At 43.1% G+C, this 257,500-nt stretch overlaps 9 protein-coding genes across 18 annotated transcripts in view; 7 read left to right on the top strand and 2 right to left on the bottom strand.

Annotated features, from left to right (window-relative positions):
* Positions 1-33,667: 33,667 nt before the first annotated feature.
* On the bottom strand, positions 33,668-57,161 carry ranbp10 (RAN binding protein 10). 4 transcript variants are annotated; one of them, XM_035157501.2, is made up of 16 exons: positions 56,963-57,161; positions 48,761-48,872; positions 45,991-46,043; positions 41,854-42,021; positions 41,682-41,704; positions 41,063-41,247; positions 40,222-40,334; positions 39,812-39,920; positions 39,544-39,692; positions 39,383-39,424; positions 39,214-39,283; positions 38,952-39,091; positions 38,567-38,718; positions 37,673-37,784; positions 37,093-37,234; positions 33,668-36,893 (listed from the first exon to the last, which is right to left on the bottom strand). In XM_035157501.2, exons 1-15 carry the CDS (start codon positions 57,159-57,161, stop codon positions 37,104-37,106), a joined length of 1,758 nt encoding a protein of 585 aa, XP_035013392.1. In that variant the 3' UTR covers positions 33,668-36,893; positions 37,093-37,103. The 4 variants fall into 4 exon arrangements, with proteins under 4 accessions (XP_035013392.1, XP_047195950.1, XP_035013390.1 ...); XM_047339994.1 differs by having other exon boundaries at positions 39,214-39,424; XM_035157499.2 differs by having other exon boundaries at positions 33,668-36,790; positions 39,214-39,424.
* Positions 57,162-57,931: 770 nt separating this feature from the next.
* tsnaxip1 (translin-associated factor X interacting protein 1) lies at positions 57,932-63,621 on the top strand. Its single transcript, XM_047339995.1, has 11 exons — positions 57,932-58,136; positions 58,896-58,977; positions 59,281-59,421; positions 59,535-59,628; positions 59,907-60,103; positions 60,326-60,467; positions 60,910-61,076; positions 61,193-61,306; positions 61,389-61,471; positions 62,059-62,182; positions 62,542-63,621. The coding sequence occupies exons 1-11, from the start codon at positions 58,081-58,083 to the stop codon at positions 62,629-62,631; spliced, it is 1,290 nt and encodes a 429-aa protein (XP_047195951.1). The 5' UTR covers positions 57,932-58,080; the 3' UTR covers positions 62,632-63,621.
* Positions 63,622-64,093: 472 nt separating this feature from the next.
* Positions 64,094-68,433, top strand: nutf2 (nuclear transport factor 2). Of its 3 annotated transcripts, none has more exons than XM_035157503.2 (5): positions 64,094-64,194; positions 66,138-66,257; positions 66,729-66,800; positions 67,125-67,223; positions 67,484-68,433. In XM_035157503.2, the coding sequence occupies exons 2-5, from the start codon at positions 66,159-66,161 to the stop codon at positions 67,595-67,597; spliced, it is 384 nt and encodes a 127-aa protein (XP_035013394.1). In that variant the 5' UTR covers positions 64,094-64,194; positions 66,138-66,158; the 3' UTR covers positions 67,598-68,433. The 3 variants fall into 3 exon arrangements, with proteins under 3 accessions (XP_035013394.1, XP_035013396.1, XP_035013395.1); XM_035157505.2 differs by having other exon boundaries at positions 64,187-64,316; XM_035157504.2 differs by lacking the exon at positions 64,094-64,194 and adding an exon at positions 64,201-64,509.
* A 1,959-nt stretch (positions 68,434-70,392) lies between these two features.
* edc4 (enhancer of mRNA decapping 4) lies at positions 70,393-93,002 on the top strand. Of its 3 annotated transcripts, none has more exons than XM_035157095.2 (30): positions 70,393-70,611; positions 72,014-72,176; positions 72,267-72,378; positions 72,522-72,621; positions 72,737-72,923; positions 73,143-73,290; positions 73,572-73,676; positions 73,934-74,046; positions 74,135-74,218; positions 74,336-74,431; positions 74,520-74,619; positions 75,065-75,245; positions 75,567-75,633; positions 75,746-75,837; positions 76,155-76,339; positions 76,919-76,998; positions 77,721-77,850; positions 77,946-78,238; positions 78,318-78,548; positions 78,909-79,007; positions 79,174-79,317; positions 79,717-79,753; positions 80,038-80,185; positions 80,473-80,628; positions 83,267-83,382; positions 84,305-84,470; positions 85,703-85,889; positions 86,608-86,827; positions 87,726-87,889; positions 90,566-93,002. In XM_035157095.2, exons 1-30 carry the CDS (start codon positions 70,524-70,526, stop codon positions 90,747-90,749), a joined length of 4,176 nt encoding a protein of 1,391 aa, XP_035012986.1. In that variant the 5' UTR covers positions 70,393-70,523; the 3' UTR covers positions 90,750-93,002. The 3 variants fall into 3 exon arrangements, with proteins under 3 accessions (XP_035012986.1, XP_035012988.1, XP_035012985.1); XM_035157097.2 differs by having other exon boundaries at positions 74,120-74,218; positions 77,799-77,850; XM_035157094.2 differs by having other exon boundaries at positions 74,120-74,218.
* A 1,010-nt stretch (positions 93,003-94,012) lies between these two features.
* On the top strand, positions 94,013-147,836 carry nrn1la (neuritin 1-like a). Its single transcript, XM_035155777.2, has 3 exons — positions 94,013-94,221; positions 129,789-129,939; positions 142,391-147,836. The coding sequence occupies exons 1-3, from the start codon at positions 94,164-94,166 to the stop codon at positions 142,686-142,688; spliced, it is 507 nt and encodes a 168-aa protein (XP_035011668.1). The 5' UTR covers positions 94,013-94,163; the 3' UTR covers positions 142,689-147,836.
* Positions 147,837-166,759: 18,923 nt separating this feature from the next.
* On the top strand, positions 166,760-175,084 carry pskh1 (protein serine kinase H1). Its single transcript, XM_035157343.2, has 4 exons — positions 166,760-167,115; positions 167,729-168,493; positions 168,820-169,737; positions 171,605-175,084. The coding sequence occupies exons 2-4, from the start codon at positions 168,425-168,427 to the stop codon at positions 171,920-171,922; spliced, it is 1,305 nt and encodes a 434-aa protein (XP_035013234.1). The 5' UTR covers positions 166,760-167,115; positions 167,729-168,424; the 3' UTR covers positions 171,923-175,084.
* A 741-nt stretch (positions 175,085-175,825) lies between these two features.
* mbtps1 (membrane-bound transcription factor peptidase, site 1) lies at positions 175,826-194,422 on the top strand. Its single transcript, XM_035157380.2, has 23 exons — positions 175,826-175,994; positions 179,809-180,362; positions 181,168-181,431; positions 182,685-182,891; positions 183,082-183,192; positions 183,402-183,511; positions 184,093-184,209; positions 184,726-184,793; positions 185,540-185,642; positions 186,385-186,536; positions 187,641-187,802; positions 188,424-188,568; positions 188,706-188,894; positions 188,985-189,157; positions 189,265-189,380; positions 189,492-189,648; positions 190,984-191,108; positions 191,348-191,425; positions 191,614-191,754; positions 191,853-191,984; positions 192,478-192,604; positions 193,125-193,255; positions 193,521-194,422. Exons 2-23 carry the CDS (start codon positions 180,161-180,163, stop codon positions 193,724-193,726), a joined length of 3,216 nt encoding a protein of 1,071 aa, XP_035013271.1. The 5' UTR covers positions 175,826-175,994; positions 179,809-180,160; the 3' UTR covers positions 193,727-194,422.
* A 2,746-nt stretch (positions 194,423-197,168) lies between these two features.
* Positions 197,169-208,425, top strand: slc38a8a (solute carrier family 38 member 8a). The gene is made up of 10 exons (XM_047340071.1): positions 197,169-197,998; positions 201,216-201,414; positions 202,235-202,391; positions 202,720-202,824; positions 203,431-203,488; positions 205,749-205,863; positions 207,320-207,467; positions 207,771-207,973; positions 208,049-208,100; positions 208,220-208,425. Exons 1-10 carry the CDS (start codon positions 197,795-197,797, stop codon positions 208,320-208,322), a joined length of 1,344 nt encoding a protein of 447 aa, XP_047196027.1. The 5' UTR covers positions 197,169-197,794; the 3' UTR covers positions 208,323-208,425.
* A 562-nt stretch (positions 208,426-208,987) lies between these two features.
* The window catches only part of necab2 (N-terminal EF-hand calcium binding protein 2), a 108,815-nt gene continuing 60,302 nt past the window's right edge, over positions 208,988-257,500 (bottom strand). The window contains exons 6-13 of one of the 3 annotated variants that reach the window (XM_035157786.2): positions 253,672-253,808; positions 253,220-253,347; positions 243,326-243,405; positions 236,914-236,970; positions 221,544-221,656; positions 215,831-215,908; positions 214,998-215,089; positions 208,988-213,707 (exon numbers count right to left, since the gene is read on the bottom strand). In XM_035157786.2, the coding sequence (XP_035013677.1) occupies positions 213,679-213,707; positions 214,998-215,089; positions 215,831-215,908; positions 221,544-221,656; positions 236,914-236,970; positions 243,326-243,405; positions 253,220-253,347; positions 253,672-253,808 (714 nt within the window). In that variant the 3' untranslated portion in view covers positions 208,988-213,678. The remainder of the gene's footprint in view (positions 213,708-214,997; positions 215,090-215,830; positions 215,909-221,543; positions 221,657-236,913; positions 236,971-243,325; positions 243,406-253,219; positions 253,348-253,671; positions 253,809-257,500) is intronic. The other 2 variants (XM_035157787.2, XM_035157789.2) reach the window with 2 other exon arrangements.

Here is a 257,500-nt window from a genome sequence, read left to right as displayed (position 1 = left end):
ATTTTCTGCACAGGGTCAAACTTGCCCCTCACTCAGGTTCAGCAGCACAAGATAAAAAGGACAGGGACACAATTATTTCGCCTTCCCCCACCACCCAAAGCAAAAAGAGAACATGCTCAAAGGAAGAGCTTAAAAAGAGGTCACCTGAACTTGCCTCACTACCCTCTCACGTTCCCAATTCTGTCAGAGGCGGATGGCCTTGGTGGGGGATTGAGCGGCGCCGCACATCACAGCCGAGTCTCAACAGCCGCAGCCGGAGCAGGCCCCTAATTTCTGCCATTTGAGAGTGTGAGCTGAAAAGCAGAGTGATGGGCACTTTTCTGTTATTATTCCCTCGGCAGAGTGCCGGCTGAAGGAAACAACCACGTTTTAAGAACATGTCCATCAGACGCCGGGAGTATTTTTGAAATGGTATTTTGTAAAAGTAACTCTGACATGTTGTATCGTTAACTTTGAAAAAAGCAATTGCGTGTCACAGTGAATTATATCCCCCCCCGGCTGTTTGTAGCAGCTGCTTTTAAATGTTTCAATTCTCAGGTCCGTGATTTACAAACAGCAAATTGTCAAAACTTTCCTAGCTGCTGAGAAGTGCAACATTGCGACAGTAAGTTTCACACTCATATGAACATATTGTTTTACTGCTCATCAGGGGCGGCACCCTGCGGAGGATGCTCCCCCCCCCCCTCCCCACACACACACACAAAGGAGGTGGTGTTCGTGAGCTGGGTCGACTGTGAAGGCCGAACTGAAATGAGACGTTCAGGTCTACAGAGGATTTCCGTGATCGCTGTCACCAGCTCGTCCTGCCCTTATTGCTGTTGCCTAGCAACAGAGCTGAAGTTGGAAGTTAAAGTTTATATTGCCCCTTGTTTTTTTAACATATCTACTCTTAGATGATCAGTTGAGTTGAAGCCTGATATTTAAGTATTGGACGTCTTGACGCTTTCTGGGGCCATTAACCCTAAAGCTTCCTAACGCGCAATGAATTATGGGATAGGTTGATTATCAGGGATGGAAGGAATTGAATTGATTCTATATATAACATTTTTGTCAAAAATGGTTTCTTATCGCAAGTGTTCATGTTTCTGAAGTATGGTTTTATTTATTTATTTGGTTTAAAAACAGCAGTATCATCATTAATCAGAAATCAAGAGAGTAAAGAAATTCCCTTCTGTATTATATATTATTTAGTTGTTTATATTAATCATAATTTTAGTCCCTAATGCAATAGTCTCGGGTTTCAAACCAGTTATAAAAACCAGTTGGTGAAATCTCCTCACCAGTGCTCTCGTTTCCAGATGACACGTTGGGAGTCAGTCATGCTCATGAATAAAGAAACTCAATAAAAGTCAGTGTTTGTCTGCAGAGAAGTTGCTTTTGCATTTCATCATTATAACGTCGCTCGCCGCTGAGACGTAAAGTTGTTCTCACACGGAGGAGACACGATGTGAAGGGGAGGTGTGATTGTACTACACTTTATTCAGTAAAGACCGTAAGTGACAGAAAACAACAAATCAACCAATTTCATCGGTGTAAAAATAACCTGTTTGACCGTTCGGGTGTTTTGGTGGCGTTGGAGTTTTTGGACGTCCTGTCGAGCTGCAGCTGCACGGCTGCTCTCTCGCTCTTTTTCCTCCACATCATCATCTCTTCTGTTTTCAGACCCGCTTTCACGTTAGCAGGCAAATGAGTTCTTAGTGAGCATTAACTAAGATCAGTGGTGGTTATCTGATCAGAGCAGGTCACATGGAACAAAGACCTCTCCCTCTCCACCTGCACTGCCCACTGCAAATGAGCTCGCACGCCCTTTGTGCACATGTGTGTGTCTGTGTGTGTGTGTGGTCCAGGTATTACTCATGCAGTGTAAACCTAAATCTATTTGAAAATTACAGGGATTCTCTTCGGTACTGGGACAAAAAGCAAGTCTCGATAACATAAATATATTGTAAGGGGAAGACTTGTTTTAGAGTTGGGTTTATGTTTTTAAGCTTTAGGCTTAAGTTAAGTTTAAGTTTGGGGGAGGATGTGTTCAGGTGTTGTGTGTCAGCAGAATCCTGCCCCCCGCACCCACCTGCAGTTACCTCCAAGTCAAACTCAGGCCCGGCCCGACCCGCTAACCTGTGACCTGACCCGTCACACGTGATTAGGAAAACATGCTGCACACAGCCACTCACATCCGACGGGTCACGGCCTCCGTGTCGTGGCCTGGTTGAGTTCCTGCTCCTGCAGCTGTCGCCGTGTTTCCTCACTGACGACGTGCACAGCTTCTAAAAGTGAATACGTGTCCGTAGAGCCACTCACAATGTACACATCACTGTATGTGTCTTCATTTGGATGTGCTACGTAGTTCAGTTTGAGTTCGAGTTTGCTTTATTATCCCAGATTGTAAACTTAACTTACAGTCAGGTGCTCAGGACACACACACACACACACACACACACACACACACACACACACACACACACACACACACACACACACACACACATAAAAAGTACTTAAATGATTTCTGAAGTGTCATGTGATTCGTCTAAAAGGCAGAAATAAAATGATAAATATAAAAAAAGAACTAAAACTAACTAAAATTACTTATGCAAGTTCAAAAGAGTTTTATATTTCACCCACCTGCTGCCCGCTTCTCTTATCTGTGAATTTATATGATTATATTTTTAATATAATTACACAATTTAAGGTGCAGGCACATGTTTATATTTGACTCTCTATTACTAAGAGATGCCTGTTGTAAGGGTTTGTGGATATAGAATTTAAAAAATAGGAAAATAAAACATGTTAGTTGGGGTCATTTATAAGTATTTTAGTAAATATTAGTATTAAGTATTTCCCAGCCTGGATGACAGGATACACTCGTGCAGGATTGAAACAAGGTCCATGAGAACAGATGTTCTTAATGAAATCAGCTTCGGATTCAAACACAAACATCCATGTAAAAGTTATGTAAATATGATCTTCAAACCAGAGAGTTAGGGTTAGCACTAGTTATGGTTAGAGTAAGTGTGAGTCAATGTGATGTCCTCTGAAGTCATGGCGACACGACTGTGTGTGTGTTTGTGTACCTGCATTTGTACATGTGACTGAATGTTCATGTAAGTATGTTTATCCATGCATCTGTGCGTAACTCTGTGTGTGTGTGTGTGTGTGTGTGTGTGTGTGTCGTCTCCAGGGCCGAGGGGTCGACAGATGCTCCTTCTCAGTGAACACAATGAATTACTTAAAGGCCGTTAAGCCAAACACGGCCGCCCTGGTCGCTGGTTTACCCAACACTGATAGGGCCATCTGCCGAGGTGAGTCTGCCTTCCCCGCCGCGCTTTGCAGACACGTAACCAGACGCTTATCTGCCGGGGAGGGGCCCCGCTGCTGATTAAAAACATCAGGACTTCTACAATTGTCTGTGTGGATTTGTTCAGGTGTGCTCATGTGTGTCTGTGTGTGCAGGTGTGCACCCCCACACCTGTGAAAGAAGAACTAGGGTCGGGTTTAGAGTTTGGAGATTGAAGGAAGGTTAAACCAGGGAACTCGGTTTGTGTCACTATTGTGTTTTTTTCCACACACACAGGATCAGTGGAGAGGGAAATAAAGACAAGGTTTATTCAGGAGACAGGAACAGGTGAGAATATCACACAGGAGTTTAGCCTACACATCCAATTAAGGTTGTATTAATACATCAGGGTTCACCGTGACCTCAAAGGTCAACATAGGATTAAGATCTGTAGCCATAAACTGGCTTAATCATAAACTGTTTTCAGAAACATAAACTGGACTCCAAAAAACAGAAAGAGAACAAATATGTCCCGGTGAAAACGCGGCGTCGTACACGTAGAAGACACGGACGAAGATGTCCAGAGAGTTTGTGGTGAACTGACGACGGCGTCTGTGTGTTCACGTGATCTCTGCAGCGGAGCTAATACGTCACTTCCTGCCTCTGACTGCTGCACCTGGAGATTTGTTGCAGAGAATCTCGCTTTTTTTTCTCTTGTGACTAAACTATTCCAAAAAATAAGATTTTTACAGCGATTGTTTTGGACTAATTTGGCCCTTTTTCCTCATGTGGACAGACACAGTGCCGGAGAGACAGGACACGGAGTGAGAGCGTCGTACAGAGACAGGCAGGGAATCAAACCTGTTGCTGAAGGCGTACGTGCCCATATGGTACGACCCCCTAACCACTCAGATATCAGGTTGCCCTGGAGATGACATTTTTAGCCGATTGAGTTTTGACACCATAGGTTTTGTACACATTATATTTCAGAATGAAAACATGGAATTATATCTGTAGAGGGTTCATTAAGATCTATTTTATATTATAATGGATTTGGGGCTTTCAGTTTTTCACAAAGTTGAGTTTTGTGTGTGTGTGTGTGTGTGGGGGGAAGTATGTCTGTGAGCGTAGGTGTACAATATGTACCTGATGGTCTGGTCTTTGTGTGTCTGTGTGTGTGTGTGTGTGTGAGTGTGTGAGTGATATCTGGAGTGGTTGCCATGCTTACAGGACCCTCTCTATAACCTGTGGAGACAGAATTATGGATCTGTAAGGTCTCTGCTTCAGTCAAACAGGACTGTGAGCTGCTATCTGTGTCACATTAAACCCTACGAATACAAAGCAATCTGTCAAAATGCTTAAACTGTGACTTGTCCTGTTCGTGTTTTGGTCATAAACATTCAGCTCGACCAGTTTCTGAAACTCACGTTTGGCTTTTTCCTTTACGTTGTAACATTTTGTGCCATTTGTGGTTTTCACTGAAGCTGAACTGGGGGGGGGGTTCAGCTCCACAAAAGCATTTACTAATAATTATTTGCACAAATTAAAATAAAAAACCCACTTACGCAGCGTGAAATGTTTCTGTTTTTCAGCTGGAAGCTTCGTTCTGCGTCGTCATGGTAAAACCACATAATTACGCGCGGCTCCAATCGTCCCAACGGGCTCGTGAAACCTTCCAGAGCACATTAAACAATCCTCGTTTTCATCAAGCCAATTATAAGACTGATGTGGGGATTATCTGGCAAAAGCATTTCTAAAGGTAAAGAAAAAACAAAATGTAATGTTGGACGAACACTTTAAATATATCCACCTTACACCTGTGTGCTAATTACCCACATTCTCGTACAACAGGAGGAAGTGGAGACGCATCATCCATCTTTATGTGCAGTCTATGGTTTTGACGAGCCAGGCTAGCAGTTTCCACCTGTTCCCAGTCTTTATGCTAAGCTAAGTTAACCAGCTTCATACGACGTGTCCACTTTCAAGCCTCAACTCAAAACCCACCTCCTCAGAGCAGGTCGTACTTTTAATTTCTGTGTTATATGTTTTTGAATTCCCTGAAAAGTGCTGTATAAATAAAATGTATTATTATCATCACTATAATGTTATATATCAACTATATGTCTGACTAAAGTTTAGATTGTGTGTGGAAGTTGTCAGGATCTGTACATCGGACTTGCTTGTGTTTCTTGAAGACGTCTCACCTCTCATCCAAAATGTCCGTTCTCCAGAGCTGAAGAAGAAAGTCCAACATGTCTTTTCATCTGCTGTCATATATATCGTATAACGTTGAGCTGTCACCTCATCACCCACGTCCCTCCCTCCCACCGCTGTCGCTGTCAAACTATCTTATGTGAAAGAGGTTCGGACTTGATCCAGATGTGAACGGGACAAACACAGGTGATGTTAAAAATCCTCCTCATAAAGGATTGGGGGAAAAAAGAATAATAAGCAAGCAAACAACAACCCTGCACAAGTGTGTGTGTGTGTGTGTGTGTCTGTGTGTGTGTGTGTGTGTCTGTGTGTGTGTGTGTGTCTCCAGACCCATTTCAAAAGCTGCACACACAAAAAAACCCACAGAAAACCCAAAAAACACAGAAAAAACAACAAGCACTAGACAACACAATAGCATTTGCCACAATGGTTTCTGAGTCTGGGAAATTAGAAAGTACAATGATGCACACACACACTCACAATGGCCTCCGAATCGCTCATTTGTCTGAAAATGCTCCTCTTTCCCAGCGTTCCTGCCGTCACTCCCCCGTCGAGATCCGCGCTGACGGGTTATGTGGAGCTGTCATCTGCCGAGCGAGCAGAGTTCACGTGAACTGTAGCATCATTGTTCGATTTCTTTATCGGCTTCAGATACTGTTGTAGTGCTGCTGCTGCTCACGGCTGCAGAGCAGGGACCAAGTGCAGTGTACACAACCCTTGTATTTACCCACGTGTGATTCTTATTCAATACATCACAGTGTGTGTGTGTGGAAACCTCAACAGGTGGATTCATGCAGCTTGAGCCCAGTGTGTGTGTGTTTGTCAGGATGAGCCTGATACCAACTAAAAAACAAATACATATGTAGTTTGTATGTTCGGTGGCTGGTTCCCTGTGTTGTTTACAGTGATGGGTTTAAAAGGCAACAACTACAGTTCACTGAGTGGCCACTTGAGGTTGGTGCCATGAGTGAGTCAATCCTCATAGACTCCCATGTTAAAATGTCCAACCTTAAAACATGTTTACAGCCTAATTCTAGAGTTCTTCATGAAAACTGTATGGGGGAACAGGACACAGGCTTTAGCATGAAAATGTACTAAAAGTATTATGAATTAGCACCATTATCTATCATATACAACATTGATTTGATTAATATTACTCGTGCATTAATAGAAAATAATGGAGGAGGATATCAGATGAAACACTTGTGTCTGCCCTTGTTTGTATGCACCAGGTCTGTGTATGTATTTTTATGCCAAAATTCCCTTGGGATGAATAAATCAATTTATAATATTTAATCTTGAATCTTGAATCTAACGCCATATTTCAATATTCTCTACATTGTGATAAATGTGAAGATTTCTCATATTATTATCAAGCGATTCATCGTATTCTATAAAACGACCACTAATCTGATCAGTAACTACAGCTGTTAAATGTGATGGAGTAAAAATACTCAAGTACTCAAGTACCTCTACATTGCATATAAGTACAGGAGGCTACTTGAATGCATGTCACAGTCCAACATTACTAAAGTATTTACAACAAAACATATAGTTTAGGTGTAAAAAGATATATCCTGACTTGTGTTTTGAATCTTGAAGCTGGATTTTTATTATTTTCTATATTGAGATTTGTATATTATTATCTAACAAGTCATCATATTTCACAAGATGACCACTAATAGAAACAGTCCCTAGATGTTAAATTAATGTAGTACAGTACCTACACATTGTACTTATTGAATACATGTATTTGCAGTACAACACAACAAAAGTAGGCTTATTCAGAATCAAACATACAATTTAAGTGTAAAAAGACATATTCAGATGTTGAGCTGCAGCCTGTTGCACAAAGACAGAACTGACCTGTTTCCCTTTGACTCCATCTCCTCTTTTCTGACTCATTTATATCCATATATATATATATATCTACATATATATAGATATATGGCTATATATCATGAGCCTACATCAGGAAATAAAAGGTGAACAAATTCACTGAGGAGAATCTCAGCACTAAAATCCCTGTTTGCCACCGACCCTTAAGTCTTTTTTTCTCATATGGAGGAAATAACGCTGATATTATTTCTGCTATAGTTCAGATCGAGGGAGGGAGGGAGGTGAGGGAGGGGAGGGAGGGAGGGTGATTGGGTGAGGGTGGGATGTGGGTGACGTCAGGCCTCATCAGGCTGACAGACCTCCTATTGGACCAGTGGAGGCTTTTTAAAAGAGCAGGCAGCAGCAGCACCGAGGCTCGTTCTCCTCTCCAGACGCGCAGCTCTCCTCCTCCAGCCGTCCGTCCCTCCACCTCTCCACCTCTCCACCTCTCCGTCCGGCGTGGCAGCAGCAGCAGAAGAGTCGGACACACAACAGCCAGGTGAGACCTCGCGTTATGGGGGAAATACATCCATAGATCCACAGATAGAGAGAATGGAGTGGAGAGGGGTGGTGGGAGAGGAGCGCGCGGTTCCAGAGAGAAATGAAAGATGGGAACAAGGGAGATATTCAGCTCAGACATAGACAGACATTTAAAGATATAAAACAATAGAGATAAAGAGAAGGAAGTGATCTCTTCCTGCCTGACCCTCTGTTTTCTTTTCTCCAGGTTTCGACGTGACGGAGGAGGAGGACGCACGGTGCGCGCTGACCCTGATATCAACAGGTATGTGAACCTACAGCTCTTTACACCGCACATGTCTGTAAGTGTTACAAACTGCATCTACAAGCATCGTCGTTCAAATCTAAATAAGTGATTCCGCCTCGTGTGCAGCCCAGTGTTAAGTGTCGCTATCGATCTCGAGACCACGGAGCCCTAATTAACAATAATGGCAAAGTAATTAGATTGGGGGGGGGGAGGAAAGTTCTTCATCCCGGCTCCCCGCAGACAGAGCAGCGAGCTCCCCGGGTCCCGGTGCTTCTCTCCCGGCGGATTATCGGCAGCTCACCCCCGCCTCACATGTCTGTTTGTGCGTCCTGGGGTCAAATGACAACAGCTCAATGTTGTCGCCCTCAGACTGAATCAATGTCTGGTTTGTCTCCTGTAGCTGGAGCAGTGGAAAGAGAGAAAAGAGACTGGGAGTGATGGGAAGAAAGAGAAGTTAATGAACTGCAGTTTAAAAAAAAGCTCCGGATCCCACACAGGCAAAGAATTTCACTTTTACTTTTTAATTTCGAGTTACAGCAGCCTTGTCCTAGAATATATATATATATATATATGTTGTTTTATTCTAGAAGCAATTACAGCTTTTTACGAGCGTGAAGAAAAGTGTGTTACAGCAGGAGCAGTGATTTCAGCACCAGAGCAGCGGACAGCTCCACACATCTGTCCAGCTGCCGCCCCCAGGCTGAGACACACACACACACACACACACACACACACACACAGAGAGAGAGAGAGAGAGAGAGAGAGAGAGAGAGAGAGAGAGAGAGAGAGAGAGAGAGAGGCTTGTCTCCACCTCACAAAGTTCATTTATTTAGCTTCACATTTTCTTTGCAGACATCTTCTTTCTCTCATTTACTTTAATCTCCTGAAGCAAACTCTATTCAACATGTGATATTTCAGCGTGTAGCCGCTGATCCAACGAGTTGGACAAAGGCTCCGAGAGTCTAGGAAAGGGAGACAGCATGAGGGAAGTCGGGGCCAAGACGTATCAATGCATGTGATTCATTTTTGTCAAAGTCCCAAATTATTCTGGGTGAATTGCCTCGGGACGTGTCGATGACAGGCAGCCTCCTTCTGGCAGGGTCTGAGGTGTCAAAAGGAAAAACTGGGGGCTCATCCAGGATTTCCTATTTACATAACCCCCACTACCCTCCTTACAGGAGCCTGAGGGGGGGCAGGAACAATCTGAGGCTCACACATGGATACATACATACACCCACACACACACACACACACAGGCACAAATGGTGTTACACAGCACATGCAATCTGTAGCCATGAGAGAAATTCAGCGCTAACAGGTGTTCAAACAGGCCGCTCGGTACATTCTTCCAATTATTGCAATTAGATGCTGCCTGGTTACCACTCCATAATGTACAACTGCTGTGGAGGCGTGTGTGTGTGTGTGTGTGTGTGTGTGTGTGTGTGGTGTGTAAGAGGAAGGGGGGGCAGAGACAGACAGGAATAGAGAGAAAACAGCAGGAAAGCACCAGCGAGGGGGGGAGAGACACGGAGCCCCTCAGTGCATTTGTGATGGTGTCGAGATTGTTGCTATCTCTGGAGGATGAAAAAAAAATAATAAAACACACACACACACACACACAAGAAATTGTGAATCATATACAATTGAGTGAACGCGCGCTGAATGCATAACTAATCCCTTTTTGCCCTGAGTCATTATCAGCTTTAGCAGATTGTCTAGAAACTGCAGGCTTTTCGCTTCTCTCGCAGACGACACCGTTTGATTTCAAATAAACATGCAGCCTCCCTTGGTACAGGGGAGTGATGGGTGTGTTTGAGATAAACTGGTGGGTATCACTGGTTCTTTAGTTGTGCGTGTACACACGCTGCATGCCAATTGGAATGGGCTTGGACTGAACAGTGAAGTTGAGAGCGAATAAAATGTGGATTTTGCTGCCAGTGTTTATGCTTCATCGACGCATCTGCTGTTTGTTTTCTTGAATAATCGATTAAACTCTAAAACCACAGAGTTATTCAGTTTCTTTACAGATACAAACCAGACAAAAGCAGCAGCTTATCATATTTTTTGAAGCTGAAACTCAAATGTTTGGTCTTTTCACTGTGAAAGGAGGCTGCGAGCATGTCATTCTTCAGGTATGAGGGGTGACGAGAAGAGAAGGTGTCTGAGAGGCGTCTCACTCCATCATGACCAGGGGCACATCTTGATTTGATGAGTGACTGAGCTGTCACACTTTGCAGGGAGAGCACAGGGCAATCACAGTCTTATCACAGAGCAAGAACAAGAAGGGCAGATAACAGGGTGCCATAAAACGGGACAGTAAAGAGTGACATCTGAGCCATATCAGTGTGTGTGTCTGTGTGCGTGTGTGCGTCTGTGTGTGTGTGTCTACAGGTGAGCGTTCATGTGTGTCATATTTAGCAGGAGATGTTTGTGGCAGCTGTCGGCCTTGTTTGAACAGCAATCACAATCAGCGGCGACAGCAGCTGAGTGTGTGGTTGTGACAGCGCTGATGGGAGACCTCTCTGCTATCGCTCCCCCGCTCTCCTCCCTGCACCTTCTGCTCCTCCGCTCCTCCTCCTCCCTCACCCTCTGCTCCTCTCTAACCTCCCTCCTTCACTTGCTGTCTCCCTCGCCTCCCCTCCTGTTGATTCGCCATCAGCAGCCGTCACTGGCATTGCATCAGTTCCGCGGCGGCCGATCCCGGCAAAAGTTGTTACAGCTTCACACTCTTTCAGTGCGTCTTTAAAAAGCCTCTTTGTGAAGCTGTGAAAACAAGGCGTCCCCGTTCCTCCGGTGCTGCGGCCGTGTGGAGATCTTCCTCAACCACAGCCTGGATACAAACATCTGCACTGCCACTGCTCCTCTGAACCCGGTGACGAGAGTGTGATTACACCTCACTGGTTCCTCGACAGGAAATTGGCTGTTTAGAACAAAAAGAAACAGGGATGCAGAGAAGATAAATTAATCTTTAATAGGAATGAAACATATGCGGTAGAAAACATTTAATTTATCTTTTTAACTTATCAGGAATCACTCATATCGCCTGTGCTCAAGCCTTTATATGTGCTTTTTTATTTTGTATTCCCCTTAAAAATCTCATGTAATGAATGAAGACGTTTCTCCTTTGTTGAATGGTTTGTCTTTATTCAGTATAAGAGATAAAAGTGAGGATTCAGGGTGAATCACAAGATCAAACAAACAGAAGAATTAATGTGATAAAAAGAAAAATAGTTCAAAAATAAAATATAAATGAATTTGGTCATGAAGACGGGATATTTGATATGTTAAAAAAATATATGTTCAAAGTTAAAATTACAGTTAAAGATGATGAAAAGAAACAACTGAATTTTATACACTCGATATTGTTCTTTCTTTTTATTTATTTTTAATTGATCACTCTCATTGTCTGTTGGTTTTAAAGTCGCTAATAACTTAAAAATATAAATGTTCTTCTTCCCTTTTCTTTCTTTCCTCTATTTGTTCTTTTTCCTTAAATATCTCACATAATTAATTTTTGTTGCCGACTTCCTGAACTCTAATGTTTCTCCTAAGAATCGCTCGTCTTCATTTCATATAAATAAAAATAGACCTAATGGAAAAAATTCAGGTTGTACAACAAAACTAACTATGAAATAAATAATTTATTTTTGAAAATTAAATATTTTAAAATAACATATATTTAATGTTAAGGGTTAAAACTAATTAAACAGAATATGATTCTAAATGATTATTGTCTAAGTAATAAATTTACTTTTCATATAAATAAACACATATAACACACTCGCTATTTTCTACACACTCGATTTTCTACACACTCCTGCCACCCTGTCTCCTTACACCTGGTCCTCACCTCCTCCCTCCTCCACATTGCACCTCCACTCACACCCCCACCCCAACCTTACACCCCCCACCCCCACCCCCGCCTCGTTCGTCCGTCTCCCCCCTTCCCCTCGACTCAGGTGCGGGCTAAATCCATTGTCTGATGTGGCCTTTTCATTCAGCGGAGGAGAGGGGGAAGGTGGGGATGGAGAGGTGAGGGAGTGGGAGGTGGTGGAGGGGGTCACTTGAGGATGAGAGAGAGAAAAGAGAAAGATTATAAGGGGGGTGATGAAGTGAGAGCAACAGGCTTGTCGGGGGTTTGTGGAGCCACAGCGATTTACTGACACTGTCAAATTGAGGTCATGTCTCTTTTTCTCTTTTTCTTTTCAGGGATCAGTTTGAACACGAAAAATAAAAAAAAAATCAAATCACAAAAAAACAGACAAAATGTTCCGCAGAGATTTACTTACTCGCGTCGAGAGAAATTTAAAAATCCAACTAACTTCAACTGTGCTTTTGTTTGTGGGAAAAATCAACAGTCGGCCCCTTAAAGAGCAATTCATATTTGATCTTTTTTTGTTTATTACGTTTGCATTGACGGGTTCAAATGTCAGTTTCTTTGTTTGCATTGACGTCACGATCGCTGCTGTTTTATGTGTCACTGAGGGAGTTTCTGATCATTTGTGTAGAGGATGAAGTTCAGTCAGAATTCAGACACACCAACAACACAGTGGAGGTTACATGTGGTGTTTTTCAGCAGAACCTTTTCAAAGTCCTGTTACGACATCGTGTTTACGAGGTTTTTCCTTCCTACGAAAACTAATTCTGAAGAAGAATTTCACCAATTTGTCTACACAAGGCATTTGAGAGAAGCAGTCAATTACGCTAACGTTAGCGATTTGATATATTCCAAAATGTCCGACCGTAATCTTGAAATTTCAAATTCATTTCGAGATATTTTACTTTATTCTCGATAAGCAAAGTTAAATAATACTTCTACGATCTAGCACAACTTTATTCTGAGGATTGTAGCAATATTTCTCGATGTCGTTCAACTTAGTTGTCGTAAGAACCTGGTTTATACTTAAACCCCAGCCTGTATCGTAGAGACACACTAACAACTAACTAGCTAACGTAGCAGCCTGCTACACAAGAGCCACAAAATGACGTTAGCTTGGTGATGAATTACCAAACAAACATCCTCCAGAGCTGCTAATGTTGGTGTTTGGCCATAGCCTGTCAGATACATCGTATTCAACAGCTACAAACTTTACCTGTAAAGATAATTTAAACCTTTAGAGTTCAACTTTGTTGTTTAAATAGCAAGTTCATTCTTGAAATGCAATATTAAAAACAGACGTCATTCGACTTAGTTCCCAAAACGCTTGGTCCTGACAGGTTCTGATTTCGGAAACGGCTAAAGACCCACAGCTCGGTAGCATCGTAGCCACAGACTGACGTTAGCTTGGTAAGAATTGACCAAACAAACATCCTCCAGAGCTGCAGAGGAAACTTTACCTGTAAAGATCATTTCAGTGAAGTTTTCATGGTCCTTACTCTTTAATATCACTGCTAACGAAACACTGGCCATGTTGAAGACTTCTTTTCGACCTTTTCCCTCCATTTCACTACTGAAACTCAAATGTCAGTCAAAGGTAAAACGCTTTCCTTGAGTTAATATGCTCATATTAACCTTTTTTATATTAATTTCAATGGTGAAAATATTAACAATAAATATAAAAATCACAATCACCAGAGATTGCTGATCGTCATTTTATTCAGCTTTATTTCTGAAAGGGTCAAACGATAAAGCAGAAACATGAATCTGTTTATTGTCGGTAAATAATGAGAAGTGCTGCACGTCTCCCAGACAAGTTTGTTCCCCAAAAAAACCCAACGAATGTAGAAGCTTTAATGAAGTGTTGACAGCGTGAAGCATTATCTTGTCACAGTATTGTTTCAGCGACTCGGAGAGAAAACAGAGGTTAGTGTCAACGATTATCCTTAAAAACACTATAATTTTGGCCTTGATATGAATTTTTACTTTGCAAATAAGCTGAAATGATGCGTACACGTGATTTCTGAGATGTTACAGTAAAAAAAAATTGCTGCTGGTTTGTTTCAGGTGATTTGTTCTCTAGAATCTTTGTCTTGGCAACGAGGAAATATTCACTGAACTGAACTAAAGGGTGAATCAAAATAAAGCGATTGGACTGACAGATGGTGGATTATTCTAATTATGACAGGATGGGGGAAAAAACCACAGGGAACACAAGACGCAAGTTTCAAAAAGGACTAAATTGAAAACCAATCGTCTGTTTCCAGTGAGTTTAGGATGAGATGAAAGTCAGATGAAAGTCAATTCAATCGATAAGTCACTCAGGCTCGTAGCTGCAGGGGATGAATCTCCTGACGTTTGATCCCCAGCTGTGGCACCTCCGCTGTTACTCTCCATCTCCACCACACACACAGGGCCGGGTGAATATTGGTGTTGACTGATGGTCGAAGTCACACTCATTGTTTTTCTTTTCTTCCCATGCTGAGAAAATGTGTCTTATGAAAAGGCAAGTTGTTAAAAATGGAGCAAGGGAGGAGGAGGAGGGGGGGGGGTAAAAAAGCTCTGGCGTTTAGCTGGTTCGGTCCTCGTGACGTCGTGAGTCACGGTTTGCTCGTGGAATAAAAGACGTGGCCGTCTCTGACAGACAGACGCCAACATGGGAGCTGTCAGGCACAATCACACAAAATGGTTTATTTCCCTCACAAAGGATTGTCGGCATAAAGGAAAACACAGATGAATGCGAGTAAGAGCTCGCGCTTGAGAACTGGAAGGTCAGAGACAAGATCGGCATCATGCACACGACTGCCTCTGTAAACATCTGGCTCCTCTTCACGTGTGTGTGTGTGTGTGTGTGTGTCACGTGCACGTGAGAGTGAAGCCATCGAACGTCTCCTATTTGAAGCAACAATTCCTCATCGATGTTATTTATCTGGACAAATAAATTGCGAGTGGATCATCGATATCAAAAACAATTGAAATTGCATTTTCATTTCAAACTGTCGTCCAGTGTGATAACAAGTGTTTTCAGGATGAGGGGGAAACATAATTAAAGATTTGTTGATAACTTCCTCAGTCGGCGACGGACTCAAACATTTATGTGCTAATTGTTATTCGCTGTGAACACGACTGCAGGTGTATAAAAATAATTCATATGCTTCTTTACCGCAGAACAACCCAGGTGAACGTGTGCAGATGTTTTACATTACGACCTCATACAACACAGATTGTTGCTTCATTTACATTTCAATGCTGCAGACCTCCCTAAGTGTGTGTGTGTGTGTGTGTGTGTGTGTGTGTGTGTGTGTGTGTGTGTGTGTGTGATTATGTGCAGAGCCGCACTTACACGTCCACACGTCGAGATGGGCAACGATTGATGGAATAAACTGTTTCTCGTGTTTGCCCTGCGTTCAAATAATGACGTTTTCCATCAGTTATGGAAAACAGTGCTGACAGTTGTGTGTTTTCTGCAGAGTTGTGCGTCCGTGTCTGCGTGAATGACTACCGCAGTTAATGATTCACATTTTTCACTCCAAGGTCGATGCAGAGTTCTTTAGCAAGAGGCAAATCACTTCTCCGTCCACCTGCACACTGTGAGTAACTGTCGGCCATCTGCCGCATCGTTTCTCTCTCTAGGCGCCGCATTGTGTCGTTTCTGTGATGTTTGGAGTCGGCCCACGTGAATGTATTGGTGTGTGTGTGTGTGTGTTTTTTCTCTTTTCCTGAATGTGAGACCTTTTTTCTGGCACGTTTCTCCGTGTGTGTGAACAAGTGTGTTACGAGTCTGCATGCAGGTGTGAGACCCGGCACGCTCCGAGGTGATCCTCTGCCTCGTTACATGTCGGTTTGTGGGATTGTGTGTTCTTTGTGTGCTGTTTCTCATTGAGCAGATGTGCAGTGTGTGTGTGGGTGTGTGTGTGTGTGTGTGTGTGTGTGTGTGTGTAAGTACTTCTTCAAGCATGATGTTTGTTCTCCAAGTTTGTGTGCGTATCCATGTGTGTCCCCATTTGTGTGTGTTTACAATCCAAGGCCATTCAATAGCACCACATGGATCCATCCCATATCCTGATCGCCATGGTTACCGGGGCCACTTATCACAGAGGGTCCCGGCAGATCAAACAGGTGTGCATCCTGAAGATGTCTCTCCTCGGCAACTGTTGCCAGGAACCTTTGTTGCACACAACGCACAGGTGCTTGTCCCCGCCGGTGAAAATCAGCAGGAGCACGACAACATTGTCGTCATGTCCCAGCCTGAACTGCTGAGTGTGTGTGTAGAGTTGTGTGTGTGTGTGTCTGTGTGTGTGTGTGTGTTGCACTTGTTGTCCTTGTGACAAACAGGAAGAGGTTTTCCATTAAAAAGAGGTCATTTTGTGGATCCTCACTTCGGGACCTGGTGCTCAGTGTAGGTTCAGGTCAGAGTTGACCTTTAATGTAATCAAATTAATTTATATTTGAATATTTTCTATATTTTAAGTTCATTTTCTATCTGCGTTTTTACAGAGACGACATCCAGACATGTCAAAGGAGGAAAAGCCGAAGACGCAAACCTTTCGCCAAGGCCCAACAGTTAATCCAGAAACATATTTTAATTGTACAGGCTCATAAATCTCAGTCCCTTTAACATTATTTTCATCAAGATCCTTTTAGAAATCAGGGGAAATGTTGATTAACGTCACATCTCGCAATGTTAAAGAAAGTAAAAAGAACTTCCTGACCCATAATGCATCCTTCCACGAAGTTTTGAGGAAATCCGTTTTGTCGTTTTGGTGTATTTCTAAAAACCAAAGAAGAAGCTTTGTTAATATTATCAAGAACACGTAGGTTATAGTGTCGGCTCTCAAAACTAAACTTCCAGTTCATACAAATGCGTTTTATTCCCATAATGCAACTGTGTAAAGTCAATCATGAGAACGTCCCTGCCTGTTAAACGCCTCCATCTTTAAAGAGCTTTTTAATCAATCGATCAATCAATCAAATTTAATTAGTACAGCCCATATTCATAAATCTCAGTTTGTCTCACAGATCTTAACAAGATGTGACAGAAGAGACACGTCAACAAAATAACAGTATTTACAACATTCAGGAGAAAAGTCAGTGTCGAGCATAAACGTTTAAAGTTTTTACACCGATGAAAAAGTCTTGATTTCTGTAAAATATTCAAACGACCGTATTAAAAACACACGAGCTCTCGATGGAGCCGGTGGCCCAGCGGAGTGGCCACCAAGGAAATGTGTGATTTGTGCGATGTGGACGTTCGGGGTTGGGGAACAGATGTCGTCAGCAGGAAGAGGAGGAAAGTGAAGGGGAACAAAAGGAGACGAAGAGGCAGAGGAGAATGAAAGGAGGTTGAGGCGGGTGGAGACAGAGACGTGCTGGAGGAGGCGAGGGGTTCTTTGACTGGAGGCCCCGCCGGGCGCACCTCCCCTCTCCCTCCCTCCCTCTGCGACGGTGTTGACGGTGCCACCGCACTCACCCTTTCACCTCGCACCCCCTGCTGCTCCTTCCCTTCTCCACCTCTATCCCCTCCCCCCTCCGCCCAGCACCCTGCTGTCCTGTGCGTCCACCTGTACCACGTGTGGACGGAGCACGTATACCCACAATGCCTCAGTGTGGCCTCTGGTTACACCTCCCCCCCACTCCTCCTCCAACCATATCTGATCTAATAAACCTGAAAGGACAAACATAAGCTCCCTCCAAAAATTGCCCTTACCTCTTAAACCTCGTCTCCACCTGGCATTAACGTGGGTCTCACAGGATTTTAATCTGACATTAAAACTCTCTCCTCTCCTCTCTCCTCTCTCCTCTCTCCTCTCTCCTCCTCTCCTCCTCTCCTCCTCTCCTCTCTCCCTCTCGCTTTGCTTTGCACATCACTTCCTCGGGTAAGATTTGCAGGATAATTAATATTGACAGGAAGCGCGAGGTCTTGTTCAGTCATGTGTTCAGCCCCATAAATCCATACCGAGGAGCGGGCTGCGGGTCGGAGCTGCCTCCACCTGTTTGTGAGTTTATTTCTGTGAACACAGTGACTCCACGCTGACGGGCTCCGGCTGCGTTTGCACCTGATGTGATTCTGCTCCATCAGATCATCAGTTTATCAGGTTGTGGGTTTGGCTCCGGGGACAAAAAGGAGCCTGAAGAGGCCGAATTCAATCTTTTCATGAAACGTCTCTTTGTCCGTTTCTCTTTCTCCTCCTCGTACGACACCTCGTCTCCTTCGCACCTTTTCTATATGTCGCTTGTTTCAGCTCTGATCCCCACGTCCTGCTCTCACTCCCCCTTTTCTCTCCTATAGCTGCCACCTCGCTAACACCACTTCCCTCACCTCTTCCTCCCTCAACAAGCACCCCTCCTCCTCCTCCTCCTCCTCTTCCTCTTCTTCTTTGTCTTCTCCCCTCCTCCTCCTCTTCTTGGTCTTCTCCCCTCCTCCTCCGCTTTTCCTTTGTCTCCTCCTCCTCCTCTTCCTGGATCTCCTCTGTTCTTTACCCCCTCCTCTTCCTCCTCTCCCTCCTCCTCCTCCTCCTCCTCCTCTTCTTCTTCTTCTTCTTCTTCTTCTTCTTCTTCTTCTTCTTCTTCTTCTTCTTCTCCTTCTCCTCCTCCTCCTCCTTTCCCTGGATCTCCTTTGTTCTCTCCTCCTCCTCCTCCTCCTCTTCTTCTTCTTCATCTTCTTCATCTTCTCCCGTCCTCCTCCTCCTCCTCTCCCTGTAACTCCTCTGTTCTCCCCTCTTCCTCCTCCTCCTCTCCCTGGATCTCCTCAGCTCAGGAGAGCGCTCACCTCTCCACCTTCCCTGCTGCTCTTCATCTTCTCCCCTCCTCCTCCTCCCCTCCTCTTCCTCCTCCTCTCCTGATCTCCTCTGTTCTCTCCTCCTCCTCCTCCTCCTCCTCCTCCTCCTCCTCCTCCTCCTCCCTCCTGGATCTCCTCTGTTCCTCCTCCTCCTCCTCCTCCTCCTCCTCCTCCCTCTCCTGGATCTCCTCAGCTCTGGAGAGCGCCCCCTCACTTCTCCACCTTCCCCGCTGCTCTTCTAGCAGCACCCCCCTCCCCCCCCCCTCTCTCGGCCGCCCCCACATCCCCGGTGCTGCTCCCCCTGTGACGAGGCCTCCTCTCAGGCTGCCGTGCACAGGATGCTCCCTCGGTGAGAGGTCAGTGCTCCTCCTGTTTCCTCTGTTCTCCCCCTCAGCGATTCTCCAGCCATGACTGCAGATCACAGAGGATTTGATTCGCTCTTGAACTCGCTGCCAACGGGTTAAACATATATTTATATTTTCGTCTCAGACAGCGACGCTCACACGTTGGTTTGTGTGTTTGACTTCCTCGGCGATCAGGGAGTTTATAACCGTCCTGACACTGATTGGTTGTATTTTTAAACACACACAACAATAACTGTGAAGCTTTATAATTATCACAAACCTTCATGATAACACACCAGCGCCACAGTTACACTCGCTCTCTCAGATTGAAGAGTTGATCCTGCATCTTTTCTTCCTGCCTTTATATTTAAGTACGGATAGAAATGTCTTTTATTTCCTATTTGTTTTCTTAATATATTAATATATCTGCTTTTAATACGATGGTGCAATAGAATAATAGAATCAAGGTTTGATTGTTTTGATTGGTTCAAGTGTGTGAAGCACGTTTTCTGGTATTTTACATGATGAATGTCATGAAAGTCAAAATGTGTTAACTTCATACTTGGATCTGACTTTTTATTATTATGATTATTAACATTTTGAATTGATTTTCTTGAATTCAAACTTATTATGATGCTGTAATAACACAACAGACAAGCGTGATCACAACGAGTGAAAAAGCAAAAGCAGTTTAAGAATTCAGGCTTTTTCAGAGTAGATGAAACGAACCTCTCCTCTGACTAATGATTTGTTTTGAATAAGCTATAAAACACATATTTTATATGTTTTAATTAAAGGATGATTCAATATGACAGTGTGATAGAATCATGGTGTCAAAGAGAGCAGCAACTTTTGTGGTAAAAAGCCAAAACACAGTCATTTAATATTTAAATAAGATTAACTTCAGACTAGATCTGACAATTTTTACATATTTGATAAATACGTGTGTTTATGGTTTTTAAAAATCATAGAAAAGGACAAAAACTCCAAGTAGGCTGATATTTAAACAAACTAAATGCAGCTGTGGTTCTTTGAGAGCTTCAAAACAAACACTTTCCTGTTTTAAACTGAAATAAAATAAGATAGTGGATCCCAGTCTTCAGCGATGGAGACGTTAGAGCCATCAAGATGTTCATGCTTTTAAAAAAACGCATCAAATTAAGGTTTTACTTTTCATAGTTTTTAAATACTTCACATTCTTTTTCTTTCTGTAGTTTGTGGAAGAGAAATTCTCATAAAACCAAGTAAATGATAATTTCATCAACACTGTGGAAATACTTCGATGTCTGATTTGAAAGCAGCTAATTACGAATCCCTCACAATAAGAATTATAGATTCATGGTATTTTCTATATACTGCAGTTTATTAAAGGTGTTTCAGTTTGAGCTCTTTCTATACGGCTAATTAATTTCTAAACCAATTTCAACGTTATTTTCAATTGTAGAGAGATGCTATCGTTTATTGTTTCCATCCCAGTGGAGAATGACCCGTAGCGAAAAAGAAGGAAAAAAAAAAGACTTAATTGCTCAGCCTATTAATTTAACATCTATTTGTCTAAATGTACTTTTACAAAAAAAAAAAAAAGAAAAAGATTAATCACAATATAAATTATCGGCGGCGTTGCAAATCAAAATGTCTGCCGGTGGCCAGAGGACAGAGAGATCTGTTCTGTCACCGAGCGAATAATGAAAATGTGTCATGTTGGACGAGGGAGGCAGAGGCCCGCCGCTCTTCAGAGAATTTCATTTTCTAATTCTCTGACAGACGCAGGCGGGGGGGGGCTGAACACATGTACCTCCCCCTCACATACACCAATTACCGCAATGAGCAAATGAAAGGCTATGTCCCATCAGGGCCACCGTAGGGGGTAGAAAGAGAGAGAGAGAGAGAGAGAGAGAGAGTGATAGAGAGAGTGATAGAGGGATAGAGAGAGAAGAGGGGGAGTTATATACATAATTGCCCCCTACACACACACACACAACCAACAATCATCATCTGCTGTCACCATTGTTGATAATCCCAGAGTTCTCTGTTGTGCAGATCTTCTCTCTTTCTCTCTCTCTCTCCCCCCCCACTCTCCTTCTCTTATTTTTATTTTTCATATTTTTCCGTCTCTCTCTCCGTCAATGTCTCGTCTCCGTTTCGCCACCGTGCCACTTTGCCCGCTCCACAGATTTTCCCTCCTCCTCCTCCTCCTCCTCCTCTTCATCAACTGTCACTTTGCTCAGTGACATTTTCCCTCCGTCTGTTTTTTACAATAATAGCAGGAAGGAGAGAATATATAGAAAGAGTCTGTGGGGTCAGCGGCAGCTTCACAGCATCCAAATGAAAAAATATGACTTATTGGCTGTTCCTTGACAATAAAATCATCTTAATATTACTGCTTATATCAATGCAGCTCTTATATATGAGTTATATGAAGGTATCATGACGAGAATCCTTTCAGAGTAAAATCCCACTTAAGACCTGCTCATTTATTATTTTCATCCCGGCTTTCAGCCCATTATTTTAACATCCATTTGTTTAAATGTACTTTTACAGAAATAACCACAATATAGTTAATTGCAGCTGTTATATTTGAGTTAATAAAAGGGTTTGTATCTTTCCATGAGGCTCAAATCCTTTTAAAAAACTGCATTTTAGCTGATTTTCAGGAACAAAATCCCACTAATTTCAACGCAGCTCTTATATTTGAGTTAAATTAGGATGTTTTAATGATTCTGTGAAGAATTATGAGGAAAATCGATTAAAAAAAAAAGAATTTTATTCATTTTCAGGAATAAAATCCCACTCAAGAGCCTCTTGTTTGTTATTTTCATAGTCTGTTTCTAAATCAGAGCTAATATCACTGAAGGTGTTTGTATCTTGTGTAACTACATGAATAAAATCTAATTCTTAAGAATAAGGTTCCACTTAAGAGCCTCTCATTTATTTATTTCATCTGTTTTAATGTGCTTTTACGAAGAATTATCAAAATATAACTATAAATTAGTGTCATGAAGGTGTTTGTGAAGCTTCACAGACGAAATCTGTTTTTAAAAACTACATTTTAGCTGATTTTCAAGAACAAAAACCCGTTAAAGATCGTCTCCCGACTGAAAGCAACAATATAAAAGTCAAACTCTTTCCGTCTAATTTGACGTGTCGCAGCGAGCGTCTCTGCAGAACTGAAATAATGTGTAATTCCGCGGCGCTGTGAAGCCCACCTGACTGCATGTTCTCACCGCGCTCGTGTCTCCGCAGGCTAATTGAAGTCAACCACAGAGCAGCGCTAATGATCAGCCTACAGCGACCCTTGATGGTCTGTCGTCTCTCTGTCTGCAGCCCTGCGTGGTATTTAGAGAGATCCTGAAGGTCAAGAGAAAATGAGAGAAAGGCAAAAAAGCGAGGTACTAAAAAGGAAAGAGGGAAGCTGGGGAGGCGAGGGAGGAGGAGGAGGAGGAGTGGGGGAGGAGGCCGCGGCGTTGAGGTGGTGGTGGAGGTACGTGCAGAGGGAGGGGGGTAGTTAGACAAATGACCCAGAAATGACCACCATGCTGTGCAGGAAGTAGCCACGTACGGCTCTGTGCACTTCCGCTCAGTGGCCATTATCCCTCCCCCGCGCTCCCCCGCCGCTCCAAATTCACTAACACAGAATCAATAGGAGCAGGTGGAGCGAGAGGTGGGAGGACAGGAAGTGGGGATGAGGTGAGAGGGTGAGGAGGGGAGGGAGGGAGGGAGGGAGGGAGGAGATAGACAGGAGGACAGAGGGGAGGAAAGAGGAGGAGAGGAAAGGTGGGAGGAAGGAAAGGGGAGAGAGGAGAGAAAGGATAGGAGGAGGTAAGAGAGGAAAGGAGAGAAGAGGAGAGGAAAGAAAAGAAATAGGAAAGGTGGAGAGATAATAGGGAGCGAATGGTAAGGGAAGACAAAAGGGGGGAAAAGGAAAGGAAAGATGGGAAAGTGATAGAAAAGAAAAAGAGAGAGGAAAGAGGAGATGAGGAAAGTTAGAAAGACGAGAGGAAAGAGAGGACAGGAGAGAAGAGGAGAGGAAAGATAAGAAAAGGGAAAGAGAGACAATAAGGAGCGAACGATTATTCCTGAATGAAAGAAATTGAAAACTGTATATTTTCTGATCTTCTCTCAGCTCGGCGTCGATCCTGTTGTTTTTCCTGCCGCAGCTTTCGTCCTCTCGTGTTCGACTGAAGCTCATTTGCCCATTTTGGCCTTTTGGCATTTAGGTTTTTACGATCCCCGGCCGCCAGCGTGTCAACCTCACCGGTCGGATACGACACAGAGAACAAGCATCAAGTCGGCAGCAGACAGAGGAACTGGTCTGTGTTAGTGCAGCCGTGCAGCCTGAATAGAGGCTTCGCAGGAAAACAGCAAATTACTGGGTGCTCCTGTCTTTTGTCCATTTAATTGTTGAATTACGACAATTAAGCGCAAAACGCAGAAACACGGTCGACTCTTTGTGTCAAAGCGTCCTTATTGACGCCATTTCATTTTTATTTGAACTGAAATGTTCCAGATAGAACACGATTGGAACAGAGGGAGTTGTGATTGACGTCCTGTTGAGACGGGGCGAGCGAGGAAGCTGCAGATAAACCAGCTCTGATGCACAGGATGTCCGCACCATAGAAGCAGCACCTCTGGAATCTAATGGGATCTGACAGTAAATCCTGCCGCCGCCGAGCTCCCGACTGTTCGGGGATTTCATTTGCAGTGACACTGAGTTCAGGTTTTATATATATATATATAAGATGTACCTGTTGATTTGTCCACTTCCTGTCGGGTCACCTGCAGGCGAGCTTCTTCATCGGAGCCTTCTCTGTTGAGGCGTGAATCATCAAAACCATTTAGTTAATTCTGTTGCGTAAGCATAAATTAAGAATTCCCAGGAAATCCTTCCTTTGACAAGTTCAGGCCGGTTTACGTACCTGTTGATTTCTCCACTTCCTGTTGCGTCAGCTTGGTTAATTTTGTTATTTAAGCACAAATTGTAAATTACTTCAATGCAGTAGTTCCCACCGACCTCTGCAGAGGTCAACACGCTGTGTTTCTGAGGATTTCATTTGCAGCGACACTGAGTTCAGGCTGCGTTGTTATACTTCCGAGGATGTACCTGTCGATTGGTCCACTTCCGGTCGTGTCGCCTGCTCGTGGCGTCACGTTATTGCGCGCTCCTCTTCATCGCCGCCACATTACGGGGCCTCGTCCGTTATGAAGTGGCAGCGTGAGTTGAAATAAACTCCTCCGCTGCCGAGAGACTCCCTCGCCCTCTGCACGTCATTAACATGGAATCTTAACTTATTTGAATTCATCATCGTGGACGAGCGGTTAATGATTTGATTAGCTCACTGTGTACGTGCAGGGAGATTATTCACACTGGATATGATGGAGCAGGAGAAAAGAGCACCCCTCCTCGCTCTCGGCTGGATGAGAATTACCTTTCACAAACCGGCCTTGACAACCTAATTGAACAATAGTCTAATATAGAACATTACGGGGAGAGGAATGAAAGCCGGGTCTCCTTGAACACCCTGTCAGCCTCATTGTGAGCGCCGCTCGCTCAGAGCCGCCGTCTTCCCTCTGAGTGAAAGGACCTTCATCCCGAAGAGAAGAGCATAACTTAGCCGGCTCTAATGACACACAACCATACAGCAGGCTGCCCCGTAATTGTTGAACCGGGGCTGAGAGAATAATAGTCCCAAACTCTCACCCTGTAGCTTTTCTCCCGAGTCGGAGCGCACGCGGTGACCTGGGTCCTCCAGGAGGACGGAGATAACCAGAGCCACCGAGTTATGTGAACTGTGGGGAGCCCATTATTTCTTAATGTGCTTTTTTTAATGTGAAAATTAGAAGCAGCCTGGATGTGGAGCTAATTCCCGATGTGTCATTCCGTGTGTGTGTGTGGGTTCAGAGGTTTAACCAGGCAGGCCCTTGCACGGCCATCTTCAATGTTCCTCGGCTAATACCTGTAACTCAGTGGCTGATACAGGACGTTAATGACTATACTGATAGAAAGAGAGGGAGAGAGCGAGAGTGAGAGACAGAGGGAGAGAGAGAAGGGAGTTCATGCGGTGCAGGTCTAATGAGCTCATAGCCGCCTGTACGCTGTCACTCTCCTGCTCGCCGCTGTGACCCGGACAATGCAGCCACATTATTGGCCCCGGTATTGTGCGTGCTAACCCGGGCAGCCCGCGCCCCACGGAGTCCACGGCTCCGGTAACTTAAGCGCGGCGGCGGTGGCGAGGGCCAGAGAAGGCGGACGTCAGTCGGAGCATTGTTGGCTCTGACAGCAGCTTCTGACGAGGCCATTGTAAAGCTGCAGGAACATTATGGAGCCGCGTGTGGAGGCTGAGTTCAGCAGCATAAAGATTCAGGTCGGAAGCTGCAGCAACTTACAGCTCAGAGGGAAATGATCCGAAACAGGAGAGTTTTCTTTTAGCTGAAGTCTCCTGTTGATTTATTCTTCAGTCTGGATTATACATCTGATTTGAGCCTTTTCTCAATAGTGTAAATTACATGAACAGGATCATGTGACACTGTAAAACTCACTGGAAACCGATGACATCCCAATATTGAAGTAAACTACGTAGATTTTTGTACTTATAATATTAATGTTCATATATTATTTTTAGTTTCTCTATTCTTAATTATTCTGATGTATTAGTACTACTAAAGAATATACTTGTACTTAACTTATACACTGTAAAACACGTAGTATTTGTGGAAATTCTTTACATCAAAACTGACGGTAAACTATGTTAATTCTGTCAAGTAAGAAGTAGTTAAACATTTCAATTAAAGCATATTCAAAGGTTTATTTATAATTCTGAAAAATATACATATTACTTCATTTTATTAAATAGTTTTACCAACTTATCAAATAAATGATACTGTAATACCTGATAAGTTGAAAGAATTCAAAACATTTGTGTGTTACATCAAAATATTACTTGTACTTGAAATTTACTAAAGTGAGAAAAAAGATTAAAAAGATAGTCTTAACATACATATATTTTTTAGTTTCTCTCCACCTAAAAAACTTTACTTGTGCTTCTGTAAAAACTCAATAAATTCAAAATAGGACGACTCAGAACGTTTGTGGAAATTGATCAAATAATTAATTGTGTGTAATGAACTCACTTTATACATAAAGATATGTATCTTTAAACGTTCAAATGAAAGGTAAAGAACAGTCCCACAGGATTGTCTGTGTAGTTCATGATGTTTCATATAGTTTCTTTACAATATGAAACAATAACATGTTTACACCAGAACCACAGATTGAAACAACCAATGAAAAGAGGAATTAAATCTCAATCACCTGAGACGGTTGATTTCATTTCCAACAAACCTCATGAAAAGAGAAAACGTTCCTCGTGTCTGTTTCCAAAATTTCCAAAACATGATATGTTGACAGATGTTTATTAAAGTGAAATAAGCAACGATTCCTAAGATGTTATGAAAATGTAATTAAATTGACGCTCGGTATTTAACTATAAACAACTTTAATTAAGGAAATATTTTTTCTGTTGATTCAGTCGAATAAAAGTTTTCATCAAGTCAAACATAAACACGGATACCGTTTTATCTGTGAAGGCTCATATCAGCAGATTGAATCAACTCATCAATCTGTCGGATTCTATTAAAAACTGGTCACAACTACTTTCACTTCTAAAAGTTTCAGTCATTTCCTAAAACAAACGTTCACCACAGATGTTTGAGTCTGAATCCTCGACAGTGAAGAAACATGTCACGGCTCATTCTTATGTTTTCATTATTTCTGGACAACGGTGGATCTGCAGCGATACGAGTGATCTCAGGCTTTAGCTGCAGACGTCTTCACGGGATTGAACAGAAAGAAAAATATAGAATATCACCAAACAGCCTGGACGTGGAAATCAATTAAAGATGGACCTGGAGTCTTGTGTTGAGAAAACAGTATTGTTCTCGTGGAAAGCTGTAATTTGACAGTAATCACATGCTTGTAAGAGTCTTTCTTAAACCTTCCACGATCCTCGACGCTGTGTTTTAATATTCAAACCACAGAAATCCATTTATCCTGTTGAGTGATTTTAGACATCAATCATCCACGTCATGGGTAAAACAGGAGTTTATCATTTAATTCCTGGACGAGAGGCCGAGTGACGCTTCTGAGATATGAAGTTTTCCTCCAGCTGAAGTAATATACAGGTTTTTAAATTATACATTTAGCCGCTCAGCAGCCTCGAGTCCTGCTCCTTAATGGGCTTTAGACCGAGGTTTGATTGGGTCCTGCAGCGCCTCAACCCCGACGAGGACCTGAAAGCCTCCGCAGAGCAGAGCACCCAGAGAGCAGGGGCATGAATAGAAAGGTATTGAAGCAGGTATTGAGGTCCTAAAGAGGTGTGTGTGTGTGTGTGTGTGTGTGTGTGTGTGTGTGTGTGTGTGTGTGTGTGTGTGTGTGTGTGTGTTCTTTTCAGGGTCTTAAGAGCTCTTATCCTCGAGCAGTAAAACACGGAGCGCAGCACTCCCCGACCCCGCCGGTCATTTCATCTACTTCCAAATGTCACAGTGTCACAGACCTTTGTTGAGATCAGCGAGCAGGGCACCAGTGTGTGTGTGTGTGTGTGTGTGTGTGTGTGTGTGTGTGTGTGTGTGTGTGTGTGTGTGTGTGTGTGTGTGTGTGTGTGTGTGTGTGTGTGTGTGTGTGTGTGTGTAGACTACACATGATTGACCTGACAGAAGGTAAGAATAAGGGAGCAAAAAAAGAAAACAAGCATTACACTCTAAATTGTCTCTGCTGCTTCCTTTCCTTTTATTTCCTTTCCTTTCCTTTCCTTTATGTCTGTGCTGTTTCTCCGTCACATTAAAAAGCACCAGCGCGAGGAAGATGGCGTCCGTTAGAGAGGAAGTTTCACATCTTTACCATCTTATCCGTAATTAAAGAGCCGGAATCCACCGAGGCCTGAAAACCGCTCGGAGACAAATGAGGCAGAAACATTTGAAACTCTGCATCCTCAAAACATTTCAGGGAAACAAGTGGACAAACATGTATTTTGTTTGCGTCTCCTCCGGGACAGTAATGAGGTGGGGAAGCCGTGGCGGTCGGGCCACGGGGACGTTTACGCTGCATTAAATATTAATAGAAATAGAAGAACGGCAGAGAGGTCAGCGAGGCCGGAGCCGGCGATATTAACAGGAAATAGGACGGAGCAGAGACGCTGTAGGCGGGCGACAGCTAAACAAGCCATTATCATTCATTTACAGGATATTTGTCATTCACAACACAACCTGCAAACACACACACACGCCACACACACACACACACACACACACGCACACACACACACACACACACACACACACACACTGTTGATGTTCGGCCTGAATAACAGACGACTGCTCAACATGAAAACATCTCAACACTTCATTCTCACTCATTTACACTTTGCCCGTCTCCTTGTCTCTTGTTCCCTTTCCTCTACTCTTATCCTCTTTCCTGCCCCCTTCTCATTTCCTTTCCTCTCCTCCTCTCTTGTTTACTTTCCTTCCTCATTTTCCTCTCCTAATCTCTCCTTTACTCGTGTTTCCCTTTCAATCTCTTTTCCCTCTCAATATCCTCTCTTTGTCTTTCATTTCCTTCCCTACCCCCTTTTCCTTTCCTCCTCTCCTCTCCTCTCCTCTCCTCTCCTCTCTCTCCCTCCCTCTCCTCCTCTCCTCTCCTCTCCTCTCCTCTCCTCTCCTCTCCTCTCCTTTCCTTCTCTCCTCTCCTCTCCTCTTCCTTATCCTGCACAGATCCATCTTTATTGGCAGAGCTTTACAGAACCAATTCCAGGAGATTAAACTTGTGTCCTTTTATTCTTCTGTTATTAGAACAGCTGCTCGGCTGTATGTGTGTGTGTGTGTGTGTGTGTGTGTGTGTGTGTGTGTGTGTGTGTGTGTGTGTGTGTGTGTGTGTGTGTGTTGTGTGTGTGTGTGTGTGTGTGTGTGTGCGTTCACATCATATGTGATAAACGACTGAATAAAGTGATTGTCATTCACGTGGTGCACGGGAATAAAGTGCAAACATATTCAAATATATGAACATCTGCGTGTAATGAGGGTGTGTTTCAACATCTGGACTCGTTGATTTCACATCGTTGTGACTAATCCACTGTTTCCACAGGTTCTTTCCTCTTCTGACTCATGAAGACTGAAGAGAAGCTCGTCTGATTCACAGATCTGCTCCGGTGGCGTCTTCACTTCGTTCTGTATGAAGCAGGAAAGGTCCGGTGAGCCGCTCCACTCCGGTGTGACACGCTGTGGAAGACTAGTGATTTTGTTGTTGTAAACTCACGCTCTTGACAACAAGTCACAGTCTACCTCACTGAGTCACGCCTGCGCCTCCTTCCTCTCCTCTCTTTCTGCTGGCTCCCTTTTGTATTCGCCTCGTTTTTCTTTTTGCCCAGCATCCCATTATAATCAGCTCCCCTGCAACAGCTCGTGCACGTTCACAAAGGAAACTCAAACTTATTGAAATCTCAATAAAAATGTAAAATCAATCCTAAAGCAAACCGGTGTCAAAAAGATGATGGTTAGGAGCCGAGCGACTGGTTTCTGTTCAGACTGTAAATTCATCCACATGTGTTGTTCTGGTCTGGACAAGAAACTGGAGGAAAATATGGAAGTTTTGATCCTTGATCTTGGAAAACGAGGAATCACCGCGGCTGTGATCGGACCGACGACGTTTCCTCCTCAGGACGTGAACCACTCAGGAAAAGGGATCAGTGTCTTTTAATTTGGTCTTCATCATCTCTTCTCCTCTTCCTCCTCTTCTTATCTTTCCTCTTTCTAACTTTTAATTCAATTGGACTCATCTTTCTTTCCTCTCTCTTTTCTTTTCTTTCCCTTTCCTTGTTGTCATCGCTTCACTCTTTTTCTAACCTCTCGTAAATCTTTGTCTGCTCCATCTCTCAATTCTCCATTTTTCTCTTCTTGGTTTCCTTTCCCTTCTCTCGTTTCCCTTTCTCTTTCCTCCCCTCTGCCTTTTTTGTTTCCTTTACCTTTTACCAGTGTAAACACGTTTAACGGCAATTAAACGAGCGTAAAATCCAACATGATATATGATTAGAAATCGGGTTTGATATCAAAAAACTGTATTATCATTTTATGTATCTAAAAAAAAAAGCCCACATCTGTATTATATCAGTGTTTGTGTGAAGGTAAGTGACCGGATTCTGCTTTAATGTCTTTGTGTGTGTATATTATTGTATAAAGAGAATGTATATATTCACTATGCATGAACACTTCCTCGTGCACATGTGAACCTCTGCGATGTTAATAACCCTGATGTCTCGTGCACACGTGACTTGTACTGTACATGTTTTCCGCTGTGTACCTGAAATAAAGACGAGGGCCCGGAGCTCGTTGGTGTGAGCTGATTAATGTTCTGCTCTGTATGTTCCGCCCCATTGTACATCTCAGCCAGACTCCAACTGTGGCAATCAATTCAATCAGCGGCGCTTATGAACCCATTACAATCTGGCTGAGAGCAGGCGGAGGCTGCATCCTTCAACTGGCCTCAGAGTAATTACTATTTATTCAGGCCCAAAAAGGAGGACGGAGGGATGGATGGATAGATGGATGGATAGATAAACGATAGATTGCCGGGTAGACTAATAAAACATGTCCCTAATGACTCGCATGTGGCTATGAATATGCATCATGGCGACGGGGCAGAAGGAGTGGGTGTTGCGTTATTTACACCCCACCCCGCGCCCCACCTCCCTCCCTCCCTCTCTCTCTCTGTTAGAACGCGCTAACAGGTTGCCATGGCGACTCACATGTGCCATAGCAACCACGCCGAACGCTCCATCCCAGATCTGAAGGCCAGAGGTCTGGCGGCAGTGCGAGGACGTCTGCGGGGCCTCGAGGGCGTAAAGCACCACGCTGGACGCTCACTGGCTGCAGACGCTCTCACCTCATGTTTAATTACAGGCTCAGCTCCCGGGGAACGTTCCCAGCATTTGTTTGAACCAGTGACCTCTGGACGACGAGCCGGTATCACAGAGTCACTCCGACTGGGAGCTGCAGTGCTCAGGCTGCTCGGTCGTAAAAGGTCTGAGGCCTCCCAGTCACTCTGAGGGTTTATCTCTCCTCAGCCTCCAGCTCTCTATTCAGGAGTCTAACATTCAAACGTCCTCGCGTCATGATGCTGCTCTGCTTTATTCAAACGTAGAGCCGGAGCCCCTCAGGGGGTCGGAGAGCTCCAGTGCACCGCAGTGAACTGTGCACTTGTTTACACGTTTCGATTCAATTTCACTAAACGTTGTTTTCACACAAGGACGCTGGTGTCTTTGCACCGTGGAGTACGTGCACTCGCTCCTCTTCACCTCTGGAGCCTCGACCACAAACAGCCTGAGGTCCGGAGACAAACACAGTAAATCACTCGGTTGTATTCTCGCCAATTAGCAGCATCTGAATCCGTGTTTTCATATTCAACGTATTCATCTCAGCCACAAGCCAGAGATTTAATGAATGAGTTCCCTCATAATAAATTGCTTTATAACTAACATCACCTTATCGCCTCAGTGAGAATATTTCATATATGAGCTGCACGCGTTATTTCAGTGGCGTTGATTATTAATATGTATTATCTACCTCGTGTGTGTAATGTTTCTGTAAAGCACATGGAGCACATCTCTGCATGAAATGTGCTGTCAAACTGAAATTGGTTTTGGCACATGTGGGAAATACAGACTTAAAATAAAACATCATCTTGTTTATAACAAAATTAAAGATTATAAAAACATATTTTTCTACTGTATATCACTAACCTAGCACTGAACTTAATAGATAACACAATAAAACTGAATTTACTGAAATAAACTCATATAAGAAACAAATATAAGAATTAAAACTACACTTTTTGGCAGAGTCTATTTGTATTCAACCAAAGATTGATAAAATAAAAATTGTTTTCACTGACAGACGTACAGAAATAAAACTAATTCTAATTCTTCCCTCTTTATAAGCTGTCTTTCTCTTTCTGGCTCACACACACTTATACACACACTTTCATCAACAAATATATTATCTCACTTTTAACAGTTTTTCTCCCACGTGTTGATGTGTTTTTGCCGTCTTGGCAATTTTGTAGTTTGGGTCATTTGTTTCAAACATTTTCACACATTTCACTTCCATTTTACATGTGTTGCTTTAAGTGAAACAGGGAAACCACTCTGTTTGACATAAAAACACAGTATTCATGTTTGAGGAGATGGTGGGAACATGTGTAAACTCAGATATGACAATATAATGATCTAATAGATGTGTAGAGTTAATATGAAAATTAATATAACATAGGAGAGTGTTCTCCAACCTTCTTACGCCCTCTGCTGTACAAACACTGAAAAACAGAGGAGTACAACAAGTTGATATAAGATGAATAACGAGTTCAGCATGTTGAACAAACTTTTTGTTTTTTTAAATCATGAAAAATACATCACTCATTGTTTGATTAATATAATATAATTTGAGTCTGGTTATACTGTGTTGCCCCTTTGTTCCATACATTTGAATCTCAAACACAAATCTGAGGTGTGGGCGACGATTCAGATTCGGAACCAGAAGACAACACAATATTGGATTTATTAAAAATGCACAGAAATTAATAAGATGAGCTCCTACATGCAGAGTTCAGTGAATTACTGTTGCTCACTCAAAAACACTATTGTTTTGATTTTGCTCTATAGCGAAGGTAATGCCTTAAATTTTCGTTTAATATGATGAAAAGTATGGTTTATATAGGCCAATAATATATATATATATATGGAACATAGTGGTGGATAAAGTATCTAAAATATTTTGTATTAATCTTTTTATACCTGCTGACATGTGGAAAAGGCTCCACTGCAAATAAACAGCTTTTCTCAACCATCGTTAACTATCACTTGCAGATGTTGAAGAGAATATTAATGTATTTCTGTATGTTTCATGTTATTTGTGTCCTTGACCCCACAAACGACCTTGTGAAGTTCCCACAGCTCAGGTCTGAGAGTTGAGGTTATAACAAGAGGAAAAACACGGCTGTAGTTTCAGAAAACTTTCGATGTTCCCACATTTTTTGTGACATATTCTGAAGACGACTTCTCACAATTATCACCTCGGTGCTGTTTGATATATATTAGAGACTCCGACGCTGCTTTGTAAGAGTTAACAACACCATCATCGTCTTTGAGGGGATTTTTATAATTTCATTCAGTGTTTCCCTTCACTACCTTTAAGACTCAGGAGCATCAGACAATGACACATCTACATTTATAAATCTCCTGAGAATCTAGTACAAACCTTTCTCGTGTGATTGTTAATATTCTTAATGGAGGAAAAACAAGTTATTTAATTAGATGCAGTGAATATTTGCTAAATTATTTGTGGCCTGCAACTTTTCTTGGATTTGTTTGCTGCTTTATTTATAACAAAAGTCCAGTTTGCAATAACGATGCTGCATCTGTCCATCAAAGGTTTGTCGTCTCTAATCCACAAGAAATAAAAGCAAACACACCAAAGAAAAACAGGAGATCAGTTGTATGCTTATGGGTGTATTTTTAATAAAAATAAGTCTGTCAAAATTAAACAGAATACAATATTTCTTCTTTAACATGTTTCCAGTACATAGGTATTTTTTTTTTTTTTCAATTATCATTTTTACTTCTTTTTTTCTCCTGTCGTTTTAAAGGTTTTCAAAGTCATGCTAAGTAGAGGGTAACTCATCTCACAAGTGTTTTTTGTATTTTTTTGTCCTTTATTTTTTCTAAAACTCAAAAGTCAAAATAAGAAAATTAAAATCATGATAGAAGTCAACTGTGCACAGCTTGTCTGCGATGCCCGGAGCCATTTGTTTCTGCGGCCTCCTCGGGGGAAGAAGTCCACGTTGGCTCCGGGGGCCTCGAGGGGCCCGATTCCAAAACTGTTCACATCCCTCCTGTTCCGTAAAAACAATCACTGATCCCATCAGTGGCTGTGCAGGGAGGAGAGGAAGGGCGCGTGGTAACAGTGTTGAGACGCAGCCCAGGCTCAAACACAAAGGACAGCTGGGAGACTCGCTCCCTACAGGTATGAGGTTGTTCTCTCGTGTGTGTGTGTGTGTCTGTGTGTGTGTGTAACAGAAGTCCTTTACAGCTGTAGAAGCAGATGTCAAGTATAAACTGTGTGTATACTTGTTAGAATAGTTCCTATTATCGCAGACGGTGTGACAAAAAAACAAAAACAAACAAAAAAACACAGTTTGACCTGTGGTTAACCTCACGCTGCAAACATACTGTACTTCAGTGTTTCTCCACATTTCTCTACCACAGAATTCAAAAGGTCTCACAAATGGAAATATACACCTCAGGGTGGAGCCGCCACGAGTCAGACAACATTCAGTCTTTGCTATTTGGTAGAAAATAAAGTCCTGCGTAAAACAAAAGATGGAAAATAAACATTTTACGACAGATACAGCTAAGGAGTGGGGGAGGTTTAAACAAAGGTTTTATAAAAATCACATTTTTATATCAAAACCCGATTAAGGATGTAAATTGAAGCGGTGGAGTCAGAGTTGTAATTTTACTATGAACCACAATCTATTCAGAAACACCAACCCAAGGAAGTTAATATACAATAATTGTTAAAAGGATCATTTAAAAGAATAAATTCATCTAATTATAAATTCTGAACTCACGGCCAGCCGGCTCCTGCTGGTCTGACCCTGTTCCTCATAGACTGTAGATAAAGATGGACGACATGAGAAGCCCCTGAAAGTGAAGCCAAAGTATCTCGACTGCAGTATAGGGAATAAACTTCGCCTCCTCCATGTTAGCAGATGGCAGCACCTATATCTCGGATATTTTGGCTTCACGTTTGTACACTGGGAGGAAGTGGAGACGTGTAAAACATCTTTATTCACAGTCTATACTTTTCACTTTGATGCCGGGTAACAAATCCCGGCTGACGAGATGTTGTGTAGTCGAGAGGAGCTGGAGGTTAAAAGGGCTTTAAGAGAAATTAATATAATGAATCCATGTATTGGTTCAAAGTATTTGACGTCTTGTTAATTTCTCTATTTAATATTGAATACTCTGACAGTGAGGAGTGGTTCACACAAGAGGCTTCAGCTGTGTTTGATGTACTTTAGGTTTTTGGTAGTTTTGTTACAGTGGCTCTACAATTCAAACCTGTGTGACGACTTCTTTGTAAATCTCATAGCGGCCAGCAGCGAACCGGAACAACACAATCATCCTCTTTCCCTTCGTCTCGTTATCGAACAGGGGGGAAAAACATTCTGGGGCAATCTTGTGGTTTTATGCTACATATTGTAAATAACATTAGACTTGACTAGGTCCTAATAAATCACCTGTACGCAAATGTTTCAGTGGAAAATCATAGCGTGACTTCGCGTCGAGTTCGTGAATACCTGCGATATTTGCTTCATATTTGTATTTGTGTGACGACCGTGATTGTCTCCTGGTGCCGGGATATTTTGGCCATATTTCTGGATACGAGTCGGAGGACGTGCAGACGCGTCATCCATCTTAGTATAGATGGTTGAGATTGAAACTAAACAGACACTGTGCTTTAATTCTCTCAAAGTCAGTGTGAAATTAAAAGGCTTCCTGTTTTTTTTACTTCTTGTTAGGCTCTAATTGCGGCAGCACATGCACAGAGCGAGTCAGACTGGGGATGATATTAAAGAACAGACCCCTGGGGCGACTTGAATTCTACCCGTACACACACTGGGCTTGTTAGTCTTTGATTCTGATTTTCTTTACGCTGGCATCAAGGTGACCATGATAATAGTGTTAGGCTCATTTCTGAGAGCAGGTGTTGTGGGTGCAGCCGAGGCCGAGCTCTGCCAACTGTGGTAGTTCCGGCAAAATCTACGGCCTCGACACCTCGAATAATCCAATTTAATCCCTCGTCGTCGCCCTTTCCCCCTGGTGACTGGCAGGGTTTGCCACAAAGCAATTATGTTTCCTACACAGGTGATGTTTTCAGGTTTGGTCGACTAACGAAACACAGCACCAAATTCCGTATTTCCAACTTTTCCAAATGACTCGCTGCTCACTTCTGTGTGACATCAGTCCCTTTTCTGTCGTGTTAGTGTTTACTACTCAGCTGCATCGGCCTTGACCACCTCCACACAATCAGAGGTGTTTTTCATGCTGAGGACTTGTTCGCTCAGCCTGGTTTTAAAGACATGAATGCACCTCTCGGTGGATATTTCAGGGGAATAAAAGGCTGCGCTGCAGAGTCGGTCTGTCTTCTACATTTTTATTAAAGATGATGTAATATACTTCAGGTTTTGTTATGGTGACCTACAGTCGTGAGGGTCACCGTGGTAACCAGCTGTGAGTATTGTGGACTGTGATATGGTGAACAACAACAACAACGTGAGTAAAATACTGATTGTAGGGAATCAAAATCCACCCTTTAAAACAGAAGAATAAAATAAGGGGGTTTTACAATTTAGTCTTTGTCCAGGATGAGCACAACAAACTGACAAAAAAAGAACAAAAAAAAAAAAAAGAAAGGCTAGATAAACAGAATAATAATTAATTATCTTTAAATAGTGTCACACATTTCTTTGTTTGATAATACTAAATTAAAAGGAAGCTTTCTTCTCTCTCTGTCACGTTCTCCTCTGCTCCTCTGTCGGTGCCGCTGATTCGGTCTGAAGGACAGCCAAACACACCAATCACACGCATGCTCTTTCCTCCGTCGCCATGACAACTACCTGCTGGACATGCCTTCTCTCAGTGCTACTTAACATTAACCTGCGGAGAGATGGGTAAGGTCTGTGATGAATGAATGTAGCAGGGTTAACAACAGCTGGCATTTACATTTGCAGATGTAATGTTTTGGTATTTTTACTTCCTCCTTTGAGAATATTGAACTGTAAACATTTTTGCTGCCAACTGATCAGAAAAACAAGATTTGTCCACATCCATACGTTTAAGTCCATAATTTTCTCACCTGGACCGGGGCTAGTGCAAAAAGTTGTCTACTCTGGCGAAAGAGCAGGAACCAGACCGGACTCGGGCCATGAGCTGAACACACTCTGTGGCCTGGCCCAGCGCTAACATCAGCGGAGGCTGCTTAGGCAGGTTCTGAGACTCTGGAGCAGAAAGAGACAATCAGACCGGAGCCGAGTCAACATGTCAGAAATGGTCTTAATGTGGAGATTTGTTGAAGAGAGTGATTTTTGGTCGCCTTTTTTCTTTTGTTGTGTGTTAGCTGTTCCTTTGTGGATTATTTAAAAAACACATCAGAGAAATGAGAACAATGCAAAATCATTGTAGTGCTCTAATGTGTAGTTAGAGGAAAACACAGGTTGACTATATGTTGTTTAAAATCCCCAATATTCAGACCGTACATGTCAGGGGACACACATGAGAAAACGTCTTTCTCTCTCTCTCCCACACACACAACTTACATTACAGTGGTGTTACAGTATAAAAAAAAACAGCAGGTGTAGTTTGGAGAAACATGCATCAGTGCATTACAGCACGTGTGCGTGTGTGTGTGTGTGTGCGTGTATGTGTGTGCGCTTTACCCAGTATGGCGCTGTTGAGTGCAGAGCAGAGTGTTTCTCTCTGCGTGGGTTCTAACTGCTGACCCACGGGGCAGTTCCACGGGTCGGAGTACGCTAACAGACTGAACGCATCCTACACAGACAGAGACCAGTGTAAGTACAACACCACAGTACATACAGTTTTACCTGGGATGCATCATCTGGCCCTGAAAACTACTTTGTCAAAAAACACATTAATGTGGCACAAAAGCCCAGAAAGTAAATTTGCCCGTTGGAGCAATTTACCCCTATAGGTCAAAAGGTGTTGTATTTCTCTGCCAAAATATATTATAATAGAAATACCACCGGATGTTACCAGGTGTCACTAGAGAGTGCATTTTGAAGCATCACATGACAAAGAACTGATGTTTAAGAGTGAACAAGAATCTGGTTTGGAGTCTTTCTGCCCCCTGGTGGTGAAAAATGACAACTTTCTGAAAATGTGCCCATTTACTACATGCTGCACTTTGTCTGTCACACAACCGTCAGGGGCAATTTAGGGTTCAGTATCTTGCCCAAGGACACTTCGGAATGAGGACTGGAGGAGCCGAGGATCAAACCACAGACATTCTGGTTCCTGGATGAAGCTGCTGCACGTCCCGAACCTTTTCTCAACAACTAGAGAAAAGCCCCTCGGTGCAAACTTTATCATCACAGTACAGTTTCTATTAGTTCACTTCTATTGAGCAGCTGCTTATGAATCAGAGGACACGATCTGTCTTTGTCAGACAGTCAGGACTCTATCTGCTTTATTACGTCACTGCCTGGATCAAACACTGCTCCACTTCTTGCAGTGTGCAGAGAATTTAGTCGTTGCACAGCTGTTTGTCGGTCAATCCTGTGTGCACGTGCAGATGGAAGTGTGTGTGTGTGTACCTGTAACATCTTCTTGTGCGTGGCGTTTTTGCCGTACTCGCGGCACAGCTGTTCGTTGAGTGTCTGCAGTTCCCGTCCAAACTGGATCATCCTCTCTGTGGCCGCCTGGTTCCCTCCACAAAGCTGTTTGCCATTACTACAACCCTCATCTGCTGGCAACACACACACATACACACACAAACACGGAGAAACACACACAGTTTAAATACACACATGCTGCAAAAAGCTGGACATAAGAAGTGTGAAGTAAAAAAGAGTAAAGGAGTAAGTGAGGAATAAAATAGAGAAGAATAAATAATAAACAAGACAAAAGGAAAAAAGATAAAGGGTTATGTTAAGTTGTCAGTGTGTGTGTGTCAGTGTGTGTGTGTGTGTGTTTGTGTACCTGTGACCCCATTGCCGATGCTGTTGTCGTCTGGCTGAAGGATCTCTTCGTGTTTGTATGTGCCATTCATGATCCGCGCAGAGGAGCCTTCAACAACCCCGTTGGTATAGTGCTCTGCTTCTATTTCCATCTCACTGTCACTACACACACAGAGAGAAACACACATGTTGGTCTTTGTATAGTCATACATGAGCAAATGCAAAATATACTACATAAAAATTTAATTCAGCTTTGTCTGCTCGGGACTGAAAGGAGGTCTCACCTGGTTTCCTGGTTGCTGTTGGCGCTGTGTGGCTTGGTGGAATCGGAGGAGTTGGACTCAGAGTAGTTGACTGAGGAAGGGGAGGAGGAGGTGGATGAGGATGCAGAAGAGGACGCGCTGGGATATTTGACACTGCTGCTACCTGCGCCACCGTGGCTCTTTGACTTACTGGGAGGAGTCACCCCGTTACTGCAGGTAGGGCTTTCCCCTCCTGGGCCGGGGGTGGAGGAGGATGGTGGCAGGTGGAGAGAAAACAAAAAACACGTATCTTGTTTAGCTGTTTTTTTCGGTATTTGGTCAATATATTTGTGCTTTGTGCTGCACGTGTACCTGCGGTTTGCAGGTGTGTGTTGCTGGCTCCGTGACGGGGGCTGAGGCTGGGGGAGCCGGGGTAACTGTCCTGGGACTTCGGGGAGCGAATGGTCAAGCAGCGAACCTCACTGTCTGTCCCGTTCACCATCTCCACAAACTGACGACACCTGAAGAGCAGAACACACTCGAGTGACACGTTTCTCGATAAGCAAACGTCTACAGGTGTAGGTAGAGAATCAGTGGATGGATTTACAGGTGATGTGATACATGCAGCTTGTTGACTTACTTCAACATGAATAGTAAGTTGGGGTTGTGCTCTAACAGGCCGGGGTAAAGTTGCTGAGTAGCTTCTATGGCTTCGCCCACGCGTCCTGCGAGCACCAGCTTTTGTATTCCTATAAGACGAAAGACACAAGACGCTATTCATAGAATATTGATCAAAAGGAAGCGTGCTTTTGAAAGGGTCCCATCTGATAGAGGCCAGTGCATCATTCACAGAGGCCACGGGTCGCCAGGGCCAAACGACTCCCACAGCTTCTACTGTAAGTCTGCAGGGAGACTGTCCCCTGTCTTCATCGGAGCTAGTTAACAGACAGCATTCACCAACAACACAGAACTTTCCTTTATGCTGTTCAATGACTTCACAGAGAGTTTGTGATGCGAGCGAGTTAGCGGCCATTTGATTAGTTCACTCACTCTGTCTGTTCTTTATAGACGTCTGGTCCTCTTGTATCAGGGTCTCTGTGGCTCTGGCGAAGGCTGTTGCGGTGGCACAGTACCCATGGTGCACCAGGTAGCTGGACACCATACTATGGACAATACATGACAAACGTTTCTGTGGCTATCCCATCTGGCCATTTGACTTAATGCAACCAGTTTTACAAAGTATTTAGTTTGATATTTTTGTTTGGGACCCAGTGTTTTGGATCTTGACCTCAAACAACAGGGAGGAGTATAAGTCAGGATATCGACTATTCTTGATCCGTCTCTTGCGAGAAAACAAACCATTTGGAAGTACTAGATTGTTCGACTTCCTTTATAAAAAGGTAAGAAAACGTAATGATAGATTTGTGGTGCACTACGCTGCCCTCCAGCTGGACCCACGTTTAGTAGTAACACACTTATAAGTGAGCTTTACTTTTGTCGACTTCCCTGATTCTATTTCAGTTATTCCTCATGATTTCCGGTAACTTCCCTTCAGTCATGAGTCATATCAACATATTATTATGCAAATCAGCTGATCTACTATTACATGTAAAATATCATCTAATTCCTCACATGACCCTGAAGTCTCTAGATTTTAATCCTGAACAGTGTAATTTTATTGTAATCTTGTCAAATAAACTCTTCCTGACAAACTGTTTCAAACACGTTTGACCCACAAAACATTTTCACATCTTCGAGATATAACTATCCTGTTACAATATCACTCAAAGCAGTGTATGTAAGAGTGTGTGTGTGTGTGTGTGTGTGTGTGTGTGTGTGTGTGTGTGTGTGTGTGTGTTGGGGAGTTGTGGGAACTGGCTATGGGTCTTACTTCTGCAGGACGGCCTGCCACTCTCCCAGCCTCTCTCCTATGGGAAAGCGAGCGATCATGCCGTGGATCTTGGCTCGCCATTCGCTCATGTAGTCCTCGATGTCAAACACAAACGGCTGCTGGCCAAAGTTAGCGTCTACGATCTCGCCCGGTGTCTGGAGGCCCACAGTGGGGTACAGGTTGGGCTGGCAGATATTAAAGACAAGACAATAATTCAGGTTAGAGCAGAGAGGGTCTGTATTGTTTTTAGAATTGCATTGTTTCATCAATTATTGTAAAATGCTGCACCAGAGATTAGTTCTTGTATTCATAGTCCTGTATCAGACAGATTATGACAGAATGACATTGCATTAAGTGCAATTGTATAAAAAGGCTGATGTGGATTTGCTATAATATCGACTCAATGTGTAGGAAACTGTCTGGCATGTGTGATGTTTTAAGATATATGTATATTTTGTCAAAGCATTTTCTCTAAACCAAACAAGGAGTTATTCAAATTGTTCAATTACAAGATGTTCTCCAAACGAAACCAAATGCAGACACAACGATAAATGAGCATTTTCATGGACTGTGGCTGAATCAGAAGTGAAATCAGTAATTAATACTTATGGATACTTACAGGGAGGTCTGTGAAGGCTACACCTAAAAAAATAAAAGGGCAAACAGTTAAAGTTTAAATGTACAGTGTATCTGAAAGCTTTAAGCTCAGTCAACAGAGTAAAAACATAATGTGTACTAACATCACAAATTAAAATGTATTATTTATACAAACACACATCAGGTGTACCAACCTAAACTGATGCCATTTTTGGTGTAAAAGCAAGTGTTATTGATGAGGTTAACGCAGCAGCCAATCACGTCGCCCGTGGTGAATGTGGGGCCGTATGGTTGGCCAGTCCCGGAGGAGCAGAAGGAGTGGCCGTCATCTCCGTGGTAACCGTATGAGTGCTTGTCCCATCCTAAAACAGCACAGGGATTAGGATTAATGTTTTATTTTATACTTGACCTCTTGTGGAAAATGTGTCGTCAGAGGCGGAGGGGGATAAGTATGCATGTTGTTTCCCAGCAGTCGGATACTGCACACGTCGAGTATATAAACAGTTTCTGATTTCACCAGAGCGTCTGAGGTGAAGTGGCTCGCTCGAGGTCACTCTCAACCCCGGCCTCTGCGAGGCGGAGACGGTTACTCATTGACTTCTGCTGCTCACATTTTCCCCATCTGACTACCGCTGCCTCCGAGGCCTCTCATGAAAATTCACACACACACGGTCTGACTGTTTGGCGTGTGATGCAGTGCCATGAATAACCAACAGGGGGACCGTGTGTGTCTGTGTAAAGAAACTGGTGAGTCACTGCAGGAGCAGCAGCACAGGAGGCTGAACCAGGACACAGGATGTCAGGGTTTGCTCATTAAACTACTTTGGATTTAGTTCCTGCTGCTACTGACGCACATGTTTGTGACACTTATTCAGACAAACGGTTAATTACTCACTGCACTGTACTTAAAAACAACTGAGGAGCTTCGTACTGTACTCAGTTACTTTCTACTTGTAATCCACAGGCATGTATTTGATAGGTTTAGTTACAAGTTACTTTGCAAATTTAGATAAAAAAATAACGCAGGGGGAAATTTACAAGCTACCCATATATATATATGTATATATATGCATTTCTACATTCATCTGGCACTTCTCAAAGTGCAATGACTGTAGAAACTATCAAGACCCTGCATTAAAAGATCTGCATGACCCTCAGTCTGAAAATAAGGTTGTTGTTTCCAAGCCTTTTAAAGACGATGATCCGAAGGGAGAATTCCAGTGATGTGCTGCACACTTTACATTATTTTCAACTGATCAAATCTAAAATAAGCACAGGCAAAGATGAAGATATGAACATGCAGCACCAGGAGCCCTTAGTCTGACCTCAGACAACCTTTATATATTTATCTAGCTCCCTTAAAAGAGGCTGTAAAGAAATCCCTGCAGGGTCACATGTGCCTGGTATTCTGCCCATCCAACAGGAATATGTTGACACCAATCCTGAGCTGACTCCGGACAGATTCCCTCCCCAAAGCTAAAACACACCATCCGGAATGGCATTTCAGTAAAGACCAGAAATGTTATACCACCAAATGTCTTTCTAACAGAAAGAAACTCGACTTGGCTGCTTCACGTCTAGTGACTCAGATAAATTGACATAAAGACACCGTATCATTGCGATTTCTGCATGAAAAAACAAGAGACAAGACAACAAGCCAACAGCTTCTGAGATCTGCAGCGGGATTATTTTACACCAAGAGCAGGAAACGCCCACATCTGCCAACACCAGAGCTTCACATTCAGTTATCTGGACAGACAGTCTGCTGAGCCTCAAGTTCTACACTTATCCAGTCCTGCAGGAATTCCTTCTCCGGAACTGACCGAGGTGAAAAGGACCTGAACCCGCCAGCACTCGGCCTCGGCTCGCTGCCGCTCTCTCAGTGTCTCTCCTCAATCATAGCTCGACTGTCCTTGCCAAAAAGCAAAGCGGGGTTAGTGAAAGTAGGTCGTGGGTGAGCCGAGATATTAGATGTGTAGTTGTATATGTGTATAAGTGTTGCATGGAAAAAAAAGTATTAACTTAAGCCAAATGTGTGGATTTGTAATAGTGTTTGTATTATTTCAAGGAGTGTTTCTTTTAACTGGAGTGCATCTATGTCTCTCCGTGCATTCATTTGTGTACATGTGCATATACACTTCTGTGTTTGTGTGTGTGGGTGTGTGGGTGTGTGTGTGTGTGTGTCGAGGTATTAGATTAATCTGCTGACAGGGATATTGCCTCTAAAGCCAGGCTCACTGCTCCAACATGCTAATGAAATGGGCAGGCCTCCACAGCAGGATCAGACACAGAGGTCAGCAGTGGAGAACATTGTACTATTAAAGACACACACACATTAGATATTATAATATTATATATTAGAGCCTGACCACTATGGATTTTTGGGTTCCAATGCTGATGCTTGTAAGAAATGTCAGTTATTGAAATATCAGCCAATATATATATTTTTTTCTAAATTTAACAATTATTCCTAAAATGCTATTAAAGCCTCATGACTAGGTAATATAATTCAATGTATTTATATTATAAATAACTATAAATCAAAAGGAAACAAATACAAGGGATCACCAGCACATAAGCTTTGAGCAAATGACCATTAAAGTGTGCACAAACACACTGATGCACGGATGAGTGGTGACAAACACAAACCAGAGATGCAATCATTGAGTCCAGAAGACACACACAGATAAATCCACAGAGTTGACAACAAACACGCACACTGCCACACAAACACACTAAGTCAGTCAGAGTTAAGGCAATCAACAGTAATCTGTCTACCAGGGCCACAGACCATCTGCAGTGGAATCCTAGCAACAGAAAATATTTTCATAAGTAAACGTGTGAGCAGGTTTGAAAAACACGTCCGTCCACGCAGCGCTGTTCCACGCTGTTCCACCCTTTGTGTGACATTTGACACATGTGAATCAAGAAGAGAGCGGAAAGAATGATCTTTGTGCGTGTGTGTGTATCTAGAGTCTGCTGAACTGGCTGGCCCAGTGTCCACAGCATTCCACAAACCTCGGGCAGCGGACAGATCTTGACTCGTCAATAAGCAGGTCAAATGGCCCCAGACAGGCCTGGAAAGCCCACAATGTGATTGGTCAGAGCAGAGCTGTGGTCTGATTGGTTGGGAGAGCCACGGGGATTTAGTGAGGCCCTCGGCTGCTATATGGCAGCTACGCTTCCTCTGATGTCATCAAAGATTCCAGAACCATTCACAGATGTGTGTGTTTCTGTGAGAGTGTGTGTGTGTGTACGCGCCTTAATTTTTGTGCAATGCTTTATTCTTATGTCTAATTGTTCATATATAGTTGAATTATATTTGATTCTTTTTGTTTTCAGTGGAATGTGAGAAGAAAAGCTTGTCCTAAACCAGATCTGAGGTCAACATCATCCGTCACAGATCCATATGACTGCTCAGTGACATGCCCTGACATGTTCTCTCTGCAGCCGTCACACAGCTCAGACCAAAACACACAAACCAAACCCAGCAGTGACACGTGTCATCGTCATCTTGTTCCACTTTCACCCCCAAATCCCATACATGTTGGCACATTGCCAGCTACTTTAACTTATCCACACTATCCATTTCTTTGCACTATTCTTCAATCGTGGAATCTACCTTCATATCTTGCCTCTACATAATCAATACATACAGATAAACTATCATCCATCCACATCATCGCTCCAGCTTCAAAATACATCCACAACCCGAATGAAGACTATGAATCAGAGATATTTTTCCACCACTTTCCAGTGCTTATACTGTCGACAGGAACCCTCCATAGGCTGTGATGTTAACCCTAACCCTAACTCTTTCACAGCATTGTCAATGGCTGATTGTAATCTGAGCCAATGGGGTCAGAGGGCGAAACATGTGGGCCAATAAGTAATTAGAAATGTTTAGGGTCATGGTTTTTGGCCATCCCCTCCAGAGCTGCCTGATTGTAGTGTGCAGACTTTCCTGTGTGAAACCAAAATTGAACAAAAGAAGAGAGCGCTGCAGGACGTTTTTCGCCTCCGCCTGCCAAAGCACTGTCCTGTTGGGCTAAGTGGCTGAAAGTCTGGCTCCACACCAGCAAGCTGATGTTATTGCTGGATGTTGGCGCGATGAAGAAGTCCCCATACACTCTGTGTTTATGTTGTCTGACCTTGGGGGATCCTTGTTTTTCAACCCCATCTCCCCGATTGCTCCAAACAAGGACTCTTGTTCTATCATCTTTGCATCGATTCTAACATCCTTAGATTAAATATCAGTTTTGATCTATCAAACTAATGGTTATCTATCCTTTTTTTGTACGTTATGGAGATATCGATCACATGTTACTCACCAGGCAGTCGGTTCATGTTGACTCCCTGGGCGGACAGGCCAATGCCCATGTACCTAAAAACACAGGAAGAACAAACACTTAAGTTTACACATTACAGACAAACACAATTTAAAATATCTGCAAACAAAGGATACCAGCACTTCTGGTTCTTACAGTAATGTTGATGTTATGGTGTTTTTTCATGGTAACAACTAGTTACAGCAGAGTGGAAAGTATAGGGGAGTCTAAACATTACAAGTGACAGTTGAAGCTTGGTCTATCACACCAGGATCGCTCGTCCACCTGCATCCTTTTCATTTACAACACAACTTTGAGAAGGCAACAGGAAAAAGAAAGAAGACATTTGCTCAATTGAGAATGTCATCAATATTGCCAGTTGAACCAGTTGAATGCAGCAGTAAATCTGTGGTCTGGGTTGAATTATTTGCAAGTTCCCTGCTTTTCCGTCAATTGGTAAATAGAACGTAAGAGGAAGGAAGGACACTGGCGTCACAGCAGCCGAGGCTGTAGACTGGAAGATGCTTTGAGTTCTACATTACTACCAGCCCTAGCGCCACCACCATGGCTACAGGTGTCGTTCTCATAGAGGTCACCCAAGTGACGAAAGAGATAGAACTAATGCTCAAACAATAGAAAAAGACAGAGATTCCTGTTCTGGTTCATTGGTTGATTCATTGATTGATTGATTAGTTGGCTCCTGACTGGTTTGCTGATTGAAGGGCAGTTAAGTAGATGTCTGACAAACCTTTGACCAGTTCTTGAAATGAAACCTATGCTGAAAAAGGTTACCTTAAATTCTCCTGTTTTCTTTACCCCAGATTACAAGGTACGCTGGGATGCTCATCGGACAGGTCTGACTCATAAACCTGGCTTTTGCTTAAAGGCACATACAAATGTGATGATAATAATAGCAAGGGCAATTTTTTCCTCACCTGCAAGTTTTTTCATTCCACTAATTTACATACTGATCCATCCCTGTGGTATGGGCCATGCTAGTCAAACTAAAAGACATCTCAAAGCAATAATATTTGAATATAAAATGGCTATTCACATGGGTAATATGGAATCCATAACTCTGTATTGTACAACAAATTGAAAATCAACATGATTCACTATGTTTTGTTGTTCTGGAACACGCATCAGCTCTAAGAGGTGGAAACAAACCTTCACTTTCCACCCAGAAAGAGTGGAAATTTGTGGAGTTGAAACACATAAATATGAATTAGAGAAAATAGCTTAACTATTTGACCATAACACAGTCAAAATAGTAATTGCTGTTATCTATTTAAAGCATCCCCTTCTTTATGTAACCATACCAGACTTTTTATTTATTTTGGTTGGGTGCCATCAGAACATTTTGTCCACAGAAAGACACGGCTACTGCCTATTAGACCACTCCTTTATGTTGTGTATAACCAGCACAGTGAGTGTGCAGAGGCGTGACAATGGTACTTATATACTGTGTTTAAATAACCATAAGAGAACGTAATGCATACTGAGAATAGGTGCTAATCTTACCAAGCAAGGCTAACTAGCTTTCACTTTCCAAGTTGTGGCTTGTTAGCGTAGTCACACAACTAACTAATGATAAAAAGCTCTAATGGTTGATAGAAGTTGAAAAACAGTCAACCTCTGCCATGGCAAAAATTCACTTGAAACTTAGACATGGTTTCCTCAAATATATCCAAAAAACGGTTTAGTCTTTTTCTGAAAGATTTGAACAATGCAATGCACATAACCCAGAAGGGATTTGATAAAAATCTGTATCACATTTGACCCTAATTTGAGTTTAAGTTTTCCAGTTTCAGCAGCACAACACAGAAATACACATACAGTTCATGTTATAGTGGAATGTCATGGTGGCATTTCCTAACATACCACTTCTATCTGCACCATAGGAAAGAAAGGAATGGCAATTGTGCAGCATTTGTAAAGTATGTAGGTATTATACATAAAAACTTAAATATAAATTCAACTGCTGGTCCGTTGAGCCACACAGCTTCACCTCTGTCTGGTGTTTAAACTGAAGCAGCTCAGTTGATTTAGAGGACTTTTCTATTTACAGTTAAGCAGTTACACAGACACTCCCTCATTGTAGATGTCTTTTACACTCCAATTTTTTTCCGAGCCGCTGAACTGGAACTAGGGAGTGTTAATGGTGTATTATGTTACCTGACACTTTTATTGGGAAGGATGGAGGAGAGTTTTGGTTCCAATACAAAAGAACAGGTCAAAAAGCAAGGTTGGAAACTGAGACTGTAAACACCTGGCAAAGTAACGTCAGTGCCACTGGTACTGATGAAGTACCCAGTCAATCCCAGAAGGTGGTTGAGCTAAGGGGTAGAAATGTGGCTTACTTATACTGTGTGGCTTTATTAGAAAAGGGACAAACTAACTATATTAATTTTCAACACTGTTAATATTTGTCTTTTCTAGACCGCATGTTGGTGACATTGGGAGACAGTAGTCCGGACAACTGTCCACAAACTCCTTAGAAAATGGATCTAGGTCCCGCCAATATGTATTCTTGACCATCCGTGAGTCTGACTCAGCTGTGAATCATGACAGTTCACCCCTGCTTTCAATCTGGACAATTTACTTTGTAGTCAAAGTTGTATTACACCAACTCTTAGAAGTTAACTGCTACCGTGTACATTTATTTTATAACCCCCCCCGTTGAAATCAGTGTCAAAATACTGTCTGTTCAATCCAAGGCTAGAATCACATACAGCACATGCACTGAAGCTTGTCCGGAGTTCTGTCTGCTTACCCATCTCGACCTTTGCTGACAATCTTGACTTCAAAGTAGTAGATCCCACAGGCAGCAGGGATTGGGTGTGTAGCTCGCACTGATGCTGCGTCTTTGTGGTTCTTTCCGTGACCTATAACAGAGGACATACAAGGTGATGAAATATTTATCCTATACACTATTTTATGCCAAGATTAAGGCTCCTGTATAGCTGCATAGCATCAACAAAGCACCTTTATATAGCTACAAAGTGCAGTGTGAAGGTCTGTGGTGCCAGTTCCATTTGAAAAAGCTTAGTCAACGTGTAAATGATATTCTCAAATGTGAGAATACAACAGGATAATGTTCAGAGAATTCACTGCAAGTGAGTGGGCATGTTAATGATGTTTCCAACGCACGACAGAGGTGAAACAACAACAGCAACAAAAGAATACTAATATCTCTCAGGATGAAAAAGAGGTGCCGTGCATGTAGAGAATGTCGAAGATGAAGTTAACTTTAAAAGACAACGAGAATCGAGCTTTTGGAGATAAGAACCAGACCAAAAACATGTGATTCCTGCAGTGGGAGTTATACATCATATCCTGCCTCCTGCATGTTCTAACGTGCACTCCTCACATTAATGTTCTGGTCATTTTCCTGTTGTTATGAACACGTCTGACCCAGAGAACCTCCCACTGGATTGTTCATATGTGAAAGGCAAACTCCAGAGAACGTCCAAACCTAATATACCCAAAGTGTTTGGTGGCTAAGCTTAGTTACCGACTGAAAAACGCTGTTTTCTCATTATAATTTGTTCCTACATTTGTATTTGTCTATGATGGAAACAACCGGGTGTTTAACATCTTTGTTGTGTGATTAGATTTAACAGCAATTCAACAAGTCTAACTTGAAAAGGCTCATCCTCAAAAGGGTAGAAGTGGAACATTAAAAATAAATGAAAGCTCCACAAGTATCAACTTCTTTCACAAAAACTGAAGTTCAAATTGTTCTGTTTTTGTAAAACCTCAAGAGTCATAAGTCTATACCAACGTAGGGCTATAAAACACAGCCTTCCAGCTGACCACAGCCTAACTGCCTCCTGCACAACCCATAGCATTGCACTAAACGAGGGGTCACTTGTCAGTCGTGTGACATTGCTATGTTGGGGCCGTGACTTTACTCATCTACTGCACTTTCATCCGCTTTTATTTCTTTAACCCTACATTTCCCCAAGGCTGAGTTCGATGAACAAGTTCCTCTTTGTCATCCTTGATTTTCTAGGGCTTCTTATCAATCCACATATCTCGGATAAGAATATCAGACCCTTTGACTTTATATGCTGAGACCTACAATGACATTTCACGATCAGTCAGGCACAGATGAAGCTCATGATGAAGCAGAACTGATTTTCTTCCAACAATCAATACGTTTGTTCATGTGAATTATCTATAATAAGATTAAAAATGGCCGAGATGTTTGTGCGTGAACAGTTAGTGGTAAAGATGTAAACAACAGGGTCAATGGGCATCTTTGTGTCTGGTATTGTGTCTGGACCAACTCCATTCAAGCCCAACACTCATTTCGGTCTGTCATTCTATATTCAGATGGCTGCTTATGCAATCCCTCGGGCCCTGAGAGAGATGACAGTGTTCAGTAATGTGTTGTATAACTGCAATCCAGCCTCGACAGTAAGCATGTGCATCCCTATCTGTTTGCAATCACGCCATCGAGTTCACCTGTCGTGATACATAACAAGTCATTGTGTGCAGTGTTTGTGTCTGTTGAAATGTAGATGTGCTGAAACCTTAAGCGAAGCAGCTGGCTGTCAGCAGACACCTTAAGGCTCTTGCTGTGTGTGTGTGTGTGTGTGTGTGTGTGTGTGTGTGTCACTAAAATACAGCCAGCTGAGATCAAGACATAAAGTAATGATATGCTGCAGCTTTTTTATGTAACATTTATGCTCACTGGGTTTCCCAAATCATAAACTCATGATTAAACCATTTATGGAATATGTTTGCCATGTATTTATAATTTACAACACTAATATTTTAAAGCATATAAGTATATAAGAATATTACAAGGCATTATTAACACACAATATACTGATGAACTTGTACATCAATGTCGTGAAGGAAAATAGACCGTACCCACTTTATCGTGGTACCAAGGTGGTTTATTTCATGTAAATTCATGTGACCGATGTGTTTGTGCATGCGTGTGATTTTTGTGTGATTATCTGGTCCAACGGTTGCAGCAACGTTCATGCCATCTATTTTTAGTCACTCCTTGTAAAAAAACAAGTCGTCAGTAGGCCAACAGGTCTCTTTACAACTGCACAGTCGGGTAAGAGAAATGGCTACTAATATTAACAGCAACCCCCCCACCACCCTCATAAATGACACTCAAAAATGACGTACTCATTCATTGTTTATGCGTAAGGTCACTAAATGAGAGAGACAAGACTGTTCTCTGAGAAACAGCTTGGGTTTTACAGCGTCGCACATTTCAGCTGTTGTGTGACAAATCCACCAGAGGTCAAGGACCAAAGGTCACTCTCCTGTTCTCCTGTTCTCCCATGGCACAGTCAGACACTAATTGCTTGCAAGGAAAATAGCACCCCCTCCCCCACACACACACACCAGGTTCTATCATCAGCTGTGAGCAGGGGGAAGTGCAAAATCTATTAGCTTAATAACAGCAAAAGCCACAACAGCCCATGTTGTTCTCTGGATAATATCACTAATTACAAATAAAAGGAGGAGAAGGAGATCCCAGAAGAATTAGAGGATAGAAGTGTGGTGGCTACAAGTTAAGTACGGTGAAGAAAATCCTTCAGATGCTTCGGGGAGGAGATGTTTGATATGAAAACTAGAAATCAGTTGTGGTGAGAACTATGACATCATTGTTTCACCATCATTCAAAAGGCTTTTTTAACACTAGTGTGGTGCCCATTCAAAGACTTGAGCACCTGTTTATTCAAAGCTTGGTGAAGCTCGACTTAATACGCAGGACCCTGAAGTGGTCCTGGTGTAGTGTATCATGGCTCACTGTCACATGGTTATGTCATTATTGCCACAGGCCTTTTCCACAGAAGACATTTCAACATGTCATATTAGGAAAAGCACAGGTGTCACTGATAACATGTGAAGATGGCTCTATTCAGTTCACGTGTCCCAGTCGGACATGTGAAAAAGAGCCAGCATGCAAAACACCAGGACCCTGAAAATGAAGCAGCTAAATGGAATTCAGTGCTTTTCCCACAATGACAAGTCAAAATGTTGAAAATGGCCTGTTTGGTTTATAAATACAAGTGGGGCCGTTCAGGCAAAAAGCCAAGTACTGAAAACAATTAAGACATAATTAACCCCCAACTCAGTGATACTGTTTTCAGACAAGAACTCCGTTATTTCCTGGTCTTCACCTTTCACATATGAAGAAGGCAGCAGGAGGTTGTTCGGGTCAGATGCTTTCACAACAACAGGACAGTTTCCATGACATTCAGGCGAGGGATGGCGCCTGCGTTGAGTTGGCAGGAGAAAGGCCATGAAATATGAATTTGACGACCAAGGCTCTTGCCTTCTCTTGCAACTTGTTTGACAATTTCAACATCATCCGTCCATATCTCCAACAGATGAACCTTGTATTTCCAAGTTGACATCTTTGTCTGTGTCCTCTACGTGTATGGCACCTCTTCTTCAAGCTGCGATATTTGTATTTTTTCAGTCCTAACATTCTTTGCATGTTAGGAAATTCATCAACACGCCCACTGGGAATTTTCCAGAAATTGACTGTATTCTCACATGGCCTCACTCTGACATTTCACTCAGGTGCTGGCTGGAAAAGTTCTGTCCGGAGCAACTGACGCAAACATTTGGGTTCTGCCCCTTAAGGAAAATTCTGGAAAAGGTCTGGACTTTAGTGCTGAAAGCAGCTTGTCTTAAATACAAAACACTCTTGCTCCTGAGCCACAACTGCCTTCTCTTTTAGTGTTACATAGAATTTAGTTGCCTAGCATGGGACAGCCCCGTTTCAACCACAGCAGAGGTTTGACCAACTATTTCAACAGAAGATACTCATGTGGATCTGTATCAGAACTCACTATGACCTATATCAGAGGTCTTAACTTTTACCTTAAATAAACTTTCTACAGACTCTGTGTAATCTTGCTAACATACAGAAACAGCAATGATTACATAACCTCCTTGGTGGAGGTATTGATGGTATGAGCTGTGAAAATAATGTGTAACTTCTGTTGGGTATGATTGAAAACTATTTACTGTTGCTAAAACTAGTGGTCAATCTTTAAGAAACAATTGTGTAAAAACGAGCAGCATCATAGAACCAGTTTATACAAATCAATCAATCTACAGAAGCTTCACTGGCTTCGTGTAATGCAGCCACAAATCATGTCGAAGCAGTTCTTGGGGAAGTATAGCTTCAATGAGCATGTAACTTAGATTCATAACCTAAAGCAGCACTTGAATGTTACTTCCTGTATCAGCAGAATCTTTCCATTTTCCTGTTCATATTCATAGCAGAGTGTTTAATGGATTTCGCTCTGGGACTATGGACCATTGGGGCAGTTACTATGAGCAATTAGGTCCTTGTATAACTGGACCAGAAGCTTTGTCTTCATCCTTGGAACTTTGTCAAATGTTCTCAATAGATGGACGGAGGTTGTGCTTTGTCATCTATTCAGTTTGTGAATTTCAAGGACAGAAGTTTAAGACAGAGCCATGGATTGGAGGATGTCCAGTCCTCTCTGGTGACCGGATGATTGCATGTCATTTTTTTTGCTGATGACGTAGTTCTGTTCGCTTTGTCTGTCTGTGGCTTACATCACTTTTTGGACGCCTTAGAACTATGGCTGCACGATAGGAAAACACATGCCATATGCGATATTGTTGTTGAATGTTGCAATGACGATATGATTTGCAATAAATGAACAAATGCTTAAGTACACGCACTCTAACCGAATCGAGCACGCCCCACCATGTCCTCCAGCTCTCCATATATTGTCTAAGTTTACAAATTCTGCTGTTTTTATCCAGTCTGAGTTTACACATATGTCCGATGACACTGTTTCTGTGTGTGTCGGTGTGTCTGCCTGGCAGCGAGAGAGGAAGAGAGCGACAGGTTGATGAATGTGCGCTAAAGAAAGATTTAATTCATTTCAGAAAAGTATGTGATGATCAGTGTTGTCATTTCAAACAAATCAACATTCAAACTATAGCAAGTGAGCTGAGTCTGTGTGTGAGAGAGAGAGAGAGCAGCGCAGTCAGTGTGTGTGTGTGTGTGTACCCCGTTACCTTTCCCTCAGGTTCTGGGACTATAATAAATAAGCAACGGAATTCCTTTATAGTAATCAACTGCTTATAGATATCAGCTTGGCCCGGGACAAACGGGATCACTAGCAGTTTCCACTGTACTAGAATTTTGTTGGAAAGCGGAGGTGGCACGTAATTTGACGGAGGCGGCTCGCAATTCTCTATGCAGGAAAACCCTGGAGAGGCCCTCAATGATCTGAATATCTTTTATTTATTATGTAGGGCAGCAGGGCTCCATCTGATTGGCCAAATATATATATATATATATATATATATATATATATATATATATATATATATATATTGACATGCAGAGCGTGAATGCATGGCACATGGAACACCCTTTACCGCAGTTCAAGCAGTCTTTTGCAATATGTATATCGTGCATGATGACGGTAAATTTTAGACATATTGTGCAGCCCTGCTTAGAAATGAATGGTTCACGGCAGAGGAAGTTAAATCATCATCCACGTACATCAGCACTGGCAGCTGATATAGATAACTATGGTTAATTTAGGGGGACTGCTAAGGGGATTTTGGCAAGTGGTTTGTAAAACATAATGGATGGAAGGATGCTTTATAAATACATCTATTGCGACTTCATCTAACTCTATATATAGATAGATAGATGAGGACATATATAAATAGCAGGATCCAAGGTGAATGCAGAAAGTTATTAATCATCTTAGTCATCCTTGAGTACGATCAAAAGATGCAGTGGATACTAGCTCTATTTTTATCAGCTGAATACTAATTCATACTTTACAACAGCTCAAACAACACTATAGGATCTGCTACAGGACATTAGGTATATACAGAGTGTTTTATTCCCCATCCATCAAGCAGCTGTATCTGTTTTTCTATTTAAGGACCATTAAGGTCTATTAAAAGAACAACAATACCATCCCTTCATCAGAATGAAGTAAAGAAATCATTCACCGACTAGAATTCATGAGTTTTAGTAAAGAAAACATAACTGATGCATTCATTGACTGAGTCAAATTGTTAGTTTATGTGTGTTGCCTCATGCATCTACTCCTGTAGATTAATCTGTGTCTGTTAAGGACTTGGTAGATACCGTGCGGCCTTGAACGGAGAAAATTGGCACACTGGTCAAAATAGCATCTAAACCACAAGGGTGAAGGAACAGAGCGGAGCTGGAACAACCAGAAGGAGAAAAATTATCCCTCACAATAGACCTACTTATATTGTCATCCCAGAACAATTGTGCAGTGTCACGTAATCAGTGCTCTTTTCACAGACATAAAAGACACAGACACGTCATGTCACCGACACCTGAAATGACTTGTCCTGACCCAAGAAGCGCATGGGCCCATTCATCGTTTGTGCCCATGTCTAAAGTGTGACCCACGTATATGGGCATCTCCAGACCGACGGCAGGGATCCCAATAGAAATGACTGAAGTGTTGTCATTGCATTAAGAGAAATCAGAAGGGCACCCACAAAATGTGCATCCTATAAAACGTTTAAAATAGAACGTAGGCTTATCAAATTTGATGACTATTTATATGAGCAGCAGAAACCTGATCAGTTTTGCCTTCAATCATCTGAAGGGTTTTATCAGGTCATCTGCCTGGCAGTCAAATAATAGGCCCTTCCTTGCTATTCACAACCAGCAGGACCACGACTACATCCGTGCCGAGCAACTCCCTCAAAATGGGCAACACAGCCTCGTCCCCTGCATGTTCTCATAAAGTAAACAGCCAATGTCTCTGGCCTTTTCAATGTCTCTGAGTAGATTGCATCTCCACGGCCTGAGATGTAGGACTAGCTTGCCTGCTACTGTGAGAGGAGGGGGGGTGGGGGAGCTGCCCTGACGTGTCGCCTGACGAAAAATAACAGAGCAGGCACAGGGCTGAGAAGTGTTCACACAGATGTCCCCTTGTTTTGATTTAGGAAGCGAGAACGTACAATAATCCCTCTGACAGCCGCCCCCCCCCCCCCAGCGGCTGAGTGACTGCGGCGTCACACGAGCGAAGTTGCTGTTATTGTGAAAACGCCTCCGACGCTGGAGGTTTATCACAGGATCGGTACATTTGGCCTAATATAATGCGCAGAGGCCTCCTCCTCCTCCTCGCTGCTGAAGCCTTGGACATGACACTGTTGTTGTGCTCAGGCAACATGGAGCTGTAACCGGTTCTCACCAGACCGACGTGTACAAAAATATAAGATTTCAGCTGCAGGGGTTCCAGAACACTGCAACTGAAAATCACGCGAGAAAAACACACAGCCGTTTGTATTTCCTATTCCGATGCTAGCTGTGTGTCACACAACCGCTGCAAACAACTACACGGTCGACGGCTCGCAAGTTGTGTCCATTTTGTGTCCAGCTTATCACGCCGCTGTCAACACAACACCAGTCACAAGGAGGCAGCTAGGTTTAGCTAACGTTAGCCTGTTAGCCACAAGGCTAGCTGCTGTGCCACAGAGATAGCGCCCTGTTAGCTTGTTTATTGCATTCCACTGGTTAGCTTATTAGCAACAAACACAACAACATGTCAATTCGTGGTGGTTGTTGCTGAGTTCCAACCGGGGGAGGAGGACGTCATATGCTCGGTCAGTTTACTGCAAACAAAATAACGTCATTAACGGTAAATAAACAAGCCGCGGGGGGGTGAAGGTGAATCTCATTTGTGGTGTAAATGAAGACAATGAGAGAGTGCGGAGGGTTGGGGGTTCACCGTCCCCCGTGTGGGGCATTCCTCCGCTCCACGGTGAGACAAAGCGGGGTTACAGGACCGGAGAAGCAGCTCAGACTAGATTTACCAGGACTGCACACACACACATACACGCACTCAACATAATCGCATACTGTGTGTGTGTGTGTGTGTGTATGAGACCCCCTGTAACAGCACAGTGGCCGATTTGAGACCCCCTGACCCGGCTCGCTAACCTTTATAATGGACCCGCAGGTTGTTCTGTGACAGCCCGATGTAGCTGTACTTATCCTTGGGGCTCCAGGAGCGGGGCAGAGGGGTCTCTTCCTCGTTCACAGCCGGGTAGAGCCGCTTCAGCCGCTCGGTCAGCTCGTGTTCCTGGTAGTTAAAGGCCGGGTCTCCCAACGGCAGGCTTCCCGCTGCCAGCTCTGCCATCGTCGGCCTCCTGTTTCCCCGAAGTCGTTAGCGTCGGTTGGCGTCCGTCCGTGGCCCGGTGTCGGTGCTCTGGAGCTGCGGGCTGAGAGCGAGAGGGACCGAGGGGAGAAAATAGCAGCGGTGTGACATCCCCGGATAAGCAGCAGAATGCACTGTAGGCTGACGCGGTGCACTGTGGGTACTGTAGTCCAGCCCCTCGCTCGCCCCTACGCTAACGTCCCTGGAAATGACTACAAAGCTCCACTGCGGTGACCCCCCCAGCTGCGGGTCTTTCACCGGGGAGCTGGGAAATGTAGTTTTTTTGTTGTTGTAAAGGTTGAATTTATAGACACCTTTTTTAGAAGATTATATCATTTAACGCTCATTTTTTTATTTGGTGCACGCATGAGAGGAAGTGGAGCTTGATAATGAATGTGTAGAGTTACTATTTTCATTATTTGCACAAGGAAAACAAAGTGTTTCAAAATGTGCCTTTCCTAAACACAGCTCGACTCAAATCATTTTAGCATGTTGCATGTTTTTCTTACCTCCCCTCCCATCACGTCCACATTACGTTATTATGCTGAAGTTGTAGTTTTGTGTGATGTTTATTTTTAAACCATATTAAGTATTGTATTACTTATTTATCATATCGTTCATTGCTGGCACGAATCAAACTTAATGGCTTACCTTTCGGTTAAAGAGCAGCTCTTTCCCGTGGTTGAGAAAACGTCTATTTCCTGTAATCAAACAGAAAGTTTTAGTCTTATACAATTGGAAATCTAGTTAGGCAGCGCCGCGGTCAACTCTGTGGGTCCAGCTGCGGGCACCGTCCTTGTTACCATGGGAACCAATCCACAGCGCTAGTGCCTGTGATGCTAAACTCGAGTTTAACAAACAGCTAACGCGTCGTTATTTAACCGTCGTATCATCGCAAGATATGTCACCGCACAGAGATATTAAACTTCCGCCTTTACCGCCGTCACAAAAACAAAGGCAAGTGATGAGGAACCCGCTGTAGAACATGTTTTACCGGTCGGTTGGCTGCTGCCTGGTTAAATCAGTGAGGGCAAACTCCAACCGTGGCAGCGGTAGCTCGTAGAGGCACTTCCGGTGTCAAAGAAACTGCCACTGATATGTAAAGGCAGCTGCCTCTGGTGCCACACTGTGTAGAGGCAGCTGCCTCTGTTGCAACACTTTGAAGGCAGCTGCCACTGTTGCCACACTGTTTGGAGGCAGCTGCCTCTGTTGCAACACTTTGAAGGCAGCTGCCACTGTTGCCACACTGTTTGGAGGCAGCTGCTTTTGTTGCCACACTGTTTGGAGGCAACTGCATCTGTTGCCACACTGTTTGGAGGCAACTGCTTTTGTTGCCACACTGCTTGGAGGCAGCTGCTTTTGTTGCCACACTGTTTGGAGGCAACTGCTTTTGTTGCCACACTGTTTGGAGGCAGCTGCATCTGTTGCCACACTGTTTGGAGGCAGCTGCTTTTGTTGCCACACTGATTGGAGGCAACTGCATCTGTTGCCACACTGTTTGGAGGCAACTGCTTTTGTTGCCACACTGTTTGGAGGCAACTGCATCTGTTGCCACACTGTTTGGAGGCAGCTGCTTTTGTTGCCACACTGTTTGGAGGCAGCTGTTTTGGTTGCCACACTGTTTAAATGCAGCTGGAACTGCCTCTTCGAGCTGCCACTGTCTCTCCGTTAAATTAACAATGTTCATCTTGACTTAGCCCTGTTCTTTTGTTTCAGACTTACAAATGACCACAGTGTTCAAAATAACACTGTCCAGACGCGAGAGGAAGGACAAGAAGGAGCAAGTGCAGTGAGAAAGGTGAGTAAACTATCAACAGGTTCATCTAAGCTCTGAGGATTTCAGTCAGAGTAAGATTACCTTATGTTAGTAGGTATGAAGAATGTGAAAGAAAGTGTAATTTGATTGCTGCAAAGATATTAAGTCAATATCAACAGACGCTGGGATGAATGAGAGCTCATGGCGGACTGTGACACTGTCGAACCATGCTGCCTATATACTAAACCACTGTCTTTAGTCAATACAGCCAACCATTGTTTTTCACTGTCATTGTAAAGTCAAACACCTGTCTTGTCTTTTGTGTGTTTGTGTGTGCCATGTTAGTTGTGTGTTGCAGGCAGCAGTCACATTTATGCAGGCGCAGGGAGAAAGCCCCAACTGCTGATGCACATGGAAAGCTATGTGACAAGGGAGCTTCATACTATCAGTCCCAGTGAGCCCCAACACCAGGAAGTGAAGCTACAGGTGCTGTGGCTTTTTTCACAAATCAACCAGAGAAAAATAACCTATACGTCCATGTTCAGTGCACATTTATTATTGTTTGTCTGTTTCCATATCTCCATCTACCTTGGCCACAGGTCTACCGTCATATCTTTGGTGGTTTCATCAAAGAGTTCAAAACCTACCAACCCATTCTGTCTGCTATCAAAAAGGAATATGAAAACACGTTAGGTCAGTAGCTCTGCAAAAACCTGTCTAATCATTTTAATCATTTTTATTTTCTAAATGATTGCCCTAGAAGAACCCACAAGTTCTCAGATCCCGAAGTGATTTTTCTCAACCACAAAATCTGAAAGGATTCAATTTGCAACTTTACAAGATGAAAAAAATATATTTATGTTGGAGAAGTTTATTCAAGGGTTTTTTCATAAATCAACTGTCAAAATTGTCGTCAATAATCTTCAGCCCATAAATTATAATAATAGATTCTTTATCATGCATCTGTTCAGCATACCAGCAGGATCAAATCCGAGAACTGGAACCGCTGCGATCCCAACTGTGGCTGGTGAGGGAGGAATGTGAGCGGAAGATTCAAGCTCGCTTGGGAGAGGAGCAGGCTGAGATTGGAGCCTTGAAAAGGGAGAAGCAGCAGCTGCAGAGGGACATTGAGGACACGAGGGAGAAAGAAACGGGCATTCAGCAAGTGGTACATACCTTTATATATTTATTAAGTCACGTAACCTTTAAGGGCTTACAACTTGGTGTGATCAATTTACAGATAAATTCCTGTATTTCAAATATTTATTAAAAAAAAAAAATTTGGTGTCAGTACAAACATTTTTATGAAAGTAAAGTTCAGATTATAAGGTTCATTTTAGATTAGCAACCTTTTGCGTCAGTCACCCCACTATCTTCCATTCCCCTCCAGGTAGAACGTCTGCAGTGTGAACTGTCCAACCAGTATCTGCGATACCGGGAGGAGCGTGACGCCCGCAGGTTGCTGATTGGACAGCTCAGTTACCTAACAAGAGCTTCTGGGAAGGAGGAGCACACTGCAGATGAAAATACAGGTGAGCCATACAGCAGGAAATGACATCACTGTTTATGTACTTTTTCTATTCTACTTCTTTAGAAACTAACCCAATGACTAAAATGTCTGGTTAAGACTCACCAGATGTAGACTGTGGTTATATGACAGCCACCGAGCGTCAGGTGTGATTTTCCTCTTCATCTACTTTGTTACAATAAACAAAAAGATCAACCTTCGACATGTCTTCTACAGTTTTATATGTTGATGCATCTATGTGAGACTAAACTCTGTTAAAATGTTTTAATACAATTAAAAATATATAGTACTTAAATATAGGGCATTTAAATACCAAGCAGAAAGTTTGATTTCCTGAATTATTTATTTTATGTTAGTAATTTATGAATAAGAGACTTAACCAAATATGCAACTATAAATATCCCAAAACAAGTATATTATGTTGAGATCTGTTTCCCTTATGAAAGAAGAGGCCAAGGACACAGTGGAGCTGCAGCTCGCTCTGAGGGTATGTCGGGGAGACCTGACTACAGCCCAGGAGGAGCTCACCAGGATGAAGGCAGAGTACTGGGATGTTGTACCACGACGCAACTGGGACACCCTGGAACAAACACACAAGCAGACACTCCTGCAGGTAGCTCACAGTACACTTGCATACAATTCAGAATCCGGTAGAATTCAGTATTTAAATTTAAAACATTTATAAAATCGTCACCATGATTTTTCTTTTTTCTTTCTTCTTCTGTCCAGTTGAAGACGCTGCAGGGTGACTTCAATCAGCTGAGGAGTGAGTATGACACCTTGCTGGAGCTCCATAAAGGAGGTGACGTGCAGGTTGAGACTCTCGACTCCACCACTGTGCAGGTACAGTACTTTACTTAAAATGTGGACACAATATGCTGTGGTGATTTTGTATGGAGCTGAGTTTCTCCAATTTATTTTTCAGGTGGATTTGAGTGTGTCTAAAGGGCAAAGCCAAATTCAGTCCAGCCAGCGTGAGAGCGACACCCTCACTGTCCAGGAGTTCAGGTGACATGAATAAGATGCAAAGAAAGCACACACACAATTATAGTCAAGAATATTCATACCATCCTAAATTACAAACTGCTTCAGAGGGCTTACTACATACAACTCCCTCAATTCAGATTTTAAAAAAACTTGACACATATACAATAAAAGAATATAGACAAGTTGTTCTCTGTGACACAAGCAGGTTTTTGTGAATCAGATGCAGAGAACACTGAGGTAATAGATTAAAGTCTTTACCCATAGTCCAAAATTCCATGAACAAGAAGTCAGTCCAGAACAGGTAATTAAAAACAGGCAAGGAGCCAAAAAATGAAAACAGCCAGTAAAGGTCATACAGAGAGAGAGAGGCTCGACAAGGAAAAACATGAACACATGATGTGTACATGAGGGTGACTATGATATCCTGGCAGGGAATAATGAGCAGAGCAGACTAAAGGGGATTGATGGTGGGAAGAGAAATACACACTGCAATAACAGGAAATGTTATTGATGTAAAAATAAAACAGGAAATGCAAAGTTATAGGTTTATAGGCATGTTGCAGTTCTCTTTTGCTCGATCCCAATTTGTTTTGGTGTGTGTGTTATAGAGAAGCCGTGAGCACAGCGTTCCCTCTGAAGACGGATGAGGAAATCAATGAACTTGTGACCTTGGCTCAAAGTGAAGCAGACAGAAACAATGACATCATCTCCTCCCAGAGGCTCCACAGCTTGGTAAGTACCTGCAGAGGTTAATCAGAATCAGAATCAGGGTTCATTGCCAAGTAGGTTTACACATGCAAGGAATTTGCTGTGGTATGTTTACTAGCGTATACAGTACAGTATAGTGTAGTACAGTGTAGTACACCATAGCCTGACATGCACATCCTTAAAGAGATATCTACAAATCACAAACACACAATACAACACTGTGTTTAACTGTTGTTCAGCATTTAGTAGCTCTAACTCTGAAATCCACTCAGTTTCAGAGATATCTCGTTGCTTTTGCCCTTAATTTGTCACCAGTCTGTAGTTTGAAAAACCGTCCGATCCTTTTCTAAAATGTTACTTTCTCGACTTTAATTCTCCAACAGCTTGAAGAATCTGGTGTGGCAGCCCAACCTCCAGTTCTCGACCAATCCGAGGAAAACGTTGCATCAAATCGTTCTCCAGCCAGCAACTGATATAAAGTTGTAATATTTGTATTCCTGCCCTTCACCTCTGTTGTTATGGGACCAGAACTCCAAATCTCACCAATTAATATAATAACTATCAAATGTGCCTTGTAGAATTGGTAAAGGTCATCTTGCAATATAATTATATTTGTGTCTTTGTTCTCTATTCATTACATTGTCAATAGACTTTAAATGTGCAGTTTTCTTGTAAAATGGACGAACTGGACCTGCACATAACAGAGAGAGCTATTCATTCATTCCCAGATCGCATGAAAAACCACATAATATAGACCACACTTGACAGTCACTGCATCAGAGAGGTACGTTTTCCGTGGTGCACAGTTATCCGAACCCTGCACCATCGGGCTCAGTCTGTGCCCACAAGGTCAGACGGCAACGAAAAGGAACTAACACATATCAAAAATAACTTAAAACATGTGGTTATCCAAACTGGGCCTTTGTCCAAACAACAAAAAGGAGAAACGGGGCAGAAAGGGAGGAAAAGAAAGATCAACAGAACAATGTTGTGAACCCTTATGTTGCTGGAGAATCTGAAAAACTCAGGAGGATTTTCAACAAACACCACATCCCAGTACACATCAAGCCTATCAACACACTGAGGCAGACACTGGTCCTCCCCAAAGACAAAACACCCAGACAGTATCAGAGCAACGTAGTCGAACGTAGTGAGGAATGCTCAGACCTGTACATTGGGGAAACTAACCAACCCAGCACAGCACAGAAGAGCCAGCTCCTCAGATCAGGACCCAGCAGTCCACCTACATCTAAAAGGACAAGGGACATTCACTAGAAGACAACAATATCCACATTTTGGCCAGGAAAGACAAGTGGTTTGAAAGAGGAATGAAGGAAGCCATCTCCTTCAAACTAGAAAAACCATCTCTGAACAGAGGAGGAGGTTTGAGACACCCCCTGTGAAACCAGCCTCTCAGGTAACCTCACGTGTTTTTCAGCACTTGGATACAAAGGTACTGAACAAAAATGTTTTTAAAATGCAGAAGAGGGAGCCTCATAATAAAAAAAATTAAAATGATCACTATTGTTGATGAGTTAAAAGATTTGTTTTAACGTTTAAATTCTCTTATTGACTATGTCTTTGATAGAGGCCCTGTGAAAAACGTTCAGATAATCTAGAGGTAGTGGGAAAGTGATTCTGGAAACTAGTATAAATTAGTATAATTTTCTAATTATAATTTAAAGTAAATGATGCAATGAGATCCACAAACTTTATCTTCTTCAAAAAAGTCCGTACATAACAACAGGACTATGCTGGAGCCACTACTACTACTAATATTATGATATTACTATAATAATGTAATATTACTATAATAATGTAATAAAAAATAATAACAACACCAATAATCATCATCATCATCATCATGTCAGATATTTGTACCTGCAGAAAGAACTAGAAACAAACTACAAACGAATGTAAACAACCGAGTGACGCGTAAGGACTCCAGCCCCCACAATGCCCCGCGCCTGACGCCGGGCACGTCCCGGCAGCGGACTCGCTCTATCTGCAGCCGGCGGCCTCGGCGGAGCTGAGAGGTGAGAGCTCGTATCTCTTGTTTCCAGGGAGCGCTCGTGTGGAGCAGTGAATGGAAACATGTGTGGAAACCGAGCCCGCTGCTTCGGCCCCACGCCTGGACCCGGACAGCGGGGTCCCCGGGGTTAGTTGCGCTGCTCCGGCCCGGGTCGGGGCGAGCGTCGGGCACGCCTATGTAGGGGAGCTGTCTGCGGGCTCCGGAGAGCCGTGTCCGCGGGCCCGCAGGAGGCACTTGGAGGAGACGGGGTATTTTTAGCAACCAGCGCACGGGCCGGCGTCAGGCAAGCGGCCCGCGTGTCCGCCTCAAGAAATACCACGTAAATGGAGGCTAACACGGGAATAACTCGGGATTTAAACCAGGCTAAGTTAGCAAAACAAGACAGCTCACGAGCTAATATTAGCCAGTTAGCTGCTGAAATGAGCTTCTACATGTATCAACCTCACTAAATGTGATTGTATTTCACTCCCCCGGGCCTCGAACCTAATGTGGGCTGATACTTACACTGTGTTGTTTGGCTTTTTCCTCCAGTTTGGGAGCTCAGAAACAACTGTGGCGGCTTTAATGAGAGCACATGACCCGTGTTGTCACTGGGAGGCCTCGGTTAAACTGGGACATGGGCACCGGGGGCATCAGGGTCGCCTTGTTGTGGTTATTACTCCCTCGAGTATTAAAACCTGATGGTTATTGGTTATTACCCTGAGCTGGAGGAATCTGCCAGTAACTGTCAGACTGTCCCTGGTGCACATGTAATGTTTCTAATGCTTCAGGGCTTCTTTCATTTGTGTGTTTTTATAATGACACAGCAACATAAATATGTGTGGAAAGTGTGCAACACTTTAAAGTTACATGTATTTATATTTTAACCGGTTTTTACTGTTTGGTTTATACTTTTTAAATTAGCTTATTTTATGTTCTTTTACACTGTTTTATTAGTTTCATTTTACTTACTCTCTCTGGCTAATAATATAATAATAACACTGATAACAATAGTAGATTAATTCCATCTATTATCTATACCACTTGTACTTTTATGGTCATCAGGGACTACTACTACAACTATAGTAATATATTAATACTATAATAGCAATAATAGTAGATTAATTCCATCCATCTGGGACTGGAGCCACTAATACTACTAAAATAATAAAATAATAATACTATAACAACAATAGTAATAGTAGATTTAATATATCTAATATATTCCTTTTTATAGAAGGATTTTAGTGTTTTATCCTCTTTATGTATTTCTTTAAATTATTTCTAATTTATTTTCTATTTTGCTTTTTTGTGTGTCTTTAAAAAAAAATACTGCCTCTAGTGTTAACTCATTGCAAACTGATGAGTTAGCGTTTCCTCAGTCCCTGTTTTCACAGAGCGTCTTCATTTCTTAGGGCTCTGTTAAGCCCTAGCTTTGTGTGTGTGTGTGTCAGTGTGTGTCTGGGGGAGGTGTTTTTTTTGTGAGGCACTTTGTGTTACATTTTGATTGTATGAAAAAGTCCTGTATAAATAAAGTCTGGTTAACTTTGTAGTCTGTTGCAATAGAAGCGACATATACAGGGCATGAGGGCTGTTCACGGTGCCCACATTGTGGCTTTTCAGTAGACTCACTACTCACCAGAGGAACGTTATCATGTGGTTGCCGTGGTGCTTGGCAGGTTTGACTCATCAGCCAGACTGTGGTGTGACAGGGAAGGAGTAGAGCGAACTTGGTCAATAAAGCGCTGCGTGCATTGTATCTGTTTCTACTCAATTTATTGTTTAAAATTAAACTCTGGGGAAAAAGCCCCTTTACTTTAGGGTTATAGCCTCTGTATATTTTGACTAGAAGAGATTGTAACATATGATCGTTTTCACACTTTCATTTTCCACCCACGTTTTGTTTATTTCTCTCTGGCTCCCACCGTCTCTCTAACCCCGTCCCCTTCTATCTCCCCATCTTCCCAGTGTGTTGCAGGGTGATTCAGGATGGTGGACCAGCCTCCGTGGGAGCAGATAGGTTCCAGCTTCGTGCAGCACTATTACCAGGTGTTTGACTCTGACAGAACACAACTTGGATGCATATATGTGAGTAACAGAACCATGTTTTTGTTGAGTTACGAGACGTCTCATCATAGGGATGGGCTGCGTTTGCAGAGGTTTGGGGAATGACATGTAGCAGGTGCTCCTGCTGAGTGCAAGTCAGATTCAGATTCAGAGTTGTCTGTGTCAACAACAACGTAAACATAACAACATAACATTTACAAAATGTAAACTAGGCCGAAAAACTGCAGGCATTATGTTGTCTTTAATTAAATTGTTTTTTTCCCTGAACAACCTATTATAAATATTTGATACACGTTAAAAAAATTATAAGAAACGTAAGACTGTTGCAGCTGCCAAAGCAGAGATCGAGGAGCAAGGACGTCAACAGTGCTAAACACCTGATAACGTATGTCTAACTGCGATGTTGCTTTGACTGTTGGCAGGTTTTTATTACTTAATTTAACTCATTCCAGGTTAGTAACCTAATAACCACTTTGTTTCTGCTCCACACAGATAGATGCATCATGCCTTACGTGGGAAGGACAACAGTTCCAGGGGAAAAGAGCAATTGTCGAGAAACTCTCAGTGAGTTTGATTTAGTAACTCATTGCTTTATACAGAGGTAACAGGTGGTGGGTTGACCCCGAACCTTTTACTGTAACATCTGTGGCTACAAACAGCAGTCGGTAATGAACATGTATGTGGGCACTCCCATGTGTTTGTGAGTTCAGTGATGACAATGCTACTCTTTCTGTTTTAGCTTTACTGATGAAATAGTTACAGATAAATGAGGTGATTCTTGGGCAAATGTTTTGATGTCTGTTCTTTTTTTAATTTATTATCTTGTAACAATAATTAATTCCTGAATTAATCTTTCTCTTATCTGTGTGTGTGTGTGTTTTTTGACAGAGCCTCCCCTTCACAAAAATAGCGCATAGTATAACAGCGCAAGATCACCAGCCCACTCCAGACTGCTGCATCTTGAGTATGGTTGTAGGACAGCTAAAAGTAAGAAGCACAGTCATTCATGCTTTATTCAGATCAAGAACATAATAAGATTTATGTTTGACTGTTATTTTGTTTGTTGAGAGTATTGGAAACTGTTAAATGCAGTAACGTAACATTTTGCCTTTCAATGTCAATCCCTGCTTCTATTTATTTCACTGAGTTGGATTTAAAACATGCAGAGAGAAACTACTTTAGTGTCCATGTGATGCCGCCTCCATCTCAGTCTTTGTCCTGAACCTCTTCTGTGTGTTTGGCTGCAGGCTGACGAAGACCCCATCATGGGATTCCATCAGAGTTTCATCCTCAAGAACATTAACGATGCATGGGTGTGCACCAATGACATGTTCAGGCTGGCCATTCACAACTTTGGCTAGGCCCGCTCCCCGCTCTGGTGGGCAGGGGCGGCCAAAGGGAAGGGCACTGAGCGAAGTATGGATGGATGGACGGTGGGGAGGGAGGAGTCGAGGATGGAGAGAAGACGGAAAACTCGTCCCCCCTCTCCTGCTGTCTTATTTACGCCTGTCTGGAAAAACAAGCAAACACCGAAGTTTCGATGTCAATCACTGAACCTCATCCCGGTGGGTTTTCAGACCACCCCAGCCAGTAGAACTGCAAAGTGTTTGTTCCTGAGAGCCGGCCGACCAATCAGACGTCCCAGTCTGCCACTCTGCTGATCTGCATGACGCTGGGAGACCCTCATTACAATATCTACACTCCAGCCACCAGAAAGACAAAACAGCTGACCGACGCCATTAACGCATCCTCTGCTCGGCTCCCTTCCCTTCGTTACTCCATTCTAACCCGTTCTACTGTTGACTCCACTGCTGTCACCTCAGTTCTGGTAGCACTGTTGTTGACTGGTTTGTAGATCCATGTTCAGGTCCAGAGTCAGCTTCATCTTCACTTCTGACTTGTGTTATAATTTGTTTTTAGATGACACTTGTGCATTGACTTTAGCTTGCCTTAGTGCATTTGACTTATTTTAATATTCTTTTAATTCATTGTTAACTTTGCCATGATTCACTCCAGGTTTTTCCCTCGCAACCAAAGAATCATGGAGGACAAAGTTTGACCCTGCTGTGTGATATGCTCTGATCTTACATACTCTCTCTTTCTATCTCTCTCTGCCTCTGTCAACCTCAGACTTTCTCACACGTCTGGCATGGACTACAGCCACGATACACAATAAAACCTGGACTTTTTTTCTTAATGCTTGTGGATTTGTCTCTGTATCATTCTCTTTGACTAATTGTTTTCCCAGTCGGTCTCCACAGCGACTCCTCGTACAAGTGTTGACTTTAAAGCAGACACTGCTCATATTCAGGTTCATAAACAAGTATGGTTATTACTTGAAAAGATGTACATGCTCTAATGTTCAGAAAACACATCACTTTCTTCATACTGTCCATTGCTGCAGCTCCTCTTATGTCGGCCTCCACTGTTGCTAACCCTGGCTTTGTTAGGGGTCGTGCCAGACTAGCCGCTAGGTGTGCATTATGCAAATGTGACATCACAATGGTATGGGAAGTATGGCCAGTACTACTGACGAGGTGTTTCTGGAGCTTAAGTGTTTTCTGTGGGGGAAGGGAGATGCCTTTACTGCAGACTTTGGGCTTTTTACCATTTTATAGCTTTTATATTCATATAAAACATAGATAACACGTTAGAGGAAAGAATAAGTAAAAAGCATCATCTGCCTTCTTAAAGTACAAATCAGTATACTATTGCTTTTTGCAGATTGTTGGGGGACCAAACTACCAGAGATCAGCTGGTTTAAATGTTTTGTGATCTAATTGATAGAAAAAAAGTCAAATGAATATACACCCAGCCACTGGAAAAATAGAAAAGACAGTTTGCCTTGTATATTGTTGCCATGTTACACTATTTTGCTTTTGTGAATGTCACACAACTTCAAGTGGAACCAAAGCAGTCCCTCAAAGGTGCTACAACAGACTGTGTGACCAGTCAAAGATCTCATCGTACTGAGCATATGATGTCATACTGTTGGCATCCGTATGATTCATGTGTTGGAACAGCTGGTATTCATCTGTTCATTTGAACTCTATTTCCTTCTCGAGGTGCAGCAGTGATTTGCTCATTGGTTTGTTCACTGACTTCGCTGTGAAGATTGTATCATTTGTTGTGTGCGATCACAAACACTGAGGGGAGGACGCCAGACACCTGCACGTCTGGAACAAGCAGCAGCCAGTCACCTGATGTGCTCTTGACTTAGAAGCTAGGCAGGTGTTAATTCAACTACATGATCATTTAGAGGAGGCAGGTTGTGGTGCTGCGTGAGCTGCATTACATTATAAAGACCGATGCCCCTATTATTTTGGCCACCCTCATTCAAACCAATGAGAAGCCATGCAAATAAACCCACACCTCTTGGTGTGGTGCAATGCAGCTCCACAGCACCACAAAGTGAAACCTTTAAAATGGTCACACAATTATTGAACACATCTTTAACAGTTTCAACAAAAAAATAAAGATGAACTCATATTTGATTGGTAGTGTTACATCATAAATGACAAATTAAAAAGAATTACAGTTCAATAATCCTGCATTTTGTATTTCTGAACTTGTTTGTGTAATCGTTATTGTCATAATACCATTATGTTGTACTTCTTCTTACTCCTTTTTGATTATGTAGATTCAACAATTAAGCTTTTAAATGTTTCACTTGTTTGTATGATATCTAATATCATAAATTACATGTTTGAAATAAAAGATTCCGGTCATTTTGTTGTTTATTAATGCAATCTTGTGGGCTTTAAATAATGGGACCTCAATGGTTTGATCTGACATGGTTTAATAGATATTTAGAGACATAAAACAAATTAAAAAACCTACAGTTGTAAGTTATGAAGCTGCTGATGAATATAACAAGGGGTGAATAATAATAATATTAATAATAACAATAATTTATATTTCATTGGACCTTTTTGGACACCCAAGGACATATAATAAATAAACACATAAATAATTAATATATAACAATTGACGTGAAACCAAGTGGTTGAATCTGATGACATAATAAAATCACAATTTAAAGCATCAGATATGAAGTTTAAATATCTAATAATAAGTGATAGTATTCTTTTGTAATGTTCATTATGATCGGAACCTGGGGTAGGAACCAACGAGCTCGACTCAGCGACAAGTCGGAACCTGCGGCGCGGACATGTCGGAAGTTTAGACGGTTGCTCTGGGTGAACGAAGTGAACAGTGACAGTCTCGCATCAAACCAGAAACTATTGTCTCCCCCTAAATCAGCCCAGTCTCCCCTTTCCCTCACCCATGGCGTCCGGCTCGGATATAGACATCGAGGGGGCGACCCAGCACCTCCGGGACATCCTGAAGCTCGACCGTCCCAGCAACAGCGCCGGTGAGTCGGAACCGGGAATTCAAAGCGGCGGCTCTAGGCCGCAGGTGCTAACGTTAGCCCGTTAGCATGCTAGCTAGCTAAAGTGAGTTGGGTTTAGCGCGCGCCGCTTTGCAGAAGGCGAATTGGCTCGAGCGCAGTTGCATTGCGTGTACACGAAAGATTCACGTCAGCACCATCAAAATGTCACGACGTGTATTTTCACTTTAATTTGTTTGTACTTGGGGGAAAAAACCAGAAAGCTAACGACGTCGGGGGGAAAAGTGTCCAGTGGTTCATCTTTTCCAAATGCTAGCTAAGCTGCGGGGCTAGCTCCCGTCCCAGTCTATTCTCTGGTTCGTTAAAGCTCAAACCTTTAATGGAGCTGCAGAGGTTGAATAGATAATTAAACCCGTTTTCCACAGCAGCTGCTCACTTAGAGGCTCCGGGGCTTTAAATCCAACTACACGTTTATTCCGCATTTAGCCCCAAAAAACACTTTGCTGCTACCGACACTAGCTCGAGGCTCCGAAACTGCGCACGAAGGTCGTGTTCTTGGCTCGTGTGGGTTTTACTCGCTTCAGCTTCGGTTCTTCATCCCTCTAACAAAGTGCGCAGCCGTTTTCTAAAGTCACATGATGACCGGGGTGTTGCTAAGAAGACGGTGTGTGTCCGGGCCCGTGGACAGAAAGGGGACATGTGTCACTAACTGTGTGTGGGGACTGGAATATGTCCTGGAACTGCACCTACATTGTTTACCTCTGCATGTTCTCAACATCCAACATGCAGGTTTTAACATGGTTCTCCTGCTCTGACACAATCCTCTATTCATACGTTTATGAAAGATGATTGATTTAATGTCTGCAAAGAAGTAGTGAAGTGTGACATCTTTCATACACGCGTATCTTTGCTGTAACAGCAGCACATATCTTATACACAACCACTTTTGTAGTTTCAGTTTCGTTGTAAGGGCCAGGACACATATTTGTATGACCTGTATTCCCAGGAAAACATAACCTAACAGAATGGGACCCAACAAGAAACACAAAGTTGAAAAAGACAGAATGCAAACAGATTTTTAAGACACCAAATAGGTTTTTAAGTATATATATTTCTGTCACTCTTTCTTATGCAAGTTGCATGATATGTGGTGTCAATTTTATACAGTTATAAAAGCCTTCACATAAAACCTCCGGAGGGTTTGGTTCCACCCAGCCCTCTGCTGCGTGTCTTCCCCCATTCTCACCCCACAATCCCGTCTACTGTCCTGTCATTAAAGGAGACGATCCTAAAAATATCTTTAACAAAAAGAAATATACCTCCTCAGCATGTATTTGTAGGCTTAGCATTTTCTTGCTGGCTTTGCATATGTATGCTTTCTACACTGTATCCCAACATAACCCGTGCGTTCAATTTCTTTCCTCAGATGCACAATCAAGTGGTGCTCAGAGGAAGCCTTCTTTTAATGGAGAGCTGAATGGGTTGCTGGGGGCAGTCGGCCTTCTGGGAAGCACTGATAGGTCCACCATGTCAGACTCTACCGCACCCATCTCCACAGACCTCTGCAGCACCCAGGAGAGTCAGATAATGTGAGTGGGGTCCTAATTCTGTCACCTAACCATGATAGCAGGGTAATATTTCTAAGATCTAAAATTAAATCCATTTGGTGCATTTTCCAGCTGCCTCTCCGGTGATGATGGCTCCACCTGCATCTCCATCACATCCAGCAATGTGGAGATTGTGGCAAGTCAAGACTCCAGCATCAACAGCAAGGCTCGGGGCAGCAACAAGGTAAGAACTGCAATCATCAGCTACAACATGGATTTCCTTGAAGTCTATAAATCAGAATAAAGTCAAACCTCTTTACCTCAAAACCTGCATCTGTGATGACTCAATAAGTAAGAAGACATGTGACCGTTTTGTTTTCTGTTCAGGTGAAAATTCAACCGGTTGCCAAGTACGACTGGGAACACAAGTATTATTATGGCAGACTGATAGCTGTGTCCAACTCCTTCCTCGCTTATGCCATCAGAGGTGAGAATCCTTTTATTCCATTAGTCTTGCAGTTTTTTTGTCTGTATTGAGTGCTGTGATACCCCAGGTCCCATGGTTTATGTTCTGTCTTTAAAATATACACTTCTTCCTTCAGGAGCCAACAACCATGCAATGATTCGTGTCCTGAGTCTGTCTTTTGCTGAGCGTTCCCTGCTGAAGGGATTCACAGGGGCCGTCACAGATCTGGCTTTTGCCCACCTCGACTCCTCTCTGTTGGGTTGTGTAGATGAGGCGGGCAACCTAATGGTCTGGCAACTCACCTGCACTGGAAACAAGATTCTGTATCCTGACATGTGGAAAAGGATGTGTGGGAGAATCTGTGTGTGTGTGTGGATTTTACAGCCTCTATTTGTACTTTTTATATTTCTGTGTCTCCTAACCATTTAAATACCAGCCTACACAACTTAAGATTTCACCCACTACATTTGTCCCAGTAGAGATAGTAGATCCTCCAAGTACTGGTTTTCTTTCCCATTTTCCTTAGCTAATGTTCCCTACAGAGATCAGATAGTGATTCATATAAGACGGCCAGATGAAACTCCCCTGAACTCCCACAGACGCCTCATCTGGTGTCCGTTCATTCTGGATGACAACGAGGAGAATCAGGACGACGCCAGCCAGACCCTGGCCCTTCTACATGAAGACAGGGTATCAGAAGAATTAATTACTAAAACAGATTTTTAGAACAGAGTAAAATATAGGAAGTTATCTATGGATATGTCGTAATATTGACCTATTACCACATTTGCATTCCATTTACAGCTAATGTTAAGTAGAGGAGAATGAGCCCATGATTGTAGATAAGGAATGTTCAGTTCCACACAATATTTTTAACTCTACAAAGAAGAGAGAACACTGAAGTCTGTGTATCACCATGTATCAGAAACATTGCGTCCCTGATAATTAATTTTGCTGCCCCCTTCTTCTAGGCTGAGGTGTGGGACCTGGAAGTCTTGAGAGCCAACCACAGCAGTTGGCCTGTCGATGCCTCAGATGTCAAGGAAGGCCTCATCACAGTGAAGGGACATACTCAGGTAGGCATCGTTTTGAAATCCTCAATACAGTACAATTAAATGATCTTCGATTGAATATATACAACTTTAAAGTAAAGGTCACATTTGAGTGGACATGTTCATTGCTAGGGTTAGGATGTTAGATATTGGCATAAACTAAACTAAAGCCAAAGTAAGGACAATAAGTACAAAATGGTATATTTACCAATTGGGATTGTTACATAGATTCCTTACCGTACTTACACTGTATATTTATTTATTCATATTTGTCCCCGCAGCGAGTCAGTGAAGGAGCCTTGTCTCCAGACGGAACCGTGTTAGCCACAGCCAGCCATGATGGATACATCAAGTTCTGGCAGATATACATAGAAGGACGACAGGACAAGCCCAGGTAAATAAATGATTTTTTTGAATGTGTGTTGTTATTTTTCTCTCCCCATCTTCTCATTCACTGTTTCACTTAGCTCTCCGTTTTCCAGATGTCTGCACGAATTGCAACCTCACGGAGGACGTCCCCTCTCCTGCCTTCTTTTCTGTGACAACCACAAGAGACAGGACCCAGAGTAAGTACAACACGGATGCACACACAGCCCTCAGTGAAAACTGTGATATACAGAACATGTTTAGTTCTTTTATTTTCTCTTTCTCCTTCATCACCTCTGGTTCTTTATTCTTTTCAGGGTTCCTTTCTGGCGTTTCCTCATAACGGGAGCTGATCAGAACCAGGAGTTGAAGCTGTGGTGCACTGTTTCCTGGACCTGTTTACAGACCATCAGGTTATTCATTTGGTTTATCATTACAGATATAACCTGTTCTCGTATGGTAGAGCAGTACAAATTCTAATGCTTTTGTTTCCTCTCTTAGGTTCTCTCCAGATCCGTTCAACTCCTCAGCTCTGCCAAGTTTGAAGGCCAGTCTGGACCTCGCTGCTGAGTATCTCATCCTCACTGATGTACAGAGGAAGGTCAGCACAATGTTTTAATTATATCTTTAGAAATTTCACTAATAAGACTTTTAATAAATAATAAAAGTGCTTTTATATTAGTCTTTGATTGAAATTTTAAGCAATTTCATTTGAATTTTCTATCCATCAGTGTCACTCCATCGACATTGCAGCATTAATCTGAACTTGAGCTTCGCCCTTGAGGGTTTAAATCCTTCTTTGGGAAATAGTTTCAGTTAATTAAACACCAATAAATTAGTTCAAGCTTGCGGTATACCTAATCCCAGAGACTCAGTTTGGCTTTTATATTGATGAAAGGGCCATTCTTGCTAGAACAAGGTATAATCAGTCCATGAAACCAGCCCAAAATGTTAGGACGTTTTGGACTTGACCTTTTCATTTCTACCTACATTCCCTTCCCACCCCGAGCCTGACTTCATACTTTGTTGGCGTCGTTCTCTCCCAGGTTTTGTATGTGATGGAGCTGCGGCAGGACATGGAGAAAGGGAAGGCTAATTTCACAGCTGTGTCAGAGTTTCTGCTGACTCACCCTGTGCTCAGCTTCGGAGTCCGGGACGTCGCCCACAGCCGACTGCAACACACTGAGGTCCTCCCTGCAGAGGAGGACAGTGAGAGCATGACTACAGGTACACACATAAACACAGGCTGACAGCTTTGGGAGTGTGGGTGGTTGGTGGTGCTGTCAACAACATCAACTCTTTTTGGGGTGTTTCTGAGTGACATGCGACTGTATGGAGTTGAACAAAGTATATATTTATTTACTTTTGTACCTAAAATTAGCAACATCAGTCTTGGAGAGTCAGGAGGGAGGTTTTCCCTCTGAAAGGGGAGCACACTGCAGAATTTAAAACAGTTGTTTTCCTCTTTAAGATGCAATCATTATATATGTAGCAGCATTGATCTAATTAACACAACATTACCATTCATGTGCGTTTATTTTCTTTCAGAGGGCGTTCAAGGACCCACAGAGTCCAAGTCTGGAATCCAGATTAAACTCTACTGTGTTCACACTAAGTAAGTCCCCAACTCACGATGTGATGTGAGGCACATGACAGGTCCACCACCACAGGGTCTGGAACGAGAGGCTAAATCCCTAAATGTGTTTGTTTGTGTTGTGTGTTTTCAGGACTCTGCAGGATGTCCAGATCTGGTTTCAACCCAACGCACGTTCCAGTTCTGCACTGTTCCTGCCTCATTCTGATTCTCAGGATGGTTTTGGTGAGTCCAACACTCTTGAAGGACAAAACCCAATCCATGAAGATGATGCATCTTTGAGTTTTCATACCTTTCTTTTTCTCAGTGAACATTTTAGATCATCTGTGTCATCTAGCTCATCACATTCTGGGATAGTAATATGATAGATATTGATCCTTAATCAATAGGTTTTTAACAAATTAACTGACTAATCTAGTAAGTTAAGTTTGATAATCATTAACTAATTCCTACACAACCAAAGTATTGATCAATTGAGAAAAACAATTAATAACAAAACTTTACCACATAACTTAATGACTCTTTACATTTTGTGTTTCCAGCTGCTTTTTCGGACCATCTCACTGACCAGAGTTCTGACAAAGAGTCAGGAAGTGGATCCCAGAACGACCTGCGGAAGATCCCATCTCTACCCGCTCCTGCTGACTTCCTGTCCAACTCTGTCTCTGGCAGTGGGCCGATGCCCAAGCTGATGACTCCTGATGCCTTCATGACACCAAGCACTTCGGTACGAACACTGGGAGGCCATCTTTATTACCAGTCTATCTCTCAATTAATGGAAGGGAAGTTGGGTTCATGTCTGAGTTTCACTACAGCATTCAGTTTTCAAAAAAGGTCAAAAACATGTACTTTGCTTCAAACATTTCTTTAGTGGTTGCCTAGCAACATTTCTACCAAAAAAAGATCACCTTTTCCATTTATGCTTGAGTGCTCCTGCCAGCACTTAACAGACAGGAGCACCAAACCATGTTAACACCAGTCTATACAAACTGAAAACTGTTTTGATCCAGTGTCATCCAAGTGAAGAAGTTCGTGAAATAAGAGACAGTTCTGTCTGAATTTTCTTCTGAAAATTGTCAAAATTATATAACTGGCATGTGAATTTATTTTTGATTTTTGTTGTTGCCATTGTGCTTCAGTTTGGAAAGTCATGCGATTTCCTGCAAGATATTAAATGACTAACATTGCAAAGTAAAGCAAAAAAAAATTCTGTATGGTATAAATGTGCATTAAACCACCGAGAATGGATTTTCTTAACCATTCATCATCTTTCCTGCCTGTAATTCTCATTTTTGTCACGTTGCAGGTACCAGCATCACCCGGCAGCAGCGCCAGCAGTCTGACCATCGTAACGGCAACCAGCAGCAACTCTGACTCGACTAACAGGTTGGTTTCTCTATGAAGCTTAGTTGCAATACGGGTTAAAAAAATTAATTAATACACATCTGAAATGTTTTAATGTTAAATATTTTCATCTTTTCTATATTGAATGCTGCTACAGTCATTCTAGTAAAAATTGCGTTGCACAGGTTGTTATGAAGTAAATTTCCAACCATTCAACATTTCATCAGTACTGAATAACTCTGATATCCCAGTTGTATAATGAGAATGTATAGAGTATATATTGTTTTTTTTGGTGTTTGACTGTTAATTGTTGATTATAGCTACATATTTTACTTACAGACTCTTACTATTAAGCCGTTTTCCAACGTGGCCTCCAGGTAAAATCCGGAGAATTGGCTACAGAGTTTACCCATAGTCTGCGTTTCACACATGCACAACACAGCGGGAGGTTTTCTGCACAGACGTGTTCACAACAGCATCAAACCCTGCAACAGACAGATCACGTGATCATGTTTACAGCACCAGACACCGGATTCTCCTGGTCTACGGACTTTATACTATGAGGTCCGGTGCAGAGCATCTCATTCGGTCATTTGCTTTCACACATGCAAATTCCTCTGGAGAAAATACAGAGGATCTGAGTCCAGTCCATGTCTGAAAGCAGCTTTAGATTAACATACCCACATCATTTGTTTGTGGTTGATTGTGGTCGTACACATTAACATGTATGGTTGAGGACAGTCTGTCTGTGTTACCGTGTGCAGAGCTCTAGACGATCACAGTCACAGTCCTAACAGAGCTGAGAGCAGCAGCAGTAGTCTCACACTCTCTGCCTCCACCAGCAGCCCAAGAGCTGCTTCCGCTGTACTGCTGCCAGGACTGGAGAACCTACAGGTAGGCCCTGACACACTTACCTTCTTTTAAAACACTCCTAATACTCTTACAGCATGATGTTTTATTTTCTTTACATGGCTTCTCTCCATATCCAGGCTTTGGCGTCCCCTAGTGGTCTTCTTTCACTTGACAACTCCCAGATCATGGACTCGCCAATCCTGCAAAATCTGGCCTCTCCGACCAGGGCCCGCTCCCCTGATGTCATCTCCTCCGCCTCCACGGCCATGTCCCAGGACATGCCGGAGATCGCATCCCAGACGCTGCAGCTTCAGCGTGGACTCATGTCCAGCTTGGAGCCTTTACCACTTTCTGCGCTTCAGACAGACAGCATGGCATCTGCTGCCTCTGCTCTGCACCTGCTCACCTCTCCACGCACAGCCAACAACAGGTATGCCGATGACCAGCAATGATACTGTAACTATTACTGGTCCCCTAAATTAACCAAACTATGGCATTTTCTGTCTCAGTCTTTTAGCCCTGGAACTTGGAGGTGCAGATGGGCCAGTAAGTGGGGCTATAGAGTCAGAGCCTAGACTCAGCCACACTCCCTCTTTGCTGGAGAATGCCTTATCGCAGGAGAACCCTGGGGTAGGAGGAGGGTCCTCCGATGGAAACGTTAGCCACACACCTTGGCCAGCTGCACCCGACATCACCAGAGAAACCAGGAACAGTCTCAGGGACAACGGCCTGGGAGACTGGTGAGAAATTCCCCACTCACATGTAGAGGCGTTACACAAATGTAAACGTACACAACTACATCAAACATCTCTTAGAAATTCTAAAACCTATTTTGCTAAATTCTACAGATGCTTTGAGAAAGTAAAACTTGGATGGTGTCTGTTGTTGACTTGTTGTAGTTCTCAAATAATTAGGAATAATGGAAAGTGATCACAGGTTGCCCAAACCACTAGACAGTTGTATCAGGCTTTAAAATGTGAAGGATGAGACGACAGTAGGACCGGGTTGGTCTATAGGTCATATCTGTGTTGAAACTGTGAAGGAAGTGTGAAAACCACTTATCAAACTGGGCTTTGTGTTGTATCTCTGCTGTGTTGTAGTTCAAGGGAAGAGTCAAAGGTGCACATGAACTCACCTTACCATCGACGCTCGTATCACCTCTCACAGAACGACAGTCAGGACACCGGTGCAGAGCAGAGGTAACGCAAATAAACACACCTTCTCCTTGTTAATGCAAATAAGCAGACTCCTCTCGTATCATCCATACAGAAGAAGAAATTACACTGATCTGTGTCCTTTATTCACAGTGGCATTTTGTTTTTAATGACCTTTGGCTCTGTTGTTGTCTTGTGTGTCTGTTCCCAGCGACCCTGATGATGAGGTGGCCAGCCTGGCGTCGTCTTCAGGAAACTGTGGCTCTCGCTCCTCTCACAGGATCTCTGTGAAGGACTGGAAGACGTCACCACGAGGTTCACCAAAACTGAAGAGGAAGATCAAGAAGGATGACGGGTATTTTCATATTAACCGCAGGCTAAAGACACTTCTCTTCCGACTACACCTTGGTTAAGAAGATGATGTCTAATAACCATCGTCAACTCTGGTGTTTATAAAAAAAATAAAAAAGAAGTCTACTTATATATTGCACTTACATGTAGCACATGTAGTTTGGCTTTTTTTTAAAGACTAGTTGTACTGTTACGTGCTTCTTGCTGATCTGGGTTTGTACCCTCGTGGTTGAATTCACTTGTAAATCGCTGTGGATAAAAGCGTCACTATAAGAATTATGATTTCTTTGCGCATTAAGAGATTTTCAAAATATCAGTTATTTACAGAACTATATATATATATATTAGTCCAAAATGTTGACTGTCTTTCACATAATGGATTTTCTTCTTTCCTTTCTCTCAGTGAAATGGCTCAGTCCAGGCAAATGGACTCAGCTCAGGTAAGATGATCACAAAATATTGCTTTTATTGATTTTCCATACATTTTATTTGATGTTCACTTTCAAGTTCATTTGAAAATAAATTTTACCTAAGTTAATTAAACTAGAAATGTACTTTTGGCAACTATTTGAGCATATCAAGTGCTTTTTCTAATCTTTTAGTTCATAATTCTTAGTTCAGTGTTAAAACTAAAAAATATTGTTAAATTCAGGTGTAATTCCTACATTTTAGCAGCACTTTACATGGCCTCCTTTTTTAAGTCATTGTCTCCATCTGCTTATAGATGAATGTAGAAGTTCAGGAGGAGCTGTTGATGCTCCTGCGTAGCCAGCAGAGGGAGCTGACTGAGCTGCGTGGACAGATCGAAACCATGCAGAGCTCCATAATGGCCCAGGTCGATCATGTCCTGTCCAACCACCAGGAGCAAGAACGTATCCTCTACTACAAGTTTTTAAAAGTTTTTACCTCTGTCAAGGAGGCCATGTTTTCACCCCTCACCTTTTGCAGTTCCAAATTCAGTTTCACAACACTGTATATATTCAGCCCCACAAACCACGTCTCATGAAACTAACAACAGAGCGGCACCTAGCAAACACTTTACATCCTTGAACAGCAACAACTCAAATGCATAACAAACAAGGACATCTTATAAACAGCGACGGACAGTAAAAACATCTTGCAGCTTGTTATTTTGAGCCTTGACCGCTCCCGCCCTCAGAGCGCAGACTGGAACGAGTTCTGGCCGAGAGTCAGAATCACCAGCAGCAGCTTCAGGAGCAGCTCAGCCAGCATCTCAGCCACGCCCTCACCTCCGCCCTCACCAACAGAATGGACAAAGTGCTACGGGATGAAATGAAGAAAACCCTCCCACAAAGTAAGAAAAGCACAGAAACGTTTCACAAACTTTATGTGTTCTGACGGTTGATGGGACTCAAACACACAGAGAGGTCTTATGTATTCCTCGGCACTCGGGGGGGGTAATGAAAACAGAGCCTGTGTCGAATGCAAGTGTCACTAATCTACATTCAATTCCAGCTCACTGACATTAGCCTCCAGAGACCTGATCTGTTTATCAGAAATAGCATTATACATGCACACATCTAAACTGCCCCATCTCAAGGATTAACATCTTTCCACGGCTTCCATCCATATAAACAACATCAGGGGAGATGGAGGTGTTGTATGAAAACGTCCTGGTATTACACTGAAATGTTTGTACTAGATTACACCTGCTGGTAGCACCTCTCTGACAGCAGCAGCTCTTAAATCAACAACACAGTCATGTTCTCCTGTGTGTTTATTACAATACAGCCATTTACATTGTGTGCAAGCGTGGGTTTTGATCAGAGTCAGAATGTGGATACACGACGTGGATGGTGATTTCCAAAGAAGCATAAAATAAGATTGAGTTTAGTAAACAACACATTCGGACTTTTCACAGTAAAACAATGTCCTCACCTACTGTTGCATTTCTATTAGAGAGATTCTTGGGGCCGAAGCTGATACTGGTATTAGGGAGTAAAACATTTCTGATATTGATAAATCAGCCGATATATGTTCCTAAGAAAAAATTGGCAATGATTCCTAAGATTTTATCAACTCTTATGACAAAAAATGCATTTAAGGCTTGATATTTGAAAATGTTAACCATAAATTTGATTATACATAACTAACTACAACAGAAAACACATATATAGAATTTAGTTAAGTAAATAAACCTAATATTTTACGTATAAAGTAAAACTAAATGAACATCTTTTCTGCATCGTTTATTCTGTAAAATAAAGCATATCAGCTAATGAAAAAATAAGCGCTGATACTGATACATTTATGAAACGCTCATATAGGCCGATATAATCATCCAACCGATAAAAAGACCAGGCTCTTATTTCTATTCATGGATTGAGACACTTAATGGAAAAGTTTTTCCTGCTTCCTCGGTCCAGTCCTTCCTTCAACCTTCTAATCTGAAGAACAAATGCTTATAAAGACACCTTGTTATTTATGAGCTGCTCGATTTTATATCAATATCGACAGGAGCTGTTCTTTTATGACGGCCGTCCTCTCTTCATTGTGGGAGTCGGAGCTCGACTCTGCTGACACCACGGGGAGTTTGTAAGAAGTCAAACGTACCAGGTGATGGTGGTATTGCACCATTTCATTGTTTGCCAGTAACAAATGAAGATTTCATCAGTCTGCTCGTCTGCTGGCTCCTCTGTCATCTTTCAGTTCTGGTTTAGAAGACAGAACTATACTTGCACTTCTTTATCTCTTCTCACTGACCGCTGAATAATGTTCAACATTACAAATACAACTATTTAAAAATATAATACAGTTCCTAATGTTCCAAACTGCAGTGTTGTGTGGCACTAATTTTGAAAAATTAGCAATTTATTTATCTCTCTAACCTTTTCTGTAGTCACTCATTTTAAAGATCAGTATATCCGACCATTCAGCTCAGCTGTGGCCATTTACCTGTATGTACGTCGATGTCCTGACTGTTTTATAAAGGAGAGATGAGGCGCTGCTGATCCGCCAGGTTCTCTTTAGTGAGTCAGGTAGAAGAACAAAAGTTAGATCCCTGAAGACAGTCATGGAAAATAACTTCAGGTGAAATAATATTATTAATTCATAATTGTGTCTTGGATCATAGGCAGAGAATCACACCAACAACCAGAGTATCGACTCTGGGTCTTCACCAGGTCCTGACCATGAAATAATGATAACCTCTGCTGGGCTGTCTCTCCTTCTCTTCACCAGATGCTGTGATGCACCTTAGTTGTACCAGAACAGAAAAGAGAGAAGAGAAAGACGAGATTTAGATGTTTTCATGCTGTTCAGATGTTAAACTGTGGACAGAGGTGCAATGATGAAGTGGACGCAAATAGTTTTCAATAGTTGAACTTCTGTTGCTATAGACACCGTCTGTCTCTGTGCTTTGCTGTGGCTAAGTGAAGGTAACAGATGAAATGCTGAATCTTTTAAGGACATTAACAAAGAAACAGTATTTAATGTAGATCAGTCACGACACGGCTAATTAGTTTTTCACTTAATAAGGTCAGAATGTTGATACCAGTCTGCGAATCAGGTCACTGCATCCTTGATTTGAATCAGCAGTGAATATTGAAAGTTTAGCTTTTCATAGTAAAATAAATCTGGTGTATTTTGTTTCCTTTCTTTTATCGTCTCTGCAAAGTTGAGATTTGCAGCACAAGAAGTAGACAAATGCAGACCAGACAGAACATCAATAAATCAATAATGCTTGAGATCATCCCAGGCATAAGTTAAATTAAATATAACAAAGCCAGCTAAGGTTTGTTGGACTGACACTATAATTAGGCCGTCTTTGGAGAGATGTTCTCCTACTTTACCTCTCCTGCCCTGTATTTCGAGGATGAGATGTCCCTGTCTTTTTCTTCCTCCTCCTCCTCCTCCTCTTCGTCCTCTGATCACAGGCCTAATCACAGGAGAGTTCCTGCTAATCTGTCTTGTTAATTCTTTGCCCTCTCCAGCAATTTCAAAGAGCCTGGAGCCTGTGACAGGTCAGCTGAACAACACAATTGCTGCCAAGCTGACCGCTGTGGAGGTCACCCTGAAGGACAACGTCAGCAAGGTGGTCAAATCCAAGGTAGGTAACCGGCTTACTTCACCACCTGTCTCTTGATGCCTCTGCATCGGGCGACAGCCAGTAGCCAGAGGCATAATGTCTTCAGGTTGTCTTCATGTAATCATGATATCTCACGCCTTTCAAATGTGGTGCTAACATTCACTAGGATTCAAAGATGAACTGATGTTCAAAGTAGTCAAGATTCAAGGTCGCTGCGACCCCTTCAAAATCCAGTTTTTCCCCTTGTCATTCTCCGGAGGGGCTGTATGTAAGAACACGAATGTCTCAGTGAGGCTCCGGACTTTCTCCACTAGCCCAGAGTAAAAACTCCAGATAATGCCTGAGTGAGCCGATATGAGAAACCAGCAGGAGATCCACTGGAGGAGCGAGTGGGGGTGTTGATGATTGTTCTTACACATGACAGATGCAAAACTGAAAAAAAACGAGAAGAATATAAATATAAATATCTCAGGTGGAAAAAGCGGTGTAAGACAGCTTTTGGCGATGAGAGCCGACACTGGTGTTGATGTGCTGTTAACAGAAACACTCGACAAGTCATGTCCTGCCTGCTGTGCCCCCCCCCCCGTCACCCAAACACTGTGATTTCTGTGCAGGTGTGAATGCATCTCAGTGGAGAATCTTCCACTGTGTGTCGCTCATGTGTGAAATGCAAACTCCGGAGAAAGTCCCGACCTAATTGGACAGACAGTCTCTGGAGTTCGTTTGAAAATGGCTTTAGACTCACTGTTAAACTTTAACATGATATCTCAAGTCTGCCTTGAGGGGATTTCTTTAAATTATGAGCAGTTGTCACAGACTTGAAGATGAACTGATAATAGCAAGACACCAAGCAAGACACCAACAGGGCGTTAATTCTAGTTCATTGCAGAGTAAGCCATGTGGTCTTAAACAAAAATATCTGTTTCTGCTTCCTGTTTCCCAGAACACGACGGATGCAATTGGTCGAGCGGCAGCTGAAGCGATGCAGGGGCCAATCCAGGCCGCATACAAAGATGCCTTCCAGAGCATCGTGCTGCCCGTGTTTGAGAGAGGCTGCCAGTCCATGTTTCAGCAAATCAACGACAGCTTCAAACAAGGAACCCAAGACTGTAAGTCAACCTCATCAAGCATCAACATCTGTGGTTTCATCAGCAAAGAAACATTGGTAAAGATTTAAAAGATATGACCATGACCATGGAAACCATTTACCATGACCGACTCAAGGCCAAATAAGGTGATTCCTCTTCAATCCTGTTTGTTATATGTTCAAACTGCCCCTGGAAGCTTCTGCTGTGTCTCACGATGACATGTTTCCTTATGACGGAGAAATGGTTTGTTGATGTAGGTTGTTTCCCCGACGCAGCCCTGAAATCGGGGTCTGTTTATCGTGAAGTCTAATTAAATAACCATCTCTTTCAAAAAGCTCAGGGACGGCTTTTGTAATGTTTCCTTTTCAGAGTCATGGCTCTGATGTTTTGATAAGCAGTCAGTTCTTTTTTTCTTTTCTCAGACTGTGTTCGTGCCCACCTCTCGAAGACGCTGTTTTCTTTTTTTAAATCTTACAGAAGCTGTCATAATGTGTATAGAGCGGAGTCGGCGGTAAATAGAAAGTCTGCAGCACCTCTCTGAGTCTGTGAGCTTGTTCCAATTTATATTTAATCCATGATCAAATTTAGAGTTCAGTGTTTTGTGTGTAAATATTGATTTTAACTAACATCAGCTCCACCACATAACTACTGCACACACCTTCAGCTGCTCTTTATACCCCCATTGTGTCCCAGTTGTGGGAATTGTGGGGAAAAAAGGTTAAGTTAATGAACAAAGCAGTGCATTGGTGTAGTGGTGGTGACCATGCACTGATTACTAACTGCTGCTCGACAACATAGTCAAGAATTAATGATGTGATGCAACTTCAGATAAGTAATGTCTCAAAAACTTTCTGGCGGCCAAAGAGGAAACAGAGAAATAGTTCATCATTTTAAATCTCTTTTCCAGCTTCATATTTATCTAAACCTCTTTCCTATCGTCAGTATAAAGTAGATTATAACACCATAAGCCTTTTTTTTTAAAGTTTGCTTGTAATATTATCAAGATCTCCAGAAAGTTTGGTGAAAAATTGACCAAATACGTGAAGTTTTTTGCAGTAGAGACGCATAAATCATCTGATTTGTCTTCTGAGCTGCAGTGTTGGTTGTTAATGTTCAGTGCGTTTGGCATTTCTGCTGACCTTTCTCATTTGATTATCATAATACACAATGGACCTTTTGACTGCATTTATACTGCTTGTTTGGAGGGAACAAATTATTATTATTAATAATGTTGTTCATATTTTACCTTGTAGACATCCAGCAGCTGGAGACTCACATGAAGAACAGAAAGCAGAGAGAGCAGGAGGCCCGAGACCCCATCGTGGGCCAGCTCCAACAGATGATTGACAGCTTCCAAACCTCCAGTGACCAACTGGCCAATAACATCACAGCTAACGTCCGAGGCGAAGTCCAGCACCAGATCCAGATGATGGTGGGAAAGTATGTATCCAGATATATAGATCCTGACGGTCTCATTTGAAATCTAGAAGGTAGAGCACATACCTCCATCAAGATACAACAGTTCCCTTATGACTCCACGTTTAAATTCACTCTATCTGGATTTTTATTTTTAGATCTGCAGCACATTGTAGGCCTTAAAAACTTAATTTTAATAAAACTACCAACAAGGTCAAACACCCCGGTCAGGATTTATCTCGGTACAACCTGCTTGGCTGTGGGTAAGACTGTGGAGACCTGCCGCCTCGATGATGTTCCTTCATATCTGTCGAACTTCACATAGGTTTTACTGATTAACATTCTACTCTGATGTTTTTAATATCAGATCTGCACATCAGCAGATGCCTATGCCAGTCCTGGCCTTATTCACTGCCTATTGAGCAGGTGTGTAATGGATTGGAGAGTAGAAACAAGCAAAGCTTAATCCTGGAGCTCATGTAAGAACATAAACTCGATCCAGTCTCTTGTTCCCTCTGCAATTAATTCCGTGGCCTCTGGAGTTTATATACGTGTCGTGGGTGGAGCAGAGAGCGAGTAGTTGGCCAAATAAAACTTCATAATATTGAAAAAGAATTGAAAAGGCCCCGATTGAGCTGCGACAGATTTTTACTCCGAGATCCGACATTGTAACTGGAGTAAAATGGAGCATAACCTTCTTTCTGGGCTCTCGTCTTGTTCGTCCATTCTGTTCCTCCCCCAGTTTGCAGGAGACTATCCTCAGTCACGTTCAGCGGATTGTTAAAGGGGAGGTGGGCCTGGCCATGAAGGAGCAGCAGGCTGTGGTCACCTCCAGCATCATGCAGGCGATGAGGTCGGCTGCCGGCACGCCCGTCCCCACAGCACACCTCGACTACCAGACACAGCAGGCCAACATCCTGCAGCTCCTCCAGCAGGGCCAGCTCAACCAGGCTTTCCAGCAGGTAACACACACACATGCACTAATGCTCAACCAGGTCTAGCATTGCCCACGTAGCAGCCTCTGCAGCTGAATTGTTGAAAAGTGTTTTCCAGTTGATAATGAATGCAAACAACCTCCTATAACTTTAAATTATTCACTGGTACACATGCACTTACACACACACGGGGTCCACCAGGACTGCAGGGCCCACAAAGCCAATATATTGCTACTGCTTCACACAGTCCCCTATGCCGGCCCCACTCGTCCTGTAGCTCTATTGCGTTCGTGGTGTGAACAAAGGTTTATGTTGTGAGCCGATGGCAACGAAAATATTGTGTAAAAAAACTGAATTATATTACAGGGAAGCTGTAGATCTTTAAAAAGTCTTAAATTCAATTTTGCAGATAAAATGCTTTAATGTATTCTTGTATAAATCATTAAATTGTCAGTCAAGATAAATCTTTATTTTTTACTGTGAACATTTCTCTACTCGGCCAGATTGAAGAAGAAGAAGAATTTTTTCCATAATGGATTGTTAGTCTGTTTCTGGTTAAGTTTATTCATTAAACTAATGCTGCTAGTTTATGAACATGGGAGAAATGCAAGGTCTTGAGATTGATGAGTGCTCGTGGTGGATAAAACCAGTTCTTTGAAGCACTTATCAAGCAAAGGGGCGCTGTGTGTCTAGACTTTCAAACTTGGGACAAGTATAGTTTCACTTTTTGTGTGCAGGAATTGTGTGATTTTTAAAAAAGATTTAAAAGTTCCCAATTAAACTTGTTTATAGCTGTAGACTTCCTGTTACAGATGTTTCTCTTTCTACTTTTAGAACTGCCGGCAACGTGAAGGTTACTGTTCGTCAAAGCTTGTTTTTATAACTTCGTTTATTCGTTATAAAATAAAATATCCTCTGTCTCCAGGCTCTGTCAGCCACAGATCTGAACCTGGTGTTGTATGTGTGTGAGACCATCGACTCTCAGCAGGTGTTTGGTCAGCACCCCTGCCCCCTGAGCCAGCCCGTCCTGCTGTCCCTCATCCAGCAGCTCTCCTCCAACCTCTCCACCCGCTCTGAGCTCAAAATCAGGTGAGGACACCACGGTTATTTCATGCACCTTTTTTTTTTTGTAAAGTATGTATACAATGTGATGTTGTAGCGGTTGTCAGTTGTTCACACTGGCTGTGGTTCTGCTGCGGCGCTGCTTCTGCCAGCGCTGCTTCTGCCAGCGCTATGTTTATACATAGGGTTTGCCTTGAAAATGGCTATAAATGCCTGAGTGTGTGTGAAAGAAAGACGACGAGGGCACCAGGGCCAAACAAAGTTAAAGTTCTTTTTTCTTATTATGAGAAATGGACCACGATAGTGTAAGTATGTTAATTAATGGAAAGTTCCACACACATCTTCGACAGCAGCAGACGAGTGAGGCTGCCCACAGCAAACTCTAACTTTAACGAGAAACCTCCACCAAGTCCCAACAGTCTCCTTACATTTCAATCATGCTGCACCAAATTATACTCATAGATATTAGTCCCCTAAATATGTCAAGATCTCTCCATTATTTGTTGAGGAAAATTTGGAAAAACCCAGTTGATCTGTCCCTTAATCAAAACTGCTCCAAGAGTTAATATAATAAAAACATAACATCTGTGGCACATGAATCGTGACGTACAAAACAGTGTCTCAAATTCAAAATAACACAAATATTGATCTTTCTTACATCTGTACTTTTCAGTTTCCCGGCAGGAAATCACAGCCTCATTTTAAGTATTGTTTCACACTTTAGTTTGATGTAAGACCTGTTCTTGAAAGTGCAGCAGGCATAACTTGCAATTTTGGAAAATGTCACCGGTTTTAATCAAAAACCTGCGAAGTGAATAAGTTATCGTCTCCACAACACGTCTTGAGTTTGAACTCATTTTCTCTCAAAGCAGCGGAAGCAAACTCGTTATGAATGACATTACACACCTGTTCTCCCACACAAGCCCAGTCCTTTTTGCCCTTGGATCAATAATAAACTCTCTCTTTGCCTAAACTTTTGCTCCCCATCTCATCTCCATCGTACGTCCATTATTCCTCGTCTCCCGAGTGCTAAACGGTGCTAAACTGCTGACCCCATCACCCGGCTCCGTCTGCAGCTCCGCTCCACGGCTGCCTGGGGAGCCTAAATGATCCCCGTGAATAGCGTCGCAGTTTTTGATGCTCGCTATTGTTCTGCTCTTTCCGTGTCCTTGTGTCTTTTTATCCCGTCGTTCGTTCCCCGCACTGCTGCTTTTCTCTCTGCTCTTTTTAACGGCGTGCGTTGTGCGGTTTTCCTTTTTCTAATGAATGGACGTGACTCATGAGTGAGTCGGCAGCGCGGTTGATGGTGATACTAGGATACAAGTGGTGTTTCTGAGATGGAGATGAATGGGGGAACGTGTAAAGAAGCTGTTTTCTCACACGGGGTCACTCAGGAGGCTGGCAGGAGAAACTCTGAAGAGGGTCTGCAGCAACTGACTGTGACTTTTTTGGGAATTCAGATAATTTCAAGATATTATGCGGAGTTCAGTGTTTGTCTGAAAGCAGCTCGAGGGAGGGAGAGCAGAACAGATCTGGAGAGATTCAGAGCTTCTGCATCGTCTTAAAGTAAAAAATTCAATCTGAATTTTAGACCTTATAAAGTCTTAAACATTAAAATATTTCATACAAGGTCTTAAATACATTAAAGTAGGTCTTCATTATGTTAATGCACATGTCACTGTGTGTTGTAGTTCTTTCTCCATGATACAAATATTAGCCCGTTGTAATAAAACTACAAACATCTTGGTCAGAACGTGTGTGAGTAGTTCTGGGACTTGATGTTCCTTCATATCTGTCGTACTTGACCTAGATCTTAAGTTTCTTTCATTATGGTCTTAAACAGTCTTATATTTAACTCTAAACCCTGCGGAGCACAGTCTGGAGGCTGTCCACCGAATGTCTGACTGGATTAATAAAGAGTTAAACGTGTTGTAGCCTGAGCGAGAGGACAGGACACAGGTGAGGACGAGGAAAACTCAATTTCTGCAGTGATATTTGCGGTAAGACGCTCACGTTCACCCAGCGGGCCGGTCGCCAGGAGGGAGATCAAGGACGACACGTGATTCAATCTGTGAAAGGCGACCGGGACAGAGTCAGAACTATCTGTGTTCCCCGCAGCTGCTTCAGGGGTCAAAACAGAGTCTGCACACGTTCCCCTGTTCTGCTTTTATATCTGAGAGAGAGATGGCCGTGATTCAAAGTTTCATGTTGTTCACGTCAAACCTATTTCATTCCATTTTCTCCTCGTAGAACAAAAATGACTACAACCTGTTGTGCTAAGCTAATTTTGTCATCGTGCTTTTTCTCCTGCCTCGTGACTTAAAGCAACACTACGCAACTGTTTATACATTAAAATAGCAGCTTCATTAAAATGAGTGCGATGTTTGAATGAGTGTGAACGTGGAGAATATTTCCTCTTTCATTCCCTCTCTTCACCCTGAACCTCTGTTCTCTGTAACTCTGGTGAGTGGGTTCGATCTCCTGTGAGAAGAACTGACAGAGTCACAGCTTCAACTGTCACAATCAGCTCCAGCAAGTTGTAGAGTGAAGCTGAACTGTGGATCAGTTAGAAAGAATTAGAATTTACTAAAAACCAGAGTTTATTATTGAGCTTTTGTCAATGGGTTTCTGAAATCTGCGTGGTGGAAAATCAGGCTTTTACTCTTTAGTCTAACGTCTCTCTCCCTCTGTGTCCCTGTGCAGTTACCTGGAGGACGCGGTGATGAATCTGGACCACGGCGACCCGCTGACCAGAGACCACATGTCCTCCGTGTTGGCCCAGGTCAGACCCAAACTCTTTGCGTTCCTGCAGCAGGACCCCCACAGCCTGCTCAGCAAGAGGGCGCGGCGCCTGATGATGATGCTGCAGGGTCTCGTCAACCACTAGTTCTCCTCCTGGAGTCTGGTGCTGAGGAGATAGATGCAGATCATGAGTCCAGTTTTGTTAAAGTTGAGTCCAGGACGACTTCAGCCTCTTTGTTGGAGCGTGAGGATGAAACTTGTTGGTTGGAGATGAAGACGAGGGCTTGAAAACTTTTCACTTGGTTAAAGAAGGTTCCCTCCAGTTCCTCCACACATTCTTTGTTCCTCCTCCTCTCACTGCACCAGGGACGTGTCATGTTAGGAAATAGACTGTTTTTGTTATGCTTCCTTCCCCCTCGTCATACCATCAATGCAAAACAACAACATTCTGGACAGAGAGATTGTTGTTGTCTGTTAAAGAGACTCTAAGTTCACTCTAGGTTCTTCCACACCTCCATTACGGCTGCTCCTCCTCCTCCCGATCAAAGAGCAAACGACTGCCTCACAGACGGCAGCACAGCCCTGATAATTATGTTCATCTCCACCCCCCCCACCCCCGACGCATAGAACCGGACTTTTCATGTTGCATCATCCAAATGTGCAAAAGACTCAAAGAATGTGCAGCTGAGCGAAACGTTGCCGTTTCCTTTTTTGTTGTTCCGCTCTGCTCCTCCGACCCGTCAGGCAGACACATTGAGTTTCTGGACGGGATGCGGACGCTGCCTCTGAGCAACAGAAACAACGGGAAAGTGCACAAAAATGTCGCCGCGTTTCTCGGCCATTGGAGCGAACAGGAGGCTCGGACGCATTTTTTCTTTCCTTCTCGGGAGCAGCATCCTCCTCCTCCTCGCTCGGAGTTACAGTGGAATTCAGTTGCCGCAGAAACGCGCTGCTCAGTTCAGTTCTCTTTAACAACCCAGCGACTCCCAGCAACCAGAAGAATCAAACATCCAAAGCCAATTTATGTTGGTGGGATTTTTTTCCTTTCAGTTGTTTCTTATTAGGTTGGAGATAAAAAAAAAAAAAACCTCAACAGGCCAAATCTCTCTCAGCGAGGATCAGCGCGTGGAATTGTTTTACTGAAAGTTAATAAGATTTGTTTTGTGTTTGGAGAATTCAGGATGAAACGCATATCTCATTATACCCTTTTTTTCAATCTGACCTTGTTTTCACAAATCTTATTGATGAGAGTTTCTGAAGGAAACAAATACGGCTAAAGGAGAAATGACTACAAAATAAAAAAACATTTGTGAAATCTTATAAATATTTGAGAAAGCCCTTCAGGCTGAAACAAATCCCCCTTTAGATTCTGAATGGTTTGGCGCCTGTCGAGAAGTTGGCAGTTTATCCTCGTGTGCAGCTCCGACTGCTTTTCTTCTGTCAGTCCCCTTTTTTTATATATATATAACAGTTAGTATTTGTAAGACTTGTATACTTGCTTTAAAATTTGTCAAACTAGTTATTAAACATAATAAAAATGTTTCCTAAAGTTTAATGGTTACTGCTGATGATTGTTTTTTTGTTGTTATTTTTGTTTTTTTTTTAAATCAGGAAATTCAAAGTCATGTTTGTCAAACTTAATGTGCAGTTCCTCCTCACAGACTCTAGGAGGCAGCACTTATTTGGATTGCAGATGTTCCCCCCCCCCCACCCCCGCCCCGCCCCTGCTTGTCTTTTGGAAGTTTTGAGTTCAGAAAATCATTCCTGCTCTTTGTCTGTTGAGCCGAACATCGAACCGCTCGTGTTCCGGTTGTGAAAGCACTGATTCTTCATCTTTTTTTTAAAAGTGTGTGTGATCGTTTGTGTGCAGCTCAGTTACACACGTTGTTTAACTCACAACAGGGCGTTCACACTTCTGCTGATTGTAAAATAAAAGCTGTGTTTATTTGCCCCCTGTGTTCAGAATCAGTTAAGGTGGATTTGTCTAGCAAGTGCCTTATTGTTCTCGATCTGTTTTGGACGTTTGATCTCATTTAGACAACTTGTAATGTTTCAGGCGTGAAAAAAATATCTCATTTAAATCTGACACGTTTTATTTCATTAAAAACTTGGATCTGAAAGTGCAGCTGAAGCAGCAGCGAGAGGAGAACCTGTGCGTTTAGTTTGCAAACATCCAGCTCACGACTTTGGACCCGGACAGATGAGCGATCATGTCAGTGAGGAAAAGAGAGAAATGTTTATTCTGACTTTCAGCGTCAGTCCGTGCTGCAGAAGAGGAAACCGTCTGTTTTCTGTTTTCTCTCTTTCCGTTGTGTTCGTTTCCCTCGGCTTGTTAAGTTGTTGTCTTTTACAGTTTCTTTTACCCTCAACATTTTGGAATAAAATTAAAAAAGACTTGTTTAATTTATTGTGTCTTTATTTTCAGTCCAACACCTGAAGTCGGCTCCTTTTCTCCTTCAGCAGATTCAGTGTTGGGTTGTTCAAAATGTGTTAATATACATTTGCATTTGATTCTTCTTTCTGCAACACATGTAGCTCATGAATATAAAAGAAAATACAGTTACCAACAAGTAACAAACTACATCACATGTAAAACTGACTAAATATAGAAGACATTGTTTTTAGGGAAATTAAGGACATTTATAATAGAATACAGCTATAATCAGTTTTTCAGATTTACATATTTACATAATTTATGAAATAAAACACATTGTAGATGTTAAGGCTTGTTGCTTTCTGACCTTTTGGCCACTGACCCTTCTTACTGGACACCTGATTGGCTCCTCTGTGTGAAACGTGGACCTCTTACAACCACTGATATAGAACATTTCTGTCATTGGTCTAACTGGGAATCCATATGTCCAAAAATAATAATTTCTGCACCAGTTGATCTGAGTCAGTTGAACTGTGTTTAAACCTGATGCATCGGTATTAAATATCTATGAGAACGATTTATTTTAATCTGATTCTCTTGATTACTAATAACTGATGTGGTTTTAATCGATCTGGTCTTTATGTAGTTCTCATACTAACTCATCTGGATGTTTGAGCAGTTGTTTAAACCTCATGAACAGATTTTGTAGTGAGTTTATTCCAATATTCTTTAAAGCTTCATCTCTTTTCCTAAAGATCATTTTGTATCATTCAAGAAATGGGCTGCTGCTTGTAGTACTTTACGCATTGTTGTGCCGGAAACATCAGGACACTTCCTCCACCTCTGTTCCTTAACATCCTCCCTGCCTCACCCACCATGCGCCCTGAGCGGACCTGACTTCAGCTCAGCTCATGTGGGACTCCTCTGAGCTGCTGTGGAAAAAAAACCTTCCTCCTCCTCCTCCTCCTCCTCCTTGGCAGGGACGCGCCCTCCCCTCCACGCGCAGGGGAGCGCACCGTGGATGCTCTAACGCAGGAGAACAGAGCTGCAGCAGCAGGGAGACACTCGGACTGAGGAGGAGCGGGACGGTGGACTTTTCTCCTCTTTACAACAGAGAAACACAAACTTGGGGATTCCGCTGCAGGAGCTGAAAGTCAGAGAGGAAGGACGGACAGACGGGTCAACATGGCTTCTCTCGTGAACTCTGCGTGTCTCCTCTTCTTGCCTGTTGCTCTGCTGCTCAGTAAGTGATTTCAAATTACTTCAATATCTGAGGGAATCTGGTTCAAAGTTGAATGTCCCGAGAGAATCACTGTTTCTGGAGACTCGTGCGTAACCAGGTGGCACAGGCGCAAATACTGATGCGTAAAAAAAGACCCACTTGATTCTGATGTATTCGGGGAATCAGCCGCGCTGCGACTCTCGGTCCCTGCACGTGCGAGTCTGCTCACGCTTCTCGCGTGCACGTCAAGTTGCGGGGGTCCCGCGTCTCCCCCCGCATCCTCCCGCAGCCTCCAGCGGAGCATGTGGCACCGTGAAGCCGCGCTGCGGTCACACGGAGCCCGTCCGTCCCGCGGGGAGGCGGTGGATGCTGCAGCGTTTCTGTGCGTGAGAGGGTTTCTGTTCCCAGAGGTGGAAACTGTCCAGCTGCTGGGGAACATCTGGAGGGAGGGAGGGGGGCATGAGGGGCTTTCATCCCCCCCAACACGCGTTAAAGGATTAATGCAACACTAGTGGATTCATTCCTGTCTAACATGAATTTGGTGCAGGTTCCTCTGGTGGTTTCCTTCCACCCTCTCGCAGGTTCACTCCTTGTGAAGGGATGAACAAGTTTTATGTGTAGAAAGGAGGCGGAGACATTAAAGAGGCGTTGCAGTGATTTAGTTTAACATTCACATAAAGTTCTGTGGCTCATCAGAGACAGAAGAACATTAAAGCTGCAGAGGTGGAGAAATTCTGATAGGTTGAAACCCCCCACACACACACAATTTCCCATGGAGCAACTCAACAGCACATTTAATTCAACACCCGTCCCTCTATCCAGAACATATCCAGAATGTGAAGGACGCCATCTTGCACATCTGGAGCGAGACTCCAAGGTCCCGTCAGTACATGCTCAACCAATCAGGAGTCAGTCTCAGCTGTCAATCATCTTTATGGCATCAAATAAATAATTAAAATAATTAACTTATCAGAAAAATGAACAACTGAACAAACACCAGTGTGATAACAACTTCCTACAATTTATTTGACGTCTTCTTTTACTTCTTAGTTTGGCCCATCTCCCATGCACTGACATGGAGGAGGCAGGGTTCATGACCTATACTGCAGTCAGCCACCAGGGGGCTATCTTCACTTTTTTTTTGTGTAGTACGTGATGACCCTGATGACATCACTAATAGTATCTTATGATCTACATGATGAGTGAACTGAACACGATGTGTCACATGAGCTGTGAGACTCAATTCCACTGGAGACGGATCCAAACACTTTAAAGTACAAATCACCATCATCATCATCGCATGTTGCTGCTGCTGCTGTGAGGATGATGATGGTGGTGATGAAGAGGGGGTGGATGGGAGAGAGGGAGGGGGGGGTCCCATGAGAGTGTGACACCGAGGGGGGAGTAAAGGGGAGAAAGGAAAGTGAGTCCCTGCGATGGAGATAAATGATGAATGAATCGCATCTGTCCGGCTCATCTGCTCAGCAGCGTCTCTGGAGACACCGATCAGCCCCACGACTGAACCTGAGCGGGAAACACTCCTCTGCTGCTGTGTCCCTGTCTGTCTGTCCATCGATCTGTCTCTCTGTCTGTCTGTCCATCATCTCCCTGCGTCTCTGTACTCGGTCCCTGACTCGCAGGAGGGACAGAATGGGCACATGATGTGATGATATTCTCATGTGAAACTCTTTGTTCCTCACAAACTGTGGGAGCGTTCACGTTGAGGTGCGGACGCTGCGTTCGCCGGCATCACTTCCTGTCAACGCCGGCTCAGACGGTCATCAGTCAAACCTGTGGCAGATAGTCGACAGGTCAGGTTACACATCGGGAAACAACCTGAACATCGTGGAAAGTCTAAAGAAACAACTCGGGGGCGAAGCTTTAAATATGTAAAGTAATGAAAATGACTCAAAAATCCAGATGCACCAAATTTCCCACACTCATAAATATCAGTCTCCTTAATATGCTGGAGTTTTTAAATCAAGATCCATGAATTATTATCTAAAGTTAAAGTGAGTTTATGTCTCAATCTCTAGTTTCAAGTCTTCTTCAGTACAACTGATGATAATTTTATAAATCATCGTCCATTTCAAGGTTTTTATGGCATCGAATTACTAATTAAAAGCAAACTCACTGGAACGATGGAGACTTGAATATACATCAAATACCTAAAAGGGTCAGAAACTGATTTTTAAAAAAAACTTGGTCTTTGATTTACACTGCAGCCGGCCACCAGGGGGCGATCAAGACTTCACTTGTCGGGAGCTGTCATGTCGTCCATCTTCATCTACAGTCACTCATCAGCTGCAACCGGTTAAAAGTCGAGCTAAAGATGGACGACATGACGGCTCTGAAAAGTGAAGCCAAAGTGTCCCGAGCGCCCCCTGGTGGTCGGCCGCACCTCCTCCATGTTAAAAGATGGGACATGGACCAAACTTACAGATCTAAGTACAAAGATGGTTTCTGTAACTTTAGCTGGTTCTTATCACACTGATGTTTGTTCAAGTGTTTCTGATAAGTTTGGTTTTAATTGGTTATTTGATGAAACCTGCACAGACTCATCAGGACGTCACAAGATGGCAGCGTTAGTATCGGGACATCTTGGCTTCACTTCTGGATGCTGGGAGGAAGTGGAGATGTGTCGTCCATCTTCTTTCTATGATATGTCCCAAAATAACAATTAAATCCCTTTATTAAGCTTCACAATTAGCACACAAGTCATCAGTAATCGGGAGAATACAGTTTCTCTCTGTCCCCTGGTCTCCAGCTGTGCATCCGTTCTGTCCGTCCTCCTCATGTCTCTGCTCAGGAACCTGTGAGCATCAGGGCCGGAGTGGAGAGGTGTCCCCTGGGTGCAGGTCTCCACTCTGCGTCATCACTGCCCTTATAATCACATTAAAAGCGGTCCATAGGCGAGGGGGAGATTATATTTGGATCTTAATTGTTCTCCTCAGGAAACCTCCCTCACCTCCCTCTCCCTGGACCCACTGCAGTGTATCGAGGTGTTTCTGTGTTTTGTCTCCAAACTGCGGCAGCACAGACACATGAAGTGGAAGATTCCTCATTAAAATAGGTTTTAAAGTCTCGTGGAAAATTGCCTGAGCTTTCCCCTCCTCCTTCCTCCCATCTTTTCCTCTCAAAGATCACTACACACACACTCACACACTTTCTGTCCTTCTCCTCCTTCCTCCGTCCCCCTCTTCTTTCCTTCCTCACTTCCAGCGAAACTCAAACTCCCTCGTTTCTCTGCAGTCATTTCTTTCCCTCCCTCCCTCCCTCGCTCCACCACTCCTCTTTATCTAAAACTTGCTCTGTCTCTCATCTCTCTGCTCCTGCATCTTTCATCATCTCCCCCTCCCACTCGTTTTCTCCTCTCTCGGCGGCGTCCCTCCTTCTCATCAGGGATCCACAAATATCGATAAATCCGATGGCGAGGATCCTGCGTCGTGTAGATGTTTCAAATCAAAGCTTTGTTTCTAAGATTTCTTCTCAAAAGCAGGATCTTAGGAATTCTCACGGGCCTCGCCGTTTGATTGACACGTGATCTGACGAGATCACACCAGGGATTAGTTTCCATCAACGGTGGAGAAGAATCAGAGGAACTGTTGATCTGCTTGAAACCACTTTCCTCCTCCTCTCTTCCAAATGACAGAAAGTGACCTGGGACACTTGAAGGTCGTCGCATCGTGTGTTTGAAAATGGAAAAGTGGTAAATTCTACAGTGGGCGCATTTTGTCCAGCGCCATCTTGGTTTTTGGGAACCAGAAGTAACCATAGTGACATGTCCACGGACAGGTCTGTCGTCAATGTGTGTGTGTGTGTGTGTGTGTGTGTGTGTGTGTGTGTGTGTGTGTGTGTGTGTGTGTGTGTGTGTGTGTGTGAGAGAGAGGTAAAACCTGAGCGAATCAATGCACAGGTTTATAATGAAATAAGATTTTAGCGGAAACACAGAAAATCAATATCTGGTGGTCAATGTTGATATTGTGGCGAAGTGCCACAAATAAATCGATGGATGGGAAAATCCTGCAGCTTCAGCTCCGCCTGTCCAACCTGCTGCTTCTTCACTGAAGTCAATAAAATATATCACTTGATTCCATTTAGGGGTCAAACACAGACCTTTGCTTGACCTTTGCGTGCCCCCTCTGGGCCTGAGGCCAGGGTCATCTGTGCCCTCTGACCCCCGACAGCGGGATGTGATTATATATATGTTTACTGTTGTGCTCTGTCCACACACAGCCGCAGGTAAGATGGAGGCTTGTGAGGCTCCTGCAGGAGGAAGCTGTGCTTTACACCCTCATACAGACGTCATGTGTTGCTGTTGTGAACACATGAATGTGTCGGACCCACTTCTCAGGACTTCATCCACAGGTCTGAAAACAGCTGAGAAGTCTTTGTTTCTTCTCGTCCAGACTCAAACGTGACCTGTACGTTTTCAAACCAGTAACGTTCCCAAAAGTCTTTGTTTTTAAAGGACTCGAAAACCTAACATAGGAAATTTGAAGCATTTTAAAACTACAACATGTTGGAGAGGACGTTGTGTCGATGGAGGGAAGAGATCCACACTTCTTCTTTTCTTCAGCAGTTGTTTCATGTATTTTTTTCAGTAAAGATTTCTCAATACAAGTGATTTTATATTTAGTCGTCGGCCATTTTCCATGCAGGATTCCCCCTCCTCCTCTTCCTCCTCCTCCTCTTCCTCCTCCTCTTCCTCCTTTCTGATGCATTCAGGTACATTCTGCCTGTTCTACTCCCCCCGCCCTGTGATCTCAGCTCTACTTTCAAGTTGTTAACCAACATACAGACACTTGTGGTGAGGAACACACACACACACACACACACACACACACACACACACACACACACACACACACACACACACACACACACACACACACACACACACACACACACACACACACACACACATACAGAATAGACAGAAGGATAAGTGACCATGTGCACATTCACACAAATCTTTCAGGAGCACTTAAATGGTCCATGGCCACACTTGACACCAACAAACACACACACACACGCAACTGCAATTTCTCCTTGATCTGCTCCAGGTCGACGGTGTGTGTGTGTGTGTGTGTGTGTGTGTGTGTGTGTGTGTGTGTGTGTGTGTGTGTGTGTGTGTGTGTGTGTGTGTGTGTGTGTGTACACATCCTGCAAGAACTGGATTAAAACCTTTAAACAAGCTGTGTGTGTGTGTGTGTGTGTGTGTGTGTGTGTGTGTGTGTGTGTGAGTGTGTGTGTGTGTGTGTCAGTGTTCCTCTAACAAGTAATACAGAGTAATGAAGTACCAGCGGAGCATGACTTATCCCCAAACTACACTGTGCATGAATATTCATACACACACGCACACACATGCACACGCACACATACACACTGAATATATACTGTATGAAAGAGTCACTGTCCTCTACTGTAATCACTCTAATTTAATTCATCTCCTGTTCTCACTGTGTGTGTGTGTGTGTGTGTGTGTTGGCATGCAGCCACTTAAAAGTGAAGTTTTAATTCATGTAAATGTATTTGTTATTTTTATTCATACACATTTATTTCTGTGTGTGTTTGTTTATTCGTTCTCCCGAACCCTCTCTCTACACACACACACACACACACACACACACACACACACACACTGTTCAACCCCAGTGTGTACACAGAGCGTATGTGCAGTTATATGGGAAGGTTGTTGGCAAGGAGGAGAGCAATGTGTGTCCAAGGTCAGCAGAGATTCTTTAGTCTGTCCACGCACACACACACACACACACACACACACACACACACACACACACACACACACACACACACACACACACACACACACACACACACACACACACACACAATTGTATAGGGAGATAGTGCAGAAAGTGTTTTGCTTTCAGTCTAAACAAAGCAAAGAAGAGAGAGAGAGAGAGAGAGAGAGAGAGAGAGAGAGAGAGAGAGAGAGAGAGAGAGAGATAATATGGAGAGAACAAGGAGCAGAGAGGAATAGAGACGCAGTGACGGATCAGGATCTTTATTTATCAAGGCCTGTCAGGAAGAGGCCGACCATCATGGACCACTGACCACAGCCTCAGGACGATTCAGTGTAAGATGATCTGAGGCAAGAAAAGAGACGTTTGAAAAACACTCCAACTCCAGGAACTTTGAATAGAACAGAGAGAAACTGGGAAGAAGAGTCATTTCACACAGGAAACCTGCAGCATGAATGATGTAGTGAATCATCTTATTCCTCTTTCTCACCAAAATTAGCCGATTTACGCAGGTTTTTAAACGTTGGTAAAACCGCTAAAACCTGTCTGGACAGCCAGAAGAAGAAATTACCACGTTCACCAGTGTCTCTCGTTTCCATCACTCCCATCATTCCCATTGCAGACAAAAGCCAGATGTTAGTGGGGGTTGGTAGTTTTTTTTTTAGATACATTAGCAGAGAAGACAACGAGTCACGTACACGTCTTCATCAGTCAAATTATGATCTGTCGTCCCTCTAAATGGAATGAAAATGTGATTAAGCCTCTCAGGGTAACAAACGCTCAGATTACGTAGCTTCTCTGGATTGATAACGTTCTCGTCTTCATCCCTGATGTGCAGAGAATTACCCAGAAACCCCCCAGTGAGCTGCCGCTGGAAAGAAACACCCTGAGTGGGACCACTGCAGAACACTGGTGCTGAGGTTTTAATTAAAGCTGCGTCCATTTATTATTTTGGTCACGTCGGAGCAAAAACATCATGCGAACACAACATAGACTCAAAACTGAAGCCAGGTCATCTTGATGGTCTTCTGCTTATCTGGGCCCAGTTCGCTGTGGGAGCCGGTCAAGAAGGGTATTCCAGACCTGCCCTGGCCCCAGACTCGCTGCTCCTGGGGGTCCTGAGACGTTCCAGGGCCAGTTGGGATGTTTAATACCTTTTGGCCAACCAGGAGGAGACCCTAACCCTAACCCTACCTCGGGGTCTCCAACAGAAGGGTCCCAAGAAGCATCCACACTACGAGCCCGAACCACCTCAACTGTCCTCTCTCTACATGAAGGAGCAGCGGTTCAACTCCGAGCTCACTCCAGATGTTTGAACTCCTCGCCCTGTCTCTAAGGCTGAGCCCACACCCAACCTTTATTCGAAATCTTGTACTTTCGGTCACTACCCTGAGCTTGTAGCCATATGTGTTGGAACATAGTTCGACCGGTAGATCGGTAAAATGGTCTAGAACATAACTGCTGACACCTTACCGACCCACCTGTTTATCTCTGGCTCCATCTTCTTCTGAGGGGACAACTCTTGGCTGTCAGCGTTAACCTTGTCGGACGTATGCAGTCTCCAAAACGCCTTTCTCCTTCTTCATGGATTCATTCAATACAAGCTTCACCTCTCACAACACAGTCCTGCGATTCATTTGTGACATATTGATTCATGAAGTTTCATAGACCTTCATCAAACTTTTTAAAAAGAATTTTACAGTTGTGTGGTTTGTGTCCTCTACTAACGTTCAATAAAAAAAACAAGCTTCCTGCCACTAGACCTTCATCGGGATAAAATATATGACAGTAAAGAAATCCACGTGTTACTGAAACACCGAACATGACACACAACCCACAACCTTCACATGCCTGCTCTGCTTCGAAATACTTACAGCTTCTTTCACTCCAGCATTGTGTTTCGAGTGCAGCCATTTCATCCGATTTAATCAGGAAACCAGTTTCTGTCTGAGAGGAAGAAGAGAAAGATTATTGTGATTCTCATGTCGGCGAGTTGAGAATAAACCTGAAACCAGGACGAGGGAATCCGCTCTAGTTCAATAATGTATATAAACATTAATGTATAAATCGTATGACGCAAATGATACAACATGTTAATTACTGAGCATGAACAAGTGCACACATGCACGTTTGCTTTAAAGCTCGACAGTGAGCGTGTGATTTGAGTTCCAGATCTCAGTCTTTATGCTAAGCTAGGCTCCCGCCCGGATTCATACTTCTTTCACAGAAATGATTCCTTGAATAGAAAACAGCGACACCACATTTCCCAACACACCGAACTGTTCTTTTGACACGTTTTTATTTTGTGGATTTGCATTCAGCAACGGCACTTCCGCGCCTTCCCCTTTTTTTAAAATAGCGGTTGAATTATTTTTGAAGTGCTTTTCTCGTGGCTCTGTGTTTGTGTGCATCGTTCCGCAGTCGAGGTGGAAGGAGGCCGCTTGTTTGAATAAACCTGCGAGGATGTGAAGTGACTCGAGCATTAAAAAAAGATGTGCGCTGCTCGGCGGGCGGGCGTATATGCACGCCCGCCCCTGCCCCCCGTGTACCTATGTGTGTTTGGTTTTGTGTGCCTGCATGCATGGACGCCTGGAGTGTCTGTGGGGTCTGAAGGTGAAGTGGACAGTTTGTGGCTGCAGGGTCGGAGGACGTTGAGACTCAGAGAGAGAGAGAGAAAACAACTCCTCGAGAAACAAGACGCTGAAGATAAACCAGACGGAGTCGGAGCGACGGAACGGAGTCAACAGAGGAACCGAGATAAAACCATCAGAGATGCGAAGGTTGAGGAAGACGCAGTCGTCTCCGCCTGAGCTGAGTCGACCTGCAGCGACACTTAGACGCTTGTTTTTATGTCAGAAACTTAAAAGCTTGTGACCTTTCCACAACCTACAGTTTTAAGAGGCTTGTGAGGATTTTCACTCTTTTATCTTTCATGTACAAAAAAAATCTTTAGAAATAAATGCCGGGACTCTCGCTCGTCTGAGTCTCTTCATCTCCTCCCGGCATCTTTTCAGTTTACGGTTCATCCTCAGTCCAAATCGTCTGGTACACATTTTATTTTTCCAACAGGTGAATCATCGATGCTCTTCATGGACTTTTTTGTTTGTAAAATAAGAGTCATTGTAGTTGTAGAGTTTCTTGCAGTATCTTTTTGGTGTAATTTGAGACATTTGCTTGACCGACCACGTTTGAGGGCAGAAGACGTCGGATCAGTGGAAATAAAAGCAGATCCTGTCAGTGAGAGGCCAAGAAAAGGTTTTCACTAACTCTTAAAAGCAGGTTTAGATGAAGCTGGATAACGGGACGGTACTAACTAACTAACCAAAGCTGCTTCCAGACATCAACGTGAATCCTCTGGAGGACCACCTGCTGTTTTTCTCACATCGGCTTATTTGCACAGTCTTCTGGAGATTATACCTCAGGGCTGGTCGAGGGACACCACAAACCAATAAACGGACAAACGGACGAACGAACAATCATTAAACAAACAATCGAACAAACGAACAATCAAACAATCAAACAATCGAACAATCGAACAATCGAACAATCAAACAATCGAACAAACAAACAATCGAACAATTGAACAAACGAACAATCAAACAATCGAACAAACGGACGAAGGAACGATTTGTACCACTCAGGAACGCTGCGTGACGTGTTCATACAGTTGCCTGTAGAATTTACTAGAATAAACTAAAGCAGCCAACGTTCAGACAATAGAAGAATCTCTACCCTCATTCGTACACGTACTCATTCACATGCGTGATGAAACACACAGGTATGTAGATGTGTAAATGTGTAAATGTAACAGTCACGTGATCTCTTCTAATCACTGCCTGTTCCAGACGGTGATGAAATGATCACATTTATCAACACTTCCCTGGAAATCACAGCATCCAACACAAACTGTAATTATTCACCGTGAGCTGAGAATTCAAAAGGAACCACTTACATTCTTCTGCAATAAATTATACACACATGTTCATAACAACACACAACACGCACGGCTCCAGGGACATAGGGGGGGTAGATTTCCATAATGTGTATGCTGAGGGTGTTTTTTTTTCCTTGGACTCTGGCTTCCTGTTTGTGTGAGTGTGTGTGTGGTCTGAAGGGAATAGAGGTGAAGTTGTTTATTCAACAACAACAACTCGAAATTCACAAATTGTCAACAATACAAAATCTACAAAACATGATGTTCTTAAACTTAATCTCACGAAAAACAAGGGATTTTTTAGTTTTGTTTCTGTCCCTAATTGGCAGCTCTGTGTTAAAACCCTTTGTAGAATCCTCGCTTGCTGTTTAAACTGATCGCTGATCACATCAATACAACAACCGACTCCAAGGTAAAGACGAAAGGTTTGAAGAATCACACAAGTGTTTAATTTGTTGTCTCTGCCAAGGAGCTTATGTTTTTGTGGGTATTTGTTTGTGTGTTTGTCAGCAGGATTAAACAAAGACTAGCAGATGGATTAACACAGAACTTGGTGGAAGGAAGTGGAAACAATCGGGACAGATTTGGGTGCAGATTTATTGTGGTTTCATTCGGGGCCTTAGCAGAAGTTTGCTCTCTGCTCGAGTGTCTCACTAGTTCTTCACACTGTGCCACAGATCGTCTTCATGATCAGGCTCCAGTTTGTGATGTTTCAAATCCGATTGATCGGTGATGTTCATAGTTTGTTCCCCATGTGGTAAAACGCAAGTGGATGAAATTTTAAAGATAAAAAATTATTTATCTTTTCATGAAAACACTGTTGCAGTGGGTTCCAGTCAATAACCTGTTTCTAATTAATGTTTTAAATCGTAAAGGAATTCAAACATTTCTTAACAGATTATATTTATCTCACGTAAGCTTTGTGTTTTGTGTTCACGCTGCTCTCCTCCGTGAAACACGTAGAAGTGTGTGTACTGGTTTTGTGTATCCGGCGAAGGAGGCTGAGGAGTGAAACAGGCACAGTTCTACGAGTTTACTACGAGTCGTTAGTTGAAGAGCGGACTTCCTGTTGGCAACCGGAGAGAAGACAAACGAGTCTCCTGGGACTCCGGCAGGTGGACGGGTCAGGAGGAGGAGACAGTTTACAGGACAGAGACAGGCGGGCGGCTAGAGGACCAGTTGTTTGTTTGCAATGGGAGGTAACATGGAGAAGCAGGAGTGTAGAGTGAGGAGGTATACAGAGACAAACAAGTGCCCAGAATACACAGAGAGAATAAGATGGGATTCAAACCTGGAACCTTCTTGCTGTGAAGCAACAACGACCTCACATCCACAACGAATCATTTCTAAATAATGAAATCAACGTGCGGCTGAATTCATCAGCTTCTGGATCCGAGTGTCAGGATTGAAGGAGCGTTTACCTCCGTCAAGGCAGAACACGATGGTCTAGTTCTTACAGTAGAAATAAGGAAAGAAAGAAAGTTAAATTGATTTATTTGTCATCAAATTATTAATATTTCTTTGGTCATAAAACATAGTTAAAGGATTTGCTCTTTGCAGCCACATCAACATGTAACGAGTGTTGACCAGGTCCTGTGGTTTCTGCTCATAAACGAAGCAACAAACACACACGGGTGAAAAATTACTAAGAAAAATAGCCGAGAGTTTTTATAATTCATGTGGTAACACCTGTGTTTACCTGCTATTTCATGAATGGCCGCCGTGAAACGGGTCTGAACTTATATCTCTTGTGTTAACTTGAAGTTATTTTAGTTCATGAGCTGTTCTGCACCATTTACCTTTACTCAACCGTCTCTGTTTGATAATTCTGCTGCACAACAGACACACAAACAGTCATGAGACGTGAACTGTCTCCTGCTGACTGTCCCGTTCGCAGCCATATTGCAAATTAACAAGTTGGCTAAAAGTCCATTAGCAGGCCCATTAGCTGGGAGGGCTTTATTTTCCCTCATTAACTTTTTATTGAACAAAATGGTGACACAATGGTGGACAGAGTACCGGAGGGAAGAAAGAGGAGCGGCAGAGAGGAAACAGTGTAATAATAGAGCGGAGGAGCTGAAGTGGTGAACACGCAAGCTTCATTTCAGAGGGAAACAAACTGAACATGTTGCATTCGCGTGTTAAGAGCGTTTAAAACAACACAGTGACAACTCGTCCCAATTATGAAAAGCAAGAGGATCAGCTGTGACGTAGGTCGTTTTAAACCTGCACGTTAAAAAAAACCATCTGTTATAAATATCAAGGGCTTTCGGAGAGAGTGGAAAGTTCACAAGTGATGAAAGTTTAAAGTTCGACAAGTTCACATCAGAAGCTTCAATTCAGAGCGGAGCTGAATGTTCTGCTAATTGGACTTTAACTTTCAAAAAGGTAAAAATCTGCAACAAATTGTTCACGTTACTTTGTGTGCAAAAGTAATTAAATGTGTTTATAGATACACTGAACTTCTGTGGTTAAACTTCACGTGCAGAATTCAGACAAAATCAAAATACATAAAGAAAAACATAGTCGATTAAATGATAAAAAGCAATTTCACACACGTCTTCGTTGAAAATAAAAAGCATCAACCGACTGAATTTTAAATAATAATGTAAAAAATATGAGATATTTGATTATGTTTGATGGAATTTATGCAAATTATATATAATTTACAGGACAAAACATGAAACTCGTGTTTAAATCCCGTCTGTTTGTTCTTCTGCGTTTCCCCGGAGACGTGGGGGGGTGCGCACACCGCGAGCTGAAGTTGTGTATTTTGCGTGTTGCGATGCCTCCAGGGATCTTTACACACACACACACACTCAAACAGATATAATGTGTGTTTGCTGATATGTGTGTGTGTGTGCGTGCTCCCGTGCGTGTTGTGCGTCTGGGGACCGAGGTGCTAACAGTGATAAGTTACAGCAGCAGCTTCAGGTGCTGGAGTCAATAAAAGCTCATTAACTCAACAAGAGGGTCAGTGGCTCAGTCCACAACAATACACCTCCCACTTTGTCTTCTTCACAGGGGAGCGCCCTGTGTGTGTGTGTGTGTGTGTGTGTGTGTGTGTGTGTGTGTGTGTGTGTGTGTGTGTGTGTGTGTGTTTCTGCGTATGCATGCATGTGCGAGACGCTGGGTCGATGCCCCTGCACGGTTCATTTGCTCGAGGAAGACAGAGAGGGAGGAAGTGCAGGTTGGAGAATACGAGGAAACGATGAAGGGAAACACAACAACGTGACAAATGAGTGCGATTATAGGAGAATTTGTCTCAACGCTCAGTCGCTGCATCAACGGCATCAAGTGTTTCCCAAAGCAAATCACATTCCTTCAGATTGACTTCTCACCTTTCAGTTCAGTTCAGCCTGGGAATCAAACCCCCGAGACTTGAACATGACTTCGTCGAGATATTGAGCTGATTATTGTGGGAATATCACCGATAACGAGTCTGTTGATCGAACGTCTTTATTCATCAAATATCATCAATCAACGTAATGTGTCATCATCACGTCCAGTCTTTGCTTTAACCTGATATTTGTAATAAATGTTATAGTTTTATCATAAATGTTGTAACTACTGGTCTTTGATCTACTGGTCTGTGTTGTACTGGTCTGTGGTCTGTGGTGAGTTGCTGATGCAGACTGCTTTGTGTGTGTGTGTGTGTGTGTGTGTGTGTGTGTGTGTGTGTGTGTGTGTGTGTGTCTGCTGACTTGGTTGTGGAGAGGTTGTAAGTTGTGTCTCATCTGGAGATGTTAGCTTGAGCCTCAGGGAGAACTTCATTAATTCATCTGAGATCGTTCCCTGTCTCTCTCTCTCTCTCTCCCTCTTTCTCTCCCTCTCTCTCTCTCTCTCCCTCTCTCTCTCTCTCTCTCTCTCTCTCTCTCTCTCTCTCTCTCCCTCTCTCTCTCTCCCTCTCCCTCGCTGCTTGCTTTCACTTCTCTCTCTTTCAGTCTCCCTCTCTGGTTTTCGAGGACTCTGCCTCTCTCCTCGTTCTCTCGTTCTCTCTCTCTCTTTCTCTCTCCAGCTGTCTTGGTTCTCTTGGCCTCCCTCTCTCTCTCTCTCTCTCACTCTCTCTCTCTCTCTCTCTCTCTCTCTCTCTCTCTCTCTCTCTCTCTCTCTCCTGTTTCTCCAGCTCTGTCTTTACAAGCCCACCCCTCAACCGCCTGCTTTACATAACGCCGGCTAACTAAACTGTTTTTTACGCATCAATCTTTCATTACGATTCCGTTGTGAGCTCTGCCTAACAAGCTTTTAGGCTGAATAATGCACCAAATGGTGGCCAGCGGCTCAACGTCACTTGTGTGTGTGTGTGTGTGTGTGTGTGTGTGTGTGTGCGTGTGTGTGTGTGTGTGGGGTATTGTCAGCTTCACATTCTCGTAGGTCCGATTCCGAAGCAGAGGGGGCGTACGCTCGATCGACCCATCTGCTGTTGGCATCGCCGCGGACAGCTCTGTGCCCCTGGAGGCAGGTTGCGGGATTAAGTGCCTTGCCCAAGGGCACACCAGAAGGACATATGGGCAATTTCTCAATTAGTCAAGAACACGTCTGAGATTGTTACAGTTTCCCGCGTGGCGCCGGTAATCGCTGTGTCGTGGGCGGGCAGACATGCCTGTAAATGATCTGATTAACATGTGATCAGTGGAGACCAGCGTTGGGATCTACGTCCTGTTACATTAGGAACCTGCATCTGTTTCCACCAACATGTTAACATATTGTAAATCAATGCTCTGTCTCAGGGGGAAAGGTCACAGCTTCAAGAAGGGCCAAAAAAAAAAGCCTGGATATAATATATTGGAAACGTTTAATTAGTTAGAATAATTCACTTTCTTCATAAACTTTCTTGAAAGAAGAAACTAATGAGATACAGATGGTGTCAAGGATCTCAGCTTCCTTAAAAAAATCCTCGAGTTTCACAAACTACATTTTAGTTTTAAAGCTCATTTCCTGCCGTCCGCACGACTTGATGACCCAAAACCAAGAACTGGTCACTGGCTCCGTTTTAGTTTGAAAACACTGGGGCTGCATTATAGTCTGGACGGGCAGAAATTTGGATATTTGGAGACGAAAAACCTGTGTTTGTGTGGGTTTGCTCCAACAGCTCAACACACAGAAACAAACAACCATTCACCCCGATGGTCAATTTAGAGTCTAAAAAATGGAAAGAACATACGAACTCCACACAGAAAGACCCCAGAACACGTCGAGGGAACTGAAAGTCCCATCTGACCTCGGGAAAAAACGAGGGATTCCCCAGGAGGAGCTGGAGGAGGAGGCTGGGGAGGAGAACATCTGGGCGGCTGCCTCTGACTCAGAGTGGATAAAGGATTATTTATCGTTGTGTGTTAGAGGCTTCACACTGTAACGGATCAAATGTGACCCACTAAGGATTCACTTTAACATCTCTCAAACTTTAAAGGGGAATTATTTTTCAGTGTGGGCCCTATGTTTATAGATTTGCATGTGTAAATTAATAGTCCAGTAGATTTCCTTTACTGGCAGTAATCAATGTAATGTTATGGGGAAAAATATGTTCAACCCAATAAATGGCCTCCTCTTTGGGCATCAGGTCCCATTGAACCACCACCTGTTCCTGTTGCCTCTCTCTCTCTCTCTCTCTCTCTCTCTCTCTCTCTCTCTCTCTCTCCCCTCTTTCTCTCTCTGCTCTTCAGTATGTAGGAGCTCTTCTTCCACCTCTCTCCAACTTGTTCTCCCTCGCTCACTCACTTTTCCACCTCCGTCTTCCTGCAACAACCCGAGTCTCCGGAGACGTGAGAGTGAGACTTGAGTGAGACCTGTGTAACGTTGGCAAAGACCCAGAATAACTTTTTGAGCCTTTCATTGGTGAAGAGAATTACTTTCAGTGGACATTTCATGGACTGTCGCAGTTGTCCCACAAGATTTCATTGTAGCCACTGACGGAGACGATCTACTGGACATATTCCAAAAGTTCCCTGAAGTACAATTAATGTTCACACTTTTTAAACATAGAGCCCAGGTGGAAAAATACAGAAATCCCCCTTTAAATCCAGCTTATGTGCCGACAGATGCGTGACTTTGTCTGATTACATTACCAAAACAAAAGCATAAAGATGAAATACCTTCACAGCCACGCTTTATTACATCTATACTACATATACACAGTGCTTCTTGATGCTGTACCACAGATGTTTGCCTCAGTATCGGTTTTGAAGGTGATTCAGCAACAGTGAGGATCATCACACTTTTGTTTTAAATGTGAAAAGCCAGTAGTTGCGTAGCTGTTCCTGAATCAGATGAGGTTTCCTGTCTGTGCAGCGCAGCGTGGTCCTGAGCGTTGTTATCCCACCGCTCTCTGATAGGCTGTTATGTAACGTTGTGTATCCCCTGCACGCCAGCTCCTCATTATGCCGCACGGCCACTTACAAATAAAGCACACGCCGCAACTGTGTGCGATTCTGACAAAAACTATGTTAATTATTTTTAGAGCACGGATGCATTTGCATAAGCCCTGAGAAGAATCACAAACGTCCACACACAGTGGATTGTAAACGCAGTAATTATCTCGGGTTTTGTCACGAAGGCATAAAAACTAAAGAACTCCTCCGAGAGAGAAGTGAATCCGCTCACACACAGAGTCTCTGAGCTGAGGTCCTGACTCCAGCGGACGTCCCGGAGGTGGACTCAGTCACAGCGGGGTCGATTTTTAATACTGTAAACATTTTCAGTTTCTCCTGATTTTCATTTTTTTTTTGTTTAACGTCACCACGAGGAATCCAGTTTATTGCTCAGCAGGTTGCAGTTAAAGGAGCGAGACAACAGGAAGCAGCTGGGACGTGTCGGAGAGAGATTTCACTAATTTGTTTTTAATAACTTGGCAGCTTCGTCCAAACTGACCACAGACAGAGGGCGAGCAGAACCAGGGCCGTGGAGTCCGAACAGGCCAAAGAGCAGCCGGGGGGGTTTTAATCAAACGCAATCAAACCTTTTTAATCGTTATCTTCAAACCATGAATACATATTCCACAATGAGACGTAGCTGATGCTTTCACGTGGCTTTTTGTGAGGAAACCTTTAATGGCTCCTCGCGCTCGTCTCATGTGGTCGGGTGCGTTTGTTTTATTGTCAGGCCCCGTCGTGATGCACGAGAGGGGCTGATGGGAGCAGGTCGGCTGAATGAAGCTCTGGAGCTGATGTTAAAAGCTTCCTGCCAAAATGATTAGATCCTGTGTGTGTGTGTGTGTGTGTGTGTGTGTGTGTGAACAGCTTTTAAACACCTGGTTGATCCCAGACCACTTTGCACACACACACACTCTTTTAAAGGAGATATTCCTCAAAGAAAACCACTTGTTCCGAAGTCTTTTAATCTTCCCAATGTTGCTCTGATGGGACTAAAGCACAGGCAGGAGGTGTGTGTGTGTGTGTGTGTGTGTGTGTGTGTGTGTGTGTGTGTGTGTGTGCGTGTGTGCGTGTGCGTGTGTGTGTGTGTGTAAGAAAGATCAACAGGGAAATCACCAGGAACAATCACAGCCACACATCACCGCCTCCTTTGTTTCAGAGACTGACAGATATTTTACCAGCAGAACAACTTTGTTCCCTTTTCTTTCACCTCCGTGTCTCCGTGTGTCGTGTTGCTCGCTCGTCACTTCTTCATCTTCTATCTGTGATTTTGTGAATAAAGTCGTAACCAAATAAGAAAAAAAAATCAGGATTGCACATGAATGAAGTCGTAGTTTTATGGGAATAAAGTTGTAACATTACAAGAAAAAAGTTTTCGTTCACAAAAGGTAAATTGTAATTTGTAAAATGTGTAATTTTAGAGCAGGATTATCAGAAGAGGAATGTGGAGCAACTTGTTAAGTTATTTCTACAAATAATGAAATACTTTTTTCACATCAGCTCCACAATATCATAATCTTAATTTTAGTCTTAATCTTAAAGTATCAGGACTTTAAAAAGATTGAGCAAGACCCATTTTCTGAAGAAAGTCCCACACATGTATTTATCAGTTATAAATACATATAAAATATGAATATTACTTTCTCTCATTAAATTATGACGTTATACTTGTTATTATATGATTTTATTCTCAAACTCTTTCTTCAACATGGGTTTACTTCTCCAGTTACAGCCGTAGTTCCTCTGCAGTTTAACTCACTCAGCTGAATGGCTGCACACGTCCCTGAACGCCCGTCGTTTCCTCCTCATCTTCCTCCTTCTCAAGGTGTCCTCTTCTCCCCTCGTCTTTGTCACCTCCCCCCCCTTCTCTCCTCACAAATCTTTCTTCCTCTCTTCCTTCCTCCATCGTCCCAACTTTCCCCAGAGCCTCCTTTAACTTTCCTCCCCATTTTTTTTTTAAAATCCCCACTCTTAAAATTCTTCCCAGCTTCCACTTTCTGTTCCTCAGATAAGTGCATCAGTCGCTCCCACTCAGCGGAGTGCCGGCGTCAGATCGTCTCGTGTGAGCGTGAGGTTGTTCCCATCAGAGCCGGTTTCTGGAGGAATTCACTTTACACATCTGCTGCAGTGGTTCAAACTGAGCCCAATTCATATTCATCGCAAATCCTGACTTAGTTCCCCAAAAATGCAGAAAGTCTATTTTGTTTCTGTCCAACTTTATTAGGCTGCGTGTGGTGTCGCTCGCTGGGATGAAATGTAGCAGAGGAAACACGGGGGATTCACCGAGTTGAACCCACTTTAATTTCTACTGCCAAGTTTTATTTGTGTCATACTCGCCGACATCTAGTTCTTTTTCAGGCTGAGTTTTATTTTCAGGAATACAATAAATTCTTAGAACGACTTGTATGTACTTGAAATTTACACCAACCCTCATGTCAGAGCTGTGCATTAATTCAGGTGGAGCATCACATAATTTAATGCTCCTGCAAGTTGTAGGAGATAACAAACTGCTCATCTGTTACAAATCACAGTTAAATATATATAAATAGCAGTTTTGTGATTAGTTGTGATTTGCACCTCAGGGCCAACTTGGTTAAGGGAAGGATCACAGTTTTGTGGAGGCCCTGACAATTAATAAAACAAAATGGAAAATCACAAAATACTGTGTATGTAGATACCTGGTCTCGACAAGGCTCGCTGCTGATTGGATGAATGCACTGTCCATGTGATTAGTTGTTTGTTGTTCTCTTTTTTGTGATTGTGTATCGTAAAGTTAGGCTTAAAAAGTACTTTGTTAAAGTCGTTCTGTTTGGACCTGCACCTGCAAACAACTTGGCAAAGACTCGTTGGACTTTTACATTTAGTTTCGTATAGATTTTAAATTTCTTTCAGGACTTTGGGGGTTGGACTTTTTATTTTTAACTTTACTTCCTGCCTTTGACTGGTTTCCTGCTCTAGTGATAGTCTGTTCTGCCCTGATGTGTTTCACCTGAGTCCTGTCACTCAGCTCCCTGGGGGGTTTGGTCTCTGCTCCACAGTCGTCTTCAACATTTGTTCAGTGCGGTTCAGTTTTGTTTGTGTTCGATTCCCTGGTGTTTCCTGTCCATGTTTTCCTGAGTTTTGAGTTTGGATTCCTGAGTTTCTTCGTCCCTGAACCGTCTGACTGCAAGTTTCTCTAATTGATCACTTTTAGAAACAGGAAGTGAACAGCGCCCTGCAGTGTTCGAAAAGTCTAAAGTTTTATCAACCTATTGATCCTCAGCAGCTTGTCGCCCGAACGTAAACCGGCCATTTTGTGATAGCATTCAGGGGGTGGAGCTTCGGTGTTGAGATCTCACTGAAACATGTGCTCGACCAATCACAAGTCAATCTCAGCTGTCAATCAGGATGTTTAAGTCCGTGTTTATAGCATTTAACTAAAACCAAACGTTCTTTGACTTTATAGTTTGTCCCATGTAAACTAACATGGAGGAGGTATGGCTTATCTCTCATACTGCTGCCACCCACCAGGGAGGGATCTAATAATTAAATAAATTGCTGCGACGTGCTCGTTAGTGGGATTTAGAGATGCTAGATATTAATTTTAGATTCTAGTATTTTCCAAATCGTCAGACTTGATCCTCGAGCGTTATATACTGTGACCGTAGCTCTCTGCTGCGGAGGGACGGGGGCTGAGCAGAGGAAGTGTTCTGGCAGAGCAGAAGCAAACTGGGTTAACGCAGCACGTTGATGTGGGACTTTGAGGCTCTGACTCAGTTCTGTGTCTGCTTCGACAAAGACCAGGTTCTTTTCTACACTTTTTATTAATGTTCCACTTTATTACTATTTGCCAGAGTGGAACTAGTTTGGCCAATTTTCAACCAAGTATTTCTGGGTTATCGAGCATCTGGTCCGAAGCTACTGCAGATTGTGAGTTGTGAAAACTAAACTACTTTAATCAGTACAATCTAAGATTCCCCTTTTTATAATTTAAACAAATTCTCTGACTTAATCTTTCCCTCTTGTTTGTCGGTTATCGGATGCAGACGCTGATTAAGACAGTCTTCTATTCCAAAATCCTCCAGTATCGGATATCGTTCACCTCGGTCTGCCTCTGATCTGCCCCACGCTGTAAGCAGTGGTGCCGGCTCGTCTGGGCTTCAACCCACCTTAATCACTCTCCATGTTGGTTTTCAATACGGGTTTGGCAGTCGCTCTGTGTAATTGGCTATGCACCAGCAACTTAAAGCCACGACGGAGCCTTATTATGCAGCTATTTGTCACTAAATCCTACATCAAATTGGGATTTCATCCAGTGATAGTTAGTAAAACACAGCAGAGTTTGTTGTTGTGAATAAATAAAGGCAAAAACAAATGCGGAAACTTTAGAATAAATTAAAAAATACATCATAACGGCAGACGATAACTTTCTAAATGAACAAAAGGACGCATGGAGCGGTGCTGTAGTGGAGGCGTCTCCTCCCTCTTCTCTCTCCAGCAGTTATCGATCGCTCTGCCACAGACATATACTGTATCACCTGGTGGAGACACTCTACACCCCTCAGCAACATGCAGCCACTGAACACTACAACACTGCAGTCGTTTCACTCGGTTCCTAATGGCATCTTGTTTTCCTGGAACCGAGGATGGAGACGACCTCGGTGCAGCAGATCTGCCCGGTGAACCGAGAGGAGCTCAGAGTGGAGAGCTGGGAGCATAATGTCGGTGTTAGTGGCTCTGAGACCGGCAGCGCTGCTTTTAGAGAAACGGTGATTTCACATTTCCTCTGTGAAAGGGACCAGAAAGCCTTTTTAGTGAAGTCATCAAGAGACGCTGAGAAACTGCTCCATTGAAAGTTAATGAGTTTTTTTTTATGCCTCCGTGTCGGTGATCTGAAGCACTTACTTTTTGTTGAAGTGTCCGTCCCGTTCTTGTGATCACGATATCTCAAGGACGAACTGATCACATTTTGTTGGTCAAGGTCACAGTCGTCCTGTAGAACATGAAATCTTTAATCGGCCTCTAGGGGATTTCTTCAAGGTCTCCAACAACCGAGGCTTCAGTGTTGGGCCTCGTTGTGTTGTGAGTCGCTTTGGATACAAGCTTCTGTCACGTTAGTCATTGTAATGCACTGGTTGTTCACAATCAGTGTTGTTCTCTTTATTATACTGTATCTGCCGTCTGCTGGTTCTCCAGTGGAACATGTAGAACCAGGGGGACACAAGTGTTGTCGTCTGATTCCACAGTAATTTACTGAGTTTTTATTCTTTTGAAAACTCAAATATGTTCTATTCTAACGTTTAAACAGTGGTGGAGGAAGTACTCAAACATTTTACTTCAGCAAAAGTAATGTACTCAAGTAAAAGCAAGTAAGTACTTAAATATACTTAAATGTATATACTAAAAAATCAATGTGAATGCATTGTAAAACTGTTGGAGTAGAGAGTACAGATCCATGAAAGATTTACTGAAGTCCTGTAACAAAGTTATTTATTTATTATATCAAACCACTGCTTTTTAAGACACTGGGACCATCCTGCATCCCATCACATCTGGATTCCTGCAGCAGCTTTCTTTACTCTGGCTCCCAGTATGTGTTTAGAATAGATTTTAACAACATTTGAATGCTCTTCAAGGCGTCTCTCCGTTTTCTATATCTGACCTTTAGTTCCCTTCTCACTGGCTCCTACCTTGAGATCTGCTCTCTGTCCCAGAAACCAGGCTGGGAACCGAAGGGGGGTTTCAGTCTAGCGACCTGCCTGACGAAATCAGGTCGGCTGACTCACTCTTTTATATTTAGAGAAAAACTTTTACTCGAGAGCCTTTTGTTTTTACTTAAATTTTAATTTCAGATTTTTACTTGAATTTTTATTTCTTTGAACTTCGAATCTTTACTAAACTAGTGTCTCATTTGAATATGAGGATTGTTTTAATTGCTGCCTTGTGAAGATAAGAATCCTTTATTCGTCCCATAGTGGGGACATTTGCAACATTACAGCCGCTCAAGTAGATGAAATAATTAAAAATAGGAAGCATCAAATCTAAATCTTTTATTTATAATTGCTCCCCTGATGCTCCACGTTCCTCCGGTGCGTTTCTGTCTGAGGTCGTGCATTGATCAGACTTATTCTCTCTACATCTACAAGGAAGTAGCCAGTACACGTTTCAGTTCGTTTCCAGTGGAGCTTCAGCGATGAACATGTTCGTCTCCTGTTCTGAATCTATCGACTGACGGCAGCAGGCGGTCGGTTCAGGGAACTACACCTGTCAGTCTGTACGACGGGTCTGGAGCAGACACCCTCTCAGTCGACGGCAGTTATCAACCCACTGCGTCTGAATACGAGATGAGATGCAACCGACAGAGATACTTAGATAAACGTTACTGGAACCCAGTGGGAGAACAATTAGTCAAATCTGAAAATAACTTTTTGAGGAGTGTATTTTTGAGCCGAACAGTAAATTACTTATTCTTTTTAAGCTTTTTTGCAGCAATTGTCGAGCATCTGTTCGTGTCGTGCTCGTCTCTCAGACAGGTGACGCCCTTGTTTGCTGCTGTTTGCACTGGAGCAGCTCTGAGTGTTTACCTGGTCGTGGAGTCAGATTGATTTTCTCAGGATTTGTGGCTGTGGAGCAGCAACCAGACGGCATACAGAGTGTGGAGCCGCTGGACGTTCTGCTGACATGGTCTGTTGAGTGTAACCATGGCAACAGTTATTAATGGGCACAAATGGTAAACGCTCGTCTTCGTTTATGTAATTTTTCTTTGCTGTAACTTCACCTTGACTTTATTTCTGTTGAGCGAAGACATTTTGCAAATCAATGGCAACGCGGATAAACTGATCAAAATTTAAAATAATTCAGACGGAAACTTCGATGTGCCATATTACACGATTTAATAAATAACTTGAATGGGTGAAAATAATCACGGCTCAGGAAAGAAAGTTGGATTCGAAATCAAGCAACGATGATCTGGTCCTTTTCACTTGATGAAACGAAAGAAAGATGAACTTAGTGGGTATAAACTGGTTCATGAGTTTAAAATGCACCACGACGTGTTTCAGGATGTCCACCGGACACTGAGAACAACAGCTGGATTCCAGAATAAAGGTCCCGTTTGTTTTTAAACATTTGTTTCATCCATTTTCTTAATCCAGAGTCGTCGTCTGTTTCTTGATCATATCGGCGACTTCACATCCTTTTTAAAGACCAAAATAAGACAAATATAAGACAAATATTTTAAATACATCAATAAACTTGTCCTGTTTATATCGGACTGGATACAGGAGGAAACTGTTGCTCTTCTTCTACTGCTGCTTCAAAATGTGACGTCGACAACACACTGCAACGGCGCTCTGCGAAATCTCACCGCTGATGTGGAAGAAACACGTGTGCAAAGTCCTTTATCCTCTAACCCTAACCCTCATATTGATGGAATTGGCATAAATCATTTCGTGTTAATCTGTCCTGTAATGCTCACGGGGTCGAAATCCTAATCTCGCTTGGAGCTCAGAAAGGGCTGGAGCCGCTCCTGCCTGTTCTGCCGAGTTCTGCTGAATCAGCACTTGATGTTTGCCCTGACGGTGGAGGTTGTCCCGGTGGCTCATCGGCATGTGTAAAGGATTTAACCGTCCCATGAGGAGAACGAGGAGAAGGAGCCATATATCACAGGAGGATGACTGTAGCCTGTGTGTTCTGGCTGTTCTCGGGATGAACCCCCTGCTGTGACCTCAGACGTGCGGCGTTTCGATGAATATTCATCCAGCGACAGTCGCCACCCAGCAGGGGCCCAACAGCGTTTCCAATACTTTCTTACTTTGTCCTTTACCTTCAGCTCCGTGCTCCTCCAGAGGCGGACAAAAGGCAGAGAAATCATTCAGGGTCAGATATGAGGAATAAAAAGATGTTTTTCTTTCAGATGCTTTCCCTTCACGAGCCGCTGCCCTGAGGTGGGAGGGGAGGAGGGCAAAATATAGCTACTAACCAATTTCGCCAATTAACATCAAACCAGCCTCACATGCTCAGACCTCCCTGCTATTAAAGCCAATTTAATCACTGATCACAAGGCTGATCAAACTTAAAAGCTCTGCGTAAACTCCCCGACTCGTTTCATTTCATCTCGGCTTCAGAGGGAAAGTTGTGCTCGTCGGCCGAGTCGGTATCAAAACACTTCGCTCCTGCCAACTATCTAATGCACCAAACATATTAAGACCGGAGCTGGAGCCGTCTGCAAGTGCTCTGACTTTGCCAGAGTCGTGCTGACAGCTTGTTGGTATAAATACGACTCTGGCCCGATTGTGAGGACGTAATTCTTCCTGCTGTTTGCAGAGCTATCCAAACAATATATATATATTTATATTTTTAAAAAAGTCAGTGTCATGGAAATTGTTAAATCTTATTTAATTTGCTTTCGCATTTTAGCCGTGGTGAGATATATTTTCCAGGTTCTCGTCCAAATCACGTGAATCTAATGAGTTGGATCCTCTGGACCAACAACTGTTGGGGCTGATCCTCTGGACAGGCGCCATCAAACAGGTGCCAGGCGATGACGCAACTGAACGGGCGCCAGTCGAACCTCACAGGAAGGAAAAACAGGATCTATCTGTGTTTTCACTCGAGGGGAAGCTGCCGTCTCCTCCTCGCTGCAGATCTGATGCTTCTCATCTCTTCGGTGGACGTTCAAAGCCGCGAGATACAAGTTCAGCTAATCAGGCGCCCTCCCTCTCCCGTCCCCGTCCTCGCTGACGTCAGCAGAGTTTACATGAAAATCACAACATTTAGACTCGATGAGGATAAAACGGTGGCTTTGACTTCAGCAGTTGTCACCTGAGGAGGAGGAAGAGGAAGAGGAGCCCTGTGTGGGAGGAACCGGAGCTCTTCAGAACCAGGCTTCAAACGACTGGAAAATTAAGTTGAAGATGAACCCCCGAGCCTTTTTCATGTTAACAAGCACTGAACTCGTCCACAGGCACTTTCCTCCCTTTTCACAGGTTACACCCTCATAGTCAGGAACCTGAGGCCCTTCACTAATGAAGGACGTGCTCTGGACGCCTCTCTCTCTCTCTTTCTTTCTTTCATACTTTTCCACTTCATTCTGGGCTGCGTCCTCCTGAACAGAGCGCACACACACAGAGGTGTTAATGGAACGGTGCTGCAGAGCAGGTTTCCCAGTCACCTGATCCCGGATCGCTCCAATTAGAAAGTGTTGTTGTTCCCTTCTGGTCCCATGCACGCTCACCTCGGTGTGTATCCTGTTTCTATGCACGCATGCATGTAATCTTTTACCTTTTTTGTTTTAATGAATCGCATGAAAAACTTATAAATAGCGCACACTCACACACACACGCACTCACACACACACGCACACTCGATGTAAACAGTCTCGGTGGGAGGCTGCTTCTCACGCGATGAGGTCCGTCACCCTGAGCACCGTCATTAGTTCTACATGTGTTTTCATGAGGAGTCACTTCAGAGGCCAAAGTTTCCATAGTGAAAGTCTCCATAGCATCACAGAGAAAACACATGTGTGTGTGGGTGGTGGTTGGGGGTGGGGGGGGGCTATATGCATCATTCAGGGATGGATTGACACCTGAAGAAAAATAGCTGCAGGTCTAATCAATTTGAGCGGGATCCCCTGGGACTGTGTGTGTTTGTCAGGTGAAGTGTGCAGCAGCAGGCATCAGCAGCATTTCCGTCCAGTCAGCAGTGATCCTGGCAGCCTCTGCACCACCGGACTCAGGAATAGATCAGGATGCACCATGATATCCACCAGGGGTCCTGTAGATATCGTGGCTGCACCGTCTCCATGACGTCTGCGTGTCCTTCAGGCTGCGTGTCCATGTCCGTCTGCTCCGAGCTCTGCTGTCAGCGGGACGTCGTTGTGTGTTCTCGCCTTTTGTTCCTCGTGTCGCATCGAGAGACGAGCAGAGCAGAACGACTTGGATGTGACTGAGACTTCATCCACTCAACTGGTTTCATTTGGGAACAGTGTTTTCAAACTGGAACGATCTCGAGTGTCTCAGCTGCGTTTCCTCAGTGTTGAACCTTCTGTGACTATGGTTCACAGACATGGAGGTGACGCTGTATGAGGAGGAATAGAACTTCATCACAATCACACACATAGAAAAATGATGCAGTTACAGCCCCTCACCAGTAGGGGAGTAGAAGAGAGTACCCCTTCTTCCAGTGTTTTCGTGCTTTTAGGGAAACTGGATAACATCCGACTCCACGTCACTTAAATTTCTTTTGAAAATCATGAAACATCCCAATTTTTGGGGGGTTTTACATTAGATTTTCTTGCAAAACAACTATAATTTTTTACGTCAGCTGAAAGAAGAACACTTCTGCACTGGAGCAACGTTCCCCAGGTTCAGTGTTGCCTCGGCGACAGATGGCGACGCCGGCTGTCTGACGTCGTCACGTGTTGCATTTGAAATGTTGCGTTTCCTCGTGTCAGGCGACATTTACCCGCACGACTTTCAGGGATTGGATTTTCAGACTGCGTGCTGGATGGAGTGAACCTCAACATGCTGCAGCTCGTTTGATCGTCTCGCTCCTTTCAAATGAATCCAAACACAGAATTTGGAGTCGGCCTCTTCAGGCAGAAAGCCGTTTCTTTAATCACAGGCCTTATGAGCAAATGAAACCGACATCGACCTTCAAGCTCATTTGATGGAATCACTTAAAACAACTGAAAGCAACTACACAGGACTGTCATTATTCCTGACTCAGCCCTTTTTTAAATTTTCTCCATTTGACTTTTTCTTTTCTTTCTTTCCCTAACTTCAAAATCCATCTTCCTACGCACACATCTGCTCATTTTATCTAAATATTAAGTTTATATCTGAATGATATTTATCATAGACTATACAAAAAGATGACTCTTCCCGAAAAGTGACTCCAAAGCCCATTGATCGCCCCCTGGTGGCTGCCTGCAGTATAGGTCATAAACCCCACCCCTTCACAAACCCTGATTTATGTCAAAGTGTTTTTTTCAGTCTGATTATTGTGGTTTTAATTAGTTGTTTATTTACATTCTATGATATTTATGAGCACATTCATTCAACTCTTTCAATTTCAGACACACACTTAATGTTTGTGAAACCTTAAAATTTGTGTGGATGATCATTGTCCCTGCTGCCCTTGATACTGTGGTGGCTCCATCACTGTGGGATGCTTTGACTTCCTTTCTGGATAATGGGAGGAAATGGGGAAACGTCATCCATCGATATTTACAGTCTTTGGTCCGAACATGAGAACGAGCTTCAGCTAATCTGCTTCAATCCTCAAAGGTTTTTTGTCTCAAACCTTTTACATGTGATCATTTCTATGTAAATCATTACAGATGCTTGTGGCCGTAGAGACGGACAACAGTGTTAATGGGTCTAACAGCCAGAGAGGGAACTTGAAAGAGCGACACGAGCAAGGCAGAGGTCAGCTGATGTTATGGAAGATAAATGTTGTCAGAGCAGAGAATCCACTTATCACACAGCAGTGAGTGATACAGTGAATATCAATGTGAATCGTATTGATCTGCATCTGTTGCTGTATCGAATATTTGTCTGTAGCTGCGTCCAGTCGTGTTGCTTTGTTGTGTCTCTCGGCTTATGTGCTTTAATGAGCGCTGATCACTATTCAGCCTCCTTTGAGATGGGATAGCTTAATAAAGGATCACCGCCGACGAGTAGCAGACTTCAATAACTTCACAAAGCATCGAACTTCAGCAGGTTCCTCACTTTTTTGGGTCCCCTGGAAACATTTCCGGTAATTTGCACGTGTTTTTTTTCCTATTTGCATGTGTTTTCTTAATTCACAGTGCGTTGAGCTCTCTCAGCCACCGTACTTAAAGAGACAGGAGTTAAAACCAAGAGTTTCAGACAGAGGCTGAAAAGAGGAGCTGCAGCAATGGACAGTTTGAGGAAAGTGATGCGTTTTCTGAACATTAGAGCATGGTAACATTTTCTTTAATAACAATATGAATATGAGCATTATGTCTCCTTTAAGTAGTTTGTTTGGTGTGTTCAAATACCTGGTAAAGTTTGCATTTAGGAATACATACGAATAAGAGGTTATAATCTAATCAAAACATTGAAAATGAGAGATGTGACGGACAGATGAGTTACCAGAAGAGTGAGTTACTGTAGAGGGAAGAAGAAGGGGAAGAGGAGGAGGAGGAGGAGGAGGAGGAGGAGGAGGAGGAGGAGGAGGAGGAGGAGGAGAGGAGGAGAAGGAGAAGGAGGAGGAGAGTATCAGAACAGACGCAGAGTTAATGCAGTTTGTCGTTGTTCATGTTTGTCCCAGTTGAAAAGGTTCCCTCGTCTTAAAGCTACCAAACCTGTGTTGATCATTTTCCAAACTAAACGTAGCATTGGCAACATTTGACATCTTCATCAATGTCAAGGTTTTTAGTTTTTTTTTCTCGGGGTTCGACTCTGTTTTCAAAGTCTTCCCTGAGAACAAATGTGTGTGGGGCCTCGGGGAGTGCCACAGGCAGGGCAGGGAAGACAAAGCACCGAGCGAAAATGTAGAGTAATGTTATCCTTTAACATTTCTTTAATTTTTTTATGTATTTTAAAGTATTAGGTGCAGTGAGAGCAACGTTTCCTGCCAAACAAATAGTATTTATCAGTGCCCGCTCAGAAAAATGCTTTTCTACACTTCTGCATCTCCTTTATCTCTCTCCGATAGCGATCGAGTCTGCAAAGCCCCGAGATTCCTCTTCCTGCCCGTATCAATCCGTCACTCCACCTCTCCGCTGCTCCCCCTCTCCCTCTCTCCTTGGGCTCAGTCCTAGTTCAGATATCAAATATTAATCAAGGGAGTTTGAGAGGCAGTCGATCAGTTGTCCCTCCATCGATCCTCCCTTCAGCGCTGATGTGTCCTGTGCGGCTGGAGTCGTTCCTGCACTCGGACAAACAGTTGTAGTTTCACAACTAGTTTTTTCTATCGTTTAACAATCTGTAACTTTATGTTTTTCCACTCGTGTCAGTCTGCGCTCTGCTGATCATCAGTGCGACCCGTGTCTCCGTCTTCGTGTCAGCGACTATGACAGTGAAGCAACTTTTTGAGGCTGCGATTTTTCTACTGCTGAATTCAAACCGGTCGTCTGCAGTTCAGGGGAAAGTCCTGCAAGAACATCAATTATTTTCAAAAAAATCTTCATCTCATTCAATACTTTTCCAGCAAAATTCCTTCCAATAGGAGAATAGAGCCCTCAATGCACTGAGCAGCAGCGTCAGACCCTGTACGACATGAAGGCACGTTACTCTACTCTACTGACAGACTGTTGACCTTTTCCTGAAATCTTGCACAAGCACTTTGACTTCATGAATCTGATTCCAGGGCCAAAGGTCTTACACACTAAAGGCTTCTACTCCTGAGGAAGCTCTTTAAGTCTCAAGGCTCCTTGCAAATCTGCAAGACTCTGGGGGTTTGGCTGTGTCAGAAGTCTACATGGTCTACAAAGGACTTCCTACGTGTGTCACCAGCTTGTCCAGCTTTACCATTGCATCATTAGCTACTTAGAGCCGCTGCACTTACTGCAGTCTTGCCTCCCGCACAGCTAGCTCACCTGACGCGAGATGCCCCAAAAAGGATAAACCAATGGAATCCTTCGTTGCTTGGGAATGGCAGAATGCATTTCTTGGCAGCGTTTGAAGGAGCCTTCGGAAATGAGAAAAGCGATCGCTCTTCAAGTGAAGGAGGCCGCCCCTGACTTTGGAGTATGCTAAGGTAGCGAAGCTAAAACGAACCTCGTAAGTGGTTCATTCTCAGGCTAAGTGCTTCTCCTGCCGTGTAGGCTGCTGCAGCTTTGCATGCTCTGTCACATCCCAGAATGCAAATCACACCTGGGGAAAAGCCGCTATTTAACTCAAATATGCAGCGCACCTCCCGGTAGTTTGGTCGGATCAAGGTCGGATCACATTCGCACCACAGACCAACTGCTCCTGACTTTGTTTGGGACTGAGACCCCCCCTCCTCTAAAGGGTCCTTGCAGAGTAGTTTCAGAATCTAATGTAACCGGACTGAGAGCAGGTGTGAGAACAGCCTCCGACCACGTAGCCTGTCAGATGCTCTGGTCACTTCAGCATGAGGTGGAAGAAGTTCAATCAGGCATCGCAAACAGATAATGAGTTTACAAGCCAAACCAGGAACAACAAATTCCTGCCAATTGAGCAGATGTGCCTCCCTGGCTTGATTTCCCCACTGCCCCCCTGAACTCATCTCAGTTTGCCTAGTGGCTGGTGGAGATAATCATACGGCACTTTTCTGAAAAGGACCTCATCCAAAGAAGCGTGGAAATTCAAATCAGTGCATCATGGGAGTTCCCTGCATTGTGTTGATTTCCATTTTATCAATATAATGGGCTGAAATAGACATAATTCATATTTAAATATAGTGGTAAATCATTCAGAGCCTCTAGGCAGACACTGTTTGCTGTAGAGCAGTTAGTCGTCTTTAAAGTATGTATTTTTGTCTTTTGCTAGACGGCGCTAGTTTAAAATAATATTTCATCTTTTTCTAGAAATTGTTATCATTCAATGTTAATACCCTTTTTTCTCTTTAGGGAAATTAGCTTATTAATTTTATAGCTGGAGCCACGACATAGATGGAGTAGCTTAGCATAAACACTAGAAGTTGAGGGAAACTGCTAATGCTTCCAAAATATAACAACCTGAAAATCGCAAATGTACGTGTTTCTAATTTGTTTAAACGATACACAAACAGTAAAGTAAATCAAAACAGGAAATAAAATGGCGTGTGGTTGTGACCTCTCACCTACGATCATTGAGTCTCACACTCGTGGTCACTTTCGATGCCGTCATCTCCACCTCGACTCCAATTTCTCCTACACGTCCTTTTTTTTGTCTCCTCCATCTCCTGCTGTTTTTCCTCCGGAGGTCTTCATTAAAACTTGATGGAGATGAGTGAAGCCAATAATCTCCAGGGCCTGTGAACAACCCTGCCTGAAATCAATAGGTTTCCTGGTGGAAAAAAATAAAAACAACGCAAAGAGAATAGGGGGGTGGGAGAACGTCTGGTTTATCAAATATTTAACAGCAGCTCTCTGGGGAGAGGAGGGGGAAGCGTTGTGGTGATGCTGTGTCTCACCCAATTAGCATCTGCTGTTCACCTGCCAGGCTCCAGCCGCGGCTCCACTCTGACTTTTACTCGTCACGACAAACCACTTCTGGGACAGTCGCACACTCTTCACGAGCTTCATCCCCGCCGTCTTGTACACTAATCGTGACATGATGCATCTGGGCCTGTCACACCCTTGAAGAGGACCATCGCAGCGCCGTGAAATATCGGCCACTGGCAGCTCCAAAATGATTTCGCTCGGCGGGAGAGCCGGCTGTCAACAAGTCACAATGAGGCTCCTCTGGGAACGAGCACACGCTTTAGAAACGTTGTTCAGCTTCTTGTGTTGCCAGGCACGAGGTTCTACTGGGAGAAGGAACACTCGCGAAAGCTGAGGTTTAGAAACCGGCTGAGTTTGTGAGCAAATGTGCACAGTGAATAGAAAAATGTTCAGTTTAAACAAAAACAAAGCTCTCGAAATCCACCACGTAATATTATACCTCTTGTTGCAACAAGGCGATTGCACGAGGCCCCGAGCTGAGAAGGGGCCCCGAGGACGGCTGATTATGTTTGTCCACAGGTGGATGAAGGAACAGAGACGGTAAAGCTGAGGTCCCTTTTGCTTGGGTCCTCAATTCAAATGCCCCTGACGAGCTTACAGCACTGAAAAAGTTACCTATAGTGAGGATGGAGAGTTGGTGGAGATGAAAACCAGGTAAAGAGAGAGTGAAATTCAAACTTGCAGCCATCAGCTTTACACAAACACACTTTCAAATGAACGCTGCTGTTTGTCTGTATCAGCGGAAGTGTTTTTTTTTTCTTAGTCGTAGTAATTTTAGAAAAGACCATAGTATGTTGAACATGTGCGTCAGAGGGTGGACCGCCTCACAGCACGAAGGTGGTGCGTGGGTTCGAACCTGTTTTCCACACAGCAGGAAGTCAGCATGCAGAGGAGGTGGAGATGTGCAGTCACTTTTTATTTAATTAATCTCTTACACAAATGAAAAAATGCCCACTGAGGGAATTATATGAGAGTTAATATATTAAAATAACAACAATATAGAGTATTAAAGTATTTTTTAAGTTTCTTACAAAGTATTAGATGAACAAACTATTAAGAATATGTGATTTAAAAAAGAGTTTTTGCAGCCAAAGCAGCAAAGAGAGAAGCAGTAATTAGTTAATCTGACTGAAATGTTCATTTATAATTATGGGACATATTTGACTAGTGTGTGTGTGGATAATTCTTCTAATAAACGAGATCAGAGGGTTTAGTTTTTATTTCCCAATTATCATCACAGAGTCTCCGCATGTTGCTCTGAGATGGAAGAATCATCAACGCTGTCGAGAATCAAAGAGTCTTCGCTCGGGTAAAATGAAGCGTTAATTATTATCTGTTTATTTAGTGTTTAGAGGCTCGGTTTTAAAAGCAGAGTGGACATGTGAAAAGTCTGGAACAGCAAAACGATTTAACATTCATAAAAATATCTAAATATATAACTTTATTTTTATTATTTAAGAAGACGGGTGTTTATTTAACACCTCCATCCTTAAACAGGGAAACAGCCGCCAGTAACAATCTGAAATAAATAGTTTCCGACTGGGAGTAAATTCATGTGAATGAGATCTCGAGTTGGTACAGCTGTGTGTGTGTGTGTGTGTGTGTGTGTGTGTGTGTGTGTGTGTGTGTGTGTGTGTGTGTGTGTGTGTGTGTGTGTGTGTGTGTGTTCGTGTGTGTTTAAGCGTAGTTGTGTTGAGAGGATGAAGAAGGTTCCTGTGCAGAGTTAAAAGCCTGTGATGGAATAATTCCAGCTGCTGTTTCCACGACTCTCCTGAAAGTCTCAGGCCTCTGATTCACATTCATTTGTCGGCGTTTAACAGATGAGACGGGATCAGTCTAATCAAACACGTCCCACAAGAGACCGGCTCCTCTGTCGCGTTGTACATGAAAGTTTACTTTGCCGTTAATTCAAACGTCTGTAAACTGTGGTGCAGAACAACTGCACGGCGGTTAATTATTATTTCATTTCGAAGACAACAAGCAAACACACACACACACACACACACACCTCTCTGAAGAAATCTTGACTCAATAAAGAGCTCGGGGCTTCGGTGAGACGCTGTAAATAGCTTTGTACAAAGTAAATGACTTGTGAGACTGTGTGTGTGTTTGTGTGTGTGTGTGTGTGTGTGTGTGTGTGTGTGTGTGTGTGTGTGTGTGTACGGATATGTTTGTGAGGAGCATTTTGAGTATAGCCCTTATACGTAGTGAGAACATTTAGTTCCTCCTCACGCTTTTCTGTGTGTGTGTGTGTGTGTGTGTGTGTGTGTGTGTGGTGTGTGTGTGTGTGTGTGTGTGTGTGTGTGTGTGTGTTTGTGTGTGTGTGTGTGTGTGTGTAGAATCTTTTCCAGTATTAATTCTGACCTTTCAGGACCAGTAGACCTCACGGGGACCGAAGCCCATAGCACTGCTGCATGTGTCTTAAAGGGATAGTTCACCCAAAAATGAAAATTCACTAATTATCTCCTCACCACTAAGTGTTTGAGTCATTTACTTCAATTTGGTTGCAACGCTGTTCACCCCTGAGACTCCAAAAGTGTTTTGTGGACTCAAACACTTAACCCCCCCCCCTTCGGCATAGTGGTGAGTAGATAATGAGAGTAATTTTAATTTTTTCAGTGAACTATCCCTTTAAAGATGGATTTCATCATGCACGTTACCCACAATGCCATGCAAACTGCAGTAACTAACTGTGAAGATGTTTCATTCTGTTTTTACTGTGACCTTTGTGGTATTTAACTTTAAAAGTATATGTTTTCAGTATAATGACGCGAAACATCATTTCTGAGATCCTGGTTAAAGTTAGAGGTAAGATGGGAACTGTGGTTGGTTAAGGTTAAGGTTAAGGTCATTGGTCCTGGTTAAGGTTAGGGATAAGGTCCACAATGAATGGAAGTCAATGCAAAGCCCCAATAAGGATAGCTTGGCAAACAAGTGTGTGTGGATTTGATGGGGAATTTCAAATTACAAAGAAACAATTTTCTTATTTGTATTTTTGAAATGCGATTTATACGTTTGCCAACTATTGAAGCCCAAAAATGTATAAAATCAGAAGATCTAATATATAAAATATCCTCCATTACATCCTCACATCTGCCATTAAAATGCATCTGCAGGATAAATGTCTTTCTCCTGCCAAAGCTCAGATTTGACACATCTGCTGCTGCTGCTCAGGAAGATGCTGAGAGTTTCTGCAGAGTTTCTCAGACGCCTCATTGAAATGTGCAGTGAGCTGAGAAAAAACATATTTGTTTCTTTCTTTTGCTTTTTCATCTTAAATTGCAGGATAAATATCTGTTGCTGCTGTTGAGAAAGATCTAATAATTTGTGTCCTTGCTTTATAATCTAATTGAATCGCATTCAGTTTCACTTCCTTTATTCGGCCTGTCTGGGTCGTCATAAAAGCCTGAATTGAAGAAATCAGGTATCTGAGGCTGTGATATAATTTCCCGTCGACATTGAAGCTGCGACTTGTTGTCTGGTGCGTTTAAAGTTTCTCATGCTGGTCAAAGAAATATGTAATTTGAAGAGTTTCTGTTTCAGAGTCTCATTCAAGATTGTTTGACAATTTTCTGTGGCTATTAATCATGAAGGTTTTCTGGTAAACATGGACGACGTCACCGCTCACCAAAAGTTGAGTCAAACTCCTCTTGATCGCCCCCCTGGTGGATGGCTGCAGTATGGGTTCATGAAACCCTGTCTCCTCCATGTTAGCAGACGGGACGTGGACCCTGAAGCTCCCCTGTCCTGTCACATACTAACAATAAATATGACAATTTGTTTGTTTTGTTTTTTGAAGAACAGGAGTTGTGCATGGATGTTGGACATATAATTGGCCCCTCTGTGGCCCCTTTAACATGGCCCCTGATTTAGAATAATTCTTGACAGGTTTTAAAATGCGTCTCTAGTTTCAGCTTGTTTGTGTGACTGTGTCCTGGCTGATTCAAACATGAGTTGTGTGTGTGTGTGTGTCGTTGTTCCGTTGTATCTCCATCTCCCGGTCAATGAGCCGTGATGTGTCTCATCTTTGCTGTGAGCCATCGATCAAGCGACGACTCTAAACACTGAATGATTGAGAGCGGGGAGGATTGAGGAGAGACTGTCTGCAGCTCCGTGTGTATGATGGATAATACTCAGCCTCTCGGTCTGTCATTGAAACAAGCAGCTGTGTAGACAGCGGTGTCACTGCTTCCACGCAGCTGCACACACGCTCTTCTTTACGTGAACGCTTGTCTCGTCTCACACTGGTCCAACAGCCGCAGCTGTTAACAAAGAGAAACAGCCGCCTGTGGAGAAACGGTGTCAACTTATACTTCTGCTTAAATTGATTTCCCCAGTTCACGTTACATAACAAGATCAACTCTCAATTCATCTTCTCTCTGTGTGTGTGTGTTTTCCTCCAGTGCTCAGCCCGTGTCCTGTGGCTGCAGCTTCAGCCAGAAGGTGTCACTCCATCTATAAGGGTTTCGCTCAGTGTCTGATGTCTCTGGGCGACAGTCTGACGGACAGCGCCCGCAAAGACGAGGACACGCACGAGATCCACTCCATCTGCAGGTCGGTGCAACCACACACACACACAACACACACACAACACACACACAACACACACCCAGTGGGGAGAGGCAACACGGTACATATACTTAGTTACTTGAATCAAGTACATTTATCATCTTTATTTATTTAAGTAGATTTATTTTAACTACATTAAAATCAAACATTAGTACTCTCTACTGCACACTGCACTGTGTTACATGTTCGCTTTGTTTTTATATCTTTAAAAGAAATAAATTATTAAAGACAGTCGGTCCACTGATCCAATCAGAGCAAACAGGTAACATTAGACTCCGCCTCCTTCTACGGAAGCAAAGCGTGTAGTTTACCATTGTATAAGTGAATAGGCGACTCTCTGCAAGTACTTTTACATTTTAAGTATCTTTAAAAGCAAGTACTTTCTTACTTGTACTCAAAAGGTTAACGTGGTACCTAAACTCACCTTACTAAATGTTTCAGCACTTCCTCCTCCACTGCTCACACTCGATGTACAAACAGAGCACAGAGAGGGTTGAACAGGAAGTCTGCAGAGTTTCACTATTGGAATATGCATCTGTGAGCCCCACAGGGTGGTTAAGTCAGTATTAGTAAGAATCCAGTTACTTTCGGAGCAGGGGCTTTAGGAAACAAAGGCAGAAGCTCTCCGGAGGGAAGCGGCTCACATTCTCCGAGCTGGAAATGAATATGCAAAGCTTCTGGAGAGAAAAGTTGAGACAAGCATTTTACAATTGCCCGGTCGGTGTAATATCTGATATCAATAGAGCGCGTACAGGCTGTGCGTCTGTACAATAGCACAAATCGAAGTCCTGGCTCTGAAATCCCTCACTGGACTTACACTCGTGACCTGTTCACAAAACTGCGTGTGAACAAAAATAAATAATCACAAAGTTATAAACGAATTAGTCGTGATTTACAGTTTGTGCGTTTTGTGCGTTTCACTGCTGTTGTGAGGGAGAATCCGGCGCTTCAGTGTTAATGGTCTGTTTATAACCTGTGTACAAAAGTAAAATATAATATCATAAATAAATGAAATCAATGCATCAGACTCAGACATATCCTGACTGTTAATTCCTGGTATGGATCAGGTTATAAAATCCGGACACACTTGACAGAATGTGTGAATCAGACAGAACAAGCCGGTGGTTTCTCTTTGTCACTTGATTTATAACGTCAGTGAACATTTTCTTCAGGAGTTTATGTCTCAATCTCTGGTTTCAAGTCGTCTTCAACGCAGCTGATGTTCATTTTGTAACTTTATGATCCATTTAGAGTCACAGAGACGATAAAGCACACACACACACACACACACACACACACACACACACACACACACACACACACACACACACACACACACACACACACACACACACACACACACACACACACACACACACACTCTGAGCTGTGTTTGTTAAAACAGAGATGTTCCAGCACGTCTTACCTGTCACTCTTCCAGAGGTCCAGCCGTGGTCAATAACCACACAGACATAACTCACTAACAAGAAGAATCCTGTAACCTGCACACGTACAGCGTGTGGTGATAATTCAGATCACGACAAAGGGCTGTGGAGATGGAGGACATTCAATATGTTGGAAACATGAATTTTCTCTTTCCTACCAAGACTTGGATGAGAGGATTGATCCCATTCTCAGATATGAAACTCACACCAGCAGCTGGATAATGTAGCTCAGCACAAAGACTGGAAACGAGAGAACAAATTTTCCCTCTGGATCAATTAAGTATCCGTCCATCAATCAGTCACTGGGTTACATGTGAAAATGATATATTGTGAATAAAGACAAGATGACGGCTTCACAAAAGATGGGACACGGACCAGAGTACATGTCAAAAAAACAAAGATTTGAGTTTCCAAAGATGTTTCCTGTCATTTTATGTAGTTTTATGCCATTAAAAACAGGGGGCTGCTCAAGAGGTACAATGGGTTTCCTGGCTCTGCATTCTGAAGTGTCCTTGAGCAAGACACTGAACCCAACCCTCTGATCGCTGTGTTGACGGTGTGGGATTGAAAAAGCAATAGATGAAGATATTCAGTTCACATGTTCTGCCCGAGCCTGTGTTGCTTCCTCCCACAGTTCCATGCAGCCCGGTGGCGCTCGGCTCTAATTGGAGACTCTAAGTTGCCCGTTGGTGTAGATGGTTGTTTTTCTCTGAATGTCGGTCGTGGATACGCCTGGATACCCCCCCCCGCCTCTGGCCCAGTGTCAGCTGGGATTTGCTGCAGCGACCCCTGTGACCCTCAGGGGATAAGCAATGGATGGAATTGATGGATATATAATATAATTTAAATCAATCGAGGATATTGGTACGTTTTCCTTCGCAGTAATGACTTTTTATTCCAGTTTAACTTTATCTGTGAGCACTTACTCTTTCTTCTTCGGTCCTTTTGGCATATTCTCTCTCTGCAGCTCTTCTTAGCCGCTCATTGTTTTGGCCACAGGCCGGATGACACTGATTAAAGATGCAGAACATCCCTCCCCCCCCCTCCTCCACCCCCTCTCTTACTCTGTCCCACAGCTTAATTTCTCTATATCCTGTCTCCATCCGTCATTCCCCGCTCACCGCTCTATTTATACACACCTCTGCCATCCATCTTCCAGGAGAAGTCGTATCCTCTCGTCCGAGGGGAAGGGAGCCGTTAATGTGTGAAGGGTGTTAAAATAGGATCGCTGATCTGAGAGCAATGTTTCTGTCGAGTGAAATTTGCACAGCACCAAAATGATATTGAGGCCGAGATGATCAGAGCAGACTGTAAACAGAGGGGAGGCGAAGAGAGAAGGTGAAGCTGCTGCGCCGCCGAGCCGACGGGTTAAGTCGTCATTTAAAGCGATATTCTGTGGAATTGTGACCGGCGCTCTTTTCTCCCTACATTATGAATGAGGCTTTTACAAACTAAAGAGCACTTGATCAGGCGGCGACAGTGAACATGCTCCATTAAAAAACCAGCTCGCAGTCACTTGGTGGTTCACGGCGAGATGTTGTTGCCCTGCTCGCTCTGTGGGACTCAGTGAAACTGACTTCAAGGATCCAGGGGAAGGATTTTCCTTTTGTTCAAGACACATTTTCATTGAGATCTACAAAGCACGACATCATAGTCCTTGAGGAAAACCTAATGGAGTTATTCTGAATGTATCCTCCGGTGTGTGTGTGTGTGAGAGCTTCTCCTCAGTCCCCTCGTCTGTATCTTGGCTAAAGCTTTGCCGCACGTAGCAGTAAAGCTTGTGGTGTGTCGGGTATTTTTAAAGATGCTCTCACACTGTTTCTTTCCTCTTGTGTTATTGTTCTTTTGTGCATGTAAAAGTTCTGCAAAGTTAAAGAGCCCAAGGTCTGTCGTTGAGGGAGCTCCTCTCTCTCTCACAGAAACACTGAAGCTCCTGAAACTCGTCAGGAGGCGGCACGACACTTCCGCACATTTGCATAATGTTAGCGTAGCGGCTCGATTGTCACGCAAAGTCTGGTAGAGCGAGAGTGGAGGGCGACAGAGTGACGTCTCACCCTGACGTCACCCGCTGGTTGGTGAGCATCGAGTTCAGATGATTAAAGTAAGGGAAAGGAAAAGAAACAATTTATGATGGTAGAATTTTTTGTATAACAGCTTGTTTCTCTGTCAGTGTGTGCGTGTGTGTCTGTATGTGTGTGTGTGTGTGTGTCCCCACTAGAAAAACCTGAGTCCTCATAGGGACCAAAGTCTGGATATAATGAGGCACAAATGTCATTTCTAAGGTTCTGCTGGAAGTTGGGTTTTGGGTTCGGTTCTTCACACAGAATGGAAGTTACTGCAATGTCCTAACAAGATAACTAGTGTGTGTGTGCATGTGTGTGTGTGTGTGTGTGTGTGTGTGTGTGTGTGTGTGTGTGTGTGTGTGTGTGTCACCATGGCCCTGCAGCCCACCAATGGTACTACTCCACTGTTGTTACATCTCTTCTATTCCTTGAGGTACCAATTAAACTACTAATCCTGAAACCAAGCCACCTCAGAGTGTGTGTGTGTGTGTCCTTATGCTGGTCACACACACACACACACACACACACACACACACACACACACACACACACACACACACACACACACACACACACACACACACAAAATTCACTTGTCCACACACACTTCCCTCCAATCTACACTCACTCTTTCTCCTCACCTTACTTCCTTCTGTTTTTCTTTTTGTCTCCATCCCTCTACTTCCCTCTCTCTCTCCCTCTCTCTCTCTCTCTCTCTCTCTCTCTCTCTCTCTCTCTCTCTCTCTCTCTCCTTCCTCTTCCTCCTCTGTCCCCTTCATCCCTCCCTTTTCTCTTCTCTCCCTCTCTTCACTCAGGAGCATGGTTTTACCACTTCTATCAGAGCCACCTAATGAGGAGGTAGCATGGTGCTCCGTCTGAAGATCCACACACACACACACACACACACACACACACACACACACACACACACACACACACACACACACACACACACACACACACACACACACACACACACACACACACACAGCACACACAACAGGACGCTACGATTTGCATCTAGGCCAAGGCTGCTCCATTGTCAGCGCTCTCCCAGGAGCACGGCGCTGCTTTTATTCCTCATATTCACAAAAGGCATTACGCAGCTGCAGTCTGTGAGTGTGGATCCAGCAGGTGAGTGAGGAGGACATGTTTGGGACTGAAGACAGAGAGGAATCAGGTACAATAGAATTAAACAGTAACCTTTGCTGCAGCTTTTAAAGTGAAGCGAAAAAGGGTCAGATAAATAAAAACAGGAGGAGCTTCACATTAAGTTGATCTCACTCACATGTGTGTTTATGCTTGATGGCTGAATGTAAACTGACGTGTTCATATTTACAGCTGCAGAGTTAATGGGGGATCGTACAGTTAACAACACTAGGGAACAACTTTCAGAAGTTTTGAGTAAATTAAAGGAAAATCTGGCAACGTTTTCACGACGGAACTCATAACTTGCTCATGTAAAATAATCCTTGAGCGGTGACACAGATATTTCACATCACTCTTGTTCAGATTCCTCTTGTTTCACTGGAAGCACTATTGGTACATGCAGCAAAGTTTCATGGAAATCCACTCGATCGTTGTCAAGATAATTTATTGTGCTGCTGGAAAAGATTTGTTTTCATTTCTTAGTTATTCATCAGGAAATTGTTGAGACATTTCTGGATCAAAGGGATTTTACTCTCAGAGAGTAAAACGACAAATCGTCTGTTTTCTTAATGTCAAGAAAATGTTTAACCGTCTAAAACGAGTTAAAAGTTCGAGCCTTGGTTCTGGGACGGATTCAAACTTGGGTTTTAATAAGTGGGGCATACAGCGGAATCAAACGTCCCACCGTCCTCATCATGTATTCACTTTATAGCCAAGTCAGCGAGATGCTTCAGCAACGGGTTCCCGACTCTGTGGTGACGAGTGTGAGGCTCATGAGCAAAGATACTGAATCATCACAGACGGATTAAAGACGTATCCAGTTTGTCATTGAAGAAAAAACAAACAACAATTACCTCACGATACACAAACGACCCAATCTGGAGCTCAGGAGAGAAAATGAGATATTTGTTTCTATGGTAACAGTCGCACTAACAAAAAAAAAAAGCCGTTTGCTAAAATGGGTGTTATCAGAAAAGTCTCCGGCACAAGGTTGAGTTTTCTTTCTCTCCGTCATCTTTCAAAGCCGCCTTTCTATTCGCCTTCATGTTTTTATCCTCTACAGATTTAGATGAGGCCATTCATGTTTCCACTGCGTGTCACTGCACCGCGCTCTACTCCCATTCCCGCCTCGGTTTCAAAGGGACTTTCAGCTCCGCGCCTCTTTTAGGATGCAGCAGTAAGGATTTAAACTTCTGCCAAACAAAGACGCCGGAGTTCAGCGTCTCTCAGCGGGCGACCCGTTGATTTAGAAATAATTTACAGGGGGAAAAGGGAAAACCTTTTTGTGATTTTTATCTCAAAAGTGTCACTTGTTAGAAAGCCTGATAATAGATCTGCACAATATTCTGCTGCCCGCAAACTCCACCTGAAGACGGCATGTTTACCCAAATACTCATTTACTGTTTAATCTGCACCTGCAAAAAAAATACACGGAGCCTTGAGGAAGTTTCATCATGAGCTGTTTCAGATATGAACTCAGGAAAAAAGGGTCTGAATTTAAAAAAATCAGGAGAATGTCCGGAGCTTCTCTCTCGGACATTTGCGTCCTCTCTCCACAGAATGTCTCCGGAGAAATCTGGAGATTCTCTGGAGTTTATTATCAAATCATTACATTCACAGATGAGACACGTCCCCATCACCTGAGCTCACTTCTCTACATATGTTGGAATCTTTTTGCTATTATTTCACCTCCCATATTAATCAAATGTACAAGTGTAAAAGATTTTAAAATATACTCGTTATTGTTCAGCTCACATCAACAACTTTCCCTTTCTGCTCTGACTGTGCATCAGAGCTGAAAATAACACAACATGGATGTAAGAGTGATTTTATCTGAAGCCTCACTTACGTGGGTCTTTTTATAAATCCTGTAGAAACCTGAGAGAGTCGTGACCGTTCTGTCCAAGGCTGATGCACTAAAAGGTAAAATAAAAACTGCTTCTCAGCTCAGGGGTGTTGATGATTTGAAAAGGAGCAAAGAAATGAAAAGAATTGTATTCCTGCGGTCGACTTGGACAAAGCCCTTTATATTAAAACCAACACGCCTGAGCTGCAGTGGCCTTCGTGGAGGTCAGCAGGTCGACGTGCTTCAGGACGGCTTCCTTCACCCTCGTGCACAGATAAAAACATCTCTGTTTGCCCACTCACACACGATTTGATCCGTGAAGCCTTGTCAAAGTGATCCTCTGTGTTTTTCCCGTCTCGTTTTATCACAACCTGGAAATAAACTGTGTTTTTACAGAGTATTCATCCGTCTTTGAAGGTGTTGAACTGCAGCTCAAGTGAGAATGAGACACGCACGCAAACACAACCACACACGTGCTGCACACACACGATACAACGTGCTGCATATTGTGTTTATGTATGAGGTTGTGTTGTGTTTATTGCCTCGGCCAAGGAGGTTCGATTTCATCCATTTGTCTCCCAGCAAGATTCCTCAAAAACCACTGAACCAATTTCCATGAAATGTTGTGGAGGGGGGGCGTTTAACATGTGGAGATAGATGAGGCGTTATCCTTGGTGGAGGGGGGGCACTGGCCCAGCGTCTTCTAGTGTGCGATGCATTTGTCTATCGGGTTGTGTGTTGTGTGTATTTGCAGCCTATTGTGTTTTTGTGTATTTTTATGGGTTTTTCTTAATCACAGCAGCAGTTTGTTTTGCTTCAAGGCCACAACACAAATCTCTGACAGACTGAAACCAATGATTGTTTAACGATGGATGACATGACTCCTCCTGAAAAGTGAAGCCCCCTGGTGGTTGCCTGAAGTGTAGGTCATTGACTCTGCCTCCTCCATGTTAGTGGATGGGACACGGGCCAAACTGAAAAGTCAAAGTCAAATGAATTAATGGTCTCTATCATTTGGTTTTAATTAGATGATGTTAAAACAGAGGGGAATGTTGTGATTGACAGCTAAGACTGACTCGTGATTGGTCGACAGAACCTGCTCAGACTCTGAAACAGGTTTTCCTCATGACTGTTTCTGGGACCTTCCATCTTTCAATCACGTCCTGAGCAGTTTCCCAGTCTGATGCTAGAAATCATCCACAGCATGATGGTGCCACCACCACGCTTCACCGTGGGAGTGTTGTTCTCTGGGTAATGGGAAGTGTGGGGGGTTTGCAGCACACATATTGTTTCCCATTATGGCTCAAAACGTTCCTCGTGTTTGGGGGGGAGTGTCCACACGCTGTGTCCAAACGTGATTTCTTACATTTTCCTGTTATCAGTGTCTTTTCTGGCCCCGCGGAGGGCAGGTAGGCCCACTCCCTGCCGGCTCTCTGACTCGTGCCCTCCCTGCCCCGCCTGGGGGGTTTGGTTTCGGTGGGCGTCTCTCTCCTGTCAGATTTCCAGTACTGGTATTCTTTCCTTTTTCTTCATAATGGATTTAAAGGTGCTCTGTTGCTCTGTGGGACGTTCAAAGTTTGGGATGTTTTTTTTTTTTATAGCCCAACCCCTCATCAGTGCTTCTCCACTGTTTGCAGAGCTCAGTGGTGGTTCATGCTGTTTGCTTGGTGCTGCTGCAGACACGGGGGCAATTACAACACTGTCAGCTTTTATTAAAAGCATCTCCGACAAACATCAATACATCAGCTTTAAAACTGTCACATCATCTGCATCGTCTGCGGCCCCTCACATTCACACCGATCCTCAGTAAACAGGATAGAATCTGAGTTCAACATAAAGCTTTTTTTATTTAGACTCTCTGTGGTCTCCGGCTGTTTTAAGGCTAATTTACACTAAACGTTAGAAACAAATACAAATACTTTTACTCTTCTGAAAATGTAAATATATGGACAATCGGACGAAACGGAAATCGTGGGGGGTGGGGTTGGGTGTGTAGGAAAAAGTGCAAGAAAGACTATGTAAGGAAACGAGGAAGAAATTTCAACAATGGTGGAATTTTCTTTGAGGAGAGTCATTGTCACATGCCTACTGCCCTCTAGTGGAGGTATTGCTTAAAGTGATACTGCACACACACAACTCAACTAAATGACATAAAAGAGGAATTGAAGTATATAAGCACCGACGATACATCATTTAAAAATGGCGTATCACTTTCTTACAGCAGCACGAATGAGCCTTTACTGTTTCTCTGTTCTCTTCACCAGCGCCGTATTCCTCGCTTCGGCTAAGAGTGTTAAAATAGCCCGAGATGTCAGAAACGTATCCTGCAACACGGAGCCATGAAACTTAGTCAACACCCAGATGGCCACATTGCTGCGTACGTTGGTTTCCAGTCAACAATAAGCTCAGATCGGGGGTTTGGAGGTTTCCACGTATCAGCAGCAGCATGTTCACAGCAGAACACACAAACTCCAGGGAGGTGTTCAGATTGGGAAAGCAGCTGGTTGTCTGTCAGCGTCCTCATTGTGTTTCTGCTGTCTCTGCACCACCTGTGACTGGAGCCCAGACCTACACACACACACACACACACACTTCACATGACACCATCACAAACACACACACACTTCATTCTCAGACACACACTTCCACATTCCTCCACGAGGAACACACACACACGGAAAGACCATCAGTGTCAATGTTGTGTTAATCTATTACTTCCAGTAGCCAGATGTTGACACTCATGATTAGATGCTGACCTGGCCACACACACACACACACACACACACACACACACACACACACACACACACCACACGCGCATCTGCATGCAAGCACAGACACACACCCACAATATTGTGTTACTGTCCTATTCCAATAGACAGATGTTGACCTGCCCACCTACACACAAACACATGGACACATGTGTACATGCAAGCACACACACACAAATACATGACACCATCGCTGTATTGATTCTCCAACACACACTTCCACATTCTTACACAATCACACACACACACACACACACTATATTGTGTGCCAATAGCCAGATGTTGACACACCACAGAAAAACACACACACACACACACACACACACACACACACACACACACACACACACACACACACACACACATACACACACACCTCCATTAACTTCTCCTCCCACAGCAGCAGGTAAGCAGCCGTCTTCCTCCAGCAGCCGCTCTGTCACAGCTGGACCTCTGGAGTGTTTAATCCATGGACACAAGCCAAACACACACACACACACACACACACACACACACACACACACACACACACACACACACACACACACACACACACACACACACACGAGCTGCATGTATGTGTGTGTGGACAGAGCATGGGCGTGTGTTCCTCGCTGTGTCGAAAGGTCACAAAATTCCTGATGTGTGCTAGAATCTGTCAAAGGGAGATGTGTGAGTGTGTGTAAGTCCTCTGTGTGTGTCTGTGGTGTGTGTGTGTGTGTGTGTGTGTGTGTGTGTGTGTCCGTGTGCGTGCGCTCGTGTTGCATCTCGTGATCAGAAGCAGATGTTCTCAGACTGTCACACAGCACAGATAAGAAAAACCCTCTGAAATGAGAAGACGTTTGAGGGACTTCTCAGTTTTTGCAGCTGTGAGACTCGACACGTTCTCTGAACTCCAGCTGCACTTTGCAGGTTCAGCAATGATCGGATCCTTCGGGCTTCACAGCGTCAGAACGAATCTAATCCCATCACATTCGTCTGATTTGTGTGAAAAATAACAGAGATGCATAAAAAACACAATGATCTTTGTGTCTCTTTCTTTTGGTGGATACGACACTTATAGTGGTTTTTATTATGAAGTGTGAACATTGATAGTTAAAGGGACAGTCCTGACATTTTGGGAAATATTAGCGAGCATGAAGCTGGTATAAATACAGCTGGTTAAGAAAGCTTAGTGTAAGTACAGAGTGGTTTTCTTCTCTCACCTACTGTAAATTCACAAGTTCTTCAGAAGGTCCCATGAAGTCATCGCTAAAACCTTGATGCGTTCTTGTGCTTTGAAGTCGGAATGTGGTAAAAAACATGGACGCTGTGAACGAACTGTGTTGAATTGATGTGTTTAAACAACGGCTCTGCGTAATAGAGCAGGTGTAACGGGCATTTAAACGTTTTAAAACATGCACGTTAATCACAAAAACGTCTGTATTGCATTGGCTAAGAAGTGCTGAGATGGACTCACAGTCTGCAAATGACAAAAGTGAAACATTTGTCAAGTTCACATTAGAAGCTACTATTTTAGCGCTGAATGTAAAATGATGTTAATTGGTTTAGAAATGACGACAATAACCGAGGTGTTATTCCGAGTTGAGGTGGCGTTCACATGACTTTTCCCAGTTGGGACATCATTTTTCAGATTGTTCCGACACCTAATGTTTCCAAACGGACGTTGTGGACGTAGCCAGAGTTTTGAGTTTGTCTCAATCTCTAGTTTCAAGTCTTGATGATGTTCATTTTGTAAGTGATCGTCCCCTTTAGAGTCAAATAGACGTATATATGTGCAGTGTCCTCAAGCTCCCTGTCAGGCTCCACCCCCCTGCTCCTCCAAATATGGTCACTTCTGGCTTTACAATACCAAGATGGCGTCGGACAAAATGCCAAACTGGAGACTTCTTTATACCGGGGGCGGAGAATATTAAGGCTTTTCCAAAATGTCACAGTTTTTTAGGGTTCAGACTAAAAACGCCCGCTCTCTGTTGAGAATATGAAAAAGCCGGTTCCTGTCTGACGTGGTGTTAATCACACGGCTGTAATGTGCCTTACTGAAGCGTTGTTAGCATTTGGGTGTTTTCATGTCAGACATCTGCCCCCCCCCCCTCTGTTCGGGTATTTAACGCTCAGCCAGTTTTTCCTCCGAGACAACTTAGCCGACACATCCATGATGAGAGGGAGAATTAGCAGCCAATTACAGTCAGACTCCGCTGTGGATGTGGAGCTTGAAGGTTACACGGCACAAAGTTTAATGCTTTGTTTAATTGCAAAAACAAAAAAACGAAAAGAGGAGAGGTTTGTGTAAGATAATTACTTCTGTCTCGTCTTCCTCACCTTTCCCTCCTCCTCCTCTTGACTCAGTTGTTTCCCTTGTTGTTACTCCTGTCAGTTTCAAACACCCCGTTTCCCTGAAGTTTATATAAAGCAACAGCGATTCAACAAAACACTTCATGGGAAACATTTGCTTCTGAGCGGTGAAAATCTGCAAACGGTCTCATGGCAACTACCGAAAGACATGAGGGGAGCAAACAGGTAGATGGAGTTTGATTCACTCAGTGAAAGAACCAACGCGTCATTGTTGGTTATTTCCAGAGCTGCGTCTGCGTTAGTGAAGTCAGGTGAGCTCAGACTCGTCAGGATCATCACGGGTCTCTGGGAGATTGTTGCCGCTGGTGGTTCATATTCAAGGTGTGAAGTTTAGATGTGGGTGGACTTCAGTACATCAGACCCAAGCTAATGGGTTTATTACTTTTCAACATAATTGTCAAGATATACCGACAAGAAAAAAGGGAAGAGGGTGAATTGAGTTGAAGATATTTTACTCAAAACCCCAAATATAAAAATGCCAGAGGATCATCCAGGTCACATCAAGCAAGGAACAATGAACATCTGTAAACGTTTTGTGCTGATTCATATTGTGCATGTAGTTTTTGAGATATTTAACAGAAGCCTAATGTCTTAATATCAAAGAATTTCAGGATCTGTCAGTTTATCCAGACCAGTTCCACAAATGTTTTCTTCCTGGGATGATGCCCCACCCCTCCATAGTTTTTGCATAATCTTGCTGACGAACAAACGGACACACGGATTAAAGCATAACCTCCTCGCCGGAGGTAATTATAGAGCGATAGGAAGCAGTAGAGTGACCAACTGATTTTGTCCGTCTCTCCTCAGGTCGTGGGATGAGTTCCATGACTGTGCCAACATGGCGATGGCCGGCTGTCCAGAGGAAGCGGCGGCCGTCTGGGAGTCCCTCCGCCAGGAATCCAAAAAGATGCAGTTCTCCGGAAACCTCTACGACATGTGCTCCGACCGAAACAGCTACCCGGTCTCCTCGGCCTCCTCCCGCGGCTCATCCAACCAGGAGGGGATCAACCAGGAGTCTCTACGAGGACGCGGCGAGCGTCTGGCAGAGCGCCGCCACCTCCTCGTGCTACTCGCTCCTCTGCTGCTCTCGTTGTTTTGGATATAACCAACTCAAAGAAGTGGGACTGATGTGAATAGATGTAAACTTTGTGTAATTTTCCTCCCTCCACGAGTCCATAGACTTTCCACGGTTTCTCCCTCTGCTCTGCCAGAGGGTGAATACTTCTAACTGCATGTTCAGAGGCCTGACAGTCCTTTTGATAATGTATCTTTAAACTGCCTGTGCTGTTTTCATGCATATTCTCTGCCTTTAAATTAGTCTCTCTGTTTGAAGTTCACACAAAATTCATACAGAGCCACACAGCCACTGTACAAACAGACCCGCAAACACATGCATAGTTAAACAGATGCAAACAGCAGCCTCGTGTCATCTGTCCTCGTCTCCGCGGCCCCGACATCTATCCAGTAGGAGCTTGTACTTGAAGGTTCCTGCAGGAGAAAGTCACAGATTTAATCACATTGACTTCATGAACCTGAAAACTAAAGCGTCATGAGATCATATCCCAAGACCAGCCCCAGCTAAACATCTATTTTTATCTCGAACTCTTTGATAAACGGCAAATCTAACGTACTTGCCTTGTTTGATCATTGTAGTTCGACTCGGTGGAAGCTGAGTCTCCTATTGATTAACTCTTGCTTCATTTTCCTCTCTGGTCTCCGAGAGCCGCCTCCGTCAAAGCTCCCGTTTCCCAAAATAATCTATTCAACAAAATGCACTTCCGCTATGAGGTAGTTTCTCCAGATTGAAAGTTGGTAACGTTGCGGGGGAGGGGGTCCTGTGAGACACGTAATTTATCTGCAATGTATGAAAACATTAACATTTATTTCATCTGTTAATTCGCTGAACTTTAAAGTCTCATCACTCTGCACAGAGCCGACGTCTTGCTGCAACATTTTGTTTCTTCAGTGGATTTTTACGCCACGAATCTGTTTCCATTGCAATGTGTCGCATTTTGCTTCAGGGGCCGATTCTTCGGAGGCTGCGTTTGAAGGTCGAATGTGTGACAGCGGCGCAACTAGACCGTCCCAATCTGAAGGCTGCATCTCGGCCACCGTGCATTAAGCCCTAAGAGCTATTGTGTGTTCAAACAGTCGAGTGTTTTTCTAAATGTACGATATCTTAGCTAATGCACACAGAGAACCCGAATTTGGCTTTGGAATTTAAATGTTTTTGCTTTTCGCTGTTTTTGAGAAACATCATCTGAGGAAAATGAAAAACCCAAATCATCGGAACATCAACAATAGCTCCTGCAGTTTGGTTTCGTACTGAACAAAAGAAGCGTTTCACCGCAGGAGTAAAGTTGAGATGTGACTTGTAGTAGGTGTATTTTTTTATCATTTAAAATACAACAATGAGCTCTGTGTGAACTGAAGAGGATTTATTATTTGCTTGGAGAAAAGAACACGAGCAGCTGCTGCAGCAACATGAGTTCTGGGCTGAAGTTGAAGGGGAGTCAGAGTTTGCTGCGGCTGTTTTTATTTGGTGCTTGCCCAGGTATGAAATCCTCCGGGGCTCCTCCTTGGCATCCTGCACGGTAGCCACACAGTATGGAACCAATATGTTGTCCAGGCCGAATCACAGTCCTCACGCACACGCCAAGTGTATTTCATGCTCCACGAGTCGCAGTTTGGCCCCGCAGGCTCGTCGCTCCGCTTGTTCTTCTACGTGGCTGCAGGTAACAGTTGTTTCGTTCTGGCCCGGGATCAGAATTCTCTCAGATCAGAGAGATGGAGATGGAGAGAGATGAGTGCACCTGGAAAACAAACAGCGCTCTGCCTCGCTGACGACTGAATCCACCTGTCTAGCAGAGTGTTCTACACCAGGGGCTCTAGGCTGCAGGTTTTCTTACTTCACAGAAAAAAAAGAAATCAAACTCGGGGCCAACTTTAAAGACTCGCACTTTGCTGTGAAGACGCACAAAACAAAATCCTCAAAGGCTGCAACAGTGCGCTGACTTTAGGAGGGATGGAGATAAAATAACATTGATTAGACTTGAGATTCAAAGAGTCATGATTCACCTGTAGAACTGCAGGAGCTGAAATAAATGATGAGGTACAGGAAGCTGATTTCAAGACAGTTGTATACATTATTTCTCGTTTTTCTTTTTCGGGACGTCAATGTCAAAAACTTTTCTTATTCTCTCCACATAGAATCCTAAAGAATTTAAAATTTTAATAGAATTTTAAAGCGACACTACGCAACTTTTTACCTGAAAACAGCATCTTTATTAAAATGAGTTTGATGGTTGAGTGACTGGGAATATTGGAGAAAGTTTCCTCTCTCATTCCCACTCCTCAAAATGGTCGTATTCCGCATGTCTGTTTAACTCACACACCTGTAGGAATTATTCTCTCAAATTCGGAGACTTGCACCTGCATGAACGTTCCAAAAATAAATAAAGCTGCAGGAGAATAACGACAGAAAACACTGTGAGTGAAATATATCTGCAGGTTTAAAGGTCCTGAGCAGAAATAAAGAGCTTTCAAAATGAGCAGAAAAAGCTTCAGTCAGCCGCAGCAATTTATTTATAATATTTTTTTTACATGAGGGGCATCTCCCAGGACATGCTCGGATGGTTTAAAGAGCCTGCTGTAGTTTTGAACTTTAATTAAACTGGCAGAATTAGCAATTAGAGGCCCCGGCTGCTGAATCACCGAGATACAGCCACTTGAAAACCATCTCCACGGAGCTGGGATAATGGGTCCTCACTGGAGGCTTCATCTGCGTACGTCACACGTTTGAGGCTGCGGAGACAAATCAGCCTGGATGTGTTTGTGTGTAAACCCAGGCCTGTCGAGACGCCACCACGGTGTTTTATAGGAATATAACTCACTCAGATTAGATTTTAAAGTCTACTTTGTGCAGAGGTGATGCCTTCATTGAGGTCGGGGAAAAAAACCCACAATAGAACTCGTGAAATTGCTGTTATGAGAAGATATGTTTTATGTAAGCTAGGTGGACAAATCTGATTTCACAGTTGGTTTTCAATAACGTGGCAGTGGAAATGCAACGTTATTGACCAGAGCAGAGCGGGGAATTATTCTCCAGCGCCGCGTTTGAGACTGAACATCTCTTCGCCTCCAGCAACAACTTTGTGCTCTGACAAATTGGATAAATTGGACCGAAAGGACTGCAGGAGAAAGAGAAAGAGTCTGAGGCACCAGTACGTCATTGTCACATTAATGGTGCAGAACATTTGGTCTTATTACTGTGAAGAAATAACACTGCAATGACTGGAAGAGTTTTTATTAGAAATCATAATGCATAAGCCTTTGGTTGTGTTACATGCAACAAAATTCTCCCCCTTCCAAATTACTCTTTTCCTATTTTCTCTGGTGTAGAAGATTTTTAATCTATCTTCACAGATTCAGATTATTGAGAGAAAACAGGCTCAGAGTGATCGAGAGGTGATCTAATCGTCCAGATGTCCCAGTTTTCCAGCAGCACTTAAACGCAGCACGCATTTGTGAATCCCTGAGGAAAAAGAGTCTCAAAGTTCACACGCACCTGTAAACGGATCCGTGCACGTGCATTTATCAATCTGCCCATAGACTGTGAAATGAGATGAGTTCTAAAGATGGACGACACATCTCTTCATCCCATTATCTAGACATGAAGCCAGAATGTCCTGGATGCTGGAGCTGCCATCTCGGATCAATGACGAGTCTGTGCAGTGGTGATCGTATTCACTCACTCGACCAATCGTGTGTCTCTCTCAGCTGTCAATCAGGGCGTTTCACCCCGTATATTAAATCATAAAATAACTAATTAAAACCAAACTTATCAGAAACTTGAACATAACGGTGAAAAGAACCATCTTAAACGAGATGAACCATCTTTGAGAAAAAATGATTCAACGTGTAATCTGACTTTTTAGTTTGGTCTGTGTCCCTAATGCTAACGTGGAGGTTTATGACCTCTACTGTAGCCATCCACCAGGGGGCGATCAAGACTTCACTTTTGTGGCGCTGCCATGTCGTCCATCTTTATTAGTGTAGCCGCAACAACACTCATTCAGCTGCACTGTGCTCGAATCCAGGTCTGTTTTTTCTGTTAGTAATCACAGAACCCTCCAACTGAGCTTCAGGACGTTTGAGTAAACACGAGTTTACGTTGTCGGAACGTAGCCGATAGCAACGAGACTTTGACGTTTTGACCTGAGGTTTAAGTGGAGCAGCGAGGATCAGAACTCCAGAGAAGAACAACGAGCCGTCGCCTGAGAGCCGCGCTCACGCACTCGCCTCCAGCAAGATGCTGCGAGCACAAGCGTGTTTTTAGACTCAAAGTTCAACTCCCCGTTTTAATTTCTCATGAGACGAAAGAGAAATTACTAGAGACTGAGAACTCAGGAAAATAAAGTACGAGTACAAGATAAGTACAGCTCTGACCTACAGTATATACATCACAGATAATGCAGTTTGGGAAGATTGAGGAGGGTGATTATAGGAAATTATTCCACTTGCTCCCTTTTAATCTCACATTTATTACCTATTTAGAGGGAGAATATTAGTATTCAAATGAATCTAAATTCCTCCTTGCTTCATTAAACACACACACACACACACATACACACACACACACACACACACACACAAACACACACACACACACTTTCACTGCTCAATAAACGGAAACTTACCGGGCGTCTTGAAAATCACTGTTTTACGACAGGAAACGAGCAGATTGACTGAGAGTCGTTGCATCACTGTGTATAGTGTGAATAACTACAGCTCTATGAATATCACTGTATATAGAAGTATGTCACGTGTATATAGACAAGGTCATATATACCCTGCAAGTGCTACTTTTAAAGCTTTAACGTTTTACATTAGTTGTGCTTCACACCTCGTCCACATTATTCCTATTCCCCTGCTTCACTGTGTGAGTTGTGAGACGTTTGGTTGTTTCTGTCCCTGAACCAGTTTCTGTTGTTGTCTCTAAGTTTAATTTGAATAATGTGATCAAACACGTAACTTCTCCTGAGGAAGACCAGGAGGACGACCGGCAGAACTTAAAGATAATTGGGCAGATTTTAGACCCAACTTCCCGATTAGAGGTCGAAACCGATCATCGGCCCAAATATTCCTGTGTGTGAGGGGTTTACAAAATATATAAATAAATAATCTTTGTGCTAGCGATTGTGTCGGAGCCTCCCCATTGATATTTACGATTTTCAGCTTCAACGGAAAACTGAGGCGCACAGGAGCCCTCAGAAGTGTGACCTCACTGAATCAAACACACAGCACCACGGGGCTCGGGGTAATGTGGACAGGCCGAGCAGAGTAAATGACGAGTCCAACAGTTTTTTTCACCTTTAATCAAATGCACAACGAACTGTAAAAAAGAAAAAGGAGATAAATAGAAATTCTATGGAGATATTTAACTAGTTGTGATGGAGACAGAGTGAGAAAGGAGACGTCAAGCATCTCACACTTCTTGTAGGATTTTCCTTTTATCCACACGACATTAACACACACTTCATTGTTTCCGATTCAACTGCTCTTCTCAGACGCTTTTTCCAACAAGTCAGATCACATCCAGTGTTGAGATTTATTTACTGTGTACATGTGTGATTTATGTGACATTTGTATTAACAAACCGATGTGAAACCAGGAGACACGGACAGTGGATGGAGATCCAGGACGTCCTGGATCATGGACGAAGGACGGACTCTCCCAAAGATGAAAACGGGGAAACTCCACTGTGCAGATACAGATCATGTGTTTCTCTGTGGACAGTAAAGTCTGCTCAGATGTTGTAGACGTGTTTTCTGCTCACAAAAAAGAACTGAAGATTTCACGAGTTTGTCCTTGGATGCCTACTTACTGTATGTGTCCTTGTCTCACCTTTATTCCTCTTCCTCCCTTTTCTTTCTTCGACCTCCGTGTCCCATCTCTCTGCTTCTCTTTCAGGTATCTTCTATGTCCCCCCTCATGCTTATATCCATCCATACGTAGTGGGTTTTGCTAACTTTATAGAAAATCATTAAATTGGTGCTGACTGACTGACTAATTGCGTGTGTTGGTATTGCTCTGTAATATTTAATTTACGTGCTCGGGGTGAAAACAAGGTGCACTGCAACGAAAAGGAAAAAAATCACACAAAGTGTTCAAAGGAGAATAAAAAATGTTACTTTATGTACTTTGCTAATGGGGGTTGAACCTGGGGAAAGGTTGCACGTTCTCCAAAGCAGCTGAAGTGCTTCGTGACCGGGGCTTCACGAGCTCTATTCAGAACGTACTATCACTTTGAATTGAGTCCATGACATCGAGAGCTGTTCAGCGTGAACACAGGGCCGAGTGAGCAAGTTCACCGATGAGCAAACAAGTCAACACTGCTGAGCAAGGACGAATTCGTAAGCACACAGGAGTTTTCATTGGAGGCAATACTTCTGAATTAATTTCATGTTTAAGGCAGCAAAATAAATATTGGGTGTTTTTTAGTTCTGCAGAGTTGAGACTGTCGAAGTTTGAACTCTTTCAGCAGATTTTAGAGTTTATGTCTCTTGTAGACGAATTCTGGGTAAGAAAATAGGAGAATTCGATCAATTTAACACAAAGTGCTTCAGTGGTTCTCTCCTCTGATGTTTTAAAATAAGGTTTTTGTTCATATAAAAGTTCTGCAACATTAAAACCCCCACAGAAAACATTGACGCTCCTGAAACACCTCGTCTGTGGTCTGGACCATACTTTCATGAGTACATATGCATTATGAACGCCTAGTGGCTGGTCTGAGGTACAGCAAGAGCCACACATGTTGGAAGCTGTTGACCAATCACAACAGAGTGTTCAGGCTGGCCAATCAGAGCAGACTGGGCTTCATCAGGAGGAGGGGCCTTAAAGAGACAGGAGCTAAAACCAAGTGTTTGAGACAGAGGCTGAAAAGAGGAGCTGCAGCGATGGACAGTTTGAGGAAAGTGATGTGTTTTCTGAACATTAGAGCATGAAAAGCTTTTTACAGTAATAACACTTATAGAAATTATCAACCTGAATTTGAGTAGAATGTCTCCTTCAAACATAAATGGAGACGCCACTATTCAAAGAATAAATTCAGTTTATTACAACTCCGGTTTTGTTTTTGTAGCTTTTCCATTGCTGATAGAAATACTATATTTAACAAGTTAATTACTAAGATCTATCAGTCTGACAGGCCAAGAAACACAAGCAAACCAGGACCCATGTCAGTCAAACTAATGGTGCTATGGTACGATGGTGCTTGCAGATTTTGGTAAAAAGTTTTGAGATAATCAAGCTTTTCAGTTTGTTGAAAAAAAGCAGAATAAGATTGAAAACTTGACAGGTTTGAGACCTGATTACAGAAGACGCCTCTCAAAAGTTTTCACAACAGCGTCACCAGGCAACGCAGCATGATCTCAACTCCAAGCGGCTGCAAGAGATCAGCGCTTTGAACTTCAACACCCAGAAACCCTTTAGTGTGACATCACTGATCCGTGATGTTTTATACCAAAGCAGAGCAGAGTGATGAAGGAGGAGAACAGATGGACTGTTTCCTCTGCTGTGGGGACGTCCGTTTGGATTTCACATTTCGATTTTGATTTGTTTTAACATCCACCACTTTATTTGGGAGAAGCCTGGCTGCAGGTAGTGGACACGCTTCTTCTTAACAAGCACACTTAATAATTTACCTTCATAAAAAATAGATATTTCTCACTTTAAATCGTGTCTTTACGTGACATGTTTGGACGGATAGTTTTTGCAAGTGACTTGTTTTGCGGGCTCTGAGGTTTCTCTGCAGCAGACGTCATCGGGGAGATCCGGCTAAAAGTGTTTTGGAATAAAGCAAATGTAGTGAAGTCGCAGCAGGTGCCAGACGATAACAACCAGGACGAGCTGAAGAGGAAAATGTTCCTCTGCGTTCGGAGCACCAAAGCTGAACACACGGCCGGAGCTGGACTGAAGCTCCTCTCACGCTCAGGCCTTGGAAAGTTCTTCTTGAAGAAGTCGCATGCAACATGTTCACGTTTGAAAATATCTCCTGGATTCAGTGTTTTCCCCCCCCGAGGGTGAGTGGATTCCAGTAAGACTATTTTTGCACATTATGGCCATTATGTGAAACCTGATTCACTGACTCCACTCCTCACGCTCATGTGAAACCACCACAGGGATCGTTTTACCTCCGAAAATATCTCCTGTGTGAATGTGGTGAGAGCCGTTGTCCACCGTGCCGCCGACCTCTGTCTGCTGTTTGTAGATAATCAGCCAAAGACGTCGACCATAACCAACACATACATGTGATACAGTCACATATATAAACATACAGTACATATCACATATTTAAAAATACAACGTTTTATACAACTACACAGTACACATGTGAGGTATTAATACATTTGTTTCTCATATTATCACACATCCATTCACACAGTTCACTCGTAGATTTAAAACATGTTCTTCTTTCTGTGAGGAGGAAAATATCCTAAAGTAATTTTAATTAGATTTTGGAACTTTGTCTTTACTTTCTGAAAACCACCGCAGCTTTGAACACACCTGTTTAATCCTGTGAAATGTAATAACTTCTCAATGCTTGATGTTTTGATTGAGATACTGCTGAGTTTTAGGTCATTTGAATTCACCAAACTGCTTTTAAAAGTTGTACAGTTTCTTTCTTTTTGATTTTTCTTCTGGAGCCAATTGGTCACATCATGAAGAAGTCAGAAAATTACATTATACATAGTTAAAAGAGGCATTTTTCAAGATATCTCTGCCTCTCAAAACACAAGACTACAGACCTGAAGATAGATAGAGATAGATATAGATAGATAGAGTAGATAGATAGATAGATGATGATGGATGGATAGATAGATAGATAAATAGATAGATAGATAGATAGATAGATAGAGAGAGATATAGATAGATAGATAGATAGATAGATAGATAGATAGATAGAGAGAGAGATAGATAGATAGATAGATAGATAGATAGATAGATAGATAGATAGTGGATAAGTCAAGGCAGAAGTGGAGCATATAGGAGTTCCTGAAACTGTAAATCCAAACCTCAGAAAGACAGAGAGAGGTGCAGGTGTGTGTGTGTGTGTGTGTGTGTGTGTGTGTGTGTGTGTGTGTGTGTGTGTGTGTGTGTCCTTGTTGATCCCTGCACTCCTCCATCATCACACTGTGGATGCGTCTCAGGTGAAAGCCGTGCTCTGTGTGTTCCTTAGGAGTTGCTCACAGTTATTTGGATGTTTTTTTGCAGATGAATATTTTATCCCAGTCGGATGCCTCAGTAAACAGAGACGCAGCAGCAGTTTATAGAGTGAAGAGGAAGTCCCGGAGCTCCTCGGGTCTGCACAGTAAGTGCAGGAGCACGTGTAAACCCACACTCCGATGGTCCGGGACACCGACACACAAATAAACGACATCTGCACTTCAACACACCATGAAGGAGTTCTTCCCTTTTCAAAGGTCACTTCCCCTCCTCTCGGTCGCTCTGTGTTTTCAACAGGGAATGAGCAGCAGACCTCCAGCTCCACCGGCCTCACAAACAGCCTCGGCTCAGGTTCGCTTTCAGAAAAACTGTGTCAAAGTTTGTTATTCATTCATTCTGACCTTGAGGTGCAAGTGTTTCCGACGCAGCAGCAGCCCTCGCTCATATGTGCAGGACAGCTGTGAAATGGGTGATTATACCTCCATAACGAAAGCCAGCACTAAGCTGCAGGAAGCTGCACTGTAATAAGAATTAATTGAGAGGGTTTAAAAGGAAGTTAGAGGATTCTCCAGCTCTCTCAGTTGTAAATGACGAACTGAAGTTCATCTTGGTTCTGTTTGGTCCTTTTTACTGCACGTATTACTCGTGTAGATGACTTTTTTCAGAGCGCTAAATAAACGAGGCTCCTGTTTTACATTGAAAGTCACTGAACTGATGAAAATTTCAGTTTTTCATGTTGATAAATTCGGGTTGTTATTAAGATTAGCACATCATAAATACTTTATCGTATACCTATTGGCTGGAAATGTAATTAGAGGACTTGTGGGTGCTTCAGCTTCTTCCCCCTTTCTGTTTTATGTCACAAGCAGACTAAGGTTTTCTATCATCTGGTCATAACACAACAGAAAAGCAAGTGAGTGTTTCTTTTATTTGTCAAAAAGTTCCTCAGACTTTCTTTAAACGACACATATGAAGTCGCAGCTTCTTTCAGGTTCAGTAACTTCAAGGGACGACTCGAGTCCTTTTTCTCACTCTGAACATCAACGTTCGCTGCAAGTAAAACAGGAAGCGAGAAATATGTGAAGTAGAAATAATTAGAAATGATTAAATACACATATACCAGAGCGAGAGAGAATAGCTTCTCAGTTTATTTGCTTTTAAGACGCTGTTGTTTGAATTCATTGTGACAAAGAAAGCGAAAGAAAAAACGCTGAGAGACGGAGAAAAAGAAGATATGAAGATTTGGACTTAAAGGACAGATTATGAAGATATATGCGAGAGGGAGATGTGAACACGGGGGAAAGGAAGAATAAGAGAAACCAAATCGAGGTTATTTTAATGAATGGTTATACTGGGCAGAGCAGAGAGAGGAGCAGGAGGAGGAGGAGGAGGAGGAGGAGGAGGAGAGAAGAAAGCAAAGACGAGCAGAGGGAGGTCAGCAGGAGAATGGGTGGGTGTCACGGGATGTTTAAAGAAAGATGGTTTGTTATAAGAAAGAAAGAGGGTTTGTGTGTGTGTGTGTGTGTGTGTGTGTGTGTGTGTGTGTGTGTGTGTGTGTGTGTGTGTGTGTGTGTGTGTGTGTGTGTGTGTGTGATTTCATTGATTTGCACTGAAGGTCTGTATTCATCATTTATTAGAAACATGTGTGTATTTGACCTTGAGCAGCCAAACCAGTGGCTGCATGTAATTGAATGCATCTTGTAGAAGTGCAGAAGCACTCACACACACACAGACACACACACACACACTTGTATGTCACATACAGTATGTCTGATCTCATGTAGAGAAACACACATGAGATCACACATGCAAGAAAACTCATGTTAAACCACACACACACACACACACACACACACACACACATTCCGTGTCGGTGAAGATGAGTAATAATGGTCTGTCAGGCTCATTACACATGAAGAGAATTGATCTGACGTTCACGACGGCAATCAGCTAAACAGCAGGAGGTGTGTGTGTGTGTATGTGTGTGTGTGTGTGTGTGTGTGTGTGTGTGTGTGTGTGTGTGTGTGTGTGTGTGTGTGTGTGTAATCCCATCGACAGTAGCCTTATTGCCCCAGCTGTGGCCTGACCTTTTCTCTAATTGACTCTAATCAATTGAGCTCTATCCTCTCTGTCGCTGTGTTATTCTGCAGGATCTTGTGTTAGTGAAATCATTAACTCAGTTGATAAAACAAACACGACTCAACACAACTGACTCAACTTGCTGAGCGGCTTTCGACTGAGTCGTTTTCATCGCGTTTTCAAATCTTTCAGCCGGCATCGACCAGCATCGCCGGCGAGTCTCAAAAGTTTTCAGTTTATTGGGAGGTCAGTTTTTTTACCGGACAAACCCCTGAGATGTGTGATATTTATGCAGTTCGCTGCCATGAGCCACAGAGCAGGAGATACGACGTCCTGCCCATCACAGGGACACGCGTGCAGGTGAAAATATAAAAAAGACATCTGGCTGCCTGTGTGGACGGTAAAATCTTTATGGGTGTTTTGATGGCACACAGATGTGGCAGGATTTCTCTCAGCGCTTCAGATGGAGAGAGAGGCAGAGCCAGAGATGGAGGGAGGGAGGGAGACAGTGAGGGGGTGAGAGCGAGCGAGAGGCAAACACCACTGCACACGTCTCTGTATTGAAGCAACGAGTCCCCTGATATTTTTTAACTTGCCTGCACAAGATAATTTACTATCAATTCCTAACAACTTGAGAAACACACAGCTACAAAAACTATTTACTCCTGTGGCTTTCAAAGCACAAGACAAGTATTCCTTTACTGTACTGATATTGACCTTAAGGCTTCATATTTAGAACGTAAACATGCCGATATTAGAAATTGGGTGAATTGAAACTTTACTCAAATGCTTCATATGATTTGTATGTTAAGACTGTTTCCATTTCACTTCGTTGTATTTTATTTTATATCAATACAGCAACTTTTCCACTTTCAACCAAGTGCAAAAACCTATTTTTGTGATTTTGTGACTTGAATTTACACTTTTTACGTACAAGTAAAAAATGTGCATAAATATCTCAGCTCAGTCAAGACATGAAAGCAAATAAATATATTACGTGTGAGTTCTTCCCCCCAAAACTGTCAAACTCTTAAATTTAAATGATCATCACAGTTTAGTTTTAATGTCTCCATCTTATCATTTTCCTCCTTTTTTTCTTTCTTCATGACGTTTTTACTTCATCTCGTTTTATGGCCACGTCCTGAATGTCCAACTGTTGACGTGCACTTTAGTTGCAACATGTTACAGCAGAAAAGAGGCTGTTTGATACAATTCTAATGAGGACGAATCTCTGCGGACAATCTCCTATAGCTCTGTAGGGTACACACACACACACACACACACACACACACACACACACACACACACACACACACACACACACACACACACACACACACACACACACACACACACACACACACACACACACACACACTCCCCTCTTACTTCTACAACCACACATATTATAAGTGCTGTAAGTGCATGTGGTGACATTCACTGCTGTGCTCACTGGGAGCTACTCGATCCCTAATCAATACACACACTCACACACACACACACACACACACACACACACTCTCACACACACACACACTAAACCGTGCCTCGGCTGTTTCGTATCTTCTTTTTTTCGTCCACTCCTGCTTCTCATCTTCTTCTTCGTCTTTCTTCTGCATTCCATCATCACATGATGTCATATCGTTGTCAATGGTTGAGTTGAGGTGTTTGTGTTTCCTTCTCAGATTTTAACATTTGGTTTTACTTTAATTATTCATGTGTTTATTTGTATATGTGTGTGTGTGTGTGTGTGTGTGTGTGTGTGTGTGTGTGTGTGTGTGTGTGTGTGTGTGTGTGTGTGTGTGTGTGTGTGTGTGTGTGTGTGTGTGTGTGTGTGTGATTTCATTGATTTGCACTGAAGGTCTGTATTCATCATTTATTAGAAACATATGAAGTCATCATGATCAATGGGACAGTTCAGGTATTCTGCTCAGTCATAGGGGACACCGCTGTTCAAAGCTGCTGTGGTGTGTGTGTGTGTGTGTGTGTGTGTGTGTGTGTGTGTGTGTGTGTGTGTGTGTGTGTGTGTGTGTGTGTGTGTCTTCATACTGTACCTGCACTTCTCATATTGAATTAAGATGTGAAGTGAGTTCAAACAGAGAGTCAGACATGTTTGACAAAAACAAACAAAGTTAAGAGGGAAAACTCTCGACTTCACGTGTGTTCACGTGTGTTCACGTGTGTATAAGTGTTAGTATAAGATGGCTGTGATTAATTTGCCTCTGTAGCCGTGGCTCTAATTCCCGGCTGAGGTGGGAATGGTCCCTGAAAGAGTCCCAGTGGAAATCACAGTCGGCAGGCAGGCAGACAGCGGCTCTGAGAAACACTGATGAATTATCCATGGAGGCAGAGCGGGGGAGAGGAGGGGGTGATAGTGGGTGAGACAGAAAGAGTCGAGCAGGAGGCGGGAGGGGGTGAGGTGTGAAGAGGTGCAAGGGGAGCGACTGAAGGCCGGAGGGAGGTTATAGAAAAAGATGGAGATGAGAGAAAGAGCGAGGAAAATAAGCAAAATAGAGAAGGGAGGTGGAGTGAGAGATATTGGAGAAATAAAAGAGGAGCCGGAGAGCTTGTCTGCTGATGGATGGAGGAGGAGAGTGGAAGCTATGTGCTCCCTCCTGGAAAATTCACGCTTACTGCCGGTCCACCCCCAGCGTGTGATTCCATCTCTGCTGGTTCAGCGTGTTGGTTTGGAAACATCCTAATTTCAGCAGCTTCTCAAAACAGAAACTGAGGAGGAGAGTCCACCGTGGGAGGAATTCACCTCGGAGAGCGAAGGTCAAACAAACACTGACATGAGGGTTCACGCTCGGATACAAACACACAGAACCTGTATTCATACACGTCTCTGTTTATTCCTGCAGGATTTTCTTTTAGTGTCTCACCTTTGTTCGGCTGCTGAATAGAAGCAGTTTGAGTGTTTGAGACGTTTCTGTGCCTGGAAACCTGGAATTACACTGATTTCAAAATAAATCAAAGACACAGATCTGGCAGTGCAAGTTAATTACAGACTGAACACAGCTGAAGCTATAAAATGAGCAGGTGTGAAGGAAACAAATGTGTTTAGCAGGGTTGTTTTAAAAGAGACGTATTATGCTCATGTTCGGGTTGATCATTTTAATTTGTGTTATTCTGCCTCCAGGATCCCGACTTTTTCAGTTTCTGAGTTTAGGAATTTAAAGCTGCTAAAAATCATTTGATACGCACGCTCGCAAATGTGTTGGCAAATATCTCAAAGCTGCAACAGGAGCTGTATGTGTGCAAAGTTTCAAAATGATGATTCGCCCTTTTTTAAGGTCATATTTCAACATTTCATAACTTCTTGTTTTTAAGAAGAATTTACAAGGTTTCTTGGAAAACCAACTGATGCACTGGGAGAACAGTGACACGTTTGAAACACTGAGAAACACTGTAAAAAAAGAGAGAGAGCTGTGGGTTTAAAGAAGAAAAACCAAAGTACAAAATAATGTGTGCAGAGATTTTAATTTTGTTTTCACCACATTAAAACTTTTATTAGATTTAAAGCCTTCAAACACAGTTTCGACCTTTTTTCAGTTTCCGAATATGTCAGTTTTTGCTTTGATAAAAGATTTGTTGCACATATTAAAGTAGATTAAATACATCTGTGAGGTACCTCGTTCCTTAATGCTTCTTATAAATATTGATGTTTTGTTCTTTGACGCCTATTTGTTCCAGTTATTTTGCAGATTATAAAATGTCTTTAAAATTAGCTTCACCTTGGACCTATAAGAACTAAATGGTAAATGGTCTGTATTTAAATACTTGATGAGTCAAATGCTGCTCACGTTTTAATGCCTCACTATTAAAGCTGCACTAATCCCTTTTTAAGTAACACATGGATCAAATGTGTGATGTGAAGGGAGTTTCTCCCCAGTGATGAACCCAGAGAGAGAATCAACACCTGACTCTGCAGATCTTTGACTGTAACTTTACCGTCCTTCACTTTTCTGCACTTTCATCAACGGCCACAGAAAACGTGAAGGAGTTAGAATGAAGCTGCTGCGTGTGACACCGACACCAGCACCAAGCAGAAGATCGTTAGCATCTCGCTAACATGCACACAGGAGTGATCAGGAGGTGATGGAGAGAAATATAAAGATTGATGTTACTCTGCATCTCTGCAATAAAGTACAAACTGTGAACCTGAAAACTCTTTGGACTTTGGATGTTTTGGCTGCATGTGATGAAACATAGGACATTAGGAAAAAGGGTGTTAGAGGTCAAACACAATCTTAAGATGTTTTACCACTGCATAGTATATAATATTTCAAATTTTATCTTATTATTTTACATTCAATTAATCTTATCTTATCTTATCTTATCTTATCTCATCTTATCTCATCTTATCTTATCTTATTAGGCGACTGTGTCATATGAGGATATATTAATATTTACAATTTGTTCCGTGGCCCCAAATAAGCAAATCGATGAAACCTTGCAGAGATTCAAATGTAATGTTCATCTGTACATTCGACCGTAACTCCAGTTAAAGATGTAATAGTGTGAACGTAGTTTCAGTAACTGTAGACATTTGGATGCACAGTAAGGGACCAATTATAAAACAGTGTATAGTTGTATGAGTGTCTCAATGCGAGATCTCCTTCCTTTTAGAATTTATAGAAAAACACACACTGACACGAGTCTTGCTGACATATCTGCTGTAAATATTTTATTATTGCACAAGGCTTATTTTATGTATTTTTCATATCCCCCTGAAATGCGGGCTGTCTCGATACATACGATGTTATTCTATATAAAATATGTGCATGTGGAGTTGTGCACCATGTTTGTGAACCTGATCCTGATTCTGGGGTTAAATCGTTATTTCACAGACACTTTGCACATTGAGTGTAATTAAAACACATTATCTACCTGCTGTGTCAATCATTTCAAGGAGAATGGTTCTTGTTGAGTTGTTTTTGTGTCTCTGGGTATTTCTCTGTGACCCGAGGTTCCCGGTTTACATTGAGTGCAGGTTGTGGTTCATTATTAATACATTTGAAAGTAACAGACGATCTGTCATCATATATTAAATTATAGATGTGTAATGACTGTTACCCACACAGTTCGTTCAGAAGGTAGTCGCTGCCTCGAGGTTTCAGACAGTGTCCAAATTGCACAGAAGATTATTATATTATGATCATTATGCCTGTAATGAACTCATTAGCCACGTTTAATGTCTAATGACCAGTGATTAGAAGAGAAGGCTTTTACCACAACACACACAAAGTATCGAGCTCTTTTATTAAAGCAGATGTGACAGGAAGAAACTTTACTCGCTGCTGTTGGAGTATTCTAAAGTTAGAAGTCGTGAGTACAGGTCTGTCAGCGTTTTATTCCTGGACTGTTAAAAGTTCCCTCTCTGAATACTGGAGATTAACGCAGGGCTTGAATGTTTTGTTCGTCTTCCTGAACTGATTCAGATTTGCTCTCAAACTGCTGCGCCTGATTCAGTTTAAGCCTCTGATTATGACTCAAACACCCATTTCTCACAGGAGATGATATTCGCTCACTGAAGTTATAAAAGGAATAGGAGAAGCACCATTCTCCCTACAAGTCAGCGTACCATCAAAAAGATTTTCAAGCTGTTAAAGGGTCATTATGCAACATTTTTACCTACGATAATAGAGTCAAACTTATTTTTTATGGTTCACTGACTCGGAATAGGGAGAATGTTTCCTCTTTCATTTCCACTGCTCACCCTGAACGGCTGCTCGTGCTCTACGCAGCGTTGGTGAGTGGGTACGAGCTCCTGTGAGAAACGTGTAGAGCTGCTTTCAGACGGACACTGAACTTCAGATGATCTCCTGAATATAACTGGAGGATCTGTAAGTGAGAACGCAAAGGTCCGAGTCAGTTTCTCCTGCCAGATAATGTCCGACTGAGTGAGTGACAGTGTCAGGTTTTTTTTTATTGATTAAGTTGTTATTTTATCCACATACACACAAGAGTGAAAACGATATCCTGCTCGTGCACAGGAGTAAAACATGTCAATCATACAGCGGTAATGTGTAACTGAGTCCGATATGCATTTGTAATATTTGTAATAAATCCCAAAGCAGACATAGACTCCACCAGTCACACAAGCTGATGAACAAACTGAAAGATTTAAAGTGGAAGAATACAGCGAGAACACAAAGCTCATTCTGTGTCTGTCGTCTACTTCCATCACATTTCTGCCGAATGAGGAAAAACAAATGTACGATAATATAAAACAAGCCAGGTTCTGACTTCACAGGCTTTTCCCCTCTGACAGTTTTAAGATCATACCTGAGTGTCGTTTCCAAAGTAAACAACATAAACCAGAAGGTCTCCTGAAAGTCAGACAAGACTCAACTCTGTTGTTTGTGTTGTTCCACTGTTCACAGGAAGACGGAGCTTCATTCATCACCTCAGCTGACAAATGAATGAATGTAGGACGTATTAGGGCCATATTGAAGAAAATAAATCCTGAGATCTCGAGAATAATGTCGTAATGTAACAAGAATAAAGTTGAAATTGCAAACAAAGTTGTAATATTATGAAAATGAAGTTCTAACATGACAAAAATAAAGTTATAAAGTCCTAAAATTGTGAGAACAAAGTCGTAAAACTAAAATTTAAAATAATTAGCATGGAGAACCGGCCCTTTAAATGTCACTAAAATGCAATCAAGGATTAGTTCTTTCTCTGGAACAGATGCCGTTTCTTGCACAATTTGTCAAAGTTCAGATTCTTGTAATATTATGACTTTATTCTGGAAATCAGTTTTATTTTCTTTCTCTAACTGACCCTAATACTCCGTCATTCAAACGTGGAGTAAATTTACTTGAGTAACCGTGATTCTTTCTCTGTCTCTGACCCGTCTGCACTCGTTATCTCTGCCTGTGGATCCCGTGCCTGCTGTTCTTCTCCTCCGTCCCTGAAGCTGGGAGCTAATGAATTAACATCTACCCACACTGCGATGCCTGAGGAGCTCTTAAGCGTTCCATCACTGTACTTTCTTATTCACTTCTACTAAAGTGCTTTATCAGGCCTCAGGGTTAACATGAGGATCTCGTATCGATAATCGATCAGTCCCTTACCTCCACAAGTCATCCCACTTTTCTGTGTTGACGCTGGAAGATAGTTGGACCAGCTCAGTTTCATCTGTCACTGTCACTGCCTGTCACTCTGCCTGCTGCTCGCTTTGCCTGATTCAGCTCCTGCCACCTGCTGTCGACACTGTTTCAACTCTTCCTCTTCATCTTCTCGGCTCTTTCATCCTGGAGATCAAATGGTAATTTTACATATATGTGTGGTTTATTAAAAACTACAGATATCATGCTTCCATAGTGTCATATAATGAAAACCCCGACCAAATGAGTGGAGAAACAAAAACCTTCCATCCTGTCTTTGTCTGTGACATTGATGAAAATGCTGATCAGGCTCAGTCGACCTTGATTTTGGCTCAGGACAATTTTTCAAAGTACTTTTAGAATTTAAAAAGGTTTCTTATCGGTCTGTTCCAACAAAGTTACAAGGTGTCATACAATTGTTTGAGGAATATGACAATGATGCAGCATAAATCATAACTTTCAGAAATCTGATTTTTTTCAAAGCAGATTTTGAACAAGCTTTCTTCACCACTATGTCAACCCACTAGTTCTATTAGGCCGTGGTGCTTCAGAACCTTATTAAGATATTTATAAGTCAGTGTATCTGCACTTCTCTGGCTCCAGATGCCCAAAATGGCCGCGTTTGTATCTGGGATATTTTGGTTTCAGTGGTTTGTGGTAACTAGCTCATTTGAAACTAGTTCATTTGAAACCAGCTCATTTGAAACTAGTTCATTTGAAACCAGCTCATTTGAAACCAGCTCATTTGAAACTAGTTCATTTGAAACTAGTTCATTTGAAACCAGCTCATTTGAAACCAGCTCATTTGAAACTAGTTCATTTGAAACCAGCTCATTTGAAACCAGTTCATTTGAAACCAGTTCATTTGAAACCAGCTCATTTGAAACTAGTTCATTTGAAACTAGTTCATTTGAAACCAGCTCATTTGAAACCAGCTCATTTGAAACTAGTTCATTTGAAACCAGCTCATTTGAAACCAGTTCATTTGAAACTAGCTCACCATTTGAAACTAGCTCATTTGAAACCAGCTCATTTGAAACCAGCTCATTTGAAACCAGTTCATTTGAAACCAGCTCATTTGAAACCAGTTCATTTGAAACCAGTTCATTTGAAACCAGCTCATTTGAAACACACCAGTATTTCCTCCGACCTCATTGGGAGAGTGTTCACGTTTACCTGGTGCAGCCCACTTGTTTTCTAATCTTTTATTCCACAGATTGAACGACAGGCCTCTGACTCCGTTTGTCTCCATCAACTCTTCTCTGTGTTTCCACTTCTCTGTGCCGTATTGTTTTGATGACAGGTACCTGAAGAAAGAACCATCTGTTTGGGCTCTTTCCAGCTGTGGGTTGCCATAAACTTGAAAATTTAAGGACAAGTGGGAATCTGTTCGGTGAGGAAATAATTATATATTTTTTTTAAACTTAGCAAATACCTGCGATAAAAAAATGAGACACAGCAGGCGCAGTAACTTTCCGTCCGTCAGCTGGACTGTAAAAGTTAGTATCGGAGGTGTTTCAGACGAGTCCGGTTATTCGACTGGGACCAAATGAAAATCCTGCTGTCTCTGTGATAGACAAATCACCGTAATGTTCTCATAACATTCCAGTGGAAACTAATATCTCGCCCGGGGTGGTCAACAATATCCCTGGAATGAGCGTGTTGTATTTTGAGATATTTTTATCTCCTGCGGTGTCACTATAATATTCATACAATATTCCTTCAGGGAATTATGGGCCTGCGGCAATCAATAGTGGGTTTACTATGACCTGATTGTACTGACAGCATGCAGCAGTGGTCTCTCGCTCTGTCTCTTTCTCTTTCCACGCCTGATTCTCTGGGGGAGTCCCCTGCCACAGTGAGCCGGAGGAAGGGGGGAGGAAACAAAAATAGCAATATCCTCCAACAAGAATCATATCTGACACTGGATGTCATTTTCTAGAGTTTCCCCTCATTCCCCACTGCAGCGAAACTGCTTGTAGAACACACCCACACGTGAAGTCGTCCGCTCACACAGGAAACACACGTTGCACGCTGACACACACACACACTTGAGGACTCTTCCACCTCACACACACATAAATGAGGGAGAAGCATCATGGGGATATTAATGGAGCCGGAGACACAGACAGAGTCAATTGAGCTTTTAATAGAGCATCTCCTCTTCCTCTGTGTGGATAAATAATACAGCAGTCAGCAAATCTAGATCTAATAGATGATACTGACCTTTGGGGGGAGAGAGAGTGAGACGGAGAGGGATACACACACACACACACTCACACACACATTCACACACACACTCACACACACACTCGAGTGTCAATAGAGGCGAAGCGCTCAGACAAAGCATCTTAATCAGAATGCGACGAGGTGGTGATCAATCAGGAGGATGACGACGTAGCAGAGGCGTAGAGGCCCTGACCTGGGCTGCACTGCAGATAGAGCAGCGAGGCTCGGCCGGGCCCCTCAGAGACCCTCCTTTCTTTGCTTCTCCTCCTCCCTCTTTGTCTTTTCTCTCCCTCTCCGTGTCGTCCCTGCCTCTTCTATCTCTCTCCATCTCCCTCTTTCCATTTTGATTACTCTCTGCTGCCTCGTCTCTCTCTCCCCCTCCCTACCTCCCTATATTTCTGTCTGGTACCCACCATCTGTCATCCGTTGTCTTCCTCTGTCACCCCCCCTCGTCCCCGTTCCCCCTCTCCCACTCATTTTCACTCCCTCAATCCAATTCAAGGAGCTTTATTGGCATCATAAGATGAATTTTACTGTCTTTCTGGAACATTTGTCTTCCTCTTACTAACTCTACACTTTTTAATGCAGCTCCACAAAACTCTGCTGCGGAGGCTGCGCCAGTCACGGCCGGTCACCAGTGAGTCCAGTCCCTCACGTCAACGCCGGGAGCCAAGGCCCTGGATCGTTTATTTCCTTGCTCATGTACGAGCAGGGTTAAACTAAATGCTACTCATCCCACAATGTTTTACAAGCACAGTGGAGGAGCGAGTGTTGTAAAGGAACAAGCAGCCAAATAAAAACGTCCACACAGTCTGAGGATGGCCTTGAAGGTGACCTGTATGTGTACAGTGACACCATGTGGAGACACTCTGTAACACATCATTGTGTTGTAATGAGCTGCAGGAACCATGTATGATCTGTTTCTATCTCCACCAGGGTTGTTTATTATTTGTTGATTTGTTTGTTTGTTTGTTTGTTTGTTTGTTTGTCAGCAGGATTGTGTAAAATGTGCTCACACCAAACTTGGTTGAGTGCTGAGACGTGAAGAAGAGCCTGAATGATCTGGATTTTGGGGACTGATGCTGATGTAGATATTGTGGAGTAAATAATTAATATATCAGCTGATATATAAATAAAGAATTGTCAATTATTCCTGAGACGTATTTATAAAACCCTTACGACAAAGAAATATAATAGAGGCTTGATATTTTACCATAAACTCTGTTATAAATAACTATGAATAAAAAGAAAATACAAATACAACCAAATAACTTGAATTTAAAATTGGTCGGGCTTTGGGAAGAACCTAGTTACTTTTGGTCGTGATCCTGTTAAAGGATCGATTCAAACTTTGTTTTATTCCTTCTCTATATTTTCTTTCCTGTATTTTCATAAATTTCTCAAAAAATAATGTAAGAATCTGACAGATTAATGGTTCTGAGATCTACAAGTTTGCCTTGGCTGTGGTATTCACTCCCCTGGTGCCATTTTAGATCTCAACACTCCAAAAGTTATTTTTCACCTCTGTCCTTTTCGTCCAACTACAGAACCGACTTTGGCAAAACTTGGTGGAAGGATGAAACTTGGGCCAAAAAAGAATCCATTAAACTTTGTCTTGGATCCAGACAAAGGGACAGATGCACTTTCTTTGACATTGCAAGATAGAGCATTTTCTGACATTTTCCCCCTAGAGTCTCATTCTAGTTTTAATACTTTATTTTTTCCTTATCTACCTCACGACACAAGAGCAAAATGTCAGACCACTACAGGAGTTTCGCAGCATGTTGGATGAATCAGTAAAAACTGAGAATTAATCCTGTAGGTTGTAATATTTGCTGTTTCTTACTGTTCCTCTTTAAATTGGCTCCGATTATAGATTTTGACCATTTGTAACATGTTCAAAACCATGTGTTAGAAGTGAAGGCAATGTCATACATTGTGAAACATATCTAAACATATCAAAGTCAACTTTGTTGTTAGTTCTGCCACATGTACGAGACATAGAGGGGATTGAAATTCTGTTTCTCTATAATTACCGGTGTAAACACAGAAATAGACAAAACACATAATAATTATAAGAATAAAACTTTATTTATACAGCCCTTTTGAAAAACAAGTTCACGAAGTTTCACGCCTTACACTGGGAACCAAGAGCAAAATATATAAGTACGCAGAATATTAAGTACTTAAATGACATAAGAACATAACATAGGATGTGAGTGCTGCAAACCAGAATAGTGCTAAAATGGATAAAAAGGGATCAATCTGCCTGCATGCAGTGAAATAAATAACTTATTTGATCCCCAACTTCTCCAGAGAGCCGGGTGAAATATCAAAAGAACAGTTTTCATGTTATTTCCACGTTAATCATACTCAGATTAATCATATTATACTCAGATGTCAGCAGAACAGAGCTGTAACATCCCAGGTTGGTGTGTGAGAAGAAGCAGTGAAGGTTCAGACTCATCCTGTGTGTGACTCCTCCGACCTGAACTCGTGAGGCTGAGGTTCGATTCTCCCAGACTCTCTAGTACTTTTCCAAGAGGAGATGTCAGCACTTTGTGCGAGGGACTTGTCTCCGTATCCAGGAAGTGACGGTGAGGACTGAACGGGGTCGAAACAAGCTGAGGGAGGTCGTCCTGTCTCTACAAAAGAAGTTGGGTGGAAGAGGAGCTCCGTCAAGCTGGACAGACACAGACCTGGACCGGAAGTTGTACGTTTGGCCCTTCAATATAAAAAGGCACAGACCTGGGTTGTTGAAATATAAAAACATTCATATTCATCTTCATAATCTGTGGTGTGTGGCATCTAGAAAATGCATATACACTAAATCTCTGGTGGTCGCCAAAGTGGGGGGGCACGAGCCAAAAAGGAGCCACTCAACCTTGTCTTCTCTCAGCTAGAACATTATGTGCCCCCAGATTATCTGTATGATGCCTTCTACTCATTCCTTTACAAAACATGCAACATACAAGCATTACACCATAAACTGTGTGTGAAGATGGATAACCACTCTCCACTTCCCCCCCACTATCCAGAAATTAAGCCAAAATATCCTCCATCAGAAAAGTTGTCTACTCGTCCCAGTCCTCCAGGATCCAAAATCCTGAATCTCATTGTTTCTTGAGAAACTAATAAAAAACCCTTGAGATAATCAGAATCAGCTTTATTTAGGAATTTGACTCTAGTGTAGTTGCGCTCAGTGTACTTACACAAATAGTCACACAATTAACCACAGACTACCAGAAACTAACTGATGTTATAGATAGAGAGATAGAGAGAGAGAGAGAGAGAGAGAGAGAGAGAGAGAGAGAGAGAGAGATAGATAGATAGGTAGATAGATAGATAGATAAATAGATAGATAGAGATAGATAGATTAGATAGATAGATAGATAGATAGATATGGACCACCAAATAAATAAACCAAAAAAAGGTTAATTCCTCCATCTCTGTGAAAAGGCACGTTGCTTGAAGGAATTTTAACCTTTTATTTTGAAAATATGAAGCGGAAGCCCCGTGTTGCATTCACTGGCTTCCCGTTCTTCTGCCTGTGGGAATCTGGGTCCTGAGTGAAAAACACCGTCCAGGGGAGCGACCAACTTCTGCGTGTGTTTTTATTACCGTTATTTATTTTTTTTCATTCCTCCAACCGCCTCGCCTCTCTCTCAGAAAAACTTGCCCGGCCGAGAAGCGGCAGAGCGCGGCGCTGACACCGCAGCTTCACCGACGGAGACGCGGCGGAGTTGTTTGTGAAGTCGGGGTGAAAATGGAGAGCTCAGCTGAGTGAGAGTGGGGTGAGGAGGCTGGGTTTGGCAGAGCTGCGGGTCCTGCCCTTCTGCTAGCTGCTAGCTAGCATGCTAACACACACTCCGAAGTTACGAGGTGAGCCTCAAAGTCACTCTGTCACTTGTTTTGTTAAAACGATTGTGGATGTTTTTACCGACAGTCGCACAGTTTCCATACGTTGCCGAGAGAAGTGGTCTGATGGTGTTTTGGGTGCAGAAAGAAAAACCACTGACATGGCTCAGGCCTTATCTTAACTGAACTTAAACACACTGTAAAGTCTCTTAAGTACATTCACAGTGTCATGTTTCATTTATTTTATTATGTTTTCACTTGATTTTAAAGGAGCTTTCTTCTTAATCAGCTGTTTTCATGTCTGACAAAGTAAAGGAAGTTGTTACACATTTGTTACACAATATTTCTAATAATAACTCCAACAAACTTTCTGGTAATTGAGGTTTTTTTCTTTTTAAAATGACAAATTAAAACTTGTCTGTGATCAAACCCTGCACGAGCTGACTTTTACAATATGTCCTCCTTTATTGGCAAAATGGCAAAATGGCAAATCCCTGTGCACACAATGTTCACAGGAAGCTGTTGCCATGTCAGTATTCAGCATATATCCACAGACACGGTGCCTGTCCATGTATCTGTTGAGCCCAAACCATGAAGTCTCGAGTTTCATATTGCATTTTTACGTTCTTCCTTTCAGAGCCTCCCTCCACTGTGATTCTCCAGGGGAGCTGCTCTATCTGCAGTCCGACCGCTGCTGACGCTGCAGCTTCTCCCGATGGATCCCAGCAGAGTTGATGGTGTGATTGTCTGTGGAAGTTCTGCGTGAATCCTGAGGACGATGATGCATTTCTGCTAAAGGCGACCATACTTACAAGTTGGTTCAAAGCAGCTCTTCTCCTGATCAATCGTTGTTTGTGCAGCGAGGATCCAAACCCACCGTTGCAATTTTCTCCATAACATTTTAACGTCATCTGAGATGGGGCCCTGGTAGCTTCTTCAAGGGGTTTGAGGTCCCCCCCCCCTGGCTGCATACAGTGTGTGGGCATAAGACCCATCAACACAGGTCTATAAAAGAAAACTGTGACCCGATGGTAAAGCACTTGCTGTGGGAGTGGAGACGCCCGACGTGATTACCAGAATGCATTAATGAGCTCCTCGGCTGTTAAACTGGACCTAAGTGGATGTATTGCTTGTGTTCATGAGCTGTGACTGCTGATGCCAGCTCATTGGGACTTGAGGGGGTGTAATCAGCTTTATTCATGAACCCTCTGACTCCGCGTGGGTACGGCCTGGATGTTGGATGTCCTGAGTGTGTTGAATCTGCTGTAGCGGTGATGAGGCAGGGCTCCTGGTGGCCTGCGTGGCTGAATGGGCAGCGGCCCAAGGTGATGTGATGGGTTGCAGGAACAGTAAGGTCCTCCCTGAGCCTCCGGGGGATGTTCAGTTGGACCTGGTCAAAAAGGTCAGTAAAAGAAACTTATAATAAGTTGATCATGTCCTCTATTAAAAGTCACGTAACTGTATTAAATGCATGTCACAGCTTCTTACAGCCTGTCTTCAGATGTCTTGTTGTGTCAGACCCACCAAATTATATTGATATAAAAGCAGAGAAAACTATGCTTTCCTCACGTTGTCAAGCTCGTGCAAGAAAATACTGTGTTTTAGCTTAACAAGGAAAACTTCACTGTAGATCAACTAATTAGTGAATCTAGCTACTTATTAAAGATTTGTGTTTATAATTGAATGTGAATTATATTATTCTAATAACATTATTTGATGATTTTTCAGGTTGATCCTCCGCAGCCCCCCCAGACAGATATCTTCAAGCACTTCATACGAGGGGATGGCACTGGAAGCAAGATGGGCGGGGGTGGGGGCGGTGACAAGGCCGACTCCACCTCCCCATATCAGGCCCAGGCACAAGCTGCCACTCCTACCGCTTCCGCCCAGCCGCCCAAGGACGCGTCCGAACTGTCGGACCCTCAGCGGAAGAAGGTGGCAAAATATCGAGCCAAGTTTGATCCACGGGTCACAGCCAAGTACGACATCAAAGCTCTGATAGGACGAGGGAGTTTTAGCCGGGTTGTTCGTGTGGAACACAAGAGCACGCGGCAGCCGTACGCCATCAAGATGATAGAGACTCGTTATCGGGAGGGGAGGGAGGTGTGCGAGTCCGAGCTGTGTGTTCTCAGGCGTGTTCGTCACACCAATATAATCCAGCTGATGGAGGTGTTTGAGACGGCGGAACGTGTCTACATGGTGATGGAGCTCGCCACTGGAGGAGAGCTCTTCGACCGGATCATCGCTCGTGGCTCCTTCACAGAGCGGGATGCCACCCGGGTGCTGCAGATGGTGCTGGACGGCGTCAAGTATCTCCACACGTTGGGGATCACTCACCGAGATCTGAAGCCGGAGAACCTGCTCTACTATCACCCCGGGGCCGATTCCAAGATCATCATCACCGACTTCGGTTTGGCCAGCAGCAGGAAGAAGGGGGACGAGTGTCTGATGAAGACCACCTGCGGCACGCCGGAGTACATCGCGCCTGAGATCCTGGTGAGGAAGCCCTACACGAACGCTGTGGACATGTGGGCGCTGGGGGTGATATCGTACATCCTGCTGAGTGGAACCATGCCGTTCGAGGACGACAACCGCATGCGGCTGTACCGACAAATCCTCAAGGGGAAGTACAGCTTCTCCGGAGAGGTGAGGAGTTACAGTAGATGCAAGTCACACACACACGCTCTCCAGCAGACTTCACCCATATTTGGACAACATTCCTCACACCGCAGGAGGCTTTGTCAACAAATTTCCAAGAAGTTCAGCTTTTCCTGTGAGGTGGCACGATTCTAACACTGATACACACATTTTTGCACTTAACTCCTGAATTCTCACTTTATGTCCATTTCGACCTCATGTACTTTTTACCTCAGTCTCATTTATTCAACCTCTCTAAGTCAATATGCCCCCTCCCCTGTGTGTGTGTGCACAATAATTTATGCTCTATCTGTGTATCTAGTTGGAAGAATGCTGACTAGTCTGTTCCTTTGTTTCATAGCGTGGGATGTTTATGTTGCAAGTGGGTTTTACCAAAGAGGCCCTCGGTTAATGTTTGCCCCACATACAGCTTCTCCAGCGCAGATAATAGCTCCGTGGTTTTGTCGTATTTTACAGGGAGTAGTCGGATCATCTCAGTTTTTATGCCCCTGTGGCGGCAGCTGGAGGCTTTAGGTTTTCGGGTTGTCGTTGCCTTTTTCATTTCTTCAAATTTGTTGGGCTCTAGGATGAAGAGACTAGATTTTGGGGGTCAAAGGTCAAGGTTGGTGTAACCTGATGTTTGTCCCAATGCTGTGAATGTGATACGCTTTAGGAACGCAGGTAGTTTTATTATATCTGGCACAAATGACTATTTGCAATCACGAGGAACTGAGAGGACTTTGCTGTTTAAAGGTCACTGTGCCCTCACAGTGCAGGTTCTTGGCCATAACTCAACAATTAATATGTTAATTATGACAAAATACACTTTATACGTTTTATAAAATTCAGTCAAAGTCAGACGTGGATGTTAAGTGCAACTTGGCTGGTTGAGTGAAGCACACAACCCTGAGGTGTGAATTCTAATCTGTGGATGAGTCCAGATTTGAACCTGACATGTGAGATAAAGTCACATCTGACCAATCATCCCCACGAACCCTGTTTTTAAGCTGAGGGGTTCAAATAGTAAAGTAACACTGACTGAAAAAGAGGTTTGTCTCCTTGTTCACTGTCTTAATCTCTACGAATATGAAATAATAGCAAAATTGTGCTGCTGTGATGGTTCTGCATTGATTGGGGTATTTTGAATAAGCTTTTAAGTGAGAGCTGGAGCAGACTCTAATGTTTTTCCCTCAGGGATTTGTTCTTTTACAGCTGTGACAAATAATGTTCATGTTTACAGCTGCAGTCCAGGAATGAATCACAGCCTGGACAGACAAAAAATGTAGAGTCGTGTTCTTAAGTGTTTGTCGGAGGTTTTGACTCACGACTCGTCATTTATACCAAACAGACTCAACAGATGTTTCCAAAAACATTTGATATAAAGGACATTTTATTTTACATAAGATCACATGGAAACTTGACATTCAGAGACACAGGAAATTCAATATCAAGTCTGACTATTTAAAAAAAAATCTTAGAAGTCACATTGTGTACAATAAACCTAAACAACAAAGTACTGTCTTTAGTGGACGGGACATTATCAGCTTTCTATTGCTCTGCTGCCCTCTTGTGTTTAGTGGAGGGAGCTTCATACACAATTATTTTATCAGGTTCTATTATATACTTTTTTACGTGCATTACGAAGGAGGTGACAAAAATAAATGTGAATAAAAGAACAAAATAATTATTAACAGCACAAACTGAACTTATAACATTAACAATTCCTTTTCCGTTGATTAGTGCTATGTGATGCAGCTACGAGGCAGAGTATTAGAAACAGCTCTGCGCCCACATCTCAGTTAGGAAACCACTGGTTTAATCCTGGCACTGACTCAGCTTGTTGTTAACATGTCTCACATCTGTCTCCCGTCTCTAGCCGTGGCCCAGTGTGTCCAACCTGGCCAAAGACTTTGTGGAGCGAATTCTGACGGTGGACCCCAGCGAGCGGCTCACCGCTGGCCAGGCCCTCAAGCACCCCTGGGTCGTCAGCATGGCCGCATCCTCTTCCATGAAGAACCTACAGCGCTGTATATCTCAGAACCTGCTGAAGCGGGCGTCTTCGCGCTGCCACAGCACCAAGTCGGCACAGTCCACGCGCTCCAGCCGCTCCACCAAATCCAACAAAGCCCGTCGGGTGCGTGAGAAGGAGCTGCGCGAGCTGAACCGTCGCTATCAGCAGCAGTACAACGGCTGACGCAGGGAGCAGGACAGCTAATGACTGCAGCGGACCTTGTACTTTAAGGGAAACAGCACTACAGAGACTGATCTTTCACAATGACTGCCACCATTCTATGATGCTTCCAGTGTTAAAGGCCAAAATGGGTTAAAATCCCCCCAAAAACCATTGCCTTTTTAAAAAAGAAGGCAATAATGTGACTGAATCAGTTTCTTCAAGCAAAAATCTAATTGAGGTTGAAAAGTAACTGAGCCAATTGAGGCGATTGAGCAAATCAAAGGTGATTCCTGATCCATAAAGACAGTGAAATGAATGAGATCCTTATGGTATTGTGTCTCCTGATGAGGACACAGAAGGACACACCAGCGAAGTGTTTCATTCCATCATCTCTCCGTCCGTTCCTCCACCTTCTCCTGGGCTGGACGGTGCCTTCCACTCCTTTTTTCATTTTTGTCTTTCAATTCCTGTGTCTCTACATATTTATTTATTATTGTTGACGTGATTATTAGTCTCCATTCAAATGGTCACTGGATAATGACCTTCTGCGAGGATCTGTTGAACAGAGTTCTGGGTACTGACGTTTCTAAGAAGAAGGGGATACTTCTAGAAGTGGGAACCCAACCCCCCCCCCCCCTCACTCATTCCTGATTGAAAATTGCTGTGAATTTCTTATTTTACTTATTGTACGGACCTTGTCTTAAGATATGGACGATGGAAACACACTGCAACACCACCACGCTATTGAAGGCCAAAATGAAGGCATATTTTCTAGTAGTCAATTCAAAGCTTATCTAATCTTGCCATTACTGCTCTGTTAACATCAGTGTTCGGATGCTGTCAAAAGATTGTGAAGCTGTTCTGTGTTTAATCTTAAATGTATTGTATTATACAGTCCTACTTCCTTTTATTTTACTTGACCCCAAAGGTGTTAGCCATTAGCCTGCCCTGCTAGAGAAGAGCAGTATTCAAATCATTCATTTGACATATTGGTATGTGGGTTGATAACGAGGAGCATGTCGGCCATTAATATGTATGTTTTTAAAACGTGATTTACGAAAACCTAGCATATGCATTTTTTAGGAAAGATTTTAATTTTTCTCTTCGTGTGCACTTAATTCTGAATCGATCGAGGTTTAAAGGGAGAGTTCACCCAGGAAATGAAAATTCACTCATTATCTCCCACAAAACACTTTTGGAGTTTCAGGGATAAACAGCGTTGCAGCTGAATCCAATACAATTGAAGATATTAGTGAACTATCTTCAGATGTGTAAAAACAACAGAAAAAAACGTAACATGCCTCCATACTGCTCGTGTGGTGACATACGAGTGTCTGCAAAACCCGATATTTCATATTCGACTCTGAACGAGGTAATCTTTCCAAGTTTTAAGCCTCAAAGTCTAATATCTTCTGACGAGGTGCATTCAGGGACCGTTGGAAATGCTAACGTCTGCTAGCTTATCCACTTCTGGTGGACTTTTCTGGTGAACACGGTGGAATTGACCTTGTTTCCAGTGGAATATGAAATGTCGGGGCTTGTGGACACTTTGATGACACCACACGAGCAGCATGGAGGCATGTTGTGTTTTTTCTGTTGTTTTATTACGTCTGAAGATAAGTCACTAATATCTTCAATTGTATTGGAAACACTTCACCCCGTGAACTTTCCCTTTTAAGAGCAGAGCTGTAGCTGATCAAATCCCCAACATCCACAGTAACGATGTTTGTTTATAGTACAACACACTCTTCTGCTCTCTCTCTCTCTCTCTCTCTCCTCTTCTTTTTGAGTCTGAATCTTTACCAGTACAATACCCGTCATGTGGATGATCATCGTCCTCTCATGATGACGTATTGTGACCACTGCACTACTCAGAGCTGGAGGTATAATAACAGTATACTGAAAACTTTAGTTTGTGTGATACTGTGGTGTAGTTTGAATGATCAGGTGCTTCACTACAGTTCAGTGCTCTGGATTTTTACTGTCGTTTCTTTTTGTTGTGGATGAATTTCTAATGATTCCCAGAGATTCCTGGCATTTAATGGTCTTGATTCCCAAATCTGTCAGAAACTGTGATATTAGTAGTAACACAAAAAATTGATGGGCCTCGTTTTCCTTTTTTTGTTTTATTTCTTTAATCTGACAAAGCACTTCATGTACAAAGTTGAATAGAGTTTTGTTTAGTGTGTCTGTTATGTATTTGTCAGTGGACTCTCAGTGTAAATCAGATGGTACATTGTGGCCTTTTCTTCTTCATATGAGTGTTTTTGCTGTGATCTGCCCGCCCCCCCCTGACTCATAAAGTGAACTCTTTAACACGTACTGGAAACCTAACCGAGCCATGTCAGCTGACCTCAGTCTTTCCTTGTGTTTTTGTCTGTCGGCCTTCGCTCGCTCCAGAATGTCGTTTCTCTGATGCTACTCTTTCCATTTTCCTTGATGTAAGGATATTTTTTTACTTTCCTTGTCCCTCTGCTGTCATCTGATCTGATATCTCACCTCCTGGTGGGAGAAAACTGTTAGTGCATTTGTTTTCTTAAGACTGTAAGTGAGGCTTGAGTCATAACTGGTATCACAGCACTTAAACCTGAACTCTGCCTGTGTTTGAGAGATACGTTGCCCAAGATGTGTCCGTTGTTTCCTTTTTCACGGAGAAAATGCCTGTGGTCATATTTAAGTACACATTGTCAGTGAAGTATCATTGTCATACTTTCTACAACACAGAAGCCGCCTTCATTCTGGCTGCTGGTTCACAGATTTCTTATAGAGCAAAGCTTATGTGTGAAATCAAACATTTTCAACCCTTTTTAAAAAGCCATATACAAGAATCACAATCACAATGATTTGAAATCATTTGGAACTCAAACGAAACTGCAGTGGCTCAATTAGTCTGCAGCACTTCCAAGTACTTATTGTATGTTCAATTATAACCAAAATGAGTTCATTAGCAGTCTTTGCAGAATGTCAGCAAGTTTTCGTTTCCTGTTTTTTACATAATGTGTGTGTTTGATTATGTATAAATGCTGTCCTAAATGAAGTAGCCAACTCAACACTGTTGCCTGAAAACAGTTGTTCATCTTTTGTTACTGTGTCAGAATGAATAACACTTTGATTCCTCTACCATTAACTTTTTTATTTTTTTTAATGGTAAGTTGTATGTGCCAATAAAACACCTGAACCAGACTTTTCATATTTCATTTGTTTTATCAGTGGGTTTCTCTCTCAGCACTGATATCAGCCCTGATTCTGTCAGACAGATCGATACTGTCCTTATATCTATACAATCTATACATATATCTATCTTTACATTTATCTATACATCCATATACCTATCTATACTATTTATAACTATATCTATACATATATCTATCTTTACATCTATATATCTATACTATATATATCTATCTATATATCTATACATATATATCTATCTACATTTATTTATCTATACTATCTATCTCTATATACATCTATATCTATCTATACATGTATCTCTACATACATCAATCTATCTCTCTATCTATACAGTACATCCATCTATCTATACATATATCAATACATCTATCTATCTCTCTATCACAATAAGTCCTGTTATAATAAAGTTATGTATCGCTGCTGACTGTAGACAGCGCCCTCTGCTGGTGGAGACGCAGCATCACACTGTGGAGACACTGTGCTACAGTGGTGTCTGTGGGCCCTCTGGTTGCCAGGTGTGGTACTACCCTTCCACACACTACCAATAAATATACAACATCAACACAATTTAAAATCGATCAACACTGTAATTTAATCATGTGATATAAATACTTTATATAAATATCTATGTGAGGAAAAGCTCGTCTATTTACTTTTAGCTCCTAGCTAAGATTAGCTTAACGTGCTCGGGGGTAGGGGGGGGGTTTCCGGGGGAGGGATGATTCCGGCAAACCTGGCAACCCCATCCTTAGCAGACGGTCTGCGGATGCTAGTGAGTTAGCAGCCGATGCTAATAGCGTTTGTTCCAGCCGCTGGAGCTTCGCGAGGAGCCGCCGACACGCCGACACGACGCGGGGCGGAGGGCCACACGCCCGGGGGACACACGCCGCTGTTCCCGGTGAGTAGATCCACCACGAGCCCGCAGCACCTCGCCGGAAACAGCACGGGAGCTAGCGAGCTAACGCGCTGCATGTGAGACGCTGGGAAACAACGAGCACGTCTCGCGCTTGTTTACAAAGACACCGAGTCTCTGTGTCTGTCTCTCGGGGACATTCGCCACAGATCCACTGGTTGTTTACTGGTAATAAGACAATCGTCCTCCGGGGTCTTTACCTGCAGCGTGTCCGACAACGTGTGCAGTGTTTATACCGACAGATTCACGTATTTCTGTGAGTCTGCTCAGATTGTTATTGTCACTTTACTTCATTTACTAACTTGTTTACAGTTGTTAGAGTTTAATATTCAGTCTCGTGAGGAAAAGTTGTGTCTCTGCAGAAAGCAGCGAAGTGTCCAACGGAGTTAGATCCCAGTAACACTGGAGCTTTATGACCCCACAGGCAATTACACGTGTGTGTGTGTGTGTGTGTGTGTGTGTGTGTGTGTGTGGACGTTAACAAGAGCAAAACTTTACAGAGAAACTCATGAAGTTTGTACATTTGTGGAACAAAAGGGTTCAAAAGGGGACAATGTGTTTTAATTGTTAGATTGTGGATCAATGCAAACTTTACAATGTGTTCCTCCATATTTGTTTACAACGAAATGGTCCTTGAAGCTGCTTTGTTTGAATCTGGAGGATTAATGAGATGAGACATGAATGTAGGACAGACATATATAACACACAGACTTTTCACTATGTGTAAAGTATGAATAATGTTTTAATGACTGAATTAAAGATACTACTACTAAGTAAACAGTGTAATACTCACCACGATACTGAGCTGTTGGTATAATAACAGTATTCTGACACTTTTGAGTTTATACTCTGTGTACTTTGTTGTAGTTTAAATGACAAAAGGTTCTGGCCTATTTAAACTGTTGTGAGGGAAATGATTGACGGATGCGTCTGTTATGGATTCATCACAAACCATTTCCCAGAAATGTCCTCCTGGTGACGAAATGTGGGGTTTTTACAAGTAACAACTCAAAGATTCAGGAAAATCAATGCGCCTCATTTTCACTTCATGTACAGAACAAACCCAAACGAAGTGAAACGTTTGAGTTTGAGTTGTTGTCTTCACTTCAGCACGAGACAGTCTACTCAGCTGTCTACACGTTTTAAAATCAGCAACAAGAAGGTGCTTCCTCCACTTCACTGCCTGTAAGTGGATAACCTCTGGATTGGGTGGGGGTCCTTCTCTACCTACTAATTTGTGGGCCCCCCCCCACCCCCAGAGGTTTGATGCCAGTTTTGTGGCTCGGTGCTATGTTGACACAACTGGTCCCAGCCTGTCTTTTACTGCCCCGTCCCGAGCAGTGAGCCTATTTCCACAGCCCTTGGTCTGAACCAGTAGTGATTAGCTGTATTGTTTTCTCTCACAGGCGGAGATCCTGCCCTGAGCCGGAACTGGTGATTGAACCCCCGTTTCTCCTGTCAGACTAGACCAGCCAGGGGCTTTTAATTAGATCGTCTAAACCCGTACCACTTGTGTAGGCCCATATCTGAAGATTTGATCTACTATATCATTAGGTCTAAGCAGGGGGGGGGGCTGTGACCACACGCATAACATGAAAGGAGGAAAAGGGATTTTCTGTCATTTGTGATAAATATTCCAGTTTTTTCTACGTGCCCCAGAAATCTGTCTTTGATTTGAATCCTCTCAACTTGTATGTGTATGTATCTGTGTGGTTACTCCACTGCCAGCGCTGCGTTCTCACCACATTTACTGTATTTCAGTCAGAACGGTTCAGTCCTCTGCACTTGGACACTTTCCTACATTCAGGCGAGGGCTGGCTCCTGTGTCGTGACGTGACGTACAAAATCTGCTGCAGTGTTTTTCTTTACAGCACATTGACACCGGCGTCGGCTCTTTTCACCAAAAGCCCACGGATCTCGTTTTCTTTCCAAGTTGACGTCTTCGTCTGTGTCTCCTTTGATTTGCGTCCGTCGTGTTAGAAACGCCATCAAGACGCCTACTCGCTGCATTCTCACACGGGCTCTCTGACACTTTCAGGATGTTTTACTAGAAGACTGACTTGTCCGGAGCAACTGACTTGGACATTTCAGTTCTCGCTCACAGCTCCTTTGCATAATTTCAGTTTCAAGTTTGTCTGGAAGCAGCTTTAGAAATAGTTTCTCTTGTTACTACATCAACGGCCAAACTAGATGAGCTAAATTATACTTAAGTGACTGGATAGCTGAAAGCAGGTTTAGATTTCGTCAGACCAAATACACCACGGCGACATATCTCATAGTAATTGAGCCAACTGCTTTCAGGTAGAACACTAACACTTAGTGATGGCCTTGATTAAATAGATAAGAGGTATATGCACAAACAGACACACACACACACACACGTGCTCGGCACTGCGCAGATGGACACTCCTCTCTGGAACATGTTGCACACGTGCTCTCCGCTGCTGTAAAGCTGAGCAGCAGTGAGTAGCTACTCTGCATTAACAGTCAGTGAGTGTGTTGTGTGAAGGCTCGACGGTGAACCCAGTCCCCGAAATGAGGATGTTTGCCTCCTGAAACATACAAAGAAAAGTATGAGTTCTATAAATATGTATTATTCTATAGGAAGTTTCATCCGGTTGGAGAAGGATGTTAAAGGAAGGGAGCTCATTTTATGTAATCTGGGCTGGACCCTCAGTCAGGGTAGAGCTCTTGTGTTGAGTTTGGTGTGTGTGTGTGCACCTTTGTGTCTTGGTTGGTAGCTGTGTGTGAGTCTTGATTTTGTTACTGGGTTGTCTCAGCCCAGGGGCCAGAGGGAAATGATCCTGTACCTGCCCAGAAGAATGTCCTTCTCAGCGCGGCCCAGGGGGACAGAGACTTGTTGGTGCGCTGCTTGTTTAAAGATATCTCTTGATGAGTTTCCTCATGGTGTATCAGCCGTGGGCCGATCACTGGGTCTGTGGTCGCTTGTTTGCAGTCTCTTGTGTTATTGCATGGGATTCTTACAGGTGAGATAAAGTTTTTTATCTCTGCGTACGTGCACTATCTAGTAAACGGGTTGTTCCCGGAGGGCAACACACTCTTTGTAAGGAGTGGTTAATACCTCATACTTCTCTCTTCACTGAACACCTCCCTTCCTTCCCCCCCTCAAAGTGGAGGAAACACTCCTCTCTGTGAACGCTGCGTGATAACAAAGCCTTTAAGGGGTTGTTTTCCTGAACCTTTGTGTTGTATAGGGTTAGAGAATAAAGTCTTTTACTTTTTTCCTGCAGTTGCTTTGTCCCTCAGCAGCACGTCTATGTGTAGGGTCCACACTGTATTTGTGTATTATAATGACACAAGCTGTACAACAAACCTCTTGTTCCAGTCAGTGGTCTGGTATTAATGTTAATAAACTCACAAGTTGAGTTTTCTTTATTTCTATCCATTTGTAGAATAATGTGACTTCTTTAGTGATTGTCGTCTTTAATATTAAAATGTAATTACAACATGTTGTGGCCACACGGTCAAATTTGGACATTAATTTCCGAAACTCTGAATGTGAGGTTTTTATGCAGAATATTTTAATTATTAATAAATATTGAATGTTGGATACTTGCTTAAAAACAACAGTATTGATGCAGATTGTTTTTTAGCCAGAGCTGTGAAACTAACAGACACTTTATTCCACATCCAGACAGTTTGTGTTTACAGGGTCACAATGAATTTGCCATTGATCTTGGTGATAAGAATTATTGTTTCTGGGTTTGGAAGATGTTTGGATGATGTTGTGCTCTGATGTTCTAACTATTCGTCTTGTTTTGTCTCTTTTTCTCTCTAGAAACAACAACAGGGCTGTTCTGTAACTCTGAGTCAACACCAGCATCTTCCTCCGTCACTGCTCCCGCGCTCCTCCCACCCAGCCACTGCTCCTACTGGTTTGTTTCCTCCAGTCTAACATGGCATCTACGTTCCTACTCTGGCTGTGCCACTGACCTCCACCCTGGACAACCACCATGGAGAGAAAACGCAGAAAGAAATTAATCTAGCTGCTCGGGCTGTTTGCAGTATGGACTCGTTGTTAGAGCTATGGACTTCAAATGCTCAAACTCATCCCTGACGTGGATCCATTTTTCCTCTGAAACCTGCTGCTCAAATTTAAACTCGTGCTTTGCGATACTTTAGAACTCAAAATGCTGCTGGTTCCTGTGTGGGCGTCCGTGCTTCTGGGACTGCTGCTGGGGTTTGTGCCTATGGTCGGGATGGAGGCAATGGGAGAGGGCAGATCCGACTCGGAACACGCCCCCAACTCAGACCCCAGCCCCTCGTCACCCGGCTCCAACTGCTCCGAGTTAACCGTAAAGCTGGAGTTCTCCACCAGGGTCGTGGAACATGGTGAGAGATGGTTAATACTGGTGTGAATGGGTTTTGTCTTGATGAGCTCGGAACCAACTCTGACATTATTTAAAAGTTGATTCACTCAAGTCTGAAATGAGAGAATATCAGCGGTAGTTATGTGTGACACCTGGTGAATATAACAAAGTATAAGTACAATATAACTATAACAAGAAGATGTAGATCATTACCAGAAGCAAAGTAAACGTATTTTAATTATATAGCACTTTACATAAGTTAAAAAACAGAGAAAGCAAATAACAAGAATGTAAAATGCTCATCATTAACCACACATTAAAGGCAGTAAACGATAATGACACGACCCAAGCGTCAGTTGCTTCAAATCACAGTAGCAGCAGTGTATTGTTTTGTTTTGAGCTTAGTTTAAAACACACCCAATCCAGTTACTCTGCACAACTCGCTATTCAGGCTCTGCCCTCATTATATAGGACTAAGTTATATATGAATACTCATAAAGGAATGAAGACCTGACAAGTTTTTTTCCTCTGTGGAAAGTAAATCAACAAATCAATCAATCTTAATACTTACTTAATACAACTTAACACACTTATGTAAAACCAATAGTAAATTGTTCAAAAGACCCATCAAGTATTTTTTCTTTACTAAGGATTTTCACATTATAACAATTTATTGATTCCAGAAGAGATTTTGTGTTTTTAAAGTATTTAGTTTTGCTCAATCACGGCTAAAAGGAGCTGGACGGCTTTTATCGGACTGTGGTTGTAATTAATTGTCACTGCATGACCTGATAAAACATTGTCCTCGCTCCTCTCTTTCTCCGCAGAGTACATCGTAGGATTTACAGGGTATTTCTCGGCCAAAGCGCGCAGCCTGTACATCAGCAGCGCCCTGCGGAACACCGAGGACGGAGCACTGGAGTGGCACATCGTTCCACGACAAAACCCGGCTTCTGACTTCCCCAGCGACTTCGAGCTGGTGCACATCCGTCAAGCTTCGTCCAGCAGTCTGCTGACCTTGGAGGACCATCCCTACATCAAGAGGGTTACACCGCAACGCAAAGTGTTCCGCACGCTGAAATACATTCCCTGTAAGTCAGTGCGGTGGTATTGTGTCGGCAAAAGCATCACATGGCCCAAGAGGTTGGCACGTCCAGCTTGGAAATCTAAAACTCAGAAAAGATCCAGAAAGCTGTTTGTCTGCTGCGTCTCACAGAATATCTCTGTTGAGTCGGAGGACGCGTTCGTCCTCTCCTGTGTTTGTGGTGGAGAGAAGGATTGTATATCTTAATGTGAAGTGCAGGCCAACTTGGGGGGGTTGATGCACGATTGTGTGTGTGTCTGTGTGAGGATATGTGTTGGGGGGGGGATGGGAAGCAGGACAGAGAATGCCTGTGTTTGCCCACCCTGGGAGGGAGTAGGTGAGTCAGTATGGTGGGGCTTGCCTGGACTGGGTGGGGGGTGGGGGTGGGGGGGGTGCACGCCCTGTGCCTGGCACTGGATGAAAGACTTCACTGTGCCACCAGTCTGCATAAACACAAGCAGTATCAATATGGAGGCCATGTGTCCTGAAAACCTAAACCCCTATGAGACAAACTGTGGTTTGTGAACACGGGCTGTACAAATACATGGAATTGGTAGATTGATGAAATATCTGGGGCTGTGGAGTGGAGCTTGTAATGTGTTGTTATCGATTGGGAGTATTTGGATTGAAAACAGTATAATAGAGTCTGATCCCCCGAGAGCATCAATGTGTTGAACGTGGCTGAAGGTAGATCAATCTGGAGATGAAGCTTGAACTTGGTGACTCGAGTATCTCTGAAGCGCTCGTTCACTGCGTTTCGGTTGCATGAGTCAATTTGTGTGAACGTGACGTAGCAACCTAATGAGGCAGTTAATGGGAAGGAGAGAGAGAGGGAACATGTCACCCCTGCGTTTCTCTCCAACCTGTCCTGACCTAATGATCATTTACTCTGTCCAGTGAGTCAGATTGTGATAAGATTGGTTTAAATGAGGCTGGTGTGATCAGCCTCGCATCACCGCTGAGAGATGGACGGGGGGATAGAGAGATAGAAGAAAGAGGGAGACACTACTTGAAACCAGGGAGGGGGACATGATGAGCATGTTTAAGTAAACGGCAGATTGTCCTGTCTGCAGGAGGCGATAGCGATACCAGGGCATGTTGATGAGACAGGGAATCTGCTGTTTCATTATTTTGTCTCATATTAAACTGAGAGATGTATTCGTCTATGATGAAAGTCATTGAGCTCTGCATGTAAAAGACATTTTCCCTTTGCAGTTTAGCTCAGCTGCCAACACATCTGCTTGTGTACTGTCTCCACAGCATCCGAACCTGCTGAACCCTGCAATGCCACCCGTGGGACGCAGTCGTGGCAATCGTCCCGCCCTTTCAGACGATCCAGCCTGTCACTGGCTTCAGGTTTCTGGCACGCCACCGGTCGCCACTCCAGCCGGCGTCTGCTGCGGGCCATCCCCCGCCAAGTTGCTCAGATCCTGCAGGCGGACGTCCTCTGGCAGATGGGACACACCGGTAAGACACCGATTTCTGCCTTGTCAGCGTAAAAAAAAAACATCTGCTCCAAATCTCATAAAATGTGACGGAAACTCAATGATTGCTTTTATTTCTTGGTCGCAGTGAATGCACTGGTTGCTGGAGTAATTAGCGGCAATGAATATGCTTTAAATGGAACTGATTCAATCTCTTCCTTGTGTGTCTGCAGGTGCGGGTGTGAAGGTTGCCGTGTTTGACACCGGCCTGAGTGAGAAGCACCCACATTTCAGGAATGTGAAAGAGAGGACCAACTGGACCAATGAGAAGACGCTGGATGATGGTGAGGAATGATCGTTATGATGTTATTGATAGATACTAATATCACACAGTGTGATTGAATGCTCTGTATATGCTGTGTATCGAAGCCCAAGTAGGCTGAGGTTGCACAGGAAGCGGTGAACCAGACATTTTATTTCTGGTTAAGCATTTTCGGTGTGTGTGAGAGCTAAAAAGAGACTAATACAGACCGGCCTCTCTTTGGTTTCTCAGGTCTGGGTCACGGCACATTTGTAGCAGGAGTGATCGCCAGTATGAGGGAGTGTCAGGGTTTTGCCCCCGACTCCGAGCTGCACATCTTCAGAGTGTTCACCAACAACCAGGTACGTACAGGTCAAACATCCACAGCTACAAAAAGGGTTTAAAGTATTAATGAAGGATTAAATACAAGGTGAAAGGTGGAAATTTCAATAATATTGTAATTTGCATTTTGGAATCTTTGCTGCCGATAAGAAAAGGTCACAAACAAGGTATAACATTTTGATAAGAGCTTGTTTGGGCTGGAGTTCTTTACCTCTTTACCCCATTTCCAGTATTTATGCTAAGCTAAGCTAACTGGCTGCTGGCTGTGTCTTCAAACATGAGAATGGTATCGAGCTTCCAATCTAAATCTTGGCAACAAAACAAACTAGTGTATTTCCCAAAATGATGAACTAATCCTTTAAATGGTTTTGTCAGACTTGATATTTTTGGTCCGTGTCTTCTTCACTGTATAAGACGCTTTATTGGATTTGTTGTCTAATGCTCCAGTGCAGCTTTGACAACTGTTGTTATTCTGTCTGAAGCAACAACACAATGAACAGAAACACTGACACACACACTTACACTATAGTAAACACCCTCTTTTTAACCTTTTATCTGTCTAAATAAGATTGTGCCGTGTTTGTGTTTCCTCACATCCCAGGTGTCGTACACTTCCTGGTTCCTCGATGCCTTCAACTACGCCATCCTGAAGAAGATCGATGTTCTTAACCTCAGCATCGGGGGTCCTGACTTCATGGACCACCCCTTTGTTGATAAGGTGACGGAGCCACACGCACGAATGACACAGTCACATGGCAGCATTTAAGCTGAACTGATATTTATTCAGCTTAACTGAGCGGATGTTTTAATCAAGGCATAAAAATAGTTCCTAAGCCAAGCTTCCCTTCCTCCCTGTGAGTTACACCCTTTTCTCAGAGTGGTAATGAGCTGCAACATAACAAGCAGGTCAACGGGAGTGAACAGGTCAAACCAGGAGCGTTGGCTCGTGCAGCGTTTAAACTCTGACGGGTTTTCTTCATCTCACAGATGAGCGCAAATACAAAACACCATCTGCTGCATCTACCACTGAATGTTAAGATATTAAACTTTGACGAAGGTTTTTCCTGATTTATGGGACTTGGGGTGAAACAAGTATTTGAACGGCAGCAGTGTGGTTCAGCATATTATAAAGATTTAAGTGTACTTTGTGACAACGTGTTTTTCTTTCTACTGTATATTATAAAATGTCTTTTTCTCGATGTCAGTGTAGCTGATCTTCTTGTTTGATTGACAGGTGTGGGAGCTGACTGCCAACAAAGTGATCATGGTCTCTGCCATCGGCAACGATGGACCTCTGTATGGGTAAGTTCACCACTTCCATTCAGTCAGTCTTATAGAAACAGACTTTTAAGGAACATGTAATTGTTAAACAAACTAGGATCTATAACTATCTAATTTTTTTAGTGGATACTAGAATAAAGTTAGTGAAGTTTGTATTAAGTTTGTAATTCCACTGAAGACACAATACGCTCAGTTCAGTACAATCAGAGGTTTTACTGTTACGTGCTTGTTCGGTCTGGTGCAGCCACTTCCCTTTGACGACTAATGTTTCCTAATGTTAGCGAAGACAAGTGGAATATTAGTGACTTACACACTTCTTAACTAACTCAGTCTTATTGACTTAATGGCTTTTTACACTTGTGTAACTGCTACAATAGGTTAGAACTTTAGCTAAATACCAAACAGTGTCAGCTTTATTCTAGAATTGACCTTTTCTTGTTGCTGTTCTGGACGAGCTGCCACTTCTAGATTTAAGTCTTGCAGCATCATCTGTGTTTTGTGGCTGTTTCATGGATATTTCCCTAGAAAAAAAAAACTCTTATTCTTATTTAATTAAATCCTTCTTTAAAAATGCTGAGTTCCTCTTCACCAGTTTGTCCTCTTAATTATCCAAACAACCCCCAAGGCCAACTGGGTTTTATGACCCTGCTGAATATCTGCTGACTCTAACTGCTGTACAAAGCATCGTTAACAGGACAAAACAGGAAAGAGACTCGTACTGTGAACTGTCCCTTCAAGTCTCCTAAAACAAATGTCCTCGCCCTCAGCACCCTGAACAACCCGGCAGACCAAATGGACGTGATCGGAGTCGGGGGGATCGACTTTGAGGACAACATCGCCAGGTTTTCCTCCAGAGGCATGACCACCTGGGTGAGTCTGTGCACGGACACACACACAAATACAGAATATCATTTCTCCGGTTGAGAGCAGACATCTACCTGAGAGATCAACACTCTGCTCCTGACTCCTCATCCACATCCCATCAGCCACTTACTGGAGATTCACACACACACACACTTTTATCATCATACTCCACAGCAGACATCTGCTTTGGCATCTGATTTAGACTTCATACTCTGATCCAGACAGCTGCTCTGCCCTCTCAGCCACTGTCACTCAGCCATGAAGAGGCCCTCGCTCTGCCGCTCCGCTCTCCTACCTGAATGCTTTAGAAAACTTAAGATCTTTTCCTGTCGTTTTTGCATTCTGCTCAGACTCCAGCTTCTTCATCTGCAGGGCGCATGCTGCCGTCAGTCTTCATCACATACACAGTCAACACTTTTAAGTCTGTGTCAGGCTCATATTCGTAACAGGAGCTGAGCTTAGGCAGAGTCCTGCACTGTTTTCAAGTCACATCTCTGAATAGAGTATGACTTCACGGTGTAGGCGTAATGACATGAACTCAAACATACGTTTAAGTGTGTGAATAAGCACTGGTTCATATTTTTAATGACATGTTTTGTCTTTGCTGTCCAGAAAACAGCTTGTGTGTGTATATAAATATGCATGTGGCAGAGAAACTCAGTTAAAAAGACTGTACAAACTTTTCATTTCTTTTTCATTTTGTGTTTCTCTAACTGTGTCAACCTCTGTCGGCCTCCCGTCTCTGCAGGAGCTGCCCGGAGGCTACGGCAGAGTGAAGCCTGATATCGTCACGTACGGTTCCGGCGTCCGTGGATCAGGGATGAAGGAGGGATGTCGCTCTCTGTCTGGCACCAGTGTGGCGTCTCCTGTGGTGGCGGGGGCTGTCACTCTCCTGGCCAGGTCAGTGTCATCATCTGGACTCTCTCCTCAAAACCAAAGAGTCTTAAACTGTAGGAATCTTCTGGAGTTGTTGTTTGACTGAGTGTTTATCCATGTTTTTCATTCTTCATATGTGAAAAGCAGAAAAATGTCTGGATCCAATTTTCCAGACCTGCATCTAAACAGCTTTTGATTGGAAAAGTGATGATGAAGAACCACAGTCAACTGCAGTTTGGACTGAAATAATGATATTGATAATTAAAAAGGTCCCGATGGAACAATCAGTGTCTTACTACAAGCACCAGTGTTATATATATCACAACTGGCCTCAATATTTATAAAAAAAGTGATATTATATCAGAGTTTGGTGTTAAATGAAATAAAAAGTATGTAAGAATCACTTAAAAACGGGCCTCAATTAATTACTTTGTATTGACAGTTTCCACTTTCCCAAAAATATTCATATTGTACCTTTGCACATTGGAAATGAGGCCCCATGGAGACGGGCGCGAGTCGTCGTGTGGCGGCACATTTGATCATTGTCCCTGGTTCTAGTACATCTGACCTGTAAATCACATAATTTATGTAGTATAATACTGGTTTAATAACCTCATGTGCGGTCAGTGTAGAGTGAAATGTGTCCCAGAGGGAGAAGGCGTGTCACAGATTTCTGGTTTTATTCTCAGTCTGTCTTTGTTCCGTCTTCTCACGTCTCAAGTCCCCTCGCTTCAAAGCTGTAAGTGAGAGGATTAGCTCATGTTGCTGGGCTCAACATCACACCACCTCTGTTGACAACAGGGACCTCGCCCTCTCTCAGGAGAATCACACACACACACACACACACACACACACACACACACACACACACACACACACACACACACACACACACACACACACACACACACACACACACACACACACACACACACACACACACACACACACACACACACACACACACACACACACACACACACACACACACACACACACACACACACACACACACACACAGCAGTCCACCCTGTTTTCTCCCTCCAGCACTGCTCTAGATTAATGGATGAGGAATTCAACACCAGTGGAGCTGCACACTAACCAAGCCTGTCCTCCTCTGTCCTCCAGCACCGTCGTGAACCGGGATCTGGTGAACCCAGCCTCCATGAAGCAGGCCCTGATCGCATCAGCCCGCAGGCTGCCGGGCGTGAACATGTTCGAGCAAGGCCACGGGAAGCTAGACCTTATCAGAGCCTATCAGATTCTCAACAGCTACAAACCTCAGGCCAGGTAAATGTCTCGGTGCACTTCAGAAACAAAGATGAGCACCGTCAGGCTTCAGGCACTTTCTGATCGCAGACAGACATGCACAGCTACACTGTTCTGACATTGTACATAAATGTTGCTCCCTCACGTTTGCATATACCTGAAGAATTGCCAAACCATGAAGTAGACCGACCCTGTGCTGTCACAGCCTTTAGTCTCGGGAGCAACAGGAGGGGCTTTCTCTGTATCAGAGTTGACCTTCTACAAGAGTGCTCCAACTCTTGAGTATCAAATACCACCTGTAGGTTTAAAATGTGGTTGTTAAAGTGGCACAGCTCTGTTCTTCAGGGAGAAAAGCAGCGAGCGAGCTGTTTGTTTGTAAACTCAAAGAGAAGCAAACCAGATCAACGGTACTAGTTTTATAGCTACTGATAATAATCAATGAACCTGTTCACAATGTGAGCCAGACCACCTTGAATTGAAACATGTTTTTTAATCAAAATAAAGATCACTTCTTGATACCAAGTGTAAATGAGGTTTTCCATCCTCCCGATAAACAGTTATTTTGAAAAACAGTAAAACAATCTGAAGCTCATCTGCACATTATATTAAACATGATGTTAACGTGTCCTTGTCTCCTCGCAGTCTGTCTCCCAGCTACATCGACCTGACAGAGAGTCCCTACATGTGGCCTTACTGTTCTCAGCCCATCTACTATGGAGGAATGCCCACGATCGTCAACGTGACCATTCTTAACGGCATGGGTGTCACCGGCAGAATTGTTGACAAGGTGTGTGAACATATGACACATCGAGAAAAATGTATTTTAAGACGACAGGTGAAGGATGAGTTTCATCCTTGACTGACCTGGTTCAGCTTTGTGATGATCTCTGAGCTGTTAATAAAATGCCGCTCTCTCCTGCTCAGCCCATCTGGCAGCCCTACCTCCCCCAGAACGGCGATCACATTGATGTGGCCGTCTCCTACTCGCCGGTGCTGTGGCCGTGGGCCGGCTACCTGGCTGTGTCCATCTCTGTGGCCAAGAAGGCCGCATCCTGGGAAGGGATTGCTCAGGGCCATGTGATGGTCACGGTGGCATCGCCTGCAGAGAATGATGTGAGTCTTTGCAGCAAACACCTGAGATTTGTCCTAACTGCACCATATTTTATTCAGTTCTGACCCAAATGTCTCTCTCATCCCTTCCAGTCTGCGGCGGGTGGCGAGCTGACCTCTACGGTCAAACTGCCCATCAAGGTGAAGATCGTGCCAACTCCCCCACGCAGCAAGAGGGTGCTGTGGGACCAATACCACAACCTGCGCTACCCACCCGGCTACTTTCCCCGAGACAACCTCCGCATGAAGAACGACCCTCTGGACTGGTACGAGTGTCCCCCATCTCACAGTTTGATGACTTTTACTTAGTTTCCTGTAACTGTTTGTCCTCAATCATCTCAGTGAAACATTTTGGATTATTTTGTGTTTCCAGGAATGGGGACCACATCCACACGAACTTCAGGGACATGTACCAGCACCTCAGGAGTATGGGCTATTTTGTTGAAGTGCTCGGAGCTCCGATCACCTGCTTTGATGCTAGTCAGTACGGTAAGGGTGCACCGGTTTATGTGAAGACTTTCCACTGGGACAAGTTTTCTCAGTTTTGATGATAAAGACGTTTTGGATGATAAAAACAATGGATTGTTTGCGTCTCTGCAGGCACGTTGTTGATGGTGGACAGTGAGGAGGAGTATTTCCCTGAAGAGATCACCAAGCTGAGGAGAGACATCGACAACGGCCTGTCGCTCATCGTCTTCAGCGACTGGTACAACACCTCGGTCATGAGGAAGGTGAAGTTCTACGACGAAAACACCAGGTATTCAACTCTTAAAAGTACTACATGAATGCCCTCAGAAGGTCTCACACGTAACTGACAAGGTTTAGAATAACAGACAATTGGTATGTTCCATCGTTTTTGTGGAGGTTGAGTCTCCATCTGGCACCACCAGCAAAGAGTTAAAGGAATAAATAATTTAATTCCACTAATCCATTAATGAAATTCCTTCTATCATTAGGATTTTATGTTTTTTCCTCCAGGGAATTCACATCATTCAAACCACTCATGGTAAAAAAGTATATACTGTGTCAATGATAGAAGGTTAAGAAGATATGTTTTGAGAAATATTCTTCCAACTTCTAACTCTTTATTTATCTCTGACCGATGAATTAGCATTTTTATACTTTCAAATCATTTCCCACCGTTTTATTTTTAGACCTCGACTCTGCACATTTCACCGCAGAGCATTTCTAAGAAGTGAGAAACTGTTCCTGCCTCAATCTTATCTCAGAAAACAAAATTGCAGCCACTACAACTGCAGACAAATTCAATAAGTAATGCAGAGTGTCTTTTGATTGATTGTGTTTCTATTGAATGAGTTGTGGGGAGTGGAGTGGTGTAGTATTGCAGCAGGTTCTCTCCAGCTGGGGCTCCTCTTCTATCTGTTTCTCTCGAGTGGTCTGTGTGTCCTTCTCCTTCATTACGAGAAGGTTCAATGATTAAACAGCCATTACCTCAAAGCCGCATTCACTCCGGGCTTTATCATGTTGTAATGATAGCAAGATAAACTGCGCCGTGTCGTTATCAGCGCACAGAATCCGTCTGTGCCCGACTCCCTCTCTGCAGTGTTTCACTCCACTCGTGCCTCCTCGCTCGGTGAGAGATCTATATCACGACTCCTCAGTTTCAGAGCGAACGATTACTCACCGCTCCTCGCTGCTGCGTGCGAGTCCCGCCCCAAGCTGTCGCACAGTATCCGCAGAATTAAAAGTCTTAAACACAGTTAAATATAGTAGTTGTGGCTTCACGATATCACGCAGAGTATTTCAGTTTGATCCGAAATGGAGAGAGGTTTGTTTATTCACAGCTGCTTTTTCTGGGCACATCAAGACACAACTCAATTAGTGACTCAGCTTATCACCATAGAAACATGCTGTTATTGTGAAGTTTCTTCAGTCTGAAGTTTCTTTTATGTGAAGTTTCTTAAACTGATTGTGCGTCATAAGATTTTTTTTTTTTGCCTTATCTGTCGGATTCAAATTAAAGGTTTTAGTTTGTGTGACCTTCTGGCCACAGTGGAGGAATTTATTGATTGTCAATCGTGTAGATTTTGATTCTTGAGTGATGACATATTTTTCTTGGTGTAACTTGCAGGCAGTGGTGGATGCCAGACACAGGGGGCGCTAACGTACCAGCTCTGAACGACCTGATCTCGGTGTGGGGGATGGCTTTCAGTGACGGGCTGTATGAGGGAGACTTCACCTTGGCCGATCATGACAGTAAGACACTCAGATTCTCATCATCATCATATTGCAGCAGTATTCATCTTTTAGGAAATTAAAAATGTTTTCTGTCTCTCTCTCTCTCTCTCTCTCTCTCCCTCCCCCCCCTCTTCCTCTCTCTCTCTCTCTTCTCTCTCTCTCTCTCTCTCTCTCTCTCTCCCTCTCTCTCTCCCCCTCTCCTCTCTCTCTCTCTCTCTCTCTCTCTCTCTCTCTCTCTCTCTCTCTCTCTCTCTCAGTGTACTACGCCTCCGGCTGCAGTATCGCCCGTTTCCCAGAAGATGGAATAGTCATTGCCAAGAACCTAAAGGACCAAGGTAACCACTCCCCCTTAAAAGTATCGACCCTGGCTCAGTTTAGTTCAGTGTTGGCCAGCGGCCGTGCAGCTATTTAATCTGAGGGTGTTTGCTCCAGATATAACAATACGTCTGTCTGTCCGTCTGTCTGTCTGTGTGTTTGTGTGTGTGTGTCTCTGTATTCATGCGTGTGCGTGTTTTTATCACAGGTCTGGAAGTGTTAAAGCAGGAGACGGCAGTGGTGGAGGGAGTTCCCATCCTCGGACTGTACCAAACGCCATCGGACGGGGGAGGTCGAATCGCCCTGTACGGAGATTCTAACTGTATCGACGACAGCCACAGACAGAAAGGTGACGTCTCCTCAGCGCGTGATGACGTCTGAATGTGTCTCATGTTGCCGTGGAGCTGGAGGAGTAATGTTCAGTTGTGTTCGGTGTCTCCTCCTCAGATTGTTTCTGGATGCTCGACGCTCTCCTCCAGTACACCTCATACAGTATGACCCCCCCCAGCCTCAGCCACTCCCACAGCAGGGTGACGCCTCCCACAGGCACCGAGCGCCCACTGCCACAGAGACTGGAGGGTAATGACTCATCAACAGACGGTTCCTCTCCTTGATATAAAGCATCTTTCAAACGATGACTGCTGTTATCACCATATTATTAAATTATAGATATCATGGGACCAACCAGTTTGAACCAGACTGTATATAAAGATGGACAAGTCAACTCCCCCGTTTTCTAGAAATTAATTTAAGATATCCCGGATGCTTCCATCTCGCACAACTAGAGCCAGAGGGAGGTCCATGTTCGACCAATCACAAATTTGCATTTCAACAAACAGCAGTGTGATGTAGGGATGAAAATGGGATGTATGACCTGTATTGCAGTCGGCCACCAGGTGGCGATCTAGACACCTAGCTTCACTATTGGGCAGCTGTCGTGGTGTCAGTGTTTATATACAGTCAATGGTTTATACTCATGAATAAACACCAGAAGATGATGTGTTGAAGGAAATACTGCACAGCCTCCATTTAATAATTCCTTTTCCTTTCCTCTGTCCTTCCTTCGCTGCAGGAAACCATCTTTACCGCTACTCCAAGGTTCTGGAGGCGCACCTTGGAGACCCTAAGCCCCGCCCACTACCAGCATGCCCCCACCTGTCATGGGCAAAGCCACAGCCGGTCAACGAGACAGCGCCAAGGTAGGTCTGCTCCAACACTCGTTTCTCATCACGTCTGTGAAGCAAGGGGCCTTTTAGAGTACTTTTCCTAGAGGTGACATGTGATATATGTATATATTTATTTTTATTTTGTAGTGATGTTTGAGTTTCTGTGTTTGTTACTTTGTATCTTGGCCCTCTCTCTTCTCTCTTCTTACTAACTTCCCATATGTCATGTTTCTCTCCAAATCCAGACAATAATAATAATGTATTTGTTTTCGTGCACAATGTTGTTGTCAAGATTTTAATAATCATTCCCCCTGAGCTCTACAGTAACTCGAGACAGGTTTGTATTCCAGTAGAGAGAAGACATTTGAAGCTGTTCATGGATTTTAAACATGCAATTAGTCTCGTCTGGCGACATTTTTCTTATCCCAACCTGTCAACAGAGAGAATCGGAGTAAAAACACGTCAAACTTTTGCAGTAAACTGAAAATACAGACACACAAACACACATTTCTTCCTGTTTAATGTTTTGTCTTTCTCTGCCTCGTGCTCTCAGTAACCTGTGGAAGCACCAGAAGCTTCTCTCGGTGGATCTGGACAAGGTGGCTCTGCCGAACGTGAGGGCGTACCGGCCCCAGGTCCGACCTCTGTCCCCTGGAGAGAGCGGGGCCTGGGACATTCCTGGAGGTAACGCATGGATCAAAGTTAATACTATCAGTAAACCAGGGTTTCTGCAGGGTCTTAAAAAGTCTAAAACCAATATATCTGAATTTTTACGTGTCCATATTAACCAGTGGAAGAATTAATCTGAAATGGTGAATCTGTAAATATGTATTAGTTAATGTAACAGTACATGTATGTATCTATGTTTGTATGATAGTGAAAGAAATTGCTGCAGTGTTTAAGAAGAAGGTGGTTTCACTACTGACCTCTGCCCCCCCTCCCTCCTCAGGGATAATGCCTGGTCACTACAACCAAGAAGTGGGTCAGACCATCCCGGTCTTCGCCTTCCTGGGAGCGATGGTCGTTCTGTCCTTTTTCGTGGTGCAACTTACGAAGGCCAAGAGCAAACCCAAGCGCAGGAAACCCCGTATCAAACGGCCCACGTACCTGCAGCAGCAGCAGCAGACGACCACGGGGAAGAACCCCGGAGTTTGAGCGGGAGGCGGCTCTGAACTGCAGCTGGATTTAAGGACAACTTGTGTTGAAAAGCAACATGGAGGCTTGGGCTCCGTGCGGCGAACTGAGCTGGTGAGGCCGACCTGCGACTGTGGCTGAACTCAAACCTGCCAGACGGGAACAGCCACCCGGACGTCGGCTGGACGCTCAAACAGCTTTTGTGCCTCTCGTCTGTTCACGGCTGTCCGTGGGTGTTTGTGTGTTTGTGGACTGATGAACAGTATTAGACAGTGTTAAACGCACAGTGTTAAACGCACACTACACTTCTGTGTCGTACGGGCATGGTGTCAACATTTCCCTCTCTCTCTCTTCTCTGACCAAACTGTTTCTTTTTGGATGAAATGTTTTTTTATTTATTGAATTTGTTCGTACCCTGAAATACAAAAATACATATACATACATTACACGTTGTGATACAGTTGACGTACACAATGACAGAACTACACACGTGCTATGTGGGCCAATGGATGATCAAGTTGTCGTCTCTCTGTCTCTGTCGTCAACCTCACTTGTGTTTCCTGCCCACATCTGTTAAATCTGTCTCTCGGTTGTTTTTGTATTTTCTACCATGAATGAACGTTCTGTCGATGAAGCTCCTTCGTGATCTCACGGTCGACCAAGTAGCACCGACAGTTCAAATATATCTCATCAATTAAAAAAGCATTATGAAAATGATCTGGTTCATGATTGATGCTTGATCATTTTTAAGAATGAACCTCAGGTGTCAACTTTACCCACAATGCAACTCGAGAGCGAGAAGGTACCGATGTTGGAGTAAAGGTTTTCTGATTCCAATATATCTGCCGATAAACATGTTTTAAAAAATTGGCATCAATTCCCAAGATGTCGTCATCAAGCTGTTACGACAAAGAAATGTAAATGAGGCTTCAACCATAAACTTTGTAATAAATATAAGAAAATAACAAAATATGTGAAATTAAGAGGAAAAAAAATCTTTTGTGCATCGTTCATTCTGTAAAATTAAAGTTTTTATATCAGCAAACGAATTGTTCAGGAGGCTGGCGGTCCAAGTTCTTAATAACCTACAGCGCCACCTTGAGGACAGAGGATCCAACAGGTGGAGGCCAGTGTGAGAACAGTCTTTCTTCATTCTGCTAAACGATTAAACAAGTGTTTGCTGTTGCTGTTGGAAAGTTGTTAACGAACGAATTCCTTCAATTCTGCAGTTCAGTAAATTCGGCCTCCGTCTACTACGAAGAAGAAACGGCTGCATTCCTTTCCGTTGAGTTATTCTGGGTTGAATTGAACTCATGGGTTTCGTCTCGGCCGTGGGCTGGATTCAGTGATGCAGGTTGATTTCATCAGGGGTGATGAGCGTCGGCGTGCTCGGGGCCCGGAGCTTTGCCTCCTTATCCAAGCTTAATAGGCCAGATCAGCCTGTGAATCTGTCACCCGTCCTTTTGGATGACGGCCCCACGGGAGAACTAATCTCCCTCAGAACCTTGGGAAAATGGGAAATAACCCCCGGAGCCGGCTAGCTGCGCTAACGAGATTTGGGAAAGCCGGTGGTGAGTGGGGGTCACATGCCCTCTCTCCCCCCACGGTTCCCAGATGCCAGGTCTTCCTGTCGGGCCAATCAGGTCACGTCCTGGGCAGGCGGTGGAAAGAGACAGCGTGGTGGCTCTGAGCTGAACCCTCGACGCCCCTCAGACTCTCTGGTTCCTCCCTCGTCATATGTCCCACCAGCCTGTACCTCTCCCCGTCCACCTCGTCCGTTGAACTCTGCGTCTTCCCTCCTGCTTCCCCGTCTGTCTCACATGTCTCACCCCTTTCATTCCTCGTCCGTTTGTCCCCCTCAGTGCCGACACTCAAGTGTGTGTCTGGCTGATTTGACTTTTTAAAAAGGGGTCGCCTGACTCCGGTTCACATGATTTGGAATCGAACCAGACTCCAGTCGGGAAGCGGTTGACTTCAGACTTGACAGAATCACCAGTGACTTCAAGACTCTAGCCTTTTGACTCGGAGCGACTTGATATCCTGCCTCAGCCCGAAGATTAAAAAACGATGATATAACAGAAGTGCACCAGGAATCAACTTGATCAGTTGACAATCATGTGACACGGAGGCTGGAATCAGTCAGAAAGAAGCCAATCAGAGTCAGCGAGGACTTTTCTGTCGTCGTTAAAAAACAAATGACAACGTACAAATACATCACAGGACAATCAAAAGAAAGAAGAGGTACTTGTTTTGCTTCTAAACGTATTTAAGTCTGTAGTATTCATCCTCTGGGAACCATGACAGATTTCAGCAGTGGTGGATGAAGGATTTTATATCGGGGGCCATTAAGGGGCCACAATTTACACAGAGGGGCCAATTATACGTCCAACATCCATGTTCTATTCCTGACCCAGTACGGGGCACATTGACTCGACTATTGACAGGACAAGGACACTTCAGGGACCAATCCACCAATCGCCAGTCAGTCTCTTACTAATTAAAGTGATTAAGTGATTTACACTGCAGACAGCCACCAGGGGGCAATGGAGACGCTTTGGCTTCACTTTCTAGAGGCTGTCACGTCGTCCATCTTTAAATAAGGTTTTAATGCACTGGGTAAAAGTGAGTGTGCAGCAGTAAATTGATTTCTGTGGCTTGAAAATAAAACTCACATTTTATAAACTGACATTTGGTTGAAGGTTTTTTTATTTTGTTGAACTCAAAGCGTTTTGACTTGTGTACAAACAAATCAATTCTGTGCATGAAATCTATTTAAGTAAACGTGGCCACTTCTCCTCAGGAAGGACAAGAGCAGAATGATGAGTTACGGACACAGTCGTTCTTAATGTTCACGTCGTAGGATTCAGGCTTTTAGAGGAAGAACCACGAGCAGCAGTTTGATTTCCATGTTCTGACTCTGAGCAGCAGTGGGGTGTTGAACCTTCGTCCCCGAGGATCAACACTAATGGGAAAGTCCTCGGTGCTGCACAGACTCCGTCACCTGCTCCCGTCAACACACGAGCTCTGAATCCTGTTTGAAATGAGCAGTGAAACCTCACCTGACCTGCTCCACGTTCCCCTGCCCCCCCGTCACACACAAAACACCTTAACCCTTCGTCTTCACTTGTTCGTTTCTATGTGTTTCAAACATGTTAATAAAAAAAAAAAGAGAGAAATTCTGTGAAAAACAAGTGAAGAAAATAAAAAGAAAAAAGTATTTGCATAGTTATCTATAGCAAAAAGAGAGGAAGATAAACTAAGGAGCAATAAATACTAAGTGACCAAACAAAGAAACGTCGATTGTCGAATCCCCTCTTCATCCCTGCACCTTGTCCACAACATATCTTTGTACTTTATTCTTCTCAGCCTGACGTGTGATCACACTGGTTTTATTATTATTAATATTCAGCCTGATCTTTTAAAAACAGCCTTGTTTCTGTGGGACTCTCTCATTGGCCTTTTAGAGCTTGTTTCAGAGCAGCCATTTTGAAGTGAAATCGTAAACTCGGGTGTTTCTCATCACGTTAATGAAGCTTCTCGTCTGTTTAGACTCTTAAATCATGTGATTAGTGAAACTAGTGTTTTTTATTGTAGGATTTACTTACTTAACTTTTTTCAATCTCCCCCTCATCCCCCTCCACAAAGTTCATCATTGTGGGAATAATATAATGTAATTGAATAATGTACAGTCATTTTAAAAGGTCTTGATTTTAAAGAGCCTCCAGATAATGTATATTATGATTTGTCGCTATACAAATCAAATTTTAGTGAAAAGAAACCATGTTAACAGGAAGAAACCTCCAGGACCTGACTCCACGTGCCTCGTCCGGTTGGTGCGTTCACTTGTCTGCATGAAAACCTCGTTTCACCGCAGCACCGCCACCTCTCCTGTGGTCAGGCTGGAGTAAAACCACCTCTCTGGGTGTTTTTCAGTTTCCCAGCAGCCCCTGAAGGCAGCAGCACACCTCCACCGGACCCTCCCCCCCCCACCGGCTCACCCTCCTCTCGCCCGGCCCACAAACCCGCACCTGGAGCCCGCAGCCCGGGGAGCGTCGCCGGGAGAGAGCCGCCTTCGAGCCACCGTGCAGCATGGAGGAGTTAGCCAGAGAGAGCATCAGCCTGCTGGCTTCAGCCTCGGCCAAGCCCCCGCTGGACGTGTCCGCCGGCCCGCGGCTCGGCTCCGTGGGGGCCATCTTCATCATGCTGAAGTCCGCCCTGGGCGCCGGGCTCCTCAACTTCCCCTGGGCCTTCGAGAGAGCCGGGAGCATCCGCAGCGCCGTCACCGTGGAGCTGGTGGGAACTGACTTTATATTCTGTTTAAATACTAAAGTGTAGAATCATGAGAAGACACGTGTGCTCCTCCATCAAAGTTGCTGCTGCCAAACTTTTTTTAAAATCTCAAACTCAGAAGCAACCTTTTTCATTTTTAAATTATGTATTTATTCTGGAAGGTTGTGTGTGTTGTTTGTGTGTGTGTGTGTGTTGGATCTTATCTGTTCCAGGTCCACTGAGATCAATTAAGTAGATTCTGATCTGTTCCACCTGAAGAGGCCGTGTCACACTATCACTTTTCACTTTATCAGGCAGATGTGGATCTATTTTCTCCTGCCTGTCAAAACTCCACATGGTTATTGTGTTGAATCTTGATGTTTGACACTTCCTGTGCAGAACTGGACTCATTGTTTGCAGCTTTTTTCACCTCATTAGTTCATCAGTTCAATTAACTAACTTGGGACTTCTCTGGTTTTAGTTCATGTGTGAAAAGTTCCTCATCTCCTGTTTCAAATCCCAGGATCAGTCAGATCTGGATCTATTTTCTCCTCCTGTCATAATTAACATGTTTATTGTATTTAATCATTTTTTATTTACACGTACTCTGGTCTCTTCCTCCTCCTGCGAAGCCCTGAACTCATTGTTTGCAGCCTTTTCACCTCATTACTTAATTTCAATTAACTTACTCCCTCTGGTTTTAGTCACAAGTTCCTCTTTTGAATCCCTGCACTTTGTCTCTGGTCGTCTCACATGTGTGTGAGGGGGAGAAATTCTTCACTGCACATTATTTTAAAACTTGTCCTAAGCACAAAACCACATTATCCTGTTGCGTGAATAAATTATAAATCCTTCTTTATTCTCTGTCTGTCCCTCTTGTCTTTTTGGATAAATCCCCTCGCAGTAATAGTCTCCATGATCTGTTCCTCCTCCTCCTCAGCTCTTTGTGTCTTTGTTGTGTTTGTGTGTCCGTGCTCATCATTTGTCTTCCTGCAGACTTTTGACAAAATGTGGTTTGACTGTGTTTTGACGTGCGTCCCCCACGTCCTCACTTTCACTGTCAGGCTGGACAGACTCGTTTTCTCGCGGCTCGTGCTTTGGCCGTTTTGATTTGACGCCCTCGTTGATTCACTGTCACGTTCGATTTCAAAGATGAAGGTGATATCGAAACATTAGTAGAGAATCATCTCGTCTGGAAACAAAGAAAATGTTTGTTTTTTCCACATAAAACCTCTAAAGTGAAGTAAACCAGTGCAGAGCCTGTTGGGAATGAGCTGTTTTCTTGGTCTGTGGTGATGCTGGTTGCAGCTTTTCTTTGTGAAACTGTTAATCTGAGCTGCAGATGAAGACCTGCTGCTGCACCAGAGAGCGCCGGTCACCTGTTGGTTCAAAGTTAATCAATGTTGAACGAATCCAAATTCAACACTGCCCTTCATTGGGTTTCTGTTGACTGAATCCATTCATTTGTTTTGGGTTTTTTTTATTGTTATAGTAGGACCGGAAGAGGCGCAGCTTCAGAGTCCTGCTGTTTAATTTAGTGCACAGGCTACTTTTATTCAAGTAAATCACTTCTGGGTGGTGTAGGGTTATTAATTTATAACTGTACTAAGTAATATCAGCTATAGAATCTGCTGCTGGAGCCGGTAAAGGGTTTGTTTGCTCTGTTAAATCGCTCTGATGTGGTTTTCCTCGTATAATCTCTATTTTTCTGTGAACAGTGTAGTTGGTGCGACACAAGGCCGAAAGCTTATATAAATAATTCCCAATTTAACCAGATGTGGTCGTTTGCTCTTTTCCAGAGTCACTTCCAGGTGTTTCTTCCCCCTCACATCTTCCATAGATCAAATTTTAATAATTGCTTCTTACAGAAACTAATTCCAGACTGTGACCTTTACGGCCGTTCAACAGGGAACTTGTAAGTGTTTCCCTCTCCTCTCTGTTTAGGTTGCGTAGCTGTTTTGCTTATTGTCACTGAACCTTTCATCTTCCACTCGTCTCATTGGACGACAGTAAATCACTGCTCATTATCAGCGTCTCAACCCGGACGCCACTGACGTTAATCCTGACCGGCAGCGATTCAGAGGTAACCTCCTGGTTCATGGAGATTACTGCACGTCGCACCTCGGCTGCAACATGAAGGTTTAACAGGGTTTGAAAGTTTTGACGGGAAAGTTCAGGATGGTCACCGGCTGTCGTCCTGATCCCTTTTTTATTATGTTCTGTTTTTATTATGACAGTTGTGGAAGATATAAGCCGACACGGGATCATAGGATTAACTTATTGTTGTTGACTCATCTGTATCCGCTGCCTGTGTCTGTATCCAGAGAATCATGGGGATGACATGAGGGTTCAAACTTTACTGTGAATTCACTTTTTATTATCTGCTCTTTCAGGTAGTTGCTCTTCATCTGCCTTGTTTTCCTCATCAGGTCCATTCACAACAGTTCTTTAATTAAATTAAATACACTTGTCAAATTGCATTCTAGCCACAAATGACTCATCAATCCAGATGTTTCTATAATTGTATAAGTGTCACTAATAAAACTAGATGTTGGAAATAAAAAAGACCTTTTAATTCAATTCAATTTTATTTGTATAGCATCAAGTCATAATATAAGTTTACCGTTACCTTTCCCTCAAGTTCTGGGACTATCGTACAGAATCTACGCAAACTAGCAGTTTCCACTTTACTAGAATTTAACGGGAGGCGTAGGTGGGACGAAATTTGACGGTGCGGCCGACTCGCAATTCTCTTTGTTTGTATGGCTCCAAATTACGATATAAATTAAATGGGTTATGGTTAAAAACTGATAGAGAATACGGTCAAGACCTTACAACAGCTAGAAAGACACTCGAAGAGCGCATGACTCCGCTAACGCTCGACCGTGCAATGTTCTAGAAACTGAAAAAAAAAAAAAATACCTGCAATCACCCCCTTCATTAAATCTGCTCCAAGAGTTTATGGGTTCTTCTTTGGCCCAAGTATCAAAAAATCTTTAATGTTTTTTGCGTAATTCTGCCAAGAGACAATTGGCAATGAAAACATTGAACCCACTTTGAGGTCACAAAGAGAGATGCCCAACAGTTCCAACAATGAACACTTGGTGGCAGTGGAGAGAAAATCTTCACTTTAAAGCGAAAAAGTCAAATCTTCAGTGTGTTTCCTTACAGACGTGAGTTCCTACCTTCTTTAAACTGCATCATCTGTTTCTCTGAGCTTCTCTCTCCTTCCTCCGCTCAGGTTTCCCTCGTCTTCCTCATCAGTGGGCTCATCATCCTGGGCTACTCCTCCTCCATCAGCGGCCAGTGCACGTACCAGGCGGTGGTGAAGGAGGTGTGCGGGCCGGCCATCGGTCAACTGTGTGAGATCTGCTTCGTCTTCAACCTTTTCATAATCTCTGTGGCCTTTCTGGTCATCGTGGACGACCAGCTGGAGAAGTGTGAGTTCAAGACAAACTGGTTTTTGCACCAAATACAGCTTCGGTACTTCTTTGTGTCAAATCTTATTTAGCTTCATCATACGTATTAACTTTTGTCAATAACTCTTTGAGTTTGAACGTTTTGTTGCGAGTTGTTTATCTGAATTTACCATCTGGTTGATTCCGACGTCTCTCCTCTTATGGAGGCGAGGACGACCCTTATGGGACCTTTCTGTGACCTTTCTGTGACCTTGCTTGGGTTTTTTTAGTCCTCTCTCCATTAAAGGGTAGATTCATGTCTTCGGTTTGTCTCATTGAATGAAACACGATAGTTCAGATTGTGGTTAAATGACGACTGGCATGTGGCCCACAGAGAAATAACCGAATCTGAATGTGGTCTGGAGCTGGTTGTTGTTTCTGTTGAGTCTCGAAATTATCGTCAGGATCAGCGACTGTCCGGAAAGATGGACAACGAGTCTCCAGCTTCTCCCGTTGACCAAAAATGAAGCCAAACTATTCTTGATAGGGCTTCGGCCATCTTGAACTTGCCCTGATCAGTCTCAGCTGTCAATCATGATGTTTCACCTTGTTTTAATAGCATCAATAACTAATTAAAACCAAACTCATCAGAAAAACCTATAGGAACATTTTATTTGATGGGTACTTTGACTTTTTAGTTTGCAAACAACCTCTAGGAGGCGATCGAAATAATTTGGCTTCATTTTCGAGGACAATTTGCATTTATTTGCTTCCTACACAAAATTTTGTTTTACCTGATCGTCTCTCTCTCTGTGTGTGTGTCTGTGTGTGTGTGTGTGTGTGTGTGTGTCTCTCTCTTCAGTGTGCGGCTCCATGTATGAGCTGATAACTGGTTTGCCGGAGTCCGAGTTACCGCACCACTTCTACACAGACCAGCGCTTTGCTCTGGTGTTGCTCTGCGTCCTCCTCATCCTCCCACTGTCCATCCCCAAAGAGATCAGCATCCAGAAATACATCAGGTCAGGTTTAACGTGTGTGTGTGTAGTTACACTGCATGTCTACACACATGCTGTGTATAGAACTATACTGTATTTAATACAAGGTTTTCAAGCTATATTTTGACTCACTTATAGCTTTAGTGTGGATTTATTAACGTTTTCAATTTGCCAATGCTGGGATTTATTTTCTAATTCACATTAATGTTCTACTTACAAATATCAATTATTTTGGTTTTACCGACCCCAAAGCTCAGGTGTGTGTCTCAGTGTGTGTTGTTCTTTTTTAAGGACACACAGCGTTGGTCTGGTTTCTGTCTGAAGCCGATGATTTGTCTCTGTCCTCTCTCAGTGGTCTGGGCACTCTGGCTGCGACCTACCTGACTGTAGCCATCATCGTCAAATACCACACCACGCCTTCTGTCCTGGTTCACATCACCCCTCTCTACAGCAGCGGGTACGTACACCTGTGTGTGTGTGTCTGTCTGTGTGTCTGTGTGTTTGTAGAAATGATGGAATCCAGGGCTGCAAGCAATGTGTGCGTTTCACTGGTCACGACTGCTCATGAATTTATTCTGTATTGTTTGGACAGAAGTGAAGCAAGAAGAGAAAAAAACATGAATAATAATTATAATAGAATTCTTAACGGTGTAAATAGGTTTTTGTGTCTTTTTAAAAAGTATTTTTTTAACTTCCAGGTCGTCTTTTCTTTTCTGTGTCATAAATCAATCCATCGATGGAGCTGGTCCTTGTTATGAGGTTCCTTTTAGGAAGTATGGCCGTCGTGAGTAATGTCCATAAATCTGCAGTGACTCCCGGCTGCCAGGACAGACGCCGTAGATCAAACCTCGCTCGTCTCTCTCGCTCTGAATGACCCACCTCGCTGCTGTCAGCCCTCGTGTGTGTGACTGACAGATGAACGCGCTGCTAAAGTGACTCTAAATGCCACGACATTATGAACGGTGCCCTAATAACCACGCTTTTTTCTTCTCCTCGTGCTCTTGTGGCATTTGTGATCTTGGGAGAATGACTGTGGTGTGTGTGTCTGCTCGTGTCTGTGCAGGATCAGCTCCTGGGCCTCCATGTTCAGCGTCATCCCCACCATCTGCTTCGGCTTCCAAGTGAGTGAAGCAACATGTTGTGTTTTCCTGTTGGAACGTTCGAGACCCGGTGAACGTACGTAACCAAGGCCACTCGGGCAGAGCTGTGTGTGTGTGTGTGTGTGTGTGTGTGTGTGTGTGTGTGTGTGTGTGTGTGTGTGTGTGTGTGTGTGTGTGTGTGTGTGTGTGTGTGTGTGTGTGTGTGTGTGTGTGTGTGTGTGTGTGTGTGTGTGTGTGTGTGTGTGTGTGTGATGTTGACGTCAGGAGAAAAGTCGTGGCATCAGTTCGCTGCGTTTGCAAAATGTAATTTTCTCATTTGCTCCAAAATAATCCGACATAAATGGAATTAAAGTTCAGGTGAATTTCTTGTCTGGACGATATTTTATCTTAATACAATTCAAGATAGAATATTTCACATCGATCAATATCGTTATTTTTTACAATTTAATTTTTGTTTTAAAGACTGAATTTTGCTCCTGACTGAAGTTTGTGGTTTTACATTCACATTTAACAAATCTAAGGTCGATCAATTGTGTTATACGCTCACAATGCACAATAAATATATCAATATATATATATTGCTATTGATGAAAATGATGTAGTAATCATTGATATTGTTTTATTGTCCAGCTCTAATTTATACTAACATGTGCAAATGCACGAATGGTTGGCAGGAAATGAACGATTCTTCAGGTGAAGGTTTTCTATGACGATGATAAAACTAATCTACACTCACAGGTTCACCCTGATGAAACAGGCCTTGATCATCATGAGGATGATAATGTTCACTTTGGATTGAATCTGTTGAAATTATTATTTAATTTGTGATTCTGTTGAACTGAGTAATACTGAGAGGTGTTCCTAATATTTAGCTCACACCATTTATGAGTTTGACAGGTGGATTTTTGTTTTCAATGGACAGAATCAGGCCAACTGCTGTAGTTGTACTGACGTGTCTGGATCAACAGAGAATCTGATTCTGCAAATAAAAACTGCTGCTGATTTTAATTTAATCGTTTTAGATACTGAGCAGCACAGTTGAGAATCCATTGACCTCCACTGTACCGGGATCATAAAACTAAAGCCCGTGAGGAAATGATATTTTGAATCTGGCCTCATCTCATGGCCTCAGCATCTTCGTTGCCAATAAGTCCGACAGTGAGCTGATGCACTGAGTATTCTCAGTAATGTTTGGGAGCGTTCTCCGGAGAGTGTGATGAAGTGTAGTGTAAAGGTCGGCGGGCTGGCGCCGCCTGCGGCCTCACCGGGAGCTCCGCGCACTGAGCTTTCATATTTAATAACCGGTTGGAGTATGGGAGGAAAAAGATCATTCTGTCAATCTAAAGCAGCACAGACTGATGTGTTACTTCCCAAGTTGCCACGGTAACCCTGACGGCTGCTGATGGAATCTAATAACAGGCGCTGGAAGGTGTGAGAGGATTGATGCGTGTCCTCTCACACAAACACACATGCAGACGCGCTCCCTCAGGCTGAGTGATTGCAGAGCAAAGGGCTGAAAAGCGACGTGATGAGATCCTGAGAGCAGCGGAGGAGGCCGAGGCGGCGAAGGGGGGGTGGGGGGCGAGGTTTCAAACCGAACAATGGCAGCTGGGATCATGTGGGTACACGAGCCTGTGGCCCGACCCCTGCCACGGTTTAACTGGGCTCATCGTGCTGCTCCGAGCCCGAAGCTTTCATCTAATTCCCCATCTCATCTCAGTTCATCACAGAAACCGAGATCAGAGACAATGAGACCTTTTGGATCTTCAGCCTGTGAAAACACTGCTGGTGGCCAGAGACTCACGATCTGTCTGAACCCGTGTCCTGCTTCATCTGGATTTCATCTCAACATGGTTTTTAATTCCAACCAAAAACTTTAATCTAATGTTACACATGAAATCTGTTAAATTTAAAAACTGGAATCTGACCCATTTATCAGAAATTGGCCGACATGAGTCTTTCACAGAAAAATCAGGTTTGACTTCTTAGTTTGCTTCTATGAAAACTTTTACAGAACAAACAATTCAGACATGATGGGAATTTGTTTATATTTTAAATTAAAAAAAGTAAATTTTCTGTATTTTCAAGTTCTATACGTTTGTTTGTGATTAGTTTTTCTTTTTATTTATTGCTATTTATAATAGTTTCAGTCAACATATCGGCATCGTGCTCAAAGATCCATATCTTATCAGGTTTTCGATTAAAAACCTTCATTCTCTCAGGTTTTGTTTGAACGTGGTTCCAGATGTTGACTCTCCTTCCTCTTCTCTGTGCGTTTCAGTGCCACGAGGCGTCCATCGCCATCTACAGCAGCATGGAGAACCAGCGGCTCTCTCACTGGGTCTTCATCTCCGTCATCTCCATGATCTTCTGTCTCATCATCTATTCCCTCACAGGTCAGATTTCTGCTTCCTCTCTCTCTCTCAAACATCACAGTGCAAATCTCTCCACACACATTCCTCTTGCAATATCAGCGCCAGAAGAAACGGTGACATGAAGTAAGATAAGTGGGTTCGCGGTGATGACTGGATTCCTCTTGTGCATCATGAAGCTGGCTCAGTTTTTAGAAATGTTCCACGTGGCTGTGGATTCATTGTGAGATTATTCTAATTAATTTCTAATGAATTCTGATTGTAGCTGCATGTTAATTTCTCTTAATTTATTGAATTCCTGACGGAGTCGATGCTTTTCCACACTCGCTGTGGATCAGACGTGTTCATTTAATATTCAGAGACGTCCACACGGAGGAAGCTTCCTCCAGCAACAACTCCGGAACATCATAGGATCTATGACTCAATGCAATTTATACTGAAATATTAGATGCATCATTCTTGCATCCTCACAGAGAAAGAACCAGGAAGTTGATGATTTTACTGACTTTGGCCTTAATTGATTGTTTCTTTGAGAACCTGAGTTCTGCTGGTTCTTCTGTTTCTGCCATGAATCCATCCCCTCTTGTTTTGATGAGTCTGCATTAACTCACTCCCACTCAGGCCACACAGAGAAACTCCCTCTGCCGTTCAAAGCTTTTTCTCTTCCACTGAATCAGTTTCATTCTGCTCACTCAGCGTCACTCGCCAATAAGTTGATCTGCCAGGATTTTAATCACCATTAACAATATTGAGTTTCTTTTTTCATCATTTTATTAATCCTGATGAACGTGCTTCTCTCGTTTAGTTTCCGGCCCCTCAGGATATTTATCTTACCATCAGCCAAGAGTGACGGAGGAGGAGGAGGCGGCTTTCTACTCGTACATGAAAATGATTTTAGATTCCCCCCCGAGTCTCTCGGCTGCTGCTTTGAGAGTTCAAGCTTTATTTTAGAGAACGAGTGCGATGCCGGTCGAGACCCAAGTGTCCAGACATTTTCCAGAGTTCATGTCAGAGAACGGCAGCGGAGGACAGAGTCCAACTGACAAATCATCCCTGCTTCACTCTTTGGTTTCAAGGAACAAGGACTGGACTAAACCAAAAACACAGCTCTTCCTGTCACTGTCACTGATTTATGAATTTTGCTGTCGAATATGAAGGTCGGAAGATTCGTTTGCAGTCATTTTTATCTCAGAACTTTTTGCAGTATTTTCTCGAGCGTGCACGTCGTCCTCTCTGAATCTGGCTCAGATGAATTAGTGGCGTCTTTAAGCACAACACAATAAAAACATTATTTATTGACCATGTTCACATCACGATCAATAATTATTTCAATCAAATTTTACTAGTTTTAATCATAGTGCTGCACAATAGAAAATCTATTTCACCTCAACCCCTCGCTGTTTGTGCTGAGTCCTCTCTCTCTCTCTCTGTCTCTCTGTCTCTGTCTCTCTGTCTCTGTCTCTGTCTCTCTGTGTTGCAGGGGTTTATGGGTACCTGACATTTGGGAAGGACGTGAAGTCCGACATTCTGATGTCGTACACGGGCGAAGACATCCTGATGCTCATCGCCAGGCTGCTCTTCGGAATCTCCATCATCACCATCTATCCCATCATCCTGCTGCTGGGCAGGTGACGTCACATCACTTCAGTGTGAACTCATAAAAAAGTTTGCAACTTCACCACTAGGTGTCACCAAACTCTACCGACTGAACCTTTAAAGGATCCATCTGAAACGGGGAGAAAACCTTTAAATCAACTACTATCAACCCCCTTGAATGTTTTTTCTTTATCTTTATTTAAGAGTGTGGTCTTGTCAGCTCTACTGAGTGATATCCTCTAGTTGTGTCTAAATCTGACCTGATGTGAATGTAGATTTCTTTTAAAACAAATATGACAGAAGATCAGACTCGTCTTCTCTCTGTCATCTCTCAGATCCGTGATCCAGGACCCCCTGCTGAGTTGGCGGCGGCGGCGTTACGGCGTGGTGACGGTGAACTTCGAAAGCCGCAGCCGCTACGCGCTGACAGTCCTGTGGATCACGGTGACGCTGCTCATCGCCGTCTTTGTGCCAGACATCAGCAAGGTCATCAGTGTCATCGGAGGCATCAGCGCCTTCTTCATCTTCATCTTCCCAGGTAACGCTCCGGTCACAGATTCCTACTCTGTCAGACGTGATGTGAGCGTCTAACCTTGTGTCTGTGTCGGAACAGGACTGTGTTTGATGTTCGCCATGCAGTCGGAGCCCGTGTCCTTGAGGACCAGGTGAGGAAAACGTCAACTGTTCATAAACTGGAACTAAACACCTGGGTTTCGAGGTTGAAACCTTCACGTTCTTGACTTTTTTTAGTTTTCTTGTTATTAACGACGCGTCTTCTCTGCAGAGTCGTCCTCACGGTTTGGGGCGTCGTGACGCTGATCTGCGGAGCCTTCATCTTCGGCCAGAGCAGCACCATCGCCGTCATGCAGTTCCTCGGAAAGATCTGACTGTTCCACTCCCCTCGCCGCTTCAGGTGTTGTCATGGAGACTGCGGTCACCGGGTCCGAACTCGTTCCCCCCCTTTCTCCTCCCGAGAGCCCACGTTGAGTTATGGCCGCCGAGGACTCTTTACAAATGAACATGACCCCTGAACAGTCAAGTGGTCCCTCAACACCTCCCCCCCTCCGTCAGTGCCGCTGTGTTACGTTCTCTCGGGTCACCCGACCGCCCGGTGACGAGCGGCGCCCGTGCCCCCGTCATGCCGAGATGATCTGATTGAAATCCTCAGGTATTTCTGCACCTTTTGTTTGTTTTGTGTCGGTGCAGATTTGTACATATCAGTATTCAACCTGTCTGTGTGTGAGATGAAGAGCACGGTGTTGTACAAACGTGTTTAAATTATCAGTCAAATAAAACACATTTCCAGGACCTGGAGGATTCCACTGCCATGAGGAAGTCTGAGTGTGTATGTTTAGAAAGAGGAGCTGCTTCCTGACATGTGATTGGTCAGTGATGTGTATGAAAACGTTGCCATTTTAATCCTCATAAAACCATAAAATAAACCGGAGTAGATTGAGGATTGTTCCACGTTCATTAAGACACAAGATTAATTATCATTCATCCACAAAGTTTTTCACACACACGTTTCAAATCAAAGCCACGTGACACTTCCTTGTTTCTCAGTTTTCTAGTTTTATTGAATTGCATCACTCTACATCATCTAGAATTTCAACAAGATATTCTTTAAAGACCAAATATAATACTTGCATCCCTGCAATAAGTCTCTACACTTAAGAAGAGAAAGCCGTTTACTGAAACATACATTAAGAATTAATATTTCATTAAACATTGCCATAAAAGTGACTCTTCATTCATGTATGCCATTTTTTTTTTTTCTAGTCATATAGTGTATATTTCATATAATAGATTTTAGTCTCTGTCTTCTTCATAGGAATACTAGAAAAGAAAGAAGGTAAGAAAAGCACAAAACCCATTGAAGAGTAGCATGGCCTAATACTACAGCAAAGAAGTTACTGGACATTCAGTTGACATGCACTCAGTTAAAGGATAGAAAAGAACACACCCGCGGAGGGGAGGAGTTACGGCCTTGATGTATATTCTCGATTGGCTCGGTGTCATGTGACAACACGTGTTGAGGTAAAACGCTTCCTGACCCGCCAGCGTCTCTACGGCTACACGACCTCCTCCTGTCCTCTCGCGCGTCGCCAGGAAAACGTTCGGTCGAGTCGTGGGATAGAAAAAGGAGCCGGTGGCACGTGTCAGAGGGACATTTAGGAATGTTTCAACAGGAAACAGCGTCGGGCATTTTCTGATGATCGACCTCGCATGCACGACCCGACCGGGGCCGGGCGCCGCGCACAGGAAGCGCCCTCTCGGTTAGAGCGCGTGGGCTGCGTTCAGCGGGGCTCCAGCACTGTGGTACTATGGCTGTCAGTGTGGTAAAGTCACTGACGTGTAAACATCAACCCATGCACTATGGCTTTGTGTTTCTGTTCAGAGCTCAGCAGCTAGTGTGACAGTTTGTAGCTGCACAGGAGTGAAGGAGTTATTTGATGAGTGGAAGCTTGAAGGACCCTGTGGAGTTGACTTGGGAACAAAAAGCAGCAGAATGTGGCGCCGTGGGAGCAGCTATTAAATATTAAATACTAAATATGCGACGAGAATAAAATGGAAACATAATCGAAGCCAAACTATTTTTACAATCTGTAGTCGAGAGCGTTGGAAAAAAAGCTAAAACTAGTTCGTTGAGGAACGATAAGATGTTAAAATGTCGTAAATTATAATTTAGCTAATCCTTGGAGGGTTTTCAAAGTAATTTTACGACTCATTTCCGAACAAGTTTTGTTTTGGGTTCGTATTCCATTTCATATAGAGACTCCACCCCCTAGTGTTCAATGTCTGGAAATACAGTTCTTAACGGATAATAACCATCTGGAGGAAACTATTGCAGATTGTTTGTTTATTAAAATCTTAATATCTACTGATTATATCCAAATAAATGAATGAATGATCTTTTCCACATTTATTTAACTTCAATTGATTTTTTTCGCACATTAAAGGAATTCATAAAGTGTCAAACTAGCTGAACAAATTTATATTTAATGATACAATTACACAGATTTACTATCAACGATGTCAAACAATTTTAATTCGTTTTTTTATGCTAACTTCCATACGATTCAACCCCAAAAGTAAAATAATTCACCTCCAGTTGACTTGCATATGGACACAGCTACGTAGAAGCAAGATGGCAGCACCTGATATTTTGGCTTCGTTTTTGGACAGTGGGAGGACGCGCAGATGAGTCGTCCATCTTTATTTACAGTCAGTTACAAAAACAGGGGCCCACTTTATATTGCTCTGCAGCGCTACCTGGTGGTCAGAAACTCCACAGAATACCTCAGACTCTTGGATATAAGTTTCATAGATAAAGCCTTTGCATGCATGTTCTACAAGTCTACCGTGATATACATTTATTTTACAGTATAAGTTATACTAACTCCACATGTTTCGGCCCGGCTCAACGCAGCCCAGCGCTCTAAAGGAAGAGAGATCGACGTTGTACCCGTGAAGCTGAATCCTCGCTCACTGCCACCACAGTTCTGTCGTTCACAGATGGAAAAGAAAATAGACCCAACACTGAGGCGGATGGTCAGATGGCACCGTTTTGAAAGTAGCTATAAAGAGCTGGAAAGGAGTGATTCATGAATAGTAGATCTTAAACCAGATAAACAGTAAGACTATATATATATATATATATTCATCTCTAAATACTCTCATCATACTCAATAACCTCTAATATATCTGTATCTTCGAGTCACAATATCCACTCATTTTTACATTGTGCTTTCTGAACGAGAGTCTGATTGTAGTGTGGAGGGCGTTCAGTGGTGGGGGTGGTGGTGAGGTCAGGTGGGGGGGGGGGATTTCAGTCCCTCCCCAGGGCGAAGGGGTGAGATTTGGGGGGGAGTCAGAGCAGATGCAGAGGTGGGTCTGATCAATTCCAACAAATCTGACATCTACTGAAATGAAAAATCACTATTTCTTTTTTACTCACAGTAAATTCCAGTTCTTCTGCACATGTCCCGGTTTATAATGCACTGAAGTTCAGTCCATCAAACAAACACGTGATCGAGTTGATGTTTAAGTTACTGTGGAGGTTTCAGTCTACTTTCGTGTTTTTGATTTATGGAAAAAACTTTTTTCAATATCAATCTGCTCAGATGGATTTCCTGTGGATGGTTTACTGGGAGATCAGACCCATCATGCGTCTGATTCTGACGGCTGAGATCTGCACCACCTGTGATCCCTCCTGTTAAAGTGGAACCCTTCCTCTACGTGACTTTTTTTGCACTTTGGGGGTCAACAGTGGAAATATACGTCTTTATTGTGTGTGGGAAATGCTAATGTGGTGGATCGGCTACGGCACATACAGTGGTGTGAAGTCGTATCTCGAGATGTCGAGAACTGCATAAGTCTGGCGTAGAGAAATCGAACGCTCTCTGTGAAACGGTCGACACGTTACTGCAACTCAGGACGGGTTCTGCATAACCTGCGGAGAGGCCGACACCGAAAGACCCCTAGTGGGCGTTTCCCTGCTTACTGGGAGTTTACGTCACATCAAAAAAAAGTTAAGTCGTCTCTCTTTTTTTTTTTTTTAACAAACCCTTTGAAAAACCTCCTCTAGCATGTGGTGATGTTTAAGGCTTTTAAATTCGATGTCGTTCAGATGGGGTGTGTCTGTTTCCGATGGTTTGATTCAAAGAAACTGTTGAGAGGAGCTGAGCAGCAACTGTAAAGCTGCTGTTCAGCTCCCACCGAGGAAAACTGTGCACTCAAATATGTCAATAAATACAAGTAGAATCATAATAGAACAACGTTTGCATTATGTACAATCTCTACTAGACTCACACAGCTAATAAGTTACCCACTGCCAAATTCAGACATGGAATACACAGGCGGAAGGCGAAAGTAAAAGCATGTTGAGCTGCATGGAGATCAGTGAGGAGCTGTTTCTCTCTCCTCTGTCTCATGTAGCAGCAAAAGGCTTCATGTCACAACTAGAATGACCCTGAGGTCAACGCGGAGAAATCCAAACCCCAAAGTGTTCGATGGAATAAAAGCTACATGAAGAAATAGAACTTAATGTTTCTCTGTATGTCGCACCTGCAATTCTCACAGCAGCCATTCTGAAGATCTCAGGGAACAAATGGATCTAACTCTCTCATTTGTGTGTTGAGATGGTAAAATTATAATTTTTTATTATTTGGGAATGAAGATAGTTAAATTATTACATACACTACGACATCAGATATGTTGTATTTGTCGCCCATATCTTCTTCAGAGTCATTCTTACCTTTAAAAACTCTCAGAGGGAACTTTTAGACTTAGGGTTTTTGTTCCAGTTAACTTTGAATCGGCCTTAAGACCTTTGGGAACATAGGAGCCGCGGATATAAAGATCCTGGGAACCTTAAGACCTCGGTAATACCGGACCCTGATCCTGACCTGAGGAACATTGGACTCTAGGAGCATCTTGTAATAAACTGTTAGAGATTCTGACTGCCTACAAAATCGGGTTGGGTCGAAAAGTATATAATGCTGAAAAGCACGAAGCTATATTCACAGAAGCATCGAGCTAGTTAACCTTCGAGCTAAATTCAAGCTTTCAGTTTGCTCCTGAGATTTCAAGCTAATTTGCCCACGTGGTCTGTTGTTCGTCCTCGATTACTCAACATGTCTGAGTTCAGAATGGCTGATGTGAGAAAGACGTCAAAACCATTTGTTCATTTACAAAACCATTGGAATTATTAGAACAATGAGAACAGAAGTGGAGAGAGCAGCTACTAAGAAATGACAGCTACGTACAGAAGAGGAGCCTTTTTATGGTAAATTCAACCTTCACTTTCTTTGTGAAATTAAATGACACAATACTCGACCCATTGACGGTTACTGCTACATGAAAAACTCTACGCCGGGGTTCCTGCTACAAGACGAACTCCACCAGGCTCAAAGCTACTGGAAACATGAGCATGAAATAATCCCAAAAAATCTCCAACCAGCAAACCACCACGGTGAGATGCAAACGCCTTTTAAGCTTCTTTTTTCTTTTTCTTTTTTTTATATCTCACGTTGTCCAATGCACTGTTTGTTCAATTTTCACTGTAGTTGACACCATCGATTTGCACTGTGTAAACATGTACTTACAAAAAGAGTTGAGGAATGTGAGGGTGGAGAGAGGAGAGGGCGTGAGAGTGGGTGAAATGCAGGGGGAGAAGGTTTCAGGGGCGGAGGGCGGGTCGGAGAGGGAGGAGTCTTGGCGTGTGGCGGAAAGTCTTCATGCTCAGTCCCTGTTCACGCTGCACCAGGCGGCTGCAGAGACAGAGGACGACAGGTGAGGACGAGGTTAAAGACAGACAAAGAGACTGAAAGGGAAATGATCATCAGACAGAAAGATGATCCTGCAGGTAACTGACTCCAGAGCATTATTATTATCATATTAAGTGGTGCTACTATCATTAATAACATCTTTACATCTATAATAATAACTCAGTCTGACAGAGCTTATACATGATGCGTTGCCAGATGGGAAATGTTGAAGCATTGTACCAGAAGCTTTAAAATCATCGTATTTTGAGGAAGATTATTGTACGCGACCAGAGAAGGGACAGGATGTTCAACACTGACATTTGTGTGTCAAGATCCAGAAACGATCCTTTTCAAGGCACAAGGCTCTTATTTTGAAACAGTAAACAGGAAGGACTTGTGTCAAGTTGTGAGAGACGCAGGTCATCATCACAAGCATGATTGGCTTAAAAGATGTCACATGAGAAGAGATGTGTAAATAAAGACATGATCCATATTTTACTGTCCAGATTACTAACTGATAATACTGTCACCACATTATCGTACATCTGGCAACACTGTGGGAACACAATTTTTAAGGTCTCGACCTTCTATGTAAAGTGAAGACATTATATATTGTGATCTGGCACTGAATTGGAAAGAGAGGAAAAAGATTGAATGGAGGTTGAGGATAAATTTGGCAAGGCGGAGAAAAACAGAAGTGTGCGGGCCGGAGAAAGATGAGAGCGGGGGGGTGAGGAGAGCTGGATGAAAAACGAGACAGGACAGGAAGTAGTAAAGGCCGACTGCCTGGCATCAGCTCCGCTCACTGACAGTCGGCTCCTCGCACAGTGGACGGATGTGAGTCGGATTTAATGACGTCATTTTCAGAGTCAGGCTGCTTGAACTGTCCAGAAAAACTTTCTTAGGATTATGAGGAAACTGATTTATCACAATTCTTTGTCTGAGTTTTACTGGTTTCTGTTCAGTGCTGAGAAATCAAGTCTGTATTTTGTGTATATAATCTTGATAAGAAGAGTTAAAGAATTGTTTGAAGGGGGGGGGGGTGTCCTTTTGGCCGGGGGCCCCCAACAAAAACATGGAATCCTACACTTCCCATAATGCAACCTGCTGCCTGACCAATCCCTGTGTGTTATAAACTTAATCATAAATTTAACGGGGGGCTTTTCTGGACAAAACACTAAACAGACGTTCATGTCTGAAATCAGTGAACCGCTCCTTTATCTGATGATAAAACAAAATTCAGTGGCCCTCATTTTATTGTGTAGTTTTATTGTGTAGTATTTCAGCACTCACCTGGCACGGCTACAGAGGACACGGTCTCCGGCTGGCACAGTGTGTCCACCTTCACATGCTGAAAGGCTTTGTTGGGGGTGGACTGGAGGTGTCTGGAGGGGTGAGAGCACACATCGGCTTTACACACATCATGTATGTACGTGCACACACACGTCTGCAGCCCCTCATAAACGTGCACACGGGCACACGCGGCCTCAGAGCGCTTTGCACGGCCCTTAGCCTTTACTGTAAGGGTTGAAATATTAATGGCCGGGCGACGCTGGGAGCAGTGGAGCAGAAACTCCGATCAGCAGGCAGCTACATCAGCAGCCTCTCCTCGTGCACCAGCACCAGCACCATCACTAAATCATGACGACCTGACGCATCTTGAGTGCTTCAGCAGCTCCGCGCCGAGTGAATGGCTGCAGAATGTTAATTAAATGCGGATGGGGGAATTTTTCCAACTAGCTCATGACGTTAATGGAAGAAAAGAGGGCGCTCTTTATTTGGCAATCGCCAATCAATAAAAACAATGGCAGGAAGGAACGGCGTGCTCAGCTCCAAAAACTTTCCGAGGAGGCGGAGTGCTGAGTCAAAGGCGTTTTCAGAAACAAAATGAATGTCCACACTCGGTAATGACTTTTAATACTTTTAAAGTGGATCAGCATTTACTCAGGTTTAATTCTAAAGTCACTTTCCGAGTCGAAGCAGGGCGGCTCACTCATTTGCATTGACCCTTTGAAATCCTTTTCTAAGTCAGAAAGCTGTAAACACTTGACATGATTGACAGATGTCAGCGAGGAGCTTTAGGATTGAAATGTTCACTGTGAAGTCAGACGTGATTGAAAACTCACCTCTTCCACTCCTCCTCTCCGTCCCAGAACTCGTAGACGACAAAGGATAAACCGTCCGGCAGACGCACGGCGGTCACACTGGAGACGCAGGAAAAAACAGGGAGATGAGAAGAGGAGATGTAATCGGTGGATTGATGGCAGAGGAGGAAAATGGTAGATTAGAGGAACGGGGTGTAAATGAAAAGTAAGGCAGAGGATGGAGGTGAGGAAAGGAAGAGAGGAAACAAAAGTCTCATTAAAGAAACTGATTAAAGAAACAGTGATAATCCTGAGTTGTTTTCTATCCCTGCACAATATTGATGCCACAGCACTTATCAACAAGATGAATGTGTGGAAATTACATCTCATCTGTAAAAATGAAACCTGCAATAAGCCACCGGAACAATGTGAGAATAGATCAGTGAAAATGGAGGAACGTTAGTTGCCCATATGAGGAAAAGATGAGGGAAATAATCCACAAAGAATCTTTGTCCACGGTGACTGAATCATCTTGATTCCAGGAGGTTCAGGGGTGGTTTGATGTTTATCTGCTGGAGACGTACATCTGACAAAGACATGCAGATGGACGAGTGGAAGCTGCTGGTGAGAGAAGTGGAAATAAACCAAATCAGAAAAGTTTGAACCAACACAGTTTGATTCCATGTTCATCAGACTCACGTCCTGTATTTGCTCTGTTCTGCACCTGTTTGGTGAATTTCTGGCTCCAGACACGTCGACGTGAGAGCAGCGCAGCAGCTGAGCTCGTGTTTATGCAGATCAGGTGCTGCAGTGTGGTTTGAAATTACACTGTTCTCATCCCAGATATCATTTTCATTCAAGTTCTCAAACAAGTCCTCTCTAAGAATCACTCAAAATTACCATCACAGTCTCAGCCAATGAGTCAAGTAGCAGGAAACATGGTCAAATCTCCTTCTGCTCCTGAGTCACGCTGTTGAATTAAGGCCAGAAAAGTGTTTGTGCAGAATCTAATGATGTCATCCCTTCATCATGTCATCCTGTTGGACATTGGGGTGAAATTGGGCCATAATCAACATATGAATTCTTGACGTATTACAAGCTGTTGAGTTAAATCTGAAGGAACCTGCTGCCGGCAACATCACCAGGCTGATTGTCTGGATACGTAAGTCGCAGGTGCAGCCTTGTAATTACAAGAAGAGGTTTAGTTACTGTGTTAATGTTTAATTTGTTCAGAAATACAATGATGCTGTTGCTCTAAGGCCAGTGTCTGGAATGTTTAAGGGAAATTTCTGCATTAAATATCGAGTATTTTGAGTTTTTTGAGTATTGTGCAACTCTCCGGCCACAAGAATATCACTAATATAACATGTAGGTATGAAGTCATGCATCTTAACTATCTAATAATTCCAGAAATCTCAAAATCCATTCATCTTATCGGTCTTACACCTGTCATGTGTATTGTTAAGGGACCAATAAAGTGCCACACTACATAAATCTGATAAGTTATAAAACCTACAAGGGGCTTTTACTTTTTTTTACTGTGAGGATAAAAGGTTTGATGCTAAATCTGTGCTTTCGCAGTAAATGGAGAAAACATCATTTGCATCTCAATGCAAAACTAACTGATAAAAGTTATGTAACAGAACCAAACTTCAGCAGTGAGTCTCAGTGAAGTCACAGGCAGCAGGATCAGAGTCAGAGTTTGAATCTGTGAAGCCCTGAAGCTGCGTCTCTTCTGCCCTCTCCGGGCTTCAACGAGAAACACGACTGCAGGAGAATATAATGTAGAAGTTTGTAGAAGTGAAAGGTCTCAGCAGTGAGCACAGAGCGCTGCAGTATCAACCCTGAGGGGAAAGTGTGTCACTCACTACCAGCTCCACTTACACCCCTTTTGTCAGAGCCGGACTTTAGAGAACGAGGATAAAACAGAATAGAACAAAAACAGGATATTTCCTGGAGGCAGAAACTCCCAGTGTGAAGAACTGGGAGGAAAAGATGAGTTTGCATGAGCTCTCTGAAGCCGACTCAATAAATCTGCTAGAAATTGTTGAGCTCGCTTAAAAAAGGTCGGAGGGATGTGATGTCCTGAGAAGTTGAAGGAGAGAAAAAGGACAATGTAAAATGTGACATTATGAAATAAAACGTGACAAGATGATGGGCCATTGTGAAATTGTTAAAGTTTTAAATAAGGGCATTGTGCGATAAAACCACACAAAATAAAATGGAGAAAACTTTTAATTATATATATATAATATTCATTTATACATATATCTTATTTAATTTGTTTATTTTCTATCATTCCAATAGGAGTTTGCCAATGCTTACTGTCTATACTTCTGAGGGGTGTATAAGTACACTGAGGGTGTATAAGTACACTGAGGGGTGTATATAAACAGAGAGTAATGATAAAAGTGATAGTATGCCTCTGTAGTTCTCCCCTGGACCTGCTGAGGGCGCTGGGGGACCGGCTGCCTCTGGATGCCAAATGTCTCCACCAGGCTTTAAATGAAATGACAATAAGTTGTGTGAGCTCTGCTGGAGGATATAATAAGTTTTTGTGTGTAATCACACATGCACGGTAAAAAAAGAAAAGAGCAGCGAAGGAAGAAAGTAAATAAACTTTAAAGATAACAGAAGATTAAATGAGGAAATGAGGAGGAGGGCAAAGGGAGAGACGCACAGTGACACCGAAGAAAGAAAGAGAGGCAGCACACGGGAGAAATGAAAAGTAATGAGGTGGATTCTCTCCGTCAACAAACCGTCTTCACTCTCATACATTATTTACCTGAGCTCCTACAGGCGCTGTGCTGCCCTGCTACACACACACACACACACACACACACACACACACACACACACACACACACACACACACAAGGTAACAAAGGTGCCATCCAACCTCAAAGTCTACACCTCAAAACAAACACACAACGAACAGCATCATCTGAACGTCTGTGTCTCCTCCACCTGATATTCACTGACCACAGCTGAACACCTAACAGTTTTTACATATCATAGACACGGACATTAAAATGGACATAGATGCCGGTTCTGGGAAGTGAAGCCGGTGTGGAGGTGCCGTGAACCAGCAGAGAGAACTGGTTGCAGGGGGGGAAACTTTTCCATTCTGGTCACATTCATTATCAGGAACATGTCCATTACTTTTCTAAATAGTATATTATTTACGACAGAGCGCTGTTCGGACGGAGACAGATTCGTGGCTGAGATGACAAAGACTCTCAGATGTTACCAACAAACCTTCAACGCCTCCATTATGGCTGTTGTTGATAGTGGAGCCCTGATTGGTTGCGCAGGAAAGTGGGCGAAAATTAGCCTCGTGTTTCCATTACTGCCGATCGTATCTGGATAAATACCTGAGATTGATGCAGATTAATTCGACCTCTGAGTGATTGCTGATTGTCTCCTTTCACAGTGAAGACAAAGCCCAGGTGGGAGTGGGTGCTGGTGGGTTTTTGTCCAGTGTGAAAGGGGCTTAAGTGTGTGACTCACTGAGGTGGAGACGATAGATCTGATAAGAAGAGACCTTGAAAAACAACTGAGCAAAGGTGGATTTCCATGTTTGTTAGCATTTCGAAAATCTACGATTTAAAGGTGAGTTATTCTTTTACTAAATTATTGGGTGAATCAAACCTTATGATGCCTGATAAAAGATCGGAGAGTGAAGGTGATATAAATTCATTCTTTGAGGTCCATTTTTCAAAATAAGATAAAAATGAATCGAGTAATTGTTGAGATATTTAGACCAAACTGACCGACAGACCTCGAGCTCTATGTGATATTATTATACCTAATAATTTATATCTGTCTCAATATACTAATCAATGTGTGTTGTAGGTCAGATTTAATTTCGGATACTTGCACTTTGGTACCTTCTGTTAAACCAGAGCTTGGCTCAGCATCAGTGAATCAAGGAGTCATTTGCTGATTGATCACAGCAGCCAAAGAGGTTTTAAACCACAGGCTTTCAAAGGTCAAGACGTCCAGTGTCAGGTTCCTGAGCAGAGCCTGTCCCGAGCTGCGTAGAGCTGGTTCACTACAGCGCTGTGACCGAGCGGCACTTCTTCACAACACAACCATAAACAACAAGCCGCTCGGGCTCCACTCGCCTGCGTCTTCCAGTCCGATGATTTGAGGACATTATTTGCTCCGGAACAGCCTCTTCCCACAGGCACCATATTATTAAAAGATAGGCTGTCACTATTCTGCCTGCAGGTCAAGAAATGTGGTGAGGAATGAGATGTATAAAAGAAATATGGACGTATTCTTTAGTTCTAACTCTGAAAACATTCTAGTCATTAGTCTCTGAACTAAGGGTTCTTGCCCTTTCAGAAAGTCGTACGTGTTCATTCACGTTCAGCAGGAGCATCTTGAGCAGCAGCTACAGACTCCCCGGTGTGTAACTGGCTCTAACGACGTTATCTCAGCTTTCCACATCTGCACAATTCATTTGTTCCATCTCTTCCTCAGGAACCTGCTTCACCCCCGCCCACACAGACATTTGAAGATGCGTCGCTGAAGGCAGATTTACCACTGACTACCATCTCTATCTGTTTGCATCATTTATGTCGTTTACGATCTTAAGAAGCTGTGAATAAACTCTGATAAACTAACTGGAGAAAAACCAACCATCAAGAAAATGTTAAGTGACAAAGTTAGCACAGAAATAGCAACATAACTATTATATCTGCTGGGAGCATTTGGTGGATGAAGCAGAGCTACAACGGAGAGCAGAGACTGGACCCTGTGGAGTCTGGGGCTATTTTAGCCATTTTCATTGCCTTCGATTTTGCCTTTTTACATCACATCATACACGTTCACCTTCCCAATGCTTGGTGTCTTCATTTCAGAGCAACATTGTGTAAATGACCAGACAAGTCATTTTTCACTTTGACATAGCAAATCAACACATTGGACCCCAAAACACACACAAGACACAACACATGATTAGATCAAGTCGGTGTGATCACAGACTCCCGAGGGTTAACGTACATCAGATGAGCGGAAAGATTCAATGAATGATAATAATGGTATTATATAATCTGTTACATATGTAAATAGGCAGCTGTTTGTTAATGTATTATATATATATATTGTGTTTAAAATCGCCCCAAAGTGGCTAAAACGTGTTACATGACAAACATTTTCATTTTCTCCTAAATCCATATAATACAAATACATTCTGTGCTATATGAAGGATTCAAACCTTATTTCTGTCTCTATGCAGCTCTCACAGAACCTTTATCCCAAAGGACAAAATGCAGTAAGTGGTGAGAGGAACTACAATAGAAATGCAAAAGTGTAGTTTAGTAGAGCCAGAACCCCAACGTCTCACCAAGGGCGTCTGCAGAATACAGGAGTGTGGACCATGCACACAGCATATTGAGTCTGGGATTTGGAGAAATCTCTCTGGGTATTAGATTTGTCTCCCAGCACCTTGACGCAGGCAGGGGGGGGGGGGGTGTTATTACATGTACAGCATGTGTATATCCAACTATATTACATTCAGCCCAGGCATGGTGTTAGTATCTCACTTCAGTGTGTGTGCGTGTGCACGTGAACACTAAAAGATACGGCCACAGGACCAGAGGGGAGAATATCTGAGGTATTACTTAATAAAGTGAGAGAAACTGAGGTCCTGACACTGAAAGCGGAGCACATTAAATATGTAAAATGATGAGGTTCACGGTGCTGCTCTCTCTCTCTCTGCAGGAGCGCTGGTGAGATGTGGACTTACTGAAAACAGTCTCTCTGAGCGGACACGTTCTTCAGGTACTGCTTCAGGGCCTCGCAGAACTCGCCCAGCTTCTTCTGGGAAACCACCATCTCCTGACGAATCAGCAACAAGGACTGCAGAGAGAGAGAGAGAGAGAGAGAGAGAGAGAGAGAGAGAGAGAGAGAGAGGTTTCAAGTGTTTGTATGGAACAGATACAAAAAAACGTATTTTATGACTTTACCAAAGATGGATGAACGTGAAGCTGCTTTGGTTTTGATCAGATGAGATTAATTTATATCTTCATACTTTACTAATTAAAACTTCATCTATAACCCAGATAACTAAAGCAGCGTCCCACTGACATTTCATGATAAACATTCAAACACACACACAAATACAGTGTGTGCACAGTTTCACATTAGTTGTGGTCATACTACACACACACACTCTCGTTCTGTCACACACACACAAGCATGCGCACACGGTGGAGAACTGGGGTCATTTCTAGATCTATTATTAATCATTTTGAGAAAAATCTGTCAACACGTCAGGTTTGTCAGTCGAGCTCATTCTGAACTGTCACACACACAAATACACACACACATGCGCAGACACACACAGATACACAGTGATTCTTTATACACACACGCCCCTTCACAGTGTATCTTTGTAAAAATCCTCAGATAATCTTACATCATCTCCACTATTTCCCTGCAATTGACATTTAAATGTCATAATTATTCTTCATATTTTTTTCCCCTTATCTTGCTGTGAGTGTACAGGGGGACTGTGGCTTAGGGGAAGTGAGTCATCCACTAATCAAGTTGTTTTACAAACAATAAAAACAGTTTTAGTTTGTAGTCCAACTTTAAGAGTATTACACTTTGTCTCGGGGGTATATGCTCACAGTTTTTTTCTCCGGTGCACTCTCTCACCTCGCTGTTCTGCCAAATCACTGCCGATCGGAGCCAATAAAAACCTCTGTCTATGGTACTTGACCCGGGAGTGAATTCGATTGTATTCATTCCCACATCAGATAAAAGCCAGAAGTTGGTGAGTTTTTTTGACCAGTTGATGAAGAGCTTCAGTTTGACTCAGTTTTGGTTTATCTTCCTCTTCCTCTTCAGCCCTGCACTTATTTATCTGCTCACTTCACTTGCTCCTCATCTGACCTGCAGCCCTCACCCAGCTCCTCTGCCCCTGCTCCCACCTCCCTGCTCCTCCATCTGTCTTAGTCTCCACTGATACAGACCGGCCGCCCTGCAGGCTGCTCTTCCTCATCACTGTCTGGTTCTGTTCGTCGTATTTCCCTCATTTTCTTTGTAATGAGAAATATCCCCAGCTGTCTTTGAGACACTTGCAGTGACTGTTATCATCAGGATTCGATTTCACATCAGGCAATTGTGGAGTACAACTGGAAATAGCTCCTTGTTTAACATCCTAATAAGAGAGCTCTCCACGTTGAGCAGATATTAACTGCGGCTCTTGCAGCTTGTACACACGCAGACTCTAAGTGTTCAACACATCTGCATCCACTTTGCGTTAGTGGGTCTCTATCGCTCTGATTGTCTGTTTTATTGCCATGTAACGACTGTTTATCTCTTGACATCACTGTTTATCTGATGCCGTTATATTAAATTGCTGTCACGAAGCAGCGGCACTTCTGCTACATTAGGCTGCTTGAATAAAAGCCCAGCTGTTTGTCGGCAGCGATATGTGTTGCACGTATCTGTGTGTGATTTATGACGCAATGATTTCAGGGGTGTGTTTGTGCGCAGAACCCATAACAGTGATTGAACCTGAGGGACTTATAACCTCAGTATAGTCTACCTCAAGACATGAATGAGTACACACACACACACCCCACCAACTCAATTAGAAACACTACATTGCCCAGCAACCTCAGTTAATCGAATCACTACCACTCCATTAACCATCCAGCCTCTTCGACCAAATCCCTGTGATTAGATCCGCTCGCCTCTGACACTGTGGCCCTGCAGAGGTGATAAATCAGAAGCCTCTAACTGGGCACCTCTGGTTTCACCGCCCTGATAACCCCTGTGTTGATGGTCCTTTTTTTTTTTTACATCTGCAGAAAGTTTTGTCCACTTTGTGGTTCAGAAACTGAAGTGATTTTAACTCTTAAGCCTTGGGCATAGGCAAAGAGTATCAGGTACAGATTCAGTTTGGTTTTACTCCTGTATTTCTAAAAGGAAATCCAGTTTAGCCATTGATAACTAATTCCTCCATGTCAGAGTTTACTCATGGAGTCCCTCAAGGCTCTGTCCTTGGTCCTTTACAATTCTCAATTAATATGTTTGCTCAAGGTTAAATCGTTTGCTTTCGTGTTTCTGTGCAGATGACTCCCTAATATATTTCTCATTTGACTCCATTAAAACTTGACTAGCAAATAATGTAATGATTAATGACTCTAAAGGTGCTGGTAGGCAAAGCTTGTTACTGTACAGAGCCAGTAGAGCTGATTTCCCCTGCTCCCAGTCTTTCTAGTTACGGTAAACATCTGGGGATAAGTCAAGTAAACCAGCTCCGGACTCAGGCTTCATATCCTGACAGATATTACAGACATCAATCTTCTCATATAACCAAAATATAGAACTCTTCTATACAAATAAACTTAGTCAGAAACAATTAAGAAACGAGGACAGTTTTCTTGGTGTGTGTTCTGGATACTAACGTACAGTCATACATTGACATTTTGTGCTCAGGGCAGAGCCTGTACTTTATAAAGTCATTAGCCAGTATTCCCTCAGTTCCCCAGTCTCAAGACATTTTTTCTTCTCCAACAAAGAAATGTCAGTGAACTTCTTTTTAATTTGACTTATTCATTTGGCTGCTAATGTATATTTTCTTTTCCCTACAGAGTCCCAATGCAGTCCATTTTCATTTATCACTAACGGAGTGAAACCGAAAAATATCGGCTCTAAAGATATACCAGAATAAGCCTTAGAGAGCTCGGGATATCTAATGTGTGTGTAATTGTCAAATATAAGTGAGTAAATTCCCAGGAATAAAACCAATGACATGACCTTGGTGTCATCAGAGGCAGAATAAAGAGAAGACATGTATTTTATGCCTCACTTTATTGTATTTAATCCACTCAGCAAATATTATTAATTTACTGAAATGAATTGAGACATCAGTTTAATGCCTGACACGGATTTTCATCACTATGACGCCGCCCAAGCATAGCGTTGTTAATGGCTTATTTCCTGGAATTAATTGTCAGGCGGATTTTTTCATTCTTGTTTCTGAACGTAGACTTGGTAGATGTCATATTTACTATAGGATTTATTAGATGCACTTGAAGGCAGTTTATCATTTTAAATGTAAAGAGAGAGAGGGACTAAACAACAGCAGCTTTATTATAACGTGTATATATATATATATATAACAGACTCTTCTTTTAAACTACTTCAATCAAATCAATTTTTCAGTGTAAATATGCACAGTGTGTGTGTGTGTGTGTTTACTGGACACTAGTGACCCTGTGAGTTGTCTCAAGGCCTATCACCGTATCCTAAAGACACGCGGAGCCTTGTTCTTGTATAAATATGATTGATTTCTGCTTCCTTTCATTATTCTTCAACGCTGCTGCTGAGAAGTGATGAGTTCCTTTTGCCGTCAGCCGGAGCTGAGTGTGAAAAACACTGTTTGTTTTGACTTCACAAAAATGCAAATTCAAAATGCACTCAGAGGAACAACTGTTAGTTTTAGTGTTGGATACTTGAGGATAGAATTTCTCAGTCAGTAATAATAAACTGTACATCCTGATCTACTGAGCGGGACACATGGTTTTCATAGTGCTGCCAGACAAGCCAGTAGCCGGTCAGATTCACCTTTAGCCTCAGTGGACCCTCAAGTTCAGCCTGTATCATTGATACAAGACCAAATCACTTGATGAAGCTAAGGTGCACAACTGAAGTTATGTGCCCAACATCTGCTGGTGGCCGCTAACACCTGCTAACATCTGCTGGTCGTTGGTAAATTGTGCAAAAAGGCCTTCAAACGTACACAGGACATTCACCATCTTGTCCTGTATTCTAAAAGATAATAACTTTGGTCCATGTCCCACTTGTTAACATGGAGAAAGTAGTTTTTATAATCATATAGCCACCAGGGGGCGATCATGATGCTTTGGCATCACGTTTGAGGAGCTGTCATATCGTCAGTCTATGATTACGACCTGGTTTTAGGGTTAGAATCTGATCAGGGTTCGGCATTTAATCGTATTAGTTAAGGTTTGGGTAAAAGACTAAGGAGACAGACAAGCGTGTGTGTGTGTGTGTGTGTGTGTGTGTGTGTGTGTGTGTGTGTGTCTTTAATATGCTGCAGTGTGGCATGGAAACCCACTGGGTATGAAAATAGGGGGAAGCAGAAAAATGTGTTATGGAGAGGGGGAACCAGTCTAGCGTTACCATGGGAACTGGGAAATACCAGGTCTTCATCTCACACCTCATCTTCGCTCCTGACTCTTCATCGTTGTGTCTGTTCCCCTCAGGCCTTTCCTCCCCTCCTCTCTTTATTGCCCCAGTTCTTGTTTGTGACATCTCAAGGCTCCACTTCTTCCAAGTCCTCCCTCCTCCAACCTCCCGTCCTCCCTCCATTTTCATTCTTCTGTCCCCCCCCATACATCTCTGCCCTCCTAATCCTCCTTTCACTTCATCATCAGCAGCATCTCTCCTCCCTCTCCTCCCTCTCCTCCCTCTCTCCCTCTTCTTCTCGCTCAAGGAATCCGTCATTTATTCAGGAAGTAAAATAGGAGAGAAAGAAGCCCTTCATTAGTTCAGGGGATCATTTGCATATCTCTCACAGTAGATGGATGACTAGTGTCCTGACCTGCTGACTGCAGGAGAAGTAAAAACCTTCTAATAAGCAGCAGCAGTTCACTTACAGCAGTGGCTTTCATCCTGTTTTAACACCAATTCCAATATTTATTCATATGGGCCAAACAAACAATAGTTAAATAACACCAATATTAAATGTTAGTTAGTTTAAAGTATTGTTGTAATGTAATTTTATCCATCTTGTTTTATTGCATTGCTGAGTCTTTTCTATGCTTTGCCATCGTACTTATATTTTATTTCGTAAAGCAGCTTGTATCTGTTTGGCTTCACTTAGCCACTCACTGACTTTAGTCGCTGGGTTGGTTAACGTACACGATTTGTTTTGTTGAAAACGGTTGTCTCCTCCTGCAGGAAGAACGTCTTATAACAAGAGAAACCAAAACCCAACCAGTATGAATATTGTCTATCAGTCTGTAGTAATTAATTTTCTATGGTACATTAGTATTTGGGGGTGACTCCCTGAGGAGTCGTCACGTTGCAGTGCTCATAAAGAAAACAGAATTGAAAAGGCAGCTGCCACTGATGTCCCGATAATGCAACGGCGACTGAAGTATTTCCAAGGACAAACTCTTTTTTCACCGCCTCCACCTTCACTCAGTCTTTTTATCCGTCTCTTGCTGACAAATACAGCGCTAACACATTCTCTCTGAGGCTGCCTGTCTCTCTTTATCCCTGTGAGAGACACACACACACACACACACACACACACACACACACACACACACACACACACACACAGAGACACACACACACACACACACACACACACACACACACTGATGCAACCTGCTTGTGTATCTATTCATCGGGGTGTATCACTGTTCTGTAACGATCTCTGTGTTGCTGCATGAGTCCTTTTCTTTCACTCTGCATTACGCTGCCATGATTGTTCACGTGCACAACACAATGGGCTATTGTACAAACTGTAATGACCTCCAGGTTCTGGTTATCAAGGGGACGTATATATTTAATACGTCACTATTTACTGAGTATCTGTCTGGTTTTGATCCCAGATTCATTTCTTTCTTCCATATTGTTCCTTCTGTCAATGTTTGAACTTTGTGATGAAGTATTTCTCTCAAACTTCTCCGTGTGCATCTGAGGGCACGTTCACAATCAACATGTTTACAGAGGAGACACTGCGGCTCTGATGAGTTTCCTCCCTCACCTCGGGTTTTGTTTGGGGCGGGTGACAGAAATATGGTTTGAATATTAAAAGGGGGAGCAGATGCCGGAACCAGGTGCTGGTTATTTTCCCAGAGAGTAGCGGGGCAGTTTGTGAGGGAACGACAAGGTCCTGAAAAACTTGAACCGACAAATGACGAGGTTTTGAGGAAACTGGAGCGTAGAGCTTAATCCTGAGAAATGTGAGTCCTGGTGGAAATCCACCTCCAACCTATTTCAAGTTTCTCAGGAAATCCTAAAACATAAACAAATCCAAATAAGCTGATAAGCAGATATAAAACCTTTTAACACCAAAATTAGTGCATATCTGCAGGTTTTTAAACTCACTAACTCCTTTCCCACTGTCCTTATGGGACACACGTTCCAGTTATTGTTCCCTTATGTCTCTTTTTCTGGAAGGAATATTAAATCCTAGTTTGGACTGATGCTCATTTCCCTCAACCTCTCCCTGTTGTGTTAACGTGAGAGTGTGACACGTTTTACAGAAGAGAGAACAAATGAAACACTTCATTCATATGCAATAAAAACGCTTTGTGGCCAAATTCAACGCACTCAGGGGCTTCGTCAATGTTCTCCTCGGATGTTAAAAAACATTCTGCAAGAATCTGTTGGTAGATTGACTGCATCTGTACCGAGACAAAACGTATCCTGCCTCCTCCAGGTTAGCAGATGGGACATGGACCAAACCAAAGAGTCAAACTGGAGGTCCGATACATTTTTCTCAAAGATGGTTTCTGTACGTTCAAGTGTTCATCTTTCCGGCTAGTTTGGTTTTAACGAGTTATTTGATGATGTGCTCAGACTGCGGCTCCGAATTTGCAAGATGGCAACGTTCGTATCCAGGATATTTTAGCCGTATTAGTTTGTATTTATACACAGAATTTGATCATTACTCTCATTACTCTACTTCCATCCTCTTGTCGTGTTTGTAAACTGTTTTATTCATTGTGTTTCCACCCTCACGTGTGTTCACTGCAGTGAAAACCGAGCTCCGGCTCTCACTTCCATTTTCCTTCTGTCTCTCTGGATCTATACATCTGCCTGGCTGCTCTAACAACCTGACTCCCTCCATCTATTGTCTCTTTTGTCCACTGCACCTTGCTTATATCGACGTTCACGTTCACTCAGCCCCTGCATGAGAGTGAAATAATGCTGTGCTGACTACAAGAGACAGTGAAAGACAATGGAACAGACTGCTGATGTGTGTGTGTGTGGATGAATGTGTGTTTCAGGCTTTTATTCCTGGGATTTCTTTCCACCTCCCTAAGCTGGACATAAAGGTTGACTTTAGAAATGACGTTGTTAAATTCTTACTCCCACTGTGGGAATAAATCATCAGAGATGGAGGACGACGCTGTTCATTACCTTCGGACTTCTCTAGCTATTGTCAAAATTGTAGAAGTTTGATTTGCCGCTGCCTCGATCGTATGTTATTATTCTGTGTGCTGACATGTCGGTCGTGAGAGGAGGACGAGGAAACATCAAACTGGCAGGTATGTGTGGCTGCCATAGACTTTATATCAAGATGGATGACATGGCAGATTCCCAAAGGTGAAGCCAATGCATCACGATCGCTCCCTTGTGGCTGGTTCGAGGTAGTAAAATCCCACCTCCTCCATGTTAGTGGATGGGCCAAATTAAAAAGTCAAAGTACTTGTCAAATACATTTTTCTCACAGATGGTTTCTGTCATTTTAGGTATTTCTTATCATACTGATGTTTGTGCATGTTTGATGCTATAACAACAGGGCGGAAGGTCATGATTGACAGCACAGACTGACTGGTGATTGGTCGAGCATGTGTATAGACCTCGCTATCGCTATACTGCACATACTCTGGCTCCCAATGTGCAAGATGGCGGCGTCGGTATCCTGTTTCTGGATAGTGGGAGGAAGTAGATATGCTTCATTCCATCTTCACATACAATCTATGGTTGCCAGAGCTTAACTAGCCCGTCCCCCATGTTTTCTGGTCATGTGATGCGTCATGTCGCCATGTTTCACTTTCACTGTGTTCAGGTGCAGTGACTTTGTTCATTGACTCGTGCAGACGATGGTCGGTCGGCAGCAGCTGCTCCCTCTACGCTCTCCCCCTGGAAACTGCACGAGAATTGACCGACTGACGGAGCTGAAATTTGGTCTAGTTCTAAAATGAGACGTGCATCTGAGAAATTAGGTCAAAAGCACTAAATTGGAACAGTGTACGACCAGATTACATCTCTTAATTATAATTTGTACAACAGGCAGCTTACTGTTTTGTTTTATCGCAAACGTTTTCTTCAATAATCATTAATGTGGACGATAAATGTGTCACAAGACGCGGCCTCATTTGAAAATTAAAAACAGATTGATACACTGAACCTTCCTGAGCAGTGGCTGGTTGCATAAAAGCCTGCGATGAAGTCAGTTAAAGAAAGAAGAGAGGCAATAAAGGCTAAGTCAAAAATATATGGCGCTAGAGGAGAAAGAAAGAGGGCTGGCCACACACACACACACACACACACACACACACACACGCACACACACACACACACACGCGCGCGCACACACACACACACACTCTCACTCACACAGGAACAGTTACAGTGAGCGAGCTGTCAGTTTTGCCGGCTAACTGGACTAAATTGTGTTGCAGCAGAGAGCGCGAGGGAAGAAGGGGATGAAATAAACAAACAGATAAAGCACCGGAGACGGAGATGCAGTGCGGGGACGGCGGCTGGTTAATGCACGCTGGGGCCGTTATTGAATTTACAGAGAAAATCTCACAATCTCACAAAACAGCCACCAGGGGATTCAGGGGCCATTCGGGGGGGGGCGCTGAAAAGATCCAGATCTCATCAGACTCCTCTCAGCAGCAGAACTGTCACACGTGACCGACTTCGATGGCTTTTCTTTGACCCACTCACGTGTTTCTGCGGCAAATTAATCCTCTGCAGGCTTTTCGTGCAGTGGGAATAAGTTTGGCCAGGATAACTCAAACAGGACTATTTATCCTGGACTATTTTCTCATTTGTCTTGCTCAAGGACACTTCAGCATTGAGGCAGTAACGTATCCTGCAGCCATTCAGCCCTCCTGCTCCCTGGAAGTGTTCAGATGTTGGTTCTGCTGCATTTTCAACCAATCCCTGTTCACCTCAATATTTCAGGTACAGTTTTCCTCCACCGGGGGGCTGACCTCTCTCCCGAATACTTTCTCCTTCTCAATAATTCACTCACTGTGTCAGATAAATACAATAAAATGCTTCACTCTTTGCAGTATTCAATGTGTTCCTTGATACTCAAACATCAATCTGAGTACATTTACACTCTATGTTTTGATAGAACTGCTGCAGGCGAAGACACACCTGGTATCCACAAAAGACAAGCTCGGTAACTTCACGTTTTAAAGGCTCGTGTGTGGAGGATGTGAATGGATGTGAGCGACCTTCTCTCCACACAAACATCTCTACCAGCGACTGTGTGAGCAGCTTAAATCAACTGCTTCACTGGGGCGGATCTGAAGCCTTCACACAGCCACATGTACGACGTTAAAGACCCTTTAATGCTACGCAGAACCGCAATTAAGATTAGTGTAAAACCCCAAATCACAGAATTTAATATGAAACGGTGAAACAGTCCGTCTCTGCCTAAGTATAACTGATGGAAGGTCTCAAAGAAAAGGGGGAATACAGGACAAAAGTCGTCTGAGTCAGCACCGGTGCTATTCAAGAATTCAAAGAGCAGGAGCGTCGGAGAGCTGCTGCAGAGATCCAGTCATACAGTAATATCCATATTTATAACCCCTTGATTTATTTTTCATGAGGGCATTCACAGCAGGGCCGGTGTCCCTCCGTGAACTTCCCTCTCTGCACTGTCTGTTCCTCTTATCAACATCTTATCGGAGCTTTCATTAAGTATTTAACACACATGCAGGAGCTCACACAAAGTACGAATTCACTGAAAAAAACATTGTTTTAACTTCCTCTCGTCTCTCGTGCATCTCAACCCTCGTACTTATTATTTTTAAATTGCCAACTTGTCACCTCTCCTTTGTTTCCCCACACGTTCCCTTTTAATAATCTGTTATAGTTTTCTAATTGGTCTGTTCCGCTAATGAATGTGGCCGCAAGTGAGGATCTCAAATTTGTCTGTTTGGTTGTTGGCAAGAAACCTGCGACAGAGAGTGTGACAGAATGTTTGGCTGAAATGCGACGCCTGCTCTGAACATTACTCGAGCGTTAAAGATTTTGTTGCTTGTAGTTTTGAGAGAGCATCTCTGGGTGGCAGCGTCGGCCACGAAGGGTCTTTTAACTTTTATTTTCAGACCACTTCAGAACTCCTGAGTACGAGTTCCTCCGACTGAAATCCTTTTGACTTCAACAGCTTGAGTGAAAGTCAACATGTCCTCCAACACAACGCTGACGAGAGCGTCCAGAATCACCTCCTCTGTGGCGGCAGAGGACGTCACCATAGAAACGCTGCGTCAACATTCAATAATACTCAAGGATTTAAAGGTTAAAGGTTAAAGGTCAGGACGGTCTGTGAACCTAAGTCTGGCTAAAGTGATTTCAGCTCCATAACAGCATCATTCGATTTCCTCTTTCGCTGTCATCATAATCACTACGGCCACTAGAGGGTGCTGACACTTGAACCTAAACATGTTTTATTGCTAAATGTTATATCAAACATAACTACGGGTCACAATAATGCACAAAGACCACTTTTTGGTCCTTTGACCAGGTTAGATGTTGAACATGTTGAACATTAGGTAGGTGCAGCTTCATAGAGCAGCTAGCCTGGTTTTATAGAGTCTATAATAATGTGTTTGTGGGCAGTCAACAGATTCCAGGTGAGCTGTTACACATCATTATAATCGTACGCTGTTTTCTTAGAGGATCAAACCTCACAAATAAACAATGAGCCAGAAGCTGCCACTCCGCACTGCGTAGGTTTGTGTTGTGTGCTCAGTGTCTCCTGGTTAATTATGTGTTTGATTTAGATGAACAGAGCTACTGTACGTTATAATGTAAAAGACAGAGGAGGAAAGAACGACACATTTGCACTGGATAATCAGGATATTACAATGCTCGGTCCCTGTGGCCTTTTCTCTTTCTCATTTCCATTTCCTTATTCCCATCCTCTCTCTCTGTTTACTCTGTAATCTGCCCGTCCATCCCTCACATCTTCTCTTCTGCTCTCTCAGCCGCTGCTGTTTTAATAGCTTCTTTTCTCATGCGCCTCTCGAGGATCCAAATACTGACAACATATACTGTACGTGATTGATTCGCCTACTTCTAATGACAGAAACCATTGTCAGCTCACTTGTGTCCACTACAAATAAAATGCATATGCTAATTCGGCTCCACAACTGCGGCTTGAAAGTATCCCTGTATCTTTCCTACAATATATGATCGTATTATAATCCCCTGTATGGTGATAGAACTGCTATAGTGTCTCCTTTCAGAGCGGAGAGGGAAGATTGCTGTGACAGAGGACTGCCAGGGAGATGAGATGAAGGGTAATCACGTTCGAATCATCCTCCTGGTGGAGATCAGAAGATCAGGTGCGACGCTCCGAGCCGGCTGTGGGAGGCACGGCGAAATTATGTGGAGGTGAAGAGGAGCACGACCTTGATAAGAGAAATCTATGTTTTCGAGGGGGGGGGAACAAGAGGGTCAAAAGGTGATGATAATCAGATTTAGGGAAAGAGGAAGGTGGAAGGAGGGTGGGCGAGGATTTCCCTCGTCTACAAAACATACGATATAGTAAAAAAAAAAGACTTATTAGCTGTTGTCACTTGGAGTCCGTCTGTGCCAGCAGATGTGTGATGTGTTCATCAAGCAACAGCCTGGACGAGCAGATTGTGTGTAACCAGTGAAGCGTGTCTCTGTTTAAAGGAGGCGGAAACACGATACACCCTGGTTACACTGGATTTATTACGATGCGTGAGAAATTTCCCCGGGTTTCTTTCGGAGGAAGTGTTTTCCTGAGATGAGCCAGATGCAGATTTGTGATCTGTGTTTTAACAGAAGCTGTGGCAGGATGCAGAAAATCTGTTCAGGCAGAAATCTCAGAGGCAACAGACATATGGTGAGTGGTTCTCATGCAAAACCATTGACTGTAATTAAAGATGGACGACCCGGCTCCACTTCATCCCAATAACCAGCAATGAAGCCAAAATATCTGAGTACGAACGCTGCCAATCTCGCTTTGATGACTTCATTTGGAGACGTTGCGTTTGGGGGATGTAGAAACGCTACTGAGGTCCCAGCTTTACACAACTTATTAGAACCAAAGTTATCATCAACATGAACACATCAATTATCAGTACGATAACAACCTAGAACGACAGAAACCATCTTTAAGAAAAGAAAAATGTTTCCTTGAGTGAATTTGAATTGAGATTCCTTGTTCATCGATTTCTTTTCTGTGCTTTCTGCTCAGATTAGTGACCTTTGAACCCTTGATTTACTGCGGAGGACTATAATATATAATATATATTAGCTGCTGCCTTAGTGAGATCAGATCAGAGGCTAATTTAATACTGACACACAACAATTGATATGCTCTTGAGGTTCTTTGTAGCTTGAACACTTGGGGCGCTAACCTTGATATCTGAGTGTGTTTACATTTGAAATGTATGAGAGTCAATAAACAATAAACAAACACACACACACACACACACACACACACACACACACACACACACACACACACACACACACACACACACACACAGAGCTGTGAGGTGACGTGAAGCTCATGCTACATCACCATGGGAACAGAAAGTGAATAAATACATATCATCACATCAACGGTGAAATGGATCCTGTTTGAGAAACAAGGTAAATGCTGATACCGGCCTCTTCAAACGCCTCAGAGCCTTTAGGTGGATGTTGTTCTTTAGGACTAAAGCTCATTATTGTCTCTGGCTTCTCAGTTTTATTTCTTATTTTCAGGTTTGGGTTCAGGTCAGTGCTCTGTCTTTTTAAGTGCTCTGTCTTTCGTGTGTTAAACGTGTTTCTCTGAGATGCATTTAAGGAAAATTGCAACTTGAAACTTCTCCCTCTCAGCGTTTCTGAGCGCTCTCTTATAATAACCTCTCCGTTTCTGTGCCCATGACAACTGGACAATTTAATCAGGGCTCTCACTTCTCGCCAGCCGCTAACGGGAAGTCATAAGTGGCTCGACTGCTGTGGGTATAAGTGCAGCAGGTGATTATTGCACTGCTCTCCTGCAGACAGAAAAAGACCTGGTGTGTTTCTCCTCCAGGCAGAGATCTGGGGCCAAATGCTCAGAAACTGGATTTCCCACAGGAGGACTGGTATTCAGGTTCAAGAACCTGCTGTGAGAATGTGTGGACCTCCTGTGTGAACCTCCGACCAGCGACCACATGGCTTCTTCCAGCCAGTCCTGGAGGCTACGATCATTTGGAAAGTAAAAGTCTTTTTTAACAACCTGAGAAACTTTCTCAAAATAGTATCTCAGACAAATTAATGGGAAACTTTCTCAAAATAACTAGAGGGCGTTTTCACACCTACCTAGTTTGGTTCAGACGTTTGGACTTTTCAGTTTCGTCGGAACCAAAATAACAGGTGTGAAAGGTTCCTCAGACCTCGGCCTGGACCAACGGACCAAAAGAGGTGGTCTTTGTTCCATCTATCTTAGCCGTGGTTTGGTTCGTCTGCAGTGTGGTAACCTTTTTTTGGATGGTTCAGACTTTCTGACCAGTTGCAGGAAGAAGAAGAAATGTAAGCCGAGGCAGTTCGCAGGTTTGGATGATGACGGCGTTCATTTTGCTGGTAGTTTAACCATCAAGATATTACAACTAAACTAACAACGTGAACCGGTTCATTCATTCACACATGCCGTGTGAAATGTTAAAGCTGTAACTAGGACATGAACCTTGGCTTGAACCATAGTCTGGACTTTCAGGCGTGTAAACACCTTTAGTATCTCATTCCCATGATTTTGAGATACTAACTCGCACAGAGACACTGAAATAAACCTCATCTTGTTGATATGGGATATTTTGATAACGTGGTGATTTGTCATGTGCACAGAAACCACATGGAAATCGATTTTTCCAGGATCTATTCGTAGCTTCTCCCGGTGCACATGTCCTGTAACTTTACACCGGTGCCAGTAATATCCCTCCGTCTGTTTCAAAGACCAGAATCAATGACGTGAGCTGCACCATCTAAACCCCTCTGCACTTCCTATGACTGACACACCGGAGCTCTTCTGACCTGCCTCTCATCTTCTGTCTCTTCTTTGCTTTACACACGGTTTCATAAAAAACTGAAAGTGACAACCACAAGCTGATGTTTCTCTGAGACACAGATTCCTGATGTCTTTCTTCAAGCACTCAGAGCTGTTGAACTCTCTCATCTCTCCTTCACTGCCGGTGTGTGATCGGGATCTTTGGAGAAAACAACGTCAAATAAGTCGAGCTTTTTCTGTGACTGAACATTTTTTAGATTTATGACTCAATCCAAACACGGCTTGAAAAGAAGACGCCCACACACTGGTTATGATGCTGATGGTTCTTCATATAAATCATTGATTGTTATCAAAGAGAAGATCCCAGACGCTGAATACGCCGTCTGTTTCTAAGACAGCTGATGTGTTCTTTTCTCTGTGGATATCGTAAGATATCATAAGATACTGCGAGAGTCTATTCATTCTCTTGCAGAAGACTCAGTGTCTATAAATCACCAACAAAATAAAACAAACCCATTTCCTGGAAATAATTCAATTGGACAGGAATTATTTTTGTCATGTAGAAGTTTTGTCTCAGGTTTTTACATCACAAAGTTTATTTTTCCTGAACTAAAAGAGAACTCATTATAATTATTTTATGTTATTTCATTTGTGCATCATGTGCCTTGTTATTTTGTTTTGTTTGTCATGATTTCAATGTTTTAATATTTGTACGTTTCAAGTCTACTTCCTCATCAAACTACACTACCCACAATGCAACTCATTCACCAACAGTTAGGTTGGTGTTCAGCTAACTGCAGCTGACTGAGCCTCGATCTTATTGCCAAGCTTTTGAAATACTACGTCATTATTTACCAAATGTTTCTCATCATAATGATTTCCAGGATCTTATTTTCATCACAGTCACTTGTCTTTAAATCGTCCAGGTCTAGAAAACAACACAAAACGAGCACGTTTCCTGGGAAATAATTCAAAAGATCAGAGCTCAGGGGACATGTGGTGAAACCTGGCTTCGTTTTGACGGCGCAGGTCGTGCAGAAGTTTAGTCTCATGTTTTGGCCTTTGCAAAGCAGCAGTGAGTGATGCTCCACCCGGGGCTCGTGTGTGCTGTGCAGCAGTTGTTCATTTAGCGTCTACTTACGGCGCTGGGTGTGCCATCTGTGTCTGTTAGCCTCTGGTGCAGATCCAACCAGACCGTCTGCAAGGAGAAGCACAACAACAACAGCAGCAGCAACACGTCAATCAGCGAGAACAATAACTACAACAACAGCGTGAAGCAGACATTAGTCAGTCAGGGTATTAATGGGAACGGTGAGAGCAGGAGACGACTTGGGATGGGAATGAGGTTCAGCGGGGGACCGGGGAGTTTGGAGGGGAGGTGGATGCAGGCCAGTGAGAGAAGCACAAAATAAAACAGAATGAGTAATGTCAGCATGAAAAATCAAAAGATACAAGAACATCGAAATGCAAAAGTCCAACTGAACATCACAAGGACGGAGGTTTGGATGTTTGGAATCACTTGAAAGATTCTTTCATTGCAAAATGAAGGAGGATGCAGGATTTAATGTCAGTGTTAAATTATGTGTGTGTGGGGTGGGGGGGGGTCTCAACTGGATCGTCTAATGTGTGTGTTCTCACCATTAAAATATCAAAAATCTCTCGTAAAGTCTGTGGTCTCCCATGCTTAAAATTAAAAAAAAAAATCAATTGAAATTTGAAAATCCTAGCTAACGAGAATCTCTCTTATTGGATCCCCATGGGCCGAGGGGGGAGTTTCGTTAACTGTCAATTGTTCATTCAGAACTTAAGTGAGTGAGAGACAATAAATACCAGAGTTAAGTTGAAATATTCTCTTCAGACTCGAGGCTGATGAAGCCTGGAGCGCTGACGTGTGAGTGCGAGTGTGGAAACGACAAGACATCGATCTCTAGTCTTCTCCTCCGCCCTCACAGGCTGTGACTTTTACAAACCTGTTGTAATAAATCACAGTGAACACTGCAGGTTTCTGTCAGGTGGTGACTCAGGAGTCGCCCTGTGAGTGAAGAGCGACTGCAGCGCTCGCACACAAAATAAGACCTTCACCTGACACGGCCGGGGAGAGTCAGGGAAACGGGGTGTGGCTCAGTGGGGCGGGCGACAGAGACACACACACACACACACACACACACACACACAAACACACACGCTGAGCATCAGGGTGAATGATTTGAACGGGAACTTGAAGTCCATCATGGACGACACCTCTCGCCCCCTTTGACACTGTGGAGGCTTTAAGCAGCACAAGAAGGAACACATCTGCAGGTCCTTCATTCCCACGGCCGTCAGACTCCACAACATCCCAAATAAAATACTGCACTGCTCATGTCACTCTACTTGTACTATTTGCACTATTTTTAACAGAAAATTACTTTTTGCACATTAGTGTTTATGTACAAACAGGTTTTTACTTTCTCGTACAATCATCCTGTGCCACTGCACTTTACTTTATAACTACAGTGAAAAGGTGTATATAATGTACATATGCTGTAAAAACTGTGTGGATCAATAAAGTTTTATCTTATCTTATCTTAATGCGACAGTTTGCAACAAAGTGCATGAAAAAAAAGAAACGAACTGGTTCACTTCTTGTATTTTGCTGCCACTGTAACATCACGACAGGTTCTATCAGCAGAGTGAATGTAAATCCTTTGAACTACTTCTACTTTTCTTTCTTCTTCTGTTGTTTAATGCTGTCTCCGTTCAAACGTTCACTGCAAACAAAGGGAACCTTGGGTCAGTTTGATCCCGACCGAGACCAAACTACTAAACTTTGGTCCGTTGGTTCAGATCGTGATATGAGGAACTTTTCACACCTTTTATTTTGGTTTGGACCAAACAAGTTAGTTGTGAAAACACCATTAGTGTCTGTGATTTAATTTTACTCCACAAACTACTGATACTTAAAGTGTGTTTTTGTTATTCTCTGTCAAGATTTAACTAAGAACATTAAAATTCCTTTGCATCTACATGAACTCATCTTTATCCTCACCAGCTCCTGACAAAATGTCTGACTCTTCAGCTGCCAAGTTCTCCACCACATGTTTACCAGTTATCTGTGATCCCTTTGCTGTGTGGTGCTGCAGAGTCCGGGGGATTTTCTCTGCTGAAATCTGCTGCTGCTGCCGCTGGAGACGAGGCTGATAACAAAGTGAGGCTGAACTAAAACAGTCGGGGGCCATGAAAGCCGAACAATGAGCTGAAATACGAACTGAGCTGCGGAGTCAGAGGATTTGAATCTGTGGCTTCATCACCTGTCAAAATAAAACCACTTTAACATTTGGAAAAATCCATGTGATGTTCAGTCCTTTATAAGATTAAAGTCTCAGTGTGATGTTTGCCCAGTTGTCAGCTATTTAATTTACTGACTTTCTCATCTGGCTGTAATCTGAGCAGCTTCTCAACTACATTTTCCTTGAATAAACGTAATCAGGATATATTCATATTCACGGGCTGCGCAGGTTAATATCCTCCAGGTGATTTGTCGGAGTTTAAATATTGAGTACAGTTATTTTAATATGTTTATATGATGCATCATTCTCTGCTTCAGCCTCAGTGTCACTAATACCAGACGTGTGACTATAAAACAGGACCTCTCATCCTGACACGGACTTTTCCAGGAGAAAAACACAGAGTCTTGCCTGCAGCACATGGGGAGCGATGAAAAGAAAGATATTTTGCATTCAAAAGAACAAACGCACTCTCAGAGGAGCGTGAAGGAAGACGGCAGGAGAATCTGAGAGAGGGAGAGCGGGGGCAACGTGTGAATGTGGCTCTTTGAGGAAGGGTTTGCAGGTAACAGGATTTCCAGGGTGCGATATCACAGAGCCACGGTGCCAACGCTGAGCAATATCTCCATCGTTCCACGCACAACATCCCTCGGTGTGTGGCTGGATTATTACTCACTCAGTAAACAATCCATGATTCACCCTGACACGCCGTGATAACATCATTTCCACACTCCTGCATAGTCTTAGTACTGGGATGTGTGGAGGTGACACCAGGCCAAACAGAGAGACAAAGCCACATTCAATAAGCCTCCTCAAAGCCATGTTTTGCTTTGATATGATGTGATTACTGCAGTGTGCCGTCTGCTCCTTTGAAAATTGTAATCCAGCAGAAAATGTCTATTCATTGGCTTTTCTGCAGCTCTCATTATTCTGACAATACAGTGTGGGGCGTAAGAGTTTCGTGACCTATATTTTTTCCGATGCGCTGTTATTTTCTGCTGCTCTCTGCTGTCATTGGAGGTAGTTTGGTTTGTTTACAAAGATGATCCATCACCGAGCATCACAAAGGAATACGGACGGAAAATAAAAGGAAATATGAGAAAATATCTGCAATTAAAGCTGAATCATCATGTGCATTATGATCTGAAAGATTTTGTTGAGACTTTTTTCATTTTGGCTCTTTAAAAACTTCAAAGTATTCTTAAAACGTAGGGAAATAAATCTGCTAACCAGCATCTATGAAACTCACTATTCAACACATTACATCTCATTATATCTTCATGTTTCTGCCCGTTTGTTTGTTTGTTTTTCAGCAAGATTACGCAGAACCTAATGGACTTATTACCACAATGGTACATGGGCCAAGAAAATATATATTAAATATTGTCACAGATCTGGACAAAGTCCCACATCCATCCACTAACATGACCAATATTTTCCTTACTGAAAACACTACTGAACTGATTTCCATCAAATGTTGTGAAGGGTTGAATCATGACCCAGGGAAGAACACATCCAAATTCGCTTTCTTTAATATTTTCAACATTTTCTCAATTCTCCCTAGGGAATAATTCATGGATTTTGCAGCTCGATTTAACTTAGGTCCTAAGGTCCTATTGGTGGAGAACAATTTTAATAATTATCTTATTATTATTGTCTGATTTGAAGTGGATGGAAACATGATATATTTAAAAAATCTGTTCAAATGTTCCTCACATTACGTTTTCCCATTTGCCAGCAGTTTTGAGATGGTCCCTAACTTCAGCTCAGAACCAGTTTTCTGGGATCATGAATAAAAAATAACATGCGACTAAAAATATGGATGTTTATTTTGTATTTATTCAGAGCAAATTATGCACATGTATTCATTTACACACCTACTATATACATATTCATGTATATCAATTTTTTACTACTCGTTCCTGCCTCTACATTAAAGGGTTTTCATGTTAGTGACAGAACCTTTCATTTCACTTTTATTCGTTTTCACTTCATTACTACAGGTTGACATTTGTTTACTGGCTGTGGAGACGTCCCTCGACTGAAAGACGTCCGCACAGAACAGATAAACTGATTCATTATCACTGTCAACTCTACTTTTCCCTCTGCGCAGATTTCAGGCGTCAATTAATTACCGGCTTCTTTCCCACGGTGAAAAGAGTTAATCATTCCTGAGGACTTTTCATCACTGTCTCAAAATGCACAAATCAGACCTGACTGTGTTTACTCAGGCGTGAGAAGACGTCCTTTGTGCCACAGTCCCTGTAAACATGTCAGGCTCTGGGTCCTGGGCTCTCTGAGGGCCTCGGGGTCACAGGGGATTATCGAACCATCCTGTAGTGAGAGGCGGTTCAATCATTTCTGCAAAAACGCAGGTCACTGGACTGAGAGAAACTCTTCTACTTAGACCCGTTAGAAGTGTATTAAATTATCTTCAGGCTAACGGTTGTTTCTAAATAGGAACCAGGGCTGGAGACAACAATGAGCCGGACGATGTTCCTGCTGAGCCACGGACCAACGCTCAGTGTGTAGAGACGTGTTTGAAGAGGAGAAGGAAGATGAGGGGATTCCTGCGAGTGAGCTTGATTTATAGGTTTGTTAAAAAATGTTTCATGAACTTTAGGGAGAAGGGGGGGATGATTTACAATGAAAGACAAATCTTTTAATTTTTCAAATCTCTATCTGCTTCAGAGGCTGAGAAATAAAAGTTATTGTAAACGTTGGCAATTCTTTATCTGTGTTTTCATTTGGTGCCTTAGAGGTCGCTCTGCCTAGAGTTAATTCATGAGCAGGTTTTCTCCTTTATTAATCCCATTCTTATTTTCTATTTTCTTTATGTGACTCCCCCTTTGTGTGATTTCCTCCCGCAGCCTCCCCCCCCACCCAGCAGGACATTGTATTTAGTAATTCGTAGCTGTAAGGTGCAGAGCAGGACGGAGGAGGATCAAAAGGCATGTGGGACCATACATAAGTAAAAATGCTCTTTGCAATAGTTTGGCCGTAAGGTCTTTTCCTATTGCATCTTCTGTCTCCCTCTTCATCCATCCCCCCTTTCTTTCCCTCCTCTCCATCACTTAGTGTTAATTAACTCCTCATGCCACCCCTTCTTCATCTCCTCATTAACCCCCTGCTTCTTTCATTTTCTCCTCCTACTCCAGTTCTCTCTCTCTCTTGTCCTCTGCAGACCTTCGATATGCTGCCTTTGGCTCAGCACGATTTCACCAATGTAAGATCTCGAATGTACAAATTCTCCACAAGCAGACAACTTAATTAAGAAAAGAAAGTTAGTACGAGGACAAGATCAAAGGCGCCGTGCCTTTTATATCTAAAAGACGTGCTCGGGCAGTTTAAAGCTGAGAACTGACTCAGGGGCCACATCCTTCAGAGAACTCAGTGTACTCGACACGTTCTGGTTCTATTTCTTATTTACATGACCAGCTTGTCCCTCTCTTCCCGTTGCATCTTTAGCTCCTTTGAGTGGCAGCACGTACTGAGGCCCAGCCACCCAGGTAGCTAGCTCATTAGCTTCGTCCCCGGCGTGCAATGAATCATTAGGTATTTGGTGAAGAAGGTAAAACATCATGATTGACAGCTGAGACTAACTCGCTTCATCATCGCCACTGACTCACAAGATGGCAGCGTTCGTATCCCGGATATTAAAGGAATTTGAACGTTTTCTTACTCAATGGTTCCATTTTAAAAAGTGTTTCACAAAGACATGGATTCATTTCTTTTTAAATGTACTCTGATGTTTTTTTTATTAAACTTTACTCAAACTAGAGCAAACAGTGCATTTGTTAATATCTATTTTCCTCTGCAGATTACAGCACAGTCGATGCACCAGTGTGTGTGTGTTTGTGTGTGTGTGTGTGTGTGTGTGTGTGTGTGTGTGTGTGTGTGTGTGTGTGTGTGTGTGTGTGGGGTGGGGGCTGTGTGACATGTGTCTGACTGATGGGTTTTGTGAGTCAAATACATCATGCTTTGAATACACACTTGTCAATACTTGTCGATGCGATACATTTGTTGTTGGTTGTGATCTTTTCATGTGATGAAAATAAGTATTGGATATGGTCGACCTCATCCTTTAGACCTCAGGCTTTAATTTAGGAGATGTAGAGGTTACGGCCTCCAGGGAACAGATGTATTGTAAGTGAACGCTGTGTGTATCTAACTATATGTGAACGAAACAAGTTTGTGTGTGTGTGTGTGTGTGTGTGTGTGTGTGTGTGTGTGTGTGTGTGTGTGGGTGTGTGTGTGTATGTGTGTGTACGTGTGTGTGATCCTTACCTTATTCTCCAGTCGACCGATTAGTTCAGCCAGGCGGTTGATCTGAGACTCCAGACCTTCTTTCCTCACCTCCACTGCACCTGCAACACACACACACACACACACACACACACACACACACACACACACACACACACACACACACACACACACACACACACACACACACACACACACACACACACACACACACACACACACACACACACACACACACACACACACACACACAGTCTTAATACACCGACTGAACGAGTACCAACACACTTAAAGGTTGTTGCACTTGTTTCCGGGCTGTGAATCCATCTGACGCAGCTGGATTACATTTTTATTTAAATTCATGTCATATTGAAATCACGTTTTCAAAGCCTGACCGCACGTTATAATCCTCTTGAAATATTAAACCTGGGAGTAAACAGCTCATCCATGACTACACTGTCACTCCTGATGAGTGACTTCCCGACAGCGACGTCGTTCTCCCGTCCTGTTTGTTCCCTTTTTTCATTTAAAGTTATATAAATGAACTTTATTCTTCTGTTTCTTTATTGGCTGCTTTAAACACACAAGTATGTGGAGTAAACACAAAGCTACAGTGAGCAGGTTCTGCAGGTATTCCCTAAAACTATCATTACCCTTTTCTAATCTTTCTCTTTTCATTTCCATTGTCTCATCATGAATATTTCATGTAAAGTGAGGGAGGCTGATAAATAGGCAATTATAAGTGTTTATCTGAAGGAAACTGGCCTTTTCAAAGACAGTAAGGGAGCAGACAGAGCTTCTTTCAGCTGCTCTGTTTAATCAGCTCTCACTGCAGATGGATTTTTAGACGGCAAACCACACACAGCATTTTGTAAACAGCTTTGGTCTTAGAGGAAAAGACAAAATGTACAAAATACACTTTCTGCTGCAGCGCTGAACATCAGTTAAGAAAAATGCCAAAAAACTTCAAGAAAGAAGAAGAATGCTGCTAACGAGCAAATATGAGGCGTTTTCAGACGTGAACTCTGGAGAATGTCTGAAAGTTTGTCTTTCACACATGAACAACGCAGCAGGAGATTCTCCAGTCAGATGCGTTCACAACTTCACAGAAATCTCTGCGTTCAGGTGAGAGGTGGCAGGAGGCTGGAGACGTCACGTATTCATTCTGCTGGTAGATAAGGCTTTGGTCCTTATCACCAGAGGCTCTTGAATTTCATTGTCTTTCCAAGGTATGACCCCTCGCTCACAGGCCTGAAAGACTTGATGTCTGGACCCAACAGCTTATGTGAGCAATTAATGATTTAAAAACCGTTTTAGACTTCGAGGATACACACCGTGTGTAGTGATGAGAGGTGGGTGTTAATTTGACTTCTGTTTGTTTACAAGAAAACACCACGGGGCTCCTTTTCATCTATTCATTATCTCCTGTGGTAGATGTGCAGTGTTCCTCCCTCTCTTTGCAGATGATGCTCTGTTATTTTTTTGTGTTGGTATGAATAAAAAAACTGAGGAAGAAAAGTGAGAAAACATTTATTCCTTAGGATTTATATCACCTCCACACCGGTCTTTTTCTCCTCTATCCGCCATTCCTTCCTCTTCCTCTTCCTCCTCCTCCCCCCCCCCCTCTTCACTTTCTCCTGAGCTGCCGTCTTCTTTTCATCCCCTGATGGGCCCCTCACAGCTAATTGGAGAACTGGCTGCATACTCTTCATTAAAAGCTTTAACAGCCAGTCAATTAGGAGCTACCTCCCTCCCTCCCTCCATCCCAAACACACACACACACACACACACACACACACACACACACACACACACACACACACACACACACACACACACACACACACTCATCAACTAAACCATAGTCTGTAACCAAGGAGACAGTTGGAGACAAAAGCCCAGTGGTCATTTTGATGGAAAATAAGTGCCCAGGTCAATTATAGAAGTGTGTGAGGAATTACAGCCTTCGAATTTAGCAGCAGGAGGGGGCTCCAGTGACTTTCCCCTCAATTAAACCTGATTTGAGTTATTCCACATTCACCTAATTTAACTTTCCATTCTGTGTCACCGAGTATTTAAATGTGTTGACGTGAATCATGGTAAAAAAGAAAAGAAAAGCTGTCGCTTCACAATCTCTTAAAAATAAGTGGCTGAAAAAGTTCAAGAGTTCAGTGTAATTTCACCCCAGGAACCAAGTCTTCTGTGAAGACGGAGAAAATATATGCAAAGGAGTATTTGAAACTAACTGCTCTTCAGAATTTAAACAGTGGGAAAACACAGTGATATTAACTTAGCCGAGGAATCTTTGGGACCTAACAGGAGGAAATGATGGTTCTCACGTCTCCAGGCTTGGGTCGAGGACACAGTCGGTCCGGTAGGGTATCCCAGACATCCCTCTCTCTCTCTCTAGCTACGCTTCACAGCTCTTCCTTGGGGATCCCGATGCGTCACCCGGGCCATTTGTATCTGTGACCTCGTTCTTTCAATCACTACCCGGAGCTTGTGAGTAAAGGTGAGGACGGTTGGCCCGAAGAGCAGCCAGTAAATTGAAAGCTGTGCCTCGTGGCTCAGCTCCTTCTGCACCGCAGGGGTCCAGTACAATGCCCTCATCACTGCTGACGCCGCAGCAATCTGTTCATCTCGCAATCCATTGTCCATTATTCCGTCATTTGTCCTAGAGCATTTTTTTCCTCTCTGGAGCACGTGGAACCATCCATCCCTGAGCATCTTCTCCTGGAAGCTTTTATTACAAGTCACCAAGCAAAGTGCCATTCTGCAGTTTTGGGATTATCTAATGAAAATCTATAAGAAACATACAGTTATGAATGAACTGTAATTACAGGCAGGACATAGAAAGAGATCACATCACCCGACTTAATGGAACGGAGCATCAACTACTTTATCTGTATCTTAAAATAAAATCATCCGTCTTGACTGTGATTTCATTTCATTCTACGTTCCTACAACTGACACAATTCCCCCCCCCCTCCAAGAGACATTTAGCACGGCTGCTCTCTGTAACTATGGTTACCGTTCCTCTTGATGTTAGAGCTCATGCAGCGCGTTGACTGAATGTTGGGTTTTGAAGAATCGCCCAATCAAAGTTCTGTCAAGCTTCATCTGTATCCATTGATAAATTCATCTTTGCCCACAAATGTCTGACAGTGCTGCTGTTGTCTTTCAGCTGCGGACAGATCTGCTCTGTCCTTCAGCAGTAAAAATCTTCCCACCCAGACTAATGCACTTATTCAAAACTCAGCAGCTGGATTACCGACCGAGACGACCTGGTTCTCTCTGGAGTAGATAACTGAGCTCCTCACTCCTTAGGTCTCAACTCCCCGAGTCCCGATTAAAGGCTGAAGTGGATCTAGCCTTTGGAGAACTGAGTCCTCGGCTCTAGAACAGCCTTCCACAGACTATTGGATCAGCTGACTTTGTTGGTACTCGGGGATCAAACCACCAACCCAGGGAACGGTGGCCCACCTGCTACACAACCTGAGCCACAGTGCCAACGACAACAAACTACAGAGACGTGTAGTACAGTCGGAAAAACAATCCTCAGGAGAAGACAAAGATGTAAAAACTGTTAACGACATGGTGGCACATTCATCAGTTTAACAGCTTTTTAATTATATTTATGTAACATGATCTCTTTCTCCACAGCAGATTCTCAATTAGCCATTAGGAGCCGATAACGACCAGGACACAAAATGTAGAAGCTGAACTGGAAACAAGTAGAATTACACCAAAGAGTCACAGGCCAGCATTTCCTCCCTTTCCTCTGCTGGGATCACACATCATCCACTTCCTCCCACTCAGAGACCATCTCCCGCTTGATAAGGACAGAAGACATCCTGTCGTGGACAAACGTATTTACCCAACGGTTCGGATCATTGGATATTTCATGATTACGATGACACGATAATCAACAGTGTCCACTTAAATCCGTCTTAAAAAGATGATCAGTTTGCCGTTGGTGCCATTAGATTCAGTAATGGACACCAGACCAGTGAGGATTATCTCGTGTCTCTCTGTAATAAATGACTGTTCCTCTTACATCTGTCTCAGCAGACGGAAAAAACATACGGCGCCTCCGCTCTCGTCTCCATCACAGGCACATCATGTTTGGTACAGCTGGGTGTGAACACGCACTAACGCACACAATACACACAATACACACAATACACATGTGCTGTCCACTAATACTTCTGCTATATTTGATGAATGCTAACGTGCCACAGGAGGATCAATCTTTTACAGGCTGTTTGTCCGTTTGCTGCTCCTGCAAATAACATAGTCGACCCAGGAGGTTAAAAGTAGTTCATTCCTTACAGTGATGTATGAAATGTGCCCCTGACCAGTAATTGCCCAATCTTACTCATGTGTGGAAGTGCTGTAATTCGGAAGGATTCTCTGCAATTGAAGAAAATCACATAATTTCTTCAACTTTTCAAAATCAAACGTGAAAATGGGTTTAATACTGCTGAGGATCTACATTAGAACAGAACGTTAACTTCACATTTTGAATCTAACTCCACTAAAGTCCCCACTTTGTGGAGGGCAGTGTCGAAAGCTGTCAGAGTTTAGTGGCTCTCTACTGATCTCTGTTAGATTCAGATGTTAAAACTCCAGCCGACTTCACCCAAGTTAGTAAACAACTACAATATAACTTAGAAGATCTTAAAGTTCAATCAAGCTGCACCAATATATTTGATCTGGATCGTGAGGACAATGATGCTTCACCTGGCAGATGATATGATTTGATGATATAATTTGAACCATCAACGGCTCATTTACAAGTTTCGAGATATGTTTTTCCAACTTACTCAGGCAATAGCATTTAATTAATTGTTTGGCTACATACAGAAATTGAAATCTGCTAAATTCTCACTGGCAAAACGGTGATGATATTGAAAGTAGCAGCCGGCGTTCTGTGCTGTTGTTCTAAAACCTCCTGGATTTTGATGGTAATTCCACTGTTTACATTTTAAACTGCACGTGTGCTGAGGACAGGAAGCTTGAAAGAAGAACAGTAACAGCAACCTTTAGAGGAATCGGAAAATGTCACAGTCTACATGTTTTCCACAGTCACACGCCTTCCTACAGTATAAATACATATAAAGACATCTGCGGTGAAGATAAACCGCAGTTCATTTACAATTAATAGTGAAGCGACAGCACTTGGAGGAGAGTGAGAACGAAGCGTGGCTCACAGCTGCTTCACTTGAAGATGCTGCTGGTTATTTTTAGCTCTTTCTCGTTCTCACTCTTTGTTTCTTTCCCCACTCGTCTCCCACTCACCGCTTTGTTATCTCTGCTCTTTTGTCCTTCTGCGTTGTTTTTCTTTCTTCCTGTGCAGACTCTGATCAAGTCACAGAGAGACAACACACCATATACTCCTCTCTGCCTTTATGACATGAAAGAGGGCGATACGACTTCAAGGTGACTTCGCGTGTAGGGGAAAGAAGAACACTGACGGAGGAAGAGAATGAAGAAGTGACTCGGGAGCGAAGGATTATTCATTCACACTGGAGGAGGCTGGGCAGCAGGACAGGGAGCGGGGGGGAGAGGAGAGGAGAGAGAGGATCTCAGGGCCATTAATCAATCGACTCGTCCTGACTCAAGACAAAGCACAGCTGACGTGAAGGTCCTTGGCTGTCACAGCTACTTTACTGCCTACAGTATCCCGGGGGGGGGGCGGAAACGAGAAAAAGGAAGGCGTGACGACGAGGTGAAAGATGGTGAGGCTGACAAACAGCGGTAAAGGCTGGTTTCACGTCTTTGCCTTGTTTTGGAAAGTTAAAATGAATAAGGAAAATAAATACCGGCTCCCATACGCAGGATTATTTGAAGAATGAAGATTATTTCACGGTTCCAGTGGATGAGCAGAGACACTGAGCAGATTCAGAGCTCATGTCTCTCGGACACATTTCCTATAAACGTAGGATATATTTCAGTTTGCCGTGAGATAAAGTGACACTTTATTCCCCCTTTCAAATGATTGTAAAGCTGCATATAAACAATATATTTTTATAATGTGCCTCTAAGCAAAAAATAAGGAAGTTTTGAGTGTTTCATGTGTCGACAATTTCAACGTCTATATGAATGAATAATGAACTTCTGACAATATATCAAAAAGGAATATTTTATTATCGTTAAACAAAGTATTCCTCACAATAAAACTGTATTTTTACTATTTATTGAGAAGCCACTTATAATAATAATCACTAGTGAAGAATTCCCTTCGATCTAAAAGTACCATTCTCCCTCCGACTCATATGAAACAAAATGTAAACCTCATTTAAAGCATGACTGCTGAACTCTCTGCAGTGAGAAGCTCAGCAGCCTCTTCTCACACTCATCCTGCTGAACTCTCCCCTGACAGGTGACAGATGTTCGGATTCTGAAAGAGGAAGAACTGTCAGTTTGAGGCGTCGCCTTTCCACAGGTCATCTGAAAATAATTGAATTTTGCATGTGTGTGTTCTGTGCACCACTAAAAGCTGAAGCACTCAGAGAAACGTTTTCAAACTGGTGAATCTTCACCGACACAAATCTTTAAAATGTAAACCTCAGTTTGTACAACCTGACGTTCTTTCTGCATTTTGACGTCCGAGACGAGACAAGTCGGTGCGATGCAAAAAGCAACAATGATTAAATGTGAATTACTGACTAAGTTTTTACTTCTTTCGCTTGATGTGCTGCTCTTCATTAATTGGACCATTTGGTGGTTTACCAGAAACGGTCTAATTATAAGAAATAACTTCTGTACTTTTTACTTTTTAAGAGTTAAAGCATTCATTATTTATCTCGATGGAGTAGAAGATTTTATTTGGAGTTTCTCACACATATATATATATATGTTCGGGGACTTAATTGCATTTGGACGATGAGCTCAACACTAAGACCACGTTAGTTCAGGCTTCAGAGTCGTCACCGGAGATGTTATTACCCAGCAGCCCTTTGGTCTGGTTTTATTGGACCACTGTGTCACTGTCGGTGGCCTGGGTCACCTGATGTCCACATTCTCTCCATCAACACGTCTGCATCTGCGTCAGGGTCAAAGGTCACATATCCCTGACTCGTTTAAAGGAAACACAGTTGACACAATAAGTGTCTCTCATATTGTCCTCGCTACAGGACGAGACAATTGATCATTTAATGGGAAATTAAAGGCATTAATCTGTTATGTTGTTCAGTGTATTTTTCTAAACTGTGGCTGCACGTTTGTTTTTTAAAGAACTGTTATACAGCAGATGTAGTTTTATACTGTTACTGTGCTGTTTAAAAAGAGTTTTATTTTCATATAAACTGTGGCTGCACGTTAACAACTATTTAAAGGAAGTAAAGGTTTATTTATTTGAGCTCTTTCTCAGTTATGATTGTCAAACTAGATCATAAAAGAAGCTCTATTGCATTTTGATACAACATTGATAGCAAACATCACTTCAATAACACGCCATCGGAACATCTCTTCTGTATGTTTACTGAAATTATTATTCACTTTTCACTGTGTTTTTTCTCCAGTGTGAACGAGCAGCGTCAACGCAAACACACAAGATCTATCGTCTCTTTTGAAGCAGCGTGTGCATCTTGTGTGAGGAGGAGTTGTTATATGATGAAGAGTAAACTGTTCTCTGTCAGGATCACAAGGCTGCGAGGGAATAAAGAGTCGTCACTGTCATCCCCAGTCTGACATTAAGGCCAATGCCACAGCAGTAAAACACAAAGATTTATAGAAACCATGGCAACTGTTAGCGACTCGAGTGCTTCACTGAGGCCATGAATCACATAATCCTGTTGAGGCGACCGACTTTTAGAGGCTTCATTTGTGTTTTATATTCACGTCAGTGCTAAACTGGGTCAAGTCCCTCACAGGTGTCTATGAAGTGCATATTGGTGCTTGTGTGTGACCTCACGGGACCTGCTGTAGGAGATGCTGTGGTTTCCTCAGTCGATGCAGCGTGATGCAAGTTGAACGTGCGTCTCTCTGATCACTTCTCATCTCTCACTCAATCAATAATGGCTTTGACAACAGCTCTATACACAAGTCACCGAGAAGGACAGCTACACGGGACCTTTACAAAAGGACATGCTCGATGTGGATTTCTGGATTTGATTCAACGAAACATGAACTGCTTAGTGGAGGTTTTATAGATTCACGGCCTGATTCAGTGTCAGTGAGCAAAACTGTACAATTACAATGGTAAATATGGTGGAATTTAACAATCCTTATGTTGTTACTGCACAAACACAATGAAGAATTAAACATCTACATAACAAACAAAGATGTTTTAATTAATATCATATGAAATGCATTATTATTTTCATCAGTTTTAATGTGTAAATATCTTTAGTAGCTAAAAATAAACCTCATTGGGATGCAAGTACTTCCAGTAACAATATGTACCGTAATAGTTAGAACATTACATTAAACCGCATTGATTATTGCTGAGTGACTCAGTCCAGTTACTTCTTTTAACAGATCGATGCAGTTGAATTGGCTTGATTACAAATTGACAAATGAGCCGATGCATTGATTCAGCTGAACGGACGCTTCCGCCCTGAAACGAAGAATAAGCAGTTCATGTTTGTTACTGATGAGTTGTTTGTTTCGTTGAAAAGGTCAATGTCCTGTTCTTCCTTCTCAAAGGTTAAACATTGGCTCATCCACTGATGCAGCCATGCAAACACTGAGCTGTTTCCACTCTACAACACTGGAAACCACACAATGTTCCTGGTGACGTCTCTGCAGGCTGATGATCAATGTGCAATAACGTAAATGGACGCTGGAGGAAATCGTTCTAGTTGCTCAGGCTACGCTTCAGAAAGAGTAAAGGGTGTTGATTGGAGACCAATGACAGGGTCTGTTGAATTTAGAATATCGTGAAAAAGCCTAATGATCGTACTTTTGAGTTATTATGTCTCATTACCTCCAGCAAGGGCGTTACATTCTCACCCCCGTGCTTCGGTTGGTTGGTTTGTTTGTCAGCAGGATTACGCAAAAACTTGTTAATAGATTTCCTCATAACTCAGGACGATGGGACAAGACAGAACAAATAAACATGTGCAGCAAATCCAGGAATTCTTTATCACTCTCTTTGTGAGAAAGGAGGTTTTCTTTTTTATACATTTTCACCAATTTCCCAGAAGACAATTCATGGATCATGGTGAAAAAACCCACAGGCATATCTATGGGACACCATCTGTTGGCCACTGTAACACAAATGGAGGATCTCGACCAGATGCATCATCAGTGACATTAATAGTCTTTAGCAGAACGTCAGTATTGTAGCTCGAAGTTGTCAAGTAGCAGCCGACCACATTTCTGACCCTGATACGGAGGGTGAACATGACGTATGGGTCCTGAAACGAGACGGAACATCCGACACTCGTCAATAACAACATCTGACCAGTGATTGATTACACTTTGTTCTGCCCTTTAAGACTTTCCTCTCCCCTGAGACTCACCTCAGCTCTACTTCTTGTTGCAGCCATTGACGTTTACGTGACACACACACTACATTACAGATTTCAGTGTGTGTGTGTGTGTGTGTGTGTGTGTGTGTGTGTGTGTGTGTGTGTGTGTGTGTGTGTGTGTGTGTGTGTGTGTGTGTGTGTGTGTGTGTGTGTGTGTGTGTGTGTGTGTGTGCGTGCAGTGGATGAAGCTGTGCTGAGTGACAGTCAGGCTTTGATTTCTGCTCACCCCGGACGATCTACCCGACTACAGGTTGCGAATGTGATGCTAATCATACAAGCAGATGACAGATGGACTTTAACCATGAAGTCAGAGGAGGTGTTGCAGTGTGTGCGTGTGTGTGTGTGTGTGTGTGTGTGTGTGTGTGTGTGTGTGTGTGTGTGTGTGTGTGTGTGTGTGTGTGTGTGTGTGTGTGTGTGTGTGTGTGTGTGTGGTCACCTGAAGCAGTGTTGATGGTCCTGACAGCCTCCCTGGCGGCGCTGACTCTGTTGTTAGGAGGGTAGTCAGGGACAGCGTTGTCATTGCGCTTCTCAGACATTCGTGGGCTCGCCTTGGCAGGTAGATGACTGAGAGGGGAGGGGCAGAGTTAGATAACGAGACAGAGTGTGTGTGTGTGTGTGTGTGTGTGTGTGTGTGTGTGTGTGTGTGTGTGAGCGACAGATGCTTTAACCATACAAGATCTGTGCTTGAAACACTGCCTGGTTTCCATTACAGCTGCTGACAATCTGAGTTTTACACATAATGCCCTGATACATGTGCACAGTTATGAACACACACACACACACACACACACACACACACACACACACACACACACACACACACACACACACACACACACACACTCCCAATTTCACAGCGTCTGACATCAGTCCTTCCCTCAGTCTCACCCTGATTGGCTGTGCTGTTCGTCAATGGCGTCCACAGCACTTTCCACAGAGCTCAGCAGAGACTGGATCTGATTGGCCGATTCCTTCAGGAGGAAGCGTGTCACAAACTGCTCTACGTTGGTTCCTCTTTCGTAAACCTGGGGACACAGAAGTCAAAATGTAAATAATGGGTTTGATCATACGTGAAACTAGTCTCTGAAGTTTGTTTGGAAGGAAAAAGTTAAAAGAGGAAAGTTTATTTTCCCAGTTTCCATGTTTGTCACACATCACAGCTTCTGGTTTCACTTCCTGTTAAAGTAGTTTCCACCTGAATCTTTCTAAGTTCCGTCCTTGCATCTCAAAGTGGAAAGACACAAATATAAGGAGTAAAACTAGAAAAACTACTTTCTCGTCTAACATCGTCTGTCTGAGTCGTTTACTCTTTTCTTCTTTTCCTCTTCTCCCTCTGAAACCTCCTCAATTCAATGTCAATCGCCCCCTGGAGGCTGGCCGCTGTATAGGTCATAAAGCCTGTCTCCTCCATGTTAGTAGATGGGGCATGGACCAAATTAAAAAGTAGAAGTGGTGGGAGGCCACATTAGGAGGAGCCTTCAAATTTAGTTGCGCCGCTGTGACGTATTTGGTCAACAAATGCAGCTTCTGAATTGAGACACAGCGATAGAGTCCATGGACATAACGTAAACATCTTCATCAAATCATCTGCATTTAAATCCTGTTGGACTCAAAAAGGTGCTGAGTTGTGGTTTTTATAGACTGAACATTCTTTCAGTTCAGATTCAGCAGACACAAAGTTAGACTGAAATATAATCCACCTCCTCTTATTAAACACAAAAGCCTTTAACTCAATTAGGTTTTCACTCGTCAGCATCATTCGCTGCTCTGCTACAAAACTGATTCACATTGTAGCTCTGAGCACATTCTGCTCAGAGCTTATTGATCCAAAGGTAATTAAACATTTTCCTGAAGCTGTTCTGAATTGTTGCCGTGAACCCTTGAGGTGAGATCTACTCTATCAAGCAGGAAATGTGAAGTTTTCTAACCTGAGTAAGACTTTCTCAGGACTAAAGAACAGAGACGTGACGTCGGCAGCGCAGCACAGGGACTCGTGAACACGCTGAACTGTCAGAGGAGGCAAGACTGGAGCTCCTGCTTTAACTCTGATGACCTTATCTCCCACCTTTTAATTATTTAGGGAACTGGGCGCTAAAAAAAAACCCACCTTCCCTGAACACTGATTGTCCAATCACAGCTTAGCAACGGTAACTAGGCACATTGGGCCTGTCAAGCTGTGGATTTCCACACATGTTGAAGCTGTGTCTGCTGTTTAGGAATCTGTGTTTAAAGAGTGGGTGGTGTTTGTATTTAGTCTCAGTAAAAACAAACCACAACAACACAATTACACCGCATCAGTGGGAACTTGCTGCTGCAGCTTCACACCACGATCTCTACTGCCCAGACCCTGGCTCCAAATGTCATCATGGCAGCCATATTTTAGAATATTAGCTTCATTTCTATACAACGGGAGGAAGTGGAGATGCTTCGTCCATTTCCTCGACCTTCTACTGTTGGGAGGAAGTCCAGAAACCCAAGTCAAGGTTGTCTGAGGAAGCTTTTGACAAACACAAGATGAACATGCTCTTCTTTACAGTCTGTTTTCCTGCGACGTGAAAACATAAGTGTCCAAATTGGCCAGTATGAAAGCTAAGAATCCAGAAAGAGCTCCGTAAGTCCACAATGACGTTTCAGACTAACCTGGATGTCTTGCGTTTTTCCTCAGCATACTCTAAATGCTACTGTTTGGACAAGATGCCGAGACACAGTTAAGGCCACAGAACCATCAGACCATCACATGACAACCTCAGTATCAAGAGCGTGGTCATAATTGACCGAATACCTTCCCCAGACAGTGGAGTCAGTCGGTCATGTCAGCTTTACTGTCAGAAGTCACAGTGCAGTGATTCAGGGAGACAATTAAGGTTCCATGTGCAGTCAGCCTTCCTCTGCTGCTCTCTAATCAAAGACAAGCGGCCTCACGAGACACAGAATCACACTGGCTGTATTGGCTTCCATTATTACAGTCAATGGCTTTTACTCGCATAAACACACACGTGCACATATGTCCACATACGAGCCTGCAGTCAACTTCCTCATCAGTTCATGTGAGCAATAGACCGGCCAGCTGCTTTCGGATTTACATTAACGTCAATTATAAAACGCAAAAACAAACGTTTAAAATGTATTTATTGAAATAGCACCAACATAAATCAATGTTTATAGAATTTATGTGCGTGGTTCCAATTTAATTTGCAATTTGACTCAGGAGACAGATAAAAATCACTAATAACTCACATGCTGAGGTTCAGTTACCAAAGAGGGATCCTAATTGGAATAAATAGATATATGTATATATGTATATATGTATATATATGTATATAAATGTATTTGGTGAAGTGAGCATACTGATACAGTGGAGAAAACAAGAATTCAACATATTCCTTTATATAATACAAGTCTGTTGAATAACATTTTCTTTAAATTTGGTCAAAAGTGCAGGGTTTGTTGGCCTTGGCGGAGGTTTGTCATTCTAGTTTTTTTTGTCTATTATGTACTTATTTCTCTGAGGACTAATAATCAAACATGTCACATGAAAAACCACAACAATTTCAAGATTCCCAGTTATAAGACGATAGGTTTTGTGGCGTGAATCATGTCCAGTGCAGTAAGTGTAGTGTGTCTTTGGTCTTAGTGTTTTCAGTACTTCATTCCCTCTGTGGTTCCACTTTTCTGTTCAGAGTTACGAGCACTAATATTTATTAAAAATGACACCATGAAACAAACGGGTGAGAATTCCCCTCAGGACGAATTCAGAATGTAACTGAAGTCGCTCTTTTATTAACCAGCAGATTCAGAATAAACATTAGAGTCGTGATGGATGAGGTCAGGAAACTCCAAAGGCTCAAAGCTGCGACGGGAATAAAATGTGCTGGATAATTGGTTGTTTTTCATTTATGGTCAGAATAAAAGCCCTCAGCGCAAACACACACACACACACACACACACACACACACACACACACACACACACACACACACAGCAAATGGGAAGTCTGTACATGTGTGTATTGCGTATTCTCTTGTTCAGGGAATCTCAGTGAAGTACTTTCACTGCCTGAATATTTCTGCCATAATTAAACTGCATCCTTGAAGCAGCGTGTGTGTTTGTGTGTGTGCATTTTAAACAGTGTGTATATGTGGGTGTATGTTGATCTATAGCAGGTGTGAGTCATAAGTAACACACAGTAAATACTGCTTCTTTTCTGTAGTTACACAGCGGCAAGAAAAAATATGTGAAACCTTTTAAGTTGCTGTACCTGGTGATCTGATCCTAATGTAAGATAAACACTTTGGCCTCAGTCTACTTCCACATTACTGCATTTTACTTTTAAAACACATCACTGTTGCCATGGTTCGTGGTTACCGTCCGTAGTCTGGGCGACAAAGACGGAGGCGCTAGGAAACCATGGCGTCACCGGCATTTGCTCCCTGATTGGCTGTTTGCAGTCACGACATATTGTCAGTGACATTTCCACTTGTCAATCTCCTTCCTGTTTGCACCAGCACACACATGCTCAGTGTACAGGACCGGTCACATGATGCGTTTTCAGGTGAACAAACATTGTTACTGATAAAACACGAGTCTGGATGGAGATTGTTTGAGTGTTAAAAGAATTTTTTCAAGTGAAAATATTAGTATGGATGTTGCCAAAGTGTTGGTGGAACACAACAATTACAGTAAACATTGAAACTGCTGTTGGGACCACAGTATGTAA

The sequence above is a fragment of the Hippoglossus stenolepis genome, chromosome 5, assembly GCF_022539355.2.
Source record: "Hippoglossus stenolepis isolate QCI-W04-F060 chromosome 5, HSTE1.2, whole genome shotgun sequence".
Lineage (NCBI taxonomy): Eukaryota > Metazoa > Chordata > Actinopteri > Pleuronectiformes > Pleuronectidae > Hippoglossus > Hippoglossus stenolepis.
Note: the sequence above shows the minus strand (reverse complement) of the source record. Positions and strands in the feature narration are given on the sequence as shown.

Excerpts from the sequence above, each read along its gene's own strand:
- pskh1 (XM_035157343.2), top strand. The coding sequence starts at position 168,425 with ATGGGTTGCAGGAACAGTAAGGTCCTCCCTGAGCCTCCGGGGGATGTT. Across the intron at positions 168,494-168,819 it reads AGTTGGACCTGGTCAAAAAG|GTTGATCCTCCGCAGCCCCC; the intron begins GTCAGTAAAAGA and ends ATGATTTTTCAG. Across the intron at positions 169,738-171,604 it reads AGTACAGCTTCTCCGGAGAG|CCGTGGCCCAGTGTGTCCAA; the intron begins GTGAGGAGTTAC and ends TCCCGTCTCTAG.
- nutf2 (XM_035157503.2), top strand. The coding sequence starts at position 66,159 with ATGGTGGACCAGCCTCCGTGGGAGCAGATAGGTTCCAGCTTCGTGCAG. Across the intron at positions 66,801-67,124 it reads CAATTGTCGAGAAACTCTCA|AGCCTCCCCTTCACAAAAAT; the intron begins GTGAGTTTGATT and ends GTTTTTTGACAG. Across the intron at positions 67,224-67,483 it reads TGGTTGTAGGACAGCTAAAA|GCTGACGAAGACCCCATCAT; the intron begins GTAAGAAGCACA and ends GTTTGGCTGCAG.
- slc38a8a (XM_047340071.1), top strand. The coding sequence starts at position 197,795 with ATGGAGGAGTTAGCCAGAGAGAGCATCAGCCTGCTGGCTTCAGCCTCG. Across the intron at positions 202,825-203,430 it reads ACCCCTCTCTACAGCAGCGG|GATCAGCTCCTGGGCCTCCA; the intron begins GTACGTACACCT and ends GTGTCTGTGCAG. Across the intron at positions 208,101-208,219 it reads CCCGTGTCCTTGAGGACCAG|AGTCGTCCTCACGGTTTGGG; the intron begins GTGAGGAAAACG and ends TCTTCTCTGCAG.
- ranbp10 (XM_047339994.1), bottom strand. The coding sequence starts at position 57,161 with ATGGCAGAGCTGGCAGCGGGAAGCCTGCCGTTGGGAGACCCGGCCTTT. Across the intron at positions 46,044-48,760 it reads GTCAGCAAAGGTCGAGATGG|GTACATGGGCATTGGCCTGT; the intron begins GTAAGCAGACAG and ends CTGTGTTTTTAG. Across the intron at positions 39,092-39,213 it reads AACAGCAACCAGGAAACCAG|TGACAGTGAGATGGAAATAG; the intron begins GTGAGACCTCCT and ends CTGTGTGTGTAG.
- edc4 (XM_035157094.2), top strand. The coding sequence starts at position 70,524 with ATGGCGTCCGGCTCGGATATAGACATCGAGGGGGCGACCCAGCACCTC. Across the intron at positions 76,999-77,720 it reads AACTCTGACTCGACTAACAG|AGCTCTAGACGATCACAGTC; the intron begins GTTGGTTTCTCT and ends TACCGTGTGCAG. Across the intron at positions 79,008-79,173 it reads GACACCGGTGCAGAGCAGAG|CGACCCTGATGATGAGGTGG; the intron begins GTAACGCAAATA and ends GTCTGTTCCCAG.
- mbtps1 (XM_035157380.2), top strand. The coding sequence starts at position 180,161 with ATGCTGCTGGTTCCTGTGTGGGCGTCCGTGCTTCTGGGACTGCTGCTG. Across the intron at positions 185,643-186,384 it reads CCAGAGGCATGACCACCTGG|GAGCTGCCCGGAGGCTACGG; the intron begins GTGAGTCTGTGC and ends CCGTCTCTGCAG. Across the intron at positions 191,985-192,477 it reads ACTGCCACAGAGACTGGAGG|GAAACCATCTTTACCGCTAC; the intron begins GTAATGACTCAT and ends CCTTCGCTGCAG.
- nrn1la (XM_035155777.2), top strand. The coding sequence starts at position 94,164 with ATGGCTTCTCTCGTGAACTCTGCGTGTCTCCTCTTCTTGCCTGTTGCT. Across the intron at positions 94,222-129,788 it reads GCCTGTTGCTCTGCTGCTCA|TGCTCAGCCCGTGTCCTGTG; the intron begins GTAAGTGATTTC and ends GTTTTCCTCCAG. Across the intron at positions 129,940-142,390 it reads GAGATCCACTCCATCTGCAG|GTCGTGGGATGAGTTCCATG; the intron begins GTCGGTGCAACC and ends GTCTCTCCTCAG.
- tsnaxip1 (XM_047339995.1), top strand. The coding sequence starts at position 58,081 with ATGTCACCGCACAGAGATATTAAACTTCCGCCTTTACCGCCGTCACAA. Across the intron at positions 60,468-60,909 it reads CACTGCAGATGAAAATACAG|AAGAGGCCAAGGACACAGTG; the intron begins GTGAGCCATACA and ends CCCTTATGAAAG. Across the intron at positions 61,077-61,192 it reads ACAAGCAGACACTCCTGCAG|TTGAAGACGCTGCAGGGTGA; the intron begins GTAGCTCACAGT and ends TCTTCTGTCCAG.